Here is a 279,254-nt window from a genome sequence, read left to right as displayed (position 1 = left end):
CTAATCAGTGTATAGTAGTATGTTGTGGTTTAAATTTGTGTTTTCCTGTTGACACAAGATTTTGCATGCTTGTTGGCCATTTATATATCTTTTTTTCCTATATCTATTTTAAATATGTTTACGTTTTTAAATTAGAGTTTAAACTTTATATTGTTGATATTTGGGAGCTCTTTATATATTCCGGATATGAAGCCTTTGTCAGATAGACATGCTGCAAATATTTTTTCCTAGTCTGTAGCTTAATGTCTATTCATAAGATAAATTGGTAATTCTTATGAAGTCCATTTTTTTATATTTGTGATAAAAATCTATGATTTTGTTGATCTATATTTTGTAGTGCCTTTTTTTGTAGCTAATTTCTGTTTCCCAGGATGGAAGAAGCTGCCAGCCTTTTCCCTGAGGAGGAGCTTTTGGACACTGCAGCCCTTTTGGAAGATGGTAAGAAAGCTCCTTTCACAAATAACACAAATTTCAGCAACAAGAAAGACAACTGATGGGCTTCATAGTTGCTCTCTCGTTCCCTTTTTTCCCCAGGGATACTATCTCGTTTAAATTCGAATTTTTTCTCAAAGGGGGAGCTTATATTATTGTCTTTAGTTGAAAGAAAGATAAATTGTGGCTGAGAATTTTGAAAGGGGCCGACCACAGTCTTCTAGTCTCCAACATCTCTGCTGAGGAATCTGATGCCATTTTTACCCCAGTCCTTTGCATGTGACCTATTTTTGTTTTCTTTTCTTGGAAGCTTTTAGATTTTTTTTTTTTTTCCCAAATCTCTGATGATGTGAAATTTTTCTGAAATGTGCCTTGATTTGGGGCACTGGGCACCGCCCCACCTGCCCTGTCTGTGGCTCACTCTCTAGGTGCGTGGCGTGGAGCACCTGGCACCTGTCATGAGCATTCCGGCTTCTGCCATCGCGTGGCCTTGTTTCATCCCCCGCCTCTCCTCTGCTGTTCTCATTGTGACTGTGGATTCGTGGCTTTTGAAATTCCTTTTCAGTCATTTTTACTGAGATTTAAGGAAGGAGTGGAAATAAAGTAGTTGAACTTGCCGTGTTTGGCTGGGAGTCCACGGTGATTTTCTATGACAGTGATTCTCAAACTTTTTTGTCTGAGAACCCCTTCACATTCTTAAAAATTACTGAAGACCCAAAGAGCTTTTGTTTATGTCAGTTATATCTTTCAATACTTACTGTATTAAAACTTAAAGCTGAAATTTTATTTATGTTTTCATTTACAATAGCAGTGATGAACCTTTTATAGGTAGTAGAGTCGGGTCCAGCAGAAGACAGCCAGACCCCCGTACCTGCCCCTGCATCAGCGGTGGTGGCAGCTCAAGTCCCGCAGCCTGTGGGGACGCCACTGTGCACTCGCAAGACGAGGGTGGAAAAGGCAAAGTGTTAGCATTCTTATGAAGACAGTTGTGACTTTGTAGACCCCTGAAAGAGTCTTGGGGACCCCAGGGTTCTCCAGGCCATGCTTTGAGACCCACCGCTCTCAGACCCCTTGTCGCCCATGAAGTCTGAGCTTATCAAGATCTATCTTAAGAATTTAGACTGAGTGTTCGATCTGCTTCTTGATTTCCTAATTCTTGCCTTGATTTCTAGAAAGAAACAAATTAGAGGATCCAGAGTCTGAGGCTGAGGCTCTTTCTCAGGCTGCCCCTGGATGCTGCCGGTAACTGGCCCGGGTGGGCAGCGCCTCGTGTCCCCCAGAGGGGCGTGCGCTCGCAGGGTGGGTCCCGAGGGCCGCGCCGCGTGCTGGTGTGTGGGTGGTGTGGGCGGCAGCGGGTGTCCTTCCTCCTTTAAGTTCAGTGAAAGAACAGGCCACCGGTGCTGGCCACACGAAGAGGGAGGCAGCCGCTGGAGACAGAGCGCGGCCGTCCCACCCGCGGGAGAGCCTGGGCTTCCTGGATAAGATGCGCGAAGACAAAGAGCTTTTCATTCAGAAGACAAGGTGTGCACGGCCTGCCTGGGGGGACAGCTCCTCCTGCATCCTGGGAGTGCCACGTAGGCTTGTGGCAGGGCAGGTCCTCCTGCCATCTCCTTGAGAGTCCCTCTGGGGGGTCCTGCCAGGGTATCCTCAGGTGAAGCTCAGAAAACCCCTCTGGGAGGTCAAGCTTCCCGAAAACTGCGGGAGCTCCCGGGTCCACCCAAACCACGATGGCCACCTGACTCCTGCGTGGCACGGGCTGTGCGCCTGGGGCGGGCGAGGCCCTGGCGGCAGCGAGAGGGTGGCATCCTGCCCACGGGGGCCCTGTCTGTGTGGGTTTGTGCTCGGGTCCGACGCCCCCTGTTCTTCATCCGGGGTGGTCAGCAGCGCTGCTCGTGCGCCCCATACACTGAGGAAGACATTTAAACACAGAAAAGCTGCAAACACACAGTGCGCTGTCACCTGCACACCACCCAGCGACACTCCAGGCTGGCCGCTGGCTGTGATTTCTTTATCTGTGTGTGTTATAGCTACGTTTTTTGTTGTTGTTTTTTGGCTTTGTTTTGCTTTGTTCCTGAATTATTTGGGAGCAACTGCAGACGCGATACTTCACTCCTAAGTATTTCAGCGTCTCCTAAAACATAGAAACCTCCTCTGCATGAGCCCGGCACCATTGCCTCCCCTGAAAATGAGTGTTTCCCTCTCGCCATCCGACAGCAGCCCATGGACGTTTCTCTGTGTCCTCCAGACGTCTTCTGGAGCCAGAGCTCTGGGCGTGTTCTAGTGTTTTTAACTGAGGTGCACGTCACATGGCGCGAGCCGGCGTTTGAACCAGGATTCTGCACACGGAGCCACTGGTCCGGGCCTGTGTGGTCTGTTCTAGAACACTGATGAGCAGCTGCGGCCACTGCCTTTTCTGTGGCCCCCATACCTCTCATGGTGTGCCCCTCGTGTGCCCGAGCTCGCTGATTTATGCAGATCTATGTTAGCTCTCAGTTCCTGCGCCAACTTTGTCTACCGAGAGCATGTCACCTTTGGGTGGAGGCCACACAGCTGGCCCCTGTGGGCCAGGGTATTCAACAAACAGATGAACAAGACCCTGCTCATGTCACTTGGCTGGGCTGGAGGGACCTTTGGCAAGGAGGATGTACCCACAGGCCTGGGCGAGGGGAGAGCTGGGGGCCTGACCCTGCCCTGCTGGTCCCCCTGGCCCTTCAGAGGCCGGCTGGAATCAGGAAACCCTTATCCAGATTCTCGCTTTCACACTCCAGAGGGGAGCTGCGCTCTTGCCGCCAGAGGATGGACCTCATCCGCAGACAGCAGGAGCACGTGGCGGCCGAGATCGCCGTGGAGAGAGAGGCCAGCAACACGTAGGTCATCCCGCAGGGCCAGGAGGGTGGCACTGGGAGGAGACGTGGGCAGGCGATGACACACGGGTTGCCATAGGACTGCAGAGGTTCATTCATTCACTCAAAGGCATGTGTTAAGCACCACCTGTATTCAGGCACGTGAGGAAGCAGATAGCCGCACTCCAGACAACACACAAAAACACAGATACGAGCACCGCAAGGACTACAGAGCTGTCAAAGGACAGGTCACTGTGAGGCAAGGGCTGGTGGCTTTGAGGCCCGCAAAAATTGCATCAGGACCACTTTTGCCTTGAGCAACAGGGAGGGCTCAGGACATTGGAAACACCAGTGTTCACTGACAGGCACCAGCTCCCCGGAGCCTGTGATGTCCGTGTGCAGCACCTCAGGGTGACAGGGATAGGGTCTAGTGACCTGAGGAGGGCCCCAGTGGGAAGGTCCTGGCTGCTAACTCCTGGAGCTGTCGCATGCAGCCAGGAGAGAGAAGAACGCCGTGGCTGGGATTGGGATCAGAGACCAGGTCCCACTGGCCATGCGAGAGGGCGGATCCTGGTGGCTAGGGCCGGGGTCCTGAGGGTCGAGGGGTAGACGAGGCTGGAGCCCAGGCAGCTCACACAGTCACAGCCTCGCAAGGCCTGGAGCCCAGGCCCTGCCACCATGATGGACGCTGCTCCACTGTAAGGTTTTTTAACCGGCCTGATTCCGTGGAGAATAGCAGAGGATCGCCAGACCTGACTGGCTGCTCAAAGCCCACTTCCCAGCACCATGCGTGTGCAGGGGTTCTGATCCGCACTGTCCACACGGCCAGGTTCCCTGGTCGGGGTCGCTCAGTGCTGTTCTTACAGACAAGGCCCTGCCCTCCCGGCTCCTCCAGGGAGGCCTCACCAAGACTGTGTAATGATTACATCTCGGGGTATAATGGGGCTGGAACCAGCTGGATGACGCCCTGGGAGAGACAGGTGACCGTGGTGGGAAGACCCCAGGCTGGGCCTCGCTGCCTCTCGGTGTGACCCAGGCCCGTCCTGTTCCCTGTCGCTGTGCTCAGGGCAGCTGTGGGCCGTCTGCAGGCCACATCCAGACGCCTGATCATGGAGCTGGGGAACGAGAAAGACCTGCAGTCGAAAGTCACGGCCGTGCTGAAGGAGAGCGAGTAAGTCAGGCATGGAGCCAGGCACGTCGCAGAGCCCCTGGGGCTCGTCCCATGTGAAGGTGAAGAGTCAGGTCTGAGTGGGTTTTGCACTTGACTTCCAAGCTGCCTAAAGATGGAAAGGCAGCTTGTAAAATGAGATAGTGAGAAGTACGTGTTCATATTTTAAGTGTTTTCAGTTTCTCCGCGTTCGCCTACATTCTCAGCAACTGGGAAGTCAGTTTCTTTTCCCTCATTTCCCGTTCTTTGTGCTTCCATGGAGCAAGCGGCACGGTTGTGTTTTCCTCTGTGGCTCTGGCGGCTGGCTGGCTGGCGCGGGGATCCAAACCCCTGACCCTGCTGTTATAGCGGCAGCGTCCAGCCGGCGGGGCCAACCAGCCAGCCCCCGCCACGCCGCTTCATGACGTGCTTCTCAGCCTCTGGAGAAGCATCCACCAGGAGAGAAAGACATAGCTGCGTTGCGCTACATATTTGCTGCTCAGAGTCTGGGCTGCGGACGTCGGCGTTGTCCCTGGCCAGTGTGACTAAGCAGGAGCTCTGCCTGGGGTATCGGCAGCTCACAGAGGGTAGGGAGGACTCGGCCCACACTGGGAAGGACCCTCCAAGCCACACAGACCTGCGACCCCCGGGGGCTGCTGCCCCAGTGGTACCGATCGGGGGTGAGCTTTCCAGCCTGTGCAGGCCAGGGGGACACATGGAGACTGGGAGCAGGCACTGCCCGCCCTGCCCAGAAGAGCGAGGTGGCGGCTCCGCCTGTGCTGCATCTGCCATCCTGCAACCAAACGCACAAGTCACTGCTCCCACCGTGGGGGAGGACCTCCCAGGTCCTGGAGGAAATGGTGTCAAAATGGGGCTGACATGGGTGCCCCTGCTGTAGGCTGGGCATTCAGCAGCGGCAGTGGACAGGCCAGCCTTAGAGGGGAAGGGCCGTGTCACTCAACCCACGCAGAGCCCTCGTCTCTGTGCCACAGCCCTCAAGCCAACGCTGGCGGCAGGGGCGAGGCTGGCTGATGTCCACACGCGACATTATCTGGTCCATCTCACTGATGAGAGCCTTCTCTGTAGAGGGGGCCCTTCTGGGGGCATTCTCATGGGACCCTAATTCCTCACTCTATGTCCACTCTGAGATGTCCACTCTGAGATGTCCAGCCACTCGACTCTTCCCTATGTCATGCTGCTGACCTCGAGGCCTCTTCCCAGGCCTCTGGCCAGCAGCCAAGCTGTCAGCCACTGCCTGGGCATTTGTGCAGAGCTCCCCAGCTCCCCTTCCAGGCAGTGGGAGCGCCAGATGCACACTCCTGAAATTCCTCCCCTGGCGGTGCCCGCCACTCTGCTGCATGGGCTGTGTTGCTGCAGGAGTCCACGTCTGCCAGAGTCCACCTGCCGGGCAGAAGCTTCTGTAGACCAGGCTCACGAGTAATGGGCACCTCCTGATGAGGCCCCGAGAGAGGGCCGTGCTGCAGGAGGGGGGGCCGCCTGCTCACACAGCACCCCCACACTGTCGCCGTCAGTACTGTGCACTGGAGCCACCTGAGCCATTCAACACACAGTGACTGAGCACCTGCTGTGTCTGTCCCAGGCACTCAGGACTCTTCCATGAATAAGCAAATAGGGCGCCCTGTGCCACCTCATTTTTGTGGTGGTGGCGGCAGGCAGGGGGCAGCCCGGGCCCTGTGACTGCCACGTTCCTACTCCAAGCTCAGTGCAGAGGAGAGGAGGACAGCTGTGGACAGGAGCAGGCCGGCCCGGGAACAGCACCCGGGGGTGCCTCACATCCCAGCCTGCCTCGTGGGGTCCCGTGAGGGGCCCCTCTCTAACTGCATCTGTCTCCTATCAGCACAGTCACAAGTCACCACAAACTCCATGGCCCGACACAACACAGATGCACCATCCTCCAGTTCTGGAGGTCAGAAGCCCGAGGCGGGTCTCACGGGGCCAGCGTCCGTCTCGCTGCGGCCCCCCTCCGTCTTCCTGGCCTGCTTCCATCGCTGTCCCTCCCCGACTGACCACACTGGCTGTTCAGCTATCGTGCGACTTTAGTGGGACCTCCACCTGCTTCAGTGCCGAGGACCCCAAGATCAATTAGCCACTGCCCCAAATCCCTCTGCCCATCCACGCCGCGACTCGGTGACCTGCCACCCATCGTGGTCCGGCCATGTCTCCAAATGCTTGGATTCCTTCTTCCACAGGATTCCAAGGGATTTCTGGTGCCTCAGCTTTGTCCAGGTTCCCTCACCCAGCCGAGCAGACAATTGGGACTCCTCCGAGTGCTCGGGTGAGCTGGGCAGAAGCCCACAGCCACATGTCCGTCCCCGGCTGCAGTCAGGCTCTGTCCTCTCTGGCCTGGCAACCTTAGAATTCATCCCGCCCGCACATCCACACCCGTACGCGGCAGCTGTGCGCCTCCGGGGGGCCTCCTCCTCTCAGGTCACAGCCTGCTGGCCAGCGGGGCAGGGGGAGCTGCTGCCGATGTCAACAGTCAGACGGATTTGGGGGTTCTGGTTCTCAGATGTGTCCAAATCCACTCAAACGTCCTCAAATGTCTCAGAATCCCAATCTTTCCCAGTCAGCGTCTGCTCTGGTTTGAACGTACGTGTCCCTCCAAGATCCATATGCTCGAACTTAGCCCCCAGGGTGATGGGACTAAGAGGCGGGGTCTTTGGGAGGAATCAGAGCCCTCGTGAAGGTCTGAGGCAGCAAGTTTGTCCCCTTTTGCCCATGCATCCTTCTGCCATGTGGGGACACCTAGACAGTGCCATCCATGAGGAAGGGGCCTCACCAGACACAGAACCTGTGGCACATGATCTCAGACTTCCCGGCCCCCAGAACTGTGAGACAGTAAATTTCTGTTGTTTATAAATTACCCAGCCTCTGGTATTTTGCTGTAGCAGCAGGAAGGGACTAAGACACGTCCTGCCTTTTAACGTAGGGACCCTGCAAGCTGTTAACTCAAATTGCCACTCGGCCACTTGAGAGAAAGATCACAGAATGGGAGAAGCAATATTCAATTAATAATGGCCGAGACCCTTCCAGAACTGATGAGAGCGTGACTCCTGAGATGAAAGGGCTGCGGAGTCACGGGCAGGATGAGCAGACACGATCCCACATGGGGCTGTGCCAGGAGGTGCACTGACCCAGGAGAGACAAGGACGCCTATGCTCAAGAGGCCAGCAGGTGCCACCAGTCCCAGGAGCCCTGACATGACCCACTACCATGAGAAAAGGAGCCGTTACTTAAAATGCCCAACAAAAAACACAGTACGCCCGATTTTTAAAATAAGGTGGTGTGACCTCAGTGCCAGAACCAAGAGGACAGCACAAGAAAGGAAATGCATGAACCAACCCCACTTAGGCAGTAGATGGAAAAGTCATAAATGAAGCATTAAAAATCAGAATCTAGCCGAGTGGTACACACACACACTGGGCCAAGCTGGGGTTTGCATCTTAGGAACCCCAAAAAAGGCTTAACGTGAGAAGTCTTGACATTACACACAGAAGGAGAAAAGCTGCATGAGCATCTCGATTCAATGCATGTTTGTGATTTTTTTTTTTTTTTTTTTTTCGTGACCGGCACTCAGCCAGTGAGTGCACTGGTCATTCTTATATAGGATCCGAACCCGCGGCGGGAGCGTCGCCGCGCTCCCAGCGCAGCACTCTACCGAGTGCGCCACGGGCTCGGCCCATGTTTGTGATTTTTTAAAGATGTTAAGGGGACCACTGCCACGGGGTCTTGCAGTGGAAAAGGAGATTGGGCTCAACTCCATATTCGTAATTTTTTTAAAAAACTTTTAACAAAGTGGGAATTGGAGGAATTTTTCTTTTCCAAAGATGACCGGTAAGGGGATCTTAACCCTTGATTTGATGTTGTCAGCACCACATTCTCCCGAGTGAGCCACGGGCTGGCCCCTGGAATTGTAGGAAATTTTAACCTGATTAAGAGTGTCTACTAAAAACGCACAGCAAACGCCATGCTGCATGAGTTTGAGGCGCCTGCTTTGCTGTCGGAAGGGAGGCCGGGTGCCGCTGGAACTCTGCCATCCGACATCGTTGGACCGGTTCTGACCCGATGTGGCCAGCTCTGGCCTGAATGTGTGTCTGCCAGGAGGAGCGGTCGTCACATCACCCTGACCGGCAAGCATGTCAGCTCTTCAGCTGGTAGAAATCCTCACCTCGCTGTTGTAAAAAAAAAAAGGACACTGGCGGGAGTACCTGAAGATGGTCTCTGCATCCCAGGGAGGAACGGGCTCGGCCTAAACCCTCTTGCTGCAACATGGACTCAGCCACCAGAAGATTAGCAGGAAACTTCCTGCATGGTGTTGGGCACCCACACTCATTGATCCAAGAACGGATTCGCCCAAGACTGGAGGTTGGGCAGGTCCCTCGTCGTCTAGCCAAGAGCCAGACATGGCCCTGGACAGAGCTGGCTGCCACCGTGCTCCGGAGCCCCCACCCCAAGCACATCTGAAGTCTGCGTGGGGGGTGGTCTTTGGTGGCTCCAGCGACCCTCCTGCCCAGCAGAAGACGGGCACGTCATCTCTTTCCAAATGCTTTCCCCAGGCCAGGCAGGGGGCCCACCACGGTCAACTGACCCAGCCCTCAGGCCAGGTGAGTGCCACGGGCCTGCAGGAAGTGTAGGGCCAGGCTCTCGCCCAGGTTGGACTCCATGGGATAGTGATTTTCCTAAGGCTGGAGGCAGGGAGGGCTGGGGGACCTCAGTCTCTGGGCAACTTTGGGCCAAGAGGGCTCCTTGGAGAAGGGAACAGCCCCTCAGTGGTGTCCACATCCGCCTGGAGTGTCTGTCAAACTTTGGTGCCCGACCCCCCACGTCCCAGGATGGATGCTGCGTGGAGGGCCCCCTCCGGCCTCTAGCACCTTGGCCGCCATAAACAAGAAGCCTCTTGCTTGCCAGGAGCGCCATGTGGCACATTGAGATGAAGGAGAGGCAGTTCGAGGCCTTGCGGAAGGCTGTCCAGGAGGAGAGGGAGGCCGCGGGGAGGCGCCTCCAGGTTCACGCTGCGGATCTCCTGCGCCAGGAGCAGGAGGCCATGGGGAAGGCAGAGCGGAACCGGCTGCTGAGGATCCGGTAGGGGCGCCAGCCCTCCCTGAAACGCCCCTGGCCTTGGGGTCACCCCAGCCACTAGAGCCCCACATTCTTTTCTCCCTCTTCCCTGCCAGGCTGACCTCTGGGCTCCACCCGCCTGTCGTGGCACCCCTGGGGCCACCTCTGTCATGAGTCTCCCAGGCAGGGCGGGCACCCCAGCCGCCTACCAGGCTGGTCCCCAAGCATTTCACTGGCGACCCGACCCAGCCCTCCCCAACCCTGCAGAGCGCCTCCTCCTTGGGGCCTCAGCCCCCCAGGCTCGCCCTGCCCACCTGGCCTCCCAGGGCCCTCCTGACTGCTCCCCACCCCGTGCCATGGCCAGCCTGGGCCGGACCTCTCCTTCGGCGCCCCCCTTGGCACCAGAGCCTGGAGCGTCTAATCTAACATGCGTCTGCCCGCGGTGGCCTCTGTGACCCCCGGTCCTTGCTCCGGCGCTCCCCGCAGGGCCTGGCGAGCAGAGTTCGCACGGTGACACTGTGTCTCTGTTTCTCACTGCCTGTCACTGCAGGAAATCCTTGCACATCCAGAGGGAGCACGGACTCAGGCACCAGAAGCTGGTGGAGGACGCCCAGAGGAACCACAAGGTCGCGGTGACCTTCCTGAGGGCGTCCCTGGGAAGGTAGGGCTCTCTCCGAGGATCCCTCTTCCTCCCTGTGCCTTGAGGAGAAACTTGACCATGGGGGTCACTTGCTTTTATTTTGAAATGCCCTGATTTTATTGTTAAATCACCGCCTTATCATCCAAAGCCAGTAAACCTGTATCTTTAGCTCTGAGATGCTGCTCGTTTTCACAAGAGGACCGTGAGGTGCGACGAGTCTGGAGAAGCGAGCTGCCCACACGTGTCCTTGTCACTCGGCTCGCAGCCGCCGGGCCTTTCCATTTACCTCTCGTGCTGTCTCTTTAGTCACATCCTTGGTGGAGACGACCAGCCCCAAGGCCCCTGCAGCTCTGTAATCACAGGTCACGACCGCGTCACCCACGGACACCCTGGTTAAAAATGTGCCTTCTTCCAGAATCCGACGGCAGGAGAAGAAGGCGGAGATGGTGTCCCGGGAGCACCTGCAGAGGCGCATGGACGCGGTGCTGGCGCTGAAGGGCAGCATCACCGCGAGCCGGGTGGGTGCCGTGCCTGGTCCCTGCCTCCTGGCATTGTCCTGCCGGGGTGTCCGTCCTCCGGGGCCCCACTCGCCCGCTCAGTCGCTCCCTGGAGGCCACGTCTTGCCCACGGGTCTGTGCTGGCACCCAAGCCCAGCAGGAGCCTGGTCTTGTGGGAGGAGCAGCGACACTCCAGGAGGCACTCAGGGCCGGGTGGTGCGGGGAAGGGCGGGGGACAGCACCCACCAAGGCTCAGAGTCGAGCGGGCGCGAAGAGCAGCTGCAGGCGGGGCTGCCGGGGGGTCCACAGGCGCCTGGACTGCTTTACGGGCACCTATTCAGAGGACAGCTCGTGCGCGTGCGTGTGCGTGCGTGCGTGTGCGCGTGTGTGTGCTCACCTGGGCTAATGCTGTCTCCTCGGTGTTCTCTTTCGCCAGGAAACGCTGCGGAAATTCCAGGCGTGGGGCCAGGCCCGGGCAGAGCTGGCCGCGCACAAGGCCCAGGCTGAGAAGGAGCTGATCCTGGCACAGGGTGGTGACGCCTTCAGGCACCTTTTCCACCAGCAACGGCGCCAGGAGCTGGAGGCCCAGAGGCGGTGAGGGCTGGCGGAGGGAGTGGGAGAACCTGGGGCTCGCAGTCAGCACAGCACGTCCCAGCTGAGGGCAGGCTGGGGGACGCGGACTGGGCTCCAGCCTCCTGCTCTGCCGGAGTCACCCTGGCCAGCCTCCCCTGCTGCCGAGCCCCTCCCTCCACACCCTGCCTGGTGACATCTCCTGCCCCCTCCAAGGGACCTTGGTGGAGCTGGGACACTCCTGTGCTCGCTCCCTCTGTCTCAAAACCTCCTGGTGCGGCAGCCTCAGCTTGGGCCCTCTGGCCACACTCCTGCCCCCTGGGGTCTGCCTGGGGCTTGCCCTACATGCTGTCCTCTGGCTTCCCCCCCGCCCCAGCCTCCCCACACTGGCACTTGTTGCTACTTTCTTGGTCCCCCCCACCCACTGTCGGAGTGGGCTTCCTGAGATGCAAACCCCCAATCCAGGGCTTCTAACGAGACCCCCCCCACCTGCCTTATTGCTGTCCTATCCCAGACACGCACACAGCACTCTGGTAACTTCCACGTTCCCTGAAGCTGCCCGCATCCTGGAGGCCTGCTCCTTCCTCCCCCATCCCACCCTCACCGGTCAACACTTAGGATCCACCCAAGCGTGGCATCCAGGCCCTACACCAGGGGCAGCATCATGGAGCCCTGAGTGTGTCCCCAACCACAGTCATCACAGTTTTGCCCACCTACTTGCCTGCACACTTTAGTGAGGGTTCCTCTGTCTAGCTACGTGTCCCTTAGCCTGGCAGGCCTGCCACATATGAAGGAAGGGAGGCATGGGTGGATGGATGGATGGATGGGCGGGTGAGAGGATGGATGGGTGGGTGAGTGGATGGAGGGGTGGGTGGGTGAGTGGATGGATGGGTGGGTGGGTGAGTGGATGGATGGATGGGTGGGTGGGTGAGTGGATGGGTGGGTGGGTGAGTGGACGGGTGGGCGGGTGAGTGGCTGGATGGGTGGGTGGGTGAGTGGCTGGATGGGTGGGTGGGTGAGTGGATGGATGGATGGGTGGGTGGGTGAGTGGATGGATGGGTGGATGGGTGGAAGGATGGGTGGATGGGTGGATGGGTGGATGGGTGGGTGGGTGGGTGGGTGGGTGAGGGGATGGATGGATGGGTGGGTGGGTGGGTGGGTGAGTGGATGGATGGATGGGTGGATGGATGGATGGATGGGTGGGTGGGTGAGTGGACGGATGGGTGGGTGGGTGGGTGGGTGAGTGGATGGATGGATGGGTAGGTGGATGGATGGATGGGTGGGTGGGTGAGTGGATGGGTGGGCGGGTGAGTGGATGGGTGGGCGGGTGAGTGGATGGATGGATGGGTGGATGGATGGGTGGGTGAGTGGATGGTTGGGTGGGTGAGTGGATGGTTGGTTGCATGGATGGATGGATGGGTGGATGGTTGGATGGATGGAAGGATGGGTGGGTGAGTGGATGGTTGGGTGCATGGATGCATGGATGGATAGATGGGTGGATGGTTGGATGGATGGATGGGTGGGTGGGTGAGTGGATGGATGGGTGGATGGGTGGAAGGATGGGTGGATGGGTGGATGAGTAGATGGTTGGATGGATGGGTTGATGGGTGGGTGGGTGGATGGATGGGTTGGTAGGTGGATGGATGGGTGGGTGGATGGATGGATGGATGGGTGAGTGGATGGATGGGTGGATGGGTGGATGGGTGGATCGATGGGTGGATGGGTGGGTGGATGGGTGGGTAGATGGGTGGATGAATGGATGGATGGGTGAGTGGATGGATGGGTTGATGTGTCGATGTGTGGGTGGATGAGTGGGTGGATGGGTGGGTGGGTTGGTGAGTGGATGGTTGGATGGATGGGTGGATGGATGGGTGGGTGGGTGGTTGGATGGATGGGTGGATGGATGGGTGGGTGGGTGGTTGGATGGATGGGTGGGTGAGTGGATGGTTGGATGGATGGGTGGATCGATAGGTGGGTGGAAGAATGGGTGGGTGGATGGATGGATGGGTGGGTGGGTGAGTGGATGGATGGGTGGATGGGTGGGTGGGTGGGTGGATGGATGCATGGATGGATGGATGGGTGGATGGGTGGATGGTTGGATCGATGGAAGGATGGATCGAAGGGTGGGTGACTGGATGGATGGATGGATGGGTGGGTTAGTGGATGGATGGATGGATGGGTGGGGGGTAGAATGGGTAGGTGGGTGGATGGATGGCTGGATGGGTGGGTGGGTGGATAGGTGGGTGGGTGGATGGATGGCTGGATGGGTGGGTGGGTGGATAGGTGGGTGGGGGGATGGATGGGTGGGTGGGTGGATGGGTGGGTGGGTGAATGGATGGATGGATGGGTGGGTGAGTGGATGGATGGGTGGGTGGATGGGTGGATGGGTGGGTGGATGGGGTGGGTGGGTGGATGGATGGGTGGGTGGGTGGATGGATGGATGAGTGGGTGGATGGGTGGATGGGTGGGTGGGTGGGTGGATGGGTGGATGGGTGGGTGGGTGGGTGAGTGGATGGATGGGTGCGTGGGTGGGTGACTGGATGGATGGATGGGTAGGTGGGTGGGTGGGTGAGTGGGTGGGTGGATGGATGGATGGATGGGTGGGTGGATGGATAGATGGGTGGGCGGACGGGTGGGTGGGTGAGTGGATGGATGGATGGGTGGGTGGGTGGATGGATGGATGAGTGGGTGGATGGGTGGGTGGGTGGGTGGATGGATGGGTGGGTGGGTGAGTGGATGGATGGGTGCGTGGGTGGGTGACTGGATGGATGGATGGGTAGGTGGGTGGGTGGGTGAGTGGGTGGGTGGAAGGATGGATGGATGGGTGGGTGGATGGATAGATGGGTGGGCGGACGGGTGGGTGGGTGAGTGGATGGATGGATGGGTGGGTGGATGGGTGGGTGAGTGGATGGTTGGGTGCATGGATGCATGGATGGATGGATGGGTGGATGGTTGGATAGATGGAAGGATGGGTGGGTGAGTGGAAGGTTGGGTGCATGGATGCATAGATGGATGGATGGGTGGATGGTTGGATGGATGGATGGGTGGGTGGGTGAGTGGGTGGATGGGTGGAAGGAATGGGTGGATGGGTGGATGGGTGGGTGAGTAGATGGTTGGATGGATGGGTGGATGGATGGGTGGGTGGGTGGTTGGATGGATGGGTGGGTGAGTGGATGGTTGGATGGGTGGATCGATAGGTGGGTGGAAGAATGGGTGGGTGGGTGGATGGATCGGTGGGTGGGTGGATTGATCGGTGGGTGGGTGGATGGATGGGTGGGTGGGTGGATGGATGGATTGTTGGGTGAGTGGGTGGATGGGTGGATGGGTGGGTGAGTGGATGCTTGGGTGGATGGGTGGATGGGTGGGTGAGTGGATGGATGGGTGGATGGGTGGGTGGGTGGATGGATGCATGGATGGATGGATGGGTGGATGGATGGATGGATGCGTGGATGGTTGGATGGATGGAAGGATAGATGGATGGGTGGGTGAGTGGATGGGTGGATGGATGGGTGGATGGATGGGTGGGTGGAAGAATGGGTGGGTGGGTGGATGGATGGTTGGGTGGGTGGGTGGCTGGGTGGGTGGGTGGATGAATGCACGGATGGGTGGATGGGTGGATGGGTGGATGGGTTGATGATTGGATGGATGGAAGGATGGATGGATGGGTGGGTGAGTGGATGGGTGGATGGATGGATGGATGGGTGAGTGGGTGGATGGGTGGGTCGGTGAGTGGATGTGTGGATGGGTGGGTGAGTGCATGGATGGGTGGGTGAGTGGATGGATGGTTGGGTGAGTGGATGGTTGGATGGGTGGGTGGATGGGGTGGATGGGTGTATGGATGGGTGGGTGGGTGGATGGATGGGTGGGTGGGTGAGTGGATGGATGGGTGGATGGGTGAATGGGTGGATGGTTTCATGCATGGGTGGGTGGAAGAATGGGTGGGTGGGTGGATGGGTGGGTGGGTGGAAGAATGGGTGGGTGGGTGGATGGGTGGATGGGTGGGTGAGTGGATGCATGGGTGGATGGGTGGATGGTGAGTGGGTGGATGGATGCATGGATGGATGGATGGGTGGATGGATGGATGGATGGATGGGTTAGTGGATGGATGGATGGATGGGTGGGGGGAAGGATGGGTGGGTGGGTGGATGGATGGGTGGGTGGATGGGTGGATGGGTGAGTGAGTGGCTGGATGGGTGGATGGGGGGGGAGTGGATGTTTGGATGGATGGGTGGGTGGGTGGGTGGATGGGTGGGTGAGTGGATGGATGGGTGGATGGGTGAGTGAGTGGATGGATGGGTGGATGGGTGGATGGATGGATGGGTGGGTGGATGGATGGATGAGTGGGTGAGTGGATGGTTGGATGGGTGGGTGAGTGGATGGATGGGTGGATGGGTGGATGGGTGGGTGGGTGAATGGGTGGGTGAGTGGATGATTGGGTGGATGGGTGAGTGGGTGGGTGGATGGATGCATGGATGGATGGATGGATCGGTGGATGGATGGATGGGTGGTGGGAAGAATGTGTGGGTGGGTGGATGGATAGGTGGGTGTGTGGGTGAGTGGGTGGATGGATGGATGGGTGGGTGGGTGAGTGGATGGATGGGTGGGTGAGTGGATGGATGGGTGGGTGGGTGGGTGAGTGGATGGTTGGATGGCTGGGTGGATGGGTGGATGGGTGGGTGAGTGGATGGATGGGGTGGATGGGTGTATGGATGGGTGGGTGGGTGGATGGGTGGATGGGTGGATGGGTGGATGGGTGGGTGGATAGGTGGGTGGAAGGGTGGATTGGTGGGTGGGTGGATGAGTGGATGGATGGAAGGGTAGGTGGGTGGGTGGGTGAGTGGATGATGGATGGGTGGATGGATGGATGGGTGGGTGGGTGAGTGGATGGGTGGGCGGGTGAGTGGATGGGTGGGTGGGTGAGTGGATGGATGGATGGGTGGGTGGGTGGATGGTTGGATGGATGGATGGATGGGTGGGTGAGTGGATGGATGGGTGGGTGGGTGGATGGATGGGTTGGTGGGTGGATGGATGGGTGGGTGGATGGGTGGATGGATGGGTGGGTGGTTGGATGGATGTGTGAGTGGGTGGGTGAGTGGATGGATGGGTGGGTGGGTGGATGGATGGGTTGGTGGGTGGATGGATGGGTTGGTGGGTGGATGGATGGGTGGGTGGATGGGTGGATGGATGGGTGAGTGGATGGATGGGTGGATGGTTGGATGGGTGGATGGATGGGTGAGTGGAAGGATGGGTGGATGGGTGGGTGGTTGGATGGATGTGTGAGTGGGTGGGTGAGTGGATGGATGGGTGGGTGGGTGGATGGATGGGTTGGTGGGTGGATGGATGGGTGGGTGGATGGGTGGATGGATGGGTGAGTGGATGGATGGGTGGATGGGTGGATGGGTGGATGGATGGGTGGATGGGTGGAAGGATGGGTGGATGGGTGGGTGGATCGGTGGGTGGATGCGTGGACGAATGGATGGATGGGTGAGTGGATGGATGGGTGGATGTGTAGATGTGTGGGTGGATGAGTGGGTGGATGGGTGGGTGGGTTGGTGAGTGGATGATTGGATGGATGGGTGGATGGATGGGTGGGTGGGTGGATGGATGGGTGGGTGAGTGGATAGATCGCTGGGTGAGTGGATGGATGGATTGGTGGATGGGTGGGTGGATGGACTGGTGGGTGAGTGGGTGGATGGGTGGATGGGTGGGTGAGTGGATGTATGGGTGGATGGGTGGGTGGGTGGATGGATGCATGGATGGATGGATGGGTGGATTGATGGATTGATGGGTGGATGGTTGGATGGATGGAAGGATGGATGGATGGGTGGGTGAGTGGATGGGTGGATGGATGGATGGATGGATGGGTAGGGGGGTGAGTGGATGGTCGTATGGATGGGTTGAGGGATGGGTGGGTGGATGGATGGGTGGGTGGGTGGATGGATGGATGGGTGGGTGGGTGGGTGGATGGGTGGGTGGGTGGATGGATGAGTGGATGGATGGGTGTGTGGGTGGGTGGATGTTTGTATGGATGGGTGGGTGGAAGAATGGTTGGGTGGGTGGATGCATGGGTGGGTGGGTGCGTAGATCGGTGGATGGGTGGGTGAGTGGATCGATGAGCGGATGGGTGGATGGGTGGATGGATGGATGTGTGGGTGAGTGGATGGGTGGATGGATGGATGGATGGGTGGATGGATGGATGGATGGGTGGGTGGGTGGGTGGGTTAGTTGATGGATGGATGGATGGGTGGGGGGAAGAATGGGTGGGTGGGTGGATGGATGGCTGGATGGGTGGGTGGGTGGGTGGATGGGTGGGTGGGTGGGTGAGTGGATGGGTGGATGGGTAGATGGGTGTGTGGATAGGTGGGTGGAAGGGTGGATGAATGGGTGGGTGGGTGGGTGGATGTGTGGATGAATGGATGGATGGGTGGGTGGGCGAGTGGATGGATGGGTGGGTGAGTGTATGTTTGGATGGTTGGGTGAGTGGATGGTTGGATGGTTGGGTGGATGGGTGGATGGGTGGGTGAGTGGATGGATGGGGTGGATGGGTGTATGGATGGGTGGGTGGGTGGATGGATGGATGGGTGGGTGAGTGGATGGATGGGTGGATGGGTAGATGGGTGGATGGGTGGGTGGATAGGTGGGTGAAAGGGTGGAAGGATGGGTGGATGGGTGGATGGGTGGGTGAGTAAATGGTTGGATGGATGGGTGGATGGATAGGTGAGTGGATGGATGGGTGGATGGATGGGTGGGTGGGTGGATGGATGGGTGGGTGGATGGGTGGATGAATGGGTGAGTGGATGGATGGGTGGATGTGTAGATGTGTGGGGGGATGAGTGGGTGGATGGGTGGGTGGGTGGTGAGTGGATGGTTGGATGGATGGGTGGATGGATGGGTGGGTGGGTGGGTGGATGGATGGGTGGGTGAGTGGACGGTTGGATGCATTGGTGGATCGATAGGTGGGTGGAAGAATGGGTGGGTGGATGGATGGGTGGGTGGTTGGGTGAGTGGATGGATGGGTGGATGGGTGGGTGGGTGGATGGGTGGATGGTTGGATGGTTGGATGGATGGAAGGATGGATCGATGGGTGGGTGAGTGGATGGGTGGATGGATGGATGGATGGATGGGTGGGTGGGTGGGTTAGTAGATGGATGGATGGATGGGTGGGTTAGTGGATGGATGGATGGATGGGTGGGGGGAAGAATGGGTGGGTGGGTGGATGGATGGCTGGATGGGTCGGTGGGTGGGTGAGTGGATGGATGGGGTGGATGGGTGTATGGATGGGTGGGTGGGTGGATGGGTGGGTGGGTGGATGGTTGGGTGGGTGAATGGATGGATGCATGGGTGGGTGAGTGGATGGATGGATCGTTGGGTGAGTGGATGGATGGATGGGTGGGTGGATGGGTGGATGGGTGGGTGAGTGGATGGGTGTATGGATGAGTGGGTGGGTGGAAGAATGGATGGGTGGGTGAGTGGGTGGATGGGTGGGTGGGTGGGTGGATGGGTGGGTGGGTGGGTGGATATGTGGGTGGAAGGGTGGATGGGTGGGTGGGTGGGTGAGTGGATGGATGGGTGCGTGTGTGGGTGAGTGGATGGATGGATGGGTAGGTGGGTGGGTGGGTGAGTGGGTGGGTGGATGGATGGATGGATGGGTGGGTGGATGGATGGATGGGTGGGCGGGTGAGTGGATGGGTGGGCGGGTGAGAGGATGGGTGGGTGGGTGAGTGGATGGATGGATGGGTGGGTGGATGGGTGGGTGAGTGGATGGTTGGGTGCATGGATGCATGGATGGATGGATGGGTGGATGGTTCGATGGATGGAAGGATGGGTGTGTGAGTGGATGGTTGGGTGCATGGATGCATGGATGGATGGATGGGTGGATGGTTGGATGGATGGATGGGTGGGTGGGTGAGTGGGTGGATGGGTGGAAGGATGGGTGGATGGGTGGATGGGTGGGTGAGTAGATGGTTGGATGGATGGGTGGATGGGTGGGTGGGTGGTTGGATGGACGTGTGAGTGGGTGGGTGAGTGGATGGATGGGTGGATGGATGGGTGGGTGGGTGGATGGATGGGTGGGTGGGTGGATGGATGGGTGGGTGAGTGGATGAATGGGTGGATGGGTGAGTGGGTGGGTGGATGGATTCATGGATTGATGGATGGATCGGTGGATGGATGGATGCTGATGGGAAGAATGGGTGGGTGGTGGATGGATAGGTGGGTGGGTGGGTGAGTGGGTGGATGGATGGCTAGGTGGATGGGTGGATGGGTGGGTGAGTGGATGGATGGGGTGGATAGGTGTATGGATGGGTTGGTGGGTGGATGGATGGATGGGTGGGTGAGTGGGTGGATGGGTGGATGGGTGGATGGGTGGTGGATAGGTGGGTGGAAGGGTGGATTGGTGGGTGTGTGGGTGAGTGGATGGATGGATGGGTAGGTGGGTGGGTGGGTGAGTGGATGGATGGATGGGTGTATGGATGGATGGTTGGGTGGGTGAGTGGATGGATGGGCGGGTGAGTGGATGGGTGGGTGCGTGAGTGGATGGATGGATGGGTGGGTGGATGGGCGGGTGAGTGGATGGTTGGGTGCATGGATCCATGAATGGATGGATGGGTGGATGGTTGGATGGATGGAAGGATGGGTGGGTGAGTGGATGGTTGGGTGCATGGATGCATGGACGGATGGATGGGTGGATGGTTGGATAGATGGACGGGTGGGTGGGTGAGTGGATGGATGGGTGGATGGGTGGAAGGATGGGTGGATGGGTGGATGGGTGGGTGAGTAGATGGTTGGATGGATGGGTGGATGGATGGGTGGGTGGTTGGATGGATGTGTGAGTGGGTGGGTGAGTGGATGGATGGGTGGGTGGGTGGATGGATGGGTGGGTGGATTCGTGGATGGATGGGTGAGTGGATGGATGGGTGGATGGGTGGATGGGTGGATGGATGGTTGGATGGGTGGGTGGATGGGTGGGTGGATGGGTGGATGAATGGATGGATGGGTGAGTGGATGGATAGGTGGATGTGTAGATGTGTGGGTGGATGAGTGGGTGGATGGGTGGGTGGGTTCGGGAGTGGATGGTTGGATGGATGGGAGGATGGATGGGTGGATGGATGGGTGGGTGGGTGGTTGGATGGATGGGTGGGTGAAGGGATGGTTGGATGGATGGGTGGATCGATAGGTGGGTGGAAGAATGGGTGGGTGGTTGGATGGATCGGTGGGTGGGTGGATGGATGGATGGGTGGGTGGGTGGATGGATGGATTGGTGGGTGAGTGGGTGGATGGGTGAATAGGTGCGTTGGTGGATGCTTGGGTGGTTGGGTGGATGGGTGGGTGAGTGGATGGATGGGTGGATGGGTGGGTGGGTGGATGCATGGGTGGATGGCTGGGTGAGTGGATGCATGGGTGGATGGGTGGGTGAGTGGATGCATGGGTGGATAGGTGGATGGGTGGGTGGGTGGATGGGTGGGTGGGTGAATGGGTGGGTGAGTGGATGAATGGGTGGATGGGTGAGTGGGTGGGTGGATGGATGCATGGATGGATGGATGGATCGGTGGATGGATGGATGGGTGGTGGGAAGAATGGGTGGGTGGGTGGATGGATAGGTGGGTGGGTGGGTGAGTGGGTGGATGGATGGCTAGGTGGATGGGTGGATGGATGGGTGAGTGGATGGATGGGGTGGATGGGTATATGGATGGGTTGGTGGGTGGATGGATGGATGGGTGGGTTAGTGGGCGGGTGGGTTGATGGGTGGATGGGTTGGTGGATAGGTGGGTGGAAGGGTGGATTGGTGGGTGGGTGGGTGAGTGGATGGATGGATGGGTAGGTGGGTGGGTGGGTGAGTGGATGGATGGATGGGTGGATGGATGGATGGGTGGGTGGGTGAGTGGATGGGTGGGCGGGTGAGTGGATGCGTGGGTGGGTGAGTGGATGGATGGATGGGTGGGTGGGTGGTCGGGTGAGTGGATGGTTGGGCGCATGGATGCATGAATGTTTGGATGGGTGGATGGTTGGATGGATGGAAGGATGGGTGGGTGAGTGGATGGTTGGGTGCATGGATGCATGGATGGATGGATGGGTGGATGGTTGGATAGATGGACGGGTGGGTGGGTGAGTGGATGGATGGGTGGATGGGTGGAAGGATGGGTGGATGGGTGGATGGGTGGGTGAGTAGATGGTTGGATGGATGGGTGGATGGATGGGTTGGTGGGTGGATGGATGGGTGGGTGGATGGGTGGATGGATGGGTGAGTGGATGGATGGGTGGATTGGTGGATGGATGGGTGGATGGGTGGATGGATGGGTGGATGGGTGGGTGGCTAGGTGGGTGGATGCGTGGACGAATGGATTGATGGGTGAGTGGATGGATGGGTGGATGTGTCGATGTGTGGGTGGATGAGTGGGTGGATGGGTGGGTGGGTTGGTGAGTGGATGGTTGGATGGATGGGTGGATGGATGGGTGGGTGGGTGGATGGATGGGTGGGTGAGTGGATAGATCGGTGGGTGAGTGGATGGATGGATGGATGGGTGGGTGGTTGGATAGATTGGTGGGTGAGTGGGTGGATGGGTGGATGGGTCGGTGAGTGGGTGGATGGGTGGATGGGTGGGTGAGTGGATGCATTGGTGGGTGAGTGGATGGATGAGTGGATGGGTGGATGGGTGGGTGAGTGGATGGATGGGTGGGTGGGTGGATGGATGCATGGATGGATGGATGGGTGGATGGATGGATGGATGGGTGGATGGTTGGATGGATGGATGGATGGATGGGTGGGGTGGTGAGTGGATGGTTGGATGGATGGGTTGAGGGATGGGTGGGTGGAAGAATGGGTGGGTGGGTGGATGGATGGGTGCGTGGGTGGATGGATGGGTGGGTGGGTGGATGGATGGGTGGGTGAGTGGATGTATGAGTGGATGGATGGGTGTGTGGGTGGGTGGATGTTTGGATGGATGGGTGGGTGGAAGAATGGTTGGGTGGGTGGATGGGTGGGTGGGTTGGTGGATGGGTGGATGGGTGGGTGAGTGGATGGATGAGTGGATGGGTGGATGGTTGGATGGATGGAAGGATGGATGGATGGGTGCATGAGTGGATGGGTGGATGGATGGATGGATGGGTGGGTGGGTGGGTGAGGTGATGGATGGATGGATGGGTGCGGAGAAGAATGTTTGGGTGGGTGGATGGATGGCTGCATGGGTGTGTGGGTGGGTGGGCGGATGGGTGGGTGCGTGCGTGAGTGGATGTGTGGATGGGTAGATGGGTGTGTGGATAGATGGGTGGAAGGGTGGATGAATGGGTGGGTGGGTGGATGGATGGGTGGATGAATGGATGGATGCATGGGTGGGCGAGTGGATGGATGGGTGGGTGAGTGGATGGATGGGTGGATGGGTAGATGGGTGGATGGGTGGGTGGATAGGTGGGTGGAAGGGTGGGTTGGTGGGTGGGTGGGTGAGTGGATGGTTGGATGGATGGGTGGGTGGAAGAATGGGTGGGTGGGTGGATGGGTGGATGGGTGGGTGGGTGGAAGAATCGGTGGGTGGGTGTATGGGTGGATGGGTGGGTGAGTGGATGCATTGGTGGATGGGTGGATGGTGAGTGGGTGGATGGATGGGTTAGTGGATGATGGATGGATGGGTGGATGGTTGCATGTATGGATGGATGGGTGGATGGATGGAAGTTTGGATGGATGGAAGGATAGATGGATGGGTGGTTGAGAGGATGGGTGGATGAATGGATGGATGGATGAATGGATGTATGGATGGATGGATGGGTTAGTGGATGGATGGATGGATGGGTGGGGGGAAGGATGGGTCGGTGGGTGGATTGATGGGTGGGTGGATGGGTGGATGGGTGGGTGAGTGGATGGATGGGTGGATGGGTGGGGGGCAGTGGATGGTTGGATGGATGGGTGGGTGGGTGGATGGATGGGTGGATGGGTGGGTGGATGGACGGGTGGATGGGTGGGTGGATGGATGGATGGGTGGGTGAGTGGATGGATGGTTGGATGGGTGGGTGGGTGGGTGGATGAGTGCGTGAGTGGATGGATGGCTGGATGGGTGGGTGAGTGGATGAATGGGTGGATGGGTGAGTGGGTGGGTGGATGGATGCATGGATGGATGGATGGGTGGATGGATGGATGGGTGGGTGAGTGGATGGATGGGTGGATGGGTGATGGGTGTATCGGTGGGTGGATAGGTGGGTGGAAGGGTGGATTGGTGGGTGGGTGGGTGGGTGGATGGCTGGGTGGGGAGAGGATGGTTGGATGGATGGGTGGATCGATAGGTGGGTGGAAAGATGGGTGCTTGGGTGGATGGATGGTTGGATGGGTGGATGGATGGATGGGTGGGTGGGTGGATGGATGGGTGGGTGAGTGGATGGATGAGTGGATGGATGGGTGGGTGGGTGGATGGATGGGTGGGTGGGTGGGTGGATGGTTGGATCGATGGGTGGGTGGAAGAATGTGTGGGTGGTTGGGTGGATGGGTGGGTGGGTGGGTGGGTGGATGGGTGGAAGGATGGATGGATGGGTGGGTGAGTGGATGGGTGGATGGATTGATGGATGAATGGGTGAGTGGGTTAGTGGATGGATGGATGGATGGGTGGGGGGAAGAATGGGTGTTTGGGTGGATGGATGGCTGGATGGGTGGGTGGGTGGGTGGGTGGGTGGGTGGGTGAGTGGATGGGTAGATGGGAGGGTGGATAGGTGGGTGGAAGGGTGGATGAATGGATGGATGGGTGGGTGGGTGAGTGGATGGAAGGGTGGGTGAGTGGATGGATGGCTGGGTGAGTGGATGGTTGGATGGTTGGGTGGATGGGTGGATGGGTGGGTGAGTGGATGGATGGGGTGGATGGGTTATGGATGGGTGGGTGGGTGTATGGATGGATGGGTGGGTGAGTGGATGGATGGGTGGATGGGTGGATGGGTGGGTGAGTCGATGCATGGGTGGATGGGTGGGCGGGTGGAATAATGGGTGGGTGGGTGGATGGGTGGATGGGTGGGTGGGTGGAAGAATGGGTGGGTTGGTGGATGGGTGGATGGGTGGGTGAGTTGATGCATGGGTGGATGGCTGGGTGAGTGAATGCATGGGTGGATGGGTGGGTGAGTGGATGCATGGGTGGATGGGTGGATGTGCGGGTGAGTGGATGAATGGGTGGATTGGTGGATGGTGAGTGGGTGGATGGATGGGTTAGTGGATGGATGGATGGATAGGTGGATGGATGCATGGATGGATGGATGGGTGGATGGATGGACGGTTGGATGGATGGAAGGATGGATGGATGGGTGGTTGAGTGGATGGGTGCATGGGTGGATGAATGGATGGATGGATGAATGGATGGATGGATGGATGGATGGGTTATTGGATGGATGGATGTATGGGTCGGAAGAAGGATGGGTGGGTGGGTGGATGGATGGGTGGGTGGATGGATGGGTGGGTGGATGGGTGGATGGGTGCGTGAGTGGATGGATGGGTGGATGGGTGGGGGGGAGTGGATCGTTGGATGGATGGGTGGGTGGGTGGGTGGATGGGTGGATGGGTGGGTGAGTGGATGGATGGGTGGATGGGTGGATGGATGGATGGGTGGGTGGATGGATGGATGAGTGGGTGAGTGGATGGATGGTTGGATGGGTGGATGGGTGGGTGGATGAGTCGGTGAGTGGATGGATGGGTGGATGGGTGGGTGAGTGGATGAATGGGTGGATGGGTGAGTGGGTGGGTGGATGGATGCATGGATGGATAAATGGGTGGATGGATGGATGGGTGGATGGATGGATTGGTGGGGGGAAGAATGGGTTTGTGGGTGGATAGATGGGTGGATGTATGAGTGGGTGAGTGGATGGATGAATGAATGGGTGAGTGGATGGATGGGTGGATGGGTGGATGGGTGGGTGGGTGGATGGGTGGGTGAGTGGATGAATGGGTGGATGGGTGAGTGTGTGGGTGGATGGATGCATGGATGGATGGATGGATGGGTGGATGGATGGATGGGTGGTGGGAAGAATGGGTGGGTGGGTGGATGGATAGGTGGGTGGGTGGGTGAGTGGGTGTATGGATGGATGGGTGGATGGATGGATGGGTGGATGGATGGGTGGGTGGGTGGGTGGATGGATGGGTGGGTGGATGGATGGATGAGTGGGTGAGTGGATGGATGGTTGGATGGGTGGATGGGTGGGTGGATGAATGGGTGATTGGATGGATGGGTGGATGGGTGGACGGATGGATGGGTGGCTGGATGGATGGATGAGTGGGTGAGTGGATGGATGGTTGGATGGGTGGATGGGTGGGTGGATGAGTGGGTGAGTGGATGGATGGGTGGATGGGTGGGTGAGTGGATGAATGGGTGCATGGGTGAGTGGGTGGGTGGATGGATGCATGGGTGGATGGATGGGTGGATGGATGGATGGGTGGATGGATGGATTGGTGGGGGGAAGAATGGGTTTGTGGGTGGATGGATGGGTGAGTGGGTGAGTGGATGGATGGATGAGTGGGTGAGTGGATGAATGGGTGGATGGGTGGGTGGGTGGATGGGTGGGTGAGTGGATGAATGGGTGGATGGGTTAGTGGGTGCGTGGATGGATGCATGGATGGATGGATGGATGGGTGGATGGATGGATGGGTGGTGGGAAGAATGGGTGGGTGGGTGGATGGATAGGTGGGTGGGTGGGTGAGTAGGTGGATGGATGGATGGGTGGATGGATGGGTGGGTGGGTGGATGGATGGATGGGTGGGTGAGTGGATGGATGGGTGGATGGGTGGATGGGTGGGTGAGTCGATGCATGGGTGGATGGGTGGGTGGGTGGAAGAATGGGTGGGTGGGTGGATGGGTGGATGGGTGGGTGGTTGGAAGAATGGGTGGGTGGGTGGATGGGTGGATGGGTGGATGGGTGGGTGAGTGGATGCATGGGTGGATGGCTGGGTGAGTGGATGCATGGGTGGATGGGCGGGTGAGTTGATGAATGGGTGGATGGGTGGATGGTGAGTGGGTGGATGGATGGGTTAGTGGATGGATGGATGGATAGGTGGATGGATGCATGGATGGATGGATGGGTGGATGGATGGAAGGTTGGATGGATGGAAGGATGGATGGATGGGTGGTTGAGTGGATGGGTGGATGGGTGGATGAATGGATGGATGGATGGATGGATGGATGGGTTATTGGATGGATGGATTTATGGGTGGGGGGAAGGATGGGTGGGTGGGTGGATGGATGGGTGGGTGGATGGGTCGATGGGTGGGTGAGTGGATGTATGGGTGGATGGGTGGGGTCTAGTGGATGGTTGGATGGATGGGTGGGTGGGTGGGTGGATGGGTGGATGGGTGGGTGAGTGGATGAATGGGTGGATGGGTGAGTGGGTGGGTGGATGGATGCATGGATGGATGGATGAGTGGATGGATGGATGGGTGGATGGATGGATTGGTGGGGGGAAGAATGGGTTTGTGGGTGGATGGATGGGTGGATGGATGAGTGGGTGAGTGGATGGATGAATGAGTGGGTGAGTGGATGGATGGGTGGATGGGTGGATGGGTGGGTGAGTGGATGAATGGGTGGGTGGATGGGTGGGTGATTGGATGAATGGGTGGATGGGTGAGTGTGGGTGGATGGATGCATGGATGGATGGATGGATGGGTGGATGGATGGATGGGTGGTGGGAAGAATGGGTGGGTGGGTGGATGGATAGGTGGGTGGGTGGGTGAGTAGGTGGATGGATGGATGGGTGGATGGATGGGTGGGTGGGTGGATGGATGGATGGGTGGGTGAGTGGATGGATGTGTGGATGGGTGGATGGGTGGATGGGTGGATGGGTGGATGGATAGTTCGGTGGAATGGTGGATTGGTGTGTGGGTGGGTGAGTGGATGGTTAGATGGATGGGTGGATGGATGGGTGGGTGGGTGGGTGGATGGCTTGGTGGGGAGTGGATGGTTGGATGGGTGGGTGGATCGATAGGTGGGTGGAAGAATGGGTGCTTGGGTGGATGGATGGTTGGTTGGGTGGATGGATTGATGGGTGGGTGGGTGGATGGATGGATTGTTGGGTGAGTGGGTGGATGGGTTGATGGGTGGGTGAGTGGATGTATGGGTGGATGGGTGGATGGGTGGTTGGGTGGATGGATGCATGGATGGATGGATGGGTGGATGGATGGGTGGATGGATGGATGGAAGGTTGGATGGATGGAAGGATGGATGGATAGGTGGGTGAGTGGATGGGTGGATGGATGGATGGATGGTTGGGTGGCTTAGTGGATGGATGGATGGATGGATGGGTAGGGGGAAGAATAGGTGGATGGATGGGTGGATGGGTGGATGGGTAGATGTGTGGGTGGATGATTGGGTGGATGGGTGGGTGGATGGATGGGTGGGTGAGTGGATGAATGGGTGCGTGGGTGGATGGATGGGTGGATGAATGGATGGATGGATGGGTGGATGGATGGATGGAAGGTTGGATGGATGGAAGGATGGATGGATAGGTGGGTGAGTGGATGGGTGGATGGATGGATGGATGGTTGGGTGGGTTAGTGGATGGATGGATGGATGGATGGGTAGGGGGAAGAATAGGTGGATGGATGGGTGGATGAATGGATGGGTAGATGTGTGGGTGGATGAGTGGGTGGATGGGTGGGTGGATGGATGAATGGTTGGATGGGTGGGTGAATGGATGGGTGGGTGAGTGGATGAGTGTGTGGAATGGTGGATGGGAGGATGGCTGGGTGGCTGAGTTTGGAGTGGGTGGATGGATGTATAGATGGACGTCCTCAGTACTGATCCTGCCCTCAGTTGCTGCCTCAGTGAGCGCTGCCTCAGCTACACTAGGTTGAGTGAATGCCTGGCCACACCTTCTCACCTGGGGCCAAGATGGAGGCATCTTGTTCTCTTCTGAGAAGCGTTTCCTGCAGGGCCTTTGAGGAGGAGCAAAAGCTCAGAAAGCAGGAGATTGTCAGTAGGATCTGGAAAGAGGAGGCTGAGGAGGAAAAACGGAAAAGGCAACATCCCCCTGCCAAAGCTAGAGTCCCACGGACGCTGAGAAACAAGACCTGGAGCTACATCTCTGACTTCTGTGAAGGGAACACAGCCAGTTACCCACTCGTAAGCAAGATGCCTTTTCTAGATAGAATTCACACCCTCCAGAGTGCAAGTGAGAAGGCAGGAAGTGGTCTGAGCACTCAGGGCCACGGCCATCTGCAGGACCATGCACATCTGTGGCCCTGGGGCAGGTGCAAGGCAGGGAAGCCCACCTCAGGGATTCAGTGTCCTGGTCCTGCGGCACATACCAGGGCCACTTTGACCTTGAGTGTTGCCTCTGTGCAAGATGGGGGCAGCCACGTGTTGGGGGATCAGCTCTACACGCAAATCAGCCCGGCTGCCAAGTGTGTCTACTATTGCCCTAAATACGGCAGCTTCCCCCTCACTTGTTCATTCACTCACTGACTCGCTCACTCACTCATTCACTCACTCACTCGCTCACTCACTCATTCGCTCACTCGCTCATTCACTCACTCATTCACTCACTCATTCACTCACTCATTCACTCACTCACTCATTCACTCATTTACTCACTCATTCACTCGCTCACTCATTCACTCATTCACTCACTCACTCACTCACTCACTCATTCATTCACTCGCTCACTCACTCATTCACTCACACTGAGGGCCTGCTCTTTGTCACTTGCTAGTGTAGGCAATGCCCGCAGTCTGAGGGGTTTATTTTTAGTTTACCTTTCCCTGGGGTTGTGCAGTAGGGACACTGTCCCCCTCCTGAGTGATGTAGTGCTTCACAGGTGCTCTGCCCTTATGTCCCCAGAACCTGAAGGTCAAGGTCATTGGCTCCAACAAATGCCCAGCTGCCAAAGCCCAGCCTCAGGCTGCCTCATTTTTGGCTGCGGGTCTTCATCGTTCCCCCAGTGCATCATGGAAGGTCTTTTCCTGTTTCTCAGGCTCCCCATGCCCGAGGCGGGGCCTCTGCCCTCACCACTCTTCCCACCCACCACCTCTACCTGCAACACCCTGCATGCCCCTCCCTTGTTATCTGTGCAGAGAAACTGTCCCTGCCACCCCTCTGTTTCTCTACTTCAGCCTCCAGTCTGCCCTGCTGGGGCCAGACCTCATGGTTTGCAGCAATGCACCCTCTATGTACGTCCTAACTTCCCAACTTGTTCCTCTGTCCTTAAGATGTTCCTTCCGTACTCAGCCCTGTCCGCCTGGCTCAGCACAGCGCCCACCTCTCCTGCAGGCCCAGCACAGAGCCCGAGCTGACAGACCAGCCCCCACCCCCAAACTGGCAAACCATCACAGCTGTCCTCCTGGGACTGGCATGGGGCTTTTCCAGGACACGGTTTATACTAGCGAAAATTAGAAAAAATGAGCACCCAGTAGAGATCAGTGGGGAAGGTAATGGCCCATCCAGAAACTGGAAGATTTTTCCATAAAAGGGATTCTCCGGGGCATTGCAAAAACTCTTTAATAATGTATGAAAATACTTGTTATATTTTCAGTGGAAAAGGTTACAAAACAGTGTGTGCCAGAGCCTCTGGACAGAGTGGAAGAGCTGGAGAGTGGTGTCGGGTGGCGCCGTGTGCTGCGCGGCTGCACACAAGGCCCGTTTTCTTTCTGCTTGTCTGAGTGCTTGCCATTTTCTGTGACGAACGCGTCTTAGCTGGTTTTCTCTCGCTGATTAAGGAGAACGACACTGTTGAACACCCTGACCCTGCTCGGTTGCTGAAAGGCATCTCCAGTGAGTCCATTCAGGGGGACCCCGAGGCCACATCTGAGGAGGAGACATTAGCGGTGCCGGAGATCCCCGGGCTTTGGAACGAGGACCATAAGCCCTACCAGGTACCAGCTTTTGCTCCGTTGGGCCCTTTGCAGCTGGGAACCCCAGGCTGTCTTTTGACTGCTCCCACCTACCGTGCTGCCTCCCTCCTGCGAGCACAGGTCCCTCTCCCCTTGTGCAGCTGCCAAGGGGACTGACTGTGCCCCATGATCCCAAACCTCCCTGCACCCAGCTCCCCCATCACTGGGGCCTCAGCAGTCTCTGCACATGGCTGTGTGTGGCCCGGAGGGACAGGGGGTCTTGAAGTCAGAGGAATGATTCTGAACTACCCTGCTTTCTCCTGGGGAGGCCCATTTCTTGAGAAAGGTCCGAGTTCGAACTCTCTCAGGTGGCCTTATCGAAGAAACATGCTGCATCCAGAGCATGGTGCTGCAGCCTGCGAGAGCAGGAGGCTCGGGTGAGCTGAGTTAGTGCCAGCCGAGAGGCCACGGCTGTGGCTCTGTTCCACCTGGGGGCATCACCCGCCCCTCAGTTTCTGTGAAACGTGGTCACCGTTGCTGTCAGGGCCAGGCCATTTGGTTTTGCTGGTTCTGGAGAAGCCTGACTGACTAGGGCAATGGAGGGCAGACGGGCCAGCCACCCCATTGCTCTGGACCCAGCAGGAGGCGGGTGGCACCCGGCAGAGCAGTGTCCTGGCAGCTTCCCACCATGGGAGGGCAAGGGAGCCGCCCGGCTGCCGGGCGCAGGCACCTGCTGACCTGGAGCCCCGGCCCACACAGGCCCCGCAGCGCTTCAGAGGGACATCCAGGGCCATGGCCGGTCACGGCCTGCCCAGTCACAGGTGCCAGCCAGCCGGCTCCATCTGGGCAGAGCTTCATTTGTGCCGACACTGCCACTTAAGAAATCATTTCCTGTAGAACTTTTCAAACCCTTTCTCTTATCCTGATTTAACAACCCGGAAAATTCTCCCTCTGCCTTTACTTCCCAGAAATCTGCCTGAATCCTGGACACTTCTGCTTTCCTTGCTTTCATTTTTTTCTCTTTTTCCGGAGTGGAGCCTCCTGCCCTGCCGCGGGCCGGAGCTCGGGGGTATCCATTTCTGCGTTGGGGGCTGTGCTCTCCCTGCCCCCGGCGGCGGGTGGTTTAGCTCTGGGCTTCGTTAACTGTGGTCACTTCCAAGCTGCCATTAGTGATGCCCCCGCGCAGCGCCCACCACAGCTGGGCCTGCTTCTGACAAGCCCGGCCTCTGTGTCTGTGAACTCGAGGTGCCCAAGGAGGACGTGGACCGAAAGCCTGTGGGCGGGACAAAGATGGACAAGGACGTCTTGGCCCGCACCATGGCGCGGCTGCGGAGCGCGGTGGTCCACAGGCAGGTGGTGTCGGGGCGTGAGTTCAAAGGCCGCCCCTTCAACAGCAAGCCGGAGCTCATCCTCTTCAAGGTGAGCCTGTCCGGGCCCCTGGGCCAGGGGGTGTCAGCACAGGACAGTGGGGTAACCGGTGCCCCACTGTCCTACCCTGGCACCTGTTGTTGTAACGTCGGAAAACCCACAGGCTTCTTCACTGGGCGTGGACAGAGGTGGGTCCAAGATGGATCCCCGATGGAGGGATCCGACCCCTGCCCTGGGGGGCCCTCCTGAGGAGCAGGAAGCTCCCATGGCCCTCAGAAAACCCTGCACTCATGGGGCAGCAGGGAGCCCCGGGCCTGCTGGAAGGGGATGTGCTGGGCCAGACACCAGCCGGACCCGTCTGGTGGGCAGATCCCCACTTCACATGAGGCGACTGATCTCAGCAGGCACAGAGTGGGGACAGGCGAGGCTCGGGTGGAGTTTGTCTGGCTCTGTTTGCCAGACTTTGCAGGAGAGAGTGGCCCCGTGGGCTCCAGCAATGGAGTCAGCCCCAGCCAACCCGGAACCCTTGTTGTCTCAGCCCTCCCTCTTTGCTCCACCCACTGGTCCCCAGTAAAGCCACATCCTGCCCAGGGTGGCAAAGACTTTGATGAGACAGGCCTCCTCAGCCTGGTCTTTGTGCACCCCAGGGGCCCCTCAATTCTGGGGGAACCCTTGGGGGTCATTTTCTCAGGATCTCGGGCCAGTCAGCGCACGCTGGCTAGTGGGACCCATGGGGGGCGGACACCTAGAGGAAAAGGTGCCCGAATGTGATGGCCGCGGCACCCCCTGACCTGCTCTGGAGCTGCTGCCAGGAAGCTTCAGATCCGAACTTCTCCGACTCTCCCAGGACTTTGATATTGGCAAAGTGTACAAGAAAAAGATCACACTGATAAACGCCACCTACACAATCAACTACTGCAAGCTGGTGGGCGTGGACGACCACCTCCGGGACTTCATCCACGTTGAGTAAGAGGGGGGCCGGGCTGAGGGCAGGGCCCAGCGCCGGGGGCTCCGACGTCCTTCATGAGCAGAACTGCTGTTGTGAGCTCGTCAGGGCCTGAACCCTCAGGCCAGATATTCCTGAGGCTTTTGGAGAGGCTGCCCCCTCTCTTCTTGTGGGGAAGTCGGCTGACACCAGCCCGATTGCTCCCCTTCTCAAGTGGCCGAGCGTCCTGCTGGCTGCCCACATTTCTTTTCTTTATCACTGTGTTTGAAAGTTGGCCATTCCGGTAAGTTCTCCCTGCAAATTCGTGTGTTTTTCATTATGAAGATTAAAGCCATCTTTATTTCACAACTGTTTCCTTGAGCCGCATATTTAAATTTTTACTCTGTTCCGGTGTCTCCATTCTCTTCTTTTGAGACTCTCCTAATGCATATGTTGGGTCTTCTTTGCTGGTCTTCTATGTCTGTCATTTTCCTTCTGGTCTCCTGTAATGCCTTCTTTTTCTCCATTTCTTTCTTTCCCTGAAATTGGGCTCAAAGGCCCCACCTAAATGTTGGGCTTTCAGTCCCAGCCCCTCTCTGGCTCCTGCCCACAGCCCTCTCCCTGCACAGGGTATTAAGACCGTAGACCCCTAGCCCTAGGCCTGGCATGTGTCCAAGGAACTGAGGCTGTGGTCACCCCACAGCACCCATTCCTTGTGGAGTTGTCTGTCCCCTGGGGACTTTCCACACTTGCTGCCTGGCTGGACACGTGTGAACGTTGGTTGAAGCTTCTCCTGTCCTGGGTGCTGGGGGCAGCAGGCAGCACAGCAGACCCAGAGCTGCTCCTGGGCACAGGCAACCAGGAAGGCACAGTGCCTGGGACAGGCAGGGGAGGAAGCCCCGCTTGCCTGTGTCATTTCTGTGACGTGGCAGCATGCACCCTCCACAGCAGCTCTGACTTGTACTCTGCATCCTTGTCCCTGCAGCTTTGACCCCCCTGGCCCCATGTCTGCCGGGATGTCCTGCAAAGTTCTGGTCACCTTCAAGCCCATGGTGAGTCACAGGAGCTTCCTCACTCTGCTGAGAGATGGGGAGGTCCACCACTCCTCAGGCTCTGCAGCACATCGTGATGGAGGAAGGACACACCCGGCCTCTCAGGGAGGGTCATGTGGGTCCCCTGTTTTTCTGTTTTATTTCCCAGAAATATTCAAAATATTCTGAAATGCTAGGTACAGTCAGAGTGCGGACCCCCTGGCTCACAAGCCGGCAGGTGTGATCAGGGACTTATCCCTGCATACTCTCGGGTCTGGGTCGGGTGTGTGATGTGGCCCCTCTTGACACATCCTGCTGACCTCTCCCTCTGGGGTCCCACACACTTGGCAGGGAGCAGGCTGTGGTTACACAGACACAGCCTGTGGAACTGGGTAAAGTCACCGACGTTTATGGTGGCTGGGATTGTTTTATTTTTAGATAAATAAAGATCTGGAAGGAAATGTCTCATTTTTGGCTCAGACAGGCGGATTCTCTGTTCCACTGAAATGTTCAACAAAGAAGTGTTCTGTAAGTTCAAAGATGTCTGAGCCAGCATTTCTCAGGGTGTCCTGGTTGGGAACCCCAGCGGGGGCTGTGCCTCCCAGAGTGTGGGTGCAGACAGTGCATGGGGGGCTCAGGTCTCTACCACAGGCCTTGGTCTGGCAGCAGCTCAGGTCAGGCTCTGACCCACGCCTTAGGTTGGTAACATGCATATGGGTCTAATGAAAATGAAAGCAGTCAGACCAGCACCTGAAAAATCCAGGCAAAGCCCCTGCTCTGTGCAGAGCCCAGACTGCAGGACCCGCGAGTCAGAGAGCTTAGCATTCTGCCTGTCCCCAGGGGCTGCAGGACCCTCCTCACACAGGGCACCCTGCCACAGCTGCATGGTCACCCACTCACTCTGGTGTCCTTTGGCAGTTGTCACTTGACAGAGAGCTCATTGACTTTGGCAGCTACATGGTGGGCGAGACCACGTCCCGGACCATCACGCTGACCAATGTTGGGGGCTTGGGCACAAAATTCCAGTTTCTTCCAGCCTCAGAGCCGCATTCGATGGATGACTCACAGGTGGGTAGTGTCCTGAAAATGGCGAGTGTGCCACCTCCTCCTGTCAAGCTGTGCCACCGCAGGTTCCCTGTGGCACTACCCAGCCAAGGGCAGGGCATGGCACTCTCACCTGAAATGCAATCCTACGTGTGCAAAAATGGGCAGTGACACGAAAGAGTGTCAACGGTAGATTGCAAGGAGACAGGAGTGCAGGGACGTCCTCAAATCAGCCTTAGCAGAGAAGAAGAGATAGGCCTCCGTGAGGAGGACGCCTGCAGCCACTGGCGCCAAATGCAGTGGTGACAGGGCCAGCGGCCAGGAGCTGCAGGCCAAGATCCCCAGGCCCACCCTTGCCCTGATGCATCTTCTACGTCCCAGGGATGGGGTGGGAGGTCCAACCCAGGTGGACCCACCGTGGCTGGCACATGCTCGGTGACTGTTCTGAGAGCCCAGGAGAGGGGACTGGGTGTGCGTGGCCCAGCAGTCTAGAAGGGAGTGGCCGCAGGCTTGCAGGGCTTTGGGGCTGAAGCCCAGGAGAGAGCAGAGCTGGAACCAGGTGACCCCACACAGGGAGAGGAGTCCCCGGGACCTGCCTGGAGAAGCTGGGCGTCCCCAAGCTCAGGCAGAGAAGAAAGCTGTGTCCCCAGCCAGCTGAGAGGAAGGCGGGTCAGCCCAGGAGGGAGACTGTGGGCTCCACAAGCCAAGGCTGGGGCACAGCCAGTCCCTGGCCTAGGGGCCGGGCAGGGTGGGAGGTGGTGGGATTCGACTGCAGCCCAGCACACTGCTGGCTTCCGGAAGGTACCATGCCTGCCGGGGGCTCAGCAGGGGCCAGTGGCCCCCAGCCCGGCACACTGCCCTGTCTTCATGGCCCTCCTGGCAACGGGGGAGTGTGGGGAGTCGAGCGGAAGGTAAATGAGAAAATCGCCAAGTAAAGACGCATGTGCTCTTTTTAGAGCAGCCTCTTCACATCCGAAGACAAAAGTTTGTATGAAACAGTCGTCCCCAGTTTTTCTGAGCACCAGTTTGAGGGCAACGAGTCCTCCCCAGTGGACACACAGAGCCAGAAGGGGTCGGAGAGGCTGGACGGCAAGGACCAGGACAAGGGGCGGCCGGCAGGTGAGCACCCCCACCCCGAAGCCCCTTCCTCCCCGCCTCTGACTCCGGATCTGGCCGGGGCAGTGAGGGCCCCCGAGGGCAGCATTGCGGGAGCCTCTCCATGCACAGCCTCCTGCGGGCCGGGACGGGCCGGCGATGAGGGGCCCGGACCGGGCAGTGCTGGGAGGTCAGGGGCACGGCATTTTCCCAGGGCTTCCACTTTAAGTGATAGTATGTGAGAAAATATTCGTAAATTCAAATAAGTACTGGTGATGGAGTGCATTTAAATTGGCGTTCATACCGAAGCTAACAGAAGACTTGAAGGAGCCCAGCTCTGGACCACCAGGCTGGCCCTCAGGTGCAGCTGCAGGCGCTGCCCTGGCCTCTACCACTGTCTCTGTGGCTGTGGCCGGTGTCGATTGTGTCAGCTGTGCAGCAGTGCGTGCAATGCACGCGACCGTCTGAGCCAGGGAGGAGGAAGGCCCTTGAGGCCCGGCCCTCCCCACGGCCCCAGACTGCAGCCTCGGCTTGTTTCTGTCAGCCCCTTGCTGTCTCCACGGCTCTCCCACACACACGTAGGCCCAGAAACGGTGGGTCCCTCCTGTCTTTAGCTCCAGTAGTGCCTCGCCAGCGTGGGTGGCTCCTGTCATGCCTGTGCCAAGGTCACGCAGCCTCTGTGCCACCACAGCAATGCCACGATTTCTGCGGGTGCAGGGCCGGTGTGCCCTGCTTCATTCTCAAGGTGGTTGTGCTGATTTACTCTCCCACCAACAGTGTGCAAGTCTGTGCTGTCCAGTATGGCTGTCATGAGCCACATCTGGCTACTTAAATTAGTCCAAATGAAATAACAGGAAAAATTCAGTTCCTCCTCCACACAAGCCACATCTCATGCTCGTAGCGACACACGGCCAGTGGCTGCCGCATTGGACAGCCCAGAAACCCAACTTCCCCGCATCACAGAGAGTCCTATGGGACCGGGCTGGGTTGGCACAGCCTGCTCCACGTCCGCACGGACACGTGGTCGCACGGTCCAGCTGTGTCCACCCAGGAGGCCCCTGTAGCATGCGCTGTTGAGGTTTTAATTTGTATTTCCCAGATCGCCTCCAGGACTGTGCATCTGCCTGTGTGCCCTTTTACTTTTTTTTGTGCGAGAGATCTGTGGAAGGCTCTCCCCATCCTCCCTCAGGGCCGTCGGCGTGGGTCCTGGACACCAGCCGGCCGGTCAGGAGTGCGGCAGACGGCCTCCAGTCCGCGGCTCGTCTTTTCACTCCCACTGTGATATCTTGCCTTAAATCAACCGTCTTAATGTTAGTGTTTGCAAATTTACCAACGATTTCTTTTGGGGGTTATTTTGTAGGCCTTTTTAGCAAATTTTCCCCTATCCCAACATCATAAAGACATGAGGCTCGGCTCTTCTGTGTAGGTCTGTGGCTCATCCCACGCTGTTCCTTGCACAGATGGAAGGCAGGATGGAGGCTCACTGTCCTCCACGTGGACATCCACTTGTTCCTGCAACGTGTGCTGAGAAGAGTTTGCTTTCCGCATTCGGTTGATTTGTCACCGGTGTCAAAAACCAGCTGACCATATAGGTGTGGGTCTATTTCCAGGCTCTCTTCTCTGATCACAGGATTGACTTATCCATCCCCATGCCGGTACCACACTGTCCTAGTTGTTGTTGCCTGGGGGACATCTGGAAGCCACGTAGTGTAAGTCCCCCAGTGGCATTCTTTCTTTCAAGATACTTGCTTTGGATAGTTTAGGGCTTTTGAATTTCTACATACATGTTTGATCAGTTTCTGAATTTCTGCAAAAAAAGCCTAGCATGAGTGTGGCTGGCATAGTCTTGAATCTGTAGATCAGTTTGGGGAGAATTGACATCTTAATATTGAGTCTTTCAATCCATAAACATGATACATCTCCCTGTTTAGTTAGGTCTTCTTTGACTTTTTCAGCAATGTTTTATAGTTTACAATGTAGAGGTCTTATACTTTTTGGGTCTGTTTATCCAGTCTGACAATCTTTGACTGTTTCCAGAGCATTTAATTTATTTAAATTTACGGTGGTTATTGACATAATTGGATTTGTTTCTACCATCTAATTTTATGCATGATGTGGTTCTTGTTTCTTTTTCATTTTATTTTCTGGCCTTTTATCCCCTCTCCTTCTTTTATTCTTTACTAACTAGAAAGTCCCCTGGTCTTTGAAGTGGCCTTAAAACAGGAAACACACCTTACCATGGCTGGGCAGCCTGGCCAGAGGTGGAGCCACCACGGCTGGAGGGACTACCAGCCGCTGCAAACATCTGGTGTGAATGTGGGGTGCAGGGACAGATGGATCCTGCTGCTTGGCATTTGCTAATATTCCAGGCCTCACATGCTGCTGCCTGCATGATCCAAACTGCCTCAAGCAGAGACTTTAGGAGAAAGTAGTCCCAGGCAGAAAGAGCCGCAGGTGACAGGCCAAAGCAGAGGCCAGCCCTCTCTGAACTCAAAAGAATTCCACAGGTAAAGTACCACGAAACACATGGTCATAGTCACGATTCACTCAACATTTTCACCAAGAATACTAGCAACTGAATCCTGTGAAAAAGGACATCACGTCAGAGCAGGCGGGGTCTGTCCTCAGAATACCAGGCTGGTCCAACATTCAAAAATCACCTAGTGTCATTCACCATATCGAAGTCCAAAGAAGAAAAAACATGATTTTCTTGATAGATGCAGAAAAAGTATTTGACAAAACTCAATATCCATTTATGATAAAAACCCTCAGCAAACTATGAGTAGAAGAGAACCTCTCAAACCGACTAATGGGCACCTTAAAAACAAAAGACACCTTCAGCTGGCATCAAGCGTGACAGTGAAAGAGTGAGCCCTTCCCCCACAGACAGGGAACAGCGAAGGTTTCCACGAGTCCACTCCTGTGCAATAAAGCAAGAAAAAGAAATAAAATACATATACTTTGGGAAGAAAGAAGTAAAACTGTCTTTATTCATAGGCAACATGATGGTCTATCTAGAAAATCCTAAAGAATCCACAGAACTGAGAATGAGTTTAGCAAGGCCACAGACACCATATAACCCAAAGAAATTGAGCATATTTCTACATGGTAGAAATTAACCATTGGAAATAGAATTTTTATGAGTACTATTTATAATAGCATCCAAAACATGAAATACTGAGTTATAAAGCTACCAAAAAAACATGCAGGGTCTGTATGCTGAACACTATAAAATACCACTGAAAGAAATCAAAGACCTAAATAAATGGGGACATATGTGGCATTTGTGGACTGGAGGACTTTGCTGAAATATCAGTTCTTCCAAAACTGACTGTGGACCAATGCAATTAGTCACAATCCCAGCAGGGATTTTTATGGAAATCCAAAGGACCTAAGGTAGCCAAAACAATTTTGGAAAACAAGAATAAAGTTGGAAGACTTAGACCACCTGCTTTCAAGACTTACTACAAAGCTACAGGAACAAGACAGTGTGATATTGGCAAAGGGACAGACACAGAGATTCAATGGAACAGAGCGGAGAGTCCGGAAGCAGACCTGCACAGATACTGTCGGCTGATTTTGAACAGAGGCGCAGAAGTAATTTCTTGGAGAAAGAACAGTCTTTTTGACAAGTGAGGCCTTAACATTTGAATAAACATCAGCCAAAAACATTGAACCTCAATCCATGCCTCATACTGTGAACAGAAATTACTCAAAATAGATCACAGAACTGAATGTAAAACCTAGAACCATGACGCCTCTAAAAGAAAATGTAGTAGAAAATGCATAACTTTGCGTTAGACAAAGGTTTCTTAGATATGACACAGAAAGCACGATCCATTTTTATGCTGAGACTGACTCACAACTTTAAACAGCGCAGCTGCCCCATGTGAGGTGCAAACTCATGACACGATCCATTTTTTTAAATTATAAACTGGACTTCATCAAAGTTCAGAATGTCTGCCCTTCGGAAGACACTGTTGGGAGGACGAAAGGACAAGCTGCAGCCTGGCAGAAGGTATCAGCAAATCACATACTGTATAAAGAACTGTATCCAGAATATAAAAAGAATTCTCAAAACTCAGCTAGGAAACAAATAACCCTGTCAAAAAATGTGCAAAAGACTGGAATGGGCATGTCACCATGGAAGATATGCAGGAGGCAAATAGGCACGTGAAAGGCTGCTCCACGTCACCAGACATGAAGGAGATGCAAGTTAGAGCCCCAGCGGGGCCCACTGCACACTTCTGAGAGAGGCCACACCAGACACAAAAACTGGAGCACAGCACGCTGGCGAGGAGTAACTGAGGCTCGCATGGCGCTGCTGGGAGTGCGGGGCGGTGCCACACTTTGGGAAAGAGTTCAGCAGTTCCTTATAAAATTGAGCAAGCATCATACACCCAGCAATCCCACTCCACGGGATTTACCAAGAGAAATGAAAAGGGTTTTGTGTGAATGTTTATGGAGTGTTTATTCGTAATTGCTGAAAACTAACTACCCTAATGTCCGTCCACTGGTGAGTGGACCTACTGTGCAATGCTACTCAGCAAGAAAAAGGAATGGACTCCTGACCAGCAGCATCGTGGATAAACCTCAATGTATCATAAGACGTCAGACTCAAAAAACGGCAAACTATATGATTCCATTTATGTGACTTTCTGGAAAAGGCAAAACTGTAGGGACAGAAAACAGATCAGTGTTTGCTGGGGGCAGGGGAAGGGGTTGACTAGAAAGGGGCCTAGTGGGATTGGGGTGGGCAGTGGGACTGGTCTGTATCTTGAGTGTGGTGGTGGGTATACAACTGTAGGCTTTATCAAAACTTGCAGAAGGTTAAATTAAAAGGGGTCACTTTTCTATCTGTAACTTATTCCTTAATAAAAATAATAGAAAAAAAATCACACACATAGAGTATCCCAACCTTGCATGGTTCAGGTGTTGGTATTACCAGACACTGAAAATAAAATAAGTATGCTCAACACACTGAAAAATAGTAGAATAAGATCAAGTAAGTTTGAAAATGAATCCATAACAACTTCTAGAAGTAAGAATATGATCACTGAAAGTGAAATCTCAATCAGTGGGTTAAACTAAATTAGACATTACTGAAGAGAGAATTAGTGAATTGGAAGATAATCCAAAAGAAATTTTCTAAATGCAGAAAGACAGAGATGGAAACATGAAAGAAATGGCACGAGCAACCACAGATGTAGTGAGAAGGTCCCACAGTGTCCACTGGAGTCTGGGAAAGGCAGTGTTTAAAGACATACTTGCTGAGAATTTTCTAAAAGTTGAAACACGTCTAAACTCACATCCAGGAAGAGAGCGAACATCCAACCTATTATCAATAAAACAAAACAGACACATGCAGCAGATAAGATCAGACACACAATTAAAGAAAAATTTCCTGATCATTAACGAGCCTGATTCTAGAATTTATGAAAGCTCTCCATGTTCTAGCAAGTGGGCCACGTGGTTCCGTGCTCAGACTCCAAGAGCCCCCAACCACCATCCACACAGAACAGAGCAGCTGACCCAGAGTCTGACCACCTGGTCTCAGTCCAGGCGGTCACTGGGGTTACTCCTGAAGCAGCTGAGGATGTAAACCATCGGAGTGGTGGGCAGCTGACTCTGGCCATGCTCCCTCCCTGCCTGGGGTGGCAGTCCTGGCTCCTGATCAGGGTGACAAGTTCACCAAGTTGGAGGAGCTCAGAAATGGGGGCCCTGCTGCCTTTACAACCCAGACCCAAGAAAGGATGCACACTACCCTGGGAGGTAATAATTCAGCTCCTGGAGAGCCGTGCTGTCCAGACATGGTATCCAGGCACTAAGCTTGGGGCAGGCTCCAGCAAGCCCACTAGGGCTCTCCACATGACCCAGCCTGGCCACAGCAGCGCAGCAGGTCTGACCCAATCTGGCAGCAGGTCAGAGGCCAGAAGAGGAGGACATGGACCTCTGCCTGTCCTATCGAATCGCGTCTGTTCATGTGCAAAGTCAACAAGAAGGCCCTCTCAGATGTGCAAGGAACAGCGTCTGCTACCCAGGGGCCTTTCTAAGTCTCCCGCCAGTGCCCACAGAGCCCCATGGACAGATGGAAACCAGGAGCCCACAGCACGCACGCAGACAAAGCTGTAACCATGATCAATTAGGTCACAAAATTTGATCATTAAAGAAAAGTCCTTGAAAGCTGATTTTGTTTTAAAATTTCCAAGACTCAGTAGTCCTCCCGACTCCAGCCTCTAATACCTGTCCCCACCCCAGGGCTGGGTCATGAGAGTATGGCAGCCATCAGGAGGGGGCTCCCAAACCCTCAGCACAGAATCTGCATTGGTCAGCGTTCTCCAGAGAGACAGAACCAAAAGGATATGTACATAAATTTATGAGAGGGGACTTACGAGGGGAATTGGCTCATGTGACTGTGAAGGCTGGGGAGGCCCACGACAGGCCGTCTGCAGACTGCACGCCAGCAGTGTGGTTCAGTCCAAGACTGGGAGCCTCAGAACCAAGGAGGCTGAGGCCTGAGAGCGGGGGCACTGCCAGGGAAGTCTCGGAACCCAAAGGCTGAAGAGCCTCAAGTTGGGATGTCCACGAACAGGAGAGAAGAGCATCTCCCAGCTCCAGAAACCGTGCACTCTCTGTACCCTGGTCCCCCCCACACACAGCAGACCACACTTCTGCTATGTCCCCCCACTCCCCACCAGCCACCCCCTGGGCTCACACTGCAGCCAGGCTCCCAGCCCACACCACTGACCCTCCTGTCACCCCAGGCAGGAGGGGCACGGGGGCCCTTGGAGAGGAGGACACAGGGCCCTGCACACGCCGCAGCGACAGCCTGCAGTGCCTGAGAGCTAGGGCGAGCTGGCTGGCTGTGCACCCCACCCCGCAGGGATGAGATGGAAGACAGGGAAGCGAGGACGTCAGGAGGTCCCAGGCCTGAGGCCAGACGCCCCCCAACGTCACTTCGTCCCTCCTGTGAACAAGAAAATTTTTGTGGAGCCAAAGGGGGAGGGGCAGCGCCTCCCCGAGGGCCTCGACTAACCCTGGAAAAGGGACGAGAGCAGGCAGATGGAATTGTCCAGAGCCACCCTCTAGGGATCCCATCCTCTCTCACAGCCCTTTGACAGCTGTCTGGGCAGACGGCCCCCGGGGGCAGCCAAGGACAAGCTCCACAGCGGCAGGTGGCTGGTGGGGCACAGATCCCGCCCTGGCACCGGCTTCCCCTGTGGGCCACACAGCTCACTATGTTCAGAAAGGACAGCTCCAGGGGCTGTTTGGGGCGCAATGACCATGGCCCAGGCAGGTCTGAGCAGAGCTGCCCGCCCCATACAGCCAAAGCTCATCTCCGACACCCCTTCTCTTCCAGAACCAGAGGGAGGAAGCGCGACCATCAGCGTGGCCAGCGAGGCGCAGATGGAGATCAGACTGGGGGAGGTCAGCCAGCCCGTCCCGCACAGACCCTGGCTGCCAGAGCCGGGACACGGCCCACGCCCCTCGGCCCAGCCACGCCCTCCTGACCTGCTGGCCCCACCCCCAGGGCCCTTGCATTTGACCAAAGCCAGGCTGGGCCGTGCCCACCACTGGACTTGCAGCCTCCGGGCAGCCTGCAATCTTGGCCAGCGTCGGCCACAACCTCCCAGGCTGATGCTGGGCAGGAGCGGAGCAGCAGGGCCGGTTGCCTGGGTGTGGGGCACTTGGTCTGCCATGGAGAGGACACTGACCGTGGGGGCGATGCAGGGGGTGTCCAGGCTGCCCTTGTCTCTCCTGTGGAGTCCCACAGGGCAGCACCAGACTTGGGACAGGGCAATGTGTGGCCATGTGGCCACCCCAGGGACATGGGTCCTGCCACTGTTTGTCCTCCCAGTGATGTGGCCATCATGAGGGTTCATGGGAGGCACCTTAATAAAAACTGTGCAACCCGGCTGACCCCTTAGTGTCTCTCCTCCTGTCCGTGCAGATAACAGAGGGGGAGATCGGTGCCTTCAGCTCCACCAAAGTGACCATCATCTTCACCCCGCTTATCCCCGGAGAGACACGAGCCAAGTTCAAAGTCGTGTTCAGCAACGCACAGTGCCCAGCAGTGAGTATCCCGACCGGCCGCCCCTCCCTGCACACTCCGTGAGGGCGGCACGGACGGTTGGCACCACAGTCAACACACGCACGCACGCGCGCACACGCATGTTCCTGCACACACGTGCTTGTCTTTCTTAATTTCCAAGTAGTCAAAATTTTTATTTGTTGCTTTTCATCATTTATTCATGTCTGTTAAATCAGATCACGGAGCGTGATCTACGAACTCTTTATTTGTGAAGAGTTTCTCTGACGGGAGACAAGGCTGCGATTGCAGCGCACCCGTGCACACGGGAGGAGCTCACTGGTCGGGGGCTGCACACCCCGCACTGGCTGCAGCGTCCGGGCCGCGCTCCCTGCACGGCGTGTGTCTCCAGTGGCGATGCTTGTGGTGGTCCCCCGCCCGGGCCACGTGTCGCCACCTCACAGGGCACGTGAACTCTCGGCCACTCCTCCCCATGAGCGTCCTCATCAGAACCAGCCCCGCCTTGCCCTGCTGCTGTCCTTGCCTTTGACCTCCGCCCATGTGACGGAAGTGACACGGCCACACCTCTGATCCTTTGTCCTCTGCTTCACGGTCATCCTTTCTTCACATACAACTTTTTGTGTCTTCCAAGGAGCCGGGTCTTGTCTGCTGGCTGGGCTGTGGTTGCCCTGCTGGGCAGAGCCGGGTGCCCTGGCAGAGCAGAGCCACCGGGCACGCTGGCTCGTGTCCCACCTCCACGTGCGGCGGTCGTTTATCTCATGGCACCGTTCCCTCTTCTCAGTCTTCTTGTCTCTGCTGCTTTGATCAAGTTTCTACTTCTCTGCTTTCTTCTCTTTGTTATTGGGAAATTGCACTTTTTTGTTCCACCTCCTGACCCCACCTGACTTTCTGTTTCTGTGTGGAAGGGAAAGTCTTACAGATGCTCTGTCCCCACAAGACATGCTCCCCGCAGCACTTCCTCAGGACCGACATAAAATGCAATTTCCGTGTCCCTTCTTTCCCGTTTTGGCCCTAAACTCCTAGGTTTACTTGAGTATCATTCAGTTGCTGGAATTTCCCGGCCGTGCCCCACGGCTGGGGAGATCTTATCTAATAGCCTCGGTCCACGTGCCCGGCAGGCACTGCCTCTGTCCACGTGTGGCCATCTAGCGTGGTCTGCGCTCACCACGGTCGCCTCTCCCCTCCCGATCAGGAACCCTGATCAATAGCTTCTTTCCTGTGCTAAGAAGGAATCAGTCAGGGAGAGCAGGAAACAGCCTGTACGTCCACCTCCCGCGGGCAATTTATGACAAGGACAGTGATTTATAACAGGAACCCCAGCAGCTAGGCATTGCCCCACAGCATCCCATCATGTCACAAAACACAGCACGCTACCAAGGCCCCACAAAAACCCAAAGCACCCCACAGTGCCCCACCATGGTCCACCATACCCCACAGTACCCCAGTGTGCCCCACAGTGTCCCTGTGGGGGTGACCAGGACTTTGAGAGCCTGGCCTGCCTGGAGAGGGTGGCCTGTGGTGCTGTGCCACTAGGTGAGGGGAAGAGGCCGGCCAGGTGGCCCTGCCACGCTGAGTCCTGTCCTGTAGATGACCCTGCCCCCCGTGGCAACCCATGGGGACATGCCCTCCAGCCCATTCCAGCACTGGGGCTGCATCACTGTGCCTTCCCACCTCCCATCTTCCCGCTGTCACGCTGTAACGCGCTATGCACTGACAGCTGGGCAGGCCAGGGTGCTGTCACCCTTGTACCCAGCACATCGTGGCCTTGAAGTGACATCGTGTGTTCCTCCTGGAAGCGTCTCCTGACGCTCCAGCAACTTCACTTCCCTGAGCGTTTGCTGCTTGCTCTGCTCCATCTTGTCTCTGGCCCCGGGGACCGGCTGCATTTGTCACAGCGCTGCGCCTGGGCTCTGCTGGCTGGCGGTCCTAAGTGCCGCCAGTGCCGCAGGAAGGGAAGCATTCTAACCCGTCCCCGTCCCCCCGCACCCCTACCCAGCCATGTGGGCTGGTGTCCTAGAAGGGGCGGGCACCGGTCCCAGACTGAGGACCCAGCAGTCCTCGCGGGCGTTCAGCGTGCTCGGCTCCCCCCACAGCAGCAGGACGGTGCCCACTGTCCAGGCAGCTTCACCCTGCGGGGGCCAAGCTCCCACAGGCCGTGCCCAGCCTGGGGGCTTTGCTCCCCCTGCAGACACCCCGCAAGTCCCCAAACCTCCACTCGGGCCACCCAACCTCCTGAGACCCCTGGAGTCAGAGTCTGGGGAGAAGCCGGGGGAGGGGGACGGTGGCCTCCCTCCCTCTCTCCCTGGGACATCAGGACGGGGACCCTTCCAAAGCCTCCAGTGGGTGTTAGCTGAGGAAGCTGTGCCCTGTGTCTGCTTTTCTATGTGACGCGCCACTCTGCCACAGAAAGGTTTTTCATGCAACTGAAAAACGCTGATAATTATGAGCCTGGGCGGCGGGCACGTCCGGTTTTCTACTCTATCAGAGCAATGTTCCAACACTTGATAATAAAATAATTTTACAAACAGTACGACATGAAGGTGTCACACAGAACCCCGAAGCCCGGCTGTGTAAAGGTTCACCTCCCAGGTCTCGTGAGACTTGTGCGATGCGGCCTGCGACACGTCCCTGCTGCGTCCCGTGTGAACGCCGGGGTCACCACCTGCTCTGCTGAAGGGACTGAGTGTGCGTGTCCAAATTTAGCTGTATTTCAGAGCCACTGGCATGGCTGTCGACGTGCCAGTCTGGGTGCCCAAGCCCAACGTGGACCTGAAGATCTGCGTGTACGACCGGCTCTACCAGGACTCAGTGCTCGTCCACACGCGGTGAGCCCCCACAGTGGTCGGGTTAAGGACCCTGAGGTGGGAGGTGACCCTGGATTATCCAGGAGGTTCCAGGGTCATCACGGGGTGGTCACGAGGGAGGCGGGAGGGTCAGAGTCAGAGACAGAGCGGAAGATGCCACGCTGCTGGCTGAGAAGACGGAGGAAGGGGCCACGAGCCCAGAAATGCCACAGCCTTGAGCGGCTGGAAAAGGGGACACACGGGTCCTCCGCTAGAGCCTCTGGAGGGGACCAGGCCTGTGAACACCATGACCTGAGCCCACTGAGACCCATTTTACACTTCTGACCTCAGAGTGCTAAGAGGATGAGTTTGTGTTTTTTCAGGCCCCTGAGTCTGTGCTCAGTAGTTTCGGCAGCCACGGGAAACTCACACCCGCCGCTTGCCTGGGTCACCTCGTGGGTGCAGATGAAGCCCCAACAGGTGTCTTCACACGCAGTGTTTTGTGAGGGTGCCCAGACCCAAAAGCAAAACACCTTCTCCTGAAAAGCAGCTTAGACAGGAAGGGGGGCAAATCGGGGGCTTGGAGCCTCACAGACCCCACGCGTGGAACGGCTGTGCAACCACACCCAGACCACAGAGCGGGACGCAGACGACACCAAGACCCCCCACGGGCAGCCGCTGCCCTGGGACCCAGTGACGCCGTGTCTGGACGGTCATGCCCCGCTAGTGGGCAGCCTGCAGGCAACCTGGGGACGGGGTCCTTCTGCAATCAGCACGTCTGCAAGAGGGTCTGCAACCAACAGGGTGCCAGCTGCTTCCGAGGGGGAGTTGGGAACTTGAAAGAAAGGGCTCGGGTGTGTCTGCTGTGGGACAGGTGGACGGGCACTCTGCTTTGCAGGTTTACTGCAGGATGCACGGGGCTCTCGCGTTCTGACCAGCGATGCACCTCATGGCCGTGTGGGAGGGGAAGAGGGAATTCTGCCTTCTCGGACCCCCCAACACACACATTGGACAACATAAATTTGTTCAGTGGCTTTTAAAATTCAGTGTCAGTCATTTGTTGTTTTGTTTAATGAGGCCAGTTTTAGGGACGTGGGTGTAGCAAAGGTGTCAGTTCATGAAGATCCCTTGTCATATGTTTCCAGGGAAGACCACCAGCCAGCATGGGAAACAGAAGGCGGCAGGCTGGCTGCTGAGGGAGAGAGGGCACCGTCTAAGAACCCCAGGCAGCCGCCTTCCCCGTGGGGACTGGGGCCCGAGCAGCAGGGGCACAGAAGGCCCGGCCGGGCGTGGTGGGGGATGCACACTGTAGGGCCAGAGGCAGGTCACTGGTGGACGGAGACGGGGCTCCTGTGGCCCTGGTGGCCTATAGTCAAAGAGCAAGAGAGCAGAGAGACTTTTACCCTCCTGTCCCCTCCTGGCCAGAGACCCTGTGGACTGTCCAGGGCGTCACTGGGCAGCTGTGGGCGCTCCTGGAACAGGAGGCTGTTTCCCTCGGTGTCCATGGCTTCTGTTTCTGATTCGCTGTGGATGTGGCCTCAGGGCCGTGGCTGTGCAGAGGTGTGGGAGGTACTGGGCAGCAGGCTCTGTCCAGCCATGGGACACACAGGGTCATTCAAAGCATTCTGAGACACCAGAATACTCTAGAAGTTTCTGGAAGCAGGTGGTGCAGGGAACAGGCCTGGGCCTGCCTTCTCTTCCTTCGGGGCAGGGATGCTTGCTCCTGTGTGGGAGGACGGCCCCAGGGCGAGCAGAGGCTGCTCACTCAGAGCTGGGCGGGGAGCGTCACGTGGAAGCAGGAGGCTCCAGGTGAGCCCTGCTGGAGGCTGTTGGCCCGCAACACTGGAAAAGGCTGACTGGGGGCGGCCCCCGGTGATGGCGAGGGGCAGGTCCTGGGCCACACGCTGCAGCCATTAACCAGGGCCCAGCCATCCCGGGGCCTCCCAGCGTCCTGGCTTGTGCTGCAGAGCGTGTGGACGCCCAGCCCCCTGGGACCAGCCAGGACCAGCACCCCGGGCAGAAGGAGGGCAGCCCCCCAGAAAGAGGGGTCCCAGCTCACACGGCCCCCAGGCCCCTGCACCCAGCGGCTGCCTGGCAGTTCTCCCAGAAAACACTCCGCTTCTGAGAACTGATGAGGGCCATGCTTAAACTGCAGTGTAGTTATTTTTAAATATTCCTCATCAGATTTTATTTCAGGGAACCCACCCTTAACTAGCAGGGCTTTGAAGATTCTCTCGTGGGGAGGCACACGTGCCTGGCTCAGGCAATGTGCCCCAAGCTCCTGCTGACGGCTCGGCCGTCACAACTGTTTCCATAACTCACGTGACAAAGCACGCGCGGTCACAGCTTGAGCCCCCTGACCCGGTGCCCGCGGCTGCCCGCAGGTCGAAAGTGGCGCTGCGCCTGCGGTTCGAGGTGTGCAGGGAGCTGAGGGGCCACATAGAGCTCCTGCCCGAGACCGGCTACATCCAGGCCTTGTCGTCCTACTCGGTACAGCTCAAGTTCCTGCCCCGGTGAGTGCTGGGCTGGGGCTGGAGGGGGGCTCCGGAGGTGTGCCTCGTGCTGGTCACTCTGTCCCAGGGGCCCGTGACTGTCAGCGCCCCTGCTGCGGGGCACCTGCCCTGGCTCCTGCCCTGCCATCTGCATGTGTGGTCCTTGGGAGAGCGTGATCCCTTCCGCCGTAACTCCCTGCGGTCCTGTGTCGGGCTCCGGCACACGCTTAAACCTTGTCTCTTCACCTCCTTCTTGAGGCTGATTTCTCTGTGAGGTGCCCCCATCACCTGGCTGTCCCCACATCCATCCTGTGCCAGGGATCTTCTCAGGCTTCCTCAGAAGGTCCCCTAGTTTCTGCCTTTTGCCAGGTGGACTGTGATTATGTCCACTTCACGTTGTCTGGTGCTTTGGAAGCTACAAGTTCTGTTTTAAATTCTACTGCCAGCTGCCCCTCGAGCTGCCCTTAGCTCCTGCCACTTAGCCAGGGACCAGGACCGGGACAACCAGCGGTTGGCAGAGCTTGTCCCAGGGAGGCGGGCACAGCGGGCTGGGATGGGTGGGAATGGAGATTCTGCCTTTGGCATCCAACCTCGAGGGTGGAGCTGAGGTGGTTTGTTAAAGTCAGAGCTGCGCAGGCCAACCACTCGTGGTAAAGCGGATTTTCTCTTTCTCATTCGTATTTGTCCTAATATTTCTATAATGACACTAATTTCCTTCTGGTAATCAAAGATAAAAGTATTTTTTTAAGTGACTATGCATTTCAAGGGGCTTTTTAGAATTGCTTTAAGTTACAAACTCCCTATTAATTTAAAACATGACTATGGAATTTGCTTCTATTTATTTAAATACAATTGTTCAGAAACAAACCACGTCTCCAGTCAGAGCGCACTTGTATCGCGCCCCTGGAGTGATTTGCTGCTTGCAGAGACTCACCTCACATCTAGAGACCTCGGAAATCCGCAAAGTGCACATGTCACCCGTTGGCCCTACGCTGGCCCTACACCACGACATGTATCACATAGCTCTTATATTTCATATACTTGTAGCTCTTGCGTGATTTTCAAATTTCTGGCTCCAGTGCAATCTTGCATGATTTAAAAGCATCATTTATATGTCAGTTTTACTGTCATTTCACAAAATAAAAAGAAGAAATTACATTCTGGTGTGTCCTACCTCCTTCAGACTCTCCCTCCCGGAAGATGCAGGGAAGTATTTCGACAAGGAAAGCCGAATTCTGGAGGCCCCGATGACAATATGGGTGGCTGACCAGGTCTGTGCAGGGCACTTCCCAGGAATGCTGGGTGCTGCTGGGGCACAAAGGGCTGTCCTGGGTGTCCGTACTCTGAGCCTAAGCGAGGGCCCCAAAAGGCAAGGCACCTGGTTCTAGAGCCTGTCCTCGCTTGCCTTCTGGTGCAGTGCCCAACGCCTGACCAGCAGGTCTGCTCCGACCCACGTAGCCCCTGCCCAGGGCAAGGAAGAGAGGGTGCTCTTAGGCCAGAGAGAGGCCCCCGAGCCCTGTCTTGGGCCTGGCAGGAATGTCTCCCAGGCACCCAAGCACACACGTGTACATAAAAAGTGTGCTTCACACACTTAGGGCACACGTGTGTACACAGCCACATGTACATGTGCAAGCACACATAATATACCATGCACACAGACACACAAGTGTGTATGTGTGTGCACATCCCATGTGTACACAGAGGCACATGTGCACACACGGCACAGGAGCACACGTGAGCATGCACCATCTACACATGTAGACACATGCACACAGGAGCATACGTGTGCACACCATCTGCACACGTAGACACACATGCATGCACACTCCCACACTCTAGCTGGTCCCTCCTCCTTGGCACTACTTGTAAGTCTGCTTCCACCCCCTCACATCAGGGGACTAAAGGGAAGTGGGTCTCATTAGAAGACAGACCCACTGTGTCCCAGACACAGTAGCTGTTGGCCACAGGTAGCAAGAATGCTAGCACCTTTGTTATTTGGGGGAACATTTGTGCTAAACCACAAGCGGCGGGGAATGTGCTCTTGCCCTTTGTGCTTCAGATCAAGCCAGTGGGGTTCACTGTCCATGCCATCGTCACCACCTCAGACCTGGAGGTCAGCCCCTCGGAGCTGGACTTTGGCTACTGCACCATCTACGAGGCCATCAGGACTGAAGTCAGCCTCTACAACCACTCGCTCCTGCCCCAGGAGTTTGGCTTCGTCGGACTCCCCAAGGTACCACGTGGTCAGGCCCCCAGCTCCTTCTTCTCAGCATGTCCCTGTCCTTGTCCCCGCTGCCCCCTGCACTGGCCCCACCTCCCTCTGGTCCAGTGCTCCTCTCCCTTCCCTCCAGAACTTTCCCCAGCCAGGGCTGCCCCACTGCCGACCCTGCACCTTCTCCCTCACTCACGTCACAACATGCATGTCCACATGCAGACACTCTCACACACCCTCGTGTTCACCTCTCATGCTTCGTACTCACACTCATGCTCACAGTGACGTCCTCATGCACACTCACCTCTCACGCTTCGTGCTCACACTTAGACGCCCGCATTCGCCCCCATGCACGTGTGTCCGCACAGGACGCTCTGTTCTCACTTGGCCGTGGGTGCTTTCTGTTTGCCAGTTTGTGGACATCCAGCCCAACGATGGGTTTGGGACAATCCTGCCTCTGGAAACTTTGCAGCTCGATGTGATCTTCCAGCCCACCAAGGCCAAGGAATACAGCTTCGAGCTGATCTGCAAATCCGAGATTAACCGGTGAGCCTGCCAGGGCGAGGGGACACGAGCAGCCTGGAGCACCCAGCTCAGGGGGGGCAACCCTTCCCAGCCCCTCCATGCCCCACTGGCACCGGACCCTGCCTGCCAGGCTGACCACAGGGCTAGGGGCACTGCCAGCTGCAGGAATCTGAGACCTGGGTACAGACAGGCCTGGAGTCCAGGTGGCCTTGCACTCTGGCCCACTCACCCTGCTGTGAGTGGGTGTGGGTGTGTGTGAATTTATATGGGTGTGCAAGCATGTGTGTGTGAGTGCACTGAGAGTGTGCAAGCATGTGTCATGTGTATGAACATGTGAGTGTGCATGTGTGGTAGTGTGAGCCTGCGTGAGTGTGCATGCATGAGCGCATGTGAGAGTTAAGAGCATGTGAGTGAGCATGTGTGTACATGCAAGTGAGTGTGCATGCATGTGAGTGTACCTGTGTGTTTGCACGCATATGTGAGCGTACAGGTGTGTGTGGTGTGTGTGAGCATATGAGCATGAGTGTACGTGTGTGCGTGTGGGCATGTGCACAAGTGAGTATGTGTGAGTGTGTGCACACGCACATGGGGTGTACATGCATATGAGCATGAGAGTACATGCATGTGGGTGTGAGTGCTCGTCTGTGTGTGCACGACTGTGTGTACATGCATGTGAGCATGTGTGAGTGTGCATGTGGTATACAGAGTGCCCCCCTGTGCGTGGGTGGACCCAGGTGTCACCCCGCGTGCTCAGCTGCACTGTGTGCCAGGGCAAGTCTCTGCACCCCGAGCCTGAGAACGGGCTGACCAGGAGGTGCCGAGGGAGATGCACATGTCATGAGGGTGGCTATCCCTGCCACCGGGATTGTCAGCCTATGTTCTGGGGCAGCATCCAAGATGCTGTCCCCAGGCAGGTGTCCAGTCCAGCCCAAGGCCTCCTCCCCTCCTGGAGTCCCACCTGCCCATCCTCTCTTTTCTCTCTCCTGAGTCCCAGCAGGGGGGCCCTGGGTGAGGTCAGCCAGGCCCCTTCCTCTCAGGGACCAAGGCCCCTCTGGGCCTGGGGCAGGACAGGCAGGCTGCCCAGGATCTTCTGCCCCTGGGGAGGGCAGGAATGAGTTTGTGATTTGAGGGAGGAAGTGGGGAGTTGGAACCTATAGACAGAAGCAGCCCATCTGCCCTCTGCCACCTCCTGCCCAGGCATCTCAACCGCTGGCACAGCCCGCCCCTCCTGCTGGCTGCTTGTCACCTGCTGGGGTGTGGCGACACTTCCATGGCCTGTCCCCATCTCTCAGCCTCTGGAAACGAGTCCCATGAGAAGACGGAGTTCCATTTGCTTGCCTGTTGAGGGAGACCTGGTGAAGGGCCCCGGTCAGTCCAGGTTTGGCGATTTTGAATGAAGCTAAACATTCACGGTGGGTTGTAGCCGAGTGGCTTGCGCTGCCCTCGGGTGACTATCTAGGGACGGCTAGTTCATGTGGTGAGTTCGTTTTTAACTTTATTTATTTACTTATTTAGTTGTTTTTGCCAAAAAAAGATTTTACTTTGAAAGTCATTTGAAAGACACTGAGTAAAGAAGGAGACTTAAGGCAACGGGTACAGATTCCAAATTCATACTTTCCCAGCGCCGACCGACGGTCTTCGTCATGCCGAAAGTTGCTTTCTTTGGTGATTCCTATTTTCAGCTTCCTGGAGGAGAGATCTGCTCCCAGGAGCCGTCGTCGCCTCCTCCGTGGCACGCGGCTTTATCTCCAGGACAGGTGTTGGCTGGAGGTGGGCATCGCTGCAAAAACAGGGCAGATGTGATACGTCCAGCAAAGCGGCGGTGGCGGGGGCGTCACCCGCAGGGGACGTGGGAAGGCTCTCCCGGCTTGCTCGTCACCCTGCCGCAGCCAGAAGTGCACGCGTGCAAACGGCCACCGGGACCGGGGCCCCGTGAGCGTCACACGGCTCCCCCGCGGCCTCCTGCTGAAGCCGGCGCGGCTCGCAGCTCCTCCTGTCAACCTCTGTGGCCTTATCGTTGACGACAGCTCCACGGACCACTGGAAAGTGATATTCATTTCCCCACTTGTTGCTTAATTCTGTCACATGTCATGTCACTAAATGAATGTCATCTTCTTGTCTGTGGAATTCTGCGAGAAGCTGACGAGGAAGTTTTTGTGGCAACCACCTGTCGTCACTGACGCCTCCCCCGGGGTGCACTTCCAGCCGTCCACGCGGAGCATGGTCGGAAAAGGATTTTATGGAGCTCATGAGCAAAGGGACCTCAGCTTTGGTGTCAGTTCCGTCACAATGTGTCAAGCAGGTAGCTCGATTGTCTGTGTGCCTCAGGACCACAACGTGACACATGGCAGCATCATCAGAACCCAGCAGGAGACGGAGCGACCTCTGGGGAGGTCACTGCAGGCTCTCTTTGCTAATCACTCAGAAGGCCCTGGGTCCCACTTGCTGGACAGACGGACCTCTGAGAAGTCTGGCTCTTTCCTCCAGTGGCGGGTGGGCCATGCGAGGTGCCCGGCGGACTGTGACAGCCGGACCGTCCCCTGGACGAGCAGCAGCGCTGCAGAGGCGGCCACTGGGAGGGGGTGGCCCAGGGAGGGGGTGGCCTCCCCAGCCGGGGCCACCCACCACCCCCGCCCCTAGGGCTGCCTATTTTTAACTTTATAAGAAACTGCCCACCTGCTTTCCCAGCAGTGGCTGCCCCGGTCCACATCCTCACCAGCACTTGGTGGCCACGTTCTGTGCTGGCTGGAGGGGTCTTCCAGCGGGCGTGTGATGGCATCTCGTTGTGGCTCTAATTTGAATTTCCTTGATGACTAATGATGTTGAGCATCTTGTCATGTGCTTATTTGCCACGTGTGTATCTTCTTTGGTGAAGGGTATGCTTCTATCTTTTTCCAACTTTTTAAAAAAATTTTTAATTGAGTTTTGAGAGCTTTTTCTATATTCTGGTGTAAGTCCTTTGGAGGGAGGGATTATTGTCAATTCTGCGTGTGAATCCTGTCTGATGCATTATTATTACTAAAACTGTCACATCTTTGGCCAGTGAGAGCATCTTCAGGCTGGCTGCCGAGTCCTTGTGACATGGCCCTAGTGTCACACTCCCCGTGTGATGAGCCATCTCAAGCTGTCTGGTGCGTTTCCAGCCTGGGACCTGGAGTCCGACGTTTCTCCATGCAGCTGTGGTTTCTTCTGGTGGGAAGTGGTGTTTGGAGACCCCAGTCTGGGTGCAAGGGTGCCCATTGCCATTGGCCTGACCATTGTCTGCAGGTCTCTTCAGTGGGCACAGCTGGGAGCTCACCTCCCTCAAGGGCTCACACTGAAGCTCCCAGTTCAAACTCAGGACGGCTCGTGTCTCGCATCTGGAGCTCCTGTGCCCCACACTCAGAACCTCATAAAACCTAAAACATCGCGTAATTACGCATCTGTTTATCCCACATTTCACACAAAACCTTTCTCATAAGACCAGAGCCCGCACACCACCAGTGACAGGTCACAGAGAGCAATGTGACAGTACTCGTGCCTGCCCTGCCTGTCCTCTCCTCACGCTCTCTGGTTGCACGGCGTCCGCTCCCAGAGCTGCAGCCACCGCGTACCAGGGCTCCTGTGCACCCCGGGCTTGGCCCGAGCTCTGCGAGTACCTGGCGCTCCCCACCAGGCCTTACGCCCGTGTCTCCAGTCATTTGGGCTGGTGGTCATTGTCTGTCACAGTCCTGGAGAATATGGAACAACACGCTGTCCTTTCCTATGTGCTGGGGACAGTGTGCCTGAGCCTTTGGGCTTGAAATCTGGGTAGCTAAGAAAATGTTTCTTTCCTTGAGTATCTTAAATACATTAATTCGTTGTCTCCTGGCATAAGGCGTGTCTGTCAACGTCTGATGACAATCTTCCTTTTTGCCTGAATACCCAAGAGGTCTTTCTCTTTTTATTTAAACCCCAGTGATCGTTCAGGAACACAGCGTGGCGTCGGCTGCTGCGGGCTGGCTTCCCTCGGCCTCTGCAGGGGCCTCCTGTTGTGAATACGACGGATTCTTTGCTTTTCTTCCACATTTGCCACTTTCTCTTAAGTCTTTTTCATCACACCTTTTTACTTTTTAAACGTTTCACTTTCGTATTTTCTCTCAAAGACGATCCTCTGGGTTCCTTCGTTCCAGGGTCCCTCCTGCTTCCCCGGGATGTGTCCCTCTTTCCTGCCTGGTGACAGGTCACTTCTGTGCTCCCGTGATTCTGATTTGTGTCTCTGTTTCACGTCTCGAATTATTTCTCAAATCTTTTGAGCTGCGTTGGATTATCCCATTACACCGTTTGACTCTTTCCTAGACACTTGTCCCCGGTGTTTCGTCGTCTCTAGGAAGGACCTCCTCCTTATTTTCTTTTGTGTCGCAGCAGCTGTATTGTGATCTGGTCTTTTCCTGCTGCTCGTTTTCACGAGCCCCGATTCCTCCGGCCTTCAGGAAGGGCCCGGCTGAGGCGGCTCTCCTGGCCCCGCGGCTCCTTCAGCTTCTGTCTCTGCCGCCTCCGCCCCCTCTTCTGTTTTCAGATAATCCGGGCGCTCAGACGACCCCCAGCACGTACCCTGCGCCCAAAACACAGATCTCACGTTGTTGCCACTGTCGCCTCGGATTCCTCTTTGCTGCAGAAATAAACATCCCACCTGCGGGAGGAACTGCCTCTGTCCTGCCCCTTCCCCAGAGCTGACCCCTCCCAGGAGCCGCCCAGGTCCCTCTCGGTTCCCGCGTCTTACTTTCGCTCCCTATCTTCGCATCTGTAAACCGTGCACGCGCACAGACGCATATGACACACACAGCTGGCGTATGTGCGTGCACACCTGGAGTATGTGCATGCACACCTGGCGTATGTGCGTGCACAGCTGGCGTATGTGCGTGCACACCTGGAGTATGTGCGTGCACACCTGGCGTATGTGCGTGCACAGCTGGCGTACGTGCGTGCACACCTGGCGTATGTGCGTGCACAGCTGGCGTATGTGCGTGCACACCTGGCGTATGTGCGTGCACAGCTGGCGTATGTGCGTGCACACCTGGCGTACGTGCGTGCACACCTGGCGTATGTGCGTGCACGCGCGTGTGTGTCTGCAGCGTGTGTGCCTCAACATGTGCAGAGACGGAAGGTGACCGAGTGTGCCGCTGTGCCCGCCACTGGGGGGTTTCCCGGGCCTGGCGTCTTTGAGAGCTGAGACCAGGAGAAGCCCAGGCAGACTCAGTGGCGTCGTACTCCGTGTATTACCTACATTTTGCTTGTTCTACCCCAGCCATGTGTATTTTTGAGACTGGCCTGTGCTGGCACATCTAAGGGTTCCATTTTGGACGTGTTAAGTTTGCCTGTGAACCATCAAAAGCGGTGCTTAGTGGGAAGTTCTTAGCTCTAAGTTAATACATCAGAAAAGAGAGTTTGAACGATAACCTAAGCTTCCTTTTGAAAGATTAGAAAAAGAGCACAGGAAACTAAAATCAGAGAAACTAGAAGCAAAACATAAAGACAGGAGGGAAAATCAATGAAATAGAAATCAAATATTCCACAGAGAAAGACCACAAAAGTAAGAGGCTTTTGAAATAAAAATTAGTAAAATGTATTACTCCTAACAAGACCAATCCAAGTAAAAGAGAGGAAATCCAAGCTGTCAATATCAGGACATCCCCGTAGATCCTGCAAACATCAGAAAGATAAGGAGAGAGTATTACAAACAACTTTACGCCAGTGAACTTGACAATTTGAATGAAACAAATTCCTCAAAACGCAAACTTACCAAAACTAACACAAGAAAAAAAAACAGAAAATCTGAATAGCTGAACAACTGTTAAGGAAATCAAATCCAAAATTTAAATGCGTCCCACAATGAAAAACCCAGATGATTTCGCCAGTGAATTCTTCTAAACATTTAAACAGAAAATAATGCTGATCTTCCATAAATCTCCCAGAACAGAAAAAAAGAACATGCCCACTGGGCAGGGGACCAGTGTAACCCGGGGCCGAGCTGCAGCTCCAGCCACTCGGACCACACAGCCTGGGGGCAGGAGTGACCTCCAGAGTGTCCCAGAGCAGGGGTGTGGAGCCCGGACAGCAGCACCCGCTCCGCCTGGCCCGCTCCCTGGGCCCAGAGCCCCGTGGCGACAGGAGCGCAAAAGCAAGGGCGACGTTTGCTGCCCGGGGGTGAGGGCAGGCGTGTTTTGATCGGGAGGACCAGATGTGCCTCTGAGGTTAGATGGAGAATATTTTCCGCACATTGAATGAGCAAATCTTTACCTCAGAAGATTTTGGGGGGGAAGAAACACTTCAAGGCACCTGCTGAGATGAAAGCACTTTTTCGGCACCTGTGGTGTTGGCGACGTGTGCTGGGCTGGACAGCGAACACCGGGCCAGCCGTCTCTCAAGGGCCTGGGCTGAACTGGTGCCTCGAACTCATGAGGATGACAGCACCTGGCGAGCATCAGGAGGGCCTCGGGGATACGACGCTGTGGTCCGACGAACGATCCTGCTTGTCAGGGATTCGTTCTTCCCCGGCAATGGAAAGGAGACCCGGGTGACTTCCCAGAGGCAGGCTATTGACAGTAATGTCGCAAGATGTGCTACTGGCATATGAAGCAAAGGAATTCAAAGAATTGAGTGATGCTGGGGAGCAGCGTCCATTGAAACGAGAAGCCCTGGTCACTGGTGACAAGTCCCTCACCCGTGACACCTGAACCAACCGAGGACAACGACTCCGTCCATCCTTATAACACTTCCAACATGTTACTTTTGCTATGTAACGATTATCACATTTTACACATTTGTGTTTTTATCAGTTAATTGGGTGATTAATAATACGCTCAGTGACATCTCCACCCAGAAGTAATTTTCTGCCCTTTAGAGCCTGAGGTCACAGGACCTAGACTATCCATTGGAACCTCTCAACATACGCACGCATCTTTGTCACACACACGTGTGCTGGGCCAATCCTTGTCATCCTTAAAGCGTAGAAATATGTGTATTTCTGTCTTTCTTTTAACAGATGGTGGCGGGAACCAACCGGCTGTAACAGTGGACCCCCATGCTGATGTTTAAAGAGCGATTTTTCCATTTTATTTTTCAAATGTCAATAATATTTAACCAAGTAATCCAGAAACGACCCCTGTGCAGCTGTCTGGACTTGCGATTGCCTCAAATGCTCACGGGGAGACACAGCACTGGCAGCGTCCCGGGCGCTGTGACGGGGCCCTAAAGAGTCCTGCGTCCGGCTGAGTGCCACCCCCGGTCACTTCCAGGTGCTTCAAGCTGTCTTGCCGGGCCATGGCCGTCCACCCGCCCCTGGAGCTGTCCCACTACCAGATCAAGTTTGCGGCCACTGCCTTGTACAGCACCTCCGTGGCCACGCTGTACGTGGTCACCTCGCAACTGAGCATGAACTCGCTGACCCGCTCTGCGCCGCGCATGGGCTCGGAGGACGCCTCCCTGGTGGGGCCGGCGTCTTTCGAGTTCCTGCTACCCCCGGACTCGCCCGTCACCATCTCACCCTCAGTGGGGACCGTGCTGCCGGGGAAGGTGGGTGCAGGTCCCACGGGCGACCTGGGAGGTGGGGCCTCCAGGCCACCCTGCACAGGGGTCCCATGGCCCTGAAATGCAGGGAGCACCCCGGGGGCTGAGTCAGCAGGTGCCTGGCTGGGGGCTCCCGGTGTTCAGACTGAGGAAGTGTGTGCGGACCCCTGGACCAGCTGCACATCGATCTCACGGCGAGGCCACCAGCACCTCCTCGCTCAGAGTGAGGGTGTCGTTGGTCCACCTCATCCAGTGCCCCCACCCAGCTTCTCCTGATAGAGCAGAAAGGGCCCGGGCCTGGAAGGCAGAGCCCAGCCCTCCTGGGCACGTCCGTTACCGCCCTCTCTGAGCTTAACTCCTTACTCTCAGAAGTTAGGGGTAAGGGGCTGGCTGGTTAGCTCAGCTGGTTAGAGCACAGCCTTATAACACCGGGGTCAAAGCCTTGGATCCCCATATAGGCCAGCAGCCTGAGAAACAAACAAAAGTTAGGGGTGACGGCCACTCTGAGGGGTGCTGAGAGGACTGCGTGAGGACAGACACAGTTGAAGATGGGGGCGCCCAGCCTCCGGGAGGGCTTCGGTGCATGCCTGGCATTAAATTCAGCAAACGCTACTCAAGCACCCCTTCTCGTCTGCACACGGGGCAGTGCTTTGCTGGCTGTCCCCCTCCCCTCTGCTCCCGCCTCCTCCTCTCCCGCTTCCTGTCTCCCCCCACGTCACCGTCACCGCCAGCTTCGCCGTGCTGAGCCCTCCTCACTGAAACCCAGTGCTGAAAAGGAAGGTTCATTTCTCGCTCCTGCCTCACATGCAGGGCCCTGCTCTCAGCGCCTCCCGTCCCAGGGACCCCCACCCCACCTTCCTGGGGACAGTAGCCAGGGAGGGCCTTCTAGGCTGAAATCCCAAAGAAGAGCTGACCTTGATGAGAATCCAGGGGCCAGGGTAGAGCGGGCGCTGAGGGGCGCAGGGCTCCAGCAAGGGCCACCGCTGCCTTCTGGGCTCCAGGGGGTGGCAGGAGGCGGTGGCCCCAGCACCCAGGGCTGCCCTGCCCTGCTCTCCCCGCAGAAGTGCCTGGTCCAGGTGGCCTTTCGGCCCGTGCTGCCCGAAGAGCTTATCCGCCAGGAGGCCCTCCGGACCCTGAACAAGAACATGGAGGCCGAGTCGGTGCGTGGGCGCCGGGCGGGGGCTGGGGCCTGCGGGCGTCTAGCGCTGTGGGCTCGCGGCCCCGAAGGGCGAGGCTGCCAGTCAGGCCCTGGCCCAGTGCCATCCCTCAGCCTCACAAGCCGGCTCGGGGGGGAGGCTGGGGAAGTCACCGGGCCAGTATCCCGATTCTGGCAGATTCTTCACCCCTTTTTGTGCCTCGGTTTCCCCGTGGCTGAAGGCAGACACTGGAGTTGGTGAGCAGCCCTGTGGGGGTCTCTACTGGGGCCTCACGTGGCCTCCGGACGCTCATCTGTCTGTAGCTCTTCACCCCTGGGCACCTGCCGTCTGTCTCTCTCAGGGGCCGGTTGGTATCTGGGTCCCATGCAGTGTGAGCCCGCGGCTCCCGTGGTGGCCGCACTGCACCTGGCCCGGGCCTGCTAGGCTGTGCCCTGGGGGAGCCGCGGGGGGCAGCACGATGCCTGCTGCACTGAGGACAGAGCTCACGGGGCAGCCCCACAGCCTGCCGCTCCCCCCACAGTTCCGAAAAGACACGGCCACCCAGAGGAAGGACCGGCAGAGACAGTCCCTCTTCACGACTCGACTGCACAACCAGGACCAACCACTCCGGGTCTCCACCCCTCATACCCTAGACCTCCAGAAACAGGAGATCAAAGCCAGGTGGGCCCGGGACGGGCTGCCCTCCAGGCCCCTCTGATGGGACCCACCTGGCCCCAGTGAAGACTGTCCCCACAGACTGCCTGGAGCACAGCTTCATTGGCCCATGTGGCTGGAAGTCCAGGGCTGGTCTGGATCCAGACACTGTCTTCCTGGGCACCTGCCCACTCCACTGCCCTGGGCCTGATTTCCCTCCCTGCACGGGCTCGGGGACAGGCTGCTGCCCCTGATGCCAGCCTTCCTGGTGTGCAGGATGAGCCCCAGGAAACCTCCAATGGGCTTGGGTTACTTGCTGGCCCTTCCCTGCAGCCCCAGGAACATGGCACTCTAGTTAGGTGCTGAAGACACCTCCCCCACCTCCCATCTCATGGCTGACCAGGACCCTGGAGCGGGGAGGGGCCCCCACAGGAACCGGAGAAGGGAGAGGAAGCCCAGGGTGGCCCCAGTCTGCTGCCCCTTACCCCTCTGGCCTTCCCCGGAGAGGCCACTCTGAACCCAGGGCCCTTGGGAGCAGGTGTGGCCCTGTGGGCTGCACACTGGGGAGCCCAGAGCAGACCTAGGAGGCTGGGCTGAGCCGTGGGTGGGCGTGAGGGGCAGGGGTGCAAGTGCGTTTTGCTGGCTTCCTCCCAGCTCCGATGAGGACCAGACGGCACAGGCGGCGCTGATCAGAGCTTTCCAGGGGAAGTTTGACAAGTTTGTGGTCCCCTGTGTTGTGGCCACTGGTGACATCAAAGACAGGAAGAGATTGGAACCTCTGAGCTTCAGGTGCACGATGCTCTGGCCACGATGGGGTGTGGTTGGCCTCAAACTAGCTGTCCCTCCTCTGCTACCGACCAGATCTGGGAGCTGGGAGGGCACAGGGCTGCCCAGCTCTGCCTTCAGCGTGCCCTCCCCCTGCCCCCAGCCCCCACAACACCTTGTACCTGGAGCTGTGGTGTCCAGCAGTGGCACCGTCTGTCATGGTGACATCTGACAGAGGCAAGACCATCTTCAACTTTGGAGATGTCGCCGTAGGTGCGTCCTGAGTGGGCCCAGACACTCAGCTCCCCCTGACACACCCCTACCCCAGGGACCTAGGCACACCCAAGACACCACCAGTTCCCACACCCCAACGCAGGGCAGGGTGCTCCTTTGGGCCTAGGGACTGTGACCTGACTCTCCCCCATTTCAGGACACTGCAGCATCAAGAAAGTCTCCATCCAGAACATCTCTCCTGAGGATCTCTCTGTATCCTTGCCCACAGGCAGCCCGGGGGGTGGGCGGGGGCCTGGTGAGGGGCTGCGGCCAGGCCCATAGAGGTCAGTCCCCCCTCCTTGACACCGGGCCCCCAGGTGCAGTTCTCAGTGCTAAACCCCAATGGCCCCTTCCTCCTGCGGAACCCCTCTGGCAAGCTGCACGCGGGCGAGACCCAGGTCCTGGTTCTGTCCTTCTCTCCACACGACAGCATCCTGGTGAGTCCCAGCTCTCCCCAGGGCAATGCTGAGCCTTGGCCTCCCTGTACTGCAGAACCAGTGTGTTGGCCGTGGGCAGACACCACCATGTGCGCAGGCCCAGGCCTGACCGCAGGGTCTGCTGGCAGCCTGTCCTCGGGTTCTTGCTCTCACTGGCAAGTAAGAGGGGGCAGGCAGCTCCAAGCTGTCTCAGCTCCTGCACGACATGACCAACTGCTCTCAGGATGGAGGTCCCACGTGCCTCTGACAGACGTCTGCACCTCACTAAGGAACATGGTCTCCTTAGGCTCAAGAAACGCTGGACATCATCACCAAGAGAGGCACGCTCACCCTCACCCTCGTGGGCACCGGCGTGGCTTCCACGATTACGTGCTCCATTGAAGGCGACGTCCTCAACATGGGCTATGTGATTGCCCGGGAGTCTGTCTCCTCAAGCTTCAAGGTGAAGCACATGGTGGGCCCTGGTGCTGCCCCAGCCTCCCTGCAGAGAGCGGGGGTCCCACCTGGGGAGGGGTCAGCCCGCCTTTCCAAGAGCCCAGCTGGAGCCAGTGGAGGTGCAGATTGTCCCCACCCCCTCCTCCAGCAGCTGCCACCTCCGCTGGCCTCTCCAGCAGGGGGTACAGGGTCTCTGTTTCCAGAAAGGCTGAGGATGCCCCCTCCCCTCCAGCCCTCAGCCTCCCTGGCCCCCTTGGTGCCCCTCGTCCCTCTGCCGTGGGCCCCACACAGAGCCCCCTGTCAGTCCCTCTCCTGCTCTGCTGCCTCAACACTCACTCCTCTGGAGCTCAACCCAGGCACCCCTGGGGTGGGCAAGGGTTTGCAGTCTCTGTGGCGAGGCCACACTGCCCGGGCGTGACGGCGGGCCTGGCTCCCGGTGCCCCTCCGTCTGAGGGACGCACCAGCCTTGGCACCAGCCTGCTTCCGTCGCTGGCTTAGGTCGGGTCCTGGAAGCAGAGCCTGGGACGGGGCTGTATTGAGCAGGGGCTCAGGACCCAGCCGATGTGACGGCAGCAGGCGGCCAAGTCCCGGGCGCGGGCAGCAGGCCGGCCCTGACGGGCGGACGCGTGCTCTCTGCAGCTGCACAACAGCTCCCGGCTGCCGGTCAAGTTCTCCGTGCAGCTCGACAGCCTCTCCAGCGCGGGGGCCGCGCGCCGCCAGCAGCTGCCCCGCTTCCTGGCCTCGCCCCTCGCCTCGGCCGCCCAGAGGACCGAGGTGGTCGGTGAGCTGGCGGGGGCCGGCGGGTGGACCACGGGGCAGGCGGGGCGCGGGGCTCGCGGGCGGGCGCGGAGCTGGACGGAGCGGGGCTGGGGGCAGGGGTGCGGGGTGCAGGGCTCTGCCACGGCCGCCGGTCCCCAGGCACGCAGAACCTCGGCGGCCAGAGCGTGTTCAGCGTGGTCCCGGTCCACGGCGTCCTGGAGCCCGGGAGGGCACAGGAGTTCACCGTGACCTTCAGCCCGGACCACGAGAGCCTGTACTTCTCCGACCGGCTCCAGGTGGTGCTTTTCAAAAAGGTGCGGCCCCGGCCCTTCCCTGCACTGCCCTGCTGTGAAGGCCCGAGCAGCCGGCGGTCCTGCGGGCACCGTGCCTGGGGGCTCTGCGCTGTGTTCGCGGGTGTTAGGGGTCGTCCCTAGAAAAGCCACCGTCCAGAGTCCTGCGGGATTCTCACCCAGCCCTGCCCCCTCCCGGAGCCAGCCCCGCCAGCCACCGAGCCTCGGGGACAAGCCTGCTGCCCTTCGGTCCCCAGAAAATCTCCCACCAGATCCTCCTGAAGGGTGCCGCCCGGGAGCACGGCATGTTTGTGGAGGGCGGAGACCCCCTGGACGTGCCCGTGGAGTCTCTGGCTGTTACCCCTGCCGTGGACTCAGAGCACAGAGAGGGTGAGACCCCCCCGCCAGGGTGGGAGCCCAGCCTCGGGGAGCAGTTAGAGGACCCCCTGGCCCCCTTAGCCCACAAGTGGGTGCCCCCAGACCCAGCAGAATAGGGCAGGGGTTCCCACCCCCACCCCCAGAGCCAGGCAGGATGGCCTCTGCAAACCAGAGTTTTTGGGAGCATTCCAGCTCCACCCTCAGACCCTGTTCCTCAGCCTGACCCCGGACAACTCCTCTCACTCCCCCGGCCATACCCTCCACCCAGCCAGCTCCCGGCCAGCCCCTCTCTCTCCAGAAGCTGAGGAGATGAAGCCCATCCTGGTGACCCTGGACTATGTCCAGTTTGACACAGACACACCAGCCCCACCTGCCACCCGAGAGCTGCGGGTGGGCTGTATACGGACCACCCAGCTGTCTCCAAAGAAGGTGGGCACATCACTGCCTCTTGTGGCACCCTAGCAGCCTCCTTGGCCTCCCCGCACTGGGCAGCCCTGGCCACTCCTGGACTGCCCCTCACTGGGCTTGCCTGGGACTTCCTGCAGCAAGTGTGGGGTGGCAGCCTGCTGGTCAGAGCTGAGAGGGTGGGTGGAGCTGGGCATCCTCACCCCCCACCAGTCCTCCTCTCCTGGGAGCAGTGCCTGGCCCCCAGCCCCAACAGCCCCAATGCACACAGACAGTCGAGTTCAGCCTGGACAGCATCCCGTCCCTGCAGCACAAGGGATTCTCCATCGAGCCCTCCAGGGGTTCCGTGGAGCGCGGCCAGACCAAAACCATCAGCATCTCCTGGGTACCACCTGCCGACTTTGATGTAGGTGCCTGCAGGCTCCAGGCTCCAGCCAAAAGCTGGGCAAGATGACACTGCTGCCCCACCTCAGGGAGGGGGTGGCCGTGGAGAGCCCTGGGGGTTGAGGTGGGCAATGCATCGGGAAAGACGATGGATCTGCCCGGGGTGCCTGTTGGCTGAGGATCCCCTTCCTCCGTCCCTTCCTCCATTCCAGCCGGACCATCCACTCATGGTGTCAGCCTTGCTGCAGCTCAGGGGGGATGTGAAGGAGACCTACAAGGTCATCTTTATAGCCCAGGTGGTGACCTGAGGCTACAGCAGCCTCCCCACAGAGCCCCCCCAGACGTTCCTGCCCATCCTCAAAGCCCACTGCAAGCGTGGAACTGGCCAGACCTTGCCCAGGGGCCTGAGACCTGGGCATCCCCTCCTGGGCAAGTTCAAGTGGACAGCCCTCTGCATGGCCCATAGCCAGGGGCCCCTGTCCCATGGACACTTCCCTTCCTGCTGCCCTGGACACAGCGAGCCCAGGGTCAGAGCACCCCCTTTCCTGGACCCCACACTCAGAACCATCAATAAGGCTAGTCCAGCCCACAGTCAGTTCCTATCCTGAGCCCCTGGGAGCCCCCAGCCCCACCAGCACCCTCCCAGCCTTTGGAGGCCCCAGGGAGAGCTGCCCACACAGGCCTGTCAATAAACTCTGAGACAATACATGGAGGCTACAGCGTGGTGCCGGTGAGTTCCTCGCCAGGGAGAGCACAGAATGAGAGGTGGGGACAGAGCTCTGGGGGTGCAGGCCCAGGGAGGAGGGGCATGGGGCTCCAAAGCCCTGAGCCCCTCAGGCCTCACAGTTCCTCCCAAGTTCCAAGACCCCTGATGATCCCAAGCAAGGGGTGAGGAAAGGCTGGGGACCCAGCTCACGCATATGCTGCCCTCAGAGCCCAGCCAGGGTCCAGGGTGAGGCCCAGCTGCTGGCTTTGGGTTTCCACTTGTCTGAAGTCTGGGCTTGGCTTTCTGGGCTCTGACCCTCCCTTCAAGGGAGAAGCCCTCTACCGGCCTGCGAGAAGCTCCTGTGAGTTCAGAATGGTGCCTGTTCCCCAACCCCACTGCGCCGCCAGCTCCTACCCTCTGTAGTGTGGTTTGTTGGACACCGGCCATCCCCACAGAGCCCACCCAGCCTGGCCCTCCTGTCACGGCACAGCACACCCCTCCTGGCAAGGCAGGGGTGGAGGGGTGGTACAGCTGGTGCTTTCCTGGGAACAGGCCTCAGTGTCCTTAGTGCCTAGAAGCCTGCCATTGCCCCCAACTTGCAGCCAGTGACATTGACCCTGGAACAGCATTTTGCAGGACTTATAACCAGTGGGCCTTGGAGGGAGCAGACCCAGATCTCTTGCTGCCTCCACTGGAACTGCCCAGCCATGGCCCAAGTTTGCTTCCTCGACAGGTGGGAGAAGAAGGCAGGATCCACCAGGCCCAGGCCTCGGGAGGAGGTGGTCCCTGGAGGGCATTGTCCCCCGGGCAGGCCATTCTCTTCTATGCCCTGGCCTGGCTCCCCAGCTGGCAGGCCCATGGTAATCAGTGGCTGAGGCCCTGCCTAGATCCTACACGAAGGCAGAGACTTCCCCTTTCTGAACTCCAAACTCTGGCCCCAGGCGTCAGGCTGAATTTGTGTCCATCCATTCCTTCCTCGAACTCCTGTGCTGCGCCTCCAAGACTAAGCACAGTCAAGGCAGGAGGAGGAAGCATGACCAGGAGCCAAGCTCAGCTGGAGCTCAGTGGGCGAGAAGGGCCCTTGGGGGCCAGCACAGACCCCAGAGGTGCAGGACAGCTTCAGGCAGAGACCGGATGGTGGAGGGAGCAGTGAGGTCAAGGAGCAGGTGCTGGGCAGAAGAGCCAAGCAGAAGAGGCCCCGGCCTCAAGGGGTGGGATCACTTCCCTTCCAGTGGGGGACACAGGTGCAGACACCTACACACGTAGAGTAAGTCCTAAGTGCTGTAAAGAAAGGCAGGCAGGCACCGGCGGGAGCTCCTCCCACCCTCCCCTGGACAGACTACCCTGCCCCTCGCCTGGCCTGACCAGACGTGCTGCTGGTCCCACAGGGAGCAGAGGGCAGAGCCAGACTAACAGGGCACCTAGCCTGAGGGAGGGGTCAGGGTCAGAGGTCCTCTTGGAAGAAATGGCCCCCCGCCCTCCCCCGCAGCATGAACACAGGCATCCCAGGCTGAGGAAAGGAAGCTGGTTCCCAAGGTTGGGCACGGTCTTTAAGGCCAAGAGCTCCTGGAAAGTGGGCTGCATTCCAGAGCCTCGGTGGCCCTGAGCCAGAGGCGGGCTCCAGCCCGGTGGGCGGGGAAACCCGCCCCCAGGCACACCTGCAGCGTGGTGCAGGTAAGTGGTCTCGGACAACGCGCTTGAAACGCCACGGGTCTTGACGGTGGAACCCTCCAAATTCCCTTGAGCTCTGTGACGTGTGCGAGGTTTCATCCCAGTGGTCCTCGGGGCCATCCTGGGAGGCCGTGTGGCCCGACCACAATTTTCCACGCGAGCCCCCGAGGGGGCGCCCAGGCCACGCCCACTCCAGCTGTAGGACAGGCCCTGCCCCTCCCAGGTCCCCACCCGGAGACCCTGGGCCAGCGCGGCGGGCGGGGCGGCGCATCTGAGGGCGGAGCATTCGGAGGGCAGGGCCGGAAGTGGGCGTGGCCGGGGCGGGACTGCCATTGGGCGGGGCCTCGGGGCCGGGCTTCCCGCGAATGAGGCCTCCGAGGGGCGGGGCTCGGGGACAGGGCCTTGGCGGGAGGGACTCGGGGGCGGGGATCGGGGCGGGGCCTCGGAGGTAGGGACTCGGGGAGGGGCTCGGGGCGGGGCCCATGGGGCGGAGCCTCGGCGGGAGGGACTCGGGGGCGGGGCCCGGGGCGGGGCCTCGGCGGGAGGGACTCGGGGGCGGGGCCCGGGGCGGGGCCTCGGCGGGAGGGACTCGGGGCGGGGCCTCGGCGGGAGGGACTCGGGGGCGGGGCTCGGGGCGGGGCCCATGGGGCGGCGCTGCGGCTGTGTCCCTCTCGCTGTCCGCGCAGAGCATGGCCCCGGGGGCGCCGGCCGCCGCCGGCGGTCTCCTGCTGCTGCTGCTGCTGCTGCCGCTCCTGCCGCTGCCGCAGGTGGGTGGGGCTGCGCGTTCGTTTCGGGCCCCGCGGCGGGTCTGCGCTCAGGCTACGCCCCGCATCGGCTTACCCCTGTCCCCACAGGTGGCGCTGGGCTTCTCAGACGGCAGCTGCGACCCCTCAGACCAGTAAGTCGACGGGGGGAGGGAGCCGGGGCCTGGCCCGCCCTGTGGGGAGGCTCGGGCGGTGAGGTCGGCCCGGCCGGTGCCCCGCCTGCTCCAGGTGCCGCCGTCCCCGCAGGTGCCCGCCCCAGGCCCGCTGGAGCAGCCTGTGGCACGTGGGGTAAGTGGAGGCCGCGGCGCGGAGGCGCCGGTCCGACGGCTCACCCGGGGGAAGCCACCGGGGCAGGCCCACCAGACCCCACACCCACCGGGCCGCCGCCGCTGTTCCCCCATCCCTGGCCGCTGGAGGGAAGGCGCTGGAGCCCCGGCCGGCCGGAGGCCTTGGAGCAAGGCTTCAGCGGACCAGCCTGACTTCCCTTCACAGCCTGGTGGCACACCTCCCAACACCTCCTTCCTTGCCTCTGCGGGAGGCCCTTGGGATCATGGTCAGCAGTCTGTGCTCAAGGACTGTGCAGTCGGCTGGGGACAGTGTGTCCTGGGAGTGAACCCAAGGCCACCCCAGCCAGCCCTGGAGAGTCAGCCAAGGCAGGCCCAGCAGCAGGAGGCCAAAGCAGGCCAGCTCTTCAGTACACACTCTGGCCAGGGAGGTCTCTGGAATGGAGAGACATTATCTGCCTTTTGGTTTTTGTTTAATCCTGTCTGTTGTCCTGTCTTGGGTGGTTGGGCCATGACTGTCCCCAGGGTGCAGATGCCCAGTGGCCAAGGGTCAGTACAGCACTAGGGCCTTGCTCCTCCCTGTCCAGGCTCGTCCTGCTCGCTGTCCTCCTGCTGCTCCTGTGTGGGGTCACAGCCAGCTGTGTCCGATTCTGCTGCCTCCGGAAGCAGGCACATGCCCAGCCACATCTGCCACCATCACGGCAGGCCCGAGACCTGACAGTCATCCCTGTGGATAGCGACAGCCCTGTGCATAGCACTGTAACCTGTGAGTGCCTGGTGGCCCACCACCAGGGGGTGGCGGAGAGGCTGAGTGGGGTGAATACCAAGCCCACTGCTACAACCCTCTCTGGTTTCCTGCAGCCTACAGCTCTGTGCAGTACCCGCTGGGCATATCGCTGGCCCTGCCCTTTGGGGAGTTGGACACTGACTTCATGGCCCCTCCCGCCTACAGCCTGCGTGCCCTTGAGCTGCCACCCTCCTATGATGAGGCCGTCAAGATGGCCAAACCCAGAGAGGAAGAGCCAGCACCCTCCCAGAAGCCCAGCCCTCTGCCTCAGGCCTCAGGCCTAGAGAACACTCCAGGGCCCCAGGAGCCACGCCCCAATGACCAACCACCCTGGCTGTAGCCCTGGTGCCCCTTGAAAGGGCAGGAGAACTCTCCTGGAGCCATCAGGCCAGAGCTTGGATACTGGTGCTTGGGTCCAAGGACCCCCAGCCCACCCCACCATCCTTTCCCTGGGAAGGCCAGCCTCCAGCACATTGCTGCAGCCCCGGCCTCATTGCTGTGCAACGTCGGCCAGCAGAGCCAGCCTTGTGTTGACCACCCTCCCAGGCAGGCTGCTGCTTTCGGCCCCGGCCCCTAACCCAGACCCACAGGCCCTCAGCGTGGACGAGGCCCCACGGACCCAAGCCTTGAGACCTCAGGGACCGTGATGTCTGCAGCTTTTTGGAGAGAATAAAGTTTGTATCTAAGTGGTCTTTGCCTATACGGGAAGGTTTCTGGGGTTCCGGCAGCGGCTCTCAGGCAGCCACCCCTTAGTGCAGGTTAGGAGGGTGACATGGGGTCCCTGACCTGTGCCCACTCTGGCTTTCAGGCTGGTGTCAGGAGCCCAGAGCTGGGCAGTGGGTGGTGTCAGGTGTCATAGCGGAAGTGACCAGGGAGTGTACTGGTGGCCGGTCCGGGAAAACCCTTCCCTTTCTCCTGACTAACATCTTTGCCCCCCTTCCCCTCCAGGCTGGGGACAGGGAGGCACACAGCGGTCAGCTGGAGCATTTATTTGACACAGAGCCTGGCAGCGTGGGGTGGGGTGGAGTGGGGCGGGGCAGGGCGGGGAGGGCAGCGGGGTGGGCAGCAGCCTTCCCTGGGCAGGCTTCCTGCAGCCACAGCCGCTGCTCCTACCGGGCCAACTTGAAGGGCTCTCCGGCCATCGCGGTCATGAACTCCGGGGGCAGAGGGCCCGGCGAGCAGCCCCCGGCCCGCCCCGCTCGCCCTCGCAGTCGGTGCTCTCGTGCCCGTCCTTGGTCCCCTTTACCATCCGCTCGGCCTCGCCTCGTTGAGGGACTCCCCTGCGTTCGTGAGCGCACACCTGCCGGGCCCTCTCACTGAGCCACTCGGGCCACTCTGCCTGTCCCCACGCCTGCCCTCATGCCCGACTTGCGTGTGTTCCAGTCAATGTAGCCCTCGCCCTCCCTGTCGAAGACATGGGAAGCTGCCCTGAGCTCGGCCTCCTGGTTCTTGGACTTCTTGCTATAGATGCCCATCGGTGCCAGGAAGCCGTCACAGCTGAAGAATCCACTGTGTGCAAGGAGTGAGGCTCAAGTGAGGGGTGGGCTGGCCACCGCCTGCGGGCCCTTCTCTTGCCCGCTCACCCACGCAGGTGACCGCTGCAGCTGCCTGCCACCGCCCAGCTCACTGTCTCTGTCCATGTCTCTGGCCGTCGAGGCCGGCTCACTCTTGGTAGGGCTGATGCCCAGCAGGCTCACGAGCTGCTCCAGCTCGCCAGTCTTCACCTCCCCGTGGCCCTCATCGAACATCTCTAAGACCCCTTTGTGCTCTTTGATCTGCCCACCGAAGGGCACTCTGTCTACAGAGACATCACACCCGGCCTCACCAGGAGCTCCCTTTGCCTCTGTGACTAGAAGAGGGTTGGAGGTTCCCCTGCCCTGTTTATCCACTTTGCAACCTTCAGGTTATGTGGTTAAAAAAGGAGGCCCCCAGCCCAGAGCAGGTGGGATCCTGGTGTGGGGGATCAGGTGAGGTGGGCCAGGTGCACAGGAGCCTGGGCACAGGCCAGCTGTGGGGGGAGCAGTGGGGTCTGCAGGGAACAAGGCCCTAGGGCCAAGGCCATGGACACCAGGTGACACCAGGTGAAGGACACCAGGGACCGGTGTGGGAGGACCCCGACCCAGGCCAGGGTGAAGGCTCCCAAGGAAAAGGCCCCCAGAGCTTGAGAGACTGCCTGGGAAGCATAATCCAGGCCCCAGCCTGTTGTGGCATTCCAGGGGGACAGTGCAGCACCTGGCCACCGCTCCTGCCACCATCACAGCAGCAAGTCTGTGGGCCAGCTTTCAGAAAGGACTGCTCCACCCTGACCCAGAACAAGGGCAATGTTGGTGGTGGAGGGGCTCGGCTTTGGTCCCTCCCTCGGCCCCCTCCTGCCCAAGCTCACTGAAGTCCTTCCCCAGGTTCCCAGAGAGGCCCCCACACCTCCAGGCATTGGCTCAAGCCACTCCCTTTGCCTGGAGACCCTGTCATGGCTGAGCACTGATGCCAGCTGCGGCTGGACCCACCCAACAGACCCACCAGCGGCTCCGCCAGCGCTGGGAGCAGCCTTACCATGACTGTGGCTGGCAGCACTGGGCTGTTGCAGGCAAAGCACACAGGCAGCGGTGGCAGCCGCATCTTAGCTGGGCCCAGCTGCCTGGGGGTCCCAGGGTCCAGATTCCAAGACCTTTTAAGGGTGGGAGGTCCTGACGGCCTTATTTTGGGGCAGGCTCAGCCCTTCCCTCAGGCCCCCTCCTGGCCGGGCATCCCCTGTCCTGCAGGTGGGCACCGAGGGCTGAGCAAAGGCAGGAGGGGCTGGCCTGTGGCCGGGCCTCCCACTTGCTGTGCACCCGACGCCGGCCAACCTGAATCCGCCTCCCGGTGGCCGCCCCTCTGCTCCGCCGGGGCCTCGCTGCTGCTGTCATCACTTGCCCATGGGACATCCGCTGGCACTCGATGGCCTGAGCCAGGCTGCCCTCCCATCTCAGCCTCTCAAACACTAACACTGTCAGGTTGAGTGGACAAAGGCACCAGGGGCACCTCTGGTCACCCCACACGGAAGGGGCTGAAGATCCTTGTTTCAGGGAGGGGACAGCTGGACTGGGGGTGGGGGGCAGGGCAGACGGGAGCCACTGGGAGGCCAGGCCAGGTTTCCTCTGGGCGCTTGGGGGCTATTTTGGGGTTTCTCAGGGAAACCTGACCTCTTTCCACCCGGAACAGCAAAGCTGGCTCCCGAGGGAAACAAGTGCCCAGGCTGGTCAGTCACCAGGTTCCGCCCTGGCACGCAGACCCTCCGTGCACACGTATTCACTCCCCAGACATGCGCCAACTTGCCTCTGTCCGGGTCTAACTAAGTACCGGGTCCTCCGCGCCCTCTGTCCGGGTCTAACTAAGCACCGGGTCCTCCGCGCCCCCGCGCCTGGCTACTCGTTGGGAGGTTTGCAGTTGCAGGTCCCAGCCCTCACTGGCTGAGAGGCTCCTCCCAGTCCCTCCAGCTCCTTGCCAGGGACAGTCACGGACGGGCCCCCCACCTGGTTCCCCTCACTCCTATGCATGGCCCTTGGAGCTGGTCCCTGCCCCCAACAGCCCTGACTGCTTGATGAGGCTGAGCAGCTGGGGTACTTCGTGCCCGGCCAGCCCAGACAGCCACCAGAATATCCCAAGCCAAAGGAAGTGTCCTGCTTAGGCCCAAACCAGCTGCTGAGGCTGCAAGATTTGTGCTGAAAGGGGCAGGATGGCTCCACTGGGCCCAGGGGGCACCTCCAGCCTGGGCATCTCTTGACTGAGCTCAGGGCAGGGGCTGGAGGAGAAGCTGGCTCTGGGTTTGGTGGGATGGAGAGTGGTACTGTACCTTTGTCCTGGCTGATCTTTAGCCTTGGTTTGCCCCCCAGCTGGGACAGGGAACTCCCCCAAGGGCACAGGACAGGGGGAGTCACAGGACCAAGATCAGAGCCCACCCACCCTGGGTTTCTGGCTCAGGGATCCCCAGGCGGAGGCCAGCTGGATCACAGAAACACAGGGGACTGCATTGACCTAGTGGGCCTGTGTGGGCCTGGACATCCCGCCGCCAGCGTCTCACACCTGCCTGTTGCTCACAGCCAGGGGATGGCAGGCTGTGCTTCCTGCATTCCCACACCTCTATCTTCTCACATTCCCGGATTGCAGCACCAAAGGTTTCAGACATCCTGACGGCCTCACAATTTAAACTCAAAGCTGTGATTCCTGGAGCCCAAGTCAGAGCAGGGCAGCACCACCCACCTGCTCCCCTGGCCCTGACACTCCAAAGATGGGGAAGGCAACACGTGGCCACGACGACGACCCCTCTCCTCTTTGTCTGGGCTTCTACCCATGCGCTGGGCCCCGGTACAGGCAGATACCCCCTGTATGCATCCTCTATCCCTTTCCTGGTGCAGACCGGCTTCTACGTGGCCTTCAGACATGCTGTGTACTCCGCAGGGCCTGTGAGTAGGGCCTTTATTTTCCATCTTGTGTCTCTTTTATTTTTGGCGGCTGGCCAGTCTGACGGTCCAAACCCTTGACCTTGGTGTTATAACACCATGTTCTCACGAGCTGAGCCAACTGCCAGCCCCACCTCAAGCCTCTTCTGGTCACTGAAGGGGTATTCTCCATAAAACAAAAGAAATCAGAAAAACCCTAGAACGATTAGAAGCCCATCTTAACCATTTTTCAGTGCACAGTGCAGGAGTGTTCACTGTATGCACCTCGTGCAGCAGATCCTGGAACTTCTTCAACTTGCAAAACTGAAACTCTGTACCCAGGGAACGCAACTCCTTGTGGCCCCGTCCCCAGTCTCTGGCAACCCCCATTCTACTTTCTGTCTCTAAGAGTCTGACTACTTCAGGTACCGCATGTAAGTGGAGTCGCGCGGTATTTGTCTTTTTGTGACTGGTTTATTTCACTTAGCACTCATCGTCCGTGTTGTGGCGTATGACAGAATTTCCTTCTGTTCAGGGCTAGACGATATTCCATTGTGCATATATGCCATATCTTCTTTACCCACGCATTTGTCGGTGGACGGTTGCTGCTACCTCTTGGCTATTGTGGATAATGCTGCAATAAACATGGGTGCACATGAAGTAATTTTTCAGATGAGATTAACATTTAAATCAGTAGACTTTGAGTAAAGCAGACCGCCTCCATAATGTAGGTGGCCCAATCGACAGAACGTCGACTCTTCCTGGGCCTCCAGCTTGTTGAACTTGCAGCCCTGCCATCACGTAAACTAATTGTGATTGTGTGTGTGTGTGTGTGTGTGTGTAGAGAGAGACATGTATCTATACAGTCGACCCTTGAACAATGTGAGGGTTAGGGATGCTGACTCCCCACGCAGTCGAAAATTCTTATGTAACATTTGACTCCCTAAAAACTTGACTGCTAATAGCCTACTATTGACCAGAAGCCTTGCTGGTAATATTAATACATATTTTGTATTTTACATGTATTATATACTGTATTCTTATAATAAAGTTAGCCAGAGGGAAAAAATGTTATTAAGAGGGCCTGCCCGTGGCTCACTTGGGAGAGCGTGGTGCTGACAACACCAAGTCAAGGGTTAAGATCCCCTTACTGGTCATCTTTAAAAAAAAAAATGTTATTAAGAAAATCATAAGGAAGAGAAAACACATTCACATGACTGTACAGTATTTACTGAGAAAAACTGTACATGTGAATTACCAGGCCTCGTGGCCGGCTTGACATGGGCACAGCCAGGTTAAGCAGCTGCCCCTTCCCCCCTGCCCTTTCCCTTCCCTGCTCTGGGAACTGAGCAGCGGATTCCTCTCCTGGGAAGGGGCAGACGTGACCATCATCATCAGAGGAACGTCGTGGGCTGCAGTAGCCAAGCTCCGGGCTGGAGCGCTTTGCACTGATGTGGTAGCGACACTAATGAGAAGCCTGTGCCCTAACCACCCGGGTGTTAGCAGACCACAAGGGCTGTTGTCACCTGCACACCACTGATTTCGAAATGGCCCGTTACTCTGCCAGAACCCTCAAAGCCTTATAAAGCCCTGCTTTCCGTGGTTCGGGGGAACCGATCTGACTCAGTCTCCCCTCCACGTTAGTGGAATAAAGCATTTTGGCTGAAATGGAGCCTGCTCGGGTTTCTCTCTCCCTTCTCCATCTCGACGAACCTACTGTGAGTGGGCTCACGCAGCTCCAGGCCGCATTGTTCAAGTGTCAACTGGACATACATACATACATAGATACATGTATACACACATACATACATATGTGTGTGCGTTTATCTATACATATGCATGTGCCTGTTTCTCAGGAGAACTCTGCCTAATACAGAGGGTCACTGGAGGACCCCAGGAACCAGGAAGGCTCAGGCCCAGTGCACCCCAGGCACCCGGCAGTCTGGGTATGGACCCCCAGGGCTGCCCGCCCCACTGCAGGGCACATGGCATGCTCTCTGGACGGGTCTGGTCAGGGTCATGGGTGCCAGAGGAGGGCGGCTGAGCTTGTAGAGTGAAAACCCTGGCAGGGCGAGCTGATAGGCGGCGTGTGCAGAAAAGAGACCCCAGTCCTTCCCATCCCCACCCCCTCAGGGCAGGAGACCCAGTGACCCCCTCCTGGAGAAGAGTGGAGACCCGCAGACATTGCCACTGCCCCTGGGGTCCCCAGTGAGAGGCACCGACGGACCCCCCCCACACTCCAGGGTGGCCTCAGCTGCTGACCCGTCTCTCCTGGGGTTTCGGCAGGTGGAGACATAAAGATGCAGCCATTGTGGCCTCAGGCGGGACTCTGAAGACTCTGCTGGTCCCCCAGGCTAGGCCGAGGCTCTCTCTGCCCAATCCTGCTTCCCCTTCCTGTCACAGGGGTTGACCCCTAATGCACAGCTCCTATCCCAAACTCCATCTGGGGCTCAGCTTCTGAGGGGCCCAATCTGTGGCAAGGTTGGGTGCTAGGGATGGATCTCGCGCTGCCCAGCTGCGACAAGGCACCACCACTGGGGGCCAGGGGGATTGGAGACACATGTCCCTGCATGGTCACCTGTTGCAACTGTCACTGGTGGTGAGTTGGGAGGGTAGAGGGAATGTACCAGGTGGCTGCAGCCAAGCGCAGCTACAAAACAGCACAGGAAAGTCAGGTGTGAGCCCAGATTTGAGCGCGCAGGGCCTCTCTGATTCGCACAGCTTCTCTGCTCTCCACCCCACCCAAGCCCAGGACTAGTCAGGGTGGGACCATAAGTCAAGGTCAGGGTCCTGGTGGGCGTCCCCCACAGTCCGAACCCCAGACTCCTTTGAACCTTAAGCATCTGCAGGTTTGCTCACCTCTCCCACACAGAACAGATACCTCCACCCCCAAGCTGAAAGCACCGCTCACCAGAGGCAACATTTGTCCCCTGGGACCCGCCACCTCCGCTCCTAGCATGAAGCTGACGACTGGGTCAGGCTGCAGCTTACCCCAGCAGGGAGGAACTGGGCCTGACAGGCTGCGCAGGAGGGTGGAGCATGGGCTCGGGCAGGAAGAGGACTCTGCACACACCCCAGCGGCCTCTCATGGCCACCCCATCCTCACTGCAGCTCTGCCTGGGGCTTCCTCGGCGGGCACAGGGCAGGCCACAGTGCTGGGGGATGACGCCCGGGCAGCAGCTGGGGGACACTGAGCCCCTTGCCCACAGTGTCACCTGCTCAGGCCTGGACTGACCCCTCCCCTTCTCACCCCCAGCTCCCCCATCTGGAATTCCCTTGGACAAACCGTAGGACGTCAAATCCTTGCCTCGGGACCCACATGGAGGGGAGCCCAGCCTGGACGAGGGGTGGAAAAGTAAAATGAAGCCCAACTCTGGGCCCAAACATATAAGATGACCGAAGGTAGCGGTCAAAGGGCCCCAGATCCCAGTACTGTTCAGAAGATGGCTAGAGAGAATAATTCAGACCTCAGCTATGAGGCTGGCGGGTTGGCTGGGTTGCTTAGAGCACAGCCTACAACACTGAGGTCGTGGGTACTGACCTGTACGACCCTGTGCTGGCAAGCCACCCCCCCAAAAGATTTTAATATAAAGTTTTAGTGCAAAACTTTTAAAGCAAACTTTGGGTAACTACTAAAATAATAAAAATAGGTGGTATACCTCCCACACTTGTGGAGGAAAAGAAGAACAGAGACAATGTAATACGCCCAAGGAACACGGGCAGGGGACGGGGGGGAGGGGAAAGGTGTAGACAAGAAGCAGACGTCGATCTGGCCACCCGGAAGGGCTCCCACGGGCCAAGGCTGGACCCAAAGCATAAGCCAGAAATGTCTTGTGCATCAAAGGACACCAGTGACAGTGTGCAAAGCCTGCCCACAGAATGGGAAAAATATTTGCAAGTGATATATCTGGTGAGGATTAATATCCAGCAAACGAGAACCTCCCATAACTCAACAACACCAAAAATAAACAGCCCAATTTTAAAATGAGCAAAAGACTTCAATAAACATTTCTACCAAGAAGACACACAGATGGCCAACAAGCACATGAAAAGATGCTCGACATCACTAGTCTCTAGGGAAACGCAAACCCAACCCACAATGGTCACCACCTCATGCCCATTGTGATAGCTATTGTCTAAGACAAACAAACCAGAAAACAAAATGTGCTGGAGAGGATGTGCAGAGATTGGAACCTTGCGCACCTTGGAAAGGAACGCAAACTAGGGCAGCCTCTGTGCAAGACACTGTGGCAGGTCCTCAGAACGCAGAATGAGTTCTACGGTCATTCAACATAGAATTACCATATGACCCAGTAATTCCTCTGCTGGGTATAGGGCCAAAATAATCGAGAGAGGGTCTCAAAGAAATGTTGCACTCCCATGTTCATAGCAACACGATTCACAACAGCCAAAAGTAGAAGCGACCCAAGTGCCCTTACTCTCTGCTCCCTGTTTATGCTTGTTTTCTCACACAGAAGTGGATAAGCAAAGTGTGTCCTATCCACACAATGGACTGTCGTACAGCCTTAAAAAGGGAGGAAGTTCCGACACACGCTACGACATGGATGACCCTTGAGGACACTGTGCTCAGTGAAATAAGCCAGATGCAAAAGGACAGACACTGTGTGGTTCCACTCACATGAGGTCCCTACGGTTGTCAAAATCATAGACAGAAAGTGGAATGCTGGGCACCAGAAGCTGCGGGAAGGGGAACAGGTGGTCACTGTTGAAGGGGGACAGAGTCTCAGTTTGGGGAGACGGAGAGCTCTGGAGGTGGACGGTGGTGACGGCTGCACACTACGAATGTGCTTAATGCCTCTGAACTGTACACCTAAAAACGGTTAAGACGGCAAATTTTATGTTGCATATTTTACCACAACAAAAAATAAATACATGAATATCCATGCGCCCATATTAATATAATTAATGACTGAATAAATAAATAAATAAATGGGGGAAAGAGTCAAATGTCCCATGCAGAAGAATTCCAAATAACTTACGTAGCTTTTCCACCCTAGGAGGAGAGCGCAACTCTCCACTCCTCGTGTGGGCTGCACATAGTAACTTCCTTCCAAAGAGCAGAGTCTGGAAACGGAGAAAAAAGGAGTCCAGGACCTGTTGCCAAGAGATCAAGGTCACGTCCCCAGTGAGGGCTTGAGAGCAGGGACCTTGAGAGGATGTGATGAGAAGGCTCTTTACCTCTGGGGTCTTCCTCCTCAAAACCCATAAGCGCAGTCTAATCAGAAAAATTCCAGTAGAGGGTCATTCTACTAAATACCTGACCCACACTTTTCAAAATTGTCCAAGTCATCAAAAACAAGGAAAGTCTGAGAAACTGTCCTAGCCAAGAGGAGCCCAGGGAGACACATCGACTAAATGTCATGTGGGTTCTGATGGGATCCTGGAATAGGACATTGGGTAAAAACTAAGGAAATCTGAATAAAACGTGGACTTTAGTTCATAACAATGTGTCAGTATTGGTCGACTAATTGTGACAAGCAGCATGCTAATGCAGGCTGTTAACAACAGCAAAACTGCCCAGGGCTGGCTGGTTAGCCCGAGCCCCGTGTTGTAACACCACGGTCAAGAGTTTGGGTCCCCATACCGGCCAGCCGCCAAAAAAAATGTTCTAGAAATCAAGGTTATTTTCAAAAGTAAATCCAAATATACCAATAATCAAAATAATGCCATTTAAAACAAAATTGTCACACTAGATCATCAAACACGAGCCAGCTGCTCACTCTTTCCAAGACACACCTTCAAGTTTGTAAGTGAAATGAGGTGAAACCAGGTAGATTCTGTCCACCCGGGCCGGGGATCAGGGCCTGTCCTCACGGGGACCCCGGGGGACCTCTTGGTCCTCATGTAGGGCAGTGTCATGGGGTCGTGTGAGCCCCTCTGCTGTGCCCCACAGTTTGCTGAGTCTGGGGTTGCAGGCTCAGAACAATTCCTTTCAAGCATCCCTGGATTGGTTTAAAAATCCATCATTCACTGACCCACCAAAAGAGAAGTTTAAAAAACCGAACAGTAAAGAATTAGCATCAAAGTGACCACGTTCTCCGACCACCAAGCGATTAGGTTCGAAATCAGAACCAGAGGCGTCAGCTAAAGCGGTTCAAAGTGTTGTTTCCGGGGACGGGGAGGGTTGCGGGTCCCAAAAACTGTGGGTTATTCCGGTAAAACACGCGCTCGTCCTGGAACAAATAACCCAGCGCCCCGCGGGCACCGGGGTCTTCCCGGACCAGGGCAGCCCCGCGTGGGCAGCGCCAGCCCCAGACCTCCGCCGGGGGCGGGCCTCAGTTTCCCGTCCGTGCCGTGGGGGAGGGGAAGCGACGCCCACGTCCCCCCAAGGTGGGCCTCGGACCGCATTCGGGGCTTCTTTTTTTGTTTTTGTTTTTGATTCATAATTGATTGTACGTATTTTGGGGGTTCAACGTTGAGATATGTTGGTCCGATCAATATCACTAGCGTATGTATTGTCACAGGTCGTGCTTATTCTTTACGCCCCGTCCAGTCTCTCCCCTCCCCCACCCCTCCCCCACCCTCCCCCTCCTCTCCCCTCCCCCACCCCTCCCCCCCCAGTCGCCCTCGACTCCTTCCCTCCTGAGACAGCAACGGTTGCTCTGTTGACTTGGTGCCCAGATGGTCTGTCCAATGCTGAGAGGTGTGATCAGGCCCCCCAATATTACTGTGGAGCAGATGCTTCTGCTGTCACTCTGGAGTGGGCTTTGTGGAGAGCGACGTCCTCCTCCTTTCTTTGTCCCTGCTGGTGACTCTCCCTGTGTCAATGCACTGCAGTGTCTGGGGACCATCTGCGTGGTGGCTGTGGCGTCCAGCCGCTCTCACAGCAGCCGTGGTTACTGTGGTGGCCCCCATGGAGGTGACGTTTGTGGCGTGCGCCTTAGCGCTGGTGCCGTACCTGGTAGTGGGGCGGTATCCGGTCCCCAGCTCGATGCCCCGCCCCCGGCGCCTGGCCCCGCCCTATCCCGTTGTCGGCCCCGCCCCCGGCGCCTGGCCCCGGCCCGGAAGCGGCGCCGCCCGCGCTCGTGCGCGCCTCCCCAGCAGGAGGCGCTCGAGGGCCGCGTCGGGCGGCTCGGTGGCCGCTGCTGGTCGGAGCTGGGCGGGGGCGCCGCCCGAGGCCAGGGTGGGGGTGCCCCGGGATTCGGCCGCCTCCTCGGCCGCTTTCCGCCCCTGGTTTGGAAACCTTGCCTTTCAGTATGGCCTTCGGGTTCCCACAGTTGACACGCGCGTCCCCTTGCCCCCGGGACGTCCAGGCCTGGGGCTCCTCGGAGTCCTCGGCCGGCCGGGGCGCGCTCCCCAACAAGCACCTCCGCCCCAAGCTGCCGTCTGTGCACCGCGGACCCGCGTCCACACCGGGGGAGGGGGCGAGGCCGGGACCTCCCTGGGCCCTGCATGACCCCGTGCAGCCCTGTGCTCCCGGCTCCTCCACCGGCCTCGGGTTCTGGGGGCTCTTCCTGCCTTTTCAGTCTTGCTTGAACGTGACCACAGCAGGGTCATTTTGTCCAAATCCATCGACGGCCTCGGATCTCTCTACAGCCGGTGTTCCCAGTGGCCAAGGGGGACGTAGGGTACTCCGGACCCACCACAAGAGCTGCCCTGTCCTGTTCTCTCCCGTTGCACAGAGGGGAAACTGAGGCTCCAGGAGGCAAAGACGCATCAAAGCGTTTGAGACCCTTCAAAGATGGGGACAGGCACTGGCACTGCGCAACCTCTTGTCGGAGGCTGTATGGGGGCAGGCCAGACAGCAGGGGCAGGCAGGCATGGTCCTGGCCTCAGCAATGCCCAGGAGGCTCCTGGTCAGTGTTGACCACAGGTCCCCACTCCTGCCACCCTCTGCAAGGGTGGGGGACTTCCTCCCTATGGTATCTCTCAGATGTCAGGGACACCTCGATGCCCACCTTGATGGCCCTCAGAGGCTGCTGCAGGCACAACGGGGCATGACAGAGAGACCCTAAGAAGTCCAATCCATCAGGCTGTACTCACCCCCAGGAGACCCTAGGGCAGGCTTGGGCAAGAACCCCAGGGGCATGCGGCAGGGCCCAGCCAGTCTCAGATGGACGTCAGAGGGAGGCTTCAGGAGCCCTGGCTCCAGGCAGCCACCCCACATGCCTGGCCACGCCTGCTGGTTTTCAAAACACCCAGCTCCTGCAGGCCCAGCCTCCCCAGGAGGGGCAGCCCCCGGATACTCCTGGCTCTGCCTGCACCCTGCTGCTTGGTGTCCCTGCCCACAGCTTCCTCTTCCACCTCCTTAGGCCCCATGGCCCGCTTCCCAGACCCCACCCTGGTCTGGGCCCTGCTCCAGGCCCTTGCTGGCCCCCACGCCACACCCTGTCCTCATTGCCCCTTTCAGACACACCTTGCATCATCTCCCAGGTGGCAGGGGCCTGGGCCACCAGGACAGGATTCTAGACAAACAGCCCTCAGGCCCCAGGGCGACTCCCAGGAGGGCGCTGTGCCTTCAGGACCAGTGTAGCTGAGCACGTGCAGGGCCACTGCTATCTCCCCTCCTGCCCCAAGCACATGATGTGGTGCCCTGCCTGAGTGCGCTGTGCCTGCTGGACATGGCTTGGACCACAGCCCAGGGGCTGGTGGGCAGGAGAGGGCAGGGACTCAGTGACCCTCATTGCAGTCCCCCCTGGCACAGGGAAGGAGACCCAGGGCATGAGGCCAGGTCCTCCAGGCTCCAGGTCTGAAGAGCGACCTGAAGCCTGACACCAGGTGCTGAAGGGAAGTAAGGGGGCCCAGGGCAGCAGGGCACACAGGGAGCGACACACCCACCCACCCACCTCTCCCGAGCCCAGCTGCCAACAGTTCACTGTGGCTATCTTTATCCAGTGCCTGTTCTGGGCGACTGAGGAGGGGTCTCTGTTCTCCCAGGGCACTCACAGCATGCGAACCAGTAAATGACAATAAAAGGGGCTGGGGGCCACTGGAGTGGGGACAGGATTGAGGGGAAGGGCCCAGGCAGAGTCTTTCCTGTTGTCCAGAGGCACCCTCAGGCCTGGCATTCAAGGACTCTATGAAGCTGACTCACTCCTTAGCCTCCAGCCCTTCCTGTATCCCCCACCCCTGTCCAGGCCCAGCTCTGGGGATACAGGGGTCCCTCCCAGGGGTACCTCGACTTTACTTATGCCAGGCTCCAAGATCAGCCCCTCCCTGCCCAGCCTCCCCACAGGAAGCCCAGACACCCAGCCTGGGAAGCCCCTGATCTTGTGCATTCTGGACTCCCCAAGGCTGGTGCCTGTCACCTCTAGAACACAAGGGAGGACCTCTCATGCTCTCCCTACCCCCAGCCCCCCCAGAGCTTCAGCCTCTCCCAAGGTCGGGTCAAGCCTGTCTGGGTAGAGACTGCCCGTCTTCCTGTGCCCAGGCCAGCACCCCATCCATCCAGTTATCTTCCCGCCTACTCCACCTCCCAGAGTCTCTCCCCCTAGGCCCCTTTGAAGGGACATGGCCAGCCCCAGGGCAGTCCTCAGCCACACATGGTCCTATCATGTGCCCCTGACCCACTCACCCCATGCCTGCATCTCCACCCCCACATCTAATGAGCATCTCAGGCTAGAAAGCTCCAGAAAAGGGCACGTTCACTCCCCTCCCCAACCAGAACAGCTGCCCTGCCTTGTTCTCCCAACTTGCTGCCCAGTGGCTTGGAGTGGCTTGGACACACACCTGGGAGTGACCTCCAAGTCCCCCATGTCCTCCTCTCTGTATCACCAGCAAGTCCTGTCACTCAGAATATACTTGGCCCTGTCCAACCTTGTCAGCCCATCTGCGTCCCCTCCTCTCTGTCCGCCTCAGCCCCACAGCGCTCTCTCTGCAGCCAGAGGGGGTCATGCCCCTGCTCAGAGTCCCCAGTTGTTGCTGTCACATGACTAGCAAGACCTGCTCTTCTTACTGCCACAGGTGCTCTGTGAGCTGACCACCGCTGGCCAGCCTCCTCCACCGTGTCAGGCCGGAAGGACTAAGACACCGCACCACTCTCTCCCCTCTGAATTTATCTTTTTAAAAAAAGTAGCCGATGAATGCCAATGGCCTTTTTTGCAGAAATGGGAATACTGATCCTCAAATGCATTTGGAATTGCAAGGGCCCTGAATAGCCAACATGATCTTGAAAATGAAGAAGTCGTAGGACTCACTTCCCAATTTCAAAACTTACTACAAAACTGCAGTGATCAAGACAGTGTGCTACACTATATGGATATAGACATAGACACATAGACCAAAGGGTAGAATAGAAAGCCCAGAAATAAACCCTCACCGGTATGTACAGTGGATTTTCAACAAGGGTGCCAAGATCATCAGGTGGAGGAGAGAATAGTCTGTTTGTTACAGGACATGTTCATCTCCTGGCTGAGGCTCCCCCAAACTGATACCAAACTGCCTGTCCCCAGACAACACACGAACAACCCAAAAGTCGAAAGTGGTGAGAATGGAAGTCAGCTTTTATTAAGGAATACCAGTGACCTGAGGAGAGATGTTAGGCTGGCCCATCTCTCTGGTACACCTGAAGGAGACTGGCCAGACTAGAGCCATCGCAAAGACTCAGGTTTACCGAGGGGGTCTTAAAGAAGGGGACGAGGGAATGGAATATGGGAAATGAAAAGCAGGAGGGAGGGAACATGAGCAGCGAGGGCGTCATGCAAGGTCTCAGGTGCAAGGTCTCGCCAAGACTCCATCTGGTTTCTACTCCCATCCTTATCTCAGGATCTGGGTAGAACGTGCAAGTCTGCAGCTCCAGACTGGCTGGAAAACAACTTTACATTCACGTAAATAATGTCATCTTGCCCAATAACCAAGGTTCAAAATATCAAATAACCATGGGAAAAGAGGGAACTCAGAGAAATGCATGCCCAGAAAAAAACTGTCTTTTAAAATCTTTTAGAAACAATTCAGTTGTAGATCCCAACATGGCTTCAGTCCTGCTCATTCCAACATGTGCAACAAATGGTACTGGAAAAACTGGACATCCAGATGCAAAAGAATGAAGTCAGATCTTTACTTCACACCACACACACACAAAAAAAACCAACTCAAAATAGATTACCTAAATTTAAGAGCTAAACCTATAGGGGATGGCTGGTTAGCTCACTTGGGAGAGCATGGTGCTGGTAATGCCAAGGTCATGGGTTCAGATTCCTGTACTGGCTACCCACCAAAAAAAAAAAAAAAAAAAAAAAGAACTAAAATTATAAACCACGTAGAAGAAAACACAGGCGTAAATCTTCATAAGCTTAAATTTGGCAATGATCTCTGAGATATGCCACCAAAAGCACAAGCAACAAAGAAAGAAAAAAGAGATAAATTAGACCTCACCAAAATTAAAAACATTTGCGTATTGAAGGACAGTATCAAGAGAATGAAAAGACAACCATAGAATAGGAGGAAATCTTTGAGAATCACTTATCTGATAAGACTCTAGTATTCTGCATCTACAAAGAACTCTTACAACTCAGCAACATAAACAATCCAATTCAAACACGAGCAAAGGATGCAGACAGCCAATAGGCACAAGAAAAGATGCTTCACATCCCTAAGCGCTAGGAAAATGCAAATCAGAACCACCGTGAGATACCACTTCACACCCTCTAGGAGTGGCTAGCATCCCCTACTGGCCAGCTGCTGCCAAATAAATAAATAAATAATAAAATAACAGAGCATAACAAGCGTTGTCGAGGATGCAGAGAATCTGGAGCTCTTATACCCTTCTGGTGGGAGTGTGAAATGGTGACACTGCCATGGAAAACAGGCTGGCAGTTCCTCAAAAAGTTAAATGTAGGGCCGAGCCCGTGGCGCACTCGGGAGAGTGCGGTGCTGGGAGTGCGGCGACGCTCCCGCCGCGGGTTCGGATCCTATATAGGAATGGCTGAGTGGCGATCACGAAAAAGACCAAAAAAAAAAAAAAAAAAGTTAAATGTAGAATTCTCACGATTCAGCAATTCCGCTCCTACATTATATACCCCAAAGAGCTGAAAACAGATATTCAAACAAAATCTGTACATGAATGTTTACAGCAGCATTATTCATAACAGCTCAAAGGTGGAAACGACCCAAATACCCATTGATGGATCAATGGATAAAACGTGCTATATACATACAATAGAATATTATTCAGCCATAAAAAGGAACAAAGTACTGATACATGCTGTAAGAAGAAGGTACTTCAGCAAGTTCTGGAAAATTCGTATTCTCTCTCAATTCTATTTTTCACAAACTTTTTGAAGTACCCTCATATGGATAAACCTTGAGAATTACGCTAAGTGAAAGAAGCCAGGCTGGCCAGTTAGCCCAGTCAGTTAGAGCGCAGTGTCCTAACTCCAAGGTCAAGGGTTCAGATCCCTGGCCAGCTACCAAAAGAGGAAAAAAAAAAAAAACAAGACACAAAAGGTCACATACTATATGATTTCACTTACATGAGTGTAGCACTAAAGCTAATGTTGGAATCCTGCCAACGTCACCAATTGTAGCGCTCTTAATCCTGTTCATGACACCAATTGTCGTGCTACTCAACCACACGAGTTGACAGGCTCTTTTACCTGCCAGTAATCCTGCACTGACTGAGCCAATTGTCAAGTTAGGGCTGGGTCTGGGGCTCACAGACCCCTCAAGCCCGTTGACAGACTGGGTCACAAACCCTAAACATGCCAGGCTGGGTCACCAGACCCCTCACATGCCAGGCTGGGTCACCAGACCCTCCACACACACAGGTCTATGAGCTGAGTAACCAGCAAACAAGTCCTTGGAAGCCACAGGTTGGAAAGCATGGCTGCATGCATGGCGCCGCCACCTTGGCTGGAGTTTACTGCCTCGGGTGGCCACTGCATGTGGCCATGCTTTCCAACCTGTGGCTTCCAAGGACCTTTCAGCCAGTTACCCAGCTCATTGATGTGTGTGTGGAGGGTCTGGTGACCCAGCCTGGCATGTTTAGGGTTTGTGACCCAGTCTGTGAATGGGCTTGAGGGGTCTGTGAGCTCCAGACCCAGCCCTAGCTTGACAATTGGCCCAGTCGGTACAGAATTACTGGCAGTTGAAAGAGCCTGACAACTGGTATGGTTGAGTAGCACGACAATTGGCGTCACGAACAGGATTAAAAGTGCTACAATTGGTGATGTTGGCAGGTTTCCGACATTAGCCTTAACGCTACAATTGGCATCACAAACAGGATTAAAAGAGCTTTACAATTGGCGTAGTCGGCAGGATTCTGGCATTAGCCTTAGTGCCATAATGAGGTACCTAGAGTAGTAAAATTCACAGAGACACAGGGTAGAATAGAGGTTACCAGGCACTGGGGGAGGGTATGGGGAGGGACAGCTTAATGGGTATGGAGTTTCCTTCTGCGGTGATGAAAATGTTCTGGAACCAGATAGTTATGATAGATAGCTCATGAGGCAGAACCCCATGTAAGGGAACCAGTGAGTCACCAGGAGTACTGAGTGTGGGGCCCATGGGGAGGAAGTCCCTGGTGGAGACCTCCATACCCTGAGCTGAGTTGGGTGTGGGTGGGGTGAGCGGGTGGGAACATGGGAACACAGGATCTCCCAGAGAGAGAGGCTGGTCCCTGATGCTTCACAGGGAATGTCAGTCTGGTGGGGGGGGGTCTTTCTGTGGAGATGATGGTCCTCCAAGGCCTGTGGCCTGAAGATAGACCAAGGGCCTCAGGGGGTGATTAGGACAGTGACCAGGATGCAGGCCCTGAGGGTGTCGTGGGGCCCAGGTGCACCTCAGTGTCTACACTGGTGACATGGCATGGCCCAGTGTGGCCCACTGCATGTGGTGACCTGTAGGGGGCTGTGGCATAGGAAGGGCAGCCCTGAGCCCATGTGGCCTGGAGGATCCATGTCCCTTCCCCTTTGTGTCCCTCTTTGTCCTGAGAGAGCCTTGACCAGGTCCCCTGCTTCCAGGGAGGGCTGCTCCATGGTCACCCACTCACCTGCCGTGATGCCCCTGCATGGAATCTTCCTGTCGAATGACTGCAGGCAGCCACCTGGGGATGGAAGGGCAGTCCCAGGGTAGAAGAGTTTAGGCTCCGGCTCCATCTTTGGGCTGCTCTGTACCTGGCAGGGCCCAACAGGGCAGTAGGTGGTGGCGTGGGAAGGCTTTGCCCTTAGCAGCCCCCTGCAGCCTTAGCCAGGCACCCCCAGGGGCCTCAATCTCATGGGAACGTTGGTGGCTGGGCTGCCTGCCTGCCTGCTGGCACCACAGGTATAAGCTGTTTACCTGGAAGGTATTGGAGGAGCCAGGTCCCTGGGCACCACCCTTGGGGAGACAAATCCCCAGCACAGCCAGAGCTCCTTTCCTCAAGCAGGGCCCTGGTTGGGGGAGGGGGAGAAGAAGGGGCGATGTGAAGACAGCAGGAGGCCAGGCTGGTCCCAGCAGCCCTGAGAGCAGCCCCCACCCTTCCCTCAAGGCCATGTCCCCATGGTAGTTGCTGCTTGCCCCTGCAGCGGGAACTCCAGGAGGGGAGGAGTGTACAGCTCACAGGGCACTAGGGTGGGAGTGGGAAGCCTTGGCCACCTGCACTGTCCTGTGGCCCACCGAGCCAGAGTGGCCCACCGAGCCAGAGTGGCCCACCAGAGCTGTGTGTGTCCCCACTCCCCAGGGACCCCTCGTCAATCATGGCCAGGCCTGTAGGTAGCACCTCAGGCGAGGAAGCTTGGCAGGCCAGGGAGAAGGAGGTTGGGGGCCCAGAAGGGCTCAGAGGAGAGCTGAGGGTCTCGAGGGCTCGGAGCCCCAAGGTCTGGCTGGGGCAGCTGCCTCCTGGCCAGCACTCCTTCCCACCCTGTGAGAAACGCCCTCACCCATCCAATACCAAAGGATGGACGTGGAGATAAAGGTACAGCGAAGCAAGACTTTAACAGCAGCCTTGCAAGTCCGGGTGTCTGAACGGGACAGGCACACGAAAAAGGGCTGTAGCAAGCAATTTATTCCCTAGTATGCGAGTCCCTCCCCCCAGTTCCTCATTGGCTGACGACTACGGGGTGCACAATCTTCCCAAAAGACACCTAAAATTTATTACCCCCTTGCAAGGAATTCCTTTGGGGGCTCAGGGCAAGCCCGCGAAAAAGGCCAGCTGAAGCCCTGTGAAAGGAGAAACACCAGGGAATGAAGAAAACAAAAGGAGCTAGCAACTCATTATCATCGCAATAAAACACCCTCAGATAGTCATTTCTGAAAACGAATCACTCAGATTATTTTCTTACAAACCCTAGACCCATGCCCACCAGGCTCCCTATCTCTGGGCAGAGGTCCCTGTGTCCCTGCATTTCTGTCCACTCTTATTTCTGGTGCCCACCCTGGCCACTGGCTCTCCCATCTGTGCATAGGTGTCAGGGTCTGGGTGTGGGGCTCTCCGGGTCTCTGAGTCTCTGCATCGGCTCCCCAACCCTGTTTCAGGCTACACTCCGTGGCCCAAGGATGCTGGTGGCCTGCAGGAGGCGAGTGCAAGGGAACAATTGCTGCCTCCCTGCCAAGGTTGCCACTCATACCTGGGCAGGAAATGGGGCTGGGGGCTGGCTGGGTGGGAGCCTGACTGCCCCTCAGAGTGGCCAAGGACTTACCAGTGGGGAGCATAGAGTACCTATAAGACCCTATCCCCACGAGATGCCCAGGAGGATGCCATGGGGGGTAGGGACAGGGTCCCCAGTCTGGCCGAGGGGGAGGCCCAGCTCTGCCCACAACATCCAGTCTCAGGCTGGAGCAGACTAAAGGATGAGGGAGTGGTGAGGAGCCAGGACCTGGGGCTGTTTCTCTCAACTGTCCCTTCCCAGGGCTGCCTGAGTCAGGGTCTCAGAGCTGCCCTGACCTGACCTTGTCCAGGTCATGCCCTTACCCCTGAGGTTAGGCCAAGTGCTCCCAAAAACTGCAACCAGAGCAACAGATCTGGTCAAATCAACCTTTGACCTTAACCAACAACCAGCAGTGCCTGTGCTTAGAAGTAGCTCAGCTCTTATCCGAATCCTGTTTTTAGCCAAGAGGCAGATGGGGACACCTGTATGGGTTTCTCCCGTCCAAAACCCACTCCCTCCTCCTGGTGACAGCCCCTGCCTTTATGCTAAGCACTTTGTGTTGCCCCAGCACAGCCACTAACTGCAGCTGCTCTACTCCCTGCCACCATCAGAGTCATCCTGGGGTCAACATACAGACATCCTAGAGTCTTCTGAGCACTGTGGCTGCTAAGCTGGGGGTGACAGGAAGGCAGGCCCCCAGCAGCCATTTCCCCACCAGGCAGAGAGTGAGGAGGTACCAGTTGGGGACGCAGAGCCACGGCGGGTAAGTGGAGAGCCCCAACAGCCTCACTGAGCACCTGGATCCAGCTATGCCTGAAGCCCACATCTGCTCATGGGCTCCTGTTCACTGAGCCAGTCGGCTACCTCTTCTCGTGTAAGCTGGCTTACGCTTCTACCTCTTGCTGCCCTGACTGATCCACCTTGTGTGGGTGTGTAGTGCACACACGTGTATATCCGTGTGTGCACAGCTTCTTCTGGCTCTACATGCAGTGGGTACGCTCTTCCCACTCATGGTTGCATCTTTCTCCATTAGAGAAAGACATTTGTATTTTAGCTTTTATTTATTTAGTGGCTTGCCAGTACAGGGATCGAACCCTGGACTCTGGCGTTATCAGTACCATACTCTAAGTACCTGAACTAACTGACCAGCTTAGAGAGTTTTGTGTTTTAAACCAAATGTGTCTCACTGCACAAGTGAGGACAATGTGGAGAAAGCCCTCGGTTAGGTTGATCTATGGCTCCCAGGGCCACTGAATGGAGCCAGGATTTCTATCACCACATGTGCAGCTCCAGGATTCTGCAGTGAGACCAGATGTACCCACTACAAGGAACTGCAAAAAGGAAGGTGTCCCATTACTTGCCTCCTCAGATGGCAGCAGCCACAGTCACGCAGGGAATTTCCTGGAACTGATAATCTGAGCTACACACTTGCCTCCCACAGGCCTAAGCCCACCTAGGGCAGCTCCCCAGAGTGGCAGCCACCTGAGCCTTCCCAAGGGTTTCTGGCCCAACTGCCGTGGGGAGGGGACACAGGCCCCCCAAATGCAACTGCTCACCCACCTTCACCTCATCCACCCTCACCTGGCATTTCCTGATTTCCCACTGCCCCACAAGCTCTGGTGCACCCCATGAAGGATGTCCAGCTTGTCACCAAAGGTGGGTGACCAGGAGGGTCAGGGGCAAGAGGCATGGTGGGGGGCTTGGGGACAAGGGAAGGAACCTACTCTGGGACAGGGGCCAATCCCTGCACCAGTGGAAAAAGAGTCCAGATGTCCTTCAAGGTCTGCCAGTGGCCAGCGGGCAACAACCAGCTTCCTCTCAAGGCCAACGAGACCCAGCAAGGCCCCCTCGTTCACTGTGCTCGCCACACCCAGCCTCCTGGACTGTCAGGTCTGTGACCTTGCCAGGCACTCCAGCCACCCACTTCCTGCCGGGCTCTGCTGGAATGTCACCTTTGCACCAGCCACTCCCTGATGAATTGCGGGGCACCCAGTGGGCATTTGGTAAGTGTGTGCTGAGTGGATCTCCTCAGAAGTCGTGACCCTATTCCTTGACCAAACCCTGCCTCTGGAAGCCTGAAGGAGCTCATTAGCGCTTTCCTCCTGATTGCCTACATTCTGCGTCCCCCGGGCACCATCACGTTGTTCTCTCCCTCCCTTCCTCTTCCTGTCGTCTGGGCACCGAGGCAGGGTCGAGCTCCCATCTCACTGGAAGCAGACACATAGCCACAGCTGCGTTGGGCGGACGCCCTGTGGGAGCCAGGAGCCCAAGACAAAGGGTTCTTGCCTGCCAGCGGTGGCCCCAGTCCCTGTCCTGCCCTTTCACCAGATCTAGAAATCTAGAAACGGCCCCTGTGCCTCTAAGACCCTTCAAAGCCTGGCTGGATCTCAGCACCCGGGGCTAGGGCAGGGACAGTGCTGTGGGTCCCTGTCATGTGCACAGACTGCTTGAATAATTCAGATTTAAAAAGACCTACTTTCCCGTTAGACCATTTCCTGCTAAAGAGCAGATGGGGGCGGGGGCCTCTGAATTATACATCCGTGCTCCCTGGGTTTTCAGAGAAGACCGGGCGCTGAGCCAGGCACCAGGCAGCCGCCCTGCCGCCCGCTCAGGACCCAGCTGCCTCCACCCATGGCCCTGCTCAGCCCTGCAGCCCAGCTGACCGGGTGTGGCTATGAACTCAGGGCCCCAAGCTGATCTCTAAGATCCTTCCAGAGCATTGCTGGGAAGTCAGAGAAGCCTGGGTTCCTGGTAGGCCAGGCATGGGCTCTCCCTGATTTTTGCCCCACCATGGAGGGGGCTGGGTGGCGAGGGGGAGGGTCAAAGAATATCAGATGCCTGGGCTGAAGGGGGTGGAGGGCAGGGTAGGGAGGGCAGGTTCCAGAGGCATCCTTCAGACCCTCTGAGGTACAAAAGCTGCCTCCTTATCTCCAGGGAGGGGCCCTGGCTGAAAGCTGGAAGCTCCTGTGGGTTCCTAGTGAGTCTGACCAAGGTCCAGGGCCTGTGTCCCCAGGGTCTGAGGCCCCTGCTGCCTGGGGACTGTGCATGCCAGAAGAGGATGAGGCCAGGTGGGCAGCGGAGGGAACCTGGGAATGTGAACCCAGGACCCCTGCTCCTTATTGTCAACTTTGCCCACCATGTCCATAAACACATAAACAAGTATTCCTGCCGAGGTCACAGGCAGGTTCCAGGGGATGCCCTGCCCCACCCTGAAGACTTACAGATTAGCTGGAGTTGTGAGGGCTGCACCCCCAAACCACGGACAGCTGGGGCTGGAGCCGGCCCAGGGTCCCCATGTGTGGCCTTGCCCTGTGGCCCTGGCTGCAACTGGGGATATGCCTAACTAGGCCGATGGTAGCCGGTGGGACATGGGATCTCTGGGGCCCAGTCCTGCCAGCACCCCAGCTGCTCCGTCTGGCCTGCAATCTAGTGCCCACCCCTCCTGAAACTCTGCCACGGCAACGGGCCAGGCATGCAGAGACCCAGGATGGCAGGGTAGGGGCTCCAAGTGTCCCCCAGGCCTCCTGCCATCACCACAGCAGCACAGAGACCTCTGCAGAGAGGATGGGCCCTTGCTGCTGCCTCGGCCTCCCTCCCCCACTCACTCCCACTTTTCCTTAAGTCCTGGGCTCAGGTGGGTGCTAAAGGCAGCATCAGGCCTGCTGTACTCCAAGGACTGCCTCTGACCCTGAGTCTAGGACCCACCTGCCTACGCCCAAGCACTCGTACCTCTGACTTTCCACTGTCGCCAGGGCTGGATGTGCCCACGTTCCACCCCTCCTCTGCCCCTTCTCTATCCAAGCAGAAAAGTCCCCCTGTGGGAGCCTGGTGCCCTTGTCTCTCCTGGACATCCTACTACTTGTGCTCTTCTGGCCACTGCCCTTGTCCAGGCAGAAGTGACTGTTCTGACCTTCCCTGATCTCCTCTCTGGGCTCTGGTCCTTGAGCTGGGTTACCTCCACCTCATTCAGAACACAAGGTGGTGCCCATGCCCCTCCCACTCACACCATAAACGTCGGGAGGACCCCCTGTAGGCCCCAATGCCGTCTCAACAGGTGGAGCAGCAGGTTAGGGAGGCTTCACAGGGCTCACTCCACAGCAGGGAGAGGGGTTGGGGCAGCCGGGGATTAAGCCACGTGAGAGAAATGAAGCCGGCAAAGCACTCGGGAGGGTCGGGCAGGGGGACGTCTCTGTGCAGGTGACACTAGCAAAGACTTGAATTACTGAGGTTGTGGGGACACCTTCCCAGACAGATGGAGCCACAAAGGCAAAAGGCCTGGCTGTGGAGCGTCGTGGTGCTAGGGAGCAGCCAGGACAAAGAGGAGGGCCAGAGGGGCTGGACACCGTGGAGACAGGGCGGGGTGACCAGAGCGTTGATGGTTTCCAGCAAAGGAGTGACAGGATGGACTCGGTCCTTGCTCAGCTGAGCAAGACAGGCATCTGGGGGTCTCGCCGGCCCAGTGCAGGTCAGAGACTGCACGGAGTGAGGACGGGGCTGGCACGGGTGTGTGGCAGCAGTGACGAGAGATTAGGAAAAGTGGAGCCAGGTTCCTCCTTCCCAAAGCAGGAGGCCACTCACACCAAACGGAGGAAACTTTAATGAGCCCTCTGAGAGATCGTGTAAACTCATGGTGCTCAAAAACGCACAGACAAAAGTGTGCACAACCGCGTGCGCACATGCATTCCTGTGCTCCGTCGGCCGGGGCCGGCAGCAGTGACGCCCCCCGAGCCGCGTGCTGGCTCCCGTGCACCGCTCTGCCACGAAGGAGTCAGGCTCCTGGGCGGCGCCGGGGCAGGGAGCGCACGGGAGCGCCGGACAGGCGTGGAGCGCAGGGCGCGCAGGCCCCGCTCCGCGGCAGGTAGGAGGGGCGGCCCGGCCGCGGAGCGCAGGGCCAGGCGGGGAGGGCCGCGCGCGGAGCCGCTCTTCCGGCCCGCCGGCTGTCCCGCGCGGGCGCACAGGAGCGCAGCGAGGCCGCAGAGGGTCGCGGGGTGCGGACCGAGACCGGGCTGGGAGCAGCCGCGGGGCGACGCCGGCTTGGGTCGGGAGGGGCGGCGTGCGGGCTCCGGGCTCCCGCGGGTGAGGCGGGCTGGAGGCCGCGGGGACTGCCGGAGCCGGCGCCACCGCGCAGCCGGAGGTGGCGGGTGCGAGCGGCCAGCTCTGCGGACGCCCGGGGACTTCTGAAAACGCCGAACGCGCCGCTAGGACGCCTCGCCGGACCTGACCTCCTGTCCTTCCTCACCTGGGGACCTCCAGTCGCGGCGAGGGGGGGGGCCCTTGCCCCGACCCCGCTTCATCCCGCCGGTGGCAGCGCCCCTCCTGGGCCGCCTTCCGTCCCGCCGCCGCCCTGCGGGGACCCGGGCTGTCCCCAAGGCCGGCCACGCGGGGAACCGGTCGGCTCGGGGCGGCCGCGCGCGAGGGGATCGGCCTGGGCCGGGTGTGGCGCCGACCCCGTCGTGGTGGACACCGAGGCGGTCCCGCGCGCGCCGCAGCGCTCCCGGGGCCAGGGGCCCGCGAGGTCGACGGCGCTGCCCCTTTAAGTCGCGCGCGCGCGGGGGGGCGCGCCCGTCAGCCGGCGTGCGCGGTGACGCGACGCGTGGGGTTTCCCGAGGCTGCGGGCAGGGGCCGCCGCGCCCATCCCGATGGCTGGAGGCGTCTGAGGGGCGGACGGAGGAGGAGGAGGCGGCGGCGGCGGCGGCGGCGGCGGGAGTGGGCAGTGGGTGCGGGCCGGAGTGGAGCAGCCGCCGCGGCGCAACCGGACCGAGCCTCACCGCGCGCACCTGCCTGCAGCGCCCGCAGAGCGCGAAGCCGGCCCGAGCGCGACGACCTCCGAGCGGCGGCCGAGGCGGCTGAGGCGGCGGCGAAGCGGGCGCGCCAGGCCGCGACGAGTGGGCCGAGGTGAGCGCGCCGGCCCCGGTCCGGCGACCCCCGGGGGGCGCTCCCTCCCTCGCCCGTCCCAGGGGTCGCCCGCCCCTCCCCCGCCGCGCCACCCGCCCCTCCCCCACTCGCCGGCCGCGCCGCGTCTTCCTGTCCCGCCCGGGCGGGGCCGGCAGGGCGGGCGACCCTGCGGGAACGGGCCGGGTGGGGGGCGGGGTCGCCGCGGAGTTGAGGGCCTGCGTGGGCGGCCGCGCGCGGCTTTCGGACCCGTGGCCTCGGGGACAAAGGCGGGGCCAGGCCGGGGACCGCGCGGAAGCCCGCGCCGCGTGGGGCCTCACCGGGGAAGGCGGGGGCGGCCGCGGGAGGCGTCGCGGGGGTGAGGCAGACAAAGGACGGGGTCGCGGGTGGCAGTAGCGGTTCCCGGCCCTCCGCTGTGGCCAGGCGGCGACACCGCCCCGTGGCGGGCCGGGTCCCTGCTCCCAGCCGTCCGGGCCCCGGGTGGCCCCGGGCGAATGAATGGCTCCGGCCCCCGACCCCGCCGGCGGCCGCGGCAAGATGGCGACCCGGGCGGCCATTGTGCGTCGCGGCCCGCGGGCCTGCCGGGCTCGTGGACGCCGCCTCCCGGGCCGACGGCGGCCGCACGGGGTCGGACTTTTCCGCCGCGCGGCTGCGGGGATGGGAGCGGGGGGTGCGTCCCGAGGGTCCTGCGGGGCGAGGGTGTCGGGCCGCAGGGGCTCTTCGTTTTCCTCGTGCACCGGTGCGTGGTGCGGGAGCTGCTCAGACGCGTTTGGGGCCCGGGGGGACGGTGTGGACCTGCTCCTTGCGGTTTGGGTTTGGGCGGTGTTAGCGTTCTTCTGCGTGTTTCTCTTGTCTTGTGTCTGATAACAGCAATCTCCACTGATATCTGGTGACTGAGCAGTTCCTTATGAGGTTGATGGTTGAGAGCACATATAGGTTATTCTTCGTGATTAGCCAGTAAATGGAAGTATTCGTTTTGTGAAAAGTTCCGGTTAACTGGGTGCTGGGCAAGGTCTGCATTGGTGCTGATAAGGTTTCTACGTAAGTTATTTTCCAATGGGATCCGTAGTCTGTCTTGCGGGGAGAAAGGTCTTTCGTTTTTATGGTTTGCATCTATAGTCCATCCTCGATTCCTTCAGAAGGTATGTATTGTAAAAAGCAAGTGAACAGGTGGGGTCTTGTTTTTCTTCCTGACACTGGACGTGTGGCTGGTGGTGGTGCCAACGACGTGGAGCCAGGCCTTAGGACAGAACTGGGTCGTAGCTTTTGGCTTGATTGAACCGAGGCGGAACTTTCGAACAGTTGGAGCTGTCCAGAATGGAATGCAACTGGAAGGTCAGAGGCTGATCCTGTCAGCATCCTGTGGGGCAGAGGCTGGACCGCAGGTGTCCTGCCAGTGGCTCCCACAGTGATGTGCTCTCGGTTTCACAGGCACTGGCAAGTGCCGCAAGTCTTTCTTGGAAGTTGAGTTTGGAAAATCCAGGTTAACTCTTGTGGCTGTGCTTGTGCTCACTCCCAGTTACATGGTTGGCAGTGTACCAATTGGTAACCTGGTATTAGCACTGCGTTTCATCTTATGCTGGGATGTTCCAAGAATAGTCTTTTTGTTGTTGGTAGCTGGCATGGGGATCCAGACCCGTAATCTTGGTGGTATAATGCTGCGCGGTAACCGACTGAGCTAACTGACCAGCCAAGAGTAGTCTTATAGAGGAAATTGCTCCAACATGCAATTTTGACTTGGAATTGACACTTTTTTATATGAGCACATCCACTGGGCAGAAACTATTCCCCTTGTATAATATCTGACTTTACAACACCTATATTTATCTCATCGGAGAAATACTAAGCAGAATGCCCTTTAGTGATACCTTAAAAACGATTTTTCTGGGCCGGCCCGTGGCTCACTTGGGAGAGTGCGGTGCTGATAACACCAAGGCCACACGTTCCCATCCCTGGATGGCCGGTTAGCTCACTGGGTGAGCATGGTGCTGACAACACCAAGTCAAGGGTTAAGATCCCCTTACCGGTCATCTTTTTAAAACAACAACAACAACAAAAAAAAAAAAAAACATGATTTTTCTTTGATATCCTTGCTTATTTCTGTTTTAGTGTGTGGGGGGGGAGAAGTTGAAGTAAATTTCCTCACATTTAATTTTAATCTTAAAAGAGATTCAGAAGGCAGCAGAATAATGTATTGTCTTTTTTTAAAGTGTAAAATCTCTTTCCAAATTTTTTTATGCCTAGTGACCTTGATTTCAAAGTTTGTATCATTTAGGTAAATTTATGTGGACCACTCGAGAAATGGACTGACTTTATGAGGAGGTAATTTATTGCTCAAAGAGGCTGTTGTACTATCCTGCAAAAGTACCAAAGCTTTTTTCTGTTACCTTTTACTTTGCTAAAAATTCCTGTGTCTGTTGGTTCATTGGTTAAGAAAGGGATGAAAAAAGTCTTCAAGGGTGTCTCTAGACTCATCTACCATCAGTTGACTTTGTAGCCAACACTTCATCGATCTTATTTTATAAGTGTGGTATTGGCATTTTTTTATTATTATTACTTTTCTAATTTAGCAGCCACCAGAACCAGAATAGGTTCAGAGTGACTCGATGGGCAGTTATTATAGTTCCTTCATTGGATTGTTTTTCTCTACCCAAAAGATTTGGCTCATGTCAGCCACTAAATTGGATTAAATTCTTACTGTCTGTGGACTTTGGCTTTAGTATTAGCGGATTGGTAATAGATATTCTCAATTTTTTTTTTTAATCTGGGCTTGACCATATGGCATGCCATGTTATTTTGAAATCTCTATTTAGTGTATTATAAGATATGAAACAAATTTTTAGAATTTTTAACCCTGGTTTAAATTCTGATTTCAGGTTTGGATTTGGTGATAAAGAGAAGTCAGAAAAATTATGAATTGACAGTTCAATTAAGTGTTTGTTTTAGTGAATGTAGAATGAGGTATAAAGAACAAATTTAAATTGAAACCGAGGTCAGAGAATTAATTTATAAAACTGAAATGTTTAATATTATTAAAAGAAAAAAACAGCCCACATATGTATGAAGTGGGGGTGGGTGGGGGTGGAGAGAAATTTAACATCATTATCAACTGTTCTGGAAAAGGAATGGAGTACTATTACTTTTTAAAACTATGAGCTTTGTTCAAGAACTCTCATTTAAGAAATACAGACAATCTATGGATATTTGAGCTGGTCAGTGGTTTAGTGGTACTAAAAGCTTTAAAAACCTCTTAGCCCTGGGCTGACCCCGTGGTGCACTCGGGGAGAGTGCGGAGCTGGGAGCGCAGCAGCGCTCCCGCCGCGGGTTCGGATCCTATATAGTGATGGCCGGGGCGCTCACAGGCTGAGCGCGGTGCGGCCGGTCACAAAAAAGACAAAAAAAATAAAAATAAAAAATAAAACCTTTTAGCCCTTCTGTTCCTGTGGCAGTGCCTACCATTAGGTGCCAGGGTAGTTGGTAGAAAGTGCTGCTGGCTTCCAGTGATGGAAAGCTTTCCCTTTTATAGAGCAATGTTGCTTTATCTTTTTCTTATTTTTCAAAGACTTAAGTGAAAGTATTCCCTTATTTGTCTTAAATTAGAATTCTGAGGAAGAGCTATTTCTAAAAGCTTACTGATTTAGACCAAATCAAGATTAAAGGTAATTCTTAGGTTTATTCAGATGAACTTATTTTGCTACTGATAAAAGATTATTATGATTTAAAAATTAGTTGCTCTGAGCCGGCCCCGTGGCTCACGCGGGAGAGTGCGGCGCTGGTAGCGCCATGGCCGCGGGTTTGGATCCTATATGTAGGGATGGCCGGTGCACTCACTGGCTGAGCGTGGTATGAGCAACACCGTGCCGAGTGTTGCGATCCCCTTACCGATGGGGGGGGGGGGATTAGTTGCTCTAAGCTTAATACTGCATTTTATCAAGAGGGAAAAATTATGTATTGTTTTAATCTGTTAGAATTAGAATATAAGGGCATTGGTTGGAAATATTCTTGTTTACTTGTGGGTAATTGTGTTTTCAGGCGTATCTGTGTGATTGTCTCCTGACTCAATACTGTGGCACTTATAAAATATATTTCCTATGAGAATTACAGAGTCAACTACCTGTCCAAGTTTTGTAGTTAATAAAGCTTTAAAAAAAAATCTTGGACACTTTCTAATTAGACAAGAGAATGTTAAATCTTTTACAGTAGGTTTCAGAAAATTTGTTATAGGAATTTAAAAATAATTCTTAAATTCTAGGGAGGGAGAGAAATTAACTCCTTTTCCAAAAAGATTGGCACTGTCCAAGTTAGAACCCAGTTCTATCACTTAACTAGCTGGTTAGGAAGTGTTATGACTTCTGTGTGTGTTTCCTTATCTGTAAAACAGGCACACTAGAGCTTGCTCCATAGGGTCATTGTGAGGATTACATGAGTTAACCGTGTGCTAAGCACTTAGAGCAGTATGCTATGCAAGGGTTAGGCAGTTCTATGGTAAAAGTCTCTTTGGCTATGATAATGTTACAAAATGTAAGAAGACATCTGTTTTTCTTTCTTCCACATGGTTCTAGAGGAATATCAATTCAGGGTGTGGAACATATATATCAGCTGTCCTTGCAAATTCCTGTCACTTATTTACTCCCTCATTTTCTACTGAATCTCCTCTCATTCTTTTCTCAAAAGGGGCCGAGCCCATGGCGCACTCGGGAGAGTGCAGCGCTGGGAGCGCGGTGACGCTCCTGCCACAGGTTCGGATCCTATATGGGAATGGCCGGTGCGCTCACTGGCTGAGTGCCGGTCACGAAAAAGACAAAAAAAAAAAAAGACTTTCTTTACCTTTATAGGGTAATTTTGAACTTATGCCTTATTTTGAAAACTGGTAGAATTTGTTGATTTTCATATATTTCTTGGCAGTTGGCCAGTACAGGGAATATGTGTATTTTTTAGAGAATCCCCCCCAATAATGCAGGATTGTTTGGGGTTTCACCAAAATTTGTTGGCCTCCTTGATTTGCTTCCTAGTGATAATAATAGTTAAATATTTGGATATAGTCTCATAAATATTGTAACTAGATATTTGTTTAACAGATGCTTACTCAGCGCTTTCTCTACTGGGTTCTGAGGCTGTAAGTTGTTGGGGTTTTTTTGTTTTTTGTTTTTTTAAATATGAACGGTAAGGGGATCTTAATGCTTGACTTGTTGTTGTCAGCACCACACTCTCTCAAGTGAGCTAACCAGCCATCCCTATATGGGATCTGAACCTGTGGCCTTGGTGTTATCAGCACCGCATTCTCCCAAGTGAGCCACAGGCTGGATTTTATAAATTGTGATAGAATAGATGTGGTCTAGGACCTTACTGAGTTGTTTAACTTAGTTTAATAGGGAACCTAACAAGGAGGTACAAAGGGGAGAAGGGCAGTGGGTTGCAGAGACACCTAAACTGTTCTGGAATTTAAGCTTCTCAGAAAAAAGTTCATTTCAAGTTGAGGCCGAATTGGAGCCTGTCTGGCAGGCAGATGGGGGTAGAGGGGAGGAGAGAGTAATCCAGGCTGAGTAGATCCTGTGAGTGTTTTTTCTGTGTCTCCAGAACCCAGGATGTTACTTAGTGCATGATAGGTGCTCAGTATTTATTTATGGAATGAATGAGAGCGTGGCTCATCCAGGGACTGGTATTCCAGTGGGGTGCGAAAGTGATAAGAAGTGGACACTAAAAGGCTGCAGCCTTGGTGAGGAATTGGCACTTTGATGTTGAGGGCTGCAGGAGAAGATTGTGATGAGTCCCATCACTTGGTGGTTGAGCCTGCAGCAAGTTCAGAGAAGGGAGGGGACTCTGGTCCAGGGGTATCGGCTGGGAAGCTGGTGTAGAGAAGAGGCTCTGGACAGGGTGGTAAAGCTGGTGACTGAGAAGAAGTTTTGATGACTGAATGTGAGGTGAGGGGTGGTAAGAAAGGCATACATGACCCCAGGTTTCTGTCCTGGACATCTGGGTGGCAGTGGTTTAGTGGGGGGCATAATGAGTTCAGTTTGTACGTGTGGGTTTGAGGAGTACCTGGGGCATCTCCGTGTTCTGTGTGAAGAGTGCAGCAGTCTATGCACTTTCTCCTCCTCCCTGGAACATTCTCCTAGATGTGTGCTTGCACATTTCTCTCCCTCCCTCGATTCATGTCTTTGTTCACATATCCCCTCCTCACAGGGCGTTCTTGGACCTCACTGATCTCCACCATCTCACGCTGCTCTGTCCTCATAGCTCGATGTTACTCTTTCTACTAGTCTAAACTCCACGGAGGCAGGTACTTTGATTCATTGCTGTATCACCGCCTAAAATGGGATGCACAATAGATACTTGTTGAATTGGTGACTTCTGTACATGTGATCATGGAGCTCTGGGGGAGAGGTCTGGATGAAGGCAGGCCTTTGGCTGTTATCAGCATTTAGATGATGATTGAAGTCTTGGAAGCAGTGATCACTTAGAGCAGTGGTTCTCAAAGTATGATCCCTGGACCCCTGGGGGTTCCTGAGACCCTTCCAGGAGTCCATTAGGTCAAAACTATTTTCATAACCATATCAACACATTTTTTGGCTTTTCACTGTGTTGGCAGTTTGCATTGATGGTACAGAAGCAATTGTGGGTAGAACTGTGAAGCTCTGAGCACAACTCAAGGCTGTGGTACCGAATTAGGCATCATAGTCATGGTCATGGTGCTCTTCACCACCATGAACCTGAAGGTGAAAAAAATCTACTTTAATGTCCTCGGTGAAGCAATAAAAATCAATTTTATTGAACCTTAATCCTTGAGTACCCACCTTTTTTACTATTGCGTGGCGTGAATGAGAATGAATGAGAGCATTCATTCTATGATGCATTCAGTCGTCAAGTCGTCTTCTCAGCCCCAGCTTCACCACCCTGTCCAGAGCCCCTTCTCTACACCAGCTTCCCAGCCGATACCCCTGGACCAGAGTCCCCTCCCTTCTCTGAACTTGCTGCAGGCTCAATCACCAAGTGATGGGATTCATCACAATCTTCTTCTGCAGCCCTCAACATCAAAGTGCCAATTCCTCACCAAGGCTGCAGCCTTTTAGTGTCCACTTCTTATCACTTTCGCAGCCCACTGGAATACCAGTCCCTGGATGAGCCACGCTCTCATTCATTCTGTGGGGAATAGGCATAAAGTACACTGAAATGTAGCGGAGTCCAGGACAAGAATGAATGGCTGACAGAGTACAATCACCATTGCGATGTGGGTATTTGGCAGGTGTTTTCTCAAAAGTGAGTGAAGGTGAACCATATACTTCAAGGAAAACAACAGACGTTGGCAGTGATGAAATTTGAGCTTTCAAATAAAAATTAGAATTTTAGAAAACTTGATTCTGCTACCATGAGCTTGACAGCTTCCCAGTATTTAAAGACTTTGCTTTCTAGGTAGGTGGTGATGCTAATGAAATTTTTTAAAAAATGCTATGTAATAAATGTGTCAACATTTAGGAGATCTGCTTAATTCAGTGAACATTTTCTAAATGGCCTGAGTGCGATACTCCAAACTCAGAGATGAATAAAAGATCCATTCAAAGCACAAGAATGAAGTAAAACTGATGAATTTTTATGTAACAGTATGAAAAACTAGTGGAAATAGTTTCAGGTTCTACATTAGAACTGTCCTTTAAGAAACTTTTGAGTTTTGTTTAGTATCAAAGAATATTCACATTCATTTGAAAAGGCTATAGAAATACTCTTCTCTCTTCCAACTGCTTATCTGTGTGAGGCTCAGTTTTCCTCATAGACTTCACCCAAAACCATATACAGTCACATACCACAGAATGACGTTTTTGTCAGCAGTGGACAGTGTGTGTGACTGGTCAGAGCCATAGGCCATACCTTATAGCCTAGGCGTGTGGTAGGCTGTGCCATCTAGGTGTGTGTAAGTATACTCTATCGTTTACACAGCCAGGAAATCGCCACATTTCTCAGAACATACCCTGTCGTTGAATGACGTGTGACTGTATTGCAACGGACTGAGCACAGAAGTGGATGTGAGGATCTAACTCTGAGGCAGGCAATAAATGGATGTGTTAAATGAAAATATGGCTTCTCACCAGATTATTTTACTTAGAAAGTATTTTTTATAAAAATATTTATTGTAACGTGTAATGGGCTTATTATTTTCAAATGATTTAATAACATTTTAAGAACTTCTCAGTTTTAATTTTTTTTTTTTTTTTTTTAAAGGTGACCGGTAAGGGGATCTTAACCCTTGACTTGGTGTTTTTAGCACCACGCTCTCCAAGTGAGCTAAGTGGCCATCCCTATATAGGGATCTGAACCCGTGGCCTTGGTGTTATCAGCACCACACTCTCCCAAGTGAGCCACGGGCCGGCCCTGTCAGTTTTAATTTTTAACAAAGTAAATATCAGTAGAACTAACCCTTATAAACAGAAGCCCCTGGAGTTGTCAGTAGTTGAGAATATAAAGGGGGCCTGAGACCAAGGCATCTGAGCAGTGCTGATTTGGAGAGCTGAGCGGTGGTTAAACAGGCAGGAGCGTATCAGGGGCCTGGCTCAGGGCACCTGCAGGGACCAGAGGTCCTCGGCTGGAGACAGGTGCCCATCCTGATGCCTATCCCGGCCCCATGTGCAATGCTGCGGGATTGTGCCTTTTTGTGGGGAGAAGGAGAACCCAGAGATTAATCAGAGGTGAAGACCCACTGGTGTGGCCTGAGAAGAGGCCTTGGTGCAGAACCTAAGGGACAGCATCGAGGGATGGGCAGAGGAAGAGACACTCATGAAGGAGTGACCAGCGGTGGGAAGAATGTCAGCATGTTGTGTCACAGAGCCCAGGGAGAGAATCTTCTGAGAGTGGAGGGGATGGTTAGGAGGAGCAAACCTGGCCAGGCGTGAAAGACAGATTGATCTTCGGTGCTGGAGATTCCTGAGGGCAGCGGGTAGCAGTGGGTGAGGAGAGGCAGGGGTGAGTAGGGTCTGCGTCTGTGCTGATTTGATTTGATTTGATTTATTTATTTTTTAAATTTTTACTGAGTCAAAATTGATTATACTTATTTTGGGGGTTCAACGTTGAGATATGTTGATCAGATCAATATTACTAGCATATATATTGTTACAAATCATAATTATTCTTTATGCCCGTTGTCTAATCTCTCCCCATCCCCCTCTCCCTCCCCCCTCAAATTACCCTAGATTTTTTTCTCTCCTTCTGAAAGAGTAATGGTTACTCTGTTGACTTGTTGCCTAGATGATCTGTCCAATGCTGAAAGGTGTGATCAGGTGCCCCAATATTATTGTAGAGCAGATGCTTCTTCTGTCACTCTGGAATGGTCTTTGTGGAGAGAGACATCCTCTTTTTCTTTATCTCTGCTGGTAACTCTCCTTGTGTCAGTGCATTCCAGTGGCTGGGGGACCATCTGCATGGTGGTTGTGGCGTCTAGCCACTTTCTTGGCAGCTGTGGTGGTTGTGGTGGGCCACCCACATGGAGGTGATGTTTTTGGCATGTTCCTTGGTGCTGGTGGTGTGTGCCAGGTTGTGGGGGGGGGGTCTGGTCCCTGGCTTCATGCCTTTGGTCCCCAGGCGGGCCCTGAGGCACTGGCGCAATGGGCCTGGTTGTGGGAGTGTGGTCCAGTCTCTGGCTCCATGCCTCATGTCCCTAGGCAGACCCGAGGTGCTGGCGGAGTGTCTGAGCCAGAACTAATTTTTTGTCCTTTACTTACTTCTAAAGTGGGGGAACTTCCTATTGGGACCAGTACTTGAGCTCTGTGGTTTAGCTGAATTGCTGCTTTGCTGCTGCTTTTCTAGGGAAGGCTTTTTGTGCAGCACAGGTTATAATAGTTGACTTTATAGGTACTTCGGCTCTCTAGAGGCTAGGTGCACCTGGGTTGTGTAGTAACTCTGATCTGGGCCTGTGTCTTTTCATCAGATTGCACTCCATGAAATTCTGTATTTCTGGCCAGTCTCCTCTGAGTGGTCCTATGCTGATTGGGATGCAGATCAGCTGTCCTTGCTGTGTCCCAGCATTCCCCTGGTGGGCCCATCTCCCCCACCGCCTGTGCTGCAAACAGTTCCTGTAGGATGGGCCATGCGCCAGTCCCTTTGATGACTCTCCGGCCTCTGAGTGGCTCCATTTTTTCAGTTGTTGTGGCTCCTTGCTCCTGTGTGGGTCCACGAGAACCTTATTAGTGGTCTTGCTGGCCTGGGGGCCACCAAGGCCCTCTTCTCCCCTGCTGCCTCCAAGCAACTCCCCTGTTGCTTCCAAGCAATTCCATCTGGCTTTTGCTGGCTCCTGCTCTGTGTGCTCAGCAGCTCCAGCCTTAAAGCAGCCATGGCATGAAATGGTCAGAACACTTTTTTTCTCTAATTGTGGCTTCTCTGGCCTTCATGCACTCTGCAGGTCACTCCTCCTCTTCCCCTGAGCTCCAGTGGCCCCAGCTTGGCTGTTGTAGCTTTTTTATATAGTTGTAAATTGGTTGATTTGTGGGAAGGACACTGGGGACCGTCTATCCCACCGTCTTGACCCTGTGCTGATTTTAGATGGGAATGGTGAGAGGAAGGAGCCTGTAAAGGGGAAGATGTGGGAGGTCTTTAGTAAAATGTGTATTCAGGGGCTGGCGTGGGGCAGTGGATAAGAGGTACCATCCTGCCCTGGTGAGAGCATCCTCTATCAGGTGGTGGGTGAGAAGGATGCAGACAGGCCATAGGGATTGTTAACGTTTTGGTACTAAAAAGGGTGGTGGAAACGTTTGAGTGGGGAGCAGGATGAGGTGAGAGGATAAACCAGACAGGCATATGGGAAAAGAGGGTTCCAGGAAGGAGGAGAAGCCCTGAGTCAGGGCTGTGCTTGGAATTGTGGTAAGTCCTAGAAAATTCATGTTAATCCCTGCTTGGCATAAATATTATATAGACTATGTTGGAAGACGTACTTTAAGATTTCCCTGTTGAAATAAATTCCTGTACGTTTTGGTCCCACAGTCCAGCTACCTGACATTCCTTGGCAGTAGATGAACTTGCATTTTGCCCTGTTGATGATACCAGTGCTGTTAGCTCATGTTTGCTGGGTGCCCACCATCTGCCAGCCACCATGCTAAGAACTTTATGCTATGACTGAGTGAGCCTCACATCAGCTCTGTGGCAGGCACTGTTAACAGCCCCATTTCACAGACGACTCAGCCGTCAGGGGGATTAGATACTTGGCACTGGTGTCAGTGGAATCCGTGTTTGAACTTGGTCTTGGGTCACTTGCCTCCTTAGCCTGTGCTCTTGGTTATTACATGTGGACCTTCTCGTATGAGCTCTCTCTACTCTTTCATCTCAGAAGGCTTCTGTGTCTGCATCTGCTGTCTCCATGTATTTTTAAAGGGAAGATTCTTCCACTTAAAAACATGTTTACTGATAATTTCATCTTGAGTTTCTTCTTTAGGGGCTTCTTCTGTTCTACCTTCAAACACGGCCAAGACTTATTTATACAACTTAATGCCCAGTTAATCTCAGTATCTTTTCTATCCACCGTTCTTCTCTCTTTAAAATTAAACTCCCCAAACAGGTGGTCTGTTCCACTGTCTCAGTTTCTCCACTGTCTGTCTCTCCTCATTCTTTGGGGATATTTTCCCTATTGTCTCAGTATTTATCTTTGACTTTTGTATTTTAATAATAAAAATGTTTAATATGTTTATTGTAGAAAACTAGGATTATAAAAATGAGGGGAGAATTCATATCCCTATCAGGGAATAACCACATAAGATTGTTACATTTCTTCTAGTCGTTTGTATTGCTCGTGCAAATATGTGTAGAGATTTTTTTCCCAGATTGGGGTCCTACTGTATGTATAGATTTAATTCTGATTCTTCTACTTTGTCATATAGTATGTGTATTTCCAAATGTCATTCATCTTTGGAAATGTGATTAGTAACTACACAGTTATCAGTTGTATTTCTTTTCCTGGTAGTTCTGCCATATCCATGTGCTGGACATCCTGGTTCTTCCAGTTCTTAGACTTCAGATCTCGAGCAAGTTATTTGACACTTCAGCCTCAGTTTTCTCATCTTATAGGGTTGTTGCAAGGATTGCATGAGATGGTGCAGATAAAATGCCGAGCCACATGCTTAGCAGGGCTCAGACTCTTAGCTCCCATTGCCCACTGTGGATGACGTTTGACTCTTCTGCCTGCCTTCTTCATTCCTGAAATGCTTCTCCAAGCTGACCCTTGTGCTTTATTCCTATCCCTCTGGTTGCTTTCTTAGTTAAGGTCTTCAGGGAGTTCTGTTTGACTTTGAAATCTGCTGTGTTAGTTTCCTGTGGCTGCTGTAACAAATTATTACAAACTGGGTGGCTTAAAACAACAAATCTACCCTGTCACAGTCCTGGAGGATAGAAGTCTGATATTAAGTGTTCACGGCCCTGCTCCCTCTGAAGGCTCCAGAGGAGAATCTTTCCCAACTTTGGCTTGAAGCTGCATCATTCCCAATTTGCAGCTCTGTCTTCATGTGACCTTTTCTCTGTGTCATCTCTTTTCTCCTGATACGGACACAGTCATTGGAATAGGGCCGCTTATTCTTTTCCAGGATGACTTCATCTTAACTAATCACACCTGCAAAGACCCTCTTTTGAATAAGGTCTCATCCACAGGTTTCAGGTGGACATGAATTTGAAGGGACATTTGGACACGGTACGGCTATCTAGAGGTTCATCCTTGATCCCATTCTTGTGTTCCTAACTCCCCTGTCTCCCGTGTTTCACCTTCCCTTCCTGGCCAAGCTTTGAAAAAGTCTCAGTTACAGGTTGAAGAAATTAACAAGAGATAATTTAAATAGAAAAGGTGAATGTCTTAGGATTCTGGGTGTTTCATAGAACCGAAGTTTAGGAACAGAGTTGGGCTTTTCGGGTAAGTTATGGAATCAGGGGATGGAAAAACTGCGGGGGGTTCTATCCATCTCATTTCTGTTCTTGTCTGTAAGTGCTGCTTCTTGCAAGGCAAGAAAACTCTCTGAAATGGTCATTTTCCAGTTTTTAGCATATTCTGTCTCTCAGCTTTGAACTCAGTTGACCACAACCATCTTGAAACACTCTCTCAGCTTCTGTGACATCTCAGGCTCCTGGTTATTCTTCTATCTTTTTGTTTGTTCTTAGCTTCCTTCCAAGATTCTTCTCACCTGCCCTGCATGCCTGTGTTGTCTGGAGTTTCTTAGCCTTGAATCCAGAATTTCCTGTGTTCTTAGATGACCATGTCTGTTCCTATCTGTTTTAAATGCTTATTGATAATTTTGATGACTGTCGAAGTTCTGTCTTCATCCCCAACCTCTCTGATCTCCAGACTCATCCATCCACCTACCCACCTAACATCTCCAGTCCTTTTGGTGTTTTCACTGCTGGATCTTTAATCCTTTATCTCTCAGCTTGAGTGTTACCTTCTCAAAGAGGCCTTTTCTGGTCATCTCTGTTGCTCTTGACATCGTCGATTGACTGCAGTTACTGCCTTCATGGCACTTACCGCAAGTTGTGATTAGAGCTGGATCCTGTGTCTTACTCTCCCTAACTAGAGTAGGTTGGAGGCTGAGGGCACACTAGATAGGCTGTTGATGTGGGCTGGGTTAGTTGTACTCGAACCTGACTAACAGCATCCACTGAAAGTGTCCATCAGTCCATCTGTAAGCCCAGGACTGGGGTTACAGGGCTCAGTTCCCAAGTGAGTCTGCAGAGTCAGGTTTGGGGACAGTGGCCTGTGATACCATGCAGTGAGGACTCAAACCTCAGGTAGTTTTCCTGAGAACAAATAGGGTTAGTGGGAAGGTTCGAGATCACTTAAGTGTTAATGGGTTTGGGGGCAGCTACTGCTGCCCCAGAGAGGTGAGAAGGGAAGGGAGGAGAGCTTTCCCAGGGAATTGACAGGATCAGAGCACAGGGAGAATCTCTGTGCCTACTAACATTGATTGACTCGGGAAGGCATTCAAAAAGTGCTTTTGAATCAGTAAGTGACCAGCATGCTCTTTTTCATTTTTTTAAAATATGGGAGCTGACCAGCACACATTTCCTTGTAGTTAAAATGACGTATTCAACAAGGTGCTAAAAGTAGTACGCTTTACCTTATGAATGCTTCCTTCAACTACGAACGAAGAGTTTTAAAGTAGCAGCTCTTCTAGTTTAAGTGTTTGTTCACAGATTAAGATAGTGCTAACTTTAAAAAGTTTCTAAAATCTTTGAGATTGATGTTGTAAGTCCGTGGACAAATGATTCTTTTTAACAGTCAGTGCAGCCTTTTAAGAACTCATCTTCTGGGGCCGGCCCGTGGCTCACTCGGGAGAGTGCGGTGTTGAGAACACCAGGGCCCCGGGTTCGGATCCCATATAGGGATGGCCGGTTAGCTCGCTGGCTGAGCGTGGTGCTGACAACACCAAGTCAAGGGTTAAGATCCCCTTACCGGTCATCTTTTTTTTAAAAAAAAAAAAAAAAAAAAAAGAACTCATCAACTATTGTTTCTATATTGATTTGAAAACTGAACAACATCTAGTTAGATATAGTAACATTTAAAATTCTACCTTTGACTTTTTTTTTAAACACCCCCCCCCCCCCCGCCTGCCATGTTAATTTTTTAAAATGGTATTATATTACAGTGAGTACTTGTTAGGGATAGAAGAGAGAAAATTCACACTTGGGAGTGTTAAATTTAATCATCTCAAGCAAAGAGCTTTTTTACTTTGCTTTTAATTTCTATATTTTATATCCTGACCAATAGAATTTTTTCAGTGATGGAAATGTTTGATCATCTGTGTGGTCCAATTGGCAACCACTAGCCATATGTGGCTGTTGAGCACTTGAAATGTGGCTAGTGTGACTGAGAAACTGACTATCTAGTTTTATTTAATTTTAATAAAATTAAGTTTAAAAAGTCACGTGTAGATAGTAATTACCGTATTGAACAGCACAGTCCTTGCAGAGCATCTGGGTTATTAGAAATTTGCAAGATGTGAAAGTCTCTAGATAAGGTTATGAGTTTGAGAAATTAAAATATATTCAAAACTTACATTTAGCAGCCTTTGCACATCTGAAGTTAGAACCTATATTATGTAAATCTTGGAGTATTTGTCAAACAATCAAAATATATTCTTTAAGTTAAAAAGTAGTTTTTATATAGAGAATTGGAATTTTGCTAGTCAAACTTACTTTTAAATATATTATACTTTTTTTTATATACAGAGTTTAGCAGACACTGTCTTCCCACAGTCTTTGGTGTCCATCCAGTAGCTGGGTTTGAGTGTTTGCCAGGGTCCAGTTGTAGAGATGCTTTATATCTTTTGCTTTTTGTCTGTCATGTTTCTTTTGTGGGAATAGAGGAGTGACATCTTCGTTGGTAATTTTCACAGGAATAGGTAGAGGCTACTGCCAGTGTCCATTCCACTAACTGTCCTTTGGGGACTAGTGACCTAGATCAGAAGTCAGTGAGGAGATAACCAAAAAGAGTGTTCCCACAGCAGCGAATCCTTTCCTTGTGGAAGTGCCAAGCCCCTGGAGGCAGGTCTTCACTCTGTTTTTGCCTCCACTGTGGCTTGTCTGAAGACATCTTTGGTTGTCACAGCTTAGGGTGTGCCACAGAGATGCTGCCCAACAACAAAGGATTTCCTGGAGTGAGATTTCAGCAGTGCCAGAGTTGAGACATGTAGCCTGCAGTTTAAAAAACAAATGGCCACAGCCTCGTATCGGTTATCTGTTGCTGTACAACTACCCCAAAATTTAGTGACCTAAAACAGTATTTGTTTGCCATTCTGTGGATTGTCAGTATGGACAGGTCTCAGCTGGGAGATCTTGTTTCTTCTGCTCTGTGTGGTGTGGGATGTGCTCATTCATGCACGTGCAATCATTTGGCAGGTAGGCTGGGGGCTGTGCTTCCCAGATGGCCTCACCCACATGGGCATTACCCAGGGTGCCTCTGCTCTCCTCTGCCTAGCCTCTCCAACTCCTCTGCCTAGCCTCTCCAGCAGTTTAACTCAGGCATCCTCCTGTAGTGACTGAGTCCTCAGATGGCAGGAGCAGATGTTGACAGGCTTCTTGAGGCTATGTGGGGAAGTCACAGTGTCACCTGTACTGTATTCTCTTTGTCATGCACGTTACGCAAGTAGGGAGATGGACTGTTGTTCTTGATGGGAGGAGCTGCAGAGACTGTGGCCACTTTTTATTCATCACAGTCTTTTCTATAGCATGACCTTGAAATTGCCTGCATTAGGATGTCCAGTTAATATTATAGTACCTGTGGAATGAATTCCAAAAATGAACTCTTTAAAGGCATCAATTTGTTTCAATTTATTTACCACATTTACTTTGAGCAAGACACTCTGCTTGTTGGTGAATTAAGTACTGGGAAATATCTTCTAATCTTTGATTTTCTTGGGGAGGGTGGAGAAGTAGTGAAGAAATGAGTTTCAGACCTCATGGTAGGTGCCATGAGACACTGGGCAGAGAGAGGGCACTTGGCTTAGGGTATGTGGGGAAGGCCTTTCTGAGCAGGTGACACCTGAAGGATGAGAAAGCCAGGTAGGTGAAGAGCCTCGGGGCTTCTGGTGTAGGGAGCAGTTGGGGATATAGGAATAGGCAAACCAAAGTGCTTTTCCCATCCTTTCACTCAGCAGCGTCAACACAGAAGATCGGGTGTGTGGGGTTTTCTCCCACACCAAGCAAGCAGTCAGTTCTGTGCAGACACCACCTGGGTGTCCTCTTAATTCAAATCTGTTTAGACGCTATCTGGAGATAGTGTCAGATCCCACAAGTTAAGGGCTCAGTCCCCAAGACTGCCCCTACTTTAGATGCCAGTCACAAGTCTAGGCCCCTGGAACTTCTGACCAACCAGCTGTAAATCGGGGTTCCCACAACGCCCCCCTCCTCCTCCGGTTTGATTAATTTGCTGGAGTGGCTCATAGAACTCAGGGAAACACATTTACCAGTTAGTTACGAAGTATATGACAAAGGATACAGATGAAGAGACACACGGGGTGAGGTGTGGGGGAGGGGCACGGAGGCACCCCCTCCAGGAACCTCCACCTGGTTGGCTGTCTGGAATCTCTCTAAACCCAGGCCTCTTGGGTTTTCATGGAGGCTTCACTACATAGGCACGGGTGACTCAATCACTGGCAACTGGTGATCAGCTTAACCTGCAACCCCTCTCCCCTCCCTGGAGGTCCCGACCCTCTAAGCCTGCCTTGGTCTGTGCTGTGACCAGCCCCCATCCTGAAGCTATCTAGTAGCTGCCAGTTGTGAACTCATCAGCATACGGAAAGGCATCATTTTGGAGATTCTAAGGATTTTAGGAGTTGTATGCCAGGAAACAGGGATGAAGACCAAACAGATGTTTCACAATATCGCAGCAGTGACTGCAAAGACCCTGAGGTGGAGGGATGCCAGCATTGCTGAAGCTTAGTGCACAAGGAGCAAAGTGAAGGTTGGAGAGGAAGCCGCATCCTCGATTGCATGATTTTATAAGCAGAGGGCTATAGGCGCAGCTTGCTCACACAGTCTCAGTTTATACCAGGTGAGCCCGTGTTCTCTCTGGTTAGTGCCACTCTTCACGTCCGGAAGCGCCCTAGAGTGGATGATGCAGTATGTATGGTTACCACACTATGGAAATGAGCTTGGGTTTTTTCTTTGATGCAGTGGGAGGCCATTGAAAGATTTTAAGCAGGGAGTGACAGTGTGTGAATATTAAAAGATTGTTTGGATTGCTGAATGAAGAATAGATTGTTGGGGACAAAAAACAGAGACTGAGGTCATTTAAAGGAGACTGTTGATGAGAAATGAGGTGGTATGGCAAAGGGTGGGGACTGAGGAAGTGGAAAGAAATGGATGGATTCACATCTAGTTTGCAGGTAGAGTCAACCAGTTTGCTGATAGACAGGACATAGGAGAAAAGGGAAAGGAAGGATTCCAGGATGGTTCCTAAGTGTTTGCTTTGCTAACTTAGAGGACGGTGATGTCGGCCACTAGGATGAGGCCAGATGGGTGGGGCAGGTTTGCTGGCTGTTGAGTGGGGGTCCAGAGCTATGCTTTGAACATCAGAAGTTTGAAGTAGGCACAAGACGACCAAGTGCAAGTGTTGGCTAGTGACCCTGTTAGCATGGAGTTTAGTCTGGAGCTCAGAGTATTTAAATTCCCATGTGTGGTTGCATCACCTATGCACAGGAGATGCTGAGGAGGGCGTGGACACTCAGCCACTAGAGGTTAGATAGAGGAGGCATGGTGAGGAGCAGCTCTTCAGTAAGGAAGGAGGGTGGAGTACCAACTGCATGGGGTGCTGCTGAGGTGAAACGGGGGCTGGAAAAAGGTTTCTTAGGTTTAAGGACTGCAAGTACTAGGTGGTGAGCCCTTTCTGTGACATGGTGGGGTTGAAAGCCAGATTGGAGTGAGTTGAAACACGGGAGATGAGGAAGGGGAGACCCCCGGTGTAGATACAGCTTCAAGAATTTTGCTCTGGAGGGGGCAGGGAAAGGGCTCAGTTGGAGGGTGATGTGGGGAACTGTGGAGAGTTATATTTTTTAAATAGGGAGATTCTAAACCATGCGTTTATTTGGGTGTATTTCAAAAGCTCTGGGCATACAAATCCCCAGGAACTATGTTAGATGAAGATCTTGATTCAGGCAATGGGTGGGACCAAGAGTCGGCTTTTCTGCCACTGGTGCTGCTGGTGCGTGGACCACAGGGTAAGAAGCAAGTTTAATTGATGTTGGTAGGAATAGGCTGGTAGAGGAAGTGGGCGCAGCAGAGAGGAGGTCACAGAAGGCTGCAGTCTTAAGGAGAAACAGGAATTCTAATCTGTGTTTGTGCCCACTGGCCTGGCTCAGCACTGGTGCCAGCCATTGGTATTTAATTAGTGGCCACGTGTATTACTCCGTTTCCATTGTTGACAACAAAATACTTGAAACTAGATGATTTGTAAGAAAATGAAAGTTATTGCTTACAGTTTCAGAGACTAGGAAGTCCAGGGGACACAGCTGGTGAAGATTTTCTTTGGTGGTGACTTCAGCGATGGCAGGGTATCACATTGTGAAAATGGTGGAGCGGAGAGACTAACCTCCTCATTCACTCTCCTTTTCAAGCCATTCAAACCAGGCCCACAATAACCACTTTTGATCCATTCACTACGGAATGGTCCTACAATCTAATCTAATCACCTCCAAGGCCCCACCTTTCAATGACCATAATAGAATTTCCTACCCTCTTAACAGTCACAGTGGGGATTAAGTTTTGGTGGGACATTCAATCCAGGGCACCATATAACCTCTGACATCAGCTGGTTTTGCAGCTTCAAAACATGTTCTAAGCAGTATGCTTCTCTCTCCAATGAGCGGTTTAGCTGTGACATTAAGATGTGATAGATCTTTGTTAACTCTTGTGAGGTTAAACAGCAGTTTGAATTAATATAAATCTTGTTTTATATCTGAGAGATAGGTGGAGCTGATTGGCTCTTGGCAGATGATAATATCATGCTGTTATTTCAGCAACTCTTATATTCATGAAGTGCCTGCTAAGCTCAGAATATTAGGTTTTGGAAGAGACAAAGTGAGATTAGGAAAGCTGGGTTTGATTGGGAAAGGAAAGGATTTGATAAAAACAAGACAAAAGATTGTCTTTGTTTTTGAATCTAAAGACATATAACAAAGCAGTATTCCTTGATAAATTGGTTGTAAGTAGCCTTGAGGTTTTATACATTCTAAGCTATTATAAAATCAGAGACATTCTTGATTGTTACAGTGGGGGTGAAGTTTGAGGGTGGGTCTTCTGGAAGAAGAGGCAGAAAGGAGAAACCAGCTCTGTGATGAATAACTATGATAAGACAAGTAAGTTTCTCTACTTCCTCCTCCTCATTTTTTCCTGCTTCTTACTATGTGCCTGAGATTGTTGAGATTCACTGGGGGAAGGAAGCAGGGACAATAAGAAAAGCTCCAGCTTGTTTTGCACCTGTGCATCTGTGCTGCTCTTTCCTGTGACCTAATCGCACCGTACAGACACCAGGTGGAGGCTGAGATCCGTGCCTGTAATTAAGCTCTTCAGCCTGAATATTTAGCTGAAATCAACTTTGTCATCTTGTAATGAAATTCTGTCCAAAGTGTTATTGCAGAAGTCAGTAATTCAAGTCAAGTGTTTTAGGTAATGAGTGGCCAGATAAGATAAAGGAGCAGTGGACTGACCAGAGCCCTGGGTCTTTATGAGTTTCCTTTTTTATAAATAACTTATTCTTTTTAGAAATTTACTTTAGTTATTTTGAGTTCTTAGGGGGAGTAAATATTTGAGGAGTCTGTTCTCAAAAAGAAAGATGAAGGGGAACGTGTCCTAAAGGTGTCCTATTAGATATTTTTTATAAAAGTACCATAGGTAAGACTACAGAGTAATGTAAATCCTGATCTATAAATTAATGGTAATTTCGCTCATGATTAGTGTAACATTTTAAATCAGTTGGGAATGGACGGTTTGTGATATAAAAATGGTGTTGAATCAACTGGCAATCCACTTAGAGAAAATAAAGTTGATAACTCTGCATCCCACAACACACAGATTCTGGGTGGATTTAAGATTTAAATGTAAAAATTAAAACATGAACGTATTAGGAAAAATTTAATGCAGGTATTTTATAATCTCTGAGGGTGGAGTGTGTAGGGAAAGGGTTTCTTACCGTGATAATAGTAAGGCTGTAAGGCATAAAAAGATTATCTGTTTAAATATTCAGTCTTGTGTACACCAAAAAGCACCTGTTTGGGGACCTTTGAACTATAGTTCAAAGGCAAACAAATTGGGGGAGATGTTAGGCATGTTTAAGATAAAGGGTTAATATCGTTAGTATAAAAGTAGCATTTCCAGGGCTGGCTGGATAGCTCAGTTGGTTAGAATGCAGCCTTATAACACCAAAGTCACAGGTTTGGATCCCCAAACCAGCCAGCCCCTCCCCCTCATAAATAAATTACATACATACATACATTTCCAAAACAAATTGTTTTAGCAAGTCTGTTTTTAGGAATTTATCTAAAGGAAACAAGAGAATACTTATTACAATATTATAAAAGCAAAATACTGGCCAGCAAAAAAAAAAAAAGGCAAAATATTAAAAAACAGTCTCTGCTAGAAACTCCCAGCTAGAATTTTTGGTATAAAAGCGAAAAATTGTCAGTAGTCACTAGAATGTAAGTTCCATGAGGGCAGAGAGCTTTGTCTGTCTTATTCCCTGATATGCACTCATAGTGCCTGGTACATAGTAGGTCTCAATAAATATTTGTGGAACGAATGCCTGGATGAATCTAAATGCCTATCGGTAGGTTCAGTTAAGATACACTCATAGAAAAGAATACTATGTAGTTATTTAAAAAAAAAAATTAGTGTGGCCCTTCTTTATTGGCATGAAGAGATGACCACAATGTAGTAAGAAAGTGGGAGCAGGGAGGAAGGATAGTATCATTTGATTCCTTTGTGAAAAAGTATGCACCTGGATATCAAAGTCTGAAAGAAATATACACCCCTCTAAAACAGGTGTTATCTCAAGGGGTTAATTGGGAGCAAGGAAAATGCTGTATTAAGATGCTGTTTTCTCTATAATTTTTGGAAAATTCACCAAGATCATGATAATTAGAAAAAAGGAGATATTTTCATTTTGGAAGAACTATAAAAGTGAATTATGTATCTTTGGAATTATTAGGAGCTCTCAAAGTTAACATGACTGAAATGTACATGTTATAGAAAATTCATAGTTTTAGTTTAAATTTGCCTTTAAAGTAGAAGGTTTTTATCAGTGTTGTACTCTGCTCCTTCGTAGCTTGTTATAAGTCATGTTTTTTCTGCATCCTCTCTGGTTTTTGTGTAAAAATCGTTGCTGTTAGTGTTGACCTAACTGCAATCTGGTGGTTTTTAATAACAGCACTTTCCAGTAATGTTAGATAGTAACACGCTTCAGTAACTCTGTACAAGGAAAACCGGCAGAACAGAAGGCTAAGAGAAATTTAGTTCGTCAGACTAACTGTAGCAGATGAGAACGTCAAGTCAAGTCGCGTGACGGAGAAACACACCAGCAGCTGTAAGGGAACGCTTAAGATGGGGAGAGCAAAAGGTGCTGGGAAGTTGTCAGCTAAAGTGTAACCTCTTAGTTAACATACAAATTGCAGGGTAGAATTCTACTTGAAAGTATGAATTTTGGGGGGTAGAAATCTTTTGTATGCTAGATTTTTCAAAGTTGTTTGACAAGATTACATAGTTCTCAGAGACTCAGAAATTCATTTCCTGGGTACAGGAGTGTCAGGTTGATGTGATGGGTGGACATGCTCTTCATGGCACAGAGGCCACTCTGAAGTTATTCCACAGCAGGGAGACCATGAACAGAATGGTAAGCGAGAGAGAATAACTCGTGATGATACTGGAGGAGGCCAATTGTTGATTCTGAGACTGTTAAGATTTACAGGATGGGAGTTACTGTGGCCCATGAAGCTTTCAAGATAATAATTGTGGCTATTTATGGATCCCCTACTGTGCGCTGGTCACTATACCATAAGCCAGAGGCTGGCAGACTATATGGCCTGTTGTCTCTTTGCATGGCCCACAAGCTAAGAATGGTTTTTAAGTTTTTAAATGAAAAATAAGAATAATATTTTGTGACTTGAGAAGTATATATGAAATTCAGGTTTCCGGTATTCATAGATGAAGTGTTACTGAAGTGCCGCCAGGCTCATTTATTTATGTGTCGCCTGTGGACCAATGGCTGCTTTTGCACTGCAGCAGCAGAGTTGAGTAGATGCCTGCAATGGCCAAAAAAAACATTCTCTGTATGGGCCTTTACAGAATAATATGTCCATCCCTGCAGTAAGGTGGTGTCCTTTGACCTCTCACCAGCAGAGGAAACAGACTTGGGTGTGTTAAACAGTTTACCTGATATCACAGAATTAGGACCCAAACCCACCTTTCTGATCTCAAATCCTCTGGGGTTTTTTGGGTTTTTTTTTTTTTTTTTTTTTGTCATTTTTTTGTGACAGGCCGCACCGCGCTCAGCCAGTGAGTGCACCGGCCATTCTTATATAGGATCCAAAGCAGCAGCAGGAGCACTGCTGCGCTCCCAGCGCCACACTCGGGAGAGTGCGCCACGGGGTCGGCCCAAATCCTCTGTTTTTTAATCACTGTGCAGCACCACCTCCTACAGAAAAATTGTTCATTGTCTCATTTTCCTTTAAAAATTTCTGTTGTCAATGATAGTTGGGTATTCTGTACTTAAGAAATACAGATAGGTGTTCTAAATTTTTCCCGTTTAAATCTCCTTTGGAATCTTATTGTGATATCTGAAATTTGGGTGTTCACTTACTAGAATTAGCCTGAAAGGAGAATTCCTCTGTAGTAATTGTGCTGAAGAGGATCTAAAAATGGTCTGCTTGAGGATGAGGAGTAAGTCCTATGGTGTTTTTTTGTTTGTTTGTTTTGTTTTGTTTTTTAAAGTTCTCTTGTAGTTAACAGGATAACAATGTGTGGAAGATGTTGGGACTTAATCACTGTGGAGTAGCTACAAAAAAGGCATTTAGGTCTCATAAGTAGGCATTTCAGTAAAGGTCTTTGTTAAGTCTATAAAATGTCTGTACTGTTTGTTCCAGGAAGCCAGAGTCTGTCCCCAGTCCCTCTTCCAGTGTAGCAGTTGCTTGGGTGGAAACGCTTTTCCGAATTGGTCCAGTGCTTTCATTGGGGGTGAGGTTCCAAAATCAGGCAAGTTACCTTGAACGTTACTTGAGTTGGCTGCACATTGTTGCACAGCTTACACGGCTGGATACCTGTCACTTATGCCCTCTGTCTCTCTGTGGCCCTCACTGCTTCTGTTCCAGCCAGCACCACCCCACAGCCTGCCCGTTAAAACCACCACCACTCATTTGGTTGGTTGGAAACCTGCAGCCCATTCACAGACTCCTGTTGGCTGAAGAGAGTAACTGAGTTCTCAGGACATTTGGCAGTGTCTAGACCTTTGTGGTTGTCAGAACTTGGGGGTGGGGGGAGGGTTCTACTGGTGCTGGTACATAGGAGCCAGGGATGCCCCACCACCAGCAGTGCCTGGGGCTGAGCACCATGCTCCCAGGGTTAGGACATGGCTAGAGGCTGAGGGGCTCCCCAGCAAGGTTTGGTTCTCCCCTTTTGTGTGTGTAGTGGTCGTTTGTGTGGAGTTAGAATTCCACTGTGGTTACCATTCTGCTGCATTCCCTCCCCTGAGGTATCTCTAGACGTTTCCAAGGGGTGATTTCTGTGTACTCCACTGAGCTCTCCTTCCTTTTTTCATCTTTTTGCTGGGCTTATTAGATCTAATTTCATAAAAATGAAGTACTTTATGCCATTGGGTAGTGAACTTAGGAAACTGAGAATGTGGCTCACACAATGTAAGAATTTAGTGGGTGGCCACTTCTCATTTGGACTGTTGAATTGGTCTCTTCATTGGCTGCCATCCTCCCAAGCCTCTGGACACTTGCATGGGGAGCACTCTACTCTCAACCAAAGAGCCAGCCCCTGTGGCGGAGATCCTCCTCCTTGCCTGAAGGGGCAGCTTGGGGGGTGCTGCACTCTGGGGTGGGGGGAGAAGAAGGGGTCCATCAGTTGCTGAGTGGCTCTTCATCCTCCAACTCAGTGTATGTAGGACTGCTGGTTGCTCTCCTAATGCACACATTTTTGTTTTAAAACAAATGTGAATATGTTATGAAAGAGGATGAAAAGTTTGCATGAATTTTTCCCCTTTACTACTAAAGACTTCAGTATGTATTTTTTGTGTGTATTTTCTTGAGAACATAGATCTATTTTTATATAATCATAGTTTAGTTTTCAAAATCAGCAAATTTCATACTGATCCTGAGCTATTTTCTAATCCACATTCTGTTAATTGTCTCATAATGCCTTTTACAGCTGTTTCTGCAGGTCCAGGATCCCATCAGTTCAGGAGCACATGCTACATTTAGAGGTTGTCTGTTCTCCTTTCAGCTGGAACAGCTAGCTAGCTTTTCTTCGTTCATCTTCCTCGCCCATGGCATCTGAAGGATCACAGGCCAGTTATCCTCTCTTGGCTCCATTGTGGTTATATTCACGTTTTGCATTTTGGGCAGAAATATATCCTGGGGCTTTTCTGATGAGTGTTCCCATGTTGTCTGCACTGCTTGGAGAGTCCATTTCAAACCTCTTTTTGGGCCTCGGCACCAGCTCTCTGTTTCAGCCACACGGAGCTGCTGGATTGGAGCTTCCTTCAGGGTCACTTCCAGCCCTGTGTCTACTCTCCTTCCCAGCCCTCCCTTCCCTCACTAAGTATCTGAAGTCTTGGGGGTGCAACCGTCTTCAAGGCTGCCTTGCAAATCCTACTTTCCATGGGCACTGCCTTTCAGTAAGCAGTTCCTGAGTTCCTGCTGTGTTTTGTTCTGGGACACAAAGGCGAGAAAGTCAGTTCCTATTCTTAACGAATATATAATGTATTGTACAGTTTTACAGCCCACACCTAAAGAAGGTCAGAGAGATGGGGAAGGCTTTTTGGATGCAGTTGGAGCTAAGCCAAGAGTCATGGATGAGAAGGTTTTGCCTTCCTGTCCCTCTATCCCCCTCTCCACACTTTCCCTTCTTCCCTTTTTCCTCTCCCTCAGTTTGCCCTCTTCCCTCTTTCTTTGTGTTTTCTTCCCTCCCCCACCCCTACTGTGGTTAGTCCTTGTTGACCCGTTATCTCTCTAGGCCCAGATTTGAGTCTTCATGCAAAGGTTCCCAAATTCACAGCACCTTTGGTGTCAGGATTTTCATAGTGCTCTTAGGCCAAAATAAATACCTCATATTCCCTTCATTGAGTTGTTAAGTCCAAACAACTTAAGTATTTATGTCCTACGAACTTAGGATATTTGAAAAAATATACAAAATTGAAGGAAACTTTATTTTATTTACCATTATTAACCAATGGACTGTACTTCTCAAACTTTACCCCCTTGGTTTGAACCTTTGGGCGCCACACCCCTGGTTTCCTGTTCATGTTGCTTTTTGTGCACTGCTTGCTGTTTTATCAAAGCAATCACCGCACACCCAGTTTTGTTGGGATGTGATGTCCTCGGGAAGGGTGTGTTAGCGCCATCTGCTGTTGGAGCCATGAGCCATCTTGCACCAGAAGCTCTCTTGGTGTCCAGCATATGCAGGTTTTTTGTGTGCTGTGCTTTCCTCACTTTGTAATACCTTCTGGGGTCCTGTGAACTCGCAGCGGTGTCCTGGGCATCTCGTCCCAAAACCTGGGAACTGAGGTTTTAGGGACTCACACTCTGTGCCTGAACTAGTTACTGTGGTCTGTGGGCGGTATGTTCCCCCAAAAAGGGGACCCTCCCAGTGGAGGTACGTGGACGAGATGGTAACAGGGATTTTTCCCTTTCTAGGAACCAAAGTTAAGTCATTGCAGTCCTGTCTGTCACCAGAGGGGAGACAGAAGTACATGCAGGAAAAAGCCATGGATAGCGACCACAAATGGGCCTCCCCAGTGTTCATAATGTTGGCATCTCTAAAAAAGTGGAATTTACCATCTAAAAAAAGTAGTTAAAAACAGACTTTTAGAAGACACTCTATAGTTTTGGTGAACTGAAAACATAAATGATTTGTCAAAATGGCAAGTGATTCTCTTTAGATGCTCTGTGATTCTGGCCATGGCCTTTTCTCCTAGTTTTGGCACAGTAAGTGGATAAGACAGTGGTGATATTCATGAATGCTTTTAAAGAAAAAAAATATTAAAGAGATTTGCAGTTTATTTTTTAAGGCCACTTGTATCTATTGACCATTCATGTGTTTTGGGGAACTGAGTTATTGCTCGCTTTATGTATTTTGGATCCATGCTTTAAGACTTACCCTTTGCAACTAGTTAAATGGTGCCAGAGTGACAAGATAAATGCTTACGTCATTTAGAGAAGGTTGTTATGAAATTAAAAACGGCAGTCATTGTTTGACCCCCCGTCATTGTCCCTGTGGCAGGGGCAGCCCCCCAAGGACTTACTGCATCCTCTCTGTGCCACAGTGGGCTGGCCATCTGGCACGAAGGCAGCATGTGTGTGAACTGCACACAGGACTCCTTCTAGAAAGAAACAGACATAGCTGACATTTGATGGTAGTTATGACCTAGAAGTGTAGGCTGTGTTGGACCATGGACAAGATGACAATGGTTGGTTAACAGGGTGATAGAAGGCTAGAGAAAGTGCACCCAGAAAAACAGAAATGTCTTCAGGAACCAGTCCAGATTGGGTTCTGGTTCCTTTTACCATTTTCTCACTTCCGGTTCCATTTCCCCTATGGCCTAGCTGTGCTGCTTGTCCTCAGAACCTGTAGGATTTCTCTCCCTGCCTCCCCATGAGAGCATTGACCAGTTAAACTTTAGAGGGAATGGGGCATTAGGAGTAATTTTAATTTTTCATTTCTAGAATTAACCGTTTCATAAAAGATGTTGTTAACATAAAAAAGTTTTTTTAAGGTTTTTCACTGGTAAACAGGATTTTGAGACAGATAATTAGACAATGAGTTTAGTTACCTAGTGAAGATATATGAAGGGATTAAAATCAGAATATGCTGTTCGTGTACCCTGGCTTTCTTGAATGTCCTTACTGTGTTACTGTTTTCTAGATACATCCCTCAGAAGGTTCCACAGCATATGAGCCTCTTTCCTGTTCTTTCTGAATTAGTGCTATTCTTGGTTTTAAAAGAAAAATCAATTGTTGTCAGAATTTATATTCTCATTTATCCCAATGCCTCACCAAACTGTTGATTACTAAATTAGGTAAGATTGGGTGGGGGGAAATGTTTATTAAAGAAAAAAAGTCCATAGTTAAACACATATCTGGGAAGTGCTTTATACCTGCCACAGACACTGAGGGTGGGGTGAGTAGGGCAAGGGTCTTGCCCTGAGCACTGAGCTTCCCCAGTTGCTGCTCTTCCCAGTTGCTGCTCTCCCCGTCGCCCCAGGTCAGCATTTTTACCTCACTGTCTTAGGTCAGCAAGGCCACGTTGTCCAGTTTTGTGGAAACTGTTGCCCCCTGCCCCCCACAATAGCCAAGCAAGCGAACCTCAGGTTGCTCTCTTCACCCAGGGTGCCTCTGAGTATACTCATTATTCCTATCATGGGGTTGTATTTGTTTCACTGCTTTTTAAATCATTCGTTATTAATGAGTGACTTGGATAGAATTTTGGTTATTATAGCCTGGTTTTCTTATATTCAGTAAGCTTCTTGGCGAATTCCTGTGACTAATGGTTCTTTCATGAAGGAATTTTATCTTACTTGGATATTTGCTTGCTTAAAGCTTAATTAGGAAGGAAAGTCTGGGACTAAAAGGAATTGTAAATATTCTCCTCAAATGGGTTTTTGTAGTGGTTTTTTGTAGTGAGTGCATCTGTGCTGTGTTTCAGCCTCTTTATTGTAGCCTCCCCGGCCCCCCACCCCCTTTCTGTGACAGAGCTGTTTTGTACAACAGGGTTTACATTAAGAAAGGGATAGCAGTAGGCCTAAACATTCCAGGAATTGCGACAGTAAAAGTCAGTTTGCCTCTCACATCCAGGGATAGAAGTGGCAGGATTTGTCAGTGTTTATAAAAGGCAGAAATCTTGACTTTTCTTGACTAGTAGGAACAAGTCCAAGTCTCAAGGACTTTTCACCTGCCCATGCCTTTCCTTGGGACTCCACTTAGATGTCATCACATCAGAGTGGCCTTCTGGGTACCTTTTACAGAAGACCTCCCATCCACCTATTTAACTTTCTCACTCCAGTTTTACTTTTCCTTAGCAATGGACAGCACCTGACATACCAGGATTAAAGATATACTACTTGCTTTTTGCCTTCCTGAACTAGAAAGTAAGCTTCCATAGCAGCAAGAACTGTATCTTGTTTCCTGTGGAACCCCTGTGCTCCAGTGCCTGGCACATGATAGTTGTAAAGTGAATGAATGAAGGCTCATAAACACCAACCCAGATGCTGAGGCCATTTTGTTGTTAAGTGTTTCATCAACAATTTAAACTTAGTACTGTTAATATAGTATGTTTATATATGTGCTCAGTCTCCAATAATATCTGTGCTTAGTTCACTGTGCCTGGCACAAGGACAGGATAACAAAATGCTTTTCTCACAATGACCACGTAATAAATATACACATCAGCTGAGCTCCACGGAGCACTGTGTAATTCTAAATAGCTGAAGTCAGAGTTTCTATTATTCCTGTTCCTCCCAGTACACATTCTAAATCACAGATTATTTAGAATAGGCATTATAAAAATACTTCCAACTCAGAGTACCTTCTTTGTTTTGCAGTTTTTTGTTTTTTGTTTTTTAAGTTTCCTTTATTTATTTATTTATTTATTTATTTTTGTTTTGCAGTTTTTATAGGAAATAAGGTACTCATGTCTTCAGCCGCTGTGTTTTGAAAGTATGTCCGTTTTCTTGACTGTGGGGGGGTGGGATATTTTACTTTTCAAAATAGTCTCTGATTCTTCAGGGCAAAAATATGTTCATGTCTCTAGGATTTGTGTTTAAGAGTTAGTCAGGGTCTTGGTCCAAATCTGGCAGAGAGCACCAAAGTCACCCAGGGTATTTGTGTACATCTCTTTGGCCCTCCCTAGACTTACTGAATCAGACTCTTTGGGGAGGAGTACCTGGAAATGCAGGTGGTAAAGGCTTTAAATTAGGCTAGGCTAAAAAGTTTGACTTTTTTGTGTAGGAGTATTTGAAGACTTTTGAGCGGGGGAGTCACATGTCAGAGCTGTCCTTCAGAAAGATAAATTAGGCAGTGATGTTTAAGATGGATTGAAGAGGAAAAGAGGTGGGTAGGAAAGCAAATTAGTAGTAGGCTGGGCAAAGACAGTGAGCTGGAAGGAGGCCAGGGCGGGGGGGGGGGGGCATGGAGTGAATAGGTGGGAGGAGGAGAGTGGGTTTGGAAAGGGAGGGCATGCACAGTTTTGTTTTAGACAGGTAGAAACATAATAGGGGACTGAGCCCTTCAAGTGCAGGCGTTCATGTTTTCTAGGAATTGGTTGGAGTGGAAATAGCAAGGAGTGGATCGTTGCCATGGTAGAGAACCACAAAATGATGTCCCCTAAGCCAGAGGGAGGATCAAGGAGAAGGACGTGATTGGGTGGGCAGATGTTGCCAAGATAGGTTAAGAGAACAGGATCTGTCCTTGCTCTTGTCTGGGTGGGGGCTGTAGAGTGGGCAGTTGGAGACAAAGTATTCAAGTTTGGAAGACAAGACGGGATAGGGGCTTGGGAGTGCTCATAGAAACCATTGGTGTGGCTGTATAAAATGAGGAGATGCTGTGTTTATTAACAGGCATCTAGGAAATGGGTGCTTGGTGCTGGTGTAGATACAGATATACAGATGAGTGATTTGATTGCAGGAAACAAGCCAACTGAAGTTCTAGATTAAGCAAAAAATAAAAATAAATTAATTGTAAGGACTGGAATGTAGAGGGGCCTGGGAAGGGACAGGAACAAGGAAATAGCTAGCTGGAAGGAAGGGAGAGAGCATGCTCTCTGCGCATCTGCACTGCTTGTCTTTCTGCTGCTTAGTCTGGCTTGTGGAGGGCAGCCAGCCAGAGCCGTCAGCTCCTGTTACGCTTCCAGACATGGATAGCCTGCCTACGTGTGGTCTTAATTTCCACACTATTGGGGGATAGAGTTTGTTTGGTCTGGCTTGAGTCGGGTACCTACCCCTGGTCTGGTGAGCTGTGGTAGGGGAGATAGGTTGTGTGGTGCGAACATGCTGCCAGGGGCTGATGGAGCATTGTAAGACTGGAACTTGGAGGAGGAGCAGTGGGGGAAACTCCAGAAAACATGGTCTGTAAGCTGAACAGACAGACCCTTCCCATGCCCCACCTTCAAACAAGTGTCCAGAGCAGCGATTAAGGCAAGACACAGTCCTGCATATAGCCTAGTGGGAAAGAAAAGTAGAAATGGATCCAGAGAATAGGAGGAAGGGCAGTTAATTGGGGGAGGGAGGGGAAGTTAGGAAGGTTTAGTGAAGAGGCATCTAAATTTAAGCTGTGTCTAAAAATGCTCAACTTCACTCAGCATCCGGGAAATGCAAATCAAAACTACACTGAGATACCATCTCACCCCAGTTAGGATGGCTAAAATCCAAAAGACTGAACGATAAATGCTGGCGAGGTTGCGGAGAAAAAGGAACTCTCATACATTGTTGGTGGGACTGCAAAATGGTGCAGCCTCTATGGAAAATGGTATGGAGGTTCCTCAAACAATTGCAGATAGGTCTACCATATGACCCAGCTATCCCACTGCTGGGAATATACCCAGACGAATGGAAATCATCAAGTCGAAGGTATACCTGTTCCCCAATGTTCATTGCAGCACTCTTTACAATAGCCAAGAGTTGGAACCAGCCCAAATGTCCATCATCAGATGAGTGGATACAGAAAATGTGGTACATCTACACAATGGAATACTACTCAGCTATAAAAACGAATGAAGTACTGCCATTTGCAACGACATGGATGGACCTTGAGAGAATTATATTAAGTGAAACAAGTCAGGCACAGAAAGAGAAATACCACGTGTTCTCACTTATTGGTGGGAGCTAAAAATACACACACACACACACACACACACACACACACACACACACACACACACACACACACACACACACACACACACACACACAGAGAGCCGGGGGGCGGGGAGAAGACATAACAACTACAATTCCTTGAAGTTGACACGACAAGCAAACAGAAAGGACATTGTTGGGTGGGAGGGGGGAGAGGGAGGAGGGAGGGGGGTTTCGGTAATGGTCCACAATAATCAACCACATCGTATATTGACAAAATAAAATTTAAATAAATAAATAAATAAAAACACAAGACCGAAAATAAATAAATAGAAATAAAATAAAAATAAAAATAAATAAATAAGTTTAAGCTTTGTCTGGATGGTTAAGTGATATTCCCTGGCACGGGGAAGAGAGGGCAAAGAACATTCTGAACAAAGGGGCAAATGTGAATTGTTGTGTCTGGTTTTTTGTTGTTGTTGTTGTTTTAATATGCACACAGATTCATTGTTTTAAAATGCAAGTAAATATAGCATAGAGTCAGCCACTGGGCCCAGGAGTCAGATTGCTATGTGTAATCCCAACTGCTCCCTACTGTTTGAGGAACTTCTTTTCTGTAATCTTACAGAATTACAGTCACAAACAGTGATGATAGTAGTACATGCCTCATTCGGTTTCTAAGGGATTAAATCAGATAATGCATATAAAGTACTTAGCACCATAGCATCTGGCAGTGAGATTCCACTATATCATACCGTGGCCAGGACCAAAAAATGCAGAAGGTACGGTACCGCCCATCAACCTCATCTTCAGATACCTGCAGCAGGGATCCCTGACTCAGGTGTGTCTCTATGAGCAAGTGAATGTGCGGATGGAGGACTGTATCATTAGTTTTGATGAGTATATGAACCTTGTATTAGATGATGCAGAAGAGATTCATTCTAAAATAAAGTCAAGAAAACAACTGGGTCGGATCATGTTAGAAGGAGAAAATATTACTCTGCTACAAAGTGTCCAACTAGAAATGAGAAATGACAAATGAAGTGAAAATTGTTGAGAAGGCAATACAGTTTGCTTTTTGGGGTGTCCTTTTTTGGGAATGTAGTTCTAAAACATTTGTTACTATCATTTTGATCACCCTTATGTTATTATCAGATGACAATAAATGTTGTGAGATCGTTATTAAAAATAAATAAATAAAAATAATTTAAACTATATCTCTTTTTCAGCCATACTTTTAAAATCTACTTTGGTGGCTTAGAATATATCTGTTTAGCTATCCCTAACATTTCAAATGGGCGTGCTAAGGAGGCTTACTTGTTAGATTGTTGTGAGACTTAACCGAATGATATGTTAATTGCTTAGATCCGTGCCTTACACAGAGCTGAGCACTGCCTGGGTCAGACCTTGTTAGTACGAGTACTGTGTCAGTGTGCATTAACCACCAGACCATGGAATTGGAGCAAGGAGCCCCAGTAAGGACCAGAAAAGGAAAGAGAAGGAACTCATCTGTTGTCTGCATTTCTTGAGTCCTAGATGTGGCATCTTCCTCATTTTTTCCCCTTTGGGGACAAAACAGTTAGCCAAGCTCCAGTTAATCCCTGTATTTTCAGCCCCCAGGAGCCTAAACTGCATCTCACCTTTCCACTTTACCTTTTGCCACTCGTAGATAGTAGCATTGTGAAACATAGAATGTAGGTTTTGGTTTTATTAAGTCCCCAGTTTCCCAATTTTCTTTAAGGGTTGTGTTACTGGTTAGGGTCACATTACTGTGGGGCCAGTAGTCTTGTCTTTAGCTCTGGGTTCTGTGGGCCAGGCAGTCAGAAAAAGAGCCCGCATTTAGGTCAGAAATGAGTCCAGACAGCTTTCCATGTGAATCCAGGCTGAGGTGGTTTGAGAGCGCCATCTGCATCCTTATTCTGACCATAGTAACCATGGCCACGTGAGCTGGAGAGTAAGGAAGTGTGTGCACAGTTGACTGCATGTTTTCTTATTCTAAAAGAATAAGGCACTTTAACTTTGTTTCATGACTTGAGCCACAAGGTAATCTACACAATCAAAACAGAGAGAACTGTGATGTATTTTTCTGGCTAGTTTTTTTGTTTTTTGTTTTTTGGTTTTTGTTTTTTGTTTTTTGAACTGCCAGTCTGTTGGTACAGAAAGTACGTGGAAGGATTTATATTTAGAGATTGGGATAATTGTGATGTGACAATTAGATTAAACAGGGAGTTCTCACCTGGAGCTGACATTGTCACCCCACCCCCGGGACATCTGGTGGTGGTCATAGCTGGGGAAGGGGGTTCTACTGGCATCTAGAGGGTAGAAGTGAGGGTGCTGCTGAATATCCTACAGCAGACCGATTCCCCCACAGAGAAGGGTCCCATCCGAAATGTCAGTTGTGCTTAGGTCAAGACCCCTGCTTTGAAATTTGACAATTCGCTGATACCTTAGGTGTGCACTCATAGGACCTTCTCGTGGGGCTACGGTTTGTGAAAGCGGTGTTGGTTTGCATTCACTGATTAACTTCTGCGTTCCCCGGCTTCTGCTTCCACGCCCACCCTTTTTTTTTGAGGTGAAATTCACATAACATAAAATTAAGCCATTTTAAAGTGGACATTTCAGTGGCATTTAATGCATTCACAGTGTTGTGCACCCACCATCTCTGCCTAATTCCACACTTTTATCACCCAGAAGAAAACCCCGTATCCATTAAGCAGTTAGTTGCTTATTCCATGCACGCACACGCACATGGCTTCTGGCAACCACTGCCTTTTGTATGAATTTGCCTGTTCTGGATATTTCACGTAAATTGTATTATACAGTATGTATGTGCCGTCCTGTGTCTGGCTTCTTTCGCTGAGCATAGTGTTTCTGAGGTTCCTCTGTGTTGTGGCATGTATGAGTACTTAATTCCTCTCTATGGCTGAATAATATTCAGTTGTGTGGATATACCACTTTTTGTTTATCCATTCATCCATCTATGGACATTTGGACTGTTTCCATCTTCTAGTTAGCAAATACTACTACTATGAACATAATGTGTTGAGTCCCTGTTTTCAGTTCTTTTGGATATATACCCAGGAGTAGGATTGCTAGATTGTGTGGTAATTCTGTATTTAATTTTTTGAGGACCTGTCAAACTGTTTTCCTTCCACATCCACTTTCATTGCCAGAAAAGCATGTGCTTACATATACATAAGCGACATAATTGCAAAATTAAATTACTTTGTTAGGTATAAGCCTCAGAATTAATTCATGGTTCAACTGGGGGACGTTTCAGCTTATTAATACCACTCCTGACCCCACACTAGATGTGTGCCCATAAGTTTGTAGACTCACAAGGTATTGACTTAATAAACAGGCAGGTGGTAACCTATAAAACATCCAAAAGTGTCTTTTCACACAAAGTTTAATTTGAAGAACCATCTTTAAATGTTTTGAAACTTAATTTCTGGGAAAATACAAGCAGATATTTCAGAATATATCTAGAATTAAACATATATTCTTTTTTTGGCGGCTGGCCGGTACAGGCGACTGAGCCCTTGACCTTGGTGTTACAAGCGTGCACTCTAACCAGCTGAGCTAACCAGCCATCCCATAGAATTAAACATCTTTTCAGTCTGGCTGAAGTGTGTCCAGAGGAGTCAGGAGCCTCCCTCGTGGTGTCTGTGGCCATTCCAGACTGCGTCCTGGACACCAGGGCCAAGACATTGATTGGATGGGACAGTGGTAGCAGGAATGGGATGGAGGGATAGGTTGGAGGTGTCCATGTGGAGTTGCCAGGACTTAGGAAATCGTTAACATTCAGATGAAGTCCTCTACACTGACATGCCAAACAGGGACAGTCTAGCTTACACTAATCTTAGAAGCTCATTGAAGTGCAGTGATTTTTTTATTGCTGTGGCAGCTTTTCTAGTAACAGGATTCTAACCCTAGTCATGTTTTTCAGTCTAATTCAAGGTATTTTCCTGGTGCATTCTAAGGATTCTTTTAAAAGAAATTAGGATTTTTTTGCTTTTCATAATGAGAAACTTAGTACAATAATACTAAGTCAAGCAATTTTGGGGAGAAATAGTAATAGGGAAAGGGTAGGTTTATACACTCTTAACTTAAAATGTAACTATTAGTAAATTGGAGTATTTTTTCCACAACCTGAGTGCAATGCAAATATAGCCTTTTCTGTTTGTTACAGACCAATTTACATGTATTGGAGACCAGACCAGAAGCACTTCTGAATTAAGGTAATTTTAATGTAATTGATTCTCATCAGTTTTTTAAATTAATTTTGATATAATTGATTCTCATTAGTTTTTAAAATGCAATATTCAAATTTCATCAGGGTTTCTTTTTTTAATAACCTGGTTTTTGTTACAGTTTTGCCTATTTCTCTTTTTTAAGTCCAAAGTTGGTTTTCAGAACACATCAGTCCTCAGAAGGATTTTTTTTTTTTAAAAGCTTCCATTTAGTGTTCAGCAAGAAGGTTTCAGGTCCCCGAAGGTTATGATTTACATTCTGGACAAGAGAAGTATTTCTCCAACTTTTTTCATTTAGAAGACAGGAGAGCCCTTTTTTTCACATCATATCATAGTGGGAATTCCAACATACGATAAATACAAAAGTAAGGGGCACATGATTCAGGAAGGAAATCTGGGTGTGTGTGAGGTGGGAGTGGTGAAGCACAAGTGTCCCTGTGCCAGCCGTCAGTGAGGCTGGATGGGCTGCCGTTTCTTTGTGTTATTGCAGCTCACTAAAGTTTGAAGTATTTCAGATTAAAAGCAAAACTAAATTGAATGAATGATGAGGTGCTAGAATAATTGGGTATCGTTATGCAAAAGTGAATTTGACACCATACATAAAAATTAACTCAAAATGCATCATAGACCTAAAATATAAAACCTAAAATTAGAAAACCTTTGAAAGAAATGAAGAAAATTGTTGAGACTTTAGGTTAAGCCAAGATTTTTTTGATATGACATCAAAGACACAATCATGAAAGAAAACAGTAAGTTCATCAAAATTGAAAACTTCTGTTCCTTGAAAGATACTGTTAGAGAATGAAAGACAAGCCATAGACTGGCAGAAAATATTAGCAAATCACATATCTTTTAGATGATTTGTATACAGAATATGTAAAGAGCTCTCAAAGCACAATGTTAAGAAAACCACCTAGTTAAGAAAGGCAAGTGGCTTGAACAGACACTTCCCCAGAGTTTATACAGACAGCAGATCAGCACTGTGAAAAGACTGTCAGAACCATAAATCCTGAGCCACCAGGGAAATGCAGATTAAAGTCATGGTGAGATACTGTTGTACGTTTATTAGAATGACTAAAATACCAAGGGTTGGCGAGGTGTGAGAAACTGGGGCCCTCCTGCAGTGCTGACAGGAGTGTGGGGGATGTGAAATGGCACAACCATTTTGAAAACAACTTGGTAGTTTCTTCAGATGTTAAACCCACACTGTACATAATCAAGCCATTCTAATCCAAGAGAAATGAAAGCAGATGTCCATGCATCAGACCTGTGCATGCACAATATGGATGAATGTCAAAATAACTCTGTGAGAGAAGGAAGCCAGTCCATTACAAAGTACATACTCTGTGAATCCCATGTATATAAATTTCTAGAAAATACAGACTAATGTGTAGTGATAGAAAGTAGTTAGTGCTTGCCTGGGGGTGGGGGGTAGGCCAGAGGGAAGGATAACAGAGGAGCACAAGGAGATTTTTGGGGCTAATGGAAATGTCAGTTATCTTAATTGTGATTCTTTTATGGTGTACACATATGGCAAAATGTATCAAATTGTACACATTTATCGTTTGTCACATCTCAATAAAGTTTTAAAAGCTAAGTGAACAATTAGAAAGCAGCGTAAACTGTTCTCACATCTACCTGATGAATCCCTATGTTACACTGGTTGCCACTGTTACCCATATTGTTGATTTCTGCAAAAGGACCTCTTCCACTGACTCTGGGTGGCAAGTGGGGCAGATGAAGGAGAAGGTAGTTTTCTAACCATTGCTTAAATTTTTTTTTTTTTTTTTTTTGTCTTTTTCGTGACCGGCACTCAGCCAGTGAGTGCACCGGCCATTCCTATATAGGATCCGAATCCGCGGTGGGAGCGTCGCTGCGCTCCCAGCGCCGCACTCTCCCGAGTGCGCCACGGGCTCAGCCCATTGCTTAAATTTTTTCAGGTCAAAATGCTATAACTACTTTCATAACAGTTCGTATTTAGTGAACTTTTACAGTGTGTCAGTCATTGTTCTAAGGGTCTTATGTGGATTTCTCATCGGGTCCTCATAGCACGTGCAGTGGGGACTGTTACTGTCTGTACTTTCAGACAAAGAACAGAGGCAGAGAGAGGGTAGGAAATTTACTGGTGGTCCAGCCACAGAATATCACTCTGCCTCTAGCTAGCAGGGTTATTAAATACCATCAGTCCTGCTTGGGTGGGCTGGACGTGCAAATGCTGATAAAAATCCTTATTCTTTGGGAAACTAATAGTGTCTGTCATACTTTGCGGGAAGTAAATGTAAAAACAGAGATTATTTCTACATAGTGGAGTACGAATGGCATGGCAAAGGGCAGAGTCTTCCTGCATAGGCCCCCCTATCAAAGGTGTTTGGAGTTTTTCCTCCTCCACTGTGTGTGCTGTGTGATTTCCAGTTTCCCACCACCTTTCCCTGTTAGACCTTCCTCTGGATGGGTTCCATTCATTTCATAAAACTCCCATCAATTATGTATAAAGTTTGGCTCTGAAATAATTAAAGTGGGACTTTCCCTTTGGCCTCAACATGTTTGAAGGTGGTGTATTTATTGAATAGTTTTTGATCATCTGGTGTGTGTTAGATTCTGTGCTCAACTCTGCAAGCAAACAGAGGGCATAGGCCAACAAGTCTAGAAAGAGGGAGACAAAATGGAAGAATAGGTTTTTTATGTGTGATGCATAAGACACAAGCCATTTCCCATGATCCCAGAGTTGGAAGGGACTGAGGTGAAGGTAGCTCTTCCCTGCTCTCCTGTGCTAGCTTATCCCTGGATTTCTGGCCCATTCCCTCAGCTGACACTTTCCAGGTGCTTCCTGACCTCACGCCACAGTTACTGCTGTCACCTCCTTATTGGCAACATCTGATAGGTAAGAAAGTTGACTTTTAACTGTGATGTAAAGTTAGTGATACTAGGGAGCCAGGGAAGACCCCTTGTCATTCTCAGTTTGAGTTGGGAAACTAGGCACAGTTTTATGTAGGGAGAGCCTGCTTCCTGCTCTTTCAACAGGTGTTGAAATGGATCATCCTGCAAGTGAGTACTGCTGGGTGAATGAAAAAATGAGGAATAGCTTCAGTTTGAGGGAGGGTTCTGTGAGTTTTCGGATCAGGAAGGGCTTAGTGGTGCTGTCTGTCCACGAAGGTAGCTGGCTGGTGGTTCTTTGCCACGTGTGACTGTTGAGTACTCAGCATGTGGGTGGTCCAAACTGAAATGTAAAATACACACCGATTTCAGAAACTTAGTATGACTAATGTGGAATACCTCTTTTATAATTGTTTTATATTGATTACATGTTGAAATAACATTTTTGATAGAGTTAAGTAAAATATACTATTAAAATTAATGTTACCTGTTTCTTTTTACTTTTTTATGTGGCTAGTAGAAAATTAAAAATTACGTATTTGGCTCTTATTTATATTGGAAAGCACTGGTTTAGAGAGATTAACTGACTGGAAGAGAGGTGTAGGAGCGCAGATGAGGTTCTAGAAACGTTCAGCCTAATTAGCACACTCACTTGAACTGACAGTATTTTGCTGGGAATTTTAAGATGCTTTGGATAGGATCACCTGCTCCATCGGGAGGCGGAGCGTCCGCAGTGTGAGGAAAAAGGTCTGAGTGCTTTGTTGTCCAGGTCAGGACTGCCCTTGCACCTCTGTCAGGAGAGCTTGTCCCGAGGGAGGGACAGATGACCATGGAAGTGAAATGTCTTCTCATGGTCCTTTAACCCATTACAAGTCAAGTATGCATTCCTTCGTAGAGCCTTTTTCTTTTTGGCGGCTGGCTGGTATGGGGATCCAAACCCTTAACCTCCAGTGTTATGACACCACACTCTAACCAGCTGACTAACAGCCAGCCCCTGCTTTGGAGACCCTGGCATGGAGATAGCCTGAACTCAAATCTCAGCTTTGTCTCTTGTCACTGTGAACCTTGGGCAAGTTCCTTAACCAGGCTGTGACTCCATCTCATCTTGTTTACCATGTGGACAATTGATGGCACCTCCTCATAATGTGGTGGGGACACAAACGATGTACTTGGGCCACTGTCTGTCACATACCAAGTGCTCCCAAGTCAAAGCTAAGACCTGGGAGTTGATTGTGAATCACCTTTTACTTCTGAAGTGGCTAGGATTTCAAGTGGTGAAGTCATAGCTATTTCATGAGACAACCCCTTGGATGCACATCTGCTGTCATTCTCCCGGGTTCTGTGGTCCCTGAGGACAAGAGAGTATGCCTTTTTTTTTTTTTTTTTTTTTTTTCCCCAAACCACAGTGCCCTCTGTCCCATAGAAGGTCCTGAATAAACAGATGAGAATGAAGTGAATAAGGTTTCTATAGAGTAAAACCAAGAGCACTGCTGGTTTTGTTAAAAGAGAATTGTAGTTATTTGAACTTGAACCTGACACTAAGCTTAATCAGAAAGTGAACAGTCTGCACTGTTTCCATTGCAAAACTCTGCTCAGTAGAATTGATTTTGGGTTTTGAGGAATTGCAGTGCTTTTTGGTGGAAAGTAAGACATACTCAGGAGAAATGTATATTAATGAGTGTGAGTCATGCTTTTAGTTGCTCTGCCTTTGGGGAGGTACACACTGTAGGCTCTCTGAATTTACAATCACTTTTGAAAGGAAGAAACTTAGGACAAACTCTGCTCACTAAGAGTAAGGCATTGGCACCCTGGTTAGACTGTCTTTCACCGTTGTTGACAAAAACGTTCATGTATCCTGTACATAGGGATTTCTGCTCTCATGGCCTTCCAGTGGGAAGGAAGAATCAAAGGAATGTTGAAAGGCAGTGGAGGGACACTGAGCTGCATTGCAGAGGTAGGAAGAGAATCTTCCTGGCAGAGCTAAGATGCCTTACAGAGAGCTGCACCCTGGGGAGGGGAGGTGGGCTGGCAGGTGATGTGGGAAATTTGTTAAGAAAGAGAAGAGAATTAAAAGAACATTCCCAAGTATTAATTTTTGTCACTTTTTAAACATGGGTATATGACCCCCCAAGGTTGACCATTTAGATGTTCAAACAAATTTGGAAAGTACTGGGATTGAATCCTTCTCAAAAACAACCAGCTGAAGTGATGTGACCCATTGTCCCTGCAGGAAAAAGTGTCTGAATAGGACAAGGTCTGCTAGGATGGGGTGCCTGGAGTTTTCGTATCTTTTAAACCAAGAGACTTATAACAAAGTTTCAGATTTGTTTTTAAAATATATTGGCTTATTTGTCTAGCATGTTTAATACATTTTTGTAATACAGTCAAATGATACCAAAAAATAATCAACTTTTTAAAAATGTATTAAGGTAATGTTCAAACATATAAAAACGATATTGTGTAATCATCCAGCTTCAACATTTACAGATTTTGTGAATTTTGTTTGTTTAATCTCCCTCCCTCATTCCATTCTTCCTTCCTTCCTTCCTTCCTTGAACTGTTTTAAGACAAATCCCAAAGTCATATCATTCCATTCATAAGCAATACATTTTGCTAATGAGGACTTTAATCCCCTTGTGACATCTAACAAAAGAACAGCAGTTTCTTCCCTGACAACTGTTTTCCTGAAGTTTGAATCAAGATCCCCAGCATTTTTAGAAACGTGCTTCAATGGAAAATTGAAATAGATAACAAAGGTTAATGAATAGTATACGGAACTCCACCCAAACTAAAGCAATTACCAACTCATGACCAGTCCTGTTTTATATGCCCCTACCTGTTTCCCTCCTTTCTTGTTTTGAAGCAAATTTCAGATGTCACTTTGTTCTTAAATATTTCAGAGTGTACCTTTAAATAATAGAGACCAATTAAACAAATATAGTACTATTATCACACCTAAAAATACCGTCATTGATTCCTTCATGCTGATACCCAGTCTGTGTTCAGATCCTGTATGTCTTAGGTGGTGTTTATTTAGGTTTGGCTTTACAGTTTGAATTCATTTCAGGGAAGGTCTTCATTCTAATTGGTTGTCATGTCTCTTAACTGTCTTAATCCATAAATTCCACCCCCAAATCTCTCTCTTTTTTTCCTTCGAGTTTATTTAAAGACAAACCAGCCAAGCCAGGCCATCTGTCCTGGAGGGTCTCCCGGGTTTTGCTTGTTGCCGTTGCCATTTTGTGTCACTGAACATGCTCCTCTGCCCTCTCTGGTGCTTGAGGTTTGGTCAGATTCACTTTTCTGGTAAGACTGCTTCAGAGGCACTGTCAAGATCTGAGAGGTGTGATTTTGAAAATTGCTACTACTGCTAAAAATAGCACCTCAGACAAGGATGACTTATTTTTACTCGTCTGCCTTCTGCTCACATGTCAGTCCCTAGCAAGCATGTCCCCCCAACCTCATTCCCCCCCGGCATGCTTCACCCATTTGGTGCCTGTGTAAGTCCTCATCCTCTGAGACTTCCCACTTGATGTGCCTGTTTGTCATCTGTCTTCCTTGAGCTGGAATCCAGCCTGTGTCATCTTGCTTGTGCCGTCCTGAGGCACCCAACACGCGGGGCTCTGGATGGGTCATGTTGTATGGAACGTCCGCAGTGCCCATCACTCTACACCTACTTCAGCAGTCATATCCTTTGTCAGTTTTGGTATTTTCATCCTTTTCCTTATTGCTTGCTCATAGTATTGTCAGGAACAGTATGTAAAGGAAGGAGGGCCTGAGTACTTTTTTTTCCCCTTTGGATTTACACTGCGTTAATTTTGGAGATTAACCTGGATTTGAGAATGAAAGAAAAATAGAAGAGTTGATGAAATTGGTTGGTATTCCTCATGCAAACTTCTCTCTCTCAAAATGCTTCTTAGTCTTGGAGGTGATCTGTGATACTTGTGTACCCAATCAAGTTAGCAAATTCCTGCGCCAATGTAAGATGCTGGGGGCTTAGATGGACCCGTGTTGACTTGAGGACTGAGGTGCTACCACTGTTTCATGTAGTATAGCACAGGAGGCCTAAGGGTGTGCCAGCCTGCTGGTGACCAGGTGAGTCAGGATTGCCCCGCTACTTGGCTGTAAGACCATGTGTGTGCATTCTGGCGACCGTGGTGCCCATTATCCTTGACATTGCTCTGCGGAAAGGTGCACTTCATAGTTTAATCACGGGAGCACTTTGAAATTGTCTCATTTAATTTTCAATTTAGCCGTGTGATATAGATAACACCATTCCCATTTTGCAGTAAACAGATTAGAGTGAAAAGTGATTTGGTAAAAGTCATATTCTTTGAAGGTTGCAGAACCAGAACTTGAAATTATTTTTCTATACATGCAGCCCATTTTGTCATTAACAAACTTGCGGCCAGAATGTCATTATTGGTGACTGTATAATAGCTGCAGGGTTCTGAGGGCACCATTGAAGTGTTCTTCCAGCACTTCCAAAGGGTCTTATTAGAGGGACATGGTCCTTTGTCATGAGGTGGCGGAGGCACTACATGGAGCACATCACTCAGCAAATGCAAAATATTCTAATGAAAATCATACTACACCTGACTTAAGATGTTGCATATAATCTAAAGTATGGGCAGATAACTTTACTAACTTGCTTTTAAGTCATCTAAATTTCTATCAAAAGTATTTTCAAAACAGAAGTTCTAAATAAAAGCTAATGGTGAATGTGGGTCATGAAGAACAGACATGAGACCTCAGCAGGTCCCGTCTTAGTGGATTAGGTGGGTAAGTGTGCAGAGTCAGCACAGCCAGAGCTTAACCATGACATTGGCCCTGGAGGAGAGAAGAAACCCAGCAGGTAAACCTGACAGTGGAGTTTTCTAGAAGGTTTTGGGGGACTAAGGATAGTGAAGAGAAAAGCAAAAGCCATTAAATGTAAGTAAGACTTTTTAAATGTACCTTCTTTTTTTATTTTCAAAGTAATCTGAGCTGCATTACTAATATTTGGAAATTGAATAGAAACATCACCAATAATTCTGATAAAATACTATTCATCCCTTTACATTTTTTTAAAACTTAAGTGTATTTTTGTTCTAAAATAGCTCTGATTACTACATGTAAATTTATATTAATTTTCACTTAATTTATAACAAGCATTTTTTCTAATTATTAGTCTTCATTATTGTTCTTAGTGATTTGTTATAGTTCATCCACCTACTTCAAAAAGTTAACATTTATAGCTTTTTCTAAACTGAAAAGTACAGGAAAAGAAAATGTAAATGCTCTTTGATTCCAGGCCCAGATAACTTCTGTTAGCTTTTGGGGGGTGGTAAAGAAACTGTAGGGATGAGGAGAAGAATCAGAGCAGCCCCACTGTATCTGTGTCTTCCTCTGAAAACAGCCGCTGCAGACGTTTTCTCATGTGTCTAGAAAAAAAAATTACTGACACTGTCCTCGCCGTTTGTTCTTTTTATATACACAAAGGCATTGTACTTCACTGCTGTCAGGCCAGGGCACTGTCCCTTAGCCCGGGGCAACTGGGGCCGTGCTTCTGTGGTTGTATGTGCACACTACATAAAAATGGTCCTGACCAGTGAAAGTCCATCTACAGAAAACTTTTCTTAGATTTGATTTCAGAAAATACAACTTTAACAAGAGACTAGAGAATATAATTTTTAAAATTTTCCAATGTTTGACAGTAGATTTCTTTTTCACTAATCTGTGTGGATTAAAGAGGCTCTTACAAGAAACTTCCTTCTATAATATGTGAAAAGAACATCTAAAACAGATATTTAAATTTAGGATTTTAGGAGTTATCCCACCAAATATTGGAATTAGGACCTTTATGTAAAGTACCCTCCTCCCCAACAGCCACTAGGAACATAATTTTTGAGGCATCTCAGAAAGTACTTGTCTGTTTACCTAGATTCTAGAATTTTGCTGTTTTCAGTCCCGTACTTAAACATTAGCTTATCTTTTAGTGTTTGAATTAGGATGAGAAGTTTGGTTTGCACTTCATGACAGCCTTAACTTTTACTTTTCTTCACATTGATTTTGGAAGGATTGAATAAAGTACCTTCTTTTTACAGACTAAGAACAGTTCTCTAATGTGCATTAGAAGGTTGTTAATAGAGTAACAACCCCAGCTCTGCATAAAATATGAGTGAGTAGTTGTAGGGCAGGCAGGAAGAATGCAAGGCAGAACTCATCAACACAGCCTTCCATTTTAAACATTACTTTGTATTCTATTGGCACTATTATTTTACACACTAATATTAATAAATTGTAGTCCTTAGAGTTTATTTGTGAAAACTGGAGATAATTAACCAGTCTCGCCCCATAAGAGTACACTGTCCTTGAGACATAGCCTTGCCCACGTCTGCTTTCAGCCATGCTGCAACTGACCAAGGAGACAGAGGTGTTCTCCTTTAGTGAAGCTTTCCTTGTGATTCAAACATCCACTTCAAGTAATGCCTTTAGAAACAACTGTTTTGGGCCGACATCTTTCTTGCTGTGCACCTCGCCTTCCCAGAGAGCAGTGACAGCAGGCTCTACCTTTTACTGTCTCTTGGTTTGTACCCTCATGAGCTTTAGCTTCTCATGACAGGCTGTGCCTTGTAGGCCTTTCTTGGTGTTCTGTGGGCTTTCATTTAAGGCTGCTGCTAGTGAATTTGAGGTTACTCTTTGTCCTTCCCAGGAGTTTGGCAGTTGACTGATGCTGTTGCTTGAGATCTCCAGCACTTAACAAGCTCACCCCCTTCTGCCTGCCTGCCGACCTGCCTACCTGGCAGAGCAGCTAAGGCTGGTGGGTGCAGTGAGGGCAAGAACCATGCTGGGGTAATTTGCCACCACCTTACTCCACTTCACCCCAAGAACTTACATACTTTTTAAAGATGCTTTTTATGGGGAGAAATATTTTTATCAGTAAATGTACATCAGGTATCTATAATGTAGATCATGTAATGATTTTGAATTTTTTTTTTTGCAAAACAGGAGAGTTTAGTCTAGAAACTTCAACAATTAAGCTTTTGGGGTCATACAGATAATTTCTTCCAGATGTGTTTCAACCTCAAGAAAATAAACAATTACCGTTAGTTAAATATTACATGTATATTATAGTAACGTATGGCTTTTACACAAAATTTGTTATGGTAAAATTGTTCCCCTGTATAATTTGTAATTTGCATAGGAAATTGAGGTTTTTGCATAATCCCTGTTTGCATGTGGGAGCTACTTGTATTCTTAAGTAATTAAATATATTTGTAGTTGTATCTTCATTTTTGTGAAACTTTGGTCATATTTATGATTGATTTAGCCAAGATCTTGGTCAGAAATACAATTTTCATTTACGGCATTCTCTTGGAAAGATAATTCTCTTGTTTAACAGGATGATTTCATTTTGAATGTGATTTCAGGAATACTAATGTGGCTAGGGATGGACATGCAAGGCTGAGCCTAATTTAGCCTGTACCTATGAGGATCAGGGTGTTGTTTCTGAGCCTACTGGGATCCCATGGCCCACTTTGGTGGGAAGGCAGGTTGTCTCTGAACTGTGCTGGACACTACACCATGTCCTTTGAGGACTGCTGTGTGAAGATCCTGACATCTTTTGACCAGTCATGGATTCATGGTCACTGATGTGGTTTGAGATGCTAGGTTGCCATTGTCCTGTTTCCTAAAGTAACTGCCTCTGGATTTTCATGTGATAGCTATTCTAAAGGTCAGTCTTAGGTTTTTGGGTTTATAGGGACACTCAGATCCTGTCATGAAAACTGCTTAACAGATTTTTCTTTTTTCAACCCACCACTATATTTTTCAGTATTGTATTAGACATTGTCATGTAATTCAAAGCCAGTGAATAATCATAATTCTATTTTATTAACCTGGTCCTAGGTAGGCATTTTATAAGTTCCGATGAATGCTGAAGAGAAGCTCTCTGATTTATAATCAATTGTAGCTCTCAAATTTTCAATTTCCTTTTCTCACCTACTTCATTAAATACTCAACAGTTGTTTACTAATTTTTTGTGCTTCTGTTTCTGTTTCAGATCTCAGATTCTTTGAGGTGGCACTGAAGAGCACTAAGATCAGAAGATGAGTGAACTTGACCAGTTACGGCAGGAAGCCGAGCAACTTAAAAACCAAATTAGAGTGCGTAGCTACATATGTGCTTAGTTGCATTAATCGTTTAGATTTCAGGTCAGATGTTACCTTCTAGGAAACATGGGTTACAGAATGACTTGTTCAGTGTTTTAGATTCAAATTACATCTTAACTGGCCTAGTATCTACTGATTATAGATCCAGGTACTTGGCCTAGTACATTGTTTTCAGGATTTTGTTTTCTTATATATAATAATTTGTTATTTAGGTAGACATAAGATGTTTCCACAGAATTCATGTATTTTTTGCACTTTTCATCTTAACCTTAAGAATTAGCTTTGAGACACTCTTTTGACCACTGTATCAGAATGTGGTATCTGCCTCCCTTCCCTGAATATTTGACTATTAAGTTGAGGACAGGGCTGACCAGTCAACTCATTTGGTTGGAGTACAGTGTTCTAATAACAGGGTTAAGGGTTCGGATCCCCATACCAGACAGCTGCAAAAAAAATAAATAAATAAATTGAGGGCAGAAAACTTGTTTAGAAATAAGAGTATTAACAACAATAATTATTGGAATAGACTGCTAGATAGAGCAGATATATCTACTTAAGATAAAAAACACCCTGCATAAAGAGTAACTTTCATAGATTTCTAAAATACTAAATTTCAGTTTGTGACTGATATAATATTAAAATTGCAGAATTTAAGAACTTTTTTAAAAGGGAGGGTTAGTAGGTCCAAAAGGAATGAATTCTGCTCTCCTCCACTTTTGTAGAGCAATACTTTTAATGAATATTTTATAGAGGAACATTTAATACAAGCATATGTTTCTGTTCTCAAAACTGTTGAAGAGTGAGAGAAAAAGAGGTAAAGTTATCAGGAAAAACCCAATCTTCAATGTATTTATAGGTTTTGTCCAATTGATGAAATAGCTTTCACTCTGACTTTTTTGTTTTCATCTGTAAGGCTTTAGCTTTCCTTTAGAGCTTTACAAGGAGTTGATAGCATTTGGCACATGTCTAAACAACAGTTTATTTTTCTGAGTCTAGTATAAGGATGAACCCTAATTATTTCCTACTAGGAATTGGAGAAAGAAGCACCAACATCATTTTAGCCAACTTTTTCTTGAACTGAGAAAAGATGATGGGATTATCCGAGACTTGTAGCCAAAGAGAAAACAGAAAATATCCTCCACTGTAATACTTTCAAATCTTAACATTTAAAAGATCTGACATAGCTCAGTGAAAATAAGGAAGACCTAGATATTTCCCCTGATCAGACTTAGCATGTCCCCTTCTCCCAGAATTAATAAAATATATTCTAAAATATTCGGTTTGATATAAAATTATTCCTGGAAGTAGCTATTAAGTAAAACCAAAAGATGTTTCCTAAAATTTTACCTGACTTAAAAATTTAAGCCAGACATACAACTGAGTTAAAAAACAATAACAATTTAAGCTTTTACACAGTTTATTTTGAGGCACCATTGTTTTTTGGTAAATAAAAAAGTACAATAAGACTGTTACATAATTACTTAGTATTAGTCTGATTGGGTTTCTGTGTTCAAAACACTCTCAGCTGTTCACCATCTGCCTGTGAGATTATATTCTCCCCCCAAAAATCTGATGACTGAGAACATGGAGATCGGAATTTTGAGGGGCTAAGGAGCTATGTTAAACATTTATTTGAAATTACTATTTTTAAGTTTACCCTGAAAGTACTGCCTTAAACTGTTGTGTGATTTGGCCTATTGTAAGACATTTTGTTTCTCTGACAACTATAAATTGTTCTTAAGTTCTTCGTAAATAGTGGACTCAGATCTGTTGGTAGCAGATGAAGAGAGGTCATATGGCATTGGGGAAAGATATCTGAATTTTAAAAAGTAATGGCTGAAGGGGCCCTGCCTCTCCTCCCATGTTTTCAAGGGCCACAGATGTCACGTGACATTCTGCAAGTGCTCCTGTCACATTAACAATGTCAAAAGAAACAGATGGAATTAATCTTAATAAATGTTATGCAAGTCAATGATATTTCTAAAATATAATTTCAATATATAATTAATTTTTGAGCTATTTCATTCTCAGTTTTTTGTGCTTTAAGTCTTCAAAGTCAGTTTGCATCTCACACTTCACAGCATCCCTCAGTGTGCACTTGATGCATTTCACATGCTCAGCAGTCACCTGGGGCTTGGGCTCCCATGGTGGGCAGCACAGTTCAAGACCACACCCTAGGAGGGCTGCTGAGCTCCACCCAGTAGTGATGAGTGTTCTTTACAGACATTCGTGTAGGCTTTGTCTCTGCTATGCACGAGACGGGGCAGTGAAGACTGACACACACGTTATTTCTGATTGCCCAAGAAACACAGGCTTGTTAAAGAGTGCAGAGCATCGTGAGTCAAACAAGAACAATAGATTATTTTAAGAGCAGTTGTGTTCTTTCTTAGATTTGTTTTTCAGCCAAAAGACCCTTAAAGGAATTTTCTCCTTTTGATTATTGAGGAAACATGGGCTCTCAAAGGGGTGCTGGTTGAAACACTACATGCCCTTCAATATACGGAGTAGCTGATGGAGTACGAAAAACTCTACGGAGTGCACAGGTGCAGATATTTTATAAAGTGAGTGCCATATCATGCATGTGAGTGCAGCTCATGCATGTGACAGGCCAGCTGCACCAGACACTTGGGCCAAAATGTTCTCTGGCCACTGCACACCAAACAGAGCCCAGGCTTTAGCTGAGGGTGTATCCTCCTCTGTGTTGTTAGGCTCTGTTTGTTTGACATACATCCAAACAGGATAGGAAATTGAGCGATTAGTGGTTGGATATATTTATCTCTGTGTAAGTGGACACATCTGCATAGAACTGGAAATTCTTCTGAAAGATGTTAAAGGTTTCTGTCTTCATTAAGCAGTTACAGAGCTTGTTTCCATTAGAAGACTTCCTCCTGGAATCTTAAGTAAAAAGTGTCCTGAGAAATGCTTCATTCATTTAAATAAGCACCTGTTGGCTGAAATGAAGATTGAATTGAAGTTATTTGTGTTTAGTTTTTAAGACAGTTTTTTCTTCTGTTTAATGAGCATCACTGCAGTCTGTTATATATAGTACATTCAGAAACCCATTTTAGTCTTTGGACATTAACCAGGGTGAAGTTGCTTAAATCCCATGTTTTGTTTTCTCCATTTTAAAGTTTCTTGTTATTTTTTGAAATCAAAAGCTGTATAACATCACCAAGAATGGTGTTCAGAAATAAATATGAAACTCAAAACTTGACAGATAAAATTCATTGACAAAAAGACTCGGTGGTCTGCATCTTCCAAGTGCCCCTTACTCCAGATTTTATTGCTTGATTACGTAATTTTTTGTTTTAATTATAAGCCTAATGACTAATAATTGCTTAAAGATGAATTTGGAATATATTTATAATCATCTCAATATATTTCCATATTATCAGTTTATAAATATTCCCACCAGCCTCATAAATTAAGAATCACTTGTGCCCCCTACCCTTGACGTCAGGGACTTGCTCGCATGTGGGTGGATGCTGTCACGTGGCCAGTTGCCACTTTGAAAGCAGATGGTCAGATGACAGTGTAATGGAAACATTTTTCTCATTAGAAATTATCATGAATTCTTTGAAGCTATGCCTGCATTCAAATTTTGAACCTTTTAAATTGTTTCATTTTCCTTCACAATGTATGAAAGTACTTCAAAACATTAGTGGAAAAATAGAATTAAAGGACAGTATGAATCTTTTTGTGAACTTTTTGAAAACCCCTCATATATCTTTCTATTTATAAAAATATATGCTAAATTGAGATTTCAAGATTTATTTTCTAGTAACTTTAGTCATTTAGTAGTAATGAAAACATTTTAATTAGCATCAATATATTCCTTCACAGTTTTTATCTTCAGTAGGTTTTATGGATAAGAAAACAGATTGATAACAAGATAAGAACAGCCAGAAAGTCTCATCTGAATTTGATTCTGACTACAGATCCCTTGCTCTAGAATTTAGTATCAATGATTGCTTGGCTTGAAAACAACATCTTTAGTTAATATAATCTGAAAGTTAAGTTTTGGGGGCTGGATATTGGGTCTTTTTTAGACTTTCTTCCTTGGGCCCCACCCCTGCTGGCCTCACATGAGCTGTGATAAAGATGGATCAAGATGAGTGTGAGCTGGCCCAAGGACAGGTGAAGGCAGAGGCAGGTCCCAGGGTTCTTCAGTGCTGGCCCAGCTTCCTCTCGTGTGGGCTGCAGTTCTGGGGCCTTGGGTACTGTGCTGGTAGATGAGACGGCCTGCAGGTCTTTGGTGGGTTTGGGTGTTTATTTCTCTGGGTTCCATGTGGACTATGGGATGTTAAAGGAGAAGAATCAGAGTGCTTTGTCTCTTCACATCCTACTTTGCTTCTAACCATTTATGGAGGTCCTCTTTGAAACTGATGTGTGAGGACCTAGGATTACATGTATGTAAAACATTACTCATTTTCCTTTGTCTTTATTGTTTCCTAGGATGCTAGAAAAGCATGTGCAGATGCAACTCTCTCTCAGGTAAGAACCAATTTAATCATGCAGAGTAGTCTGCCTGGTGCAGAGGCTGCTGGGTGGTGCTTCCTACACCTGGAACCTCTCCTGTGCACTGGGATATAAAGCCACTTATGGGGCATTTTCATTCTGATGATAGGCATGAGAAGTAGTGGGGTTTTGTTAGATGAAAACAGTCTCTCTCAAGACTTAAGTAATTACTTCCTATTACAGAGGTAATAGTTGTAAAATATTGATACTGTTTTAAAATAAGTTTTTTGAAGCTCCTCTTCTTAACAAAGTCTGCCTCAGAGCTTCAATTTCTAATGTTCAATTTAGCAGTTCCTCAAAAAGTTAAACACAGAATTACCATATGACCCAGCAATTCCATTGCTAGATATATACCTAAAAGAATAGAAAACTGGCTTTCAAACAAATACATGTACACACATGATCATAGCAGCATTATTCACAATAGCCAAAAGGTAGAAACAACCAAAATTTCCAAAAATGAGTTGATAAATATGTTGTGGTGTATCTGTGCAATGGAATATTACTTAACCATAAAAAGGAATGCAGTACTGGCACACACTGCCACATGTATATACCTCACAAACATTATGATAAGTGAAAGAAGCCAGACACAAATTGCTATGTATTGTATGATTCTATTCATATGAAATATCCAGAGTATGAAAATCCACAGAGATACAAAGTATATTAGTGGTTTCCAGGGATTGGGGGGAGAGAGAGACTATGGGGCAGGAGTACTTAATGGGTATGAGGTTTCTGTTTTGTGGTAAGGAAAATGTTCTGGAACTAGATAGTGGTGGTTACACAACATTGTGAATGCACGAAATGCCATTGAATTGTGTACTTTAGGGCCGAGCCCGTGGCGCACTCGGGAGAGTGCAGCGGTGGGAGCGCAGCGACGCTCCCACCGCGGGTTCAGATCCTATATAGGAATGGCTGGTGCACTCACTGGCTGAATGCTGGTCACGAAAAAGACCAAAAAAAAAATTGTGTACTTTAAAATGGTAATTTTGTGTTATGTGAATTTTATCTTATTAAAAAAGTAATAAAGTCGAAAGGATTGGACAGAAATGTGAAAGAGAAATTATATTTACGCTTCTACTGAGGATTAAATTTTTTGTACTGTCTAAATGCTTTAGGGGATGCACTTTAATTGGGTTTAAACAGTAAATTGAAGAAAATTATAGTACGTGGAATTACCTGAATTTGAATTCTCAGATAATTTTGGACTGTCCATTTCTCAAAACCCACTATTGTGATGCACATACTCTGTTTGCCAACCTAAAATTACCAGTATTTATATGGTGGGTAGGCCCGCAGGCGTACATGTGCAAAAGCAGATGCTAACCATTGTCCAGGTCCATATGGCCTAACATAGGAGCCATTTATTAAATTGTGACATAAGCCATCCATGTGGTGGTGCGAAAGAAGAGCAGCCTGTGAGGACTGAGAGACCTAGGAGGAGCTGGGCCTGGGCGAACAGTGAGAGGAAGGAGAGAGAAAAGGACAAGCTTACCTGTCTGTGGACAAGCAGCATGCATATTGGAAGGGACGGGAGGGGGAGAGACAGGGTGTCCTGAGGGTCCAGCTAGAGCAGTAAGACTAAATAAGAATCACAAAAGGAATTAGGTACACAGTGCCATGATAAAAGCAGTTAACGAATGGTGCCAGGAACCTGGTCGACATAGTAGGTAAGCTGCACAGCCACTACAGGAATGGGAGAGAAGGGGAGATCTCAAGTGGAGATGCATTTTATCACAGATGTTAATCTGCAGTAACTTTTATTTTTCAGATCACAAACAACATCGACCCGGTGGGAAGAATTCAAATGCGCACTAGGAGAACGCTGAGGGGGCACTTGGCCAAGATTTATGCCATGCACTGGGGCACGGATTCCAGGTATGTCTGGGTGTTAGCAGGACATAGTGCTTGATACAGTCAAGGGGTGTTCTGTTTTCCTAGGGGAAAATAACTTGAACTCATTTGCTGTATTTTGTAAAGAAAGAAATTAGGAAGTTGAATCAGAAATCTGGGCAGGCCAAGTGTAGCCCTGACAAATGCGCCCCCTTTCCCGATGTCTGCTTGCCTGGGCTGACTGTACTGCCATCTCTTCACCACGGTGGCCGTGTTCATATCAGCTCTGATTTATTTTTCACACCTACACCTTTCTTTCAGTTTCTAGACCTTTGTTCTCCGGGCTCCACTGCCTACTATTTATGTGACCTTGGAAAAGTTATCTAACCTCTCTGTGCCACGGTTCCTCGACTTTCCAGCCTGTTCCTTACAGCCTCTTGGCCCACGCCCTCTCATGATTTCAGTGCTCTGGCTAAGGGAATCACAAAACCTCCCCTGTGGGTTGTTGGAGGATTAAGTGTCGGTCCCAAGTGCCATGCACGGGTTTGCTGTTGGTTTTCTTCTTGAAGTGCATGGCAGGCACATGGCAGTGCACATGTGAGCTGCTGTCACCTGGCCTGTCTGCCCACCTTCTTCCACTTAACCATGCCGCAGACATGATTTCCTTCCTGGGCTCCTGTGCCTTCTGCTGTAAATTAGATTCATTACTCGGACTTCTTTTCCCTCTGGGCATCTCACCTTCATCCCCACCTCTGGGTCCTTTCTTCCTCCCTCTTTCACACCCTTGCTCAGGCTATTTGTCTTTACCTGCAGCATCCTTGAAATGAAAGCTATCACTCTCTTCTCTTCTTTTAGAGGCTTCTAGAAAGTCTGTCTCTTCTGCTTTTTCCACCCAAATAATTAAATAAGATGCTGGTTGATTTGTGTGACTATCACATGCTCTTTCAAACACCTAACATACAATTCTTTTTTAACCCGCGGCGGGAGTGTCGCTGCGCTCCCAGCGCCGTACTCTCCCGAGTGTGCCACGGGCTCGGCCCAAACATACAATTCTTAACATGCCTTTCCTTGAGTAGTGTGTTTTTGTGTGTGTGTTCAATTGTCAGAGAGGAATTTTCTGCTTGGCTTTCTCTCTGTTCCTGAAATTGTCTGCAGGAGAATGTAAACAGCTAGAGAACAAAAGCTTCTATCTTTAGTTTGTTCTATACAGGATCCCATGCAATTCCATTTGCGACCTAACATCATTTTAATGATGGCAGTAGTCAGAAAGGATAAAAAAGGAAAGGGGAGAGGAACCAAGGATTGGGGAGGTGTTTACAGGGTTCAGAGTTTCACTGAGACAGGCAGAATAAGTTTCAGAACTCTGTTGCACAGCATGATGACTATAGTTAGTAGTAATGTATATTTCAAAATTGTTCAAAGAGTAGATTTTAAATGTTCCCACCACAAAAAATAAGAAATATGTGTGGTGATGTATGTTAATTAGCTTGACTTAATCATTCCACAGTGTAAACATATATCAAAACATCACATTGTACTCCATAAATATTATTTCTTGACTTAAAAATTTTTAGAGCTGGCCAGTTAGCTCAGTTGGTTAAAGCGCAGTGTCATAAAATTTTTTAAATTATCATTTTAGGGCCGGCCCGTGGCTCACTCGGGAGAGTGCGGTGCTGATAACACCAAGGCCCCGGGTTCGGATCCCATATACGGATGGCCGGTTCGCTCACTGGCTGAGCGTGGTGCTGACAGCACCAAGTCAAGGGTTAAGATCCCCTTACCGGTCATCTTTTTTAAAAAAAAAAAAAAAAAAAAAAAAAAAAATTATCATTTTAAAGAAATAAGTAAAAGTAGCAAATGCTTTGTAAAGTCAAAGTTATCTCTTTAAAAAATTAAAAAATTAAAATGTTTTTTTAAAAATGTCCTTACTAATGGGGCTGGCCCATGATGGCTCACTTGGGAGAGTGCAGTGCTGATAACACCAAGGCCATGGGTTCGGATCCTATATAGGGATGGCCGGTTGGCTCACTTGGGAGAGCGTAGTGCTGACGACACCAAGCCAAGGGTTAAGATCCCCTTACCGGTCATCTTTTTAAAAATAATTAATTAATAAATAAATAAATAAATAAATAAATAAAATGTCCTTACTAATCAATCTACCTTAGAATTTATTATCAAAAGCAGATGGTAAACAAAGCAGTGTGTCACCTCTAGGACTTTTCCTCTGTCTGTGAGAGCATCAGGACATTATACTACACAGTGCTGTTAGCCAGGCATTATCCAGGAACTTGGAGCACAGTACTGGGAGGCTGGTCTTGGCTCCCTCAGCAGAGTGCTCTCCTGCAACAGCCAGGCTCTAGAATGGGTAGCCCGGAAGGGAAGAGCATGAGCTGCAGGCAGGTGTGTTCAAGGAGCCAAGAGATGGGTGTGTGTGTGTGTGTTCCAAGCAGCAGAGGTGGGGATGGGGTCCCAAGAGTGAGGCAGGAGGGCCGTTAGGCACCAGATCACTGTGTGCAAGGCTGTATTTTCCATCTAGTCTCAAACACAAATTGTGACTTGAAAGCCCGGGTGTTGGAAGGAAGAAAAGCAAGGGCACAAATGAGCAGGACCACGTTCAGGATTGCCGCTGCCCCTGCAAGCAAGGGGGCACATCGGGGAAGAGAGGGTGGTGGGTGTGGTGTTGGTCTGTTCTCGTTCTTGGACAGGGTGCTAGGGGCATGGCGTTTGTTTTATAATTGCTGTTTAAACTGGGCAATTATATTTCATAATGCACAGTCATAAAAGAAAACCAAAAAATGATACCAAGGAGAATCTCTGCTCTCCAAAGCCGTCTCAGGATTATTTGTTTGAGATATCCATGTTTTCTAGATAGATAGATCAGTGATCGCCTCTTTAAAACCCAAAATAGTTTTGTTTTGTTTTGTTGGATATATTTTTTCCTGAAGTCATTTTCATATTTCCTGCCTTCATAAACAAAGGTGATTGCACAAGATTTTTTCATGACTCCAGGCTGTATTTATGAGTACCAGTTATTTCACAGTGTTTGTGTGATTCATGGACACCAAACTGTTGTAATGACTAGTAGTGTGTCTTTCAAAACTACACAAGAGGCCCACAATGAGTTGTTTGTATAAATGAATATATTAGTGTATAATATGTATACATTTGAAATATGTTTACCAATATATTCATTCATACTAAAAATTTTGATAACATTTACGATTCTCTTTCAGTCACATGAATTAATTTTAAATTTTTTCTTCCCTTTCTCAAGTCTGCCGAAGTCTTGTGGTTGGGAGTAACACACAACTAAACTAAGGTTGGCTTGGGAGCCCTCCCTCCACTGAGTGAAACAAAGGGCATTGGGTGTGTGAGCTCGACTGCTGCTCGCAGTGTCCTGGAGCCCTTTGGTTACTTCCTGGCTTGGCCTCTGTTCTGGGTGGGTGGCACCTCAGGTAACTGACGTGTGACTGGATGAAGGCTCTAGGAGGCAAAGTGAACCCAGTTCTCCTACAGTTACCTCACTTGGGATTAGAAGACGTATCTTTTCTCACCTTCTGGAGGATCAGCAGACAGCTTAACATTTCTCTAACCCCTCTGTGAGTCAGCAGTTATTAAGCGTCTGACCAGGAGACCTCTCTAAAGGTGACCTTCCTGACCTGGGGGGATGAGCTGCTTTAGATTGGCTCTGATACTCCGTTCGAAGTCTCAGAAGGGCTAGATGGAAGTAGGGCAGCAGAGAGAAACTTGCTCCATTGCATAGAAATAGTTTTTAAGTACCTAATGTGTTAATGACTGGACCTGGATGGGGGACTTTGCTTTAAGAATTACATCTGAAAAATAATAGGAGTGGAACCTGCACTTAGTTTAGTTCTGTGATAGATTTTGTAACAAGGTGTTAAAAAGGTTTTTATTACTTGCCGAACTCATTGATGCCTTTGTAAAGGAAGTTCGTGGTTAGTGCTTCAAAACATACAGTTCAATTAAAAGTGTCAAAGTTATCAGAATGGCTTGAGTGAGTTTTACCTCCAACTTTTGATCAGCTTCAAGAAGCCAGATACTCTCACAGCTGAAATGGTTAAAACCTATGTGTTTTGACAAAATCTTTAAAATTAAAAATTATTATGATGTTATTACCATACTGACAAATATGCACAGAATTGTGAGTAGAACCTTCTTTGCTCTTCCTTAAAAACAGTGCTTTGTGTAGGACAGAGTTCCTTAGGATATCTCATGAGTAGCTATGTCCCCAGAATTTACCCTCACTGAACTTACTTTTTAAATGACATAAAATTTCTTTGCTCATTATTTATGCTTTCCTTTTGCAATAGCCTGTCTTAATCTGCAAGTATCGCAGAGCTTCTTTTCAACACACAGATTCCAAACTTAGCACAGTTGCCCAGAACAAGAAAATAATCTTGAGAAAAATTCATGACAGTCACTCCTGCTGTACCGGGCACAGTTGGACTGTAGTTTGTCCTTTCCTTACCAAGCAGGTGGGAGGTGAGTGCCTCCTTATGCTTCTAGCAGACCTAGATTCCAGTCTCAGTCTGGGAAATAGTGGAGTGAGAAACGTTTCATGAATTTGGAATGTCCAGGCTTTCTCTGTGTCAGAATGGAAGAGAAATTTGTATACTAAATATTTGTACCACGTTTTGCTCTTGAAAGATCTGTATGTCTCCAATTTGATTTATAATCAAAGGAAACCAACCAGAGGCAAGCAGTTATGAGGTACAGTCAGCCTGTCTCATCTGACCAAGGGATCTGGTCTGCATTAGGAGCCAGGCTTTCTCCAGTCTGAACTACTTATTATCTGTGACAGTATTTTTGTTTGTGCTTTCAAAGTTGGTCTCACATTTAGAACCTTTTTTTTTTTTTTTTTTTTTGCTTATCTGTAAGTGTGCTTTGTCTCAAACAGGTGTAACATTGAAGCACGTTAGAAGTCACCAAAGTTTTGGTGTTTGATTTTCATTTGCTGCCTTTGCAGGACTATGATTGTTTTTGTGCTTTCCCTCCAGGCTTCTCGTCAGTGCCTCGCAGGATGGTAAACTCATCATCTGGGATAGCTACACCACAAACAAGGTAGGGACTGCATAATTCCCCTCCCTGGAAAACCAGCCCGGGACATGGCAGGGTTTTAAACTCTGGATTCATTTATGTTAAATCATGTAACACAGGATAGGGAGGTCAGTCATGGCAAGTTTTGTTTTTTAGTCATGAAGTCGTGTAGGTGAGATAGACGCTGAATCACGTGCTGGCAGATGTGATTGGTCTCTTCTGTTGGATCGGGCACAGTTGGACTGTAGTTTGTCCTCTCCTTACTGAGCAGGTGGGAGGTGAGTGCCTCCTGTGTTTCTTGGAGACCTGGGTTTCAGTTTTAGCTCAGTCTGGGAGGTTTCATGTTTTATTTATAGAATACAGATATAAAGATTTTAATTTAGTCCTTAGGTTTTGCAAGAGATCATCTGAAAGGCATTATACTTTGAAGTATAAACTAGATTCTTTTTAAAATGTAATTCAGGGTTGTATTGTATTGAATAAAAAAGTACTATTATTGGTCCAAACATACATGTAAAGGATCTAATTCAGTTATATTTTACTAAAGAATACTCAGTGTATATAAAAGACTGCGGTGAGGGCTGGCCAGTTACTCAGTTGGTTAGAGCGCAAGCTTGTAACACCAAGGTCTAGGGTTCAGATCCCCATACCAGCCAGCTGCCAAAAACAAACAAAACAAAAAATTCAAATAAAAGATTGCAGTGATTATAGCATTTCTATCTAAAGCACAGGGAGGTATGTGGCAGGATTGATTATAATAATGTCCATTTTGGTTATTCAGTAACTATTTTTTAAAAAAAATAAATTTATAGCCATTTTGGCAGGCTAATGAAGTATTTTCATTTTTATTTGTAGTTTTGATTAGGAGACAATGTTAATATTACGTAAGTGCTCACCTAACTGTAAATTGTGACTTTAATAAAACTACAGATTAAATTGGTGTTTCAGCACGCAGCACTGGATTTCTAATTAAGTTATTACTTCATCTGATTGGCCACATATAAAAAATTACTCTCTAAATAATTTTGGCCCTTATTTTACTCTGTTACCTCCTATGCAATAAAAGTCAAAGACTAGAAATGAAATCATGGTGTCAGTAGTTAATGTTTTTGAACTCGAAGGTGTTTGCATTGTCTGTGTTCCTGTCACTTAGGTCCACGCCATCCCTCTGCGCTCCTCCTGGGTCATGACCTGTGCATATGCCCCTTCTGGGAACTATGTGGCCTGCGGTGGCCTGGATAACATTTGCTCCATTTACAATCTGAAAACTCGTGAAGGGAATGTACGCGTGAGTCGTGAGCTGGCGGGACATACAGGTACATGTTCTCATTAATAACCTTCCAGTGATGCTAGCTGCTTGCCTGGGGTACACTGTATGCCTTGGATACTCACTTCTTGTCGGCCATTATTTAATGAGATTGGTTCAAATGAAAGTAATGCAGTAATGGCCAGAGATCTTCAGAAACAGGCCTGACCTGCCTTTACCAGTAAGAACCCTGTGGATTTAAGTTACCACAACCTCCCATTTTCTGGAACTTGCTGACTCCCTTAGAAGTTAGCAGCCACCCTTCTTTTTCACGTTAATATAATTCAGTTCGTTATCTGTTCTAAACTGTCTTCCATCTTGAGCACCTTTCCAAGTTTCCCAGCCTAACCGCATACATGTCCGATGCATGTATATGTGCATATGCACACACACTTTTCCTTGCTTCATAGCAACTAGTGCTCTTGTTGGACAAGAGGCAGAATAGAGTCCTGTGGGCCATTTAAGTTCTTTTGAACCTGGCTAGCTTTAAATGTTGAGTAGTATATTATTTTGCTAAGATTTAGTTTACCCATGAGCCTAATTATTCATGACAGAAAAGGCATACCATTTCTGAGAAAGAAGTTTCCATCTAATATTTTACTTCTGTGGCTGTACACTCCATTCTTGAAATTTCTGTCCTTCATTATAACTTTAAAAAATTTTGTTTGGTGACACCCCTCTAGTCTCACCTGCTTCACCTGCAACTGGAAAAATTATCATAATTAATGGAGTAAATAGTATTTTGACACCTATTAGTCTGTTAAATATAATATACCCTTTGTCCTTTTAGAAATATACTGTTTTTGTTGATTTCTGTTTTACATGATTTTCTTCTTCCAACTTACTTTTTAGGGTTGCTTTCTTTTTAATTTTCTAGTTTCTTAAGGTGGAACCTTAGGCCACTGGTTTTAGACCTCTCTTGTTTTTTCAAATATAAGCTTTTAAAGTTATAAATTGCTCTCTAACCATGGCTTTAGCTACATCCCACAATTTATTGTATTTTAATTATCATTCAATGTGAAATATTTTTAATTCCCTTGTGATTGCTTGATTCATGCGATTCCTTGTTTGATTCTTAGTTTAGAAATAGTTTAATTTTCAATTATCTGAAGTTTTCTTAGTTAACTTATTATTAATTTCTAATTAATGGAGCCAGTGGTCATGATGGCCATGTGCACGTGGAAGCATGTGTCTTCTGTAGTTTTGGGGCACGTTTATGACTGTCCTGTCTTCCTGACCCTCTTATCATGGTGCAGTGTCCCTGTTTTTCTGCCGTGGTGCTCTCTGTTGTAAAGTCTACTTTACCTGTTGTGAATATGCCAGTTCAGCCTTCTTATGCTTCCATTTGCATGGCATGTTTTTTCCCACCCACTTACTTTCAACCTAACTGCGTTTTTATAAATATAAGTAGTCTCTTAAGGACAGTGTATGGTTGGGTCTTGGTGTTCATCCACTCGGTGGTTTCTGCTGTCTGCTGTTACAACACCCATCAGCATGTGTACAGTTGACATGCTGCTGATGCAGGTGGGCTCCGCTCTGCCCCTTCACTGCTGGCCACCTGTTTGTCCTACTGTTTTTGTTCTTCTCTTCTGCTTTCTCTGCCGCCTTTTGGGTTACTCGATTTTTATAGAAATCTATTTTAGTTTATCGGTTAACTTTTTAGGTAAATTTCTCTGCATTATTTTTTGGCACCTTTTCTCAGGATTACAGTGTGCCTTAATAGTTTTCTTGGTCCACATGTAAAACATGAGAACTGTGCAGCCATAAAGGCCCGTTTTCTGCCCTTTCTTACTCTCTATACAGTTTTCATAAGTGTTACATCTGTATGTGTTCTAAGCCTCCACAGTACATTGTTACATTTTTTTCCTTTAAACATTCTTATGTAATTAAACAGTCTTAGATGTTTGAGTAAGTTTAAGAAATGTGAATAGTCTTTTTCATTTACTCACATATTTACCATCTCTGTTGTCTTCATTTCTTCCTGAAGATAGTGTTGTTCTGGTTTCCCATGAGCCTAAAAAGCGTTCTTTAGCATTTCTATAGCTAGTGCAGCTTTGCTGGTGATGAATTCTCTGGGTTTTCATTTATCTGAAAATGTCTGTTTTACCTTTATTTTTTGAGGGATATTTTTACTGGATATGTAGAATTTTGGGGTGATGTTTGATCTTTTTTTTCTTTTAGCACTTTATAGATTTGCCTTTGTTTTTTTAGCAGTTTGTGATGTGCCTAGGTATGATTTTCATTGTATTTATTGTGATTTGGCATCTTGAATCCATAAATTTTGTCTTTCACCAAATTTGGGGGATTTTAGGCTTTGTCTCTAAATATGTTTTCTGTCTTATAGTCTCCTCTCCTTTTGTAGTCCAAGAGATGTGTGTTCATATTGTCTCATAGGCTCCCATGGCTTTTTCTTTCTTTCTTTCTTCAGTCTCCCACTTCTGAAGATTGGTTCATTTTTATTTCTATTCAATTTCGTTTGACTTCTGTCATCTCTGATATACCATTAAGGCTATCCAGCAAAATTTTTATGTCAGATATTCTTTTTTAAGTTCTAGAATTTCTTTTTGCTTTTATTTAAGAATAGTTTTTCTTTTTTTGCTGAGATTTACTATCTTTTTAATTATTACGAGCATTTTTGTGTCCATGAACACAGTTACTATAGGTGCCTTTAAAATTTTTCTCTGCTGGGCCGGCCCGTGGCTCACTCGGGAGAGCGTGGTGCTGACTACACCAAGGCCATGTGTTCAGATCCCATATAGGGATAGCCAGTTAGCTCATTGGGAGAGCGTGGTGCTGACTACACCAAGTCAAGGGTTAAGGTCCCCTTACTGGTCATCTTTTTAAAAATAAAGTAAAATAAAATAAAATTCTTCTCTGCTAATTTCAGCATCTACTCTTCTTGAGGTTGGTCTTTGTGCTTTTCTCTTGAATCTGGGTGACATTTTGCTGTCTCTTAGGGCATACAGTAATTTCTGATTGTATCCTGGATGTTATAAATGTTGTGTCATAGAGACTGGATTTTGTTATGTTCTCCCAAAATAGTGATGTTTAGTTTTGTTTTATCAGGCAATAAAAAGTCTGTCTTTTGTGAGCGGCAGTGGAGATTTCATTCTGTCCTTTTTGCCTTGGCCGGGCTGCGTTGGGTCTGCTCTCTGTCTGTGTACTTCAGGTATCAGATATTTATTTGGGCAGTTGTATGCATGATTTAGGGCTCTCTTTTGTGGCTTTCTTCTTTCCAGGTTTTTGCCTTTCACCTTCCATCTGTGGTTGCCCAGAACTGAGTCCACTGGCTCTGCATGACTATCAGCTGCAGGTCTTCTGTGTGAGGTTTTAGCCCCACACCTGTCATGGATGAGTGCACCCTCAGGGGAAAGCACCATAAAAACACATTCACCCTATGCCTGTGTTTTCGTCCAAGTATAGACTCATCTCCAGTATCTGTCTGCTTTTGTTTCTAGTGCCTTTAGGCATTTGGTTTTAATGCATTGGCTAGCACTCAAGTTGTTTTCTGTGGGAAGGTTGCACCTACGGATAGTCAGGCTATGATACCGGCACAGTCCCTGCAAGTCACGGGAGCCTATCTGAGGCAGTGCACTTAATATGCATTCACGACATTCAACAAAGATTCTTAATGTTTAGCACTCTCTTCTGCCGACAGAGTTAGTGTATCTATTTCTGTTTTTCATTAAAGGCTGTTGGATCTGTTAACACAGACTGTGTTTGTGTGCTGAAACCAAAACAGGGCCGGCCGGTGGCTCACTTGGGAGAGTGTGGTGCTGATAACACCAAGTCAAGGGTTAAGATCCCCTTACTGGTCATCTTTTAAAAAAAAAAAAAAGAAAGAAACCAAAACAAAAATCCCAAAAAATTGGTATTAGAAGGAGTAGTTCAGAAATTTTGTTTTCTTCATATTTCATGAAATTTTATTTCTTAGGAGTTGAGTGGGGGTTTTTGCAGCTTAAAACAATCTACATTTATCTTGTCACAGTTTCTGTAGGTCAGAAGTCTCAGCACAGCATAGCAGGGTTCCTAGTCTCACAAGGCTATCAGGCTGTCCCTGAGATATGGTCTCATCTGGACCTCAGGGTCTTTTTCCAAGCTCATTCAGGTTGTCAGCAGAATTCATTCCTTGAAGTCATGAGAATGAGACCCTTGGCAACTAGAAGGTGCTTCTGTGCTTAGGCAGCTCACAACACTGCTGTTTTCTTCTTCAGGGTCAACAGGAGAATCTCTTTGACCAGTGTTGTTTTTTTTTAAACATTGGCCTCGTAAGAGTATTTGGGACTTTCTTCAGACACGATATATATTTTTTCAGCTCCATGTCAATAAAGGTTAAAATTTGATAAGCTTCCAGTAGTGTCTCTGTTGCCAGGGCGAAGGCGTCACTAGTGATCAGGGCTGACACACTCAAGAGTCTGCCTTTGTCTTGCTTCAGACCTTTTGAGGACCCCTTTGAGTAGTCTAGTGTTTGTCAGGCACGCTCTCTTCTCTCTGACCTGCACATTTGATCTCTGAATTTAGAACTCTTTGTTAAGCTGTGGTTGAGAAATTTTCTTGACGAATCTTAGAAACTCAGTTGCATAGAAAACACTCCTTAGCAGTATTCCCAGCGGGCTTACCGGATCCTTAGTAATTGTCTTAGTAATGGCCCTATGGTAGGAGTTGTTTACAGTAAGCTTTAGAAGTGAGGCCCTTGGTAATCAATTGCGTGTTGCTGTTGTTCGTAAAATATGAGGGTCCAGATGGAACAAACAGAAGCTTCTTTCTCTAGAGTCTGCTACCCAGGCTTTGGAAACTCTTCAGCAATACTGAAGAGAAAACATCAGATGGGCTTTCTGTCTTGTTGGTGTTTTGCCTTTTAAGATTATGTCTTGCAAAATAAAGGATGCCCTCTGGAAGTAGCTAATCAGTTGAATTCACAGTGATGAGGATGGACTGTTAACTTTTTTTTTTTTTTTTTTTTTTTTTTTAATTACAGATAGAATAATCTTTCCAAGTTCTGTTTTAGTGAAAATAATTATAAAGACATTAAATGGTATTTGAAAAATTAATTCCAGGGCCTGCCCGTGGCTCACTCGGGAGAGTGCGGTGCTGATAACACCAAGGCCCCGGGTTCGGATCCCATATACGGATGGCCGGTTCGCTCACTGGGTGAGCGTGGTGCTGACCACACCAAGTCAAGGGTTAAAATCCCCTTACCGGTCATCTTTTAAAAAAAAAAAGAAAGAAAAATTAATTCCATTCCCACAAGACTGTCTGACCCAGTCTTAACAGATTACCCTCATAGCAGACCCTTGAGGGTTAGTGAAGAAAGTACTGGGCTGGATGGTCAGCTCAACTGGCTAGAAGGCAGCCTTGTAACCCCAAGGTCATGGGTTTGGATCTCCGTTCCAGCCAGCCGCCAAAATAAAAAAGACTTGACACTTCTTCTTACAAGTTTCTTGCCAAAACCTCTTAGCACAACTGTAGATACGTTTACCCTTGCTGAGATATTTCTGGTCAGGATAGCCACAGATACATAACATTTTGGCCAAAAGTTTAGCCAGAGGGCTGCCTAATATGGCATGGCTTTTCGTTCCTGCTGGAACCTGCAGTGTGGGCTAATACTGTTTTCTAGGCAGTTTCTTTGTACAGCGTGAAGCAGAACATTTTATATATTCATGAAAGCACGGTGGGTTTTTTCTGACAGGCACCAGTAAACTTGGATGTAGAAGGAGAGGTGTCCCCTGTAAAATCTGCTCCAGGAGTCACGACTAGGCAGTTAGTTCAGTGTGACACCTGCTTTGTGCTTTGTTTTGTCACAGTCTCAGCATCTCAGCTCCCTCTGGCTCACATTAGGGCCACGGGCTGCTGTGGGAGGGGCTGTGCTGCCTGGGCCTGGCTGCCTATAGCAGCTTGGGGGGCTTTCCAACACACCCCAGACGTCTCTCCATACTGCTCCCTCTGAGCCTCTTTTCCATCTTGCTGCTCCAGCAGAGGAGGAATTCCCCTTTCCCGGGGCTTGCCCACCAGTCTTGGCAGTGTCCACCGCTGGCCAGAATGTATCCCACGCCCACCCCAAACCAACCACTTAGATACTGAAGCCACTTGGCAGTGTGGTGGCGAGCTCTGAGGGGCCGCGGCCATGCTTCCTGCAGCAGCTGCATGGCCACAGCATCTGGGCCTGGACCTGAGGGTCTTCCAGAAAGTCTGCTTATCTTTTCCTCTGGTTCTGACCTTTTGCGTAAGACTTCGTAGGTTCGCATGAGCTCTCAGCGTTGTAAGTGTCCTTCCTCTAATTTTGTTCTTTCGCATTTCCTCACCTTCATGTCTTCATTATCTCTTTTCTTTTCACTGAACTTCTTGGAGAAAGTGCCTCCTGATCTTCTGCTCTCCAGTGCACGCCAGATAGCTTCTCTTCCAGTTTTAGGCTGGAAATTCTTTCCCTCCCTGGAGCAGAAACACCAGCAGGTTTTTGTTTTTGTTCCTCAGACCAAGCCTGATACAGCACAGGCTTGTTCTGCTGTCTGTGAGTGAGGGGTCCTGGGGCAGCTGGGGCCCAGTCACCTCTGGCCTCTTCATGGCATCCATCTGGCACCCCCTTCGCCTGCCTGCTGGTATGTCCTGTGCACCTGCCTTATGGGGAGTCTGTTCTTTGCCCCCCCTCAAATAAGGGTGTTCTTCAAGGTGCATGCTGGCAGATTAAAACTGTCAATGTGTGTTCATTGTAGAAATTTTGGAAAAGAACTTTGAATTATTTTGTGTTTTTAACCTATAATCCTACCCAGAACACGGTGTTATCTTTGAGGAGTTGTAGAGAGTTCTTATGTGGTGTGCTGATTTGTCCCTGTTGTTGGACATTTCAGCAGTTTGTAGTTTTTCACTATTAGAAACACTGCTGCAGTGAACACACCATTGTGGATGAATGGTTTCTCAAGCCTGTGGCTATGCTCTTGGATAAGTTACGTTCAGGGCCGCACTTGGCTACACTTCTGTGCATTGCTCAGCTTTGCTCCTTCAGGGTCAGCAGCCGCTCTGAATACAGAAGGATGTGTACATGCACCTGTGCTGTTTTCGTCCCCAGACCCGGTGACATGCTCCTTTCTAGATGTCCCTTCGCTCTTCTGCAACGTGTCTTGGTCAACACTCAACGTCTCCCCTCTCCTGGACAGCTGCAGCCTTGTCACTGCAGCCGATGGTCTTCGTGAGACTCAGGACAGCCCCTCGATCCTGCTACTCGTGGGACCAGGCCACTGTGAGGCCATGGACCATGTCCCAGCCACTCCGTAGGCACATGCTGGCACCTTCATGCCCTTGCACCTCCACGCTTGGTGCACACTTTTGTTCAGGGTCTGTTTGCCCTGCCTCTCTGCAGGCTCCCAAAGGGGACAGCATAGGCCCCATACCAGGGGAGGAAGGGGCGTGTTTTCACCTAAAGTGCCCCACATACTCACTCACAGGGAATATGTTTATTCTCCAGTGATAACAGATAGCAACTGCCTCCATTTTTTGAGAACTTTTGTGCAGACGGCTCTGCTTCTCCCAACAGTTTTCTGAAATGATCCTCCTTAACACAGGGAGTCAGCAACTTGCGGAGGAACTTGCAGGACCTTTCCCTGCCAGTTAGCGGCCATGCCTAGACTAGAGCCCAGGTGTTTCTGACTTCAGAGTCTGTGGTCTTCCTGCTTACTGCCCCCCAGCCACAAGGCCCCCATGAGGCTTTCCTGGAAGAGGGGTGCATCTGGTCTGCACAGCAAGTGGCCTCATGGTGCCCACTTGGCACACTAGGCATGCCGTCCTGCCCACCAGTTGCACAGCCTTTGTTTGTGCTTGCTCAGGCTCCTGTCACGGGGCAGCACATATTTGCTAACCAAATTAAACAGCTTATTGCCACCTTTTCTCCTTGGAGAAAAAAATTTTTTTTTTTTAAATTTAAATATCTGCATGATTATTGTTTTTTTCCCCCCTCAATATATTGAAACACAGAAAGTACCAAAAACTGAGTCATAAGAATATGAGCTGTCAGTCCTGACTTTAATTGAAAGTAATATTTGTATTATATGAGGGATCTTCAGAAAGTTCCTGGAAAGACTCACATCATGTTTTCAGCTGCTGGCCAGTGCAGGGATCTGAACCCTTGACCTTGGTGGTGTCAGCACCACGCTCTCCCATGTGAGCTAACCAGCCAGCACTCACATTATCTTTTAATTCCTTTTTTTCACAAACTTTCTGAAGTTCCCTCGAATATTTTGAAAGCTCAAGCTACAAAAAGTTACAAAATGGACACTCAGGGTAGCCTTCCCTGAAGCTTGCTCGTCCTCACACCTGCAGGGATGTGCCTGTCAGCTGGCTCTGTGGTAGGAAGTGCACGTGCCCGCCCTGTTCTCACTCAAATGTGTCTTGGAGTCCTGACAGCCTTCAGGATTTCCAGGGACCACTTCATAGTTTTCCAGATTTGGTTATTCCCCCGCCCTTTGTAGCTCCTAATGTAAGTCAGTTGTTGCTTGTCCAGATCGTTTGATTAGTGCTCAAGAGCTGATTTTTAGTCGCCAGTCTGCATGTCTTGGGGTAAGAAGCATATGGGTTCTCTGGCCCTATTATGGCCTGTATAAGGCAGGACGGAGGACGTCTTTGAGGACACAGTTCTTTCCTGTGTGAGGTGTCGGCTGGGCTGGGGTTGCCACGACTCCTCTTTCCTGCCCTTGTGAGCTCACTGGTCAGGCTCAGTGCAGTTGGCTGGATGGCACCTCACAAGGTCAGCTTCATGCCCACACGTGGTTTCCAGGAGGATGTGATGATTAAGCCAACATGAAACGAGGGTGAGAGTGTGCCAGGGAGCCAGCGGGAGGAGCAGGACTCAGGCGGGCCTCAGAGACCATGTGGGGTGCTGGGTTGCACAGGCCCCACCTCTGGTTCACCTCTGTGGTCCCTGCCATCCCTGTGGATGTGACCTCCAGGAAGCATTTGACCACGTGTCCTTTCCTAGGCAAACAGTTGATCTTTTGAAATTTGTTATCTCTACATATTTTTTTTTGTGGGAGCCAGTTTAATAGTATTTTTTAAGTAAATACTGTTTTCCCTGTATTCTTATACTTTTCACATCAGAACCCTTAGTGGGTTTCTTCTCTGTATTTCGTTAATCTGTTTTACTGTTTCATGTAGAGTCCCGCACAACTCCCTGGGGTGGACTTGGAAGGAAAGCATTTCTTTAAACCCCCAGTTCTAAAAAGGGATCTCCTTGAGAATCGCCAGTGGTGCTGTGACCCATCAGAGTGGTCAGATTAGGGCCAGTCTGTTACCAGCCTTGGGCGGAGATAGGTTTGTTGACCCTGCACTTTTAGTTCTTAACATAAATTCCAGTGCTATGGTAAGTGCATTGATCCCACAGTCACTTAAACTAGAACAAAGGCGCAAAATACCAGTAAAAAGAGGTAATTTGGGGGAAATCATAGCGCATGGATACTGCAGAACTGATCTTTTGTTTTTGCCTTTCCTCATTCCAAAAGCTGTTTAGGATGGGCATCTCGGTGAGTCCTACCATGTCCACAGCCTTAGAGTCCAGCTCCCGTCTCACTTGCACTGCGTCCTTCCCAGTAGTAGCGGGTGGGAGTAAGCAGGACTTAGAGCTATTCCTGCACTGACTTGTGCATTGTAGCTGCTGTCCCTGAGAAAACAGACCCCTCATGAGAGTTCACAGAGCCACCCCACTGGACATCTCCAGTGTCACTACTCCGCAGCTGCTCTTGTCCTCTCTTCCAGTTACCCTTCTAGTCCCTCCACAGCCTGTGGACCCTTGCCGCCCTGACCCTGTGACTTCTCTGGCCCCACTCTCTCCTGCCTCTGGTTGGGCCATCTGCTTGAAGCATCCTTCTCCAGGACCACTTGTGTCCTCCCTTGCCCCCAGAGGGCTTTGCTAGCTCCAGTCATTGCACAAGACCCCTCACTCTGTCATCCCTTTTCCTTCCCCAGCACTTACTTTCTGGCGTGCTCTTTAAGGTATTTTCATTCTCTCTCTCCATTGGAGTGTAAGCTCCAGGAAGCAAGAAGCATCCCTTTTGTTCAAGGATACGTTCCAGGTGTCCAGAGTACTGTGTCTCCCAGGCATGGGGATCAGTCCTTGCAGAACGAGTGAGTGAATGAACAAATGAGAACGAGAGGGAGGGGAACCCCAGCCTCGGATTTATTGAGCAGCAAAGCAGATGAAAGAGGCATGTGCTTGTGGGTGTGGTCCGCTGTCCTGTCCCTGTGGATGAGCTGTCCTGACCTGCCTCATGCTGTCAAAGTGTCACTCTTGCTGATGTGGCTTCAGCTGTCGCTGTGCTGCACGCTGACTTCACTGCATTGTTTATTCTCTGCACAAAACCGGACAGGAGGTAGCTAAGAAGGTCTTTGACTTAGAGAACTTACAGGTATATTCATTCTGCCAGCATATTTTTTATATTTATGAGACTGTAGACCCAGGGCTTGCTAGATTTGGGTCATCATTTGGGTCCACTCTTTGCCAGGTTACTTGTCCTGCTGCCGATTCCTGGATGACAATCAGATCGTCACCAGCTCTGGAGACACCACATGGTAAGTACCTGAGCCAGGGCAGGCAGTACACATGCTGCTGTCCACACTGGCGAGTCTAAATATGTAGGAAATCAGTTTGTGGCCATTAATTGGGCCATGTATAATTTAAAATGGCTTTAAAATTTAAAATACAAAGTAGCAATGAGTGAACTCATTATATTCTTTGTAGATTACAAAGTTTAGTTTTGAACAGCTAAGAACTGAAATACAGGTATTTAAACTACAATTGTGCCTGAAGTACCTGCTGTTCGTTTTTTTCCCCCATGTGTGTCCACCTGCTCAAGTGATGTTTTGCAGCCTTTTGTGGGCGTGGGGTGGGCTTTGCTTGCTCTCTTCTGACAGCTCCATCGCATTGTTAATGGGGGAGCACAGCTTAAAGATACCAGATGTAGGGCCGGCCCGTGGCTGACAGGAGAGTGTGGTGCTGATGACACCAAGGCCAAGGATTTGGATCCCTATGTAGGGATGGCTGGTTAGCTCACTTGGGAGAGCGTGGTGCTGACAACACCACAAGTCAAGCATTAAGATCCCCTTACCTGTCATCTTTAAAAAAAAAAAAGTGATACCAGGCATCACAATCCAAGCAGATTATGTCAGACTTCTTTTTTTCTTCCAGATCGCACCTTTTTTTCATAAACTTCACTCATAGTGCATTACCCACAATTTCTAGTTTTCTTTTTAAAGCTCAGCAAAAACTTACAGGCCCTGGGAAAGGCGTCTGTACGCAAAATCCTTGTAGATTTTTATATTTGCCCCAGCCTATGGTTGTCTCCCCCACACCTGATTGAATAGTTACATGTTAAATCACTCACCTCTTTTCATTCAGTTTGGCTTTCTAGATGGCTGTCACTTTTTCGTCCTTATTTCACTGGTTGACAGTATTTCACTGGATTACATGTGATGTCACACGTACAGTGTGGGACAGACATAACTTTTTATGTATGTGCCTTAAAAGTTTTTTTTAATGTAACTCTTTTTTTTTTTTTTTTTTTTTGTCTTTTTCGTGACCAGCACTCAGCCAGTGAGCGCACTGGCCATTCCTATATAGGATCCGAACCCGCGGCGGGAGCGTTGCTGCGCTCCCAGCGCAGCACTCTACCAAGTGCGCTACGGGATCGGCCCTTAATGTAACTCTTGACAGGCATTTACCTCACCTAGGGGGAACATAGATGTATGGGTACACCAGCCCCAGGTGGTCTGCACCCTGTGGGCATCACGCAGTAATTCTGGAAGGGGATGCAGTGGTTAATGACACCAAGGTTATTAAGAAACCTTTAGGCTGCCAGTTAGCTCAGTTGGTTAGAGCACAGACTGCTCAGTTTTTGGAGTTTTCGCCTTACTGGTAGATGGAAGGTCAATTAAATAAACTCAAGAATTTTTTCATTTGTGGCATCAAAGCACATAAATTAAGTCACCAGATAATTATTTTATGAGAGTCTTTTCAAACTTAAACTGTCCTGGTGGGTTTTTCTGGTCTTCTGAGGCATGACTTGGTGGCCAGGAGCTGGCAGGGCCAGCTGGCCTATGGCCCAGATGCCCAGTCCTATGGTCAGCAGGGGTTTTCTTATCTGATGAGGGTGTGAGGGATTCACTGAGATACGGGCCCTTGCCCAGCTTGTCAGCAGGGGACTAATAGTATGAAAAGTTGTCCTGGTTGTGTAAATTTCATAGATTCACAAAAGAATTATTATGTAGAATGTGAATCTTGGGAAGACCTTATTTATTAGAAGACATTTTTAAAGGGTTTTCATTTATGGATCATTAGTTTCAGATTCCTGTACATGTCTTGCCTCCTTTCTGCAATTCCTCTGGCCCTAGAGCAGAAACTCCCAAATCATCTAACTGGGTCTGCATTGCCAGGCCAAGTGGGTTTTCCTGTTTGGCTAAAACGAACAGATGGTTTTCAGTGGTGCTGCTTTTTGTGAGCCTGTAGCCTTCAGAGCCATCACCACACAGCCTGTTCCTGCTGTGCACATGCTGTCAGGATCTCATCTTTTGACATCCCATTAGGCAGAAGCATAATGGAATACCGTGTGCAGCCATTAGGAACTGATCTGCTGTCCTGTTTGTGACTCCAAGAGAAGGCAGTTGACCTCAGAATTGCTTTTGTTTGTCTGACGTTATCTTATGCCTGCCTTTTATAGGACTACTGGAGGGTGGGGGATGGCGACTAGCACTGCGAGGCCCCGTGGTGTGGAGGGAGCAGCACAGGTAGAGTAGGGTCTTCTCCTCCACCTAGGGCCTTAGCCAGTAGCCTCCTGCCGGCCCTCTACAAACCCAGCCGTGAGCTGAAGTGTGTGGTGTGACCTCTAAGTGTTCCGCCTTAAGAGCAACACCAACTCCTTATATGCTGGTGTGTGAGTTGGGGTAGCAATCACAGCTACTCTGACGTCTGTGGCCATGTACTCATTTACATATTCTGTTGGTTTGCTTTGCTGTGATTCCCTTCCAAACAAGAGTTGTATTACAAACTTTAAATTTGTCTTAAGTAAAAGTGCAGTGGTTTGCTGCAGTCCTGGGTGGTTGGAAGACAGCTTGTCACGTGACTAGTCACATGAGGAAGCAAGGTTGACATCGCTTGTCGTTTGCTCCTGCTCCAGTGCCCTGTGGGACATCGAGACTGGCCAGCAGACAACCACGTTTACTGGACACACTGGAGATGTCATGAGCCTTTCTCTTGCTCCTGACACCAGACTGTTTGTCTCTGGTGCTTGTGATGCTTCAGCCAAACTCTGGGATGTGCGAGAAGGGATGTGCCGGCAAACTTTCACTGGCCATGAGTCGGACATTAATGCCATCTGTGTGAGTTGGGTGAAGGTGTGGGGATGGGGCCTCCACTAGCTAGTGGTTTAGATTGCTAAATTTTAAGCTTTCTGGATTAGATGTAAGAACTCTCTTTTCCATGCAAATACAACCTGATTTACAGGTACATATACAAAAAACTCCCTGTGGAAAACTTGGCTAGGATCTGATCTGACCTTTGGAGGCTGGCTGGCTCTGTGTTGACTATTGACTTCACAGTGTGACAGGCCCTTTTTTTACCCTAGGGGTGACCAGTGGTTAGGATCATGGAGCTTTCCTCTAGTTGAGGGAGACAGACAGTAAAATAACTCAGGCCATCAGTGAGCCCTGTGCCAGTCAGGGGCATGGCTGAGCCAAGGAGCCTGCCCTCCTGCCCTAACTGCTTGGCAGTGTTTTCAGCCTCTGGCCTCCCGAGGAGGTGTGGAGGGACATGTCTGGTTGGTTGGGGCAGGACTTTGCTGCACTGCTGAGCACTGCCCTAGTCAGTCCTTCCTTCCTCCCTGAGGTTAGTCCTGGTGGCTGGCAGCTGTAGAGAATCGCAAGCCCATCAGCGATGACCACATTCTCACTCTTCCACTGGAATAAAATCTACTCTTTGGGGATGACAACCACAGTGTCTGAGAACACGGTGTCTGGTGCTTCCCTAGTACAAACCCACTCCCATCCCAGTCCCCGAGTAGCTCCCTGGGATCCCAACATTACCATCACCCTGTTCTTGCCAGAGCCTGATCTTGCTAATCTTTTCCTACTATATCAGCAGCAGCCCTACCATTGAGCAGTCGTATTTCCAATATTTCCTTTTGAGCATTTACAAACCTTGATTTGCTTTGTCTTTCAAGTTCTTTCCAAATGGCAATGCGTTTGCCACCGGCTCAGATGACGCCACCTGCAGGCTGTTTGACCTTCGTGCAGACCAGGAGCTCATGACTTACTCGCATGACAACATCATATGTGGGATCACCTCTGTCTCCTTCTCCAAGAGCGGGCGCCTCCTCCTCGCTGGGTACGACGACTTCAACTGCAATGTCTGGGACGCACTCAAAGCCGACAGGGCTGGTAGGTGGCCTTTCCCTGTCTCCGGGATGCTCAGGTGTATCTGCAGGGTGGACAGGATACACTTCAGCTGAAATATTTGGGTTTGAACTAGTTGGGCTGTGGCACAGCAAAGGTGATGGTGACAAGCTGCAGCCTGGTGACTGCTCAGTATAAAGTATAGGTTTTGCATTTCACAGGTAGGTGTGTTACTGTCAAGTGTATTAAAACACAGTTTGTACAAAAGAAGAGAACTTCCTTATTAAAAATGGACATTTAGGCCTTTGAATTTTGAAGATGTTGACACTTTTAGAATCTTCCGGTTCCATTCATCTCAGTGCCTGGGAGGATGGAAGAAGGGAGTATGACTCTGGGTCTTTTGAGCCCTCTAGTGCCGCTGAGGGCCAAGGCAGCCAGCACAGGCCGAGGGAGAGAACACTCTGGCCCCTCAGCTCTTACACCAGCAGCTGCAGGAGGTATAGGAGGGTTTCTTAAAGAACCTTCAGGTCCCTCTGAGAGGAAGTGAATTATTCCAGCCAGCAATTATCAAGCCAAGACTGCTAGGAGCATTGACAATGTGTGCCGGCCCCAGTGGTCTCTCAGCGGCCGTCCCAGCCCTCTGCGTTCTGTGTCTTACGCTAGTCTCTAGCGATCACAGACGCATGAAAAACAGCCCACGTCCATATACTCTTGTGTTGTAGATAGGGGTTAGTTTGATTTTTTTATTGTGGTTTTTGCTTTTTTGTTGTTGTTCTTTATGTTTTCATATTGTTGCTCCACTTTTTACTTAAGTTTCTGAAGTGGTTGCTGAGAAGTCGGTGCACAGGCTTGTTTACAGGGTGGGGCGTGCCTTCTAAGTGTGTGTTGTCCTTGTCATCCCAGTATCCTGTGCTCTCTGTGAACACTTCCCAGTGGCGGTAGTTTTTAGAGAAAGAGCACATCAATCTTCACTGTGCTTTAAAAAGGCTGGCCATAGGCTTCCCTTTAATTTCCGTGTGGACAGAACTTGCTTTTCCTTCCTAGTGTCCTTCCCTTGCTACCCACGGCATTGCAGGGACCTGACCGTGGGGGTTCTGGGTCTTGTACCATCAGAGACAAGCTGTTCAGCCCTTGTCACGGTGTCACAGGTAGGCTTTGGAGTGACTGTGCTGCTGTTTGCTCGCAGGTGTCTTGGCTGGGCATGACAACCGCGTCAGCTGCCTGGGGGTGACCGACGATGGCATGGCTGTGGCGACGGGGTCCTGGGACAGCTTCCTCAAGATCTGGAACTAACGCCAGTAGGTAATGGAGCAGCCCAATGTCCTTCCCTGAATGGAGCTGTGTGTCTCTCATAAAACCTGGAGTTGTGGTTCATAATTTCTAGGTTAATTCTGATGTAGCGTCGATTTGGAATTGTGGTGAGGCAAACACTTGTATAGATCTGAAGTAGTACACCCTCAGCTGCAGACTCAATGCAGCAAGGGAAAGAGCAGTAACAGCTGATTGTTCATCTGAATTTAGATTTTCTGTCTCTTTTTACTTTATCTAAACTCTGTTTGAAACAGCCTGTGGATGCCACGGTGACTGGAAGACCATTCCAACCTTGAAGCGTTACAGTGATAGCATATCCTATCCAACCATACTAACGTGGACACCCTACACCTCCCCTCAGAACTTCAAAAGGGCAAGATCTTTTTTCCTTCACTTATTGCTGAAACCAAGAGCACAATTCCCATTAAGAGAAGGATCTCTGTGCTGTAAACTAAAACAAATTGTGCATTCCTTCCGGGGCCATCGTCTTTGTTTTCTTTTTTGTCTTCAATGAATTTTAAAAGGAAATACTGTAATAAAAATGTTAACCAGAAGGTAAACTTGAGTGTAATTGTGAGACAGGCACACCTTTTCACTAGTTTATTTGAATTTTAGACCAGTGATCCTGTTTTGTGATGTTCATGCAAAACAAGATGAGGACTTTATCTTGTAACTGTTTCTGAATTTCAAGTTGTGTTCGTAGCAGGATTTTGGAAGCATTCGTATTTCCTTTTAAAAATGTATTCCTTTATGTTCAATAGTTAAATAGAACCAGAGAGTCTAGGGCAGCGTCTTTTACATTGTCAATGATGTAAATTTAGTCCCTGGGTTTTTTTTGTCTGGTGTCACAGGTAATTGTTGCACACAAACACGGCATAGCAAAGAATGACATTGAGAAGTAGAGTAACCAAGCACACGCTGTTGATGGTCATGAGTGCGTGATCAGAGAGTCCTTCACCTTTTCTGGATAGTACACTCAGATCCAGCACCCATCTTCCTCCTGACCCAGCTCTCTGCCTTCTCAGTTCAGTTTTTAATCTCCCCTTGGGTTTCCTTGTGAAGTTGGAGGGAAGTTTATGTGACAGCCTAACACTACCCCACCCCCACCCCCAACTATCAGGAACCTCTGTTTTCAAGAGAGATGCCTGTCCTGTGCTTGGATAGTCAGTTGATTATTTGTGTATGAAACAATGTACAAATCAATGTTTTGAAAATAATGATCTCAGACTTTCTAAGTTAAATTTTAAAAAATTTGATTGTTTGCCATATTGGGTGGGTTTACTCTTAGAATCGCATGCTGTAGAAATGCTCAAAAGTGCATATAGGACTCAGTCCTTAGATGTTCTTTTTCTTTTAAGAAATAACCTCTTAAAGTAACCATCGCGGCTCTGTCCACTTATCGTTGCTACTCTGTGCACACATATCGGAAGCAGTACAGTAAGCAGCTCTACACGCTTGAGTAGTGGAATAAGGCACCGTTTTATTTCTTAAAAAACAGTCCTGTTGCAGACGATTGCTGTTGGATTCAGTGGGGGGTGGGGAGGGGGAGGGCAGAGGGTGGAGACCTCCCTTCCTCTTCATCAGTTCCTTGTGGCCTGTCTGTCCCACAGAACAAGCCTTTTGCATCTGAGGCAGATAATTTTTATAATGTGCAGATTTCCCTGGTTTTCATGTCAAGTCCAGTGTTCAGCTAGCTGCAGCATTTGGACAGCAGGGTTCTGTGCCCCCAGCCCCCCAGCCCAGCGCTCCTTCATAGCAGCAGTAGTGGCTTCTCCATCCTGTTTTCAGCAACATCCTATACAAAACTGTGCTGTGACCGTGCGTAGGCCTGGATCTGGCAAAGAGAATAAAAATGAAACCCCTTCTTTCTCTGTCCATCAAACAGCTCTGTAGAGCTCTCCACCCTTTACCCTTCTCACCTTTTGTATTTAATTTTAAAGTCAGTGTACTGCAAGGAAGCTGGATGCAAGATAGATACTATATTAAACTGTACTGTTATTTAAGATGTAATAAAGCAGTTTGACATGAGGGACTTGGTGGTGATTATTTGCGGGGCCATTTCAGTTTGGGAGGCGGGTTGTGCCTTCCCCTACTGCTCTGGGGTCTGACACATCTGCCACATCACAGAGTCTACACGAATGGAGCTAGGCTCCTCAGAGAGGCTCCTGGGAAGCTCCAGGTCACAGGCCTGCGGAAGGCGAGGGCCACCTGCCACCCCCCAGACCCACCAGGCCGGCTGCATCCTGTGCCTGGGGTGTCTGCCCTGACTGCCTCTTCCTGTTTCCCTCCCCTAAAATAATCTGGGGACAGTGTCACTCCAGAGACATGCCTTCTGTTTGACTGAACAGGGTTTTCATCTCAGTCTGAATGAAAGAACTGTGTTTTGACCATCTGCCACAAACGTGCAAAAAAAACCCTTCGACTAGGTATTCCTAAAAAAGCCCACACCCAGCCCTCAGGATCCTGTCCACGCCCCTGCTTTTCTAGGCTGTGTGACACAATTTTTTTTTCATCTTAAATAGTATGTAGGATTATAAAAGGTAGCTTTGTGACTTTCACGGCTCCAGCGCTGGTACTTTTTCATAAATAAGTGAAGAACACTCTCAGTGGCAGTGTTCCAGCCTGAGGCTCCCTTTTCTAGTTACCAGCAGAGATCCAGCAGCAGGAGCGGTGGCACTTGGGATTGTAACGTTAGCAGGTCCTGGTTGCCTTTGCCAGTCCAGGTGCGGTGTTGGGGAGCCCCCCAAGCTGCCACAGCTATTTTGACAAGTGACAGTGCAGCACTGTCTCTGGGTGGGGCAACCTGAAGCTGTTTGGACTGCCGAGATGAGCGTGCTTGGCAGGCTGCACAGGGTGGGCTTGCCTGGCTTTGTCCTGCTCCCCGACTTCTCCCTGAAATAAATCTGCCCTTCATAGACAACAAATTCTTTGCAAACTTTATCCCTGTCTGGTGTCTTACAAAAGCCCCGTATAAAATGCTGGAGAGCATCTGAGGCCCTTCCTGGTGGCCTGGAGTCCTTGGGAGGGAGGGGCGCCCACAGACAAGAGATGCCCACTGTGGCCTGCCCTCAAAGGAGCACGGGGTAAAATAACAGTGAATCTCAGCAAGGGCTGGCTATACCGCTGACTCCACTTCCTCCGTGTGGGAATTCCTGTTTCCTTTTGTGTCCCAGTCTGGCACCCAGCAGGCCAACAGAGCTGACATGTGGGACCTGTCCCCTCACCCCTTCCTTCCCTTTAGCCTTGGCCCAGAAGAGCTAGAAGTGACACGCCCCTCCCTGGCAGCCCACCCCTCCACTGTTCACCTTCTTAGCAGAGCCATCACCGATAATAGGTGCCCCATGCGGGCATCTGGACAGTGGCACCGGCCAGGGCAGGGTGGAAAGCAGTGGATGAGTCTGTAGCGGCTGAGTGTGAGTGTTCAGGCTGCAGGCACAAAACTGAAGTCTGCACAGACTGCTCTCAGCCCTGTTGGCAGGAGCAGCGCCTGTTACCACATGCTCTGAGCAGCCCACCCTCCCTCCCACGTACCTTCCTCCAGCTTGTCCTGCAGCCCACCTGTCCCAGGTGCATACAGGCAATGGGGTGACCTCCGCAGCTCTGCCCACCTGTGGCTACCTGCCCAGCTCCGTACATGGCTTCCTCAGCCCTCCTTTGACTAAGGGGCTCACAGCCACTCCTGTCTATGTTGTCCCTCCTTTCCACCCCATGTTTGCCGCAGTACCTGGACATGGCCTGCACATCCACTGGGGCAGGGCAAGTATTCCATGTGTCCCCTGCCGTCCCCGCACTCAGAGGAACCTGGCCCACAGCAGGGGCTTCCCTGCAGCCTGGCACTGCTGCCACCACGCCCAGGGGTCCCACCCGCACCCCACCTCCAGCCAACCCTCCAACCCCTCACCACCTCCACCTACTCGCCAGATGGCCCCCTGGCAAACTCTGCCCCTTCTCTTCCTCACTGGGAGATCATGGGTGTGTTATTTGACCTCTCTGTGCCTCCAGTTCCCCGTGTAGAAAATGTGGTCAGCAGGGATCTTGCGAGGATGCGGAGCCCCCACGGGCTAGGTGTTGGAGCAGCCCACAGATTACTATCAGTGACCCCTGCCCACCCCAGGCTCCCTGCCTCAGGGCCCCAGCCTGCTATTCCCTCTGCTGGTGGGATGCTAGTAGTCCTGAGCACCCCAAGGCCGTTCCCCTGCCCCACCCAACCGGCCTCAGTTTCTTTCTCTGCTGATTCCTCAGTGTGCTTGGCATGTGGCTGGTGTTCAGGAAGGGGGGCTGCTGCTGCTGCCCCACTTTGCCTCAAATCAGCCCAAACAGGAGATTGTCAAGTGGGCAGTTCCAAACACTGGCCCCTGGGGAGGGCATAGGGAAGGCCAGGCAGGATGGCCCCAGTCCTGGCTCTCAGGCCTGGAAACCTGAGCTGGGTGCACTAGGTGGGAGCCAGGGACTGGGGGATGGACTAAGTGACCTTGGTGTAGCCTGTGACACTGGCCTCCACAGGGGCCCTCAGTTCCTCCTGGCCACTTCCCCTTTCAGGTGCTAGGCAGCCTCTGTTCACCCCAGCCCGGTCAGCTGAAGCCAAATTCCCAGCCCCCACAGAGCTGGGAGCAGGACCCCAAAGAGGTGCAACCTACACCCGAGCGTCATCCTCACCCCCCTGCCCAAATAAAATGAGCCAGCTCTGGGCAACAACCCATCCTGCTCCTCCCCTTTCCTGCTGGCCCCCATCATTCAGCTTTCAGAATAGGGCAGGTCCAGGTTATGGGGTCATCTGAAGTGTAAGCAATTTGGGAGGCCATCCTTAAGAATACAAAAAAGAAATACCATATTAACATTAACAAAGTCTGCAACTGCCTTGAGCAGCTGTGTGGCAGCTCTGGGCTGGGAAACATCAGGGCAGGGTCGTGTCACCCACCACTCCCCCCACCCCCCTGTTCCAGCCTGGGAGGGAGCCTTTCCTGACTCCCCAGCCCCTCTGAGGCAGAACCTCCCTCATTTGCGTAATCTGGCATGCCCCTACCCGCCCTCCACCAGCCCCATGCATGCCTTTGACCCTGCTGCTCCCCCTGCTGCAACTTCCTTCTGGGTGCCCCTCCCACTTCTGGCCTTAGTTATTGCCAGTCAGTCCTGGGGTGGGGCTGGGGGCCAGCTCTAGGCTGCTGAATCCCCAGGTCCCGCCCCTGGGCTTGCTCTGAGAAGTTGCACAATCAGGGTCGGCTGAGGCAGCCACTGGCCTTGTTTTCTGGTCTCTGAAACGGGGAAGCGCTACTGCCAGCAATCCCAAAGTCCTGAGTAGACAAAGGCCTCCCTGGTCACAGACATGGGCACCTGCCAGAGTGCCCTTTAGAGGGGGCGCACAGGAATGGCGCTTGCTGAGTAACCTTGTGCTGATGACACGGTGCTCAGCATCTCTGAGGAGCAGATGACTGCACCCACTCCAGAAGGTTCTCCAGAGGCCTGGCACATTGCCTGGCACATAGGGTGTGCTCAACCTCAACTAGGCATTAGTAGTAGTATGCTAATGATCACATCCAAAAACACAGCTCAAGGCTTCTCCTCCTGTGGATGTGGCTGTTGATTGCTTTGGGGAAGCATTTGGGTTTTCAAAATTACCCATGGGGAAGTTACAGAGTTTAAGAAATCCCCCCAGTTCCTGCCATCCTTGCCCCACTTTCCGGTCACCCTTTGTGCCCTCCTTTGCACAGTCGTCCCAGAGCAGTGGTGCTGTTCTTTCCAGGAAGACATGGCCAGGCCGTGTTTCAGGTCTTCAGACACAGGCCTCAGGAGTCCTGGTCCAAAAGCAGCCTGACCACAGCAGGTACGGTATTGTCGGGAAGACAGGCAGAGGATCAAGTCCACACAGGGCCCGGCCGGGGCAAGGGGCCTTATGTTCCAGAGTACAGAGAAGGAATGAACATTTAGAAATGATGGATGGCACTTGGGGAGCTGCCGCGTTCAATCTACACTGACCTCAGCCATTCATAGCACTCACCCAGGGGCGAAGGATAAATTATTGGGACATTTGAGGCGCAAAGGCAGTAGTGGTGGTCTACCACTAGTTCATCAAGTGCCTGGGCTGGGTGGGGCCTGCAGTTCTATCAGACGCTACAAAGTCTGCTCCTGTGTCCTTGAACACTTCCTGCCTCCTCCGGGTCCTCCAGTCTGTGGGGTGCAGCACAGCACTGTTCCATGATCACCGCGAAGAGCCCCAGGCCACCGAGTCCTCTACTGCCAGTCTTGGGATCCCAAGCCCAGACCCCTGAGGTTGTGGTAGGTGTGCAAGAATTGCCTGGCGCTTGGGGGGGGTGTGAGGCCCAGTGTGCCAGGGACAGGACCACCCTCCTAGCTGCGTCCTGTCACACCCTGGTAATTAAGGAATCCGTGGGTGACAGTGTCAGTTTTCAAGGGACTCCTGCGTCCCCTGAAGCGCGCCCACCAGGCTCGCACACCTAAGCCCACGTGGTCCAGGAGACCCCCGCCCGCGACGGACGTGAGCGGGAGCTGGACGCTGGGCAGAGAGACCAGAGTCCCGCGGTCCCGGGGAGCGGAGGCCTGGACGTGGCTGGCGGGAGGGGAGGCGCGCTCCCAACCGGGCGGGTGAGTGGAGAGGAGGGGTCGGGGCGCTCCCGCTTCTCTTCCCCTTTGCCCCCCTTAGTCCGCCCACCCCGCCCCTTCCCCCTGGCCGCCCTTACCCCCGGCCGCCCTTACCCCCGGCCGCCCTTACCCCCGGGCGCCCTCCCCACGGAACTCGCCCCGGCCCTCGAGCCGGCCGGCGGGGCCAGCCGGGCGCCCGGCGGCTGCGCGTCCGCCCACGTGTGCGGGTGCGACGGGCGCATGCGCGGCAGACGCGCCTGCGCACTGGACGGCGGCGCATTGCTGTTCGGCGGCGCCGGCGCCGGCGCCGGTCCGGGCGGCCATGGGGCGGCGGGCGGCCGGGGCGCCGCGGGCCCCGTAACGACGGACAGCGGCGGCGGGGCGGCTGGGACCGCGGGCTCGGCCCAGCCCGGGGACGCCCCCGTAGACGCCCGCGGCAGCGGACGGTGAGTGCGCAGCGCGGCCCGCCCGCCCGCCGCCCGCGGTCTCTCGCCGGCCGGGCCGGCCTGGGGCGGCGGCGGGGCTGGGCCCTGCGCGGGGGCGGCGGGCGGGGTCCCGGGGCGCGCCTCAGCCGCTGGGAAACGCCGGTCCTCCCGGGCCCGGCCCCGCGTCCGGTCCCCCCGCGTCCCGGGCGCGCGCCGCTGCTCGTCGAGGCTTCCTCGTGCCTGAGGCGACGCGCCGGCCTGTCGCTTCCCTCTGCTCCGCGGAGCCCCGTTCAGGGGGCGGGCGGCCGAGAGCGGCTGGCACACGGGAAGGGGGTGCCTGCGATGAAGACCAGAAACCCAGAAACCGAGGCCTCGGTGTCCTTGCGTTCGGCACTTAAGAAAACGTGGGTTTCGCCTGAGAACGAGGGAGCAGGTGGTTCTCACGGACGCTGGTGGCCCTTCATCTGTTACCTCAGGGCTGTGGGCGGGTGGCCGGGAGCTGTGCCCCGCCTGCGCCCGGCTGAGCGGCCTTGCCACGGCAGGAGGGGGCGCTTCGCGCTGTTGGGCCTCTTCCAGCAGCTCCACTTTTACCACTTCTTAGTCTGTTGACAATCGCCGCCCGTTGACAGTCACCGCCCACTGATAGTCACCACCTATTGACAGTCGCCACCCACTGACAGTCACCACCTGTTGACAGTCACCGCCCTTTGACGGTCACCACCTATTGACAGTCGCCACCCACTGACAGTCACCACCTATTGACAGTCGCCACCCACTGACAGTCACCACCTATTGACAGCCACTGCCCATTGACGGTCACCACCTATTACTGACAGTCACCGCCCATTGACAGTCACCGCATGGCTTCAGTTGTCCCGGGCAAGTGGGTGTCAGTGATGTGATGGTCCGGATGGTCTGGCTTGTAACCCCAGATTCCATTTGTGCTGTTTGTGCTGGTGTCTTATCACTCATTAGCAGTGACTCCCGGCACACCATTGGGTGCTGCTAGACACGCATGAGAACAGGTAAATCATAGAAGCGTTTGGATTCTACAGACGGATAGTGAAAAGTGTTCAGAGAGAAAGGGCGAGGGTGGCCAGACAGTGTGTGATGGTTCCACACACTTTGTGACGTGGGAAAGACAGGTGATCGTGCCTGGCCTCACCATTCACAGCCACTCAGACCCTTGTTTCCACACCGGCCTGGAGAAGGTGCAGCCATACCTCTGGAAGGCCCCCTTCAGAGCTGCAGTCCTTTTAAGTTTATGAGGTTGCAGGATCAGGCTCTGTGGTCACACTGCCATAGAACTTTCCAGAAGGTCTTTCTGGGTTTATACTACACAGATCGAGTGCTACTTGTATCGCATCCTACCACACTCGGCATTATTTATTTGGGGGAGATAAGATGAGTAATTTAATAGGCACTGAGTGTTTTCTCCGAGCTCAGTCTTAACTAATGGATCAAACATTTCCCCATTTCTTTAACTAAATAACTTTTCCTTTTTATTCATTGTTTCAGTAAATATTTGTTGAGAGCCCACACTGGACCTCATGTATATGATGTTTGTAATTGTGTGCGTGTGACTTCGTTCATGTCCCTCGTACACTTATTGGCATCCTAATGCTCTCCTAGCCACTCTGCGTGAGTTCTTTATGAATGCTTTGCTATTGTGCACCAGTACCTTTTTTCTAATAAAACTTCCTCATGCAGAAGTTTTCTTCAAAATCAGATTCATGCTGTGAGGAATTTGAGCGCACTTGGATTGGCGTGGAATTCTCTGAAAGCCCATTTTAATGCCGTGCCCAGTACTTGCCAGGAAGTGCCAAAGTCCTTCCATAGCCCTGGGCGATGTTCCCACAGGCAGCCGCCACAGGCTCCGGGTTAGAATTGTGTCCCAAACAAACTTGACCTAAACACAAGTCCTGATTCACCATTGTCAAAGAAAATATGCTGTGGAGTGGAGACAATGTAAATTTATAAAGCTGATTTTAATATTTAATATAATTATTTTATGAATTAGTTTACTGCTAAGTTATCAAGTTAGTCTTTGCAAGTAAATATTAACAGAGCTTCTAGATGGTATATTGGTAATAGATGATTTTGAACATTTGCCTTTTGTGATTTTGATTGCTTTATCCTTTTTTATTTACTGTCTATTTTCAGATAATTATAGACTCACAGGAAGTTTTAAGAAATACTGCTGTACCCTTCACCTGTTTCCTCCAGGGTTAACATCTCATACCTTAGCAGTGCAATGTTAAAACCAGGGGATTGATGTTGGAAAAATACTGTTACCTAAACTACAGACCTTATTCAGATTTCACCAGTTTTATGTGTGTATATGCGTGTGGTTCTATGCAGTTTTACCTTTACCCCGTGAATAGGTTTCTGTTCCACCACCACTATCAAGACACAGACCTTCATCATACCAAGGCAGTCCCTCATGCCACCCTTTCACAGTTCCACCTCATTCTCATCCAGATCCCCTGGCAACCACTAATCTGGTCTTCATATCTGTAATTTTGTCATTTCTAGAATATTAAATAAATGGAATCATATAGTATGTAACCATCTGAGATTGTTTTTTTTCTCTCAGCAAAATTTGCCCTGCAATCCATCCAGACTGTTGCATGTATCAGTAGTCCGTTCCTGATATCGTTGAGTAGTCTTTTATTGTATGGATGTATCACAGTTTAACTGTTCACTGGCTGAAAGCCATTTGGACTAATTGCAGTTTGGAGCTGCTGTGAACATTTATGTACAGATTTTATGTGAACATAAGTTTTTATTTTTCTGGGATAGATGCCCAAGGTGCAATTGCTGGGTTGTATGTTTAGTTTTTATAAGAAACTGCCAGGCCGGCCCGTGGCTCACTCGGTACAGTGCGGTGCTGATAACACCAAGGCCACGGGTTCGGATCCTATATAGGGATGGCCAGTTTGCTCACTGGCTGAGCGTGGTGCTGACAGCACCAAGCCAAGGGTTGAGATCCCCTTACCGGTCATCTTTTAAAAAATAAAAAAAATAAAAAATAAAAATAAATAAAAAAAAAAAAAAGAAAGAAACTGCCGAACCGTTCTCCAGAGTGACCTTTTCACATTCCCACCAGCAATGTGTGAGCGATCCTGTTTCTCTGCAACCTCTCAAGCTTCTGTTTTATTACTGTTTTTTATTTTAGCCATTTTGTTAGGAGTATAGTGCTATCTCATTGTGATTTTAATTTGCATTTCCTGATGGCTAATGATGTTGAACACCTTTTCTGGTTCTGTTTACAACCTGTAGATCCTTTTTGGTCTGCTCATCTCTTTTGCCCATTTTCTAGTTGGACTGTTTGGTTTTTTTACTGCTGAGTGTTGAGAGTTCTTTTTATATTCTAGATACAAATCCTTTGTTGGATATATGGCTTGCAGATATTTTCTCCGGTCTGTAGCTTGTTTCATCCCCAGGGTCCTCCGCAGAGCAGAAGTTTCTAATTTTAATGAAGTTTAGTTTGTCGACTATTTTTCCTCTTATGGACTGTTCTTTCTGTGTCATTTCTAAAAAGTTTTCCTCTAGTCCTAGGTCCCGAAGATTTTCTCCTTTGTTTTCTCATGAAAGTTTTAGTTTTACGTTTAACATAATTGATTTGGATCCATTTTGAATTAATTCTGTGTGAGGTTTAGGTTGAGGTTACTTTTTTTGCCTGTGGATGTCTAATTGCTCCAGCACCTTTTGTTGAAAAGACTGTCTTTCCTCCATAGAGTTCCTTGTGTACCTTTGTCAAAAAATCACTTGGACGTGTTTGTGTAGGCCAGTTTGTGGGTGCTCTACTCTGTTCCATTGATCTGCGTTCCTGTCTTCCACCAGATACCACACAGTCTTGAGCATGGCTTTGTGGAAGATCCTAGGACTGTGTGCAGTGGCTCATGTTCCTTTATTTTTCTTTTAAGAAACTGTTTCAGTTATTCTAGTTCTTTTGCCTTTCCATGTAAATTTTAGAATAAGCTTATCTTTATCTACAGAAAGTCTTTCTGGAATTTTGATAGAAATTGCATTAAACCATAGATCAGTTTTGGGAGAATTGACATCTTTGCTATGTTGAATCGTCCAGTCTGTGAATCTGGGTCTCCATTTATTTAGACGTTCCTTGTCTTCTTTCATCAGTGTGTTGTTGTTCTCAGCATACAAGTCCTGTACGTGTTTTGTTGGATTTATATCTTCCAAGTATTTTTAAGTGATTGTAAATGATGCTGTATTTTCAATTTCGGTCTTCCTCTTTTTTGCCTTGTTGCAGGCTGGGACCTTCAGTGGCGTACTGAATAAGGGTGGTCCTTGCCTTGTTCCCAGCTTAAGGGGAAGGCATTCGTGTTTTCACCACCAGGTATGATGTCAGCTGTGGGTTTGTTTGTTTGTTTTCAGATGCTCTTTTTCAAGTTGAGGGAGCGCCCCTTTATTCCTCCTTGCTAAGGATTTTTATCATAAATATGTGTTGAATTTTGTCAGATACTTTTTGAGCATCAATTGGTAAAATCAGGTGATTTTTTTTCTTTACCCTTTTGATACAGTAGGTTGCATCAATTGAACCAGTTTTGCTTCCCTGGAATAAACCCACTTGGTGATTGGTTTATTGTTTTTATTTGTATAGCTTTTTAAGGTTAGTGAAGTGAGGCACTGGGAGTGAAGACATCTGTAACTGGCTGTGATCAATTCGTTGTCAACACCTCTGCACTCAGACCCGCCACTGTGTTTTGCTTTTTTGGGTTTTTTTGGTTTTGGTGGCTGGCTTAGAAGGAGATCCAGGGGCCGGCCCGTGGCTCACTCGGGAGAGTGTGGTGCTGGTAACACCAAGGCCACGGGTTCGGATCCCATATAGGGATGGCCGGTTCGCTCACTGGCTGAGCGTGGTGCTGACAACACCAAGACAAGGGTTAAGATCCCCTTACCGGTTATCTTTTAAAAAAATAAAATAAAATAAAATAATAATAATAATAATAAAAATTTAAAAAAAAAGAAGGAGATCCAAACCCTTGACTTTGGTTTTATCAGTACCACACTCTAACCAAGTGAGCTAAGCAGCCAGCCCTAAACATTATATATTGTGCATGTATTAAGGAGACTTTAGATAGGACAAAATATTACCCCAAAACTTAATTTCATTCTTTTTTGGGGGGGTCGGGGGGGTGCAGCTGGCTAGTCATTCTTAAGACATAAGTAGAAGCTGAGACAGCATTACCTACATGTTTAGCTATAGAATAAATTACATTCTGGTACTTTTCCGAGGAACAGCTTGAGGAGTTGATATAAAGTGATTTCGGCCTAGTTAATGTGGCTCTCTGGAAGACTTCTGCATTACATATTAAGCGTAGGAGTGGGGCTGGGAGGGTCATTCCTTTTATGGTAGGATCTTTCTTTTCCAAAGGACCTTCGTACATGGAAAGGAGCTCAAAGTACTACTTTGTTCAGTGCCAAATTTATATGACTTATTAACTGGTACATAAGACTTTGAAATTAAACTTTTAGGGTTGGCTGGTTGTTCAGCTGGTTGGAGCATGGTGATGAAAACACCAGGGGCAAGGGTTCGATCCCTGTACCGGCCAGCAGCCAAAACAAACATGCAAAAAAACAGTTAAACTTTTAGCATTGATTGCAGATATAAGATTTCCTCCAGCCATTTAAATTACAATTACATTTAATGATTTGTTCTTTTGAATATGTTACCCATAACATCAAACAAAATATGTAAAACTCCAATGATTATAAAATTACCATCCTTTGGAAAATTTCAACATCAAGGGGTTTAATTCATTTCTTCTCTTGTTGGGGTTATAGAACTCTTACTGATAATTATTTCTGTACCTTTCTGGAATGATAGCATTTTCCACATCCTTCTAGGATGGCACCATCACTGTCTGGCTCAGACTGTGCATTCAGTGTTTGGTGGTGAGGTGTGTGAGTGGCACACAGGGCCACAAGTGTCCCCGAGTGACTCCAGCTGTAGAGCTACACACTGAGCAGTTTCCACTGTTGTTTTATTCATATCATGTCTTAGACTTCCTTCAGTTCAGTGAGACTTTTTAAACCATGCCTTGCACCTGGGTTTTAGCTTGTTGTGACCTGGCCAGCTCCTCAAGTGTGGTCTTCAAGTTTTGTATGGCCAGAGTTTTGTAATCTGTTATCTGTAATTATTGCCCACAGATCTTATGTCTTACTAGAAACTTAGGTATGCTCTGGTAGGACATAATTTTAACTGAGAAGGAAGTAAGTCAGAGTCTGTGCAGCCATTTCTCCTCCCAGGACCTTTGGCTGGCTCCTGCCCTGTGCCCCTGTTTGGCCTCCCTTCTGGGTGGAGTCCTTTGTCTCTGTTCTCCAGGGGTCAGAGTATGGGCCTGGAAGCCACTGGCCGGGTGGTAGCTGCCTAGTCCAGTTTGTGGGCCCCAGGCAAGTGGCTCAGCCTGGCCATGCTTCAGTTAAGACGGGCCAAGGTCCTTGTTGGGCTGTGTTCCTGAGCTCGTGTGGTCTTGCGCAAGGTTCCACACTCCTACACCTGCCCAGCCTGGCTTCCCTGTCCCTGCTTGTCACCCTCCACAGATGGAGGAACTCCTGTGCAGAAGGGGCAGCGTGGCCTCAGCGTTGGCCTTTCCCTCCCACTGGGGTCAGTTGGAAATTAAAAACCTCTTCTTATGGTCACCCTTCTTTGTATGATGACTTTTTTGTATGATTTGCTGACTTTTCCTTTATGGATGCTTTCTCTCAGAATTCACTTGTTCCGGTTTTCTGTAATTATTTTCTTACTGAAGCTTACATGGTTGCAGCTTGGCTGATAGGGTCCTTAAGCTGCCTGTCTTGCCATTTTTTTGGTGACAAGTTCTAAATCCGAGACGGGGCATTACCTCTCAGGTAGCCAGTGGAGAACCCATTAGATTCCAGGATGCAGCCCGAATCTGCATGTGGGCAGGGTGGTTTGTCTCGAGGAAGCAGGATGGCTGCTGCGGGGCCTTTGTAACAGAACTCAAAATTATTTTTTTAATGATATTTCCTTTTAAAATCATTAGTTCCAGTTTCACTATAGCATTACTAGATTCCTTTTTATTTTGTTTTAATGAATACACTTTAAACTCATTTTTTTCACGGTACACCTACTTAGGTGGCTTTTAAATTATCTTGGCGTCTTTTTATAATCTCCATGGCTTGCTGACACTCTGGACAGTCTGACGATGTGTGGAGCCCCTGACTAAATGCAAACTCACAGGATAACGAGGGTCGCAACATGGCCTTGGTTTACTCACCCACAAAATGGATGTGAGCCATTGCAACACCCAGCAGTGAAAAGCGCGTTTCGTGACAAAGTGACAAAACTATATACAAAGGAAGCAAATGCAAGGTAGAGGACTGTGCACGCTGGAGGGAGCACACAGGTCAGTGTAAATTACTGTCAGCATTCTTGTATTCATGGTGGGGTATGATATGATTGAAAATAAAAGCTAACAAGGAAGAGGGCCTTGCGTGGCTCCCTGGTGAGTTCATGGCCTGATTCACGAGCCAGGATCTGTGTCCCTGAGGGCTGGTGAGCCCCACGCAGAGGCGAGTGGGGCAGGACGGGCGCCTGTCTCAGGATATCCAGGAGGTCAAGTAAACCAATGCCAGTGAAGCATTGGGACAGCCGAGGGACAGCAGGACAGCGAGGCACAGCAGAGGGACAGCTAGGAGTGTTTTTCTTTCAGACAGTTATTGTGATAAGGAGGTGGACACATCTATCCCTGTTTTTTCCCCCAAAATTCAGCTAGAATCTGCCTTCCTGCATCTCTTACCAGTGTGTCCTGTGCCATTTCAGACACTGCATGCTTTCCGGTGTCTGCCATCAGGCCCTCGAAATTGCTTTGGTCCCTGCCAGGACCAGTGTCTCTGGTGTCCAGTACTTGGTACGGCCGACTGGCCCTCCACCCTGAAGCCCTCACTGCTCTTGATTGTCAACTTTGTGCTTGTGGTTTTGTCCCAGACTCCTTTCCGCATCCCTTCCCTTGGCTCCTGAATGGGAACATGGCTCAGACTCAATCCTCGGGCCTTCTCCCCATGGGGAGTCTGTGTGCCCCTTGGCTGTCAGTGCTCACCATGTGCCTGTGGAGCCCAGAGTCTGTGGTCTGTCTCCCTCCCCATCCTAGAAGAGAAGCTACAGAAATTTTATTTTGCTCACATGCCAGAAAGTTGCCTTGCTGAATTCTGCGATAATTATATTCACATATAATTCATGATGGTATTGCCCGGGGGAGGTGAGCCACAGGTGGCTGGATGTTCAAGGCAGGAGCTAAGGAGACAGACCCCACGTGAAACTGTAGGGACAGGTAGTATCTGACAGGTGCTACAAAGGAAAGAAAAGCAAGAGTGGGGGCGGGCAGGTGTGTTCTGGGGAGCTGACGTTGGAGCGAAGATCTGGATGCAGGGCTTCCAGTGTGGGGATAGCACAACCGAGCCTTGCAGTCTCACACCGGTCCACTTGTGGATGCGCACCTTTGCTTCCTGGAGGGTGCCCCGGGAGTGGGATGGCTGGACTGGGTGGCGGCTGCAGTGCCAACACTTTAAGAAACTGCCCAACCGTTTTCCAAAGTGGCTGAGTTGTTTCCCCTTCCTGCGGACAGCATGGGAGCGCTCCAGCTCCTGCACATCCTTACCAGCCACTGGCGTACTCAGTTCTCTCGCATTCCAGCCATGCTGGTGGTTGTGGTGGGAACTTAGGTTTTCCTAATGACTGACGGTGCTGAGCATCTTCTCATGCGTGTTCACAGACAGTGTGTCGTCTCTGAGGAGGTGTCTGTTTATATCTTTTGCCTTTTTTTTTTTTTTTTTTTTTGCAGCTGGCCAGTATGGATATTTGAACCCATGACCTTGGTGTTATAAGGCTGTGCTCTAACCAACAGAGCTGACCGGCCAGTTGGCTCTTTTGCCCATTTTTAAGTTGGGTTGTTTTCTTATTGAATTTTGAGAGTTCTTTATATATTCTGGATTTAATGTTGTATCTGTGTTCAGCAAGTATTTTTTGTCAGTCTGTGGCTTGTATTTTCATTTTCATAACAGTGTCTTATGAATAGTAAGAGATTTTAGAGGCCATTAAGACTTTTTCCAATGCTTTTTCTAAAAGTTACAAAGTTTCGGTCCTTAAATTTAGCTCTGTAATGCAGGTTGAGCTAATCTCTGTATATGGTGTGAGTTTTGAGACTCATTTTGTCAGACATGGCTATCCAGTTTTTCCAGAAGTATTTGGTGAAAAGATTGTCCTCTCCTTGTTGAATCATCTAGCACCTCCATCAAAAATCCATTGACTGTGTATGTGGGGGTCTATATCTGGGCTGTCTGTTCTGTTTCCTTGAGCTTTATGCCTGTCTCGATGCCAACCCCAGACTGTCTGGTTTTCTGCAGCTTTACAACAGGTCATGAAATCGGGCAGTGTTTGCTCTTCAGCTTTGTTCGTTTTCAGAGTTCTTTAGCTGTTCTAGATCCTTTACATTACCATATTAATTTTAGTATCAGCTTGTCATTTCCTGTGGAAAAATCTGCTTGTGTTTTGTTTTTTGAGTTTGGGTAGAATCTGTAGATCAATTTTTAGAGCAATTTGGGGAGAACTGAGATCTTAGTATTTTCTCCAATCCATGAACATGGTGTGTCTGTCCATTTATTTAGGTTTCCTTTCATTTCTGTCAGCAGTGTTTTGTAGTTTTTATTGTATGTGTCTTTTGGGGGGGTGGGGGGCTGTCTAGTACAGGGACCTGAACCCATGACGTTAGTGTTATAACACTGCTCTCTAACCAGCTAAGCTACTGGCCGGCCCCTTATTATACACATCTTGTGCTTTTTGGTCAAATATATTCCTACACGTTTTATATTTTAATGCTATTGTAAATGGTATTTTAAAATCTCAATTTGCTATTGTTCATTGCTAATGTATAGAAATACAGTTAGTTTTTGTATATTGAATTTGCCTCCTGCAGCCTTGCTAATAAACTCACTCACTAGATATAGTTACTCTTCGTAGATTCCTTATGATTTCCCACATAGAATGTCATGTCACCTGCAGGTGAAGCTTCACTTCTTCTTCTGTCCTTTCGCTTTTGTCTGTGTTTCTTGCCTGGCTGCACTGGCTGTGGCCTCCAGTACGGTATTGAATAGGAGTGGTTGTATCAGACATGTTTTTGTGGGTTCTGGTTCTCACTGATTTCTTTATATATTTGGATAAAGCATCAGTGTCTCTCAAGCTAGGAGGATATTGATCCACTAGGGCAGTGTTGTCAACCCTAGCTAAACATTAGAATCACCTGTTAAAAATACCAGCACCTGGGCCATACCCTCAAATTCTGATTCATTTGGTCTAGATGGGCATAGGAATTCATGTTTTTTGAAGCTCCTCGGCTAGTTGTAAAGTGCAGCCAGGGTGGGAACCACAGCTGATGGAGAACAGGGAGGCCCTCACCTTTGACCCTAACCTAGGGTCCATGGTCTCGTCCGTTGTCCCCAGACTTCCCTTCTGCCCTCCTCGCTGCCATCCCATGCATCTTAGCTGTCTGGCTGCTGTAACTGCCACAGACTGGGAGGCTTGAGCAGCAGAAACTTATGTTCTCACAGTTGTGGAGGCTGGAAGGCCAAGATCAAGGTTCAGCTAATTGGGTTCCTGGTGCAGGCTCCTGACTCACATGCCCTCACGTCACCTCGCTTCTGTGCTCACGGGAGTGGGAGGAGGTAGGGGAAAGGGCTCTGGGGCCGCCTCCTGTAAGAACATTACTTCCTTAGAGGCCTCATCTCCAAATACAGCTACATGGGCGTTAGGGCTCCTGTGTATGAATTTGGGGGACATAAACATTCAGTTCGTAATGCCCCATTTACCCTTCCTGATGCCAGCATCCACCTCGTCCTCAGTTTGTTAAGGTTTTTTTCTTTGAGGAAGAATGTTTGGCTTTATTGTGTATGTCATAGCCTCTGTCGAGGTGATCTCACTGTGTCCTTTGCTTACAGATGGAGTGGGCTGTGTTCAGCCTGCCTGGTCATAGGCATCACCCATGCTGCACTCAGGAGGGTCTGCCTCAGTGTTCCCGAGCAAGAACCCCTTGTGCTTTGCTGTGCTCTGCCCTGTCACCCCCTTGGCAGGCGCTGGCTTCTCAAAGAGGACAGCAGGCCTGGCTCGTCTGCAGCAGCGAGTCCTCTGTCCTCATCCCTCTCTTGAGTCACCATGGTGATTTTCAAAGGAACCCTGATCCAAGTTTTCTAGTTTGTGAGTGTGTTTGTTTCAATCCCCCAGTCTAAACCATGGTCTACTTACTATAGCTTTCCTCCACACCCTGTTCTTCCTTTTTTGTCTTTAGATGTAAAGTTTCTGCCTCTTCTGCTTTTCTTAGGATTGTTTTATTGTGTTCTAGCTTTACCGAATTAAATGCTTGGTCCATTAGTTTTCATGCTCAGGAATTTCAGTGCAGCTTTAGTGGGTTGAGTCGACTCTGGCTTGGTGTTCACGTGATTCCTGTAGTCTGTGTATTCTGTATGTGGTTCTGACACTCACCTTGATCCCTCAGTTGGTTAGGAGAAAGTTCAAAAACTCCCAAACGGTCGGAGGGTTTTTGTTTCTCGTTTTATCTTTTCCCTGTTTGGTTGTATTGTAGTCAGAGCGTGACCATTCACTCCTTTTTGGAATTTGAAGTTTTATTTGAGGCTTACTGTAGCTCAGTTTATGTACAGGTAAATGTTTCATTGGTGCTGGATGAAAAAGTAGACTGCTTGCAGGGTGTGGAGTTCAGTACGTAGCCGCCAGTTCAGTCTTATTAGTTACATATATTCAGCTTTTCTGGACTGTGAATTATTTGAAATTGCACATCTGTGTTGCTTCCCTCTTGTTTCAGTGTGTTGTCTATGTGTGACTTTCTGTTTCGACCTTTCCTGTTTGGCAATGAGGGCTCCTTTGCCGCGCATAGCATCCTCCTCCCCAAGGGTGACCGCTTTGTCTGGTTGTGATGGAAATGCTCTGGCTTTGTTGTTTTGCTTGTCCTTTGACTTTTAGCTCTTCTAGATTCATTCAAACACCACAAAGAGGTTCCTGAGTTCTTAAGTATCTCTGGGATGGAAGCAGCCTATTTTCAAAGTTCTTTGATAAAGTGGGCTCTGGCAACTTTTTCCCTAAATGAAACGGTTGTATAAGTGTGCGTATACACTATTGTTGCTTTTGCATGTGTATCTGTTTTACTTATTTATTCTGTTAGGTTAAGGCATCAGTGTTTCTCTGACCAAAGTTCTCACTGGGCAACTGTGGAGATGGAGCCAGAGAAGATGAGACCGATCAAGGAACCGAGTGCTGACCCGGCCTCGGTCTGCTGTGCCACGTGCCACAGGGACGAGACCTGGACCTATGGCCACCCCATCCGGGGCCGGGCCAAGTCCCGCAGCCTGTCTGCCTCCCCCGCACTGGGCAGCACTAAGGAGTTCAGGTACGACCAGGAAGGCCCTCTTCTCCCTCCCCTCCTTCTCTGAGTAAGATGTGCAGATGTGCACGAGTGCATCATGTCCAGGGTAGGGACGTGCGTGTCCACAGGGCCATGCACAGAGCCGCTCACTGGAGCCACCCTGACTTGTGGCATTAGGTGAGAGGGACCCTGAGGAGCAGGTGCATGTACTCTGCAAAAGGTGTCTGTGGTGTGAGGGGACCTCGCTCTGGGCTTCTGCTGGCTCTGAGAGTCTGGCAGCGGTGGGCCCTATGACACTCTTGCCGTGCGTCAGCCCCTCCCCTTGCCCGTCCCCTGGCGTGTCTGTGGTGTGCTCTTGCACAACGCCACTTGAGCAACAGCCTCGGTTCCGTGCGCAGGCCGCCTGCCAGCACAGAGCTGGGATGGCACCTGGGGACGCTGCTCTCCTTCTGGTGGTGGTGAGTGCGGTGAGTTTCAGGGGGGAGTGTGCCAGAGGCTTGTGTTGCCTCCAAAGCAAGGGCCACAGGGGATTTTTGGTGAGAAGTCATTTTTACAGCATGTAGTCTTACCAGGTGAGATGGAAGAACTACAGAGCCTCTGGCTTGGTGGGCCGCAGGTACAGCTACAAAGTTTCCTATTCAGGGGGTTGCTGCATGAGCCGCACGTTCGCACAGGACTGCGTGCACAGCCCTGTCAGGGCAGCTTCTCTTAAGCTTGTGGTCCCGTACTCCCAGGCCACTACAGCGCAGCACTGCGTGCTCTTGACAGTTCTGTTTCAGAGGACGTTGAACCTGATGTGGTGGCAGTGGGTCAAAGGCAGCCTCTGTTGTGACAGTTGCCATCAGGGCTGGGAAGAAGGGTGTGGTGTGCTCAAACACAGCCTGTCTTCTGAGGAACAGAGATGAAATGTACGTGCCCACTTAGAAAACATGTTGTTTTCTGCAGGCACTAAACTACATTTCCAATCATCTTTTAAGTCCCTAAATAAAGCTCTTATTTTGTAACATATTTAATAATTTTTAAAAGACCTAAGTGAACAAATCTAGTATATACTTAAGTCCAAAAAGGCCCCAGGGTGTGGTGACGGCCACCCAAATGACCACTGTTCTTGTCAGCGTGGCACAGCCTTGGCCAGACCCCAGGACTCTCATGTGGGTTGCCCGTCCCTTGTGAGACGTGGAAAACCTTTTCTCTGCACTGGGGTGTGAAGATGCTGTTGAGCCACAACACTGGCTGGTGGGAAGGAAGTGCGTGTGCCGCTCAGGTGCGCTGCTTTGCCACAGCACCCAGTGTGCAGCGGGAGGCCTCTGGGAGGCCCTCGAGGCTGGCGTGGCCTGGTTGGCGCTCTGGCCACAGTAGAAGCGTCCCAATCACACATAGGAAGGGCAGTCGCAGGGCTACTGTGGCCTGTTGCTGGAAGGGACACTGGGCCCCCGAGAAGGGTGGGGGCCCTGAGTGGTATCACTCCCAGCACGCTCAGGTGATCGGATCATGGCTGGTCTTTTTCCAATTATTGGAAAAATTGGGCTGCTCAACTAGTGTCTTTCTTATTGTCATGTATAATTCTGAGTGAACGTTTTTTCTTAGAATTTTAATCTAAATGATTTATTTTGTTTGTTTTTTGGCGGCTGGTCAGTGCAGGGGTCCAGACCCTGGACCCTGGTGTGATGAGCTCCACGCTCTAACCACTGAGCAACTGGCCAGCCCCGATCTAGATTATTCGGAGATGGTTTCTAAGATCTTGATTCCCACATGCAGACCCAAAGACTAGCCCTGAGAGACACTGTCTGAATTCAGATTCCCAGGCCTGTCCCGCGGTCACATGTCCCTTGCTCTGGGCTCAAGCCTGCGCCTCTCGCTGGTTGGGCTCATTGTTCTAAGGAGCATGTTCAGATTGCCTCGCTGTGTCCCTAGCTGCTGTCGCATGTGGTGCTCCAGTGCAGCACCACGGACCAAGGCGGGATCTTCTGGGACTGTTGTGTGGGTGCTGGGCAAATGATGGCGTTACTATCACTTGAATTACACCTGCATCTTAGAATCTGATGTGATCTGTATCTGTCTGTCACACATCTACGTGTTAAAGCTCTGCCAGCCACTCTCACAGCACCTGTGTGCCCTCTCCCCACAGGAGAACGCGCTCTCTACACGGGCCGTGCCCGGTGACCACTTTTGGACCAAAGGCCTGTGTGCTGCAGAACCCCCAGACCATCATGTAAGTCCACTGGGGCCACGGAGACACCAGGTGGGGGGCCTCCCTTGGGAGCATGCGTGTTGTTGTGGGAGTGCTGTATTGTGGAAGACTCTGACAGCGAGAAGTGCGTGTTGAATTCATTTTGACAAAGAGCCACATGGGCGTCTTCACCGAATCCCCTGGAGTGCAGGGCATCGAATGGAGGCTCACAGATGAGGCTTCTCCTCTGGCCTTGAGAAAGTGGACAGCGGACGGCCAGGGTCATGACCAGGTGGACAGGTCCCAGCCCTGGGGTCTATGTTTCGGGCATGGCAGGGTTGAGTGGCCGTCAACATAAGAAATTTAGAGCTACTTTTTCGTTTCTAACAGTTAAGAACTCTGGGGGGGAAACTGACTATGTCCCATTCTAATAAGTTATTCCAAAACTATAGACACATTAATTGGCTTGTTTTTTCAATTTGATTTTACTTGTTTAAGAGATACTCCGCCTTGCAGGCGCTGTGGCTTGGTGGGTAAGTGTGTCCTGTGCACCCCGCTGAGCCGTGTGCTCACATGAGTAGCCTCGACGCCCTGGAAGAGGAGCTACTTACAAGCTTAGCGATTAGTGTTATTTCATTGTACTCTTGATCTTTAATGACTCTCCATCAGTCCAGCCTCTTCTGTTTATATTAAATGGTTCTAAAAGGGCGAATGCTTTGTTAATATGTTCAGTATGGTCGTCTAATTGTGGTTTATGTCTTATGGGAAAAAAACACTAAAATGATCCATCTGGTATCAGTGCTTCACGTTTAAGAAATGAGAGTTCCAGCTCAGCTCCGAGAGTTGGGTTCTGCACCTTGCATCGGTCCTCACTGCCCCTTCTCCAGATGGGCTTCGTTGTTGTGCCTCTGAAATTGGCCTTTATGCAGAACACACCCCCCAGGGCCTCCTTCAGGAAGTCCTGGGTATTTCACATTCTGCTAGGCAGGTTTGGGTGTGGTTCTGTGAGGGATATTACTGTGATTGTCAGGTAAAAAGAATAACTTGAGGGTGTAAAATGGAAAAGATCAGATCATGTGTTGCTTTTCCTTGAACAGGCAGGCACCATGTATAGTAGGGGCTGGAGGTGTACGGTGGGGACTGAGGCATAGCAGCTCTGAGTCCCTTACAACAGCACGGTTCCCACACAACACATGCCATGCCCCTGGGCCCCCCCACTGAGCTGTTTGCTGGAGGTCAGGTGAGGGGACAGCAGAGGCACCCATTCTGGCACCTGCAGGTCATCCCAGAAAATGCTTTGCAGACTGTGACATGTTATGCCAGTGTGAATCCAGCAACGTGGTCTGCTCTGCATCCTGCAGCTGCTGAGGGTGGCCCCTGAGGACTGAAGTAACTCTGGTGTTAGTGCTTTTTAGGCAAAAAGCTGTCAGTGCCCGTTGGTTCCAGGAGCTGTCTGTGACCTGTCTAGTTACTGCTGCCAAATGTGGGGGGGTCTCGACCCTTTGTTTGCCTCCCCAACATGGTCCAGCCACAGATGCTGTCATCGTGACTCCAGAACACACCCCAGTGGTCACAGCTGCCCTGTTGCCAGGCCGCTGTCTGCCACATGGACTCCTAACCACCTGCTGCAGGCCCACAGTCCATTCGTCCCTTCCCTGCACCGGCCACCCAAGGCTCCCCACAACCTCACCCAGTCCAGCCTGGCGGCCAGTGCTCACCCAGTGTCCCCCGGGACCTCCCACCCCCACCTTCCTGTGTGTGCCCGCACTCCAGACTGGTGTCCTCGGCCTTTCACCAGCAGCCTGCAGGCCCCTTCTGCATTTCATGGTCTCAGCAGTGCTGCCCCGTGCTGCTCACCATCTCGGCCTGAGTGCCACCTTGAAGTGACCTCTCCTACTGCCCAGCCTTAATTAGCCATCAGTTCCTCTGGGCCAGCCCAGGATTGCTGTCTGAGGTGTGTGTGTGTTCTGCTCGTGACCCTGGCCCTGGAGACGCTCCTCAGGCTGGGACACAGGGTGGTGGTGACTGTTCCCGCATTCAGTCAGCCCCGAGCAGGAGGGTGTAGGGCAAGGGGCAAGGGGCAAGGGGCCTCCTTTCCCGGCTCCAAGCTCTGCATCTCTGAGACCATAACCTTTGGGGGCAGGACTCTTACCCACTCACATCTACACCTCTTCCCAGTGCCTTATGTGGTTGGGGACATGGATTAAACCTAACACTTTCCCTAACATTAAAAAATAATATATTGTAGACTGTTGATTATGAGGAACTTCTACTTCTTGCTCAATTGTCCAAGATGTCACTGTGAACACGTTCTCTGTTACTTGGGATATGTGGGATTGCCAACGTCTGCGAGTTCATATGGGTCTCACTTGGGTCTGTCCCTGTTGGGTACCCACAACCCCATGGGCCTGGAAGGGTCAGCATCCCATTTTGCAGGTGACACAACAGCAGGTTGAGGGACCGGTTTGTGGTCACAGGGAGGGATTGGAGCCCAGGCAGTGCAGGACAGCACTGCAAATGGCCCTGGCTGGGCATAGCTGACCCTCAGGGCTGGAAGGTTCACAGGCCAGGCCCGCCTTGGGCTGTGTTGACATGTAGGAAGGACAGCCAGGGCGGGCCGTGTGCAGGGTGGGGGCTTCACTGTCTGACTCGGCCAGAGGGCCCGCCTGTGCTCCCTTGAGGCCTGTAGCCAAGTAGAGTGACAGTCTCAGAGTGAACGCCCTTCCACCTGGCCATGGCCTGAGAACAACACCTCCCACGGGCGAGCCGGTTCCACAGGCCTGAGCAGCGGCTGGCAGGGGCTGGACTGCGGGGGCCTGGCCCTGGCCCTGCCTGTGGGCAGCGGGGGCAGAGGCTTGTCCCAGGAGCTCAGGTGAGAGCAGGGAGTTGAATGTGACCTCTTTGCTGTTAAAGGTGACCCTGAGAATTTTTTTTGTAAGTGGGTAATTAGGCAAGAAGGCTGTGGGTTTTTTTGTTTGATTTCTATAGCTTTAGGAAGCTCTTTTGACTTAGTTGTTTTCCTAAAACTTTTAACAAGTCACTTTACAATTACGTTTTGCTTTCAGTTTTGAGGATTCAGAAATTAGGCTTAGAGCGTGAGTGCACGGGCAGGAGAAAGCTGGTGAGGCAGGGCTGCGCTACACCCCCATCGTCCGCACAGTGTGGCCGCAGTGCAGCGGGCACCCCAGCCGTCCCCCAGCAGGCGGGGGCCTCCTGGTGATTGGGGCAGCGGTGATGCTCACCGAGGGCGTCAAGAGTGACCCCTCACCTCCCAAAAGCGCCTGGAAAGGGTGAGTGCTGGGCAGGTGTGGACGGCAGGACGAGTCCCCATGCTCCTCCGCTCTGATACCAGCGGTTTGTGTCACAGTTTCGAACGTGGTTAGTGGGACTGTCGAGTTCCCAGGGAAGTCTTCCCAGCAGGGCATGATTTGCAGGTTCTGGATCGGGCGGCTGGCACCGGGAAGGGGGGTCTTGCTGCTTGCTGCTGGCTCTGCTATTTCCAGCACTTGCCCAGTGGGGCTGAGGGCAGGCAGCACGGAGCTGAGGTGAGCCCTGACTGTGGTGCCGGGCTCCACAGACCAGGCAGATGAGCTTGTTCGCCTCGGTGTTCCGGGTGGTGACGGGCTGGACTGGGATATTTCCTGTGACTTGTGCAGTACTGGGAATCACAGCTGGGTGGGCCTTGCCACTAGAGAGATGCCCTCAGCCCAGCACCTGCTGCACAGTGTGGTGACCAAGGCAGAGGGCTGCAGAAGCTGGCAAGGCCATCATCCTCAGCAGGGCTACTAAGCCAGTGCTTTCTTCTGTGAAAATTAAGGGTGAACCAAGTTCACCAGTGACATAGGTGCGTGCAAAGCAGGAAGCATATGTCCTGAGGGGCCCTGGGTCTGTGTGAGACCAGAAAATATGTGTAGTGGGTCTTGGGGGCCAGGCTGGTTGGTTGGACGTTTATGAGAAGCCTGGCATTCAGTGGGCGTGGAGTGAGCACCAGGCAAAGCGCAGCCAAGGCTTGGACTCCCCTAGTCGGTTCTGTAAGCAATCTCTGTTCCAAAGGAGCTGGCGGTGGGTGTCATTAAGGAGCAGAGCAACAAGCATATATGAGGTCGGGCCCTGCACGTGAGCGGTGAGTGCCTGGCCACGTGGCCTGAGCCTGCTTGTGAAGGTCTGAGCAGGGCAGGGCCTTCCAGGCGGGGACTGCTGAGAGTCCCTGGCCCTGAGAGTCCCTCATGCCCAGCCCCCTCCATCACTCAGGATCCCATTGAACCCTGGCGCTGCTCTTGTGGAGAGGGCCAGGCGGCGTGGGGCAGGGGCTGCTGGTACTGCCCCACCCTCGTGGTGATCGCTGTTGAGTGCCTTTGTCCAGGAGTTGAAAACACATTTTTAAAGACTCCTTTTCTTTCCCAAGTCATAGGCCTTTCTCCTCGAGGGAAGGGTCACTGCTGGCGTGAACACTTCTGTCCACCCCACAGGCACATTCAGGACCCTGCGCGGCAGCGGCTGACGTGGAACAAGTCTCCAAAGAGCGTTCTCGTCATCAAGAAGATCCGCGATGCCAGCCTGCTGCAGCCCTTTAAGGAGCTCTGCACGTACCTCATGGAGGCAAGCTGGGTGCCCCAACGGGGGGAGGGCGCTGGCAGACTGCCGTCTGCCTCTGCTCCGAGAGATGCAGGAGCACACAGGCCTGCATGCAGCCAGGTGTCAGGCTGTCTGTGCTGCAGTGACAGAGTGCCACAGTCCGGTGACTTGTAGTAAACAAGCACATTGGCTTATGGTTCTGGAGCCTGGAAATCCAAGGTCAAGGGGCTGCATCTGGTGAGGGCTTCTTGCCGCATCATGCATGGCGGAAGGGCAGAGAGAGAGAGAGCAAGGGGGCTGAACCCCTCCAGCAGTGACAGCATTAGTCCATCTGTGACGGCCGAGCCCTAGGCCCATCACCTCTTAAAGTTCTCCTCTTCATATTGTTACCTCGGTGAGGAAGTTTCAGCTGAGTTTGGGAGGGGCAGACATTTGAACCATAGCACCAGGTCTCTGATTCCAGAGCCCATGAGGTCCAAAAGCTCACAGGAGCAGGGTGGCCTCCATGCCACACTCCAGGAGCCCCAGCAAGGTGTGAGTCCACAGGAAAGTGAGCAGACTGGGAACTGTGCAGGCCGAGGAGTAAACCTTTTCATGCCATCAGAAAGTACAAAGCCCCAGAGGGAGCTTCTGGAAAGACCAGCATGATCCAGGCGGGGGTAGGAGCGATGTGGGGTCGGGTGGGCTCCATGGGCTCACTGCATGCTCGGCTTTCAGGAAAACAACATGATTGTGTATGTGGAAAAGAAAGTGCTAGAAGACCCTGCCATAGTCAGTGATGAAAACTTTGGACCAGTGAAGAAGAAATTCTGCACTTTCCGAGAAGGTGAGCCATCGTTTGGCTCTGTCGGGGTTGGTCAGGTGTGGTTCCCCACACCTAACAGAAGCTTCTGGCAGGGGGCTACTGTGTGAAAGCCTTTTCTTGTTTTTGTTTTTATGTTTTCTAGATTATGACGACATTTCCAATCAGATAGACTTCATCATATGCCTGGGGGGGGACGGGACCCTGCTCTATGCTTCCTCGCTTTTCCAGGTGAAGCTCGGCGTCCTGGGATGGAGGGCGTTCCAGTCCGAGGTGCCGTGTGGGGAGGCGCTCTCAGAGTGTGCCCCCGCCTCTGTCCTCTCCGTCTTGTAGCTTTACGCCCTGGGGTGAGGAGATTTCCAGTGTTCTTACTCTGACGCAGGCTGAACTGTTTTTCAGTCCAGCTCTTTAGCAATAGAGTGAGTGTGCAGACAGTGCCCTGCAGTGTGTCTGCGGCTGTCTGGCCCTCCACAGCTGTGGTAGGCAGGAGTCTCTGTCCTCACAGGGGGCCAACTGCAAGTGCAGTGCAGCAGGGCAGGGCAGGTGGGCGAGCGGCTGCAGGTGCACAGCGGGCCTCCTTGAGGGATGCCAGCACCGCCAGGCTGGCTGGCAGGGAGCGAGGGCGGGCCAGCGGGCAGTGGGGACACACCACCAAGTCAGAGCTGGGGATGGCCAGGAGCCACTCAGGACAAGAGGAAGGGGTGCAGGGCAGCGGTTCCCCAAGCAGAGCGGCCCTCACCCGCAGCCGGCCCCTGCGTGCCTCCCTCATCTCGCGGGCTGTTCCTGTCCTCCGTGAGCAGCTGGCTGGCCGGTCTTGCTTTTGTGTCTTCTCGACGTTCCCCCACGTCCCGCTTCTCCCCACTGGCATGCCAACAGTGACCTGTGCTCACTCACACACATGCCCAGCCCCCTCCAGGCAGCATCAGGGTATGAGCCCTGGAGCTGAGCCCCACACAGATAGGTCCCTTCCCCAAAGGGCTAGGCGGTGCCGCGGACAACTTGGGTGGCTGCTGAGTGGCCTCTCCCCGTGGGCTCACAGGGCAGTGTGCCTCCAGTCATGGCGTTCCACCTGGGCTCCCTGGGCTTCCTGACCCCATTCAACTTCGAGAACTTTCAGGACCAAGTTACTCAGGTGATCGAGGGTAAGTTGGAATGTCGTGGAGCCCCGAAGCCACTCTGAACGTGGGACTGCCCTCCCCTGGGCTGTGGTTTTTGTGGTTTTTGCTCTTTTTATTTAATGGTGCATAGAGCGACATTTAAAAGTTTCGTATTCTACATTTTGAATGGTTCAGCCATTTTTTACGGACGTTGAGAAGTTTCAACAGGTCACAGGGTGAAGCCACCGTGTGTGTTCGGTAGACGCGAAGCCACAGAAATGTCACTCTTGACTTGGGGGGTGGGTCTCTGCTTCCTCAGGGGTGGGGTCCCCAACCCCCACTGACCTCCCTGGGCTGCGGCCCCCTGACCCACACCGACTTCCCTGGGCTGTGGCACCCTGACCCCCGCTGCCCCCAGGGAACGCAGCTGTTGTCCTCCGGAGCCGGCTGAAGGTCCGAGTGGTGAAGGAACTCCGGGGCAGGAAGACGACCGTCCACAACGGGCTCGGCGAGAGCAGTGTGCCGGCCCCAGGCCTGCATGCAGAAGTCGGGAAGCGGGCCGTGCAGTACCAGGTCTGCGGATACATCCTGGCGAGGGGGCCTGGGGTGGGAGGAACCTGGGGCTGGACCCCGTGGAGGAGCTCGCACGCTGTCCTCAGGACGAGGATCGTCCAGGAGCCCAGGGTAGACACAGGTGCCGGCGCTTGTGCTGCCCCTCTGAGCACGCAGGGCCTTGCCGTCCCCTCCAGGTCTTGAATGAGGTGGTGATCGACAGAGGCCCCTCCTCCTACCTGTCCAACGTGGATGTCTACCTGGACGGACACCTCATCACCACGGTGCAGGGTGACGGTAAGGCCCAAGTTACCGTCATAGGGCCCTGAGCGTCCTGCAGGGCGGAGAGTGACACCTGCCCCTGTCCCCGTCAGGAGTGATCGTGTCCACCCCGACGGGCAGCACAGCATATGCAGCCGCAGCTGGGGCCTCGATGATCCACCCCAACGTGCCGGCCATCATGATCACGCCCATCTGCCCCCACTCGCTGTCATTCCGGCCTATTGTGGTCCCCGCAGGGGTTGAGCTGAAGGTCAGAGCCAGCGCCCTCTGCCTTTTCCCGTTTGTGAGCCGTTCGACCTCATGCCAAGGACAAGGAGCCATGGGACCTGGTGCCCTGGCCCTGCGGTGCTGCCCTTGGATCGGAAGGGGCTTCGCACCCATTGTTTGTGGCTGGCAGTGCTGAGAGTGGGCCAGCCCCTCACAGTCTCTCTCGGCTGCCTGGGGTGGGACATTGCACGTCTGGCAACCCCAGGTGAGGAAAGATCCACACCCGGGCAGCCCTCAGGGTCTCTGTCCTGGAGTCTGGCCGACTTCCTTATCATCACCCTAACCTCTGTTCATTTCCTGCCCTAGCGCCCCTGCAGGCTACTCCAAGCCAGTGTGCCCCTGGCCGTGCACTCTGGTGGGTGGGCCACGTCGGCCAGACGTGGTGGGAGCTCTCCGTGGCACCAAAGCTGGCTCTGTACTGGCTGGCGCTGGGGCCTCCGGCGAGCACCCAGGGGTGGGGGCCCCAGGAGTGCATTCCCCCCACAGCCCAGGGCCCACACCTGTCTCTGCTTGATCCCTGCAGATCATGCTGTCACCAGAAGCAAGGAACACTGCCTGGGTGTCTTTTGACGGACGAAAGAGACAGGAGATCCGCCATGGAGACAGGTGTGGGGCCATGGCTGCTCTGGGTACTGCCTGCTGACCTGGTCCCGTGGTGGGTCGTGCCTGCTCACTCCTGGCAGCCTGTAGGCAAAGTACTGCCACCTGGGCCTTGTTCCCCGGGCTTCGCATTGTCACAGGAGGGGGGACTGTGCCTGGAGGCAGGACTGGCCCCAACTGAGGCCAGGGTGCGTCACCTCAAGCACTCAGCTCTGACGGCTGCCTGTCACCCACTGCACATGAGGGCAATGGATCCTTATCCCTCACCCCTGCCCTTCCCTGATATAGGCTCACCCAGGATGGCCCTCCCAGGCCTGGGGGTGCTGTCCAGCAGCAGGAGTGTAGTGTCCCAGGTCCTAGGGTGGGCTGAAGGAAGCTCATGGCTCTGTCCCAGCATCCTCTGAGTGCCCACCTGGTGCCTGCCTCGGGTAGAGGCTGCCCAGCCCCTGGAGGGATCAGAAACCTGGGGCCAGGCCACCCTGGTAGAGGTCTTGGCCTGGGGCAGGTAGGTCAGGCGTGGCTCGGGCCAGCTCTGGCAGGTGCCGCGGCTCAGCTGCTCGGGGCTCATGCACGCTGTGCTGCTTTCTCCCGCTCCCCAGCATCAGCATCACTACCTCCTGCTACCCGGTGCCCTCCATCTGTGTCCAAGACCCTGTGAGTGACTGGTTCGAGAGCCTGGCCCAGTGTCTGCACTGGAACGTGCGGAAGAAGCAAGCCCACTTCCCGGACGAGGACGGCGAGGATGGCTAGCTGCGCTGCTGTGCAGGCTCAGCACCAGGGCCCAGGGTCCCTCCCACACACCCTCTTGGGACAGACCGCCCGTGCTGCTGTAAGGGTCGTGAGCACCTGCGGGCCTTCGGCCTCACGTCGCTTCTGTCGCTTCGGTCACAGCCGGGAAGAACCTGGTCTGCCTTTGTCGACCAGATCAGCTGTTTTTTAACATTTTAAATCTGACTCTTTTTTTGCATTTCTAAAGAAGCAAAGTGGGGAATGGGCTGGGGTCTCCACCTAGATACGCGCACGCGGTCCCTGTCCAGGGGCACGGGCTCTTTGTAATTCCAAGTCAGGAAACTTTTCTATAAATCAGTCTGCTGAAATTCAGAGGGGGCCAGAGGTATTGATCTGCCCTTTGATGTGGAAAATAAATGTTTCAGCCAAACACCTTCCTTTAGCGTGGGTGCTTCTCCCCTAAAGCTCCTTGCAGGAAACCGTCAGGCAGAGGCTCAGTGAAGGGAGCAAGTTGCAGGTGACTGGCAGGCAGGTTTGGAGAAGGCTGGGTGCATGTCCCCCGTCCCTGTGCTGACTCTGACTGGACCAGTCCAGGTCCCCAACCCTCTGGTTCTCTCTCGGACGCCGCGTGGCCCCTGCGAGCGTGGCGGTGGCCATGCCGGGAGGGCAGGGAGGCCTCGCGGTGTTCCCACACATTGCCCATGCGCCAGGGTGCTGGCACCAGCTCCTGAGAGGATATTTCAAATCCTGTGTGTCTTTTTAGAGACCTTTTAGACTTTCTGAAGTGCTGTGTACAGATATTCTTGTACGCACTTTTCTGGAGATTTGGAAGGGAGAGAGCCTGTCCTGCCAGGCGGTGTTTATTTTGTGTCATGCGTGGCACTGTGCTCGGGCAGCTGCCAGTCGAGCGAGGTGCTCTCAGGTTGAGGGTCCCGGAGAGAGATCAGTGTTTCAGGGGTTAGGAAGCCCTTTTATTTTGCAGTTGTCATGAGAATTTTGAGACAGATATTTGCAAGTGAGGACAACATGGAGGGACTGAACTTATCAGTTCTGCTCCTGCTCCCTCGAGTCTCAGGCTCGCAAGGAAACCAGCGGTCGCTGGGAGCATGTGTGAGAGCGTGCACACATGTACACACGTGTGCACACAGTGAGTGCTCAGGCAGTGTGTGTCTGCCACGTGGGACCTGCAGTTTGTGTAGTCCTGGTCAGAGCCGTGGCTCAGCCGGCTCCACAGGAGGCATCTCCTGGGTGTCACCCAAGGGCTGTCCACAATACAGCATCTTTAGAGCAGCTGCTCTGAGTTTTGCTCAAGAAGTTAACAGGGAGGGTGGGAGCCCACCCGGCCTTGGACCCACCTCTGCAGGCGAGCAGGCGCACGTGGTTCTTCATGCCAGCTGGGGCCTGCAGGTCTTGCCCCCCACCCCCAACGTGCTCTTGTCCAGGCACCTCAGCACCCATCACCTTGAGCTTCTGGAACCCTGAATGTGAGCTGGGCAGCAGGCTTGGCTGCAAGGCCCAGGGTCTTCCTGCGTCTGCTGCGGCCCAGAGTGCAGTAGAGCCCAGCCGGCCTCCTGTGGGCGAAGGAGAGAGAGGAAACGACACCCCTGCTCCGACTCCAGAAGACGGTGGTATTTGGAATTCTGGTCGCTCATCTAAACAAAAAGGCAGGTCCTAAAGCAGCATGATGTTGGAATGATCTAGAAAACTTTGGATTTTTGAAATAAATTCTTAATGTTTCATATTGTTAATACCTTGAAATTTTGTTAAATGTTGTCAAAGCTTTATTACTATTTTCAGATCCTTCCATTAAATAGACTTGTGAAGAAAATTGGGTTGAGTGATGGTTTCTTTTCTTTTGGCTCCTTGTGACCAACATAGAAGCTCAGGGCACCAGGCTGCAGCCTCCGGGGTCCGCCGCCTCCCTCAGCGGATGGGGCCAGAGCAGGCCTGGCCAGCTTGGACTTGCGCCATCAGCCCTGCTGATGGTACCAGCAGATGTCCTCCCCAAGGGGCATCGCATGGCAGCTTGGGGTGGGAGCTGGGGGTGCAGCCACCTCTTCTGCCAGAAGACGGGGTTGGGGCCAAGCCACACAGAAAGGACAAGACTGTGAATACCAAGGGTTGGGGCTGCGGGACATGTCCTCAGTGCCAGTGGGCTGTTGCCCCCGGGACGGGGCACTGAGACCAGAAGGGAATCGAGTCCCTGCATCCATCCCCACTGTCCATCTAGGCTATTTGGGTTAGGGGGCGGCCACAGGCCAGGCAAGTCACTGCTGGCCCCTGGCTGCCAGGCCCTGGGTCCTGTGGGTCTCACGCACCAGCCTCCCTGCCCCTCCGCCCCTCAGCACCCGCAACTTCCCACAGCCTGGCCTGTGTCATCCGCACCAGGCCCACATGAGTGCACAGTGAAGTTTAGCCACGGATCGTGTGCTCCTGTGCGCACAACCAGAACACACACAAGTGACCATCCCATGGGCACCTGCTTTTTGGACAGTCCTGACCCCTCCTGGGCCCTCGTCAACTGTTGGCCTCCCCTGTCCGCCCTCACTTGTGAGGAGGAGCACGTGTGTGGGCCTCCTCCGTGGCAGATCCCCCATGTTGTACAGCACATGGAGGGACCTGTCACCTCCCCACCAGGGTGGCTCAGTGGCCGCGCTGCATCTGCTGCCTCTGCCATGGAGCTTGGAGCCTGCTGCCTGCTAGAAGCATCTGTCTGCATTGGTGGCCGGTGAGGACCACCCTGCCGTGCACTGGTGTTGGCGCGCAGGGCCATGTGGCACTCTGGCTGCAGCAGGGGCCTGGCTGTGGGATGTGCCCAGGCATCTAGGGATGCGTGTGCAAGGGGAAGCTGCCCCACGCTGAGGTGCCTACACCCCTGCCGGCCAGGTCTCAGGATCCCGGGGAGCACCCAGGCACACCTCACCCAGGGTCCTGCAGCCCAGGGGTCGGGTCAGACCAGCCAGCCAGAGGGGTGCACCGCACAGGGTCATCTGCCAGCCTTCCTGGCCTTGGGGGGATCACAGGCGTCAGGGGACATAGGCCAGAGGCCCCCCAGCCCACGGGAAGCTGCTGGTGGACTCAGTTTGTGGAGCTTTCTGTCTTCAGGGCAGCAACCTTGGAAACCTCTGGCTTGAAGCAGCAGTGGCCAGTGTCTGAGCAGCACATAGCACCAGACCGTCCCCCAGCGCCCCCAGGCGGGCAGCCAACCCTGCCCCACCCAGCCCAGCTGTCCCTTCTCTCAGGCCAGGCCCTCAGGCCCCACCAGAGTGCGGCTCCTGCCCAGCTGAGCCAGGCCCATCTCCAGAGCTTGGGCCTTCAGAGTCTGAAAACAGAATTTGGTGAGAAGCATCAAGGCAGGGGGTAAACTGAGGCCACAGCAGAGGGATGGCACTTTCAGGTGGGCACTGTCTGCAGCAATCTCCACCGCCAGGGTGTCAGTCCCCTTAAGGGAGAGCCAGGGCAGGTGGGCACCCGTGCAGTGAGTGGACAACAGTGCACAGGATTGCCCCCACCTGCTGGAGCAGGACGGGCAGGCGTGACCACAGCAGGAAGACACAGGCTCTGGGATGACCTGTACCCGGGCTTCACCCCTGGCCAGCTGCCTCATTCCCCACTGAGAAGTCCCCAGAACCAAAGTCTAGTCCCCCCGCTGGCCTGTGCTGAGCTGCCAAGAGACCAGACACTCAGACACAAACAAACCCACAGAGACAGACAGACAGACACACACACACACACACACACACACCCCACACACCCCCACACACACACCACACACACACACCACACACGACACACACACACACACCACACACACACCACACCACACACACACCACACACACACACACACACCACACACACACACACACACCACACCCCCCCACACACACACACACCACACACGACACACACACACACCACACACCACACACACACACACACCACACACACAACCACACACCACACACACACACACACACACACACACACACACGCCACACACCACACACCACACGCCACACGCCACACACACACACACCACACACATACACACCACAAACACAACCACACACCACACACACACCACACACACAACCACACACACCACACCACACACACACACACGCCACACACACCACACACATACACACCACACACACAACCACACACCACACACACACACACACACACCACACACACACACACCACACACACACACACACACACCACACACAACCACACACACCACACCACACACACACACACACACACCACACACAACCACACACACCACACCACACACAACCACACACACCACACCACACACACCACACACACACACACACACCACACACACACACACACCACACACAACCACACACACCACACCACACACACACACACACACACACACACACACCACACACACCACACACACACACACACCACACACACACCACACACACACACACACACACACACACACACACACACACACACACACACACACACACACACGTTGGTCTGGGAAAGAGCAGTTCTTCCCAACCAGCCATCCAGCCCTGAGGGTGGGAGGCTCTGCAGGTGGGGGCTGGGGCCGGTAGCACTTGCCCCGAGCGCCCTGGGGCTGGAGACTCCCTCTGCTTCAGTTTCCCCACCTGCTAATGACAAGTCACAGAGACATTGGTGGCTGCTGCTCCCCTACTGCTGGGTGGGTGGGACTGAAGGGCCTGCAGCCCCGGGCCCCAGATATGACATGGGTTCCGCCTTGCGGGGGCGTTCAGCAAGGATAGTGGCCAGGATGCCAGGGGCTGGACTGCCCTTTTCCCTGAAAGCCTGGACATCCATGATGGGGCAGGCCTCACGCACAGCACCCAAGGGGGAGACAGAACGACACAGAACGAGGGGACTGGACTTGGTGGGGCTTCTCCTTGGCCCACCGAGTGGCTTCAGGTGTATCAGCACTTCCTAGCAGTGTCAGCAAGGAGACAGCTGGCTCCAGGAAGGGCCTCTCCAGGCGTCTCTGCCACCACCGGACCATGATCCAGACCCCACAGTCTGGGGCCCCGTCCACTGCTCCCTGCTGTCCTCACTGTCCTTCAGGGAATCTCAGCTCCTCTGGGCTCACAGGTCTCACCCTCCCTGCCTGGCTGGAGCCTGGACCCAAGTTGGAGAGACCAGGGCGAGGGCCTGACAGAGAGGAGCCCACAGGTCTGGGGGACGGAGGAAGGCAACCAGGCAGAATCAGCCATTAACCAGTCCCTTCCCCCTTCTGGAAGGTCACCCAGACCCTGGAGGAGAGAGAGCTTGTTGTTGAGGCCATGGTCGCCTCCCCCTCAGCAGACGCCAGGGTCAGAAGGGGCGGAAGGGCTGGGCGCAGGGCTCTGCCCAGGCTTCGTCCGGAGGGAGGGCGAAGGTCCTGCAGACCCAGCATGAGTCTGGGCAGGGCTTGACGGAACCTGCCGCCTCCAGTGAGGACTTCACAAGGACTGTTTCCTGTAGAGGATTCATACAGCAAATGTACTTCACAGGGCCTGGTTTTCCAAAGCCTTGCAGTTTCAAATATTGACCTTGCGGAGGACTGGAAATTTTCCTCAGGCTATAAGTCTCTGGTGTAAGATAAAGATTTGCGGCACAGCAGGTTGCTGGCTCAGGGACAGACTAGTGACCGACTGCTACGTAAAGATGCCATGCCGAGGAATTGCTGTAGGAAGGAATGTTTGCTAAGACCAAGCTTGTGTTGGTGGATCGACTTAATTGCCTTAAATGTCATCTGACTTGTTTTCACTGAAAGTTACCAGCCTATATTGTTAAACTATAACCCCACCTATGTCTCTTCCTGTAACTTCCTGGGCTGGAGAATAAATGCAGGAAGAGAACCCCAGTTTGGTGTTAATTTCCCAAACGGAAAGAATGCCTCCTCTCGCTTGAGGGTTCTGGGTGAGACTGACCACTTCGGGGTTTCTCACTGCTCAGGAGAGATGGGCTTTGAGTAATCCTTTGCAGCTCTGTCACCCAGGGGAAGTTGGTGACAAATCCGTGGGGGGCAAAGCAACAGTTTCCCAACCCTCTCTTCTGCATCATGCACAACAGTCTTTATAAACATCATAAACAAAAATAAAAGGCCAAGTGCACAACCTGAAAACATTTATGGTATATGAAAGGTTAATGTTCTTAATATAAAAAAGCACATACAATTCACACAAAACACTAATAGAAAAATACTAAAAAAGAGAAACCATGGTTCAAGGAAGAATACTCATAGCTAATAAATAAATAAGTGGTCAAAGTCACGTGTAATCAAAGAAATGTTAAATAAATAACACTAAACCCCCCAAATTAGCAAAGAGGCTTATAGTCAAACATTCAAAGCCAATGAGGGTCTGGAGATTGTGGCCAGATTATACTTTCACCCCAAAATTCTACTTCTTGGAATCCAACCAAAGGAAGAAGTCGACACTCCAGCAAATGCGGATAAACACACACAGACCCATCCTGGTGGCATCTCTCATGACTGACAAGCAGGCATAGCACAAAGGTGTTTTCTAAGGATGTTTAGAGACAAGATTTGCTGGCCTGGCCGGGAGAAAGGGCCGGGAGGCAAACCTGCAGCTGCGGACCGGGCTCGGCGCCTCGTGGGCGGTTTCATCCCGGGGCACAGGCGGGAAGGTGCCAGGTTTCACTGACATCACTTCAGAATGAGCGCAGTGCACCGTACGGCTTTGCCATAGAGATTTCGAGAGTATTTTATTTGGCTACAACCAACTTGCTGACCCCAAACAGCCAGGACTGACGGTCAGTCATCAGACAGCCCAGGGTTTCATGCTAAGTAGGAAAACCCACCCCAGAAACTGTCCGGAGGTTTAGGGAGGCTCCGCGGACGCCGAGTTCAGGCTCAGACGCCAACGGCGCCCTATTACGCTCCGAGGTTCCCACTGCGGTAAACAATTGAGCTTCTGCTTCTCTCTTTTTGCATTTCCCATTTTTAGGACCCAAACCCTACCCAGCCCCCAGGGGCCCTCGCTACCCGTCCACCAGCTCCCAGCTCCTGCAGGGACAATCCCACCCGAAAGGCGTCTCGGGAGACAGTCGGGGCAGCTCTCCAGCCCCACCTGCGGGCGCCCGAGGGAATCACAGGAAGGACTGAATCGTCGTTTTAATTAATTAATTAAAATGTTATTAACTCAGGGCCGGCCCGTGGCTCGCCTGGGAGAGCGTGGTGCTGACAACACCGAGTCAGGGGTTGAGATCCCCTTACCGGTCACCTTTTAAAAAATAAAATAAAAATTATTAACATTAAAATTAATTAAGAATTTAAAAATTAAGGTTTACTAATTTTAAAACAACGTAAAATAAAACAAGTGAGGGTTTAACGAAACTTAAAAAGAGTCCTTTAGCCGTAAATTCACTCCTGAGAATTTTGGAGGGAAGTTGCTGCGGGGGGAAGGCCGTCAGCAGAAGAGGCGCGGTCGGTCCCGCAGCTTCGTCCGAGCAGGTGCGGCCCAGGGACTGCAGGTGCGGTCCGGGAACCCGCAGGCGTGGTCAGGCCCCGCCCCTGGGCGGAGCGCTCCGCAGCTCAGCCAATCAGCGCCCGACGTGGGGCGAGGCTTCGGTCCGCGCGGAGGCCCCGCCCCCGCAGCTCCGTACCCAGTCGCACCGGACGCTCCCTCTAAGGCGGGGCGCCGTGTGCGTTACGTCAGCCAGTAAAGCCCTTTGTCTTCTTCTACGTTAGGCCTGTCTCGTGGATTTCCTGTCCCTTGAAACCAGAACTCGGCCCCGACCTTGGAGTCGGGCGCCTCCACAGTGATCGAAACCCATTCGGTGGTGCCATCCTGTCCCCCCTTCCAGCCAGCCGCGGTGGTACGGCCCGGAGTGTGCCAACAGGGCGGCCGCGGGGGGGGCGCTGTCGAGCAAGCACTCCCTCCCCCAGCCGGCCGCGGTGGTACGGCCCGGAGTGTGCCAACAGGGCGGCCGCGGGGGGGCGCTGTCGATCAAGCACTCCCTCCCCCAGCCGGCCGCGGTGGTACGGCCCGGAGTGTGCCAACAGGGCGGCCGCGGGGGGCGCTGTCGATCAAGCACTCCCTCCCCCAGCTGGCCGCGGTGGTACGGTCGGAGGGTGACAGCGGGAGGCCGCAGGGGAGCGGGGTCCAGCCGCCGCTTCCGCCCGGGCTCCGGCGCCTCACTTCCCTGGCGCGGGCCCCGAGGAGGCGCGCCTCGGCCCCGCGGACGTCCGCACACGTGCCCTGCGGCTGCGCACCGCGGGCCCTCGGATGCCCCGCTGCCCGGGGTCTCGGCCCCCACGGCCCTGCCCGGAGTGTGCCCTGCTTCGTCGGCCCGGTCCCCGCTGTCGCGGCAGCAGCCCGGTCTGAAGGCGCCCCGAGCCCCGGGGGGGGCGCTGTGTCCGCGAGCGGCCGGCGCCGGTCCCCGATGCTCTTAGGCGGACGCCCGGGCGTCCTCTGCGACCTCCGGACGCGCTCGGAGACCCCTGCCCCGGCTGTCGCCTTACGGCCCCGGTGCGACCGGTGGGTGGCGGCCGCGGCGTCGGGGCCACGGCCTCCCGGGCTGGGGAGGGTGCGAGGGCGCGGGGGCTCCGGTGTCACCTCGGGGGCAGGCTCCGCGACCGGTTCCATCGGGTCGCTTCTCCAAGGCCGGTGCCCCTTTCCGCGGAAAGCGCCGCATAAACGCGGACCGAGGAGCCGGCGGGACACGGGCGGGGCGGGGGTCTCTGTGCAGGTCGCCCGCGCGCTGCAGCGGCCGCGCTCCGGGGGCGGCTCTCCCGGCTCTCGAGGTCCCCTCGACGGCTCGTCCGCGTCCCGACGCCGGGTGATCCCCGGATGCTCGGGACCTGCGGACGGTCGCGCTCCGCGGAAGGATGACACAGAAAGCGGAGCCGCCGTTTGGGGCGGATTTTTGGTTTTCTGTTTTTGGGGGTTTTTTTTAGGAGTGCAACGTACTTTACCAAAACATTCAAGCATGCAAACATTTTAAAGTAGAGTGAAACAGTTGGGCCACGTGAACAGGGACGTCGGAGGGGAAACAGGAAGGTGGTTGCGTTCAGGTAATCCATTTGCGGTGCAGACAGATGGATGCATCTGAGTCTGCCTCCCAGAGCCGGCCACGCTTGGTAACTGGGTGCATCTGAACCGTTCGCGTCCTTTAAATGGGAGACTGTTATACAAACGGTCTTGGGAGTCTGCTGTCACTCAGTGTGTGACGAACGTATTTTTGTCCAGAACTGTGGGCCACAGCGTTGGGCCTCAGTAATGCGCGCGACAGGCCAGAGCCCAGTGCCAATTCCTTCGTGCTGGACACTTGCGTGGTTCCCACTCCCGGAGGTGGAATTTGTGGGCACAGTGTGTGTGGTCCCCAGACGTTTGATCCACCTTGTCTAACAGGCCCGCTGACAACTTGAACCAGTGTAGACTTCCTGAGCACGGCTTGGAGAACCTCTGAGTTGTTCGTTACGGACCAGGGATTGTTAACCTCAGGTCCAGGGGCCTAGAATTTGCGGGTCTGCAAAGTTTTAGTTGGATGGGGTAAAAAGTGACATCGATAGTCATCGCTCGCTGAATTTTTCTTGAGTGATGAAGGTCCCACGGTGATAGGAGCCATCCCTGTGGCTTTGTCCTTGTTTAAATCCCGTTCCTCTCCGTCCTGCTTACACATGTTCTTCTGACAAGGTCTCCAGGTAGGAGCCAGTCCCGGCCAGAGCCGGCCTCGGGCCAGTGAAGGAGGATCATTAGGCGCCTACCCCAGGATGGGAGGCAACAGATATGATTTAGCTTTTATCTGTGTTCCCCTGGGTGTCATCTGAGAAAGAGAAGACCATGCAGACCTTTGTCACCAGAGCACCCAGGTGCTCTGCAGACCCCAGGTTCAGCAGGGGAGGGTGGCTTTCAGTTCGTTTTTGCTTGTTTGGCTGTGAGGATCCAAACCTTGACCATGGCGTTGGCAGCACCACACTCTAACCAAGGGAGCTAATGGCTGGTTTCTTAAAGGCGTTTATCTTTGCCAGATTGGGCTCCTGACCTCTGGTCTTTTGCAGGACAAGAATTGCTTCTCCCTGAAAGTGACTTGAGTCACGTGGGCTGAGAAAGTACAAGCGTGGAAACCCAGGGCCAGGTCCAGGAGGGCAGCTGTTGTCCCAGGTAGGACCTGGTGAGTCGGACGCTCTGTGCTGTGGCCGAACCATTCAGCTCTCTGGCGGCTGCAGGTTCACCTGTGCGAGCTGAATGCAGCCACTTTGGGTCTCTGTCCCATCCTCGGGGTGTTCTGTTCAAGGTTTGAACTCAGGCTAGTCACAGATGACAGATATTGCTTGTTTTAGTCCATTTGTGTTGCTATAACAGAAATACCTGACTGGGTAATTTATAAGGAAAAGAGGTTTATTTGGCTTATGATTCAGGGACAGCTGCATCTGGCACGGGCCTCAGGCTGCTTCTGCTCATGGCAGAAAGTGGCAGGCAGCCAGCGGGTACAAGCAGATCACATGGCAAGAGGAAACGGGGGGTGGGGGGGCGCGCCAGGGTCCTATAAACAACCAGCTCTCGTGGGAACTAACCAAGTGAGAAGTCACTCATTACTCCCCCCTCCCCCAGGGAGAGCATTAATCCATTCATGAGGGATCCACCCCCATGACACAGCCAGTTTCCAACACTGCCACATTGGGGATCAAATTTCCACATGAGTTTTGGAGGGGACAACACATCCAAACTCCATCATTGCTTTTACTTCATCAGCCGTCATCTGCGTTGAGATGGCCACGTGCCACTCTGCTGTTTGTGGATTGCTGTGGGTTGTTCACAGCCATAGAATACAGCACCCTCCCGTGTGCTCGCCAGCCATGCAGACCTCTTCTGTGGAACATGCTTTTGCCCATGTTTCTGGTTTGTGGGATTCTTCACTTGTTCTGAATACTAACCCTTTGCCGGGTGCAGGCATCTCCTCGCGGGCGTGGCTCGTCCTTGCACTTTGTGGCGTATATTCATGAAGGAGCATCTCGTCATTTAGCCAGTTTAGTCCGTTTCATCCGTGTTCTTTTTCATGGGTCATGCTTTTGGGGTTTGGCTGAAGATATTCTTTTTCTACCCCAGGGTCAGGAAGACACTTTCTTACCTTTGTTCCTGAACATACGGTTTCACATGAGAGCAGACCGTGGAGCCGAGCTGCCTGGTGCAAATCCTAACCCTGCCGTTGGGAAACGTCTCTTGTCTGTGCCTTATGTGGGGGGATCACGGGACCCTTCACGGAGGGTTGTTGTGAGGGTCAGTGTTTGTGAACGCTAAGGCACAGTGCTGCCGGGCTCCTGGTAAGTGCCATGTGAGTGTTACTCATTGTTACCGACGTCAGCTCGAGACCCAGTTTCTTTCCTTCTCACCTTCCTCCTTCAGTAATCTGCAGTGCCACTTCTGTCATAATTCAAGATTCTGTGTATGCACGGACCTATGTCTAGGCCCTGAGTTCTGTGTATTTGTCTCTGTCTGCACCAATGTGTCATACTGACCTAAAAGTCCTAGGACCTTCACAGGACAGTTTGTTATCCGTCACCCTTCGCACTTGCATAGTTTCCCTTTGCAATTAGTGTGTGCCGTGTAACGTGTGCCTCGTAGGGTGGATATACCTGGAGACTAAATACCCTCCAATTTCTGCACTCTTGCCCGGTAGCTCTAGTGTCCATCGATGAGTCTTGCCTGTGTTGGTTGTCATCGTGATTATCGTGACAGTCGCCACATGGTGCACTTCTAATGCATTGCTCCTGTCAAAGTGATCAGCTGCCTTTGTCCTGTAAGCAGGAACTTTTCTTCGCCACCTATTTTTCAGTGTGGACTTGTGGGCTCCTGTGTTCTTCAGCGGGTCTTCATCCTCTGCAGTCATCACTGACGTGTTCTCTCGAGCTGCCCTGCACGTGGCTGGAGGGCACCCACCCCCAACACTTCTGTCCTGTCCACCGTCATGCTTGGAGCACGTCATTTCTTTCTGGCCCGACCAAAGTACTAGGCTCATCTTTTGTTTTCCCTGCCCCAGCCCTGGAGTCAGCCATTTCTCCAAGGAGCCTGGTTCATTTAAGTGGAGAATGATATTTGGAAACCAAGACCAGGGCCCTGGTGTCTGTTGGGGTGTCTTTGCCTCCAGATGACATGGAAATGGATGAACCGCGTGCACGCGTGTTGCATGTCGCGTGTGTGTGCATCCTGGAACCTGCGCCTCCGTCCCAGTGCAGCGCCACAGGGTTCCTGCCCCCTTCCTCCTTTCTGCATCGCGACTGCGTCCACTTGGAGTAAGAAATCTGGCTCTTGTTAGCTGCAGCGTAGTCTCTACAAACATAGGCTCGATCCAGAATTCCTAACCCGTGACTCAGCAAAGCAGAAGGCCGCCCCTTGGGTCGGCGTTTGCCAAGCCTTCTGTCCTCGGTCTGAGCCTGCGTGTTCTAGACACGACGCTCACAAGTTGCTGGGACCTTCCTCCTCTGCTCAGCACGGTTATGATACTCATTTGATTCATGGTGTGGCTTATAGATTTCTGTTTGTATTCCACTTTAGAGATCTCTTTTCCTATCCTTATTGATTTAATTATTTTGGGTATTTTTTGGCGGCTGGCCAGTGTGGGGATCCAAATGAACTATTATCATCAAGCAGTTCCAGAAGTCAGAACTGTTCCGAAAGGCGCCACTGCGCCCGCCACCCTCTCTCTGCCTCGGTCCTGCCTCCTCACTGCGCTCCCAGCATTCCCTTTAGCTAGATGTTCTTGCGGGCCTGGGGCTTGTCCCTTCTGGACACATCGAGACCTGCCCTAGCCTTTGCTGTGCTGTAGCTTCATCACGGCGTCTTTGTCCAGGTTTCTTTTTACTTACACTTAGGATGTGTTGTGATTTTTTTTTTTTTTTTTTTTCTTCTTTTTGGCTGCTGGCCAGTGCAGGGAACCGAACCCTTGACCTCCTCCATGTTATCAGCACCTTTCTCTCCCCAGTGAGCTAACCGGCCAGCCCTGTGGTGATTTCAAGACTCTATTTTTATGGGCCAACCCCGTGGCGCACTCGGGAGAGTGCGGTGCTGATAACACCAAGGCCGTGGGTTCGGATCCCTACATAGGGATGGCTGGTTAGCTCACTTGGCAGAGCGTGGTGCTGAAGACACCAAGGCAAGCGTTGAGATCCCCTTACCGGTCATCTTTTTAAAAAAATAATAAATAAATAAATAAAAATAGTCCCCCTTGGGCTGGGTGGTTGGCTCAGTTGGTCCGAGCACAGTGTTATGACACCAAGGTCACAGGTTTGGATCCTGGCACCGGCCAATCACCAAAAAAAAAGTCCCTCTTCCCCCACTTTCTCTATTTTTCCCTTCTGGAAATTTTATTCTTATTGTTTCTTCTGTATTTTGGTTAATATCCCCTTAATATTTTAATTGCATGTTTCTGTGTTGAATTCTAGGTAATTTCCTCTGATATTTTTTCAAATGCAGTAACTTTATTCAGCTCTATCTTTTTATGCATAAGCCATCAATTGAGGGTTTTTTTATTTTAAAAAATTTCGAGCTTTTTATCTGAGAAACAGACTCATGGAAGGGTTTACCTGTGTGCCCTTCTCTCAGTTTGCCCTGGTGCTGAGGTCTGACATCATCTTAACACAGTCATCTAACCTGGGAAATTAACACTGATGTCATTCTGCTAACTAATCTGCAGCCTGTACTCAGCCTGGGCCAGCATCCCACTTGTGTCCCTCTTCTGTGGCCCCACGGTGTCCCCTTAGTCTCCTCCAATCTTTATCTTTCGTGATGTGCATGTTTTTGGATTTTCCTGCGTCTTCTCAGGATTAGCTTTGCAGTTATGTGTTTTGGGCAAGAAAACCACAGCGGCGACGTGCCCTCCCCGCGCGTGGGATCAGGGAGAACGTGAAGCCGCTGTGTCTCATGTCGGTGATTTTAACGTGGATCACGCGGTTAAGGTGGTGTCTGCCAGTGTCTCAGGGTGAGCTTATGCTCTTCCGCTCTGTGACTAGTAAGCACACTGTGGGGCGATGGTCTGAGACTGTGTGGATCCATGACAGAGTTTTATTGCAAGTGACATGTTTAGTTTCTAGACGGTCGGTGTGGTTCTTCTCAACTGCAGAGTTATTCCTGACAGTTTCTTTGCTTGTTTTTGCCGCATGTGTTCTGTCTGTCGGGGTATTAGCATCTGTGGCCCTTGGGCCTCTAAGTATGTGCTGGGCTGTGGCCTCCCTGGAGCGTGGAGCCAGTGCTCCTCCCCGTGCTGCCCTATGGCCCAGACACCCTCTGTCCTCATGTGGATCTTGCTCTGCACGTGTCCTCAGGCCCAACCACAGATGCCTTTCTTCAGAGAGGACTTGCTTCTCTGTTTGTCCACACCCCACCTGCCCTTGCTCGGAGCCTCCCCACATCTCACAAGAGCCGAGATCCCCTGCTGCGGCCTCCCATCCAGGGTCTGGGATGGGGCTCCCGGGAGCCGCCGCCTGCCCTTGGATGGACAGCGCAGGAGCCTGAGAGGTTGCTGTGCTGTTCATGGAGCCGTGGGCCTTGGTCCAGGCTCCTGCACCAGAGCCTCCTCCTGCAGACTCTGCTTCCTCCCGGCCACCGGTATCTGGATGTCCATTTTCATTTTTTAGGGTGTTCAAACTCATGCTTCTGTCTCTGGAGGCATTTGGACACCGAACAGAACCATGCAGACACGGGGGCTTCTCTCGGTGGGGCTGGCAGCCGCCAGGGTGCAGCCCCCGCCCGTGTCTTCTGGGAGACCAAGCAGCGTTCCATCGGCCCGTTTGTGGGTCTCCTCCTGCGATCCATCCTTTCCATCTCTCAGCACTCCCACAGTTGGAGACCCCCCTGGTGGCACCTGGGGCTGAGGCCTTTGCTTTCCACTGAGCACTTCTGCTCCATGAATGCACCATTACTTGTTTCTCCTGTTCAGAGGCATTTAGGTTGTGTTTTGCTTTGTTCTTCTACTAACAAAACGTGTTGCTTTCGGCACCCCTCGTCAAGCAGACTTTCGTGAAACTGTCTGTTGGCCCACACGTTTTCCCCCAGACTGCTTGCCTCTGTTAAGTTGGCCTCGGTCATTCCCTGTCACCTGCAACAAAGGTCACATCCAGACAGTTTCCACATAGAATCCATTTGCATTTGTACCCTGAGGAACTTCCAGCCTGGGAACAGTGAGTGACATGAACAGAACTGTGGGTGCCTCTGGGGGTGGCCATAGCACACTGGCTCTCTTGGCTGGCTGACCCTGAGTCGGCTGCAGAACTGAAAAGTGGTTCTGAAGCTTGGACTGGATGTGAGGTCCCTGGCTTCGCAGGTCCCAGCTGCAGTGGGCACCGTTTCCTTGTCTGTTTGCTTAAGCTCCCGGTCAGCACTAGAACCACGGTTTATGCAGCAGAGATGCTCCTGCGGGAGGAAGGCGAGACTGGTGTCCTTCCCTGGCCTTGGAGCTGCAAGGACGTGGACGCTGATGGTGAGGACGTTTTACAGTGTTAACGTCCTGTGGGAGCAGGGAGGGGAACGGAGCGGGCAGAACTGCCTGGGCAGGGAAACAGAAGCCAGGACGGGACCCCCCCAGACCAAGTGCGAGCCGTCGCGTGGGAGTGTGCCTACCGCAGTGTCTTCTTGTGTGTCCCGTGACCGCGCAGCTCCATCCCTGGCTGCAGACCCCATCGAATTGCATTTGGGGCAGGCTGCTTTGAGGTACCAGGGGGTCGGGGTGCACACGGGCAGCCTGGGGGAGATGCTCGCTGGGACTGGGTGGCGCTGAAATGGTGGAGTGATTGGCAGACTCAGCCCTTGATGGACGAATGGATGACAGACAGACAGAACTGAGTGGGGCAGGGAAGGCAGGGACAAGGCAGGAGCACCAGGTTGCTGGGTGAGGGGGAAAGTGCTGAGCTTAGTCTTGATCACCTTGAGCTGGACGTGCTTTGAGCATTTGCAGGCGGGTGAGAACCTGGGAGAGGTCTCGTTGGGGAGGTAACAGTCTACACCCCTTGAAATAAACATAAAATATTTAATATAGACAACATAAATACAATTATATACAATACAAAATACTATAAAAATAACTGGCCAGCCACCCAAAAAAAAGAAAAATTTTTAACTTAAAAATTTTAAATTATATATAAAATGAGGCTGCTGCTGAGGTGGGAGTCCTGATCTCCCAGGGTAGTGAGACAAAGGGAGGGCATGGTCCTGGCACATGGGCAGGAGGGGTGAGATGTCATGCACATCCTTATAAATACATAACTGAGCTCCCAGAAAATAAAAGGAAGCCCACGACATCAGGGCGGGGACAGCCAGCAGTCTCGGGTCTCACCTGGAGGAAGTGGGACCTCAGTCTTTGTGAGATGGGCCAGGCATGCCTCGCTGAGACCCTGCTTAAAGGCAGAACTGGAACAAAGTGCCGCCAGCACAAGGGAGAAAACAAAGACCATTTGACCTCGCCTTTGGCCTTAGGAGGGGAGCAGGGAGCCTCCTTTGAGGAGTTGTAACTACAGGCCTGAGCATGAAGCGGTGTGGGTTTGAACTTATGCCACAGGCTTTGGCTGGAAAGTAGAATGCAATTGGTCCTGTGCCAGCAGCACTCCCGGAGCTCTTGCAGAGGCAAACCCCAGCCCTGTTTAGAAGGCACAACCTCATCCCAGTGTGCCAAGGACCTAACGTCTCCAGATCTGCTGAGATGATTATAAAGTGCACCAGGAAACAATCCCCCAAGAACAGGAATCAGCTAACACATGCACAGAGAAAGTTGGGATTAGATTACTAAGATCATTGAATAATGAACTATCAGAGACCATAAAATAAAAGATCTAAAAAAAAAATCAAAAAATTAAAGACAGAACAAGATATGAGAAAAACAGGCTGATATGAAATGAAACCACATATAACTTCTGTAAATAAAAAATCCAATGATTGGGCCGGCCCATGGCTCACTTGGGAGAGTGTGGTGCTGATAACACCAAGGCTGCAGGTTCAGATCCCTATATAGGGATGGACGGTTTTCTCACTTGGGAGAGTGTGGTGCTGACAACACCAAGCCAAGGGTCAAGATCCCCTTACTGGTCATCTTAAAAAAAAAAAAAATCCAATGATTGCATTTAAAACTCAGTGGATGGATGAAAAACTCAATGTTCCTGACAGTGGCAGATCACTTCTCCCGCCAAGAACAACTGGAAACGCTGGATAAAATGCAAACCGTATCTGTTGAGAGCGTACGAGAGCCAGCAAGGTGGGACTGAGATCCATGGGGAGCAGCGAGCTCCAACTCTCTTAGGAGCTGTTGCTGGTTCCAGGAGAAGTGTCTGAGAAGGTGCAAAGCACATTTGACAGTTTCAGGGACCAGGGGCAAGACTGTAGGCCAGGCCTGGGCTGAGACGAGCCAGTCATGGGAGGAGCAGGCGTGGCAGAGGGACTGGCAGGGCCTCAGCCTTGGGACTGCAGGAGCTTGGTGGGGTCTCTGGGGCCAGCTGGTTTTAGATCTCTGGACCCTGCTCTGCTGCGAAGGGAAGACCAGCCCAGGGGAGGATTCGGCCTTGGCCGGGCTGGCACAGGGTCCTGGGCCTCGGGGAGGGAAAGAGCCGGGGCGGGATTTTCATTACATTTTCCAAATAGTTCTGGCGGCATTTGCTTAAAGGCTAGATGTATGGGGAAGGGGAAGGAAGAGGTTAACGTTTCTGGTTTGACCAAGTGAGGCAAGTGTATCGATCCCTTTCTGTGGCTTATGACAAAATACACAGAACTGGGTATTTTATAAAGAAAGTGAAATTTATTGCTTACGGTTTCAGAGACTAGGAAGTCCAGGGGACACAGCTGGTGAAGGTTTTCTTTGGTGGTGACTTCAGCGATGGCAGGGTGTCACATTGCGAAAATGGTGGAGCAGAGAGACTAACCTCCTCATTCACTCTCCTTTTCAAGCCATTCAGACCAGGCCCACAATAACCACTTTTGATCCATTCACTACGGAATGGTCCTACAATCTAATCTAATCACCTCCAAGGCCCCAGCTTTCAATGACCATAATAGAATTTCCTACCCTCTCAACAGTCACAGTGGGGACTGAGTTTGGGGGACATTCAACTCAAGGCAGTAAGGGGTCTGGGGTCGCCTCTGCTTTTTCAGGGCCGTGGACTAAGACGCCTGCAGGCTGAGGCCACGTTCCCTGTCTGCGTCACTGTCGCCTTCCGTTGGGAGGTGATCCTTCTGAGAGCGTTAAGTACCGCGTTTCCTTCCCTCAGCGTCCAGCCTCGGCGCCCCCGCCTTGCTGGGCTGACCCCTCTCGGCGACCACGTTCTCGCCGCCCGCCCGCGTCCTGCCCGCCGCCCCGTGCCCTCGTGCCCGACGCTCAGCGTGGCCCATGTTGTCCGTCGCTGAGAGAGCCTCGTTCTCGGCGGTGGCATCAGCATGGCGTCTTCAGCCAGAACCCAAGCGCTGGAAGAGGCCGTTCCCGGGCCCGAGGAGAAGCCGGAGGGAAGGTCGCTTCTCGCCTGGGGCCCGCTTCTCGCTCAGCCGGACGACAAGGTGCTCGCCGTCACCGTCACCGAGACCACCGTCATCGAGGCGGGCCTGGGCGCGTGGAGCGCGCGCGCGCTGCTCTACCTGGCGCTCTGGTTCTTCTTCAGCTTCTGCACGCTCTTCCTCAACAAGTACATCCTGTCGCTGCTGCAGGGCGAGCCCGGCATGCTCGGTAAGGCCGCCCGCCCGGCCGGGCCTCGTCCTGTCCTCGGCGCTGGGCCGACGGGCTGCTCAACCCGCCCCGTCTGCCTCCCCAGGCGCCGTGCAAATGCTGTGCACTACGCTCATTGGATGCGTCAAAGTGTTCGTCCCCTGCTGTCTGTACCAGCACAAAGCCCGGCTTTCGTATCCGCCCAATTTCATCATGACTATGCTGTTTGTGGGTCTGATGAGGTAAAGAATCTCACGTTTTGGGTTGAGCGTCCAATTATCTGTATATAGAAAATGTCTTTCCCGTTACTAGGACTGGGAGCTCTGTGAATGGATGTTATGCTCAGGTGCTCCTAGGTGTGTTTCATTGCAAACTTCATACATTTCGTCAGGGCTTGTCCAGGTTATAGGACAGCAGGTGAACTGGGGTTTGTGGATCTTAATGCCGCACGTATTTGATCAGATTCTCTCTGGAGCAGCCACGAGAACTAATCTAATGGTGGTTTGAGGATAACGTGCCTCCTTCTCGCTGGGACGATGGAATCCACTTCGTGCCAGGTGGCCATTTCCTGGGGCTCAGCCTAAAACATCACAGAAGCGGGTCCAGGCACTCAGGCTGGCGAGGAGGGGGTGGGCAGGGGAGGAGGACGGGTCAGATGCACCCTTGGCCGAGGCTGACCTCTTGGAGAGTCTGTCCTGTAGCTGCAAATTGACGGGTACATTCTGATGACAGGTTTTCCTTATTTTTAGGTTTGCAACAGTGGTTTTGGGTTTGGTCAGTCTAAAAAACGTGGCGGTTTCGTTTGCTGAGACGGTGAAGAGCTCTGCTCCCATTTTCACTGTGATCATGTCTCGGATGATTCTGGGGGAGTACACAGGTGAGAGACCCCCCCTGAACCTTGCCCTTCCACCTGCAGGGTCCCCACTGCCCACTGCATGTGCAGGGCCCCGGGCGGCCCCATCTGGCGGGCTGGCCTTTGCTTCTCTCCTGAAGTTTCTTAGTGGTTGCGAGTCACCTCACATGGTCACTTGACGGCGTGTTTCTTCGGGCCTGCTCTCTGTGCAGGCGTGTTCTTGTGTTGCATCCTGGCCCCGCAGCTGGGCGGGGAGACAGGTGGGAACTGGGTAAACAGATAACAAGCAACATAACTACAGGTGCTGATCCCTGATCCAAGGACGAGGAGGCGGGGGCTGTGTTCATGGGCAGGGGTTCCATCCTCAGCAGGTGGCCAGGTGACCCCCACGGGTGCCCTGTGGGGCAGTCATGGCTCTTTGTCCTCGGGGCTCCCCAGTAAGCCCCTGACGGCCAGCTGCTCTGACTTGCTCATCCCCCTGCCTCCGTGCCTTTCCGAATGATGTGTTTCCATCCTCCCAGAGGCTCAGCATGTCGGATGTACAGACAGATGAGTTAATGACATGCAGGTGATGTTCGGCTGCATTTCAGACCCACACCGGTTTTTCCTACGGCCTTTTAGAAAGCAGCATAGAGCTGGCTGGTTGCCAGGTGGCTAGAGCACGGTGTTAGGGCTGCTCACGTGTATGCCCATATTTGCTTCTGTTAAAAAAATGGCTAGATCTCACTGAGGCAGGTGTCCACGTGGGGAGCGGGAGAGAGACGAGCTGAGGGATGACAACAGGCACAAGACAAGTGACCTTTTGCACATCGGGCTGGCAGCCTAACCCCTCATGAAGGGATATTTCCAGCAACTTTAAAACATCACGATTTGTCTTCCAACCACAGTGAACAAGCTTAATGTAAACTGAGCCTCTTTCTAAGAACAATTAGAAAGTCTTGATAAAATTTAGCAGAAGGAAATCTTCCTGAAGTGAGTCATTGTACAAGATATGTATGCATTAAATCAACACACTGTACCCCTCAAAAATGAATAAAATTAGGAAAAAAAAATTGGAAAAAACAAAAAATAACAAAATAACAATAAAAAATAATACAAGTTAAAATGAAAATCTGTTGGGGAGGCATTGAAGAGTGACCAGGGTGCGAGGACTTGAGGTTCCAAGATTTCAGAGCTCATAGAACGATCCAAGCATGTGCACTGTCCCCCGCCATGTGTTTGCTAACTGTCGGGCCGCCAGTGAGACTCAGAGCAGAGCAGGTGGGGGCCTTGCCAAAAGGAACCGTTCGACTAACCCCATGCTCACAGCGACAATTCTGGACCTGGTGACATCCACGCTAGGGAAGGCATCCACGGACCCCAACCTCACAGCAGCAGCAAAGCAGGTCCTCGCTGGAGGGTGAAGCGCATTCATGGCTTCCAGTTCTCGCTACAGTTTTCACAAACATTTTCTGCTATTTAACAAAAATTTCCAGACAGACTGGAGGATTAGGCCAAATGATGGGAAACCAAGAGGACGCTCATGAGCAAGGCTCTCCTTGGACAGATGGGGTTTCCTTTCTTAAGCTCAGTCCTCTCAGCCGTGCAGCGTCTCAGGGTTTGCTGCGATGGCTCATGGGGAGTCACGGGTTCACTGATCGCTTCCTGAAGAGTTTAAATAATTGCTCTGGGCAGCACCGTCCTGTGACAGGGAAGGTGGTCATTTTCTTGAGAGGGCAACGTGAGCCCATCTGAGGACCATGATTTCGTTCCGTTTTGGTAAACATGAAAGTCCCCATATCCTCATTTACTTTGAATTTCAAAATAAATGCCATATCTAAAATCAGAGAGGTATAAAATGATGCCTGATACCCTGTTTCCAAACTACACGTGTGGATGATAAATGTGATTTTTGTGGAAAAGTTTTTTATTATATTTCAGAAGGAAATAAAAAGAAAGAAACTAGCTTGGTTGGTTGGAGCCCAGCCTTGGAACACCAAAGCTGCAGGTTTGGATCCCCAGACCCATCATCTGCAAAAAAAAGAAAAAAAAAAAAAGGAATAAACTCAACGTGGGCGCATGTAGAAGCTCCCCGCCACCGCCAGGCTTTCAATTGCCCCTTCCTCACCCACGAATTTACCTTTTTCATACAATGACATGAGAGTCCACAGAATCACGGGTGCCGTGCAGGAGGAAGGGCCCGGTGCAGCCTCGCCAGGCACCTGGCTCAGGCGTGGGTGGCGGGACTTAGTGGCAGATGTAGACTTTCATTTATTTTCCCTCCGGTGTGCAAAAACTGGTAGTTATCAGTTCCTGAGCTGAAGCAAGAGCCATGCCTTTCAGAGAGCGGAGGGGACAGCCGCGCTGCGGGGAGCCTGGGCGGGTGGGTCAGAGCCGCAGGGTGTCGTGTCCCGGCAGGAATGCTGGTCAACCTCTCGCTTATCCCAGTCATGGGAGGGCTGGCGCTGTGCACGGCCACCGAGATCAGCTTCAACGTCCTGGGGTTCTCAGCTGCGCTGTCCACCAACATCATGGACTGGTGAGTCCTGAAGGGCCTGGGGACATGCAGGGGCAGGGGAGGGTTGGGAAATAGTACCCACCCTTCCTCGTCTGGATGCATGGATGTTTAAATCCAGATTAGTTCGGAATTATTTCCTCTAATTCAAAGCCACGTGCGTCTGATTCTGCTTTTCCTAAATAGCAAATCAAGTACCCCAGGAAGGTAACTTTTTCTCCAAGGTCCTCCCACTTAAAATGCTAATCGGGGCTGGCCAGGGAGCTCACAGTTGGTTAAAGCACAGTGTGGTAACGCCAAGGTCCAGGGATCAGGTACTCGTGCTGGCCAGCTGCCAAAACAAAAATAATACACTAAAAATAAAATGCTAATCGTAGGGGGTGGCTAGCTAACGAATGCTGAGGTGCACAGAGCACATGTAAGTATGTAGATGCTGGAGGCCACCTCGTAGGTGGACAAGGTACAGCGTCTGGGGTGGCGGGGGAGGTTCAGCCCTCAAGAGCTGGGCTGCCGGCTTCTGGCCACATCCCTCCCTGCGGAGCGGCCATCGGTGTCCTGGTGTCCCAGCTGCAAAGAGGCTTATGAGAGGCTGATGCGGGGAAGGGGACAGCCAGGTGGCGAGGTCCGCAGGGAAAGTTCCGTGTTATCAGCATCTTCATCGTGTAGTAGGGCAGAGGGACTGACGCTCCATTCCAGCTGCTGTCCAGATTGGTCCAGAAGGGGCCATCTTGACCCCGCTTGTCATTCAAGTCCAAACCTCAGTCCTGGCAACACCTGCTCTTTTAGAATTACCGGTCGCGTCTAGGAGTCTCCTGTTTTCCAGAGAAGAAAGGACAAACACCATCTCCACCAGTATCCAAGAGCTCGTTGTTAGCATCACCACTAAAGCATGACAGGCTCATCTCAAGGCTCTGAGTGACACGGCTAAGCAAAGCAAACACCACTGTTAGCGCCACTCTTGACATGCTGGTGTATTTCCTTCCCTCTTTTCCCCTCTCAACTTTTGGTCTTAGAAACACGCAGGTTCGTTTGTCTTCCTTGTTAACTTGGTGTTACTTTATGAGCTCCGTGTCACTGGGTGTTCTCCGTAAGTCTGATTTTCATGACTACCTCCTTCATGCACACAATTCCTGTGTTGCTGAACTCTCCATCTCTGTGTGTTTGTAAATACATCTGCAGGGACTTCTTTTTACATGAATCTCTATCTAAATTTCTGACTCTCCTGTAGGGTAAATTCCTAGAAGGCAGATTGCTGGATTGAGCCCATGAACTTCTCTAAAAGGCTCTTGATCCGTGTTGTCAGACTGTCCCTGACACAGTTACTCTGATTTATAATCCTGCCGGCAAGAGTGTCTGTCTGCCCTGTCTTTGGCTAAGTTTTTGCACTTAAAAAGAAAACCTCTTTTCATTTAGTGTCCAGATAGCAGTGTCTCATTAATTTAGGTTCTGATCCTTGGTGACTAGTGAAGCTGGGTGTCATTTGTTTCTCATTGGCCATTTGTGTGTGTTCCCTGTGGTTCATCTGTCCTGTTCATAGATGTGGCCCATGTGTCTCTGTGTATGTAAACAGTCGTGCACATGCCTTGGGAATCCCCAGGTGCCCAGCCATGTCTGATGTTGATTTATGGGAACTTTTTATTCAGAGCAGGGTTTTATGAAGTGCTTAGTGCAAGGAGCGATGGGTGAACTCAGGCAAGTCTTTCTACTGCTGAGTGCCTCAGTTTACCAGCTGTAGAAGGGGGGCAGGCCCGGTGCCCACCTCACAGTGGGTGATGCCTGGAATCGCCTGGCAGGGCTCCCGGCTCACAGCAGGTGCTCAGCGCCGTCCACAGTGTGTGATCCTCTTTGTCATCACAGTGGTAATCAAACACGTTGTCCTCTGGATGTCCCCTGCTCATGACTAGTACCAATGCATAACCTCTTCTTTTCTTTATTCCAGTTTGCAAAATGTTTTTTCAAAAAAGCTCCTCAGCGGGGACAAATACAGGTTCTCGTAAGTATCGTAAGTTAGTGAAATCTCCAATTCCAAGAGAACTTCCCATCCATTTTTTTTTTTTTTTTTTTAAAGATGACCGGTAAGGGGATCTTAACCCTTGAGTTGGTGTTGTCAGCACCACGGTCTCCCAAGTGAGCCAACCGGCCATCCATATATAGGGATCCAGACCCATGGCCTTGGTGTCACCAGCACCACACTCTCCCAAGCGAGCCATGGGCCAGCCCTCTTCCCATCCATTTTAAGGTTCAGAACGCCCCACAGACCTGACCTGTTTCCCGTTTCGGCTTAGGTGGCCTTCAAAAGCACTTCATCGAAACTTGGGGGGAAACCACCTGTTTCTTCAGCTGCCCCACTGAGCTGCCGTAACTGCCAGCTCGGTTGTGGTTGCCATTTAATTGCTGGGTAGCCATGGAGGACCTTTCTTGCCAGCCTGGGAGAATGGGAATTTCTAGTGGGCTCAGGTCCTGTAGGGTTGAGACCCCTGAGTTGGAGCCACCTCCTCCCAGGCCTGGGAGGCTTGAGTGTCCTCTGTCACCCCCACAGGGCTCCGGAGCTGCAGTTCTACACCAGCGCCGCTGCCATGGCTATGCTGGTCCCAGCCTGGATCTTCTTCATGGTGGGTTCCAGGAACAGAACACTGCACCAGCCACTCGAGAGCAGAGTGGTTTAACTCGCTGAGTCGTGGGGCTAGCCAGGTGGGGTGGGAGCCTTGCGGAGCTGTGCAGGAAGAGGCTGCTGTGGAGAGGGAGGCAGAAACCACAGCCCTGCGGCTGTCGCCTACACCTACGAGAGGCCACTCAGAGTGGGGGCAGTGTCCTGAGATTTTTGTGGGAGGGGTTTTAGGTTTGCTCATTGATTTTAGCATTAGGAAAATAACATGTGCCCACTTAGAACAGTGAACAGGGCAGAAGTATCTCAAGCAAAACAGAGCCTGGCTCCAGCCCCTCCCTGCCCCGCTCCCGGAGATGCCCCCTGCAGGTGTCATCTGGGGATGAAATGCTCACCTGCATGCACTGGAGCGTGACTGCATTCGTGTGCAAGAGCATGTGCACGTGTCTCCACACAAACAACACTGGCCGGCCGGGGCACACTCATGGGCTGGACGGTGACTTCGCCCTGGTTCGTCTCTTCTCTGTTGACAGATATTGGGTTGTGTTTCGCTTTTCTCTGTTGCGTACACGAAACGGGGAACTTGTTCCGTCCATGTCTTTCGCAGATGAGGGTGTTTCTCTGGGATACATTCTTGGAACTGAAATGGTTGATGGGAAGAATGTGCATGTGTAAATATTTTTTTATTGTGGTGAAATATATATAACCTAAAATTTACCATTTTTAGGTGTACAGTTGAGGGGCGTTAAGCACACCCGCACTTTGTGTGACCATCACCACCCTCCAGCCCCAGCCCGTCTTTCATCTCCTAAAGCTGACACTGTCCCATGAAGCGCTGGCTCCCCAGCCTGTCCCCAGTCCTGCACCCACCCTTCCACTTCCTGTCGCTGTGAACTGGCTACTCCAGGGACCTCCTGTGCGTGGAAGCACGCAGTCTTTGTCCTTCTGTGTCTGGCTTTTCCACTTAGCACAACGTCTTTGAGGCTCATTCATGCTGCGGTGTGTATTAGAATTTCCTTCCTTTTGAAGGCTGAATGACAGTCCATTGTGGGTGCCCCACATCTTGCTTGTCCATTCAGCTGCTGGTGGACGTGGGGCTGCTTCCATGTTTCGGCATTATGCTGCTGTGAACACGGTGCACACGTACCTCTTTGAGACACTGCTTTCAGCTCTTTTGGTTCTATACCCAGCAGTGGAATTGCAAGATCATGTGGTCATTATATTTTTAATTTTTTGAGGAACCTCCATACTGTTTTCCAGGGGCTGCACGTTACGTTCACACCCGTGGTGCACGAGGGCCCCCATTTCTTTACGTTGTCACCAACTGTTGTTATTCTCTGCTTTCTAGGGTTTTTTTGGGGGGGTTTTTTGTTTGCTTTTAAAAAGATGACTGGTAAGGGAATCTCAGCCCTTGACTTGGTGCCGTCAGCACCGCGCTCTCCCGAGTGAGCCACGGGCCAGCCTTTCTAGGGTTTTTTAATAACATCCTCCTGTGGGGTGGGGAGCGTTTGCATCACCCTCGTGCTTAGTGATGTTGAGCATCTTGTCATGTGCCTGTTGGACATCTGTCTGTGCGTTTTGATGATTTGACACATGCAGCTCGGTCGCTGCCCTAGAAGGCCATTCTCAGAGCTCCTCTTGATGTCAGCTGTTTGCCAGTCACTGGGCACAAATGTCATCATGACTTCTGGTGGGTGACAGGTAAGAGAAAAGTGCCCAAGATGCTCGGCAGCCTTGCGTCCTTTGTTCATATCCCAGGATATGCCGGTGATTGGGAGGAGCGGGAGGAACTTCAGCTACAGCCAGGATGTCCTACTGCTGCTCCTGACCGACGGGGTCCTGTTCCACCTGCAGAGCGTCACCGCCTATGCCCTCATGGGGAAGATCTCCCCTGTGACGTTCAGGTGAGCAGAGGGACTTCCCAAGAGACATGGTGTGTCCAGGTGGTTTACAAAGGAGAGGACTTGAAACCTATGCGTTTTGATAAAAGATATTTGTCTTTCTTTTCTGCAGTGGTGACCGTGGTTACACGCCATAATTACAAGGCCATTCTGTACTGGTACTGTTTGAAATGCAGATGGTGAAATGTGTGAAATAGAGTTTAGGGAAATCTCCCCTAGAAGTCTTTACATTAGAAGTTTTCTGGGGTAGTTTGAGTATTTTCCTGTCTAGAATACTGCTGTCCGTAGAAGTGTCTGTGATGATGGAGTGCTCCATTTCTGTGCCATCCAGTACAAGAGCCACCGGCCCCATGTGGCTACTGAGCATTGGAAATATGGAGAGTACAACGAAGAACCAAGTTCTTCATTTTATTGAATGTTAGTCAGTTTCACTTTGAATGGACACGTAGCCAGCAGCTCCCACATCGGGCAGAGGAGCTCTGGGAACTCGGAGGTGAGCTGCAGTCCCGTGAGCATCTGCTCGCTTTAACTGGACATACTTAGTGAGTGCAGCTTAAAGACGGGAGAGTTTCCGGTAGCAGGTGAGAAGAAATGAGCATACGCCACCAGCAGGCACAGAGTCCGCGTGGCTGACACTGGCCACGTTGGCCATGTCACAGGGCCACGGAAGTCAGTGGGCCTCTTTTCTTTGACTTCTGAACTGTCCCAGAGGAGGTGGAATCATCCCTGAATGAGAAGGCGAGAGCAGGCTTGAGTGAAAGGTGCCACCACTGCTGCCTCGGTGGCCTGGTGCGAGCGGGCCACGGCTGTCCCTCCCCTTCCCTCTGCCTTCGGTCTGGTCCGAGTCGGTGCAGTATTCACTCAGATGATCACCAGCCTGGGCCGTGTCCCGCAGTGGCACAGCAGGGCACACATCCGCCCACCCCCACGCCTCCCGGGCCCAAGGGAAGCATGTGCAGAGCGTGGGCAATAGTCTCGCGTTCCACGCTTTTCTGCAGCTCCTGGTGGCCTCAGGCTTGGTCACTGTCTCTGTCCCCACCAGCTTGTTTCTGTTTGGAACCAGGAATTATTCCCAAATGTTCCTCTAACATAGTTTTTCAGTGATGGTTCCAAAAAAGACAACAGAAAACCAACTTTAAAAAAAAAAAACTTTAAAAAATTCATGTTGTGAGAGTAATGATCATTATAGAAAATTTGGAAAAGGCAGAAAAGTACAAAAAGCTGAAGTTTAAGTTTTCAATAATCCCAGCCCCTAGGACGACCACCGTTAACGTTGTGGCATGCTTCATGTCCACTTTAGTTTTACAAAGTCCCACCTTGTGCGCACAGGGCTGCTTTTCATTAACAACCTCCTCGAGGGGTCGCTCTCTCCTGGGTGCCATCAGGGTATGCAGGTCTGTGGGAAGCTTTTCCATTCTTCAGCGCGCCGGAGGAGGTACTTAGGGGTGAAATGTCGCGATGTCTATAATTTACTTAAAAATACTTCAGTCAAAAGAACAAAAGGAAGCGAACAAGGCAGATGTTAGTGATCGTTTGGTGTGGGTCATCGGAATGTGGCTGTCATGGCACATGCTACGCTTCAGTCAGATGCTTTGTGGTGAACAGGGCCCCCAGTAAGGAGAAGCTGAGGGAGCAGGCGAGCCCCTTATAGCTCCTGAGTCCCTGTGGGGAGCTCACTGTCCCCTTGGCCACCCAGCCAGGCATAGTGGCCATGCGTTCGTGGACATGGCCTGGCACCAGCCCATGGCTGCACATGAGCCTGTCCCTTGTCCTGTCGCTGCAGTGTCGCCAGCACCGTGAAGCATGCCCTGTCCATCTGGCTCAGCATCATAGTCTTTGGCAACAAAATCACCAGCCTGTCAGCTGTCGGCACCATCCTGGTGACAGTGGGCGTCTTGCTGTACAACAAGGCCAAGCAGCACCAGCGGGAGGCCATGCAGAGCCTGGCTGCAGCCACCAGCCATACCCCAGAGGGCGACGTGGAGCCACCCAGCCTGAAGGACCCCAAAGAGCACCACTGAGCCTGGGAGGCTCCAGGTGCCTGAGCCCCCAGGTCACTGGCCATTGCTGTCCTCCTTGCTGATGTGGGTCCCTGGAAACCAGGTGCCAGGGAGATGCTACTCAGTGGGTCACAGCTGGGGTGCACGTCACAGCTGGGGGGAGAGGATGTGCAGTAGGGAGTTTCCTTCTCCCTTCTAGGTTTTTCTGTCAAAACTGGGGGAAATTCAAGTTGGGGATTCCAGGTGTCAGCCTCCTGGGGTGGACACCTGAGCCCAGCTACAGCTGAGCCCCATTGCCACGTAATGTGAAAACTGCCTCCCGCTGCTCTGTGCGGAGCATGCAGGAGGCAGTCAGGACCTGCCTCTGCAGCCCCCTCACTGGGCATGGGTGTCCCTGCTGCAGCTGGGTGAGGCCCCAGTTCCTTGGTGGGTGATGACCACCAGGGGCACCTGCAGAGCCAGAGCTGGGCCCAGTGCCAATGTGAGCTGCTCCCTACTCAGTGCCAGCAGAGAGAACTCAGCTTCCCCACACCAGCCATCAAAGGCCACACAGCCACTGGTTCCTGGGCCACCTGTGCAGAACAGCTGCGGGGTCTGCCTGCGATGCTGCTGTGCTGGAATAGAAGTCCGAGCCACCCCCGGCCCCCAGTACAGAGGCTGGGGCAACCTGAGAGACCACAGGATGGTGCAGACAGGGGAGGGCCAGAGGGGCACAGGAACAAGGGTCTCCTGCTGTGCATGGGTGCTGGGCACTTCCCAACCTGGTCCAGAGCTGAGGGTATCCTCACAGGCCATCAGAGCCCCTCACCCCCTTCAAAGCCTGTGCTGTACTGAGTCCCCCCCCCACCCCAAGGGGCCCTGTCCCTCACCTATGTGATCATTCCCAGCCTAGGAGGTTGAGGACAAAGCTCTTCGATGTTTAACTCGGGGCAGGAGCCACCGACACTCCTTTCCTGGACTCGGCAGTGGGAGGTAGGCTGCTCTGGACTCCTGCGGACCGGGCCTGGCGTCCTGGGAGCACACCGTCCTCAGTCCCCCAGCTACCTGCAGAAACTCCCCAGTGAGCAGGTGCCAGGGAGCACCTGCAGGGCATCTGCAGTGTTTGCAGTTTGGCTGCTGGGAAAGGGAGGCTGTGCTTTTTAACAACGGAAACACTTGTATAGAAGGGTTCCTTCTGGAGAGCACCGTGAACATCAGGGAAGCCACGCTCTGCACTGACAGCCCGGCTCTGAGGGACTGTGACACACAGGCTGGGGCCACTGGATGAGCTGAGCCTGTCCCTCCTCGTCAGCGTCACTTGCCTGCAGGGCTAAGGAGGCAGGGTTGGCACTGTGCAAGGCCAAGGCTGCTGACCCCTTGCTTTGTTCCTCTTCCTGCAGCCTCAGGGGGTTCTGATTTGGGCACAGTCTGTTGCCAGCTGGTCTTTGGGACCTTCTCACCGCCTGAGCCCAGGGCTCGTGAGGTGCAGCCGCCAGGCACTGGTCGTTCCCTACATCCCATCTCTCCTCCTGGCTGTTCAGGTGTTTGGTGCCCACAATCGGTTCACTGGTTTTCCAGTTGGCTTCCCACTTAGAAAATATGAAAATATCCCCTCCTGCATATAAAATCTCTCTGAAACAAAGAGCAATAATTACATCTCATTAAGTTCTACCTACTTGAAAAGGTTTGCCATGATGATGGGTCAAAATGAGGCCTTTGAACCTACAAGCCACCTTTTTAAAGAGGCTGACCTCCTTCGTCTGAAGGCGGGCCAGGTATGCCCACCTGCACCCCAAGCTCACCTTCACTGTGACTTCCCCCTGGTTCTGTTTCCATTCCTTTTTCTGCTTTCCCCAAAAACAAAACTAAAGAAAATTCTCTGATGGTGGCTGGGGTGGTGGCATGTTGCACTGATCTGTGAGTGAACGCATCCCCCTACCCGGCAGTGGCGCTGTCCACCTCCACCCTCGGGAATATGGCTGCTCAGCCAGCTGCTGACCAAGGGACGTGCACAGGGAGGGGACACAACTGTGGTGGCCAGTTGCAGGATTCTCACGTTGTCCTTCACGAAGACGGTTGTCTGGGTATAACCAGAGGCCCAGGCGCCTGGTTTCCAAGTATTGTTTGGAATTTCTGGTTCCACATCCCATGTGGAATCACAAAGCCACCCATCTGATGTGCCCCTTCCCTCCCTCCTCACAAGCAGCTCTCAGCTTGTTTTGATTTTCTAAATTTGTGGGCCAAAAACAAATCAAAGGTATTCCTAAACTGTTAGCAAATGAGGCAGTTTCCTGTAAAGCTGCTTTTGAGACTTTTCCTCATTCCTGCAGGAAAGACCATAGAACCTGTGCAGCGGCCAGCCCCGGGCCCTGCCAGGCGAGCATTCCTTCCCCAGTCCCCTCCCCAGCCGCCAATTCTCATGGCATTTCCAGGACAGCCTTGTGCCAAGAGTCAAAACCCAAGGCCTGGTGTGGCCACTTGCTTAATGACTGTACAGACACAATATGTTTTTATTAACTTTGTCTAGTACTTTTGTAGAGTAGTATGCTCTCACTGAACTGTCACAGATGTGCTCATAGAAACATTGACACTGGGTGTCCTTACTCACATTGGGCTAATTCCTCTTGTGTCCGTGGTCGTTGTCTGTGCCTTTGTAAACAAACAGAACACTTGAGCCAGACCTGAGTTGGGTCATCTGCTTACAGGTCCTTAGAGATGTACACATCTCTAACGTTCAAGGAAATTTCCACTACTGAATGATATAAAAAGCTTTTTTTAAATAAAAAATTCTGATAGTCATAATTTCCTGTGTATCAACATTAAGATAATCTGACTGCTTGAAAAGTTGAGAATACTTTTGCACCATCCAAAATGTGTTTTGTTTGTTTGTTTAAAAAAGATGACCGGTAAGGGGATCTTAACCCTTGACTTGGTGTTGTCAGCACCACGCTCTCCCAAGTGAGCCAACCGGCCAACCCTATATAGGGATCCGAACCCGTGGCCTTGGTGCTATCAGCACCACACTCTCCCAAGTGAGCCATTGGCCAGCCTTCAAAATGTGTTTTTAATTTGAGAAAAATAAACATGGTGAATCCAAAACAGTAAGAAAACATGCTGTGCAAAGAGTATCAGCCAAACAGCTCTGCTCTGTGGTGTGCCTTTAAAATACTTGTCACAAATCCAGTGGGCTTTGCTTCCTGCTGTGATACTCCTCAAGATAGTCACTTAGACGAGTCAGTGGGGATAAGAGACCAATAGCGGGGCTTTGTATATCCATCCAAGTGAAGTGCTTTCTAAGGCCCAAAAGTATTTTCACTGTTTCCCTAGGTTGGAAAAAGTAAACAAGGATGTTACTACAGATAGAATCCACTCTTCCTCTTTTGCCTTTGACCAAGATTGTACTAAGGGCTTTATTCTTTCCCAAAATATGTTCATGCCCTGGTTGAGGCCTCCTTGTTTTCTTAGTTTATAAATAAGGATGTCCTAACTCCCCTGATGAGTCTAGCTGTTTCCTCTGTCCTGGCTAAGGACCCAAGGGTGCATCCTGGAGGGTGTGCTGACACTGCGGCTCAGAGCTCAGAAGTCTTCAACTTTGCTGGCCCTGAAGTATTTCTTCCAGCTTTCCTGGGGGCTCTGATTCTGAGTTTGATGGCTGCTGGAACCTTGCTCAGACTGCCAACTCATTTGGAAAGCCTTTTTGGTCTGTTTCTTGTTTCCACTTGTGAAAAGTAGCATTCAGCTGATTTCCTATTTCTAGACTGTTTGTTGATGGGTATACACCTGCTCAAGGCATGTTGTGGGCTCCACTTCAAAGAGGGCCACAGTCAGGGTGACTTTCCCACACTGAAAAACTTGAAAAGTATATCAATAATAATCTACATCAGAGCCAAATTATATTTGCTTTATACCAAACAATACTGTGGAGAACTAAAAGTACATCATTGAAAATGTTTATAGTGTTTGGTATGTCTCCCATTTCAGTATGTAACTAGATTAGTACTTTCTAGAAAGTGGTTCTGTTAAATAATTTAGTGAGTCATTGTTAATCCTGCTGTGGTAATACATTGATGCTGTGTAGTTATTAATCTTTTGGATATCTCCTGATTATTTTTGTCTAAATTAAGCAGCCATGGTAGCAATTGCCTCTGACTTGTTCTGCAAAAGTAGAATAAATGTTAAATCTGTACTTTGTTGCTCCTCTGTGTACCTCTGTTTATGCTCCTGAAACAATCAGAGCTGGTTTCTTATTGCCATCACCACTTTACAGCACGAAGGGAGGAAAAAGTGAAGGTTTCCCCAAGTTGCTGAGAACTTAGGAAGCAAAATAAGAGGTAATGGACAAAGTAAGCATTTCATTCTGGAAAACAAATTCCAGTGCCCCTAGCCCTTTTGGTGTTCTATGCAGTTTCTTGTCACATTCTTCTACATTTTCCCATTTCGGGCCAAGTAAATATGGGTGGTTATCTTCCATAGTCTCTTCCCCACGTTTCAGGATGCTGAATAATCATTTCTCTATTAAAAAAAAAAAAAAATCCGCATAATAACCTGACATATGAAAGGGGAATTTCTAATTCAATCAGTCTCTCCCTGGAGGCTCTGATTCCGTAGATTTGGAGTGGGGTATTGGGAGTCGGGACTCTGAAAAACCTTCCCCAGTGACTTTTGAGTAAACAGTTTTAGGAACCGCTATCTCAGTGCCAGCTTTAAAATCACATTGCAAAGCTCCACCTGTCCTGCTTTTGTGTAAGGCAAAACCAAATATGTGGCTTTAGGAGGCAAGACTTCCCTCTTTCCTTATCTGAAAATGCAGAGTTAAACTGAGCACTGGGGAGGGGTGAGGGGCGCTTACTGTTATTGGACTCAGGTCCGGCTGCCCGCCCCTTTGGAAAGGAAAGAAAAAAAACTCAGAAGTCAAATGGCTGGTGTTAGAAAAGCAGACGTGTTCAGATGAAGGAGATGGTAGACTGTCCCATCTCAAAGATTTACATTTACTGAGGGGTTTTTAAAAGAAGGGTTGGGGGAATGGAATGTGGGAGGTGAAAAGCAGGAGAGCAGGAGACGTGAGCTACGAGGGGTCTGTATCTATGGGTCAGGTACAAGGTCTCAGCAAGGCCTCATCTGGTTTCTGTTTTCATCTTCGCTGTTATCTCAGGACCCTGCCTGATTTTGATTTGCTCTGGTTGACTTGGCCAGTGCCCAAGGTCTGCTTCAGTCATTTGGCCTTGATCATTTCTCAAAACCCTACAAATCTCAAAGAAAGAACGGTTAGCTTTGCAAAGTACTAATTAGTTTCTCAGCCTTGTTTTCCTACTTAGCAAGCGAGATAAGAAAGTCGGGATTGGAAGCAAGAGTGGAGAGAAGAAAACTGTCCTTTTTAATAATCATCCCCTGCCCTGCAGCGCAGGCAGCTTTAGGTCCCAACATGGCTTCCGTCCTGCTCACTCCAACGTTTCTTAGCGCCCAACTGGCTTTACGTTTGCTGCAGAGCGTAGGCCGTGAGCGCCCTGCTGAGGTGTCAACAGACGATGGGATGAGAGCTCCCGCAGCTGGGCAGAGGCGGCTCCAGAGGGAAGGACTGAGGGAAGCGGGAGCCGAACCAAGCGGGGACTGGCTGCTCCAGCGGCCGACGCCCGGCCAGGACCGGCCTGCCTGGGGCTCCGGCTATGACCCTCTCTCCTGACCTCTCGGGGGGTTAATCTCGGTGACGTGGCCCTTTATCGTTAGAGACCCCACGCGGCTTTGGTCTCTCGGGCCCGTGTGGGAGCCCCGGCCAAGACCACGGGCTCCCGCAGCAGCAGGAGGGCGGACAAGCTCCCTCCCCTCGAAAGACGGCGGCGGGCTCATGCCCCGCACGTCGGGAAGGGACAGCGGAGCTCCCGAAATGGCATCCGCCCCACCCCGGCGCCCGGCTCTTGGATTAGCGGCCCGCGAAGCCGGAAGTGTCGCAGGGGGCGCCTCCGCCCGCCGAGTCTTAGACCGGAAGCTGTCTGCCCTTACATCATCGGCACGCGCCGAGGCAGGAAGGGGCGAGCCCTGGTCCGACACAGCCCGGCCTGTGCGTCATCAGCTTGCGCCGACGCAGGAAGTAACGACGCTCCTGGAGCGCGCCGGGCGCTGTTTCTTCTCAGGCTCCGGGAGCGGCGGCGGCGGGGACGGCGCAGGGGTGAGTGGACGGCGCCGGGCCGGGGGCGAGCGACTTCCCGCTCGGCAGCGCAGTGTCGCGCAGAACTTCGGGGGCAGGAGGCGGCCGGGCCGAACCTCGGGTTTACGTGACCCAACCCAGCAGCCACGAGCCCGCGCCGGGGCAGGTCCCGTGTGGGCGCGCGCACTTTCTCGGAGCCGGTGGCACCTCAGGCCTCTCCTGTCGCCCGTGACGGAGGACAGCTGTCCCGTGGGCCAGGGCTTCACTAGCCCTAAAGGTCTGTAATAAGTTCTTTTGACGGCGAAGAACTGTGCTTGATGAGTGCCAGACACCGAGTGAGGCGCTTTTGCGTGGGCGGCCTCCTTCGTCCCCCAACAGTACTGGTTCGGGGGTGCTCGTACTCCCACTTTAAGCTGAGGCGAAGTGAGCTGCCCAGGACCGTACAATAATGACAAAAAAGAGATTTGATTCCAAGCAGGCGCTTTTCAGAGTTCAGCCCTCGTAACGAGGATTCGTTCTGAGGTGCTCCAGTGACCAGGCCTGAGGGTTCAGAGACAACAGAGCATCAAACCGTAGCTTGCTGTGTTCTCATGTAGCTTGAAATGTGTTTGTTTTTGCAGCGTTTTAACTCAAATGGGTGATGAAAAGGACTCTTGGAAGGTGAAAACTTTAGATGAAATTCTTCAGGAAAAGAAACGAAGGAAGGAACAAGAGGAGAAAGCAGAGATAAAACGCTTAAAAAATGTAAGCCTTGTTTTTTAAGTAAGTGGTTTTCTTAAAGGAGATTTAATTTCTTTGCCCTCATTTTTTCATTAGAACAACGCTTCTTCGGTGAAGTTCTTTTGTACTTCCAAATGTCCCAGGTGAGCCCAAAATCTATTCTAAAAATTAACAAAAACATTTAAATTCTCCGTTTACATTGCAGGCAGATCAATAACACACTAAAGCTGTATCTAGAACATATCTACGTGGAGAATAAAATATTTTTAATCTAAAATCATTAGTACAATTGGACTAATTTTTCTCATTTCATAATTAGTGTGTTCATAATGCCATATCCAAGAATTTTTAATAGAGTGGGAACTTGCCTTGAAATTAATTCCAGTGTTTTCTGCTTTCTTCATCTGCATAACATGCTCAGAAAAGCTTTTTAGTGATTTGATAAGAGGCATTGGCAGAAATACCTCTTCTGATAAGATTAGTGAGAGATCATTTTGAGGTATTTATGCATCCTATATGAGGTGTTGCAATGTATTTGGTGTGTAAAATATGCCTTACTGTTCAATTTTGGCCCATATAAGCAACTTATATACATGGCAGAGAGCCTAATGTCTCTTGTCATATATGCTTTTTTTAAATTTGTAGTTTCAGGTTACAGAGAGTTATAATTTTAATGTCATAGAATTTGAGTGAAAGCTTTTAATATTATTATATTAGTCCATTCAAAGTGTACGTGAAAGTTCGATTTTGAATGTTGGCAAGGTTTGATTATCATTAAAAATACGTTAATCTATAAGGAAACCGAATAACTTTTTTCTCCTTGCTATTTAGTCTGATGACCGGGATTCCAAACGGGATTCTCTTGAAGAGGGAGAGCTGAGAGATCACCGCATGGAGATCACCATAAGGAACTCGCCGTATAGAAGAGAAGACTCCATGGAAGACAGGTGAGAGAAAGCAGAAGAAGGGGAGGAGCGAGTGGGGAGACGACTGGGCACTACTCTACACTGCTGTGGTCCTGGCTGGTCTTTCTTAGTGTTGCTTTTAAAAAGTTTGTGTTGTGACTTTAGGTTTTTTTCGTGTCTTGGTCCATTTTGTGCTGCTATAACAGGATACCTGAGACTGGGTAATTTGTCAAGATTAGATTCATTTCTTACAGTTTTGGGGGCTGGGAAGTCCAGGGACAAGGGGGAGGGAGGGAGTATGGGGGAGAGAGGGGGAGAGGACTGGCCATTAGCTCAGGTGGTTAGAGTGAGGTGTTGTAACACCAAGGTCAAGGCCTTACTGGCCAGCTGCCAAAAAACAAAACAAACAGGAAAAATTTAATCATCTCTTAACTGTCCCACCTATCAACTGTTGCATTTAGGCATTAAGTTTCCAGCACATGAATTGAACTCTGGGGGACACATGCAGACATGTTCCTTTCTTACGAATTTTTCAGTCAAGCCAGCACCATTTACATAATACATTTAAATGTTTGCTATATGTTACAATGGTTAATAAAATTGCTGTCTAAAATTTTGCTTAAATAAACCAAAGTAGAACGCTGGTTGATAGCTGAGGGGGCCACTTATCAGAATCGATCAGTTCAAGGCCTGTGTGCTTTGTTGTTTCTTCCTGTGCCACGATAGCTCGTTATTTGTTTCCTTCACATGCCCACCGTCAGATAACTAAAGGAAACAGCACCAGAAACTAAGGTACAAGGGTTATCCTGAGAAACCTAGGGTATGAATTTTCCCAGAGTTTTGGTCACATAGAATCAGTTGAAGATACTGTTGAATGACCTTGGGGATCATTAAGGTTGATAAAGTTGCAGGACATTTTTTAACACCTTTATGAGGAATAAATGACATGAAGTGAACTGCCCGTATTTAAAGTGTACGTTTTTACATGCCCATGAAACCACCACAGTCAGGATAGTGAGCCTCTAGAAAAACAGGCCCTTGACACCCTTGTGATGTCACACAGAAGTCACTGGGGGGTACCTGAGCATCCGTAGGTTGTACCCTTCGGTACCAGATAACTTTTTTTTTTTTTTCTCTATAAGAAAGACTAAGTACTCCACACTGCACAATAACCCTTCCTGGGATTTTAGCTATGTTTTATTTTCAAAACCAGGTCCAGTGTGCTTTCTGAATAGCTAGCTGGTGTAGCTACCGAGAAACCAGCTTCCTTCAGAGAGCAGTGCTTTGGGCGGAGAAGAGGAAGTCCTCTCATACTTGAACATTTTCTGATTGCTTATTTATTGTATTCTGGGGTATGCTGTAAGTCCACAGAAGCCATCTCCTCAGATGGCAGCTTTTATTTATTTTTATTTATTATTTTTTTTAATTTTAAAAAAGATGACCGGTAAGGGGATCTTAAACCTTGACTTGGTGTTGTCAGCACCACGCTCAGCCAGTGAGCTAACCGGCCATCCATATTTAGGATCCGAACCCGCGGCCTTGGTGTTATCAGCACCACACTCTCCCGAGTGAGCCACGGGCTGGCCCAGATGGCAGCTTTTAAAAGATTTTTTTTTTTTTCTCTCAACACCATGATTCCTTTGACAACATATTTCCAGCATTCCCAGGTAGGCCAAGGTGTCCTACAGAAAAGCCTTGGGTTAGACTTACAAGGGCCTGGCTGGTGTTCCCAGATGGGAGGGCAGAGTCGGCCCAGCTGGCCTGGGAGAAAGCTGACTTGGCTGGTGAGGTACAGAGAAGCCAGCTTGTCTGCATGCTTATTCCTTGAATGCTTGCCCTCAGCAGAAAGTGACTTTCAGGATCTCTTTTTGGAGGATTATTATGTATGTCTGGTTCTCAATTCTACCAGTTAAATGAAGATCTAAATAAAATGCTAAAGACAATGAGCCTGCCCCTCACTCCCGAAGGTGGCCTCAGACATTTTTGTTCCACACACCACATAGACTTCTCACATTTCTCATCTGAATCTTCAGATGGCACAAGTTTCAAAATTAATGTAATTTTTTCAATGATGGTTTGGGTCCCACTTTATTTTGTCCTGAATCCTGCATTTTTCTGGGTTGGAGAAATTTCATATACCCTGATGCTCCTTACCCGTTTCTTAAGCATGGTGTGGTGCTTTTGTCTTATTTCAGAGGAGAGGAAGATGATTCTTTGGCTATCAAACCACCCCAGCAAATGTCTCGGAAAGAAAAAGCTCATCACAGGAAAGACGAGAAGAGAAAAGAGAAACGTAGGCATCGTAGCCATTCAGCAGAAGGGGGTACAGAAGTGTTTGTTTTCTTTTATATGATATTCAGATGTGGCTTGTTTTTTATTTCATAATCTGCTGCCTTCTCCAGAGCACAGCTGAAAGAGAAGAGAAATAAAATTTTAGCTAAAGGCATAAATTTGTTGTAGATTATTTGGAGTAGCTGTTTCATTTTTCTTTTTGGCGTTTTTTGGTGTTTTGCTTATGGTGTTTTCCAATGTTTATTCTGGAGTAGTTTGCTTACCTATAACATTGCCTTAATTCAACAAGTATGGGGGGGAACGCCAAAAAATAGGTGTTCGGCTGGGTTCAAGTAAGGGCTTGGGCTTGACTAGATGTTTGATCTCATGCCAGTGTTCAAGAAGTTCTTAGGAATATTGGGAGAAGTGGACCTTGGGATTGATTTAAATTTCATTGTTATAAATGCCATTGACTAATCAACATGATTTTATAACATGATGTGGAAACACCCTAAAGGGAGCAAAGCTGCATTCTGTATTTTTTATCAATGTTTTTTTTTTCTTTTATGAAACTAATGTATTCTAATTGTAGTTCATTCAGTATAAAAAATTAATAAAGGAGAGCATGAAAATTATAATTCTATTCTCTATTCAGCAGTAACCACATTGTTTTTCTTTTTTTTATAATTGGAAGCTTACTACATAGAGTTTTATACCTTCACGGCTTTTTATTAAACATAAAATTATGATTGTTTTCTCAAGTTATTATTTAAATATTTCTTCTCTTCTTGACTTAAATTAATTTGTTTTTAAGGTAAGTTCTTGGAAGTTAAGTTTCTTTGTATGACACTGTTTATTTCTCATTAGGGAAGCATGCTAGAGTGAAAGAAAAAGAAAGAGAACACGAACGGCGGAAACGGCACCGGGAAGAACAGGATAAAGCTCGCCGGGAGTGGGAAAGACAAAAGAGGAGGGAGTTGGCAAGAGAACATTCCAGGAGAGAGAGGTGAGGGGGCTTGGTTAGTTAAGGAGCTTTAGTGGAAGCTTGTGGTGTTCATTGTCCTATCTAGGTAATGCCAGAACAAGGACTTGGCAATAGGAAGCAGATTTGGTGCAGAGCTGGCATGTGGACACAGAAACATGGCACAGTGAACGTTGGGGGGCTAACCAAGAGAACTGTCCCCAAGGAAGTGAGTGTTCACTGCACCTGGGAGATGGAAAGGGATAATTAATGTCAGCTTCTTCTCGGTGAAGGCTGGTGGGGAGGTCATGAGGAGCCAAACCGAGCAGGGTCCCAACTTGCACAGAGACCCACTGTCACCGTGAGGTAGGTCACAAGGAAGAGTGTTTCAGGAGGTCCGAGATAGGAACTCGGGCATGGGGAAATGAAGGTTTTGACTAGACATGTGATAGTGGATGTGGAAAGGAAGCTACAGTGGGGAGAAGTGATCCCCTCAGCCATGTTAGCTGGTTGCAGGGAGGACAGGAGCTGTTGATGCCTCTGGGCTTGACCAGCAGGATGTAGAGAAGAAGCTTCCTCTGCGAGGAAGGTGATGTCTTTACGTGTGCTCAGTAGTATTGTTTTCAAGCCCTATTAAAGAGTGGAGTCATCTCAAAGAAAGCCAAGTCCACATCTATAAACTCTTTTTTTTTTTCTTTAAGAGATGGCCAGTAAGGGGATCTTAACCCTTGACTTGGTGTTGTCAGCACCACGCTCTCCTAGGTGAGCTAACCGACCATCCCTATGTAGGGATCCAAACCCGTGGACTTGGTGTTATCAGCGCCACACTCTCCCAAATGAGCCACAGGCCGGCCCCCACATCTATAAATTCTGTCATGGGATCAGTACTCAAGCAAGGTCGGTGACGTGGGGTGATTCATCATGTATTTATTTAACAGGTATTTATTGAGTACCTGCTTTGTATCAAGCTCTGTTTTGGTTGGTGTAGGCCAGGAAGACCAAGGAAATGGATTGCTTAGGGTTCTCTGGATTACGTCAGAAATAGACTCTGGTTCTGCCGAACAAACAAACAAACAAAAAAAAAAAAAAAAGAAGAAGAAGAAAGGACATCCTAAAAGCCTTGAAATAGTCTGGGAGCTGGGATACCGGACTCCTGGCATTAGTGTCCAAGTGCTTCTTTGTAAGGCTGATTGCCAGTAGAGAGCATCTGTTTAGCCTGAGATCTGTACTCTGTGGCCCAGAAAAAGGGTTTGTAAGCTAGGTGTGAGTGCTAGGGCCACCTCTGTGCATTGAGGTCATGTCCAGAGAAAGCCTGGGAGCTGGGCTGCTGCAGGGGAGGGAGGAGCCTGAAGGGGAAGTGTCACCTCTCCCAGAGTGACAGAGACACAAAAGATTACTCAGAGCCCATGTATTCAGAGCAATGAGAAGCCTGAAGGGACCGCACCCAGGGAAAACTCCTTCAAGAGAGGAAGAGCCCAGGCACAGCCCCGAGTCAGGTTTTGTTTTAGTTTTTATTGTAAAGACAAAGTTACAGAAGAAACACGGGTAGTTGATCAATCATAGTGAAAACATAAACTGGCTACATGACGATCTTCATTAAAGCGGGTGTAACTTAAAATAGTTCAAGCAATTTATGATCAAAAGGAGTTATGAAACTAAGCTATGTGATATACAAAAAGAAACAATGAGATGATCACTATAGTAGCGCTTAGCTCCCCAAGAAACTCAAAAGAAACATCTGAGGGTGAGATGTGGAACATCCCCCAAGCACTAACCAGCAGAATATCCATGAAGATTTTAGCTCACATACTTTCCCAGCATTTAGGTTTAGTTGCAGCAGGGGCAACTGCCCCCAGAGCAATCACTTTGTTGTGTTTCAATTCTCTTATCTACATCAAAATCTTTAGTCCTGTGAAAGTCTTGGTTTTTTTCTAATCTTAGTATTTCTACATGTTTTTCTAAAGGGTTGGGTTTTGACTTTGGTCCTTCTACACTACAGGCTAGACTGAGCACTTTGGTCCTTCTATGCTATAGGCTTTGGCCCTCTGAAATACATGTGTTTTATTTCTATCTCATTAATGTCAACATCTTCCACAGGGAAGGCCGGACGGTGTCGGCCATTCCCAGCAGCCAGGTTGACCATACAGCATGTAAGGAAGGGTTGTGAGAGGAGTGTTGATTCTCATTGATGTGGAAGGCTGTGGGAGATGTTGAGGCCTAGAGGTCAAGGTGTGAGACCAGTGGGGGCAAGCAAAGTTCTCAGAGTGTCCAAGTTCCTCTTAGTGTGTGAGACGTCCATGTTTGCAACACCCTTTGCTGGACATTGAATGTGCCTTGTCCAGCGAGGGGGCATGGGATAGAAGTAAAGGTTGGTAGGCGAAACGTGGGCTTCCATGTTGATTTCCCGGAAGGTGAAGGCAGGCAAAGGAGCAAGAGGCATGTGTTGGGCAGGCTGCTGGCTAGGGCCCAGTACGACTGTGCCGGGCCTCTCCCCAAGAAGCAGCTATAAGGCTGGACAAAACTGACCAACGAAACACAGCTGTGCTCTGGAAACTGACCAGTGGATAATCTGGGAAGCATTTACGCTTGAAAAACTGCTTAACTGTGGGTAAGAACAGTAGGAATCTGGCCATTTAGCCCAGGAGCAACAGCATTGGTGGGAGTGATGCTCCCAGAGGAGGGAAGGCTGAGGGCTCTGCCAGCACAAGGTTGCAGTTGTGGTTGGGGACAAGCAAGTTCTGGCCCAGGATGTGCAGCAGAGAGTGGAGAGAGCACAGGACACCATATGCAGAGCCAGCGGCAGAGGAAGCTTTGCCAGCTCAAGGTGTTTGAGCCCAGTCTCTTTCCAGTACTGGCTAATCGCTAAGCTGTGCAGACATAGTGCTGACCCCTGGGAAGCTAAGCTTGAAGATAAAAATAAGCACATAGGGGAAAACCACAGTGGTCATACCCTGTGAGGGAGACAGACTACCGATGTAGACCAGACAGGTTATTGAACACACTGCAACAGCTGAGAGGGAAGATTTGAATCCAGAGTTGCCATAATCTGTTACCTAAAATACTCAGTTTTCAACAAAAATTCTGAGACATACAAACAAATAAGAAAATGTGACCCGTATTGAGAAAGGAAAGCATCAATAGAAACCGTGTTTGATTTTGATTTCTTGAAAGATTTTTTTTTTTTTTTTTTTTTTTTTTTTTTTGTCTTTTTCGTGACCGGCACTCAGCCAGTGAGTGCACCAGGCCATTCCTATATAGGATCCGAACCCGCGGCGGGAGCGTCGCCGCGCTCCCAAGCGCTGCACTCTCCCGAGTGCGCCACGGGCTCGGCCCCTGAAAGATTTTTTAAAAATAAAGAAAATGCCCCTGAGTGTTCCTGATATTGGGTTTACTGAAGACTTGAAAACAAGGAACTTGAAGATGGAGCAGTAGAAATTATTTGTTCTAAAGAACAGAAAGATAAAAGAAGAAAAATGAACAGAGCCTAAAAGGCTTGTGGGACGACATCCATGATACAACATGCACGTGATGGGGGTCCTAGGAGAGGAGAGAAAGAGAAGCAGAAAGATGTTTTTAAATAATGGCTGAAAACTTCTCGTTCGTTTTTTTTGAAATTTATTTACATATACAAATGCTCCATGAATCTCAAGTAGGATGGATACAAAGTCACATCACAGTCAGAGACTCTCCCAGATAAACAAAAACTGGACTTCACTAGCAAGACCTGCCCTGCCTCAGAAGAAGAAATACCAGAGGAAGAGCTTAGGCTGAGTGGAGATGACACCAGATGGTAACTCGAATCCACAGGAGGCAGAGATAAGCCGTGGAGATGGTAAATGCATAAGTTAAGTTAAAAGAGTCTATAAATATGTTTTTTCTGACATCTTAACTTTTACAAGACATACAGTTGTATAGATAATTCTAACACTGTATTGTCATGTAATATACAACATGGATACATTGCACAAAGGAGAAGGGAAGGGATGGAGCTTTATTACAACAAAGGTTCTACATTTTACAGAATTAAGTTGCTAGTCATCTAAGATGCATATTTTGATCCCTAGAGCAACCACTAAGAAAAATAACTTTATAAAAAATAAAAATGACTAATTAAAATGGTACACTGAATGGGGCTGGTCAGTGAGCTCACTTGGGAGAGCACAGTGCTGGAGACACCAAGGTCAAGGGTTCAGATCCCTTGTACCAACCAATGCAAAAAAAAAAGCCAAGATATGGCGTACTAAATGCATATGTATTACAAACAAATAAAAATACGGCGGGCGGGGGGGGATGTAAGAAAAAGCTAGAGAAAACAGCAAAAAAAACCCAAAAGTAAATGTAGTCATATCCGTAATTATATTAAATGTGAAATGGTCTACACTGTCCACAAGGACTATCTGTAAGGACTGTCTATACCTCATGGAAAATAATAGATTGACAGAACGAGATACAGCTATATGCTGTCTGTAAAAGGTACAACCTAGATTCAAAGACACCTGGTTGCAAGTAAAAGAACAGATAAACAGCCATACAAACAGCATCCATAAGAGAGCCTGAGCGGCTGAGCTATTATCCAGCAAAAAAAGAAATGTTAGAACAAAAAGGACTTTGAAATAACCAAGAGGCCAGTGCAGCAGGATGGTGAGGAGGTTAGCCACACACATACCTGACAACAGAGCACAAAGGTGCACGAAGCAAGCAGAGCTGGAAGTGGGAGGAATGGATGTTTCAGATGGATAATTCACCCACTGTGGGCTGAAATCTCAGTACTGTGCTCTGGTTGTCCATAGACCAACTAGCAAAAATCAGCAGAGGTACAGAAAATCTGGGAAGTACTATCAATCAACTCGATCTAACTGACATATAAATACAACCAGTACTCCACCTGTAGCTGTAGGGTGTACACTCTTTTCAACAGCACACAGAATATTTTCCAAGATAGATCACATGCAAAGCCATATAAAAAGTCTCAAAAGAATTGAAGTGGTACAAAGTACGCCTTCGTACCACAAAAGAATTAAATTAGAAATCAATGATAGAGAGCTGGCTGATCAGCTCAGGGGTCGGAGTGCGGTGCTGACAACACCAAGGTCCGGGGTTCCTTCCCTGTACCAGCCAGCCAAGAAAAAAATTTTTGTTTAATTAAAAAATTAATGGTGCAAATCTGCGAAAATCTGCAAATGTTAGGAAATTTAACAACATATTTCTGAGTGACCCATGGCTCAAAGGAATAATTACGAGGAAAAATAGAAAATATTTTGAACAAAAATGAAAACAATGTCAAAATTTAGAGGTGCAGCTGCAGCAGTGCTAGAGTAAAACATATGGCTTTAAGCACCTGTATCAGAAAAAGAAGTTGTCAGATCAATAACCCCAGCTTTCACGTGGAGAAACTAGAAAAAGAAAAGCAAACTTAACCCAAAGCAAGCAGAAATGTCCAGAAGCTCCAAAGCAGACAGAAACCAGCTGAGTAGTGGGGGTGGATAGGGCTGGGGACGGACTGCCGATGGGCCTGAGGTTTGTGCTGGGTGTTTTAAAACTGGCTCAGGGTGACAGTTGTACATTGTAAATTTATTAAGAATTATTCAAGGGTTGAATTTTATATGTCAGCTGTACCACAGCTTTTATTTTGAAATGGTTTTGGACTCAGGAATTTGCAGAGTCGTTCCTAGAACCCTGGCACCCTTCATCCCACCTCTTCCAGCGGGGACATCTGATGTAGGTCAACTGGAGTACAGTACCGTTGCCTAGACTGTGGGCCGCGTTCTGTTTGATCATTTCTCTGCGTGTATAATGATACATTTTTTAAAAAACATATTAGCTTTCTAGGTTGTATTTGCATTTTATAGGAACATGAAAACTTAAGAAGCTCCAACTGATCGATTTTAGCTGTTTTGCCACTTTGTGTTACAGCCAACACATACAGCCTGGTCACTGGTGCGTCCTGTAGTCCCTGTGCCCGTCCATAGCCCTCCTCCCTTCCCATATGCACGCCTCCATAGGTGGGAAATGGTGGGGTCCGTCTGCCGGACAGTCCATTGAGGAGGGGTCAGCACAGGGGCCTCAGGGCCTGAGTCTTTCCCACAGGCTCTCCTGCCCTCGTTTGTAGCCTATGCAAGTTTATCTCATGATCAGTTTGGATTTAAATGGAATTTTCATATGTAACTAGGTAAATTCTTGATGTGGTTCAGTAGAGCACCTGAGCGGAAGTGCGCTAGGACCAGTGGCTTGTCTGTCTCTCCAGGTGGTGTCTTGTCCCGCCAGCACTGCACCTTATTCTGCTGTGACGCGCTAGGAGCAGGGCTCTGAGAATGTGTGTGTTTGTATCTTCTACTTTTAAAAAGCCCTTTATGGGTTTAACAAATAAAAAAGGCAGTTTATAAATTGGAGCAGAAAGCAGGGGGTAGAAAAGCTGGCACGTGCTGCTTTCAGGGACCGCCTCGAGCAGCTGGAAAGGAAGCGGGAGCGGGAACGCAAGATGCGGGAGCAGCAGAAGGAGCAGCGGGAGCAGAAGGAGCGGGAGCGGCGCGCCGAGGAGCGGCGCAAGGAGCGCGAGGCCCGCAGGGAAGGTACTGGGGTGGCTGGTGGCACTGCGGCTAGTGCAGGGCTGATGGGCGCCGTGGCTCCTGCCTAAGCTCACACCATGCCAGGAGCTGAGCTGAGCCTTGGGTATGACACCCCGAGAGGCAGAGCAAAGGAGGGGGGGTGATGGAGCTGGGGCAGGGCGGCTTGTGGGCTCGGTCTGTGGAGCAGCGCCCAGGGCTGTGTGCCAGGCCAGCTCCTGGCAGAGGTGCTGGTGTCGAGGGCATCTGCCACCCGCTGGTGCTCAGGCATGTGTTGTGAGAGGTGGGTGTTCGGCTTGTGGGCTTTCTTTGCCCCTTCCTTTTGCTTTTCCAGTTTTAAAAAATAGTTATAAAATACATATAGCACAATATTTACTGTCTTAACTCTCTTTTAAAAGTACTAAGTACACACGTTGTTGTGTGCCCATGATCACCCTCCATCTCGAGAACTCTCTTCATCTTGCAAAACTAAGTCTGTCCCCATTAAACAACCCCTGCCCTTTCCGCCACCGCTGGCACCCCACCACGTGATCTCCCCGCCCTCAGTTCCTTGCGTGGTGGGATCGTGCAGTCTTCGTCTTCTGAGAATGGCTTTATTCCACCAGCACAAAGTCCTCAGGGTCCGTCCTTGTTGCAGCGCGTTTCAGAATGTCTGTCTTTTTGAAGACTGGCTCGTCAGGAGGGCCTGGCTTCTGTCCTGCTGTGTGCCTTGTCCTTCATTCCCTACGTTACTGTGTTTTGTGTTCAGTTGATTTTTTGTAGTGAAACGTTCACATTCCTTTCTCCTTTCCTTCTGTGTGTGTTGTATATCTGTTTTTGTTGTGTTTACCGTGGGGATTATGTTTAACGTTCTAAAGTTACAATGTACTAACGTGAATTTTTACCAGCTCGCCTTCAATAGCACAGAAACTCTGCTCCTTTAGCAGCTCCCTGCCCACCCCTTTCAGTTGTTGATGTCACCAAGTTACATCTTTGTATATTGTGTGTCCATAAATATAAACTAGTAACTTAAAATGCATTTGCCTATTAAATTATGTAGAAAACAAAACCTGGAGTGACAAACCGTTGTCACAGTAGCGCTAACTTTTGTTATGTGTTGGTCTCTTAAGTTAGAAAATAAAAAGTGGAGTTACAAACTGTGGTCACAAGAACGCTGGCACTTGCAATTGGCCGTGGACTTGCCTTTCCTGAGATCTCTGTTTCTTCACGTGGCTTTGAGTGGCTGTCCCCTGTGCCTTCGCTGACCCTGCAGGACTCCCTCGAGCGTTCCCTGCAGGGCCAGTCCAGTGGTAATGAACTCCCTCAGCTTTTGTTTATCTGGGAATGTCTTCAATTCTCCCTCACTTGAAGGACAGTTTGCCAGATCGAGGGTTTTTGGTTGACGGGTTTTTTTCTTTTAGCACTTTGAATGTATCATTCTTCTGGCCACCAAGTTGCTTTTGTTTTTTGTGGCAGCTGGTACAGGGGTCGAACCCTGGCCCTTGGTGTTATCAGCACCGTTCACTAACCCACTGAGCTAACTGGCTGGCCGTGGCCTCCAAAGCGTCTGATGAGAAATCTGCTGTGTGACAAGTTGCTGTTCTCGCTGCTTTTGAGACTCTCTTCTGTCTTTGGGCAGTTGGATTGTAACGCATCTCCATGGGGGTCTCTGAGTTCGTCCTACTTGGAGTTCTTCAGGCCTCTTGAACGTTTACTTCATCACTTTTGGGAAGTTTTTAGCAATTATTTCAGTTGTCTCTGCCTTTTTTTCTCTTCCACTCCCTGGAGTCCCACACGTTAGGCTGGTCCATCTGGTGCTGCCCCAGGGGTCCCGTAGGCTCTGCTCACTTTTCTTGAACCTTTTCTTTCTGTTTCACAGTAATTTCCATTGTCCTGTCTTCAAGTTTACGGATTTTTTTTTCCTTCTGCCTTTGAATCCCTCTAGTGAACTTTTTATTTCAGTTATTTTACTTTTCAGCTCTTGATTTTCTTTCTGGTTTCTTTTTAGGTTTTCTCCCTCTTCGTTGATATTTCCTGTTCGTTCATACACCATTTTCTTGACTTTCTCCACATCTTCCTGTAGTTCTTTGCTGTTTTTTTTCCCCATGGGTTGTTCCATTGGTGCGTTTAGTTCTTTGAGCATTTTTAAAATAGTTGTTTTCAAGTCTTTGTCTAGATGTGCCGTCAGGTCTTTTTCAGTAACAGTTTCTGTTGGTTTCTTTTCTCCCTTTGAATGGGACATACTTTCCTGTTTCTTTGTATGTCTTGGGATTTTTGTTGAAAATCAGTGATTTGAATCTAATAATGTGGACATCTGGAAATTAGATCCTCCCCTCCTCCAGGGCTTGCTGTATTCCTGTCGTCGTGTTGAGTGCTGGTGGCTGTCTCTGCCGAGTGTCACCCTGAGGTGTCAACTCAGGGTCTTCTCAGGTGTTTTCTGAGCCTGCACCGTTCCCTGGGCATGTGCAGTCACTTTCTGATTTTCCAGGTGCTTTTGGATGTCCTTGTCCTTGAGTGTCTGGCTCCCAGAAGGGGAAAAGAGAAAAACAAAGGGGCTCAAAAGGCACTGGTGAAATCCCCTAGAATTCGCATAGCTATAGGGGAGGGGTGGCCATGGCTGCTGCCTCTGTGTCCTCTCCTCTGTGACCAGAAGCAGCAGCTAGTGCACAGGTCCCAGCTGTGTGGAAGACAGGCTCCTCTGTCCACCGTGGGCCCAGCAGCTGTGTGCATGCTTTCTGGGAGCATGTATATAGCACTGCCTCAGGTGGGACCTTGTTGGAAAGATTGTGCCGCCAGCATGTCTCTGCTCTGTCCTGTGTGTGCACCAGTTTCTGCTCATCACCGGACGATAAGAGAGGACTACAGTGACAAAGTGAAAGCGAGCCACTGGAGTCGCAGCCCACTGCGGCCACCGCGGGAGCGGCTAGAGCTGGGGGACAGCCGGAAGCCAGGTGAGGCCAGGCCAGCGTGTGCTTGGAGGCCAGTGTGGCCTGAGTCTTTCCTGGGGGATTTTTGAGCATAAAAATTTGCTTCTTTAACAATCTATAAAATTAATTTAAGGAAAGCCCAGCTGAGTAGTTTCTTTTTCACAGTAAGATGATATGCTGGTCACAGGATTCCTATGTGATGAGAGGGACTGACAGCATGTGCGTGCAGTCAGGTCACATGTTTATCAGCTGAGACACTTGCAACTGGTCCTTTCGGGAGTTGTTCTTCCAGTTGGATGTGCATGGATGAGCTGATTATCACACAAAGTGAAGTTACTCGTTCTGTGAAAGATGCCGTCTGAATCTTCAGATGGCATCATCTTGTTTATTCAAAAACATTTTCCCAAATTTTCCTCTGATGGTTTGTTTCGTAAGTGAAAGAAGAGAAAATGGAGGAAAGAGACCTGCTGTCTGACCTACAGGACGTCAGCGACAGCGAGAGGAAAACCACTTCGGCCGAGTCCTCCTCAGGTAGCTGAGCCCTCTGGCCCAGGCCTGACTGCTCTGCCAGGGGCAGCTGAGCTTACCTTCTCCTCTGCTTGCTTCCTACAGCAGAATCGGCGTCAGGTTCTGAGGAGGAAGAGGAGGAGGAAGAGGAGGAGGAAGAGGAAGAAGAGGAGGGGAGCTCCAGCGAGGAGTCGGAGGAGGAGGAGGAGGAGGAGGGGGAGGAGACGGGCAGCAACTCGGAGGTGGCGTCGGAGCAGTCCGCGGGTGTGTGCGCGGCGGCGTGGCTGTGAACTCACCGTGGGAGCCCCGTGTGCCATAGGGAGTTTAGAAACTATGGAAAAGCAATTTGAAGTTAAATTTAAGAACATTTCAAAATTCAAAATGCCTTATTACTGGGACCCATGTGAGACCCAAATTGACTGTTTAGAGCACTTCTTGCTGAAGCCGCCCTTATATGCTGCTCGTGGCTGTTCCCAGACCAGTGCTCTGCCCGACGTGGACCTGAGCAGGTGCCCGTTTCTTTTGCAGAGGAAGTGAGTGAGGAAGAAATGACTGATGACGAAGAGGGAGAAGATGAAAACCACGTCCTGGTTGGTAAGAGGCCTCCCGAGCCCAGCAGAGCTGTGGTGCGGCCGTGCACGGCTCCTGGTGGTGTCCAAGGGCTGAGGCCACATGGTGGCCCTTTGCAGTATGTGCCCATAGGGCCAGCATTATTTAGGAAAGAGCAGTTCTGAGGGACATCTGAGATCACGCTGTGACCTGGATGCCGAAGGAGGATAAGGTGGATGGCAGTTCCCAGGTCTGACCAGGACCCGTCACTGGAGACAGAGGCCTGGCACAGCCTGGAGCAGGCAGTGGGGCTGTGTCCTCAGGGCCTGGTGGGCATGAGGCCTCGGCATGCCCACGCTGCAGCATGACCCTGTGATTTCCTTGGAGATCAGCACCCAGCTCAGGCTGTGTCTCAGCCCCGCCTTCTGGGAGCCATAGACCTTGGTGCCCTTTGCTCAGGGGCAGGAGCCTGGCGCCAGCACCTTGCGTGAGGCAGTGTCCTGCGTGCGTGCGGCCTCTCACCAGACCAGGAGGGGTTGAGTGGCTTGCTCCTGGTCCCATAATCAGGTTCAACTTTTAAAGTTCCAGAGTCACGGTTCGACCGAGATTCCGGGGAGAGTGAAGAAGGGGAGGAAGAAGGGGGCGAGGGGACCCCGCAGAGCAGCGCCCTCACCGAGGGGGAATGTGTGCCTGACTCCCCAGCCTTGTCGCCCATCGAGCTCAAGCAGGAGCTGCCCAAGTACCTGCCGGCCCTGCAGGTCAGGCCCTTCCCCCACCCCCACCCCTGGGCAGGCTCTCCACTTCGGTAATTGTGAACAGGGCAGGTGGCTGAGAGCAGAACCTGGTCTCCTGTCATTGCCATCTGTCACCTGAGGCACTGCCCAGCTTACCTGTGTAGTGAGGGTCAGGGCCGAGCCTGTCCTCAGAGTTACCCTCATACAATGGGCAAGGGATGCACCTGCTTCGAAAGGGATAGTTGGAAGGGCTTTTGTTGACACTGGTGACACGTGGCCTCAGAAGGAAACAGACATGTGCACACTCAGTGCCCTCCGAGCGTGTTCTCAGGCTGCTGAGCCTCCCGCTGCTGCTTCCCCCAGGGCTGCCGGAGCGTGGAGGAGTTCCAGTGCCTGAACAGGATCGAAGAAGGCACCTATGGGGTGGTCTACAGAGCGAAGGATAAGAAAACAGGTGGGCAGAGGCCCAGGGCAGTCCCTCAGAGGGAAGGGGAGATGGGGGCAGGGACTGGGTAGCCCAGAGAGCCTGACCTGGTTATCAGGACCAGCTCTGGCCTTTCCTCAGACAGGAATAAGTTCCTCCTGGGAAGCAGTGGTCAGCAGGCTGCGCCCTGGGCGCTGTGAAAGCCCAGCCTTGGAGCGTTTCCTGTGCACAGGGAGGGACATTAGGGAGCTGACCATGGCAGGGCCAACAAGCCGGAAGCTTGGGTCAGAGCCACAGCAGCCTGGCCTGGGCTCTGGGCCACTGTGCCCTGTGCCTCCGTCCTGCGCAGCTTCTGCACAAGGTTTTTGAACTTGGAGCTACATCCACGTGGCCCCCTCGGATTTTTGGAATTGTCTTTTTTGCCCTGCACTTACCCTGGGTGCCATGCCTTGGGCCACACCGTACCTTGCCAGCACCAGATTGTGACTTGTAGGTGACACACCCTGAGCAGCTGTTTAGAGGTTGGACCCTTCAGCACCTCCAGAAGTCAGCCTGGCCCCAGGGCCTTGTTGCTCGCTTGGGATGGCAGGCACCATACTCCACGGTGATGGGCCGGGAGTATGGGACTGTGTGTGCTGGAACTCCCCGCTGAGGAGAGCCCTGTGGCCGGCAGGCATGTGGTTCTGACTCATGCTGTGCCTGTGCACGTCCCCACAGCATCAGTCCTGAGCGAGGCACCTGAGCAGGCCTGGGAGCCATGGACTCCCCACCCAGTGCGCCGGGCTGCTTTTATTGGGAAGTTCCCTGAGCTGCCAGCGGTGTTTCTGGCGTGCTGAGATAGAGGTGCGGTGTGCAAACTTGTGGTCACAGTAGGCGATATGAGGAGCCTTCAGAAGGTTCGTGGGACGATTTGTATTATCCTTTAGTTCCATTTTCCACGAGCTTTTGGAATTGCGCTTGTGTAGGTGAATGGGAGAGGGCGCCTTCAGCTTCTACAGGACCACAGGTTGGGGCTTCTCTTCCTGGTGCTGATTTGTGCTGTCAGTGAACACTAACTCTCACTGTGGACTGACACGTGCTCTGTCAGCGAAAAGCAAGTCCCAGTTAAACCTGTCAAGTCGTTGACGTGCTCACGCGGGGGCTTTCTGAGCACCTGACCCACACCTCCGTCTTACAGATGAGATTGTGGCTCTGAAGCGGCTGAAGATGGAGAAAGAGAAGGAAGGTTTCCCCATCACGTCCCTGAGGGAGATCAACACTATCCTCAAGGCCCAGCACCCCAACATCGTCACTGTCAGAGTGAGGACCGTCCCCACATTCGACGCACTACGTCCAGGGCAGGGCGGGGGAGCCCATCCCCGGGAGGCTACACGTGAGCCTCCAAAAATGTCCTCATGGGTCCTTACTGTCATACAGTGGCTCTGCCCTAGATTTCAGGTTTCCTGAGAAAGCCGCTGGCTGCAGGGGTGGGCGCGGGGTCCTGGAGGACAGGCCCAGCACCCAGACCTGCAGCCTGTTCCCTAGGAAATTGTCGTGGGCAGCAACATGGACAAGATCTATATCGTGATGAACTACGTGGAGCACGACCTCAAGAGCCTGATGGAGACCATGAAGCAGCCCTTCCTGCCAGGTACCGCTGCAGCCCACACGCTCCAGGCCACGGGCCTCCAGAGCTCTTTTGTTGTGAGGATACCCCTCAGGTTAATCGTTAGATGTCAGCGTGGCACCGTGCCCTCTGACCCTGCCCCTGGGGGGGACTCTTCGAGCAAACACAGGAGCAATGTCCTTGCAGTGATCCCAGGACACTCACCGCAGTGGCCTCAATGTGTGCAAGGCCCACCCTGAGCTGGAAGCATTCCTAGGATAATTGTTCCCGGGATAAATGTCCCCAAGGAGCCTCTGGTTGTTACCGGTGCGAGTAATAACCCTCGAGGGACCCAGATCCTGTGTCGGGGGCTTTGAGGGCTGCCTGAGGGGAGGGGACCTGCATGTGATGCTGTCACTGTCCCATCCCAGGGGAGGTGAAGACCCTGATGATCCAGCTGCTACGTGGGGTGAAGCACCTGCATGACAACTGGATCCTGCACCGAGACCTCAAGACGTCCAACCTGCTGCTGAGCCACGCCGGCATCCTCAAGGTGAGCCCCGCTTGCAGGTGCCCCAACCCGGCCACAGCCATGGGGCTCCCACCTACAGTCCGTCCCTCTGTTCTTCCAGGTGGGCGACTTTGGCCTGGCGCGGGAGTATGGATCCCCTCTGAAGGCCTACACCCCGGTTGTGGTGACCCTGTGGTACCGTGCCCCAGAGCTGCTGCTTGGTGCCAAGGTGAGTCCTGGGGGTCTGGGAGCCTCCCCTCCCCCCACAACAGCCTCCAATGGCCCCCTGAGCTGTGTCTCCTGGACTCTCAGGAGTACTCCACGGCCGTTGACATGTGGTCGGTGGGCTGCATCTTTGGAGAGCTGCTGACTCAGAAACCTCTGTTCCCCGGGAAATCAGAAATCGACCAGATCAACAAAGTGTTTAAGGTGGGTCTGGGGCCAGAGCCGTGATAGTCTCTCCATGGACATGAGGCTCCTTCCTACAGGCGTCCTGCTGGGGCTGCACAGGTACTGCGAACAATGGGGCAAGGTGCGTGTGTGTGTCTGACTGAGGGCCCCTGTGTGGCCTCTTCGTGGCCTATCCTGATAACGGTGACATAGCCATTGTAAACATCCTTGTCTTTTAGGACTTGGGGACCCCCAGTGAGAAGATCTGGCCTGGCTACAGTGACCTGCCTGCGGTCAAGAAGATGACTTTCAGCGAGCACCCCTACAACAACCTGCGCAAGCGCTTCGGGGCCCTGCTCTCAGACCAGGGCTTTGACCTCATGAACAAGTAGGTCCATGTGCTGCTTGGGGGGGCGGGTGTCACCATCTCTGCAGCCACAGCAGCTCCGGAGCTGGCATCCTGGTCCCAGATCTGCCCGCCAGCTTGCTCCCTTCTAGAACTTTCTGGTGCCTGGCACCCCTGTACCTTGAGCCGTGCCCACTCACACCCCATCCTTAGGGGACCCTGACAGTTCAGTGGGGCACATGGGCACCTCTCTGGGCCTGTCACCCTCCGCTTTGGTCTGGTTCCAGTGTGGCCGACCGGCCCAGCAAGCACAGGCTCAGCTCCGGACCCCGCGGCAGCCCCACACCAGACTCCCTTGTCCTCCTCAGGTTCCTGACCTATTTCCCTGGGAGGAGGATCAATGCAGAAGACGGCCTCAAGCATGAGTACTTCCGCGAGACCCCCCTCCCCATTGACCCCTCCATGTTCCCCACGTGGCCTGCCAAGAGTGAGCAGCAGAGGGTGAAGCGGGGCACGAGCCCACGGCCCCCCGAGGGAGGCCTGGGCTATAGCCAGCTGGTAAGGGGCCAGGGCTGGGGGGATCCCAAGGCCGGGGGAGGTCCTCATGGGTGGGACTGGCTGGGGGACGTCCTCACAGTGCCCACCTCGCTTCACAGGGCGATGATGACCTGAAGGAGACTGGCTTCCACCTCACCACCACCAACCAGGGGGCCTCGGCCGCAGGCCCTGGCTTCAGCCTCAAGTTCTGAGGGTCAGAGCCGACCCCTCCAGACCAGGGCCTGCCCCCAGCACCGCCGCAGCTGCCGAAGCTGTGCTGTCAGGGGGACACCCCCGTCTTGGGGTTCCTCATCTTATTTGGTTTTCCACATTCTGTTTTTATATTACTTTTGTTTGTAAATTTGTAGAATTAAATCACATTTTCCTTGTTCTGCAGGAAAAGACTTCAGATATATCCAACTTGCCCATTGAGAGCAAGCGACAATTGTAGGTGCCTGGTGTGGACAACATAGACGCACGTGCAGATGCCTTGACACGCAGGCATGCGCACACACGTACACTCACGCCAGATACGTGACACACAGACACATGTGCACAGAGGCAGGCCATGATCTGGAAGAGAGCTGGGAAGGAGGGGGTGTCGGGTCTATTTTTCAGTCTTTGGGGCAGGAGATTTCCTGTTTCTGCATCAGAACGAGTGAGGCCTTCCCGCCCCTCAGGGTGTCCAGACCAGCCCCATCCACACAGGCCTCAGCCCCAGGACCACCCTCAACACGGGTGTGTGGATGGCCTCGCCGCAGCAGGCTTATATATAAGGCCATTAGTGCTTAAAATGTAGTAAGATACTTCTGGAGGAAAGCACTGGTGACTTTTCAGTGGGTTGGTCCCAGGCTGGGTCCTGCGGGCACTGCTAGGAGGGAGCCAGAGGCCAGCCAGCTCTGGAGGAAGAGGATGAAGGTGGAGACCACGTGGCCTCTGATCTCAGGTGGGCCGGGCTCTTCCTGGCCCAGCAGGGGGTCAGCCTCAGGCAGCAGAAGGCACTCACTGCCACCCAGGGGCCTCCCCTTCTGCCCAAGCTGTTCCCCAGCCCCGTGTACCTGCTATTGGCTGTACCTCACCAGCCCCCGTTCACAGGCCTCATGGGAGGCTGGTGCCCAGTGCCCCACCCTGCCAGGACCAGCCCCAGAAACTGCTTCACCCATCCCTCAGCAGACCCTACCCAGGGACCCCGCTTCTCTGCGTGGCTCACACGTGGCAATGCTGTTGGCACTTGGGCCTCCGTTTCCTCCACTGTTCCCAGAGGTTTTCTTGGCAAATTCCTTCTTGCCCTATCAGCTGTGTCCTCATGCCAGCGAACTGGGGCATTAGCAGGTGTCCTGGCCCCAAAACCCCACATCCAGGGAGATAGAGGCTGGGTGGGGGTCTCCGCCCCACCTGCTGCAGGCCCAGACTGGCCACCTACCCTGCCACCCTCCCAAGAAGGCGCAGACACATTGGACAGAAAGTGCTTTATCACAGGGACTCCCAGCCCAGCAGGGCACTGGGCAGGCTCAGCTCCGCACACGGACACGCCAGGAGTAGGTGGTGAGCACGTGCTGGTGCCGGCGCACCACACACGTGTAGGTGCCCTCGTTGATGGCGTTTGCGATGATGCTCAGATGTGCCTCGCCCAGGGCCAGGTAGCCGGGATAAGAGAACTCCAGGGGCTCCTGGTCCTTGTACCAGCTGTGGGGGGAGAGGAGACTCCTGCGGGTGAGGCCCACATCCCGCAGCCCAGGACATGCCCGCCCTGCACTGACTGGTCACTCACTACACTTTGCCTTTCTTGTGGAGGATCTTCTGGCCACAGCGGAAGGTCACGTTCCTGCCCTCGGGCACCAGCCTGGTTTTAGTCCTGGGGGGCGGTGGGGTGGTGGCCACCGTGGGGAAGGGGAATTCTGCTCGAGGCAGAGAAAAGTGCCACTGCATCAGTACCCCTGTCACCCAGACCACAGCCAAGGCTGGGAGACCAAGGCCCAAGCAGTCCCCAGCCCCGCCCCAGGCGTCACCGTAGCAGAAATCGCAGCTGCTCGGGCACAGCCTCTTCATAAGCCTCCGGCGGGTGTCGCAGAAGCCCCTCTGCGCCCAGGACGCGCAGACAAACAGACGATCCAGGCAGCCTGTGGGGAGGCGCCTGGCTCAGGGCCCGTCTGGAGCGCCCGCCCGCCCGCCCACCCGGGGGCACTCACCATAGAGCCTGTGCAGCCCCCACAGCTCGTCCTGCGACAGCGCCTTCCAGCCCCGCAGCGTGGCGTTGAGATGCATGAGCGCCCGGCCGTGCTGCGAGTGCATCAGGCCCAGCGCGTGGCCGATCTCGTGGGCCGCCACGTGCACCAGGTCCGTGAGCCACACGCCTACAGGCCCCGCGGGTCAGCACCTCAGAGCCCCCGGCCCAGCCCCTCCGCCCGCCCGCAGGCCTGCGCCCCGAGGCCCAGCAACATCGGCTCCAGCGCCGGGCGCCCCCAGCCACAGCCGCGGTAAGATAAGAATGTCCCGGGCCCGAGCCTGGGCGGTGAGCTCTGCACCCAGGAATGCGGCTCCGGCGGCCTCTCCAGCGGCGTGGGGGTGGGGGAGCCTCAGGGCCGCTGACACCCAGGCCCGCGGGCGCCCGCTGCCTCCCGTCCCCTGCCTGCCTGACCCCAGACAGCAGCCACCGGCCCCCCAAGGCCCTCCTGCCGTCTTCCCCAAAGCCATCCCCGGCGGCGCACCGCGGTGCTGAGCACGCGGGCCCCACCGGGGCCAGGTGGCGGGTCACCTTTCTTCCAGCTGTAGCGCGTGGGGCCCAGGATCCAGTACTCGCTGTCATCGAAGTGGATGCCGCCGTGCGGGGGGAAGAAGGCGTGGGCCAGCTCGCCGGTGGGGCCGTCGAAGCAGTGGTGCAGCGGGGACGCCAGGCAGTCCGTGTGGTTGGCCGGGTAGAAGCCTGCGGGGAGCCCGGGGCTCAGGCAGGGCCTCGAGGCCGGGGCGGGGAGACAGGGCCGCGGCGCCCACCTATCCGGAGGTCGCTGGGCTGCTCGCGGGCCACCTCGCGAAAGCTGAAGGGGGACACGTCGCTCCACATGCGGAAGGCGGCAGCCAGGCCCCGCCGGGTCTCCCGGGGACTCAGCAGGTTCCGAGGGAAGGACAGGATCCTAGGGAAGGGTCACAGTCAGGTGGCAGCCGGGCCGCCCGCTCCCCCTCCGGGGCCACATCGCACCTGTAGGTCAGATTGAAGTGGTCCCAGCGCAGCCGGCCTGGGGTCAGTGTGTAGCGGCGTCTGCGGGGCGCCAAAGCGGGCAGCGGGCTCGGGACCCGGGTGCTGGGGGTCCCTGATGGGTCCGGCGCAGCGACGTCCCCCTTCAAAGGAAAGTGCACGTGTGGAAGCGGTAGGGACAGTCCCCAAGCCCAAAACCCGGTGGGGGGAATGGGCTGGAAGGAAATGGGGGTGGGGCGCGAGAGGGTGGACGTCCCCGCTTCTGTCGCTGTTTTCCAGTTTCCGTCCTGAACGTGGGTTATTTGACTGCGAGGGAAGATTCCTAAGACAGAGGCCGGGGGTGGGGGGGGGAGTGGGTGGAGCCGGCGACGGACGCCTGCCCCCCCGCACGGCTGGACACCCGGACGCTCGGACGCTCCGATCCGGGGACTCGCACCGGGACCCACAGACACCCACCCCGCGGGCCGGGCGCACGGACAGACGCGCAGACGCGGGGCCGACCGCGGCGCACCCGGCGTCCCGGCCGCCGCTCACCTGCGCTGCGCTCCAGGGCGGGGCCGCCGGGGCCCCCAGCCGGGCCAGCAGCACCAGCGCGGGGAGGAGGCACAGGGCGCCCAGCGCGGCTCCCAGCCGGCGGCCCTGGACGGCCGCCCCCGACGCCTCCGCGGGGACGCAGGGCCCGCGGCCCATGGCGGACTCGCTGTCGGGCTCACGGCAGCATGGGGCAGCGCGGCGAGGGACCGGGGCCGCGGAGCCGCCGCCGCCGAGCGTGCACGGGACGGGAGGAGCGGGGAGGGGGGAGGGGGCGGCGACGGGCGGCTCGGGTTACAGCGGGGGGGGGCAGCGGGGGACGCGGCCCCCCTGAAGGGGAGCGGCTGGCCCGTCCCCTGTCGCTGTCGGGAGCGCGGGGACCCAGGCCCGCTGGGTCCGCGCAATGGCACGGGCACGACTTGCTGGGCGGGGGCGCATGGGGAGGGGTGCGAGGAGAACCTGGGGCAGCCAAGGAACGGTCGCCAAGCCCTCGAGCTTAGGGAAGGGACGCCAGCGGGGGTCCCCAAGCTGGCTGGGGGCTCAATGACTCGGCGGCCTGCTTCCTAAACAATTTCCCGCAACCTCCTGGACCCCAAATGAGACGGGGAACTGGGCATGACCAGCCCAGGACGTGTCCCCAGCCGACGCCGGCCTGACAGTGTCCCCGCGAGAGGGCAGGGAACGCGGAGGGAAGGGGACGTGGCAGGCAGTGAGTACGGGGCAGGGAAGGGCCCGCAGAGCGGGCGAGGGTGCGGGTGCAGGAAGGAGAGAAGGGGCTGGAGGAGGGGAGCTGGGCCTGGGCGGGCTCCGTAGGTTGCAGCGCAGGAGGCGGGCGGCTATGGGAACCCGGGGCCACCGACCAGGCTCCAAGGGAGGGGAGGGGGAGACGGGGAGCGGAGCCGAGCGCCGGGCGTGGAGCGCTGGGCCGGCCCGGCTGGGGCGGGAGCCGGGGGGGGGTGCGAGGCCAGAAGGCTCGACGGGGCGGGAGAGCCGGGTCCGGGGGGCCGCGCGGTGCTCGGGGTGGTGAACAGGGACGCGGGCGGGAGGCTCCTGCCAGACCCGGCCTGTGTCCTGTCCCTCCCGTTCTCCACGCCGGCCTCGGGCCCAGGGTGACAGTGGCGGCCCGGCCAGCGGGGTCAGCGCCAAGCAGCTGGCGGGCAGTTCTTGGAAAGCGCCCGGCCGAGGGCAGCGCCCCCTCTTCCTGGCTAAACGGCTGCATATTTGCTCCGACAAACCCAGTCCCCTCCTCCGTGTGCCCTGCCCGCCCCTCAGGCCCACGTCCCTTCCGCTCACGCGGAGCGCTCAGGAGACCCTGCAGTCCAGCCCCGGGACAGGGAGAGGGGGCACGGGGCACGGGAAGGCCCGCAGCCTTCGGAGTGGGGCCCACACAGCGCTGCCCGAAGCCCCCTCCCGTGTCCGCCCGGGACCAGCGTGCGGCCGCGTGGGCCGGGAAAGGCAGGACGCGCGCGGCGGGAGCGGGTCCCCCCAGGCAGGCAGGAGGCGGCAGCGTCCGCGAATCTCTTTATAAAACGCAGGGCGGGGGCTCGCGGCGGCCGCGGACGAGGACGTGGCTGGGCGGGGGCGTCGCGGGATCACACGAAGATCTGGATGCGCTCGCGGATGGGCTGGCGGCAGATGGGGCAGGCGCTGAGCGCGGCGCCGCAGGGCGCGCAGGCGCCGTGGCCGCACTGGAACACGAGGCGGATGTGGCTGTCGATGCAGATGGGGCAGGTGATGCGCTCTTCCATCTGCCGGTAGCGGCTCTGCAGCTCCTCCACCAGCTGCCGCGGCGGCCCGGGCGCGGGCGCGGCGCTCGCCACCTCCGAGCCGTCTGCGCGGGTGGGAGACAGGGGACAGGGACGGGGCTGAGCCGCGGGCGGCGCGCGAAGCGGGGCGGGCTGGGACCCGGGGCGGGCTGTGAGCCGGCGCGCACCTGGGCGCAGCTTCTTGCCGATGACCGCCTGGCACCTGATGCACTTCTTCATTCTGCGCGCGCACTCTGCGGGCGGGGGAGCGCGCGGTGAGGGGGGAGTGCCAGGCCCCGCCCCCGACACCGCCGCCCGGCCCCGCCCCCGACACTGCCCGGCCCCGCCCCCGTCACCGCCCAGCCCCGCCCCCCTGGCCACCCACCCTCGCACACGGTGCGGTGCTGGCAGGGCGAGAACAGCACGAGCAGCGTCAGCTCCGAGCACACCAGGCACTCGGCGGCCTCGGGCCCCGCCGTGGCGGCCACGTGCAGGTTCGTCATGGTGTTGGGGGTGCTGCGCACGTGCCGGGGGCCCGGGGCCGCGTCCCCGCCCACCTGTCGCTCCCTGCAGGCGGAGGAAGGGCTTGAGTGCGCCCGCGGCCGCCCCGTCCCGCTCCCCGGGCGCCGGCTCACCGGAAACGCTGGGCGCAGCCCTGCAGGGCTTTGAGTGCGCGGCCCTCGGCGGCCAGGTCCAGCGGGCTGCGGCCGCGGTGGTTGGCGTAGCTCACGTCGGCGCCCTCCAGGGCCAGGAAGCAGGCGACGGCCGCGCCCACCGTCAGCTCCGCGCTGCCCGGGAGGCCCGAGGACTGGAGCTGGGCGGCAGGACGGACGCCGGTGAGGGTGGGCGCCTTACGAGCCCTGAGGGAAGCGTGGGCGCCCCCGGCCGCAGGCAGAAGGCACGGCCCCCCCACCCCCCCGAGGCCGCAGAACTGGGGGGCGAGGGGAGCCCTTGCTAGGCGACTGGCCGGAAAAGCTACGTTCTGAGAGGATACACCACCCCGCCCCACCCCTTCCCCAGGCTGCTTAGAGTAAGGGTGCAGAATCTCGGGTGACAGCTGTCACACCTGACAGTTCTGCAAACCACAGGCCCCCAGGAGGCCCCGCCCCCAGAAAGGCTGGCTCCCGGGGGCCATTGCCGCATGTGGAAGTGGACAGTCGCTCAGGCCCTGGCCAGAGCCTGCAGGTAGGTGCCACCGCCACCTCTCCAGCACCTAGCCCCCTCCTTCCTCACCCTGGACAGCAGCTGCAAAGGCCCTGGGTCCCCCCCGGCCCCGTCAGCCACCAGCGGCAGCAGCTGATGACGCTGCAGCGCCACGTGCAGGGCTGTGTTCCCCTCCTCGTCCTCGGTGTCGAGGCTGCAACCGGCGTCCACCAGCAGAGTCACCAGCCCCACGTGGGCCTGCTGCACAGCCAGATGCAGCGGGGACTGGAGCTTCCGGTTGCGCACGTTCACGTCACAGCGGCCCTGGGGATGGGGGGTGGGCACAGGCTCAGCACAGGGACGCCAGTGGACAGCCCCCCCAGTCCCTGTCCAGGTCGGGACCCTGCCCACACCTCCCGGATGAGGATCTGGGCCACCTCGCGGTGGTTGTTGAGGGCCGCCAGGTGCAGCGCGGTGAAGCCATCCTCCTTCTTGGCATCCACCAGCTGCCGTGCCCGTGCTAGGATCTTCCTGACGGCTCTGTGGGAGCAGGGAGTTCTGTCCGGGGTCTGGAGCTGGCTCCAGGTGGCTCAGCAGTGTGCCCACCCCACACTCACAGCACATGGCCCTTGAGGGACGCGTGGTGCAGCAGCGTGAAGCCCTGGCTGTTAGTGGCAGTGACGTCGATGCCTGGCACCTCTGTGAGGACCTCCACAATGCCACTGGCGCCGGCACCCGCCGAGATGGCAGAGTGCAGAGGTGTGTTGGCATGAGCATCCTGAAGTTGAGGATCAGTGTTCACTCAGCAGTGACTTCTGGGATCAAGCTGCCTCCTGCACCCCAGGGTTAAGATCAGGGCATCTGGGAACTGGCACTCACAGGCAGGTTGACGTCACAGCCGCACTCACACAGGACCCTCACCACCTCCAGGAAGCCCCTCTGCACAGCCACATGCAGTGCCGTGTTGCGCGTGCCATTGAGGGTGTCTGCCTTGCACCCCGCGCTCAGGAGCACCCGGATGGTCTCGGGCTGGTTCCTAATGAGAGAGGAAACAAAGCTGTGCCCACTAGCTGGGCCTCCCATTTCAACGCACAGCCCGCAGCCCCTGCCCAGACCTCACCCCAGAGCCGCATAGTGCAGCGCGGTGTTGCCCTCGTCATCTGGTAGGTCCATGCCTGCCCTTGCTTGCAGCAGCAGCCGCACCAGCTCCACCTGGCCCAGGCAGGCAGCCACCTGCAGGGCGGTCCTGCCCTGGTTCTTGGTATCTACCTGCCAGGGGAGCCAGCAGGTAAGCCCCCAGCCCCCTGCCCTTGGGCAGGCTGGCTGGCATGGAGTGGGAGCAGGGAGCTCACCTGCTCTGGGTGCCTCTGCAGCAGGTCCAGAGCCCTGGCCACGTTGCCTAGTACCACCTCCACCACCAGCTTCCCTGGGTGCTCCGGGTCACTCTTCTGGGACCGTAACTTGTCCAGGGCCATGCTCAGCGAGCCTGGGGGCAGGGCTGAGGTAAGCAGTAGCAGGGGCAGCTCCGCCTCCCGCCGGCCGCCTGGGCTAGTGCCCCACCTTTGTTCTCCCTGGCACGCTCAGCCACATCCAGGTTGGCATCCTCCTCTGGACGGTAGGCCACCAGGCAAGAGGGGCTGAAGGTCCACCGCTGACCACCAACTGCCACACGCAGGTTCCCATCTCCAAACACCTTCACCACTTTCCCGATGCGGCCCAGGGCCTGAGGGGGAGAGGCAGGGTCACAGCAGGTCTGAGGTGTGTATGGGGATGGGGACAGAGACGGGTCACTCACAGGAGCCATGTCATCCGTCCACTCGCCATGGCCAGCCTGCAGTCGCTTCACTGTGTCAAGGTCGTCGATGACCCGGACCACATCACCAACCCAGAAGGAGTTGTGCTGAGCAACAGAGAGGCAAGTAAGGCGCCCCTCAGCCACGGGTGGCTACCCAGGATCGTGCAGCAGAAGAGCGAGCCCATCAAGGGCCCCAGGAGAGGCAGGCATGAACTTGGCTCCAGCCCTGCTCCCAAGAACAACCAGAGGGTCTGGCTGCCCACAGGTGACCAAGGCAGCCTTGGGTGGCCTAACCCTAGAACCACAAGGGTGATGGCCAGAAGCAGCTGAGCAGCAGCGCCCACACCAGACGAAAGCCAGCTCTGGGGAGGTGTGAAGACTGAGGCGCCCCCTCCCTGGGGAGCCTGCACACCGAAGGGACAGCTGCAGCACGGCCAAGGCCAGGGAGAAGGGCGAGGGGTGGCCCTGGGGTCACAGGGGCGGGGCAGCGCGGCTCCTCCTTCCACCTGTGCCCTCATCACCAGCACACTCACTCTACTAACCCATCCTGCCACGCCCTCCAAGTCCCCCGGTGTCCCAGACTCCAGGTCCAGAGCTGAGCCTGACTTGTACCCTTGCCCAGACCTGCCGCCTCCCAGGGCCCCACCCATGGGTCGGCTCTCACCTCGTACACCTCACTCAGTCCCCACTGCTCTGGGCAAGCGTCCACCTCCCTGTGGCCCCAACAGGCCACTCCTATCTGCCCCCACACTGCCCCCAGAGAACATCTTAGAGAGCCTGCCCAGCCACCTGCCACCGGACAGTGCTGTCCTGGCCTCCTGTGTCCCCACCCCGGGCCTGCCCCCTCCTGCCTCACCGGCTCTTGCTGCCTCGCTCTCCTCTGGTCCCTCACACCCAAATCCCCTCTTCTCAACCCTGCTCCACTAGCCAGGCCTTCCCCTTCCCTCAGGGCTGGGGTCTCCTGGGTGGGGGCCGGCACCCTAGCCCTGCCTGACCACTCCCAGGGCCGAGCAGGTACATGGAGAGGGTTACAGAGTGAGCGGATGGGGCTCGGCCCAGCCCCCCCTTGCACCTTGGTGAGAGCCCCAGGGTGGAAGGTCCAGCGGGTCTCCTGGTTGAACTGCACACGCACATCTCCGCGGTCCGTGATGCGGTGCACGGTGCCCGTCTGTCCAATAAACTGTGGCGGGGCATGGAGGCTGTGGCTGGGTCGGGTTGGGCTCTTGGGGGAGGAGAGGGTTGGGGAGCAGAGGGCCCGGGGGGCTCAGCAGGCAGGCAGCTCACCTCCACCATCCTGGGGTTCCAGCCACCGTGGCCTTCCTGCATCTCCCTCAGGATGTCTATATCCAGCAGACACTTGACCTTGTCCCCATGCTGGAAGGGCTGGCCGTCAGCACTCACCCTGCGCTGCAGCTCTGCCGGCTTGCCTGGGGGAAGGCGGCAGTCCAGGCCTCAGGGAGCATCCCCTCCCCTCCAGGACTTTATGGCCAGCCCCTGCCCAGCCAGGGCAGGAGGACCGATGGAGTGCGTGGGGACAGCCCCATACCAAGCCTCGGGAGGTGCTCCTTGTAGTAGAAACCACCGGCTACCTCGCCCACACACTTGAGGTCCACCTTGCCCTTGTGGCCCACACGGTACACGTTGGTGGTACCATCAGCCCATGTCACGCTAGCCACACTCCGGCCTGTCTCCACATCCCAGCCACGGATGTCCACCACACGGCCTGGCTTCCCTTCCCCTCCTGGGGAGACAGTTCCCACCAGCAGGCTAAGACGGTGACTCGAGGCTGAGCTGTAGCTGGCCACAGCCCAGCCCCACCTCTCCATCCCCCCACACCCCAACTCACCGTCCTGTGAGCCCCACTCCCAGTCGGGGCCTCGCACCACCTTTGCACCCTGGAAGATGCCCCTTAGTGGGATCCTTGGGAGGCCTTGGCGGGGACTCAGTGTGACACTGCAAGACAGTGGGTCTTGAGCCACATAGGAGAGAGATGCAATGGTGCAGGTTGCTTCCCAGTCTCGCTCCCCCACCCCAGCTCCTGCTCACACCAGCTGGGGTCTGCAGGATGGGGGTCCCAGCAGGCAGCGTCCTCCACATTCTGGGAGGGGGCTCCAGGGGAGCCATCCGATGCCCCTGGGCTCAGGGCCAGGAGTGAGCCTGCTGCCTGCATTCCTCAGGGGATCTTCCCCGGTGCCACATGGCCTATGTGCAGTCACTCCACACCTGCTGCCTCCCAGCAAAGCAGGCCCTGGCCTGGCTCAGAGAAGGCCTTGGCACGTGGGAAGGGGGGATGAGGAAAGCAGGCTGGCTGGCAGACAGCTGGGGCACAGCACACACACCATCTGCGTGCAGGGAGGGCCAAGCAGACAAAGGGGACAAGGGGTGAAGCCTCTGGGCATCTGTCCCCACCTAGCAGAGACCCCTCCCAGGCCACCCGCAGCAGCGCCTGGCCCACAGCAGTACTGGGGAGCCTTGCCAGCTGTAGTGTGGTGCTGGAACAGAGGAGACCCTGACCCCAGCACCAGCCTCTGCAGATCTGCTTCGTGGACATGTTGCCTTCCCCAAGGGGTGGGGACTGGTGTCAATGCCCAGGCCCCTGGAGTGACCATGACCTTGGCCATTCTTCAAGGAAATGGCTCAGGAAGGGATGATGCAGCGCCAGTCCTCGGTGTCCAAGGCGCCTGTCGAAGGCCCCAGATGTCAGCTACCCAGGACCCTGGTGGCCTCTCCGCTGTGGTTGGGAGGTCGGGGACTCACGGGCGCGAGTGGGCCGTCTCATAGCGCTCGAAGGCGTGGGCGAGGTCATGCTTGCCGTGCATGTAGCACTGCGTGCAGAGGTCATAGTCGAAGCAGACACGGCACTTCCAGCGCATGCCCCGCAGCCCATGCTTCTTGCAGCAGTCGCAGATGATGTTGGGGTGGCGGACGCCTGTGGGGGAGGCGGGGTCAGGAGCGCACTCCCACCGTCGCCTCCCCTCCCCCGCTCCCCGCCGCACGCACCAATCTGCGCATTGTCGTAGAGCAGCAGGTCGTGTGCGCCCTGGTAGCCTGCGCGGTAGTTGGTGCGGGTGCCCTGGTCCCATTGCACGACAACCGTGCGGTCGGGGGTCGAGGGGCTGCCGTGGCGGCCGAGCTCCACCACCGTGCCCACGCCGCCCTCGCCACCGTCCTGCTGGCCCCACTTCCAGTCCATGCCGCGCACCACACGCATGCCCACCTGCACACCCGCCTGGGGATCCGGGTCCATGGTGCGCAGGGCTGCTCAGGGACCTGCAAGCAGGGAGCACCCTCAGTCTACGTCGGGAGGCCACCGGCCTGCAGGACAGCCCTTGCCTGTTCAGAGAGGACTGCCCGGGAGACACGTGTGGACCAGGAGCAGAGATAACAAAGAGCTACACAGAAAGGGGCCAGGAGGCACGTGCAAAGGCCCTGGGGTGGGGAGGCAGTGACCAGAGAAGGCCCACAGGGGAGGGCACGGGTGGGGCAGGGTGGGAGCAGGTGGAGGTGGCATGGTCCCCAGCAGGCTGGCCCACGGGATGGACCAGCCCTGGCAGAAGAGGTTCCGTGACCGTCCAATGCTAGTGGATTCCATTCTAGATGGTTGGCCCACAGTGGATCATCAAATGTTTGCTCAAAAATAGATGGATTTGGGTTGTAGATGTCAGTATGAGAGATGATAGAGCAGTCGGAAAAGAGCAGACTTTCTTTGGGGGGCCAATGGATAAGTTGGCCTGCACTTAAGACTTATAGTTCACAAGACATCACTAAAGACTGAGAGCGCAGTGGCACATGCGGGAAGGTACCTGCAGTGCACACACCCCTCAGGTACCTTATCTAGAGTGTGTTAAGGACCCCTACAGATCTACACGAAAAAAATCAGAGAAAAAAATGGGCAAAACACCAGAACACACACCCCTGGGCAACTAACACGCACGGCTTCTATGGACACTTCATGGGTGGGACACCACCTTCGGCCCTACACATCAGGGGACAGTGCAGCGAGGTCACACAGTATGGTGGGGGCCTTGGCAGAGGAACTGTGGCACGGCCACCTTGTGATGCATTCACAGAAGCACCTCCCTGTGTCCTCCAAGGTGAGGTGGGTTCTCACGTGGGGTTCAGGGGTTAGCCCCTGACAGAACATGAACCCACCTCGCCACATGCCACAGCAGCGTGAAGCTCACAAATGGACACTGGAGAGAAGTAGCAAAAAGCACCCACTATGCGACTCCATTCGTAGAACTTTTGCAAAGGGGGTGAGCAAGTCCAGCGACACAGACAGCATGGGCTCCAGGACCCGGGATGTGCCAGCGCATGATCGGGTTTCTATTCTATGCATGTTCACTGTGCAAATGAGGGCCACCCACAGCCAGTGCACTCTGTGTCATGCTATTCTTCAGTAAAGTCTTGTTAATGACATGAATGGATTTCTAAGACAGTGAAGAGGGTTAGGACTCGGGGACAGAGACAGCAACCACCACCCCACTCTTCATTTAACCGTCAGGACGGTGGCTAGGGAAGGAGCCAGCCCGGGGATGCTGCCTGATACAGAGTTGGGGGACACAGCAGTCTCACTCCAGACTCATGTTCTTGGCCTTCGTCAGAGGCTGGAGGGACACTGAGGCTGGGTGGGGTGCAGCTGCGCATCAGACTGGATGCTGCCAGCCACAGAGGCCCTGCCAGCTCCAGTCCGGGCCTGGTGGCTCTGTTCAGCCACAGGACACTGAGGCCAGTGCAGGGCTTGGGGAGCACCAAGGGAAGTGCACCACGTGCCACCGCTCCACCCGGGCGCTGCCCCAACCAGCTGGACACTGCATCCCAGGCCTGGACAGCTCAGGAGACACCCAGCCCAGGCGAGGCTGCGGGTGGGCAGTGAGGAGGGGCCAGGCTTTGCCCCTCACTCCCACTCTGGCTCAGCATCTTGTTTCCACAGCCAGCAGCAGGGGCCCGAGGCCACAGGTTGTCCAGAGCAAGGCCCAGGTGAGAGCCCAACCCTACCGTGAAATTTGTGTCCAGCACAGGGGTGCTGCCACATGGCTGGGCCCTTGGGCCACACCTCGCCTGAGTGTCCACGCATATGCCTCCCTCAGATGCTCAAGGACACAAACCTCCTGGCCAGCCTGGCCTCTGCAGTTCTCCCTCTGCACCCCGCCCAGGACCACTGGCGCCTCCATGGAAATGGCAGACCTTTTAAAAGCAGAAGCCTTCCCTGCCTAGTGGCTAATGAGGAGCCTCTGCCAAACGGCTGGGCTCTGCTTCTTCAGGGAAACCCGTCATCTGACCAGGGGTATCCACTGCGACTCCTCGGCTGCCCTCCCCTCATAACCTCTGGAGACCCTGCTAAGATGTGGCACTGGGGCCTGAGGCCAGGGCAGGCTCCAGCACCAGGGGCTGCTTCTTCCTTCCACAGAACACAAGTATCTGACACAGAGTGGCCAGAGAAGCCTCTCCCTTTCCTTGGCTGCACCCCCACGCACACACAGCCAGGTGCACAGCCACCACTCAGAGTGACCCGCACACCCTCCCACAGTACAGATCCCCTCAGTCGGACAGTGAGCCCACGAGAGCAGGGCCTCTGAGGGCAGCCTGCATGTCCACTTGCTGAGCTGTCTGGCCGGGCCCCTACCAGTCTCCGCGTTTACTGAAAGGCTGGGAGGACACACGAAACATGAAGAAAAGGGAATCTGTACTCGGCCCCTATGCTGGCCAGCAGACCCCACATCCCGAGGGCCTGGCCTGCCCAGGTCATCTCCACTCATCCCAAACACTGTGTGCTGACTGCATCCACCCCGAGCACAAGCAGCTGAATCTGGCACATTCTCTGTGGCCTTTCCCTGGTGATGGCCCTTGACTCTCCTCTGGAGACCCTCCCATCCCCACTGGCAGCTGTCTTGGAGGGAGGTCACCCCTCTTTCTCCAGGCCTGGCCAAGCAGCTTCTCACTGCCTGGTCTGCAGGGCTACCAGCTGCAGGGGCAGGCTATGCTGGGTTCTTGCTCCCTGGGTCCTGGCAGTGACTTCAGCTCTGCTCATGGAGCTCCAGGAAAGCTGCGGGCACAGCCCAGGCTGAGCCTCCCCACCCTCAGCCTCTTCACAGGGACCATCCCTGCAGACATGGTGGAAGCGGGCAAGGCTGAGGTAACGGCCTGCTGGCACTGCTCCTTAGGGGCACAGCGCCCCCACCAGGCTGCTGACTCAGCCAGAACTGCATACACCCTCCTCCCTGCCAGGAGACCACCAGAATTGGGCACAGCTGTGGGGACACTCCCGCTTAGCAGGGGCAGGAATCTTCATGAGCAGACAGACCCAGCTGGAGGTCTCTGCTGGCAGGGGCACCCATCCCCCTGCTGAGCCCTGAAACTGGCCCATCCCTGAGATGGAGGACTTGGAGCAGGAGAAAACCCAACTGCCGCAAGCTGGCACCAGGGTCATTATGCAGACGGGGTGAGCCTGGCCTCTCAGCCAGAGCCAGCATGGCCCAGGCCAGCCGCCACCTGCTGCTTATGGTCCCGCTGGCCCCATGCTGCTGGACCTTTCTCAGCGAGACACGGGGGCAAGCATGGGAGCAAGCCTGTGCCCAGCCTTGCCCTTGGGAGAACCGGCAGGGAGTAGAGGTCCCGGTGCAGGGTGCCCGTCTAGATTTGTGGGAAATGAGGACCAAGCCTCAGCTTATGACCATTCCAGTGGTGTGCCAGGCTAGGTCCCCAGGGCAGTCCAGCCTGTGACAAAGTAGCCTGTGCCTCTGACCAGCACCTGTCTTTAGTCATGCCAGTATTTTTAGCACAGCGAGACAGTTCTCCTCTAGCCTCAGCCAGCAAACTCCCAAGGGCTGCCCCTCATGGAAGCCCTCAAGAGTCGGGACACTGGTCAGGCTTCCTCTCCAGCCACACCTCTCGTGTCCTGAACCAGCACCCCCTGTTGCCCAGGGCTGCCCCAGCAAGAGGGGAGAAGCCCACAGGAGCACAGTCAGGGGAGCTCAGTGTGCCCACTCATTCCACAGCACCTCCCTAAGCCTGAGACGTGTAAGCACAGAGAAGCACCCAGCCCTGGCAGCACCTGTGGCCTGGGGGCCTCCCCTCCATACCTCCATCCCCAGAGGTCTTAGGGTCTGTCCTCTGCTTCAGAGGAAGCACCCTCTGTACGGCATGACGTAACCCTGGCTTGGGCCTCCTCATCTGAGTACCACCTCCAGCAACGCCTCTCTGCTGCCCACCCACCCCCACATAGTCACTGCAGAGAAAGCCAGGGGACACGGCTCCCGGGTGTCAGACACACTTGGGCTCAGCATTCTAAGACCTTCTCAAGGAGGGCTGGGGGGCTTTCTAGGCAGCTCTGCACCTCCCTCCACCCACCTCCTTCCTGCCCCCTCCACCTAGTCTTTGTCACTGCTGTCCCCAGGGCCTAAAATGTCGCCACGGATCACGTACCACCTGCTGTCAGGTTCCCAGCACTCTGGACTGAGGGCTCACGACCTCAACTCAAAAGCTCTCATCAGGGGTGTGTGGGGTGGGGGCAGCGAGTGGGGCAGGGAATAGGGTTGGGAGCAGGGGGGCAGCATTGAGCCCCAGACAGGCTGGGGGAAGGGGACCCTCTTATTCCCCTCCATCTTGGAGGTCTTTCTTCACAGGGAGCTGGGGACAGAGTGTACCTTCTTAGGGTGGCATGGGGATCCTGACCACCCGTGAAGGGCCTGCTCTGTCTGCACCGCTCACAAGAGCTTGGGGCTGTGTGGTCTAACAGGCAGCCTGGCCATCTGAGAACAGAGCTTGCTGACAAAATGGATCTTGCCTTGGGCTTCCCTAGCCCTCACTGTCTCCTTGGGCCACGGAGAGGCATTTCCAGGCTGGGGGCTGAGTCTGGGCAAAGCTGGCCCCCTGAGGGCCCTGGCTGAAGGCCCAAGAACAGCAGACCATGGGCCGGCTGTGCCCGAGCCTCTCAGCAAGGCTGAGAAGCGGCCTGGATGCCTGGACAGCACTGTGCACCAGGCTGGGCATGCCGCAGACCTCCAGTGAGTACCACCTGCTCAGAGGCACGTGAGAGTGGCGGCCGTCATGGAGATGGGCTGCTGGGCCCAATCAGACCCTCTGGGACAGATGCTCCTCCTAGGGCCCCTCATCACTGCCGCCTCCTCCCTGGACGTGCACTGCCACAGGCTGCTGACAACCGCCCCACGTCCAGCCCTTCCTGGAGAGCAGGAGGCCTCTGAGCCGCCCACTCCCACCTTCCTACCCTAACCCCGCAAAGCTCTAGGCAGAGAAAGGAACCTGTGAGCCCTGAGCACTCTGCATAGCTGGCTCCCACCTGCCTATGGCCGGTGAGCTCTGGGCTGGAGGCCGCTGTGGAAAGCACAGATGCCCAAGGCTGGCCCAGGCTCCCATGCCAACCTGGCTGAAGCCTCCAGAGACAAGGAAGCCAAAGACAGTCCACAGCCATGCAGGAGCCATGGCCCAGTGAGTGTGGAGGGGCTCTGGGGTAGGCCACTCTGTCCAGCACTCTCCAAGAGCTGCAGCCATCACAGCCCTAGGTATACACATGACTTTACTTTCAAACCCACAGGAACAGTTGCCAAACCATTCCCTGCTACCCCTCCTGTAAACATGCAGACAAGGCTTCACACTTCAGGACGCTGAGTGCTGCGACATGATGCGCACTTGTGCATGCCACCATCTCCGTGGGAAATTTACCCAGAGACTGACCGACTTATTCTTCTGCCAGAAATGCTGGATTCTGCCATCAACCCCAGAGTTCACAGACCATGCCCCTGGCTGGCACCTGAACCCCCTTGGATACTGCGGCTACTGATATTTATGACCCTGAGGTAGTGGGGATTAAGGATTCGGGTGCAGATGTGCTTTAGCAGAACCAGAACCTACCTCAGAGCACGCACCCGCCTCCAGTCAGCATCCCAGGCACTTAGTTGCTACTTCCTGGGCCACAAATTCGCTCAGCCACCAAGATTTCCTGTTGGGAACTAGCAGCCATGGCCAACACAGAACACAGCAAGCCAAATAGGCAGCCAGTGAGCCAGTCTGTGGAAAAATGGTTTTCAACAGGCAGTTTTACACATTTAGCATTTACTATCTCAACTACATGAGCCACCGTCAGGTCTGTGCTGTGGCTTACTGCTTTCTCTTTTCAAAAGAAACTACCAACTCTTAGAGGGCAGAAGTATTTCCGAACCATAAATTGGAACGACGTAGGAGTAAGGTGCTCCCCTACTTGTAATATTTTAGTTGAAAGCTTTAAAAAGCCATAGAAATGAAATCGCATCAGCTAGGAAGTTAGCAAAGGGCATTTACTCTGAAGAACAAAGTTACATGAAATGTAAGGCAAAAGACACGAGCCTGCCCTTCTCCTTGCACCTCCAGCTGTGCCCAGTGACATTGCTGACGTGACATTGTGTGGCACAATCAAGTAGCAAAAACTGGTGAGCCAGAGGCTCCTGCCATGTAGTAGCTCTGGCTACGATGCAGGTGGACATCCTGGGTGCCCAGCGGGGTCGGGCCCATTGGGGAGTGGGGTGTAGCCCTGAGATGGAGAGGCCAGGAAACCTGACTGGCCAGCATCAAGGCACCTGCTGGGGGGTAGCCTATACGAGGTACGGGCTGTCATCACCTCTAGTCTGGGCCACATAGGTGCAAACCCTCAGGCACCCTACAGACTGGAGCATCACACCGCCTTGGGCGGAAGAGACACACTGAGTAACTTGTTAAATCCGGAGCAACGGGGCAGGGTGGAAAGGGGAGAACAGGGGACCTTCCAGGAAGGGCCGGGCTTGCCGGGGCTCCCGCCCTCGAGCTGCTCCTGCCCAAGCCCGCGGGTGCCCATCAGGAGCCTGTGTGGCACCTCTCATTTCCTCCCCTCGTTCTGAACTCAGAAGGGGGAGGCAGGATTTCTAGTCAATCCCCCTCCCTCACACACGCACACTCAGACACAAACACCCTCTCTGGCATCCCGCCAAACCGAATCCACGGGGCGAAAGCGCCAAATCCAAGTTACCGGGCCACGAACTGGTCCGCGGCTCACCTGTCCGGCCGTCCGGCCGCCTGCCCGCCCGCCCGCTTTTGGACTCTCGGGCTGCGCCCTGATGCCCGGAGACTTGGGGACCTGCCTCCAGCCTGGCCGAGCTTCGGCAGGAGGCCTGAGCGATCCAACCCTGCGGCCGCGGGGACACGCCGAGATGCACAGTCAGCGCCCCCGAGCCGCTCCCGGGGCTGCCCGCCGCCTACGCTCCCTTCCCGGGCCCGGTTCCCTCCCGGGCGCGCCCGGGGCCGCGGCCCCGCCACTGCCCTGGTGGCCGGGGACAGCGCGCGCCCCGAAGTCCGCGCCCCTGCCCCTGTCATTCAGCCCCCTCCGACCCTCCACTTGCCCGCGAGTCCGCGTCCCGCCCGCTCGGCGCAGGGGCGCGGGGGGCCCTGAAGCGAGGCTGACGGCCAGTCCGGGTGTCGGTCCGTCACCGGTGTGCGGAGCCCCGGCTGCCCCCGAGCCCCGGCGTTGGGGCTCCCGGCGCCGCCGCGCAAGGCCGGCCGGGAGTCGTAGTCCGCAGCCAGCCGCGGCCGGGCGCTGGGGGGCGCGCGGGGACCGCAACTCCCAGGAGGCCGTACGGCCGCAGCGGCGGCGGCGCTGACGCACGAGGGTGAGGGGAAAGGCGCGCGCGGACAGGCCGGCCCGGGGACGGGCTCCGCGGGGCCAGGAAGAGGACAGGGAGTGTGCTCTAGTCTGATGAAGTGGGCGCACCCGGGGAGACGACGGAGGGCCCGAAGGAGCGGGCTCCGCGCCCGTCCTCAGGCCAACGCGGAAGGACCCACAAGTTCTCCCAGGAACCTGCACGTAAGAGGACGCTCGGGGCCGCAGGGGGCGGGGCCGGCGCAGGAAGTGCGTCAGGAGGCGGGGCCGACGCGTGGCGCCGTCGCCCTGCTCTACGTGGCGAGGAGGGGTTCGGAGAGGAGACGCGGCCTCCAGCGACTGCGCAGTGGCGATCCTGAGGCCGCATCCCGTGGCCATGGAGACGGAGGCTCCGAGGTGACATCGCGCTCGGGCGAACAGGCGGGGCTTGCGGGGATGCAGAGGCGAGGCGTCGGCGCAGGCGTTGCTTTTTGTGTTAACTTGTCCTCACTGCAGTGACGGCGGCGCGCGGTTTTAGTTCAGCAGAGCTGAAGACGGTGAAAAGCGACGGCCCCGGCGCGCTTCCGCCCCGGCTCCTCCCGAGCCAAGCCCTGCCTTCCACCTGGGACCTCTCAAGGAAACTGCATGTGACTAGACAACGACTGCTAGCTTTTTACCGATTAATGTCGGACGGGTCTGCAGACCCCCGACAAGGTCACCGAGAACTTGGCTCGCCCCTCAAGGGTCGTGCGACTCCCGGGCTGTCACGCAAACCAGCTGTACACGTTGACAGCTTCATGGCTGTACCTGCTGCACCTGCTTCTGCATGAAGCCACGCTGCCCTTCCTGGGCACCTCCAGTTTTCCTCTGGAGTTAACACTTGCCTAGTATTTTCATATGCCTAACACATGGCTAATGTTTTTTTTCAAATGATTCGACGTCTTTGCCACATGCCTATCAAAAACATTTTCCAGGGCCGGCCCGTGGCTCACTCGGGAGAGTGCGGTGCTGATAACACCAAGGCCCCGGGTTCGGATCCCATATACGGATGGCCGGTTCGCTCACTGGCTGAGCATGGTGCTGACAACACCAAGTCAAGGGTTAAGATCCCCTTACCGGTCATCTTTAAAAAAAAAAAAAAAAAACACATTTTCCAAAAGCTCAAACACATCTGTTTAATTCCCAGAGGCCTCGCTCAAAGAGCCCTCTACCATACCCAACCTATACTAAATGCTTTGTGAACCTCCTGCGCGGCTCTCTCTCGAGCTTTTCTCTGCTGTCATTCTGCGACTCTCTCCCCCTTTCTCCTGCTTTAGATTCCTTGTTTCCTGGAATCTGCGCCATCTTTCTTCTTTTGCTCAAGTAAGTCCTGTAATAACTTCCTAGAAGGGGTACATGTCTAAATATGTGTTTATTCTTCTCTAGGGTACCCCCGTCCTCCCACTTTCTGTATCCTGACTGAGAAACACAGTGCCTTGGCTGAAGGCACTTTGTGACCTGGCCAGCAGCATGTTTTCCCCTGAGGGCTTAAACCCAAGCAGGGGCCTTGAGTATTCCCAGATACTGGTAAGCTTGGTGAGGTTGTGCTGACCTAACAGAAACCGAGGCTGAACATATAAAACATAGGATTTATTGAGCCAATATGAGGATTGCAACCAGGGAAACACATAGGCCAGGTCACCCTGAGATGTGCTCTCCCAAGGGGGCCAGCCGAGCTTAGCATATTATACTCATGAGAAGCTAACCAAGGTCGGTTAGCTCAGTTGGTTAGAGGGTGGTGCTGATAACATCAAGGTCCAGGGTTTGATCCTTGTACTGGCCAGCTGCCTTCTTGCGATTATAAAAACAAACAAGAAAAATCACAAGAAGGGGAGAATCAAAGGCGAGAGAGAGAGAGAGAGAGAGAGAGAGAGAGAGAGAGAGAGAGAGAGAGAGGATAGTCCCACCTCATCATTTCATCAGTTCTTCTATTGCCTGTACATGACGGGATAGGTTTGGGATATAGGGATAGGTTTGGGATATAGATTTGGGATTGTTACTAGGTTACACCCTATATGCAGGGATCTAGATAAGGATTACAAGAAGCATTCTAGGTTATTTTATGACTTTCTGGTGCCATCATGTCTGCTTCTAAGTAACAATGGTCTTATGATAACGTATTCCAGGACATGCAGGCGTGACTACTGACTTATCCCAGATCCCCTAAGGCACTACAATTTATCTGACCTAGTCAGAGCAGATTTTTTCATTATCAGTTGTTGCCCAAAACACTGAGGTCAAACATGTTCTTAAACATGTAGAAACTAGCCCAGCCTCAGTCAAATTCCTTAAATCCTCATATAAACATAAAGAAGGGTGGGCTGGTTAGTTCAGTTGGTTAGAGCATTGTGTTATAACGCCAAGGTCAAGGGCTCAGATCCCCATACTTGCCAGCCACCAACAATAAGCCAATAAACCCCAAAAGAGCTCTATATAAGCTGTGCAGTATGAAAGAAATCAGACATTGCCTTAAGCCTAGATCTCTGTTCCATGTGGAACGCCCTGATTTTATGCTCCCCTTGTGTCTTAACGCCTGGGGAAGAAAGTGCCATTGGCCTGAATTAGTATCCTTCTTCCCCTGAGGCTGGAAGCCACCACTGCTCTGGATGTGACCTCCACTTTCCTTTTCAGTGAAGGGCTCAGGGGGCCCACTAACAAAGGGCCGACAGTGCTTCCATGCCAATGGGCACCTCAGTGGCACTAGTACAGTGAGCTTCACCAGCCCTGTGACTGTGGAATATACAGCTACTCCCACACTGGAAAAGAAGCTCTGGTATAGCCCTCCTGGGAATATTCCCAAGGCTGCCCAGATTATTGCAGAGGAAGGGGTGTCTAATGCCAGTAGTGTTACACAGGAGGGAAAAGAGGCCCCCCTCCATGTGTTGCTAATACAGTTTTGTCTCTCTGCTGTTAGCCTGAGATGCCTCTGTGTCACCTGTCACAGAGTGACAGAGACGCAAAAGGTTACGCAGAGCCCATGTATTCAGAGCAATGAGAAGCCCGAAGGGACCGCACCGGGGAAGACTCCTTCAAGAGAGGAGAGCCCAGGCACAGCCCCGAGTCAGGTTTTGCTTCAGTTTTTTGGGGGGTTTTTTTGTTTTTGTTTTTGTTTTTTATAAAGATGACCGGTAAGGGGATCTTAACCCTTGGCTTGGTGTTGTCAGCACCACGCTCAGCCATTGAGCGAACCGGTCATCTCTATATAGGATCCGAACCCGTGGCCTTGGTGTTATCAGCACCACATTCTCCCAAGTGAGCCACAGGCCGGCACTTGCTTCAGTTTTTATTGTAAAGACAAGAAAGTTACAGAAGAAAAATAGATGGTTAATCAGTCATAGTGAAAACATAAACAAACTGGCTACATGACAATCTTCATTAAAGCAGGTATAGATTAAAATAGTTCAAGCAATTTACCATCAAAAGGATCATAAAACTAAGCCATGTGACATACAAAAAGAAACAATGAGATGATCACTATAGTAGCGCTTAGCTCCCCAGGAAACTCAAAGAAACAGCTGAAGGCGAGATGTGGAACGTCCCCCAAGCCCTAACTAGCAGAATATCCTTGAAGATTTTCGCTCACGTACTTTCCCAGCATTTATGTTTAGCTGCAGCAAGCGCAACTGCCCCCAGAGCAATCACTTTTTGCTGTGCTTCAATTCTCTTATCTACATCAAAGACTTTAGTTCTGTGAATGTTTTCTTGTCTTTCTTAATCTTAGCATTTCTGTGTGTTTTCCTAAAGGGTTGGGCTTTGGCCCCCTAAGCTAGAGGCTCTGGCCTCCTAAACTACAGGATTTTGGTCCTTCTAAGCTACAGGCTTTGGCTTAAACCAAGGACTTTGGTCTTTTAAATTACAGGCTTTGGCCTTCTACCCTACAGACTAAACTTCGGTCCTCTAAACTACAAGCTTTGGCCCTGCAAAATACATGCGTTTTGTTTCTATCTCATTAATGTCAATATCCTCCACACCTCTGCTGTTGTGTCGTCCCCACTAGAGCCTAGATATCCTCGGAGACGTCTCCCTGGCCTGAGCCCATCTCACAGCTTGTATGCAAGGCCCATCTAACTACTGGGTGTGCCTCTGAGGAGCCAGGGAAGGATTCCATTATTTTTCAGTAATACTTTTCTGAACAGCCTACAGCTTTAGGACATCTTTCTTTTCTTTCCCGTAGTGTTAAACTGAAGACCTTCAAACACACAGACTGCACTTTTACCACTTCTGTTCAACATCGTACTGGAAATTCCAGCCAAAGCACTTAGACAAGAGAAAGGAACAAAAGATATCCAAATTGGAAAGGGAGAGGTAAAACTATCCCAATTCACAGATGACATGGCCTTATATATATATCAAGGGCCCGGCTTGGGTTCAAGCCTGCATGGAAAACACACAGCTGGCCAGATCATGGAGTGGTCAAGGCACAGTGTGTTGCTCAGTCAGGACCCAGAAAGAAATTGGGGGAGGGGACTGAGGGACCCTATAAGGTTGTAATACTACCCAAAGCAACGTACAAACTCAATGCTATCCTTACTAAAATTCCAACACCTTTTTTTTCTTTTTCTTTTTTGCAGAAATTAAAAGGCTGATCCTCAAATTCATGTGTAATTGCAAGGCGCTCTGAACAGCCCAAACAATATTGAAAAAGAAATCAGGAGGAAGACTCACGCTTTCTTATCTGAAAACTTACTACAAAGCCACAGCGATCAAAGCAGTGTGGTACTGGCATAGGACTGACACAGAGACCAAAGGAATAGAATCAGCAATCTGGAAATAAACATAATCTGTGCCCAGTTGATTTTCAACAGGGTGCCAAGAGCATTCGAGGGGGCTGGGGTGGGGAGTCTTTTCAACAAATGGTGCTGGGACAACTGCACAGCCACATGCAAAAGAATGAAGTTGGATCCCTACCCCACCACGTACAAAATGTGACTCAGAATGGATCAACAATCTAAACTTCAGACCTAATGGTATGAAGCTCTTAGAAGAAAA

General features: G+C 52.2%; 8 protein-coding genes and 2 pseudogenes across 27 annotated transcripts in view; 7 read left to right on the top strand and 3 right to left on the bottom strand.

Moving 5' to 3' along the window:
• The window catches only part of CFAP74 (cilia and flagella associated protein 74), a 70,669-nt gene extending 5,410 nt beyond the window's left edge, over window positions 1-65,259 (top strand). The window contains exons 2-39 of the mRNA XM_063104296.1: window positions 371-438; window positions 1,605-1,674; window positions 1,807-1,953; window positions 3,201-3,299; window positions 4,342-4,446; window positions 9,352-9,525; window positions 10,052-10,162; window positions 10,557-10,659; window positions 11,075-11,232; window positions 28,088-28,277; window positions 29,870-30,025; window positions 31,229-31,402; window positions 32,199-32,317; window positions 33,262-33,328; window positions 33,746-33,835; window positions 34,226-34,396; window positions 35,308-35,470; window positions 42,807-42,874; window positions 43,398-43,520; window positions 46,200-46,321; window positions 48,664-48,792; window positions 49,955-50,042; window positions 50,831-51,004; window positions 51,396-51,529; window positions 58,765-59,041; window positions 60,097-60,195; window positions 60,713-60,852; window positions 61,480-61,614; window positions 61,754-61,863; window positions 62,021-62,076; window positions 62,181-62,300; window positions 62,587-62,742; window positions 63,375-63,516; window positions 63,654-63,808; window positions 64,042-64,174; window positions 64,431-64,591; window positions 64,839-64,973; window positions 65,164-65,259. Coding sequence (XP_062960366.1) covers window positions 372-438; window positions 1,605-1,674; window positions 1,807-1,953; window positions 3,201-3,299; window positions 4,342-4,446; window positions 9,352-9,525; window positions 10,052-10,162; window positions 10,557-10,659; window positions 11,075-11,232; window positions 28,088-28,277; window positions 29,870-30,025; window positions 31,229-31,402; window positions 32,199-32,317; window positions 33,262-33,328; window positions 33,746-33,835; window positions 34,226-34,396; window positions 35,308-35,470; window positions 42,807-42,874; window positions 43,398-43,520; window positions 46,200-46,321; window positions 48,664-48,792; window positions 49,955-50,042; window positions 50,831-51,004; window positions 51,396-51,529; window positions 58,765-59,041; window positions 60,097-60,195; window positions 60,713-60,852; window positions 61,480-61,614; window positions 61,754-61,863; window positions 62,021-62,076; window positions 62,181-62,300; window positions 62,587-62,742; window positions 63,375-63,516; window positions 63,654-63,808; window positions 64,042-64,174; window positions 64,431-64,591; window positions 64,839-64,973; window positions 65,164-65,259 — 4,917 coding nt within the window. The 5' untranslated portion in view covers window position 371. The remainder of the gene's footprint in view (window positions 1-370; window positions 439-1,604; window positions 1,675-1,806; window positions 1,954-3,200; window positions 3,300-4,341; window positions 4,447-9,351; window positions 9,526-10,051; window positions 10,163-10,556; window positions 10,660-11,074; window positions 11,233-28,087; window positions 28,278-29,869; window positions 30,026-31,228; window positions 31,403-32,198; window positions 32,318-33,261; window positions 33,329-33,745; window positions 33,836-34,225; window positions 34,397-35,307; window positions 35,471-42,806; window positions 42,875-43,397; window positions 43,521-46,199; window positions 46,322-48,663; window positions 48,793-49,954; window positions 50,043-50,830; window positions 51,005-51,395; window positions 51,530-58,764; window positions 59,042-60,096; window positions 60,196-60,712; window positions 60,853-61,479; window positions 61,615-61,753; window positions 61,864-62,020; window positions 62,077-62,180; window positions 62,301-62,586; window positions 62,743-63,374; window positions 63,517-63,653; window positions 63,809-64,041; window positions 64,175-64,430; window positions 64,592-64,838; window positions 64,974-65,163) is intronic.
• Window positions 53,150-55,204, bottom strand: LOC134384903 (protein N-terminal asparagine amidohydrolase-like; annotated as a pseudogene).
• A 2,703-nt stretch (window positions 65,260-67,962) lies between the features above and the next one.
• Window positions 67,963-69,854, top strand: TMEM52 (transmembrane protein 52). Of its 2 annotated transcripts, XM_063105057.1 has the most exons (5): window positions 67,963-68,095; window positions 68,183-68,226; window positions 68,339-68,380; window positions 68,964-69,142; window positions 69,238-69,854. In XM_063105057.1, exons 1-5 carry the CDS (start codon window positions 68,018-68,020, stop codon window positions 69,501-69,503), a joined length of 609 nt encoding a protein of 202 aa, XP_062961127.1. In that variant the 5' UTR covers window positions 67,963-68,017; the 3' UTR covers window positions 69,504-69,854. The 2 variants fall into 2 exon arrangements, with proteins under 2 accessions (XP_062961127.1, XP_062961128.1); XM_063105058.1 differs by lacking the exon at window positions 68,339-68,380.
• Window positions 69,855-94,808: 24,954 nt separating this feature from the next.
• Window positions 94,809-172,196, top strand: GNB1 (G protein subunit beta 1). 3 transcript variants are annotated; one of them, XM_063105073.1, is made up of 12 exons: window positions 94,809-94,997; window positions 130,691-130,739; window positions 141,667-141,769; window positions 146,231-146,269; window positions 148,068-148,174; window positions 153,148-153,211; window positions 154,341-154,503; window positions 164,978-165,044; window positions 167,645-167,846; window positions 168,686-168,902; window positions 170,044-170,159; window positions 170,423-172,196. In XM_063105073.1, exons 3-11 carry the CDS (start codon window positions 141,713-141,715, stop codon window positions 170,148-170,150), a joined length of 1,023 nt encoding a protein of 340 aa, XP_062961143.1. In that variant the 5' UTR covers window positions 94,809-94,997; window positions 130,691-130,739; window positions 141,667-141,712; the 3' UTR covers window positions 170,151-170,159; window positions 170,423-172,196. The 3 variants fall into 3 exon arrangements, with proteins under 3 accessions (XP_062961143.1, XP_062961144.1, XP_062961142.1); XM_063105074.1 differs by lacking the exon at window positions 130,691-130,739 and having other exon boundaries at window positions 170,044-170,155; XM_063105072.1 differs by lacking the exon at window positions 130,691-130,739.
• On the top strand, window positions 101,675-127,540 carry LOC134383355 (small nuclear ribonucleoprotein E-like; annotated as a pseudogene).
• Window positions 172,197-177,094: 4,898 nt separating the features above from the next.
• On the top strand, window positions 177,095-201,049 carry NADK (NAD kinase). 2 transcript variants are annotated; one of them, XM_063106188.1, is made up of 12 exons: window positions 177,095-177,211; window positions 189,403-189,627; window positions 191,732-191,815; window positions 196,243-196,372; window positions 197,066-197,174; window positions 197,296-197,381; window positions 198,190-198,292; window positions 198,666-198,820; window positions 198,997-199,096; window positions 199,174-199,331; window positions 199,872-199,954; window positions 200,548-201,049. In XM_063106188.1, exons 2-12 carry the CDS (start codon window positions 189,455-189,457, stop codon window positions 200,696-200,698), a joined length of 1,332 nt encoding a protein of 443 aa, XP_062962258.1. In that variant the 5' UTR covers window positions 177,095-177,211; window positions 189,403-189,454; the 3' UTR covers window positions 200,699-201,049. The 2 variants fall into 2 exon arrangements, with proteins under 2 accessions (XP_062962258.1, XP_062962259.1); XM_063106189.1 differs by lacking the exon at window positions 189,403-189,627.
• Window positions 201,050-208,812: 7,763 nt separating this feature from the next.
• On the top strand, window positions 208,813-233,351 carry SLC35E2B (solute carrier family 35 member E2B). 6 transcript variants are annotated; one of them, XM_063106196.1, is made up of 12 exons: window positions 208,813-209,198; window positions 210,722-210,824; window positions 211,770-211,984; window positions 216,024-216,135; window positions 218,906-219,354; window positions 219,440-219,575; window positions 220,083-220,210; window positions 222,584-222,704; window positions 224,620-224,673; window positions 225,220-225,292; window positions 227,044-227,189; window positions 228,970-233,351. In XM_063106196.1, exons 5-12 carry the CDS (start codon window positions 219,072-219,074, stop codon window positions 229,205-229,207), a joined length of 1,179 nt encoding a protein of 392 aa, XP_062962266.1. In that variant the 5' UTR covers window positions 208,813-209,198; window positions 210,722-210,824; window positions 211,770-211,984; window positions 216,024-216,135; window positions 218,906-219,071; the 3' UTR covers window positions 229,208-233,351. The 6 variants fall into 6 exon arrangements, with proteins under 6 accessions (XP_062962266.1, XP_062962267.1, XP_062962271.1 ...); XM_063106197.1 differs by having other exon boundaries at window positions 210,722-210,834; XM_063106201.1 differs by lacking the exon at window positions 228,970-233,351 and adding an exon at window positions 227,299-228,528.
• A 1,888-nt stretch (window positions 233,352-235,239) lies between these two features.
• CDK11B (cyclin dependent kinase 11B) lies at window positions 235,240-255,606 on the top strand. 7 transcript variants are annotated; one of them, XM_063104303.1, is made up of 20 exons: window positions 235,240-235,328; window positions 235,928-236,051; window positions 236,859-236,974; window positions 239,128-239,225; window positions 240,071-240,209; window positions 246,597-246,733; window positions 249,535-249,657; window positions 250,069-250,164; window positions 250,246-250,404; window positions 250,669-250,734; window positions 251,272-251,447; window positions 251,787-251,877; window positions 253,025-253,146; window positions 253,372-253,477; window positions 253,864-253,985; window positions 254,065-254,172; window positions 254,256-254,372; window positions 254,573-254,721; window positions 255,048-255,237; window positions 255,336-255,606. In XM_063104303.1, exons 2-20 carry the CDS (start codon window positions 235,941-235,943, stop codon window positions 255,426-255,428), a joined length of 2,319 nt encoding a protein of 772 aa, XP_062960373.1. In that variant the 5' UTR covers window positions 235,240-235,328; window positions 235,928-235,940; the 3' UTR covers window positions 255,429-255,606. The 7 variants fall into 7 exon arrangements, with proteins under 7 accessions (XP_062960373.1, XP_062960372.1, XP_062960370.1 ...); XM_063104302.1 differs by having other exon boundaries at window positions 239,128-239,255; window positions 250,249-250,404; XM_063104300.1 differs by having other exon boundaries at window positions 239,128-239,255.
• Window positions 255,607-256,678: 1,072 nt separating this feature from the next.
• Window positions 256,679-259,211, bottom strand: MMP23B (matrix metallopeptidase 23B). Of its 2 annotated transcripts, XM_063105961.1 has the most exons (8): window positions 258,944-259,210; window positions 258,413-258,552; window positions 258,208-258,347; window positions 257,972-258,139; window positions 257,406-257,570; window positions 257,226-257,336; window positions 256,988-257,114; window positions 256,679-256,902 (listed from the first exon to the last, which is right to left on the bottom strand). In XM_063105961.1, exons 1-8 carry the CDS (start codon window positions 259,097-259,099, stop codon window positions 256,728-256,730), a joined length of 1,182 nt encoding a protein of 393 aa, XP_062962031.1. In that variant the 5' UTR covers window positions 259,100-259,210; the 3' UTR covers window positions 256,679-256,727. The 2 variants fall into 2 exon arrangements, with proteins under 2 accessions (XP_062962031.1, XP_062962030.1); XM_063105960.1 differs by having other exon boundaries at window positions 256,988-257,336; window positions 258,944-259,211.
• A 1,237-nt stretch (window positions 259,212-260,448) lies between these two features.
• On the bottom strand, window positions 260,449-273,776 carry MIB2 (MIB E3 ubiquitin protein ligase 2). 4 transcript variants are annotated; one of them, XM_063103777.1, is made up of 20 exons: window positions 273,648-273,776; window positions 272,495-272,650; window positions 266,624-266,893; window positions 266,381-266,552; window positions 265,470-265,576; window positions 265,170-265,364; window positions 264,908-265,050; window positions 264,696-264,803; window positions 263,624-263,728; window positions 263,389-263,551; window positions 263,181-263,314; window positions 262,949-263,097; window positions 262,708-262,864; window positions 262,446-262,606; window positions 262,242-262,368; window positions 261,919-262,152; window positions 261,321-261,499; window positions 261,071-261,252; window positions 260,874-260,939; window positions 260,449-260,771 (listed from the first exon to the last, which is right to left on the bottom strand). In XM_063103777.1, exons 3-20 carry the CDS (start codon window positions 266,868-266,870, stop codon window positions 260,533-260,535), a joined length of 2,868 nt encoding a protein of 955 aa, XP_062959847.1. In that variant the 5' UTR covers window positions 266,871-266,893; window positions 272,495-272,650; window positions 273,648-273,776; the 3' UTR covers window positions 260,449-260,532. The 4 variants fall into 4 exon arrangements, with proteins under 4 accessions (XP_062959847.1, XP_062959848.1, XP_062959849.1 ...); XM_063103778.1 differs by having other exon boundaries at window positions 272,495-272,592; XM_063103779.1 differs by lacking the exon at window positions 264,696-264,803.
• Between the last annotated feature and the right edge of the window lie 5,478 nt (window positions 273,777-279,254).

The sequence above is a fragment of the Cynocephalus volans genome, chromosome 8, assembly GCF_027409185.1.
Source record: "Cynocephalus volans isolate mCynVol1 chromosome 8, mCynVol1.pri, whole genome shotgun sequence".
NCBI classification, from domain to species: Eukaryota; Metazoa; Chordata; class Mammalia; order Dermoptera; family Cynocephalidae; genus Cynocephalus; species Cynocephalus volans.
The sequence above is the reverse complement of the archived record's forward strand: the minus strand, read 5'-3'. Positions and strand labels throughout refer to the sequence as shown.

Coding starts and splice junctions, on each gene's coding strand:
- TMEM52 (XM_063105057.1), top strand. CDS start 68,018: ATGGCCCCGGGGGCGCCGGCCGCCGCCGGCGGTCTCCTGCTGCTGCTG. Junction 68,096..68,182: donor CGCTCCTGCCGCTGCCGCAG/GTGGGTGGGGCT, acceptor CTGTCCCCACAG/GTGGCGCTGGGCTTCTCAGA. Junction 69,143..69,237: donor TGTGCATAGCACTGTAACCT/GTGAGTGCCTGG, acceptor GGTTTCCTGCAG/CCTACAGCTCTGTGCAGTAC.
- GNB1 (XM_063105074.1), top strand. CDS start 141,713: ATGAGTGAACTTGACCAGTTACGGCAGGAAGCCGAGCAACTTAAAAAC. Junction 141,770..146,230: donor AACTTAAAAACCAAATTAGA/GTGCGTAGCTAC, acceptor ATTGTTTCCTAG/GATGCTAGAAAAGCATGTGC. Junction 167,847..168,685: donor CGGACATTAATGCCATCTGT/GTGAGTTGGGTG, acceptor TTGTCTTTCAAG/TTCTTTCCAAATGGCAATGC.
- NADK (XM_063106188.1), top strand. CDS start 189,455: ATGGAGCCAGAGAAGATGAGACCGATCAAGGAACCGAGTGCTGACCCG. Junction 198,293..198,665: donor AGTTACTCAGGTGATCGAGG/GTAAGTTGGAAT, acceptor CGCTGCCCCCAG/GGAACGCAGCTGTTGTCCTC. Junction 199,955..200,547: donor GAGATCCGCCATGGAGACAG/GTGTGGGGCCAT, acceptor CCCGCTCCCCAG/CATCAGCATCACTACCTCCT.
- SLC35E2B (XM_063106199.1), top strand. CDS start 219,072: ATGGCGTCTTCAGCCAGAACCCAAGCGCTGGAAGAGGCCGTTCCCGGG. Junction 219,576..220,082: donor CTGTTTGTGGGTCTGATGAG/GTAAAGAATCTC, acceptor CCTTATTTTTAG/GTTTGCAACAGTGGTTTTGG. Junction 224,674..225,219: donor GGGGACAAATACAGGTTCTC/GTAAGTATCGTA, acceptor TCACCCCCACAG/GGCTCCGGAGCTGCAGTTCT.
- CDK11B (XM_063104300.1), top strand. CDS start 235,941: ATGGGTGATGAAAAGGACTCTTGGAAGGTGAAAACTTTAGATGAAATT. Junction 250,165..250,245: donor TTCGGCCGAGTCCTCCTCAG/GTAGCTGAGCCC, acceptor TGCTTCCTACAG/CAGAATCGGCGTCAGGTTCT. Junction 253,986..254,064: donor GCCACGCCGGCATCCTCAAG/GTGAGCCCCGCT, acceptor CTGTTCTTCCAG/GTGGGCGACTTTGGCCTGGC.
- MMP23B (XM_063105960.1), bottom strand. CDS start 259,099: ATGGGCCGCGGGCCCTGCGTCCCCGCGGAGGCGTCGGGGGCGGCCGTC. Junction 258,140..258,207: donor GCCCAGCGACCTCCGGATAG/GTGGGCGCCGCG, acceptor GGCTCCCCGCAG/GCTTCTACCCGGCCAACCAC. Junction 257,571..257,971: donor GCGCTACAGCTGGAAGAAAG/GTGACCCGCCAC, acceptor CGGGGCCTGTAG/GCGTGTGGCTCACGGACCTG.
- MIB2 (XM_063103777.1), bottom strand. CDS start 266,870: ATGGACCCGGATCCCCAGGCGGGTGTGCAGGTGGGCATGCGTGTGGTG. Junction 262,607..262,707: donor GCTGTGACGTCAACCTGCCT/GTGAGTGCCAGT, acceptor CCTCAACTTCAG/GATGCTCATGCCAACACACC. Junction 262,153..262,241: donor CCCAGATCCTCATCCGGGAG/GTGTGGGCAGGG, acceptor CCCCATCCCCAG/GGCCGCTGTGACGTGAACGT.